Here is a 288,358-nt window from a genome sequence, read left to right as displayed (position 1 = left end):
CTAAACTATGACCATAACACAAATAATGCAATGTTTATTTGAGATACTATTTAAACACAGCTCATTTTTGTCTCAAATTAATTCAGCTACTCTGAGACTGACACTACAATGTATCTTTTTACTAGGCTTAAGTCTTTTCCTGCTTATGTTCTTATAGCTTGCCTCCTTACTTTAATGTATATAAACACACACACACACACACAGACTCATACACACAATGTGCAGGCAGAGACAAAAAAAGGAGATAAATTTTAATTTGCTCTTTTTTGTTTTAGTCACCAGTCCAATAAAATATTTGGGTAAGTTATAGGTGTCAATTACATATGATATTCTTGTCCTTAGAAGCATAGAAAATTGAGAATTGAATATAAAAAATTAATGAGAATCTTTAATTTTTAAAATAGATTAAGCACGTAATTTACTTAAAAAAATAACTATTTGAAAAATTGTGCATTAATTTCACTGAAAACTTTTTTTACAATCCTCTTTTGGAATTGACTTCCAATTAGTTTCTGAGCCTCCTTCATTTTTATTGCAAATGATATCACCCAGGTTGGTACAATTCTTATTCACTTATTTTGGTTTAACCTACTTTGGGAGGGTTCCAATGGTAAAGTTTCTCTCATCTCCAGGACTAGAGAATTACTACATCAGTCCATAATCCCAAGAATCTAAGTCCAAACCTGAAAAGCAAAGTAGGAGGAGGTTTGGGGTAAGAGAATGTCCTTGAAATAAGCATAATGCTTTTAAGGACACCTACTATGAAGGAGTCCAGGTTCATCTGCGTATGTTGGTTCTGGCTGGGGTCTCTGTGAGCAGGTGTGCCATGCACAACCCGTTCCACTGAGTGTGATGGCCCTACTTCTCAAATACGCATTTGAAAAAAAATCCATTTGAGTCCTCACTTGAAGCTCAAATACTCAGAATAACTTTTATTATTTTTTCAAAAACTAAGAAAGGTTGTGTAAAATCAAGATTAAACTGTAATTAGTAAGGCTGCACCGTATCAGATTTAACAAGGTTTTGTTACAATTAACTGCGTACACATAATTTTGAGCACTGCTTTTTCTGACGAGACGTGAACTAGTGAAGTCTGTAAAGATGTAATACCACGATTTAGAACATTATCACGCTGCAATCCTTGGCATATAGGATGGGGCTTATGTCAACATACACTTAGGAAAAAATTCCTAAGATGCTCACTTTCTAAGGTAGAATCAGCAAGGTGACTGATTATTCATTTAAAAAAACTCTTGGGCATCGCAGCAACAATGAACTAATGTCTTTGGTAGATCAATAATTTTTCACTCTAATCCCAAGAAGAAACCCAGTGCATCAAAAGAGTCATCAGGGGCTTCCCTGGTGGCGCAGTGGTTGGGGGTCCGCCTGCCGATGCAGGGGGCGCGGGTTCGTGCCCCGGTCCGGGAGGATCCCGCGTGCCGCGGAGCGGCTGGGCCCGTGAGCTATGGCCGCTGGGCCTGCGCGTCCGGAGCCTGTGCTCCACGGCGAGAGGGGCCGCGGCGGTGGGAGGCCCGCGTACCGCATTAAAAAAAAAAAAAAAGAGTCATCAGCAAAAACATAAAAAGTTATGTGCCAGCTGTTTCTGGCAGCCCAGCGAAGAGGGGACAACAAGAAATTTTTGCGATATGTTGGGAGAGGAGCAGTAATGGAAAATACTCATAAACAAATGACTAACACTTGTTTGTATGTTATTCAGGTGTGCAGATAAAACATATGCATCTCTTGCATGGTCTCTTCTGGATACAAATTACTCTAAGGCTCAGGCAGTCAGTTCCAGGGTCTTGTAATTCTTTATGCAGCCCGAGCCATCATGGGTATCAGCAGTTTTTTTGCGTAAGCACTTTAAGGTTAAATCCTAACATCGAAACTAGCATAAAATCTTCTGTGTAAAATAAGTCACATCGGAGGCTTTCCTTTTCAATTTCCAAATTGGTGTTGCTATTGTCTTGTACTTCGAATCAGCCTAGAAACATTTTCCCTTCTCTCTAATCCCATTTCCTTGGTGCTTGGCCTGACAGTCCCTTCAGGCAGGCTACTTCCGCTGTGTTTGCTGGGACAGACGTTTGATGCAGGAGGAAAGGAATATGGTGTCTGCCCCGCTAAGAGTCAAATCAAGCACATGGGAAAACAACCATTTCCTTTGCTTGTATTTAAGCAGGTATGATAGATTTATTTCTCCTGAAATTGAGCTTTCCCACAGCAAGAAGCAGGGGAGAAGCCACAGTGGGCAATACAACCCCTGCTAAGTAAGACTCGCACAGCCCTTCCTGGATGCTAGAAATCGATAAACCAGTTTGCACCTTTGACAGCCTGCTTGGGCTTCAAACACTTGAGGGAGACACCCCCGGGCCTTGTGGGAGGGCCAGGGAGGCCCGCCCTCAAGACCATGGGATCCCAGGTGTGACCTTGACCGCGTGTGCACGCAGCCATGGAAGCTCTTTAATTTGGACTACTTTGCTGAAGCAGGGACCGACCAGAGGTTGCCACATCTCTTGCTTTACAAAACCTTGAGAAGAGAAAACAGGTGTGTTTAGGCTAGAAGCAGAGGATTGACGAACTCAGTTCTCAAGGGAAGGGATAGTACCCTTTGGGGAAATATGGAAATCTGTGGGAGTATTTTTTTTTTTTTTTTTTTTTTGGCGGTACGTGGGCCTCTCACTGCTGTAGCCTCTCCCGTTGCGGAGCACAGGCTCCGGACGCGCAGGCTCAGTGGCCATGGCTCATGGGCCCAGCAGCTCTGCGGCATGTGGGATCTTCCCGGACCGGGGCACGAACCCGTGTCCCCTGCATCGGCAGGCGGACTCTCAACCACTGCGCCACCAGGGAAGACCCTGTGGGAGTATTTTTGACTGCTGATTGGGAGACACCACTAGCGTTCAGTGGGTGGAAGGTAAACACCTTGCTAAGTATGGGATTTGGTCCACATGACAAAGAATTTTCCCATATCCCTTCCTAACTTCATATGAATGTCCAATTATGTAAGTGAAAAACTTGATAAAATTATCTGAGCCTAAGGTCTAACTCCAGTTAACCTGGAAACACAATGTATTTTTTCACAGATTTAATATACATTGAATTTTTCTAGAATGCCACCACTGTGAGCAAACACCTGTTTTGTTTGTAATTTGACCAAGACTGATCACCCTTTGAGTAAATCTCTGATGACAATGTATCAGTCTGCCTGTATAACTTCTGTATAGATACAAATATACTTCCCTGGTCCTTCTTTCAAAATGCCAAATGCAAAGAAAAAGTGTTGACAATACTCAGTTGCGTGTTGTTTTCTCTTAAGCCCAATTCACAAGAAATAGTTGTGGCTACACAGTAGAATTCAATTCCAATAGAACTGAACTATTTCCTAAAATGTTTTTGTTTGTTTGTTTTTGTTTTTGCAGTACGCGGGCCTCTCACCGTTGTGGCCTCTCCCGTTGCGGAGCACAGGCTCTGGACGCGCAGGCAGGCTCAGCGGCCACAGTTCACGGGCCTAGCCGCTTCGCGGTATGTGGGATCTTCCCGGACCGGGGCACGAACACGTGTCTCCTGCATCGGCAGACAGACTCGCAACCACTGCGCCACCAGGGAAGCCCATAAAATCTTTTAGTTTTGCATACCAAAAATACGTATGCTGGGCTTCTCTGGTGGCACAGTGGTTAAGAATCCGCCTGCCAGGGCTTCCCTGGTGGCGCAGTGATTGAGAGTCTGCCTGCTAATGCAGGGGACATGGGTTCGTGCCCCGGTCCAGGAAGATCCCACATGCCGCGGAGCGGCTGGGCCCGTGAGCCATGGCTGCTGAGCCTGTGCGTCTGGAGAGACCACAGCAGTAAGAGGCCCGCGTACCGCAAAAAAAAAAAAAAAAAAGAATCCGCCTGCCAATGCAGGGGACATGGGTTCGAGCCCTGGTCCGGGATGATCCCACATGCTGCGGAGCAACTAAGCCCGTGTGCCACAACTACTGAAGCTCACATGCCTAGAGCCCACGCTCTGCAACAAGAGAAGCCACTGCAATGAGAAGCCTGTGCGCCACAACGAAGAGTAGCCCCCGCTCGCCACAACTAAAAAGAAAGCCTGTTTGTAGCAACGAAGACCCAACGCAGCCAAAAATAAATAAATTTATTTTAAAAAATATATATATATGTGTTTAATATGAGTTACTTTCCTATTATTTTCTCCTATCTATCGCAGGCTGTGCTGGATCCCGTGTGCCCTACCCCAATCCCCACTCCATGGCTTCCTCAGCTGCTGGAGTGTGGACCGCTGACAGCCCAGAGCTGAGTGCCACCACCCTCTCCCAGCAATAATTCCAGAGGGCTGTCTCTGCCAGGGTCCCGCCCTATCACTCCTCCCTAGGAGCTGCCTACATCCACTGACTGGTTGCTGGGGGTATAATAAAGCTCTAATTTGGCACAGTTCTGCGGGAACACCCCAGCTCCAGAGTTCCCTGTGGGATCTGCTGAGTCATTGGTGGGATTGCATCAAGGCAGAGCCCAACCTCTGCCTCTGCCCAAACCTGCTGCCTTCTCTCTCCCACACGTGCTGATCCTGAGAGCGTGCCCCATGTACTTCCTCCCACCTAATGCCACCTCAGGTTCTCTTTCCCAGGCAACCTGAACCGTGACACAAGTAGAGCATTATAATGGCATTTGGATGTTGGGTGGTATGTTATCTGGCAATTTTAATTGAGGATAGTAAAGGGGGAAATTACAAAACATTTGTAATTTTTAGAAAAGAAGCACTGGATCTGATGGGCCTGAGAACCTCTGGACTAGGTGATCTCTTCAGGGTCCCTCCACCTCAAGACCCTTTCCTTTAGGGCAGGAACACTGCTTGCCCCAGAAGGGCTGCAAGTAACCTGGACTCAAAATGACACCTTCTGTAACCCTTTCTCACGCACTTGAATAAAATAAGTGGTCCTGTACAGCATCACTTCACATAAGCACCTTTTCCTCCAGATTATCTACCTACCAGGCCCTGTATCCTTCGGCAAGCTCTTGCTATTATATGATGCAACCAGCAACCCCCGGGAGTGCGTGCCCTTCCTACATTCCTGAAGCCTTACCTGCAAGTGGCCGGCGCCTCTTCAGCTCTCTGAGAGACACGAGGTGCCTAAGGAAATAGCAAACTGTCTCAATAGCATCAGGCACTTTGCCCTGTGAGACTTTTTTAGTTGAAATACAGTTTTAATTTAATTCTTAATATCACAGAACTGTGTTCTCCTTAAACTGTCAACTGAAGAAGATTCACAAAGCCAGAGGAGAATTGGAGTGTGTGTGTGTGTGTGTGTGTGTGTGTGTGTGCATTAGCGTCTGTGCATGTGTGTGTCTGCGGATGCTCTATGTGTCTGTGTGGGAGAGAGTGCTTGCTGGCTTAAGGGGCGGCAGAGGAGGACAAGCAAGACCGGTGAGCGCTACATTTGTTCCTCTGGTCTAACCTTCTGACCAGGCTGCCTCAAACCAATGATTCAAAGTCCTGGGAAAGAACTAAATTTTTCCTCACGCCAGGCAAGTGTTCCTTTATAATCAGTAAAACCAGAATGAGGGTTATTTACCTGGCTCTGTGACCTCATTCAAATTGACTGTTGACATAATTCTTCAGCGTGCCACAGGGCCATCAACTATCTTAGCTGTCAGACATTCCACACAGAAACACAGATCAGTGTCTGAAAGTGTGATCCCAGTTCCTCAGGGCTGGCATGCTGCCTCTAGGTTGGCTGCGTATTAGAGGCTGTCTTGTCACTCAGTATTTCTTAACTCCTTCACCTGTAATACTAGAATGCAGGTCAGAGTTTCCACCTCTGGTTCCTCCTAGGGGTGAGGTGATGATTAAAGCAATAATTGTTTTCAAGTACAGAGACATTCCAGATTAAAGACGCTACATAATGGAACACATTCTGCTTCTAATGACATAGACTGATGTAACAGCAAGCTAGGAAAATAAGATTAAGCCAGGCGTTCCTATTACAGAAACAATGCCATTTGCCTTACTCTCATGACTTAGGGCCTGCCTCAATACAAGAAGCCCTAGTGCCCAAGAAAGAAGACACCAGGTTGAGAAAGAAGTGCTTTCATTCACTCAACTTCCATTTCACCAATCAACAAAGGTGTACAATTCTATTCCAGTCACTTAGTTCAAGGCTAAAAATCGAGTTGAGAAATAGATGGCCCACCTATTTGTTCATCGGGTCATTTGTACTTCAGAGAGAGCTTTTATTAAAATATTCATGTTGCTCATGGATGGACCTAGAGATTACCATACTGAGTGAAGTAAGTCAGAAAGAGAAAGACAAATACCATATGATATCGCTTATACGTGGTATCGAAAATATGACGCAAACAAACATTTATGAAACAGAAAGCGACTCCCAGACAGAGAAAACAAACTTATGGTTACCAAAGAGGAAAGGGGGTGGGAGGGGGATAAATCAGGAGTCTGGGATTAGCATTTACAAACTACTATATGTAAAATAGATAAACAACAAGGCCCTACTGTATAGCACAGGGAACTATATTTAATATCCTATACTTGAATTAAAAAAAAAAAACATGTTGCTGTTAAGGGCAGGAAGACCACATAAGGTCTGTAAGTTAACCCAGGCGAATGCATCGCACATTCATTTTCTTCTCTCACATATACAACTGGCATACTATGCTGTAGCACGGCTACTCTGCTGCCCCACACAGCAGCTCTTAGCCGAACATCTTACATCCCAGGACAGTGTTGATTGACATAGATCCTGGCAAATCACTGTTAGAGGTTCAGCAGTGCCAAGGCTGCAGACCACAATGGTGGTATCAAATGTCCTGCAATGATATCAAGAAAAGTGGTTTGGAGGACTGAGCTATTGGCCAACAGACTGTACTTCTATAAAATGATGCTTATCAGAGATTGTATTAAGAAGTTCTGTCCATAGCCAAGCCACTGAGAATATATTTTCTGATTCCATTCATTCAAATATGTTTGAAGTCCCAGGTCTGAACTGGCAAAGGAACCCAAAAAAGGCAGTTAGAAATACAAGCGTTTATTAGGCAGCTGGGATTAAGGGGGCCAGTAGAACGTGAAACAGAAAAGAACAAAGTCAGTTTCTGGTTGGGTATATCTGTTGTTGAATGATATATAAAACTTGGCCATAGGGCTTCCCTGGTGGCGCAGTGGTTGAGAGTCCGCCCGCCGATGCAGGGGACACGGGTTCGTGCCCCGGTCCGGGAAGATCCCACATGCCGCGGAGCGGCTGGGCCCGTGAGCCATGGCCGCTGAGCCTGTGCGTCCGGACCTGTGCTCCGCAACGGGAGAGGCCACAGCAGTGAGAGGCCCGCGTACCGAAAAAAAAAAAAAAAAACTTGGCCATAGTGCCTACTATATTCCTAAGGTCCTGATGCCCAGCCTGCTTCCAGAGGAAAAGAAAGCAAGATTAGAAAAATATTCACATGGAAAGAAGTCAATGACATATTATAAGAAAAATGCAAGTTGCAGATTCAGTAGTATGCTTGACCCTCCGTGCTCCAGCCCATGACCAAATTTATCAGAATCCAAGCAAGGACGGTATTATGGATCAGCTGCATTTAGGCCACAGCACTTTAGAGGCCATCGCAGAAAGTTCACCCGTCAAGGATGACACCTTCTCTGTGGAAAGGTATGTCCCAAATATCAAACAATTCTTGCTTATCAGCTTTTAAACATGAGTCATTCTTCAAGGCTTCCAAAAATTTGTTACACAATGGCTTAACTTGGCCCTACCTTGATTCTTATTTCTCAAAAGCTGGGTGGTTTATAAAAATTATTTCCCAGGAGCAAGCTAACATGTTCTCATCATCTTTCATTCAGGTCTTTGGTGCATTTCTGTGGACCCTCCCACCATAGGCGGCCCATGAAGACCCAAACCTCACCTCCAAAAATATTTTTTCAAATCCCCTGGAAAATATTCGCATCTGGAATTATGATTAACAGGTTAAATAACAAGTTGAGTATGTATTAATATCTAAATAAATCTAGTTTTAGGCATCACACTATACAGGGAACAGGCAGAGTTACTTAGATTTTTTAATTTTGGTAAAAAGAAGTTTGAGGGGCTTCCCTGGTGGCGCAGTGGTTGAGAGTCCGCCTGCCGATGCAGGGGACGCGGGTTCGTGCCCTGGTCTGGGAGGATCCCACATGCCACAGGGTGGCTGGGCCCGTGAGCCATGGCCGCTGAGCCTGCGCGTCCGGAGCCTGTGCTCCGCAACGGGAGAGGCTACAGCAGTGAGAGGCCCACGTACCGCCAAAAAAAAAAAAAAAAAAAGAAGTTTGAAATTATTTTTATCAAGCTGCCACATGAAAACCGTCCAGTCCACTTTTTTCTGGACTTAAAAAATGTATTCTTCATCATCTGTCATTTCTCCTTCAGTTAAAATTCTAAGGATGAGCTTGTGACAAGCAAGGCCTGTGGCTGTCAGTGATTCTACTTTAGCTCCTTGCACCATTTCCAGTGGGTGAAGGATGGCACGCTGACAAGGCTTAACTTCATCTCCTGCTGTTAACGTTTCAGCAGAAGGGGACCTTCTTAGCGGAATCATTCGATAACTCTTCAATCACAAATAACTTTACAGTGTAGAAAGGGAGGCCCCAAACTTTTTTTTCCTGTGACTAATATGGTTTCTTCTCCTCCTTTCTTAAAATTTCAAAGTGAATCACAGAGATGAACTGAAGGCTGAAAACAATGTGTCAGCTTTTTAATAAACTTTGTCACCACAGAAAATTATGCACAGGCTGAGAGTCAGGATCCAAGGTTGAATATAAACCCCAGAGCGATAATCAGCTCCGATCCCATGATATTGCGAAAGCTTTGTCTTTGGGGTAGAGAGAGAAAACCCGTGATGAGCACTGAAAGGGAACTTTCAGCTCTTCCGTGGGGCCCCAGTTGAGACCACTTTCAGTCACCCCTGCCCCGTGGAGTTTGTCCCGGGCGCCCTAAGGCAGGATGGGAGCGCAGCGCACAAGACACTGGCATCCGTTAGGGGCAGCTTCCAAGGTGCTGTCCTCCGGTCATCTTCCAATTCTATATCCCGACAACAGAAAACTGACCTTGAAGAAAAACACTTGCTAGGGGGTCAGGATATTTAATAAACTGAAGGTGACCAGTGTGGGCTTCCTGCTGCTTCTAGAGCTGTTAAGATCTTTGCAGGTGCATTCAATCACCATGCAGTTCCTGAGTAACATTATAGCTGGGGGGAAAAATAGGAGGAGAAGTAACTGTGGAACTCGGCCTGCTCGGCATCTATTTCATAGCCATGCTCAAAGGTCTCCACTGGAAAATCTTGAATAGATGCGATAGTCATGCTTTTAAAACCGATCAGAAAGGGATGAGCTGTGGTGAAACCACGTTCTTGTAAAATGCACATTAAATGCCTCCCAAATCCTTTTATTCAAAACCCCCAGATCAAAGGAGTAGTCTCTTCTCAAAGAAACCAAGGCTGTTTCTTCCTCAAAGAATAAGCTGGGAGAGCTGGTAAGACATTAGCAAATAGTCCATCTGAGCTAAAAGAAAAGTAATGGTTTGGTTTTGTTAACATGGAGAAGTGCCATTGCATTTAAGGCTTTGTTGTAGACTGCCCCTGGATGATTGCTGCTGCTATTAACCAGAATGTCTTAATTGGATATAAGCTCATTTATGGGGCAGAGGGAGGAAGAGTGTTTGCCCAGGTGACTTGTAACAAAATGAACTAAGCAGATGTTAGGCATCCTGAAATTACCGCCAAGTTTTCATGAGTTGTTAGACACTGAGATGCTCTGAAAATCCTGCCTAAAATTGCAGCTTGTTTGTGAGCAGAGCAATCATATCACTCTGCTCACAGATTGTTGCCAAATGCTAGGAAGTTTTCAAAATCATTTAGTCATCCCCCCAAATATAAAAAGGAAAGTGAAGAAACTATCCCTCTGAAAGTGACATACTGAAAGCTGGGCCACTGGGGTGATCTCATCCCTATTCCAAACCTTCTCTCACCTGCTCCTACACCTGCCTGGCCCACATGAAATCACAGGGCCACGGGGTGAGATAGCAGGTAGGGGGTGATTTCAATCTTAGCCTTCAGCTGTAACCCTCCTGAGTTAGTCGGGTCCTCCGAGAAGCAGACGTCAAGACAGGAGGAGCCCAGCAAGAGACGTTCAGGAGAAAGGCCTGTGAAGAATAAGGGGAGACAACCAGAGAAGGCGGGGATGGCACTCAGACTGCATCCCAGGTCGGACCCCTGGGAAGCAAGGCAGGAAGGAGGGAAAGCACTTTTCTAAACACTAACGTTTCCTGTTGGTAGTGGGTAGAGGGGCCGCCGTGTCAGGCACCAGCTGCTCTGTCTACTCATCCCACTTCTCTTTCGTGCAGATCCTATCCAGTGTTGTAGGTTACCGAGACCGATGCTATGCCCATCACAGACTCTGATACCTCTCCAGGTCCACCTGTGAACACGGGTGTTCATGCGTAAGCCAAACCCCGGAGAGGAGAAGTGGGCAGGTCTTCTCCACTCTCTGTCTCTGCTTTCCCCCTTTCTGCTCCCCACTGAGGGCTGCTGCCTGGCCCCTAGTCTCCAGGTGCAATTACAACTTCCCCTTCCCACCTCAAGGGTGGCTCCTTTCCTCTCTGCTTCTGAAAGAGCCACTACAAGCTTTCTCAGAGATGCAAAAGGAGGGTTCTTGCCCATCCCTTGCTCTCAGAAGGAGGAAGGGATCTCCACCCAGCCTGAGTAACTCACTGAATGTTGAATGTCAGAGCACAAGCAGTGCCAACCCAGAGGCCCCAGGACTCTGTGGTTCTCTGCCCTTGGACATGGTTCTTGGATGGCAAGAAAAGCTCTGAGTGCATTCAGAGGTTGTACAGGCAGTCACCCCCCAGACCCATTCTCCTCACAGCCTTCTCTCTGGTCTGCTGGAAGCAAATGGCACCCGGCAGTGTTACCTGCCTCCATGGTGCCTCTGTGCCCCATCCCGTTCTCCACCCCCAGCGATGCCCAGGCGGAAAGGTGCCTCTTCACAGAAAGCTCAAGGAGCCTGCCCTAGGCCAGGCCAGCAAGGCCCACCTATGTCATCCGAGAGAGAAACATTCTGCTTCCCGCTGCTAACTTTAATCAGCTCCACCAGAGCTTTCTGAAAGACCCATTGTTTTTCCCAAATGGTTTGGTTTATCTCTGAACATTTCTACATTTCCACCTGAGATTATTATCCCTTCCTTCTCTGATTGTTTTTAAATTTTTTTCCTAGCCAATGATCCAATGGATGACGAAATGAATTTCTAGTTATATGGGCGTTTGGACACCCACACTGCCACGTATGAAGTTAGCTTTCTGCTCCAGAGAAATACCTGAAAGTGGAAATAAGAATATATTACAGTAATTAAATTTCAAACACAAAGTCTTGTGGAGGAAAAAATTGTGCAGAAATAAAAATCTCTGAATCAGCATTTACACTGTGAGTGCAGATCTTCACTTCAAGGTATTTGCTAAAATACTGACTGTCATTAACCTGTGAGTCAGTCAATTCTAGCAGTGTGGATTCTAAGTTCGCCGTTTGGAATGTGGGACAAATCCTCCTAGCGGCGATGTTATAATTGGTGGCTGGTTCCCCAGTTACCCATCATGACTCCATGTCCTAAGCCTCCGCTAGGCGGGCTGATCCTGGGTCTCAGGACAATGAATGCAGGGATGGGAGGAGGGTTTTTCTCTCTTTCCAATACATGGAGTCCACCCATGGTAACAGTTTAAAAAATATATATATATACTGTATACTTTATTAGATTTAACAATTTATTTGACATCCTTAAAAGACTCCTTTTGTTTCTTTTTACTTTTTGGCATTTAATAGACTTTCTTTTTTAATTTATTTTATTTATTATTATCTTTTTTTGCGGTACACGGGCCTCTCACTGCTGTGGCCTCTCCCGCTGCGGAGCACAGGCTCCGGACGCGCAGGCTCAGCGGCCATGGCTCACGGGCCCAGCCGCTCCGCGGCATGTGGGTTCTTCCCGTACTGGGGCACGAACCCGTGTTCCCTGCATCGGCAGGCGGACTTTCAACCACTGCACCATCAGGGAAGCCCATAGACTTTCTTTTTTTAGAGCAGTTTTAGGTTCACAGCAAAATTGAGGGCAAAGTACAGAGTTCCCACATACCCCCTTACCCGCTCCCCTGGCCAGCACAGCACACAACCTTCCCCTCTATCAACCTCGCCACCAAAGTGGTCCATTTGTTACAGCCTGTATCAGTTAGGAACCTACAAGGACACATCGTCATCACCCACAGTCCATAGTTTGTTAGGGTTCACTCTTGGTGTACATTTTATGGGTTTGGGAAAATATAGAATGGCATGGATCAATGATTATAGTATCATACAGAATAGTTTCAGGGTCCTAAAAATCTTCCATGCTCTGCCTATTTATCCCTCCCTCCTCCTTAACTGTAACATTTTGAAGTAAAATATTGCCTTTCTCATCCTTCTCCCACCTGCTACTGACTCACCAACAGGCCTCCTGACTCCCAGTGTTCCCCTGGGTGTGTCTTCCTGTTCGAGCCCCCCTCAGGCAGGCGCTCCCCCCAGGGTTCCCAACCCCCGGCCACCCTCAGAGTGGCCTGATTCACAGGAGGGGAGGAATGACTAACAGCCCCCCAGTGGAGCTGAGGTATTTCCGTTTTGAGAAAGGGTGCTGACTGACCCCCTCCACCTCTTGAATAGCTACACTCTCAGGAGGTACCAGAAAGGGACGTGAGGTGGACCACCACCCACCAGACGCGTCTCCCCGGGGTTTCTTCTGTTTCTTCCTCTTTCTCCCTTCCTTCCCTTCAGAGCAGACATATGTGAGTACAATTCCTAGATCTGTTCTCTCAAAATGGTTCTCGTGGCAGCAACGCCTGGGCCAGAATGTGTGGAGATGACCGAGTGGGACACTGGTGTTTACAACTTACAGTTTGCGCCTAGATTAGTTAGATCCTCAGAGAGAGACATTTTAGTCCTTCACTTTGCAGGTGCCCAATTTGTGTCTACTGATTTCATCTTCTTTGTAGCTACAATATTAGCAAGTACCCTCAGCCCTTCTAGGATGTCCGATAAACGCTCCCAGCAGCATCTAAAAACTGGGTGTAAAATCACTTTTCGTAACAAGACAAATCATCTGATAACCGAAGACAAGGATTAGCGAGAGACTTGGCTGCACCTCCAACTGCCTTTCCTCGATGCGGTCCCCCATCTTTGCGCAGATAAAGATTATGGTTGCCAAGGAAACAGGACCAGAGAGAGAAAGACAGAAACTTTGTCTCATTTGGTTTTCCCGGGATTCACAAAGCAAGCTGGGTTGTAAGCAGAGCTGGATGAGATTATGGTAGATTTGTAATTTACTTAGTCAAATTGCTTTTAATTCCTAGTCATGCCTTAATGTACACTTTTTTTTCCCTCTGAAAGTTAGGTCTTGCCTTTAGCAGTCCAAGGTCGGACAAATAACAGAGCTTTAAAATTCATTGTCTATGATTAAACTCAAATACAGGACAGATGGCTTGTCTAAGTATGTGTCAGACAGGCAAAGCACTTAAGATTTGTGACAGGCAAGACCAGGAATTAACTGCTAAGTTTTTTCATTTATTCATACATTCATGTGCACCATGAATACAACTATAAAACTCACTTCAGTGTTCTCACTTTACTCAAAATATTCCCAAACAAAGCCACTGCTCTCCGTTTGGCAAACCAGATGCCCTAATCTCAACCCCATTAACTCAAAATCCATTTTTCTCATACTATATGTATTGTGTACATTTCATCTTACTCTGACATTCAGGATGAAAATAACATCCCTTTGAAAGCCCAGCTTGCCCAGAACCCAAAATGTTGGTTCCCACCTCATTTTTATGAACCTTTTTGTTGAAGTATTTAATTTTTTTATTGAACAAACATTTGCCTGTCAAAATAAACAAAAACCGACCAAATGAGAACAGGCAAAGGCTATTTATTTAGAGCTTGCTATAGCAGGGGAGTCAGCCACTGTCACTTGGTTTTGGCAGAGACTCAAAGGCAGGCTCAGAAGTGGGAAAGCTGTGTAAGTGGAAAAAAGGGAAGGTTTCAGATATGCCCTGATTGAAGGCTGGTGGCCTAGGGAAGCTGGAAGCAGGCTAACTAGGTACCCTATGTGATAGTTAGGGGGGCATATCTGATCTTTTTCTGGTTGGTCCCAAGTTGGAAGCAGTAACAAAAATTAAGGAAGCTGGAAGTTATTAATCAAGTCCTGGCTGTTTGGGGCCAATCGTTAACACGGTTATTGTTTGGCTTCTGGGACCAGTTGCTAGAGATAGTAATCTGACTTCCTGGCAAGTCTGATTTGCAGATTGCAGGCTGACATCCTGGGCTGGTTACCGCAGATAATGGGGTTGGTTTCCTGCGCTGGTTGCTGCAGACTGTGGGTCAGAGTTCTACTTTTATTATGCTCTGGCCATTGTCCATTTGTATATTCAATCTCTCAGGCAATAAACATTGTATGAACAAAAAAGTACACTGAGCCTAAGTGTACAGCTTAATGAATGATCAAGTATAACAACCACCCAGGGCCCCCATTTATTTTAAAAATTCTCCTCAATCAGAATCTTAGAAGCCTGTTGTCAAGAAACACTGTGAGTTGGAGGGCAGATTCTTTCCCTGTGCTTCTTTAGTCCTGGTGTCCAGGGGTGGGACTCACCAGCTGCAACCTTCTCGGCCCGTGTCACAAAGTCAAGTCTTCCCAGACACAACGGACATGGGCAGCCCTGGGTTTCCCACAATCAGGCTCAGCCCCATGAATCACCGTTCTCCACATTCCTGGACAGGTCAGAGAGTGTGCCTTGAAATCCAGGCTTCACCACTCCCTTGGGCAAGTTAATCTCTCCAAACCTGTTTCTTAATCTATCAAATGGGGTAATAATTGTGCCTGTTCTCAAGCCCTCCCTGGAAGTCCAGTGGTTAAGACTCCGTGCTCCCACTGCAGGGGGCATGGGTTCGACCCCTGGGCGGGGGGGGGGGGGAATTAATATCCCACACAGTGTGGCCAAGAAAAAAAAATAGTGCCTGTTCTCATTGGATTTTTGTAAGGATCAATTAAGGCGATGGACATACAAACTTTTAACACAATTCCTCACACAGAATAAGCACTCAGATTTTGATTTATTGGATGTTTAGCACGTCTAAAAATGACAGCTGAAAATTAGTGAGAAACTACTATGTGCCAGGCACTGGGCTTGGTGCTTAAATGTATATTATTAAATGTTTCTATTAGAGAATATTAATCATCCTTATTTTATAGAGGAAGGAGCTGAGGCTTACAGACGTTAAGAAACCTCTCGGTACTTACCTGCATTTTTTGTGAGAATTAAAAGAGATGAAGGACACGTCCTTAGTGCAGTCCCAGCACATCGTAATCACTCAATCACCGGGGCTATTGTTTAAGCTGACCCTTGGATTATCCACTGTGACAGACCCTAGGCAGCAATGTCTGTTCTCCCTTTCACCCTTGCCAACAAAAATCACCTTTTGTGTGAGGCAGCATGCCTCCATAAAAGTACTCCTCTTATCAGGCTCCCTTGCTTCTTCGGAAGTTCATGAGACCCAATTCTGGCCAATGAGAGATAAGTGTAAGTCTCCTAGGTGGGTCTTCTGGGAAAACTATTATTGTCCCAAGAAAAAGTAAGGTGCATCTGACACATACTTCTTCCCCCTTTGTCCCCATCTTTGCTGCCTAGAAAGCACATGGAATGCCATGAGGTACAGCTGCCATCCTGTAAGCGTGAGGACTAAAGGCCCATGCCCAGGATGCCAAGGCAAAAAGAAGAGCTGCAGACCCCTGATGACCTTGTAGGGATACTGTCCCAGCCGTAGACTGCCAGCCTCCAAAGGGTTTCACCACTGTGGTTAAACCACCATGGCCAGGTTTCTATTACATGCAGCTGAAGGCAATCCAAACGAATCCAGCCACTGCTTGGGGTGACATGAATCTCTGAATGAACCGGAATCTCCAAACAACTGAAAATTAGGAATTTGAAGTATCTTCTTTTAATCTGTCTACACATCCCAACTGAGATGATAAAGAAAAAAAACTCCCGAGAATGAAAAGTCGGTTCCCAATCATCTCTACGTGAATTATTCTCAACCCTTCTGAGGACTGGTGTCATATATGGTGTCATCAACAGGGTTTCCATGGGTCATCAGCACCGTGCACGAAGGTGTCTGAGGACTCTTGTCAGAGTCATTTATTCTCAAAGCTTGGCTCTAGACCAGCCTCACCCAGCACAGAACTGAATGATGCTTCTGTAAAACCTGAGGCATCTGCTCTGGCATCTTGGTCAAAGTCCAAGGGCGGTAATTGTATTCTGCCTACTTGTGAGATCTCCTAGATTTCTAATTAGGTAGTATTTATGTCCTCTCCAAAAAAGCTTATGCCCAATGTTGCTCTGCCCATTAAAACAACAAGGGGTCCACCCTAAGTGATAAAGGAGCATCTCATTGTGACACGAAGCCGTCATGAGACGGAAGCAGGAGGCTTCCTCTGGCTTTACAATGAGCCAGCTGGGATGGCGGCTTTCCACTTGGAAGAAGCTAAGTATACCAGAGGGGTTAAACGTGTGGTTTTCTGTGCCATTTCAGAGAAATAATATGCACATATTTCCACTCACTTGAAGTGATTCTAAGGTCATGTCAGATGAAAAGAGGATTGAACTACAGCCCCTTCTCTCACAGCTTTCCTATCAAAATATATCCCACATGATGAGTATAGAAACTAAATTCCTTCTATATACTAAGTATGCTGTCTCATCATTGCATAGTACATGACTTTATATTCTAAGCTATCAATAGCCCTAACTGAGGTAGTTTTGGTTTGCTTAAATATTCTAAAAGGTCAAAAATTTTAATTATTTAATGTGCAAAATTGCTTTCATAAATGGACGTAACTAAATGGTGAAATAGAAGACATCCAAAAAAAATTGAAATGATCCTCTTTTGGATTAAACTAGAAAAAGCACAAGTTTTCAATGCCTAAAATTATGTTGCATTCAAATAAAGACCCATATTCACGATGAAGAGAAAATCTCTAATAATTTATTTGACCTTCAGTTTCACATTGTGAAAAAAAAATAACAGTTTTACAAAACCTCAAAAATGTAGTAGCAAACAAGTACATATGAACACGAACACTTTACTTCTTCAACTTATACAGTTTTGTATGTGAACCACATATTCAATAGTCAAGAGAGGGATATTATTCAGCTCTAATCATTCTTATTCAGACAGGTGTCAAGCCCAGAGAAAAGGGGGCTACACAATTATACCAGAAGTGGAAGGCTGCCCTTTGTTATCCGTTTCCACAGCAACCAGTCCACAGAATAAGAAGAACCTTCTCTGTCTTATGCCAAGGTTTTTGTGTGCACTGTGCTGTGAATTGTATTTGCTTCAAAGTGTAGGACGTTTCACAGGGTGAGAATGGTCAAGTAGTGAGCCCAAATGCCTCCATCAATTCAAAGAGCGGGGAGTCCAGAAAGTTCCCTGCAGGCTGGGGGCCCACCCTGACCACAGCTCCCTCTGGCTCACACACAGCAATTAATAGAGAATTCAAGGACAGACCACAACTTTGAAACAACTGCAAAAAATTCACCCTGCTTTCAAAAGACACGCAGTGACACCCACATGTTGGCAGATTTGCATCATAAACTACGGAGCCGTAACTGCTACAATATACTGCCAGGGTACAATCAGACGTTTGCATTGTTTATAACAGGGGTCCCCAACCCCCGGGCCGTGGACTGGTATCGGTCCTAGGCCCATTAGGAACCGGGCCGCACAGCAGGAGGTGAGCGGAGGGCAAGCGAGGGAAGCTTCATCTGTGGCTCCCCGCTGCTCCCCACTGCTCGCATTACCTCCTGAACCGCTCCCCACGCCTCCCACCCCGGTCCGTGGAAAAACTGTCTTCCACGAAACCGGTCCCTGGTGCCAAAAAGGTTGGGGACCGCTGGATTAGAACACATCTAGAAGCGAGGGGCTGACTACCGCAAAGTATTGAGACCCTTTGATTCCAACCGTTCATTTATTTTGGTCCAACTATAACCCACTTATTCACGGCACGTACAGACATGTACAGTTAGTCTAATATATTCAGGTGGAGAGAAATGTGAAGGATTCATCTGTCATTAGACAATGCAAACACATGATGTCAAAGGTTATTGGTCTTAAACCCTATTTTCTAAAATACGGTAATGAGAGAAACAGCAATGAAAGCAGTGCGAATTGCAAATTCTGAGCTTCCCCGGACACCTGCGAGGAAGCACCTATGAGTCTACCACTAATAACTATCACGGCACGTGTTTAGGAAACAAGCACTTGAACTAGCAAAGAACGTATTCACAACTGATTCCCAACTCTCCCAGAAAGCCTCTCAGCAAGGGCCACTGCTTACAATTCTTTGGTGTTTGGGGGCCACATGTGTCACTTTCGTGCACCAAAGAGTTCTTTTAGAGACTTACCTAAGAGGGAGCACTAAAGTATACATTGTACCCATGTGAATATTGCCTTGGAGAACTTTTAGCACTTGCTAAACCCTACGGCAGGAAGAGAGAAGGACCCATCCAGGTCAAGTAAATCCGGTGAGTGAATTAATTTCCATCGGTGAGTGTTCCGTTTTCTCCTGTTAACTGTGGTTATGGCCAAGCATTCTCATAGGGTAATAAATAGATAAATAAATAAACTTTGGACAATGCCTTTACCTGTGCCCTATATACAGAACTAGTCCATAGCATTTTCCAGGACTTCAGGATATTACACAGAGGAGAAAAACAACAACAACAAAAAAAAACAACTGCCGAGCGATTTGGTCCTTTTTCCAAATTTCAGTAGCTGAGATTGAAGCAAGTGAATCGGACAGGAAGGAGAAGGGCAGAAAGAAGCCTCCTCTTGCCCCAGGAGCCATTGGCAGGACCACAGCCCACAAAACCCCAGTCCAAGTTGATGAGTCTGAGAAAAATGACCTTCATGCTTTCTCTACCTCTAGGATGTAACTTAAGTTTCTGTCTTGTAATCCTTCCCTGTCTTGACATTTACAAAATCCCACCCCCCACCCTTCCCAACCCACCCTCCAGTTATATTCCTAATTGTAACGCCAAAGTTTTCACTTCTGTGCAGCAGATTACATCATAACAGCCACAAAATTGTGCAAAACGTACAACCACTCACACGCGTCCATACACGTGAAGACAGCTGTAAGCATTGTTTCAGCATGCAGGCCTCAAACAATAAATAGCTAAATCTACAACAAATTTCTTACCAGCCAAGGAAAAGTTTAAAGTCACTTATAAATAGAAAAGAACATCTACCAAACAACTACAACAATGTCCCCATTGTTCAGAAACGTTCCTGGGGAGCACAGCCCCTCGGAGATTATCGTGGAGTCCACTGGTCCTCACTCTGCAGCCAGCCCAGCAAGCGTCCCTCCAGGCCCCCCAGTCGGGCTTTCAATCTCCAACAGCAGCTGGTGTGGAGGCTTCAAGCTTGCTCCTCAGAGAGAGGTGACAACCATTTCAAATTTTACACATAAATGGTGGAACCCATGGAAATCAAATGCCGAATATGGTACAGCAAGGGAAAAGGGCCGGCTTTTCTCTCCCTTTGAGGGGCTGATTAATGCTGACATTAATCCACAATTACAAGACAAGGACTAGATCACAGGTTCGTTCATTCATATTTAAACCATGTGCCTCTTGCACTGAAAACCCCACCCCCCCTCCCCCTCCCCCCTTCCTTCAAGTCCAGTTAGAAGCATTTACAAGGTGTGGTGGATTGGACTGTAGCCACTTCTTTTCCTTTTTCTTTTCTTTCTCTTCATTCAACTTGGCCTCTCCAAAGTAGAGATCCCATCTTGTCTCATTGAGGGATGGAGTCAGCTAAACTAGAGGAAAAGGAAAATTTTTTGTTAGTCTCAAAATCTGAAAAAAAAAATTAAACTTGGGACAGAGTAGGTCGATATGGCTTCCAAAGGTCTTAATTACACATTCGGTGTAGGTGCATTCATGCATGCAGATGGCCCAACAAAAACCAGGGTATCCGAAGAAAGATCTTTGCTTCTTTCCTAAACACATATACGTTTAAAATTCAAACCTATACATCTAGGTGCTGTTACGAGTTGCCTTCTTCTGCTTCCCACATTCATAATTCCTCTCCACAGTTAAACAGAGCCACTGTAAAGTGATCACCAGAGGGTCACAAGAGATTCCTTGGCCAATCCCCTCCCCGCACCCCCACGCCGCCCGCCTTGGGCCCATTTACCATAAAGGATTCCAAATTAAATTTATTCACCATATAGAAGGCAGACATATTAATCCTCTTATTTAAATGCATCTCTGCTATTCATTACGGCAGAAATCAGTCTCGCTTTCTTTCACATGACAGCATACCAGGCCTCACCAGCCCAGGGCTGGAGTTTATTCTCCAAGTTCATCAGTCCACACTTAGGAGACTCGGGCTGTGGTATGCAGTGTTATTAGCTACAGAATCAACCGCCATCAAACGTGAATATAAATTCAAGGTGCCATAACCACGAAGCCTGCACATTTCATGGGAGCTGCTGTTTCCCCACACCACCCGTCCTTCCCGTTGAGTTAAGTCTAATTTTACAGAAGGAGACTTTGCAGAGGGCTTTTGTCTTTCAAATGCTCACCCTATCTGTTCTTGGAGCCCATTTCCAGCCCTAGCATAAGAGTCTGCAGCCCCAGTGCTGAAACTCGAAGTACAGACAGAGGGAATTCGGGAGGAGTGCTCATCCCTTGCACTGACTTCTTGCTCCTGTGTGTCCGGAAGTCTGATCCACTTCATTAGTTGTTTCTTTTGGCAGTTTCGTAACGGTGATTCAAGCTTTCAAGACATTCCTTAGACTACGGGTGTCATCGCCCACCCTCACCTCCTTGAAACCTCTACAGCAACATTAGGCCTAAAGAATGTATCTCGTGATAATATGAAATGTCAAGAGGTTGCATACTCAAACAGAAAAACAAAAAAACCCCAAAACAAAACCACCACTAAAAAGGGGGGCCGGGAACAAAAGCAAACCAAAATCCAAACGCCGTCAAGTTGGGGGCCACACAGCACCATGAAAATGGAGCGAAATCAGAAGTAATTTCCTCTTTGTCCCTTCCCGGCAGCTGGGAGCAGCTGTAGAGAGTTAAAATTTCCTTGGTGGATAAGCTTTTAGACCTAGGGAAACTTTTCGTTAACACTGTATTAATTCAGGTAGCACCTATGTGTGGAGGGCGAAGCCAGGTCCCGGAAGCGTCTGCAGCCTCAGGACTGATACCTACACGGCACCTCTTTTAAGTCACTCCATCCGGCTCAAGTGTTTTAACACTATCTTGTGTGTAGTAAACTTTAGAAATTTAAACCAACATTCTCTCCGTCGGAAACTCCAACAGTGGCTTTGATCAGCCCCACGCCACCCTTTAAAAAGGCGAACTGGCCCTGTCGAATTTCCTTATTCTGTGCTTGACTCTCTGGCTAAGAGCACCAAGGGCAGAGGGGATGTTGTTTCGAATATAACCGAACACTTTATTTGTTCCATTTCCCAGGGACCGGACATGTGTGATTAAGTTCAAATACCCAGGAGACGGTGAATTCGAGTGTTTGCCAACATACTCACTCTGGGCTGAGAAAGGAGGTACCGAAAATGAAGTATAAAGATAACAAGCTGATAATAGTCAAAGAAACCTGATTTTCGCATGACACACAAAGCTAATCCCACTGCGAGCTAAGGTCTAAATTGAAGGGAGGAAAGAACGAATACGAGTATTGAACACTTAATATGCACCAGGCACTGGCTAGGTATTTTCACGCCTTTCTTTTCTTTTTCCTCATTTATCAGTTCACCCAAGTCTGAACTGGGACAGATCTTAAGGAAATCACAATTTGAATCACTCATTTGACAAAGGATCTCTGAAGTGCAGAGAGGTCCAGACTCCACAGCTAGAAACAGAATGTACATGTGGTCTCTCTCTCTTCTACCTATATGACATATAGGATGCCAGCCACTTCCAAGGATGCCAGCCAGTTACCATTTGGATGTACCGCCACCATCACTGGCAATTTTTAAGGCTCTCCTATGCAAATATAGTCAGTTTTGGACCAACACCCAATTTAGTGCACTGCTAATTGATGCTTTTGCCTAGAAGGTCCTTTAAACCTTCTTTAGAGTTGAGTAATGCATTCATATCGCAAATGAAATAACCCCTTTCAGAGCATTTGTTTATTCAGGATTATTGAGATGCCAGCAAGGCTGCAAAAACCAGTTTGTAGCCCCATTTGCTCCCCAGAGGACGGTTCTGACAGTTCCTGCTCCTTTGAAGGAGTCTCAGTCCAGGAAAACATTACATTACTAAGAATTGTACTAACTGTAGTGGGCTGGAGGAGATAACTGAAGCAATGAAAGAAACAGAACGATTACATGTGAAAGGGAGGCCAGTTTTACTGGTGTTTCTAAATGAGCTGTAAGAGATGAGGAAAAGAAAAGACAAATGAGTCCAAACCCCTCTTTGCTAGAAGGTCCCCTTCAAAGGTGTGAAACATACTAGGGAACACAGAACCAAACCTTTCCAAGGAAGGAGTTAATTTTCCCAGCAGTTCCTCCAAAGCAGATTTTTAAATTTTATTCTCTTATTATTAGTAATGAGCCCATTAGTCACCAAAACAAATCAATCCACTCCATGTGTTCTGTGCTACACTTAGATATGCTTAAGTGATTCCAGGGCCAATCCTGAGAATGCTTTATTTTAACAGCAGCAAAGCGGCCATTAGCTTCCCGAACCCTGAACTGTGTAGGCCTATTAATTATTTGAGCCAAGAGTATTATATACTCTTAAGTACACAAGACAACCATTATGTACCCAGATATATGACACAGAAACACAACTTTTGTTCGCCCTGACAATGGGGTCAGCTTGACTGATTAACTCTGAAAAGCTGCAGGAAGGGCAGTTTAGATGGCTCAGTGTGTCCATACATCAGACAAGCTTATACAATGCAGGTGCAACCTTTTATAAGGACAGACCTAGACTTCTCAAAAGTTAATAAATGCCCTAAAGGGGGCTATTTTTGGGGGGTGGGGAAGAAGGAAAAACCTTTAAAATAAGCTAATGAATAATTCTGGACAGAATACAATGGGAATAATTTTCAGCATTCAATTTTTTAAACCCCACTTCATTCTAAAGAGGGTTTGAGGAAGTTAAATTTAAAAATCGACAATTATTTCCTGGGGTGATAACAATGTGAGGTTTATCAAGTTTAGCCATTCGGAGTGACCTCAAGGGCTTATGCTCCAGAGCCAGACTGCCTGGGTTGATGTCTTGACCAAGCCTTCCGCCTGCTAAGCCCTATGAACCTGAGCAACTTACTTAACCCCTGTGTACATCAGGTGTTTTCATCTATGAAGTGCTCTCATAATAATATCCCACAGGGTTGTTGTAGGGACCAAATGAAATGATCCATGGGAAACACACAGCCCAGCTGCTGGCACACAGGGAGGGCTCGGGAGACAAGGTTCCCAACCTGGCCGTAATTAGAATCACTGAAGAACTTTCTAAAAATGTTAATGCCTGGGTCCCACCCAGACCTAATGAAACCCAGCCTCTGGAGTGGGCAGGTTTCAAAAAGCTCTTTGGGAGACTCTGAGGCCCAATAAAGGCTGAGAACCACTGCCTTATGTTTGGGGGGTTGCAGCTGTGGTCAACACAAGTGTTTAAGTTCCGGGGTACAAGTGCTCTTATTTGTAGTTCATGTGGAACCTCTGTAAGATGCGCTATATGGAGCCTGTTTCACTCATGTACGGGCTTACACAGCTAGCTCAACTATACGGATACTTACAGCTAAACTGACTCTTACCTTACGCTCACTCTCTTTAGGATGCATTGTGTCTAAGAGGGCAGATGTTTCCAGGTGCTGACAAACGCAGTAGGGATCAGCGAGTACGGGACCGTGGTTATGCTGTTCCACGCGTCCAACGTTGGATCGTAGCAGTCCAGGGTTTTGCATCGCTGAATGCCAAAGTACCCTCCAACCACGTAGAGTTTGTTTCCGGAGGCCACAGCGTGGCAGCTCATCCGCTTTGCTGTCACGTCTCCCACCTTGGTCCACTGGTAAGTCTCGCTATTGAATTTATAAGCAGAGCAGGCAGAGAACTCGGTATCTCCCCCCATAATAAAAATCTGGTTACCCAGCACAGCTGCCGCCGTGTAACGCCAGGGCTGGGGACAGGTGGCCGGGACCGTCCACCTGTTTTCACACTGATCGTAACACTGAACCTTGGGGAGCTTGTCATGACTGACGCTGGTACCTCCGAAAGCAAACAGCTTGAGCTTGGCACTCACCACTGCGGCATTGCTGACCCCTTCTCGGAGAGGGGCCACCATGGTCCATTTGTTGGTTGTGGGGTCATAATGTTCTACTTGCTTTAGAGAGACTGAGGGGGAGGCCGGGAGGCAGCCAGTGGCGGCAGTGTGCCCCCCGACCACGTACAGACAGTGCTTCAGTTCAGCAGAGCCATGGCCAAACCTGGCCACCAGCATGGGGGCCGCCTTGGACCACTCCTCATGCAGGGTATCATAAACCCAGACATCTTTCGAGACTCCATTCTCAGACCCTCGCCCCCCAGTAATGTATACTTTGCAGCCGATTGCACAGGCACTGAACTCTTTTCTTGGGCTGGGGATGTCGGCCTTGGGAATGATCTCTTTGGCCTTCTGGTCGACCAGATACAGCTTGTCACACATGAAAGTCTGTCCTCCCAAGAGGAAGAGGGCATGGCCGGTTTTCCGGGGCCGGGCACAGAGGCTGGTCACCACGCCGTCGTTCTGCAGGATTTTCAGCTTGCACCTGATGGCCTCTTCCACGATCTCCTTGCTCTTCCTCTGCTTAGTGATGAGCTCCTCCATGGCCACATTCTCCATGAGATAGATGGCCGGCAGCAGAGCCAGCCTCACCGTCTGCAACAGCTCCGGAAGATAGCAGTAGCGCTTCTTCAGGTCGTAGCTGATCCAGTTAATTGCAGACTCGTACACAAGTCTTTCGTCTTCCGTCTCCAGCTCTTCACTGGACAGGAGCTGCACTACCATGTCCTGAGGCAGCTGGAGGAAATCTTCGTTCTTCCTGATGGTCTGGAAATTGCTGAGACACATCCTCCAGGAGAGCTCGTACAGCTTGGTGCACTGGTGCGCGTCAGACAGCAGCAGCATGCCCAGGCAGTTGGTGGGGTGCAGGTTCTTTTCTAGGAACTCAGCGCAGGCATCCCGGATGTCTTGAAACTCCAGCATGTCGCCAGCTTCCAGGAGCGATTCCGCGTTTTCTTCGTTGATGATGACCCGGGAGGAGTAAGCGTAGTCGAGGAGCAGCTCCAAGACTTCCGGGTGGATGGAGTTGTCGAAGTTGACTTCGCTGTCCTGGCTCTCCTTCAGGCCGCCGCTGAACATGGCTTCAAAGTAGCGGCTGCACGCGGCCAGCACTGCCCGGTGACACGGGAAGGTCCTATTTCCGGCATGGAGAAGGACGTCGGTGAAGAGACGCTGCTGGCGTAACAGGTTCAGGTGAGTGAGGACACTGTCCGCGTAGGAGGACTTGTGGAACAGATAGATGTTAATGGAGCCACTGCTGGCCCTGGACTTGCGGTTCTCGTGCACGCTGACGGACATTTTGTTTCCACTCCTGAAAAACAAAACACAACTATTGAACCTGATGCTATCAGTGTTCAGAACGGCCGAACCAAACCAGCAATTGTTTTGGACAGAGGAAACAGAACACTTCGCTGTTGGCCCTGCCACCCTACTGTTCTGAATAATGGACAGTCAGGCCTATACAAAGTCAGAGATGGCTACCTACCTATAAGGAAAGACACTTATTATAATACTATTGAGCTATTTAAACTATACACTGTTTAAAAAAAAAAAAAAAACAATCACTGCTTAAGAGCAGGTTCATCTTGGAAAACCTGATTGCCAACTTGCAGGATATTGAAGTCCTTGAGAATGTAAGCCAGCAAAAGCCAAGAGGAGCAAGGTCTCATTCTCACAGCTCCCTGCCCTGGTCCAGCTGATTCACTGCTGGCCACTTGAAATGCCAGGCCTCCAGCTCTCGTAACGCTGGGATGTGCACAGGCTTTAATGCCCTATGCAAGCATCATAAAGCCATGTGTAAAACAAATACCTACTAATTAATTCCATCAAGAATTCCTTTGGTAAGACCCAGTGTCTTACCAAAGTGTAAGTGCAGTAAATGGGAAACGTAACATTAAAACCACAGGCTCAGGCCAACTTCTAAAATGACCAAACCTTTATTTATCATTACAAATAAGTTGTGACCAGACACCTCTACTACTACAGCATCCTGAAAGAGCCCCAATATAAACACAACCATACACTGATCAGCAAGCTATCGTGGAAACAGGAGAGATTCTGGCCACAGTCACCACTCCCCTTTCCTGCTCCGGACAGCTTCCAAAGTGGCGATTCGGGCACAGAAAAGGAAGAATATTTTGAGTAGCAAAGTCAGGAGTTCTGTTGTTCTGTTCTCCCTGCTTTAAATCAAATCTTAGAAAACCAGTTGCGAGAACAAAGGATGTATCCACCCATCTCTCTTGATTAAACAGGGCATCACCAGGACCATTCTTGTGTACCTGCAAACGGTGGCACCTGCATCTAGGGAGTCCAAAATGCAAATGTCGCTTTATCTAAATCAAAACACATATGTGTGTGTGTACGTGTGTTGCCTGCCATTGTTAATTTAGGGCCACTCTAGAATTTATTTGCTGACTAGAGTGTTCTCCTCAGTATCTAAACGGCAATGATAGCAGAACCGAAGGCTCTCTTTGGCTTTCCTCAGTAATCAAACTGTAGGCTAAAGATACAGGACATGCCTATCACCTATCTTCAAAAACTGAACCATCTTTTTCCTTTTTCACCCTACCCTTCTGTTACTTCAAAGAAATAATAGCTTCAAGAACCTGCCTGTCAAAGGATTCCTAGGGAAACTGTCTATCCCAGGAGGGTAAACTGCGTGGTCACAGTATCTGTTCCAAACACGGAACAGCCAGTCCTTATGGCAGAGCTGAAACCCAAGGCCTGCTTGTTTCCTTCAACCTGAGCAGCGGAGGCAAGGCAGGCGCAGAAAACAACAGAGGCAGGTACCTAGCTTGCCTTTGACACACAGGCCTCATACTATTAGGAGTTGCAACTTGTTTTCTTTCATTTTGGGCATGTAACTTTTCACTGTGAGTAAACATGACTTAGTGGAAGAAAATAAACGACAGAGTCCTAGGGCTCTGGTGTTAAGAAGCCTTTATGAAGCACCCATCAGTCTCCACAGTGACTTGGGCTTTGACAGATGGTGAGAAGGCAAGCATCACCGCAACCCTCAAGCTAAGCCTCTATGGTCTAGTCCATTTTACCCAATGCCCAATGCTCCTAAGAGCAAGTGACAGGACCCTATGTGAATACACTAGGTTCTCCAATGTGTTAAAACAGTATTAGCATCCCTGCTGTTCTACTGCTGTAGTCATCATTTGCATTAGTACATTCAAGCTGAAATTCTTTGAGAAAGATTTTAAGCCTAAACCTCAAAAGATGGTATAAATCTTCCTATGACTTATACAGAAAGGTGCAAGAATTCCAAACGAGTAGCTGTGCTTTTTTTTTTTAAGCTAATGCTTCCAAAGCAACCTCAAAAGCTGCCTCCTGTGGATGGACCTAGAGATTATCATACAAGGTAAGTCAGACAGGGAAAGACAAATATCATATGATATTGCTTATATGTGGAACCTAAAAAAAGATACAAATGAACTTATTTACAAAACAGAAATAGACTCACAGACAAAACAAACGTATGGTTACCAAAGGGGAAAGGGGGAGGAGGGATAAATTAGGAGTTTGGGATTGAAATATACACACTACTATATATAAAATAGATAATCAACAAGGATCTACTGTATAGCACAGGGAAATATACTCAATGTCTTGTAATAACCTATAATGGAAAATAATCTAAAAAAGTATATATATATTATATATATATAATATATATATAATGAATCACTTTGCTGTACACCTGAAACTAACAGCATTGTAAACCAACTATACTTCAATTAAAAAACAACAAAAAAAGGGCTTCCCTGGTGGTGCAGTGGTTAAGAATCCACCTGCCAATGCAGGGGACAGGGGTTCGAGCCCTGGTCCGGGAAGATCCCACATGCCACGGAGCAACTAAGCCTGTGCGCCACAACTACTGAGCCCGTGTGCCACAACTACTGAAGCCCACGCGCCTAGAGCCCATGCTCCGGAACAAGAGAAGCCACCGCAATGAGAAGTCCGCGCATCGCAACGAAGAGTAGCCCCCGCTCACAGCAACCAGAGAAAGCCTGCGCACAGCAATGAAGACCCAACGCAGCCAAAAATTAATTAATTAATTAATTAATTAATTAATTAAAAAAAAAAAGTTGCCTTCTTTCCGGCTAACAGTGAATGCAGCTCTGACAGAAGAATGAGGCTGCACAAGGTACATAAGCACCAAAGTGCCTGCAGACTGAGCTGGAATTACACCCAACCGGCCCGGAAGGCGTTTCCCTAAGCAGTGTAAAACAACACTCACAGCCAGGCTTACGCTTAACAAAACAGTTTAGAAGACCTTGGGATATAGGATCTGCATCTCTCTGCATCCTGTGTTTATGCTCCTGTATTTCCCAGGTAGGTTCATAAAGCCAGCAGAAAGAGCCTAGCCTGTCACCTTGGATGCCACCCAGATGGAGAAGTGTGTCAGTCAAAATCCAACAATCTTGCAGCAATATTTGATTAAAATAAAAGGTAAACTTGAAGACCCAAGGGAAACGACTTGCCTTCTAGTTTAAAATTATGCAGATGTGAGAACATCAGCAGAAACCACGTATACAGCCACTAAACACACCTTCAACATGAAATGAATCATCCTTCTGGCATTTTATTAAGCCCCCAGAGAAATAATATTTGCATGCCAAGTTAAGTGGCAAAAAAACGCACACATATACTTAACCTGCCTCTACAAAGAAGGGGAAAAGGGCTGCTATTACCAGCGAACATCAAAAGGGATTCTAGCTACAGTAACTTCAGTTCACTTAATGCTCTTTAACCAGGCTCTGGGCCTCCAATACTTAGCGGCGTGTCACATTTCTTTGGGTTTTAAACCTGATCTCAATGCAATCAAAGGAGAAACTAGGCAGATTTTCTCGGACATTCATATTATTGATAACAACGGAACATTATAAAGAGATTGTTAACAAGAAAGGCATTTTACTATACAGTCCTCTATAACACCTGTAATGCTCTTTAACACTCTGGCCATGCCTATGAGGGCGACACCACACACACGCCAAGTTCAACTGTTCATCTCCACCCTGCCCACCAATTCCTATCCTTCGAAACTAAGCATGGTAAGACTAAATACTTCCATGAGAAAAAAGTAATTTTTCAGAAACCAGTTTTCATTCATTCCCTACAGACGTCTGGCCGCAGTTAACGTGCCCTCACTAGGGGTGTCTGCGCGTGGCCCTATTGCTCACCGTGCCGGGTAGGGTGCAACGTGGACCAACGATCCCGCGCGCTCGACAATGCTCTTTCCGCTGGGGGGGAGGAGGGGGGAGGGGGAGGAGGTGCGGGGGGGATTGATCGTATTCCAGCTCAGCTCCTAGCTCTCCAGCAGCTCGCCCGGGCGGCGCGCCACCGAGAGGAGCCCCCTCCAGCAATGCCCGGCTCTTCTTGCTGTGGGAGGGCAGCGGTGGACACCAGGTCTCCGCCCCGAGAACAGCTCCCCACCGCCGCCTAAGTCGGAGCTCCAGGCTCCGGGGCGCACACACACCCCTCGCGATCACACCCCGCAGGCCAGGTAGCCCCTGAAGCCCGCAACAGGTCCGCGGCGGTAGGGGAGACTTACAACAGTGGCGACCAGCCACAGTGCACGACCGGCTGGGTTCTTGCCTCGGTCACCGGGTAGGGAGGGGACGGAGCCGACGTCTCAGCCCCAGGAAGCAACAGCGACTGACCGGGCGAAGGGAGCGCGCATGTAACTCTGGCTCGCGGGCTGGTTACCGCGGGCGGATCGCCGCGGCCTCACGATCCCCACGTCGCGGACTCTGCGCCCGCCACCCGCGGAGCAGCTCCCGGACTGAGCTCCGGAGGCGAGAGCGAGCCCGCGGCTGCAGGCGCCGCTGAAGGAGGCGGGCTGTACCCTCGCGGGAGGGAGCTGGAAAGCGCCTTGCGCGCCGGCGGCCGCCTGGCGTCTCGACTCGGCCTCTGCAGCGCCACCGCCGTACCGCCTCCTCTCCGGCTTCCCGAGCACTCTGCGCCCGGCAGCCCAGCGCCCGGCTATAAGCGGAGCGGCGGGGAGGGAGGGGAAGGGAGGGGAGGGGAGGGGAGAGGGCGCGTAGGCAAAAAGTGACACCAGGGGAGGGAGGGAGGAAGCGCGTGAATGCGGCCAGCGGAGAAGAAGGAGGAGGAGGAAGGGAAGGAGGACAAGAGTCGGAGGAGAGTGTGTCGAGGGAGTTAGTCGTGAGAGGAAGCGGGGGAGGGAGCTGTGGCGAGTGGAGAGAGACAAAGCGCACGCGGAATCTCAGCCAAGAGCAGCTGCAACCCTCGGGGATCGCGAATAAAACAAGTTTTCCTGCGTCTGTGTGTCTGCGTCTCTAGCCCAGCCGGGTGCTGAGGGATCCTCGGCCGGGGAGCGCAGCCCCTCGCTGTGCGCTCCGAGCTGCAGGAGCCCGCCTGATGCTCAGGACAGGGCGGCGAGGGGCGAGCCGGGTGTCCGCGGCACGCGCCGTGGGCACGCACAGCCCGCGCGCCGGGTGGGATATCTGGAGGGAGGACGGTGGCGAGGTTGGACACTCCGGGGACACCGAAGGTTGGGCAAAGCCGGGCCGTAGGGTTTCTCGGTGGCAGTGGACCAGAAAGACTCGAGCCCCTGGCGCTTCCCGCCCCCTCAGTCCTCCCTCCCCACCTCCGGCGGGTGCTGCACCCACGGCTGGACTCTGCCCCACGCCGCCCGGGTCAGCAGCAGCAACCCGGCGCTCTCCGGCGAGGCGTGCACCACGTGCTTTGCAGCCAATCGCCGCCGCCGCTTTATTCAAAGCGACCCGCTCCTAGGAGCTGCCCAGCCGCCGCCTCTTCGTAGCGATAAAGCGTCAATCGCCCTCTCAGTCTGGGCCCTTTCCTGTCTTTTATCGCCGGGTCGTGTTAGTTAGGAGTTCAGCAAAGAAATGGTTCAGCACACACACGTTTGAAGCGCCCTTGTGCCACGAGAAGGGAAGGCGATTAGAAAACTAATCTCGAACGGCGATCGCTATTTATGAAGCCCACCTTTGATCTTTGTACCAAGGGCTTGTCTTTCCACTGGGAGCTGAAATGCCTGTTTTTCTTTTTATTGGGTATTTGGAATAAAGTATATGAAGGAACTGTAGAGATTACCGATCCAGCTCCCTCGTTTTACAGGTTAGGAAACTGAGGCCCAGGGAGATGTGAATTGTCCAGCTAGAGGGCACACAGCTACTTGCAGTGGCCCAGCCCTTTAGCTGGAGTGGGGACCCACGACGAAGTTTTCTCTCCCCACTCCACCTCCCAGCTTTCTTTTAAATATTAGATGCAGAAATGGTTTAACAGGCAGAAGTGGCTCTGCCTGGTGCGCCCAGAGCCCAGAGACTGCCGAAACCAAGGCTCTGTCGGTCCTTTAATCCCACTTTCCTTTACACGCGGTCCCTTCTGGTATTCGCGCTGAGAAATTTCGCTCCTTGCAAACAAAGAAAGACAGTGCCCTCTGAAGTCCTTTGTTAGCATTAACTCGTCAGCCTCACCACGAGCCTTTACAAATCTGCTTCATATTTTAACGTATTATGCAGAGTCTCGGCTCGAGACTGCTTCACAAAGCCGGAGAGGCCAGATCAATTCCCGGTCAGACCCACGTGCAGGGGTCTGCCTGCTGCGAGGTAAAGACAGGGGGAGCGCTGCGAGCCGACCCGGTTCCTAAAGATGTGGATAAAATCAGCGAAGACCAGACGGATAGAAACACCGTAGACGTCAGAGATAGGTGCTGAAAAGCCGGGTGAGGGAAACGTGAAGCTATTGCACATATGTCTTTGAAAAAACATGCTTCTGTAGCCTTCGGCAAGGAGAGGGGGGAAGGTGATCAGTGCAGCCCCCAAAGGCACCTCCTCCAAGCGCTTTGTCTGTCTGGGTTGTGGGTCAAAAACAAGCAGGTTGGTTCTGAAGACCAAATGTTAATGTCTTCCGTGGGGAGTGGGACTGGGGTGGGGTGGGGTGCTCTGTTTAAATTAAGAGATTAACATTTTTTTCTCATTAAGGAGTATTTCCTTCTTACTTAAATTACCTAACAAATCTGCTGGGAACTGTACCTAGATGACCCTGCCTAGGAATAAAACATGTCCTCAGTTCAGCTGGTTGGCTGGGGATTTTGCCACAGAAAGCCACTGAGCTAGGAACAGGCAATCTATTTTGGTTGCATCTTTACCACCCGGAAACTGCAGTGTCCTTAACCGAGGGGCCGGGGGTGGGGGGGGGGTGGGGAGAACAAAGTTTACATGTCTTTGCAAATAGCTTTGCTAAGCAGGCAGGGCTGAGAAAAGAGTGAACTCGTCTGGCCATTGTGTCATCATCCAGCGATGCTAATTTCCTGTGTCTGTTCTACCTAACGTTGCCACCTTTCTACGCTTCAAGAAAAGAGAAGGAAAGAAAAGTGGTGGCCTGGAAAATCTTGAAAGTATTCAGCGACCACATACATTTGCTTCATCTGCCTTAGGGAGATAAGCAACATAGACGAAGGGAAAAGAAATTACTTATTATATGGATTATGAAAACTGGAAGACAAATGACCTGCAGCAAACCGTTCGCTGGTTTGCTTGAACCGATATATGAAAAGTTTTCAGGCCTATGGGCAGTGTCTAATGTTTATTCCACAGCTGAAAGTGATTTGCAAGTTAGCATATTACAATCACAGCAACTGAAACTGTTATTCCTCCGCCGTCTCTCAGCCAAACCTAATTCTTATCACTTCACTTACAGGAAGAAAAGGTGAGCAAGTCTTGTATCTGTACAGGAAGAACTCTAGACAGACTCGTGATCAAAATGGATGATGATAGATGTTGTAGATATGAGTCATAAACATCTCGGGAAATACTACACACATCCCTGTTGTACAATGGCCACCACCTCCCTCAAGATGTTAGGCCGGTCCCCTGGGCCCCTGGGAGCTGGTCTGCGCCTCTGCCTTGTGACACCAAACCAAGGTCTTGTTTTTAATGCTATTAAGAAGCTGTGCCCAAGGCTTTGGCCTTGTTATCTCCCTTAACGATGTTATTTTGTTAGGCTGAAAAATAAACAGCATGGGGTTAAATGTATTAGCTGCCTTCAAACGTAATTTATCTTCATTCCATCCTAATTTACACTCTGTCTGAATTAATGAGAATGATTTAATTAACACCGTGTGACCATAGTACCAGGGACAGGACAGCTCAGGGGATTAGACCAAACAGTGGCTAAGCAGCTGCCATCCTGCCTCCTGTGGTTCCCCGCACCCGAAGCCCCACCCGCATTTCAGACACATTCCCTGCCAGTCTTCCAAAAGTGTCCCTGTTTGTTCTTTGCTCGTCTTCCTGAATGTGTGACGAAGATGGCTCAGCTTTCCTTCCTCCTGTGATTTGCGAAATGGGCCTCAAGACTGTGGCCTGTAGTCAGTATGGCTGAGAGCCTAACAGCCTGACAAAGACTTGTGCTCTTCCTCTCCTAGTGCCAAGTTCGTGCTGCAAGTGGATACCCAGCCAGGGACGACACGCCTCACCTTCCACCCCGCCCCCCAGCCCGCCGTGGCGCATACGCGCGCATGCGTGCTTACATCTTGGGCGCAACACCTGTGGAAGGAAAGGGAGGGAAGCAGAATGGGCAGGGGAAGAAGTTGAGCTGGCGTGTGCCCTCAGTCAAGGCCTTGGTCGACCCCAGGTGGAGCTCAAGAGCGGAAATGACCCCGCGGAGTTGTCCTCAGGTAAGGCGAGAAGGCCAGACTCTAGAGGGCTGCTGCATTACCAGTTGCTGAATGCAGGCTGCCCAGGACGGGGGCCACGGCCACGGTCGTGTTCCTCAGAGGCAGTTCTTAGGAGGGCAGAGAGCTGTGTGCCTTCTGCTGCCAGCACCCCCAGGGGCCAGGCAAGAAGTCCTTCATTCTCCAAGGAGATTCTGAGGTGCTCAGTGCAATGCCCGCTTTGACCCTTCACCCTAACACAGAGATGCAAACCTAGGAAAATGAGGCCTCTGTTCCGCCAGCAATCCTCTTTCAAAAAGAGGGAGATTTTTTTTTTTTTACTCTGGCTGTTTATTAAAAAGACAAGGATAAGAAAAGAGTAAGGTAATCAATACAAGAAGTCATCAGCATTGTCTAAGTCAGTTATTTGTCTCTCTGGGCACAAACAAGAGGTCTAAACTGGTAGCTGTCTAAATTTTGGTTTACCACCTGCTGCATTTATGTCTTTTTAACTGTATTTGTGTTAAACACGTCATGATAAACTTTGAGAGTATTCTTAGAATTGGATCCAAATTGGCATGGTCATTTTTTTTTTTTTTTTTTTTTTTTTTTGCGGTACGCGGGCCTCTCACTGCTGTGGCCTCTCCCGTTGCGGAGCACAGGCTTCGGACGTGTAGGCCCAGCGGCCATGGCTCATGGGCCCAGCCGCTCCGTGGCACGTGGGATCTTCCCGGACCGGGGCACGAACCCGTGTCCCCTGCATCGGCAGGCGGACTCTCAACCACTGCGCCACCAGGGGAGCCCGGCATGGTCATATTTTTAAATTTTAGTTGCTTCCTAAATCCATTATATGTGCTACCACTTTATGTGTATTTTGTGAATTAAGTTGGATTATAGTGTGACTTTTTAATTTCCAATTCTAACTGCTCATTGCTGATATATAGGAATACAGGGGACTTTTGTATAACGATGTTTAATGGAAAGTTTTCTGTGACAGTGTATTTGTGTCCTTTCGGTGCTGAGCACTACCATCGGGCTGAGCTCCTTTATTCGGGGTTAGAGCTGGGGAATTCATTCTTCCTTTGAGACTCTGTCACTTTCCACACCCCCAAGTGACATTGCAAGTGGTAGATAGTTTACTGGCTGCTTACAGGACTGCAGAGGGACGCATTTGAGGCACTTTTCCTTGGTATTCCTCGCTAAGGTCCAGTCATTAGTAAATCAAACCATTTAGGATGCTTCTGCTATTTCTATTGCAGGGCCCTTCAAAACAATGATCTTCACAGCCTGTGGCTGGTTATATATTTTAGGGTCAGGCTTTTAAAACTGCATTTATTATTTTCTCTCTGATCACAAAAGCACTGCATGGTAGAAGGTTGGAAAAAAACAGAAAAGTAGAAGAAAAAGTTAACCATAAACCTACCACTTAGAGATAATGACACCTAGCATTTAAATTCTAGTCTTTCTGGGACTTCTCTGGTGGTGCAGTGGTTAAGAATCCGCCTGCCAACGCAGGGGACAAGGGTTTGATCCCTGGCCCGGGAAGATCCCACATGCCACAGAGCAACTAAGCCCGTGTACCACAACTACTGAGCCTGCACTCTAGAGCCCGTGAGCCACAACTACTGAGCCCACGTGCCACAACTACTGAAGCCCATGCACCTAGAGCCCATGCTTCACAACAAGAGAAGCCACCGCAATGAGAAGCCTGCGCACCACAACCCCGCTTGCCACAACTAGAGAAAGACCGCACGCAGCAACGAAGACCCAATGCAGCCAATAAATAAATAAATAAATGTTCCTTTAAAAAACAAATAAATCAATAAATTCTAGTCTTTCTGTATCTACATAGTATTTTATTTTTAGCAGTTAAGTGGTTAAGGACAGAGACTCTAGAACCAAGCTGGAATTCCTGCTTTGACATTCATTAGCAAGGTGTTTGGGGGGCAAATATTATAATATCTGGGTGCCTTAGCTTCCTAGGTCGCAGTATGAGCTAATAACAGTGCCTGGCTCAGAGGGTTGTTTGGCTCCTTAACAAGCATATGTAAAGCGCGTAGAACAGAGCCCAGCTAGTGGTAAGTGCTATATAATGGCTCCTTTTATGATTGCGGTAGACTGTTTAAGGAGAATGATATTTCTGCAACCCCATAGCTATTTCCTAGGAACTCTCCTAAATAAAAGTGACTTGAATCCTTATTAAAGTTGCTGTTTCACAATCTGCCCAATAGCACTGGATTAAAGGACACTTCTGGTCTTGAATGAATTTACGTACTCTTTTGGAGTGTTTATCTGAGGCGCTGCCTCTCTCAAACCGAGCTTGTGCAGTGAAAGCTCATATTCACAGGAATCACCTTTGCTTCCTTCCACTTCTTACAGACACTGTCTTCTTTTTGTCCTGGGACCATCGTTCTTCAGTTGATGCTGGAGAAACAATTCTTTTTTTTTTTTTTTTTTTTTTTTTTTTTTTTGCGGTACGCGGGCCTCTCATTGCTGTGGCCTCTCCCGTTGTGGGGCATAGGGCTCCGGACGCGCAGGCTCAGCGGCCATGGCTCACGGGCCCAGCTGCTCCACGGCATGTGGGATCTTCCCGGACCGGGGCACGAATCCATGTCCCCTGCATCGGCAGGCGGACTCCCAACCACTGCGCCACCAGGGAAGCCCTGGAGAAACAATTCTTAATTCTACATTACCTTAAAAACTAAGCTACTGAAAGGGAAAAGTATTTAGGAAAGCACATTTTTAAAAAGCAGCTAGCTGTATTTGGAAGGCAGCAGGCCAAAACAGCATACGTGAAATACAGGTCCCTGCTTTTTCCTGCCCTGAAGATCTGGTAGAGGGCACTGGGTAAAAGCTTACTCATATCTGTCAGAATCATACCAGGTCTCTGCGGGGTGTGGCCTTTCACAGCCCAGGGGCATCTGAACCATTTTCCTTCTCTTTTCCATAATTTTTGAGCGCACCAAGCCCCTGGATCTAAACTCTTAATTTGTTCTCAGTGATTACATTGAAGAATTGACCGTTGTTCCGAGCAGTGAAAATGAAGGTTTTGTTTGGCCTATAGGCTTTGCTTCCAGGGCAAGATGCCAAGTCTGAGCATGTCTGGGCATGAAGAAGGGCCCAGAAGAAGGGACCTTTGTGGCCCAAGAGCTCGTACCTTTGAATGAGTGAATATTCAGAGGATTTTATGGCACTCTGTGAGCACACATTTCACTCAGACAGGAGTCTGAAATCAGGAAGCTGCAAGTCAATGTTACGAGAATGAAGAAAGACTGAAAAAGGAGAGACATGCTGGTGAGGGTATTATCTTTATTTTTTTATTTTTATTTTTAATTTTTGCGGTATGCGGGCCTCTCACTGTTGTGGCCTCTCCCGTTGCGGAGCACAGGCTCCGGACGCGCAGGCTCAGCGGCCATGGCTCACGGGCCCAGCCGCTCCGCGGCACGTGGGATCTTCCCGGACCGGGGCACGAACCCGTGTGCCCTGCATCGGCAGGCGGACTCTCAACCACTGCGCCACCAGGGAAGCCCGAGGGTATTGTCTTTAAGTTCTCATAACTGTTCCTCCTTGTGATTTTGAAAATACAACCTGAGCAAGGATATGAAGTCACATGCATTTTACGGTCTCAAGTTTCCCTTAGCCACATAAGTCATTTTTGACAGCAGTTGCTATAAAATCCCAAATAAAGTTGGAAGACTTGCTATTTCTTTATCTGAGGATATTTGGAAATATTGAACTATCAGGAGGAAATGATAACTTTAAAAAATTATGTATATTCACATAGTACTAAATCCATTTTCATACCCACAATTATCTGAGAAGTTGTGGTTCCATTCATTCATTCATTTGTTATTCAATCTGTCATTCATCCAGCGAATATTTATTTACAGGCATCGTATTAATACTGAAGGCTGGGGTATTCCCCAGTTGCATTAGGGTTTTTCCAGCCTTCCACTGTGATTTTACATCGTGTAGGCTTGGCTTGCCATCAGTGTACTCATATTTGCATTTTGAATGTCTCCTCCCAACTCTGAAACCCCGGAAAGAAGTCATATAGGGAAACGTGAGAGGAATGAGGGGGAAAAGAAGAAAAGCACAGGCGGAAAAGGAGCTCAAGTTCTGTCACCCTCATTAGACCGTTAGTCTAGAAGAGAACCAGAAGAATGCAGAGTGCCTGGGTTGTGAAATGGTGGTCTCCAATTGCCATTTTTCACCCAAGGATTATAAATAAAGCCGTTATTGCCTCATTAAAACCTGGCCTGTTAAAAATGGTAACGTGGCTCAGAATGGCACCAGCCAGGAAAGGAAAAGGGAAACGTCATAGGCAGGAGGTGAGAGTCAACATTGCACCTCCTTGCTTTTCACAAAGGCTTTTGTTTTCAAGAGGCTCCGAGTTTTGCCACAGCGTGAGGAAACATCCCGGGGGTTCCCAAAACTGTGCATCAATTTCTTCTGTACCTTTTCTGGGTCACTTGTGATGCCCCCAATGAGCAAAAATGAGCAAGGTACACTCTGATTTTTCTGATGGTGGTGGGGCTCCAGGCAGATCCTTGATCAGTTTCATCTGCATGCCTTTTCTCTGTCTCACTTGTGTATTTTTAAAATGCCATATACAATGTTACCTAACTTAAACAAGTTAAAACTTTAAAAAGTGTCTCAATATTGTTTATATATATTTTCCTGCTACAGACAAAAGGTTGGGTTTTTTTCACCCCTTGCTGGTTACATAAGAAAGGAAACTATCATCCCGGACAAAGCCAGGAATGGGACACTAGTGCAGACAAAGATGCAGGGCCACAGTGCAGAATTTGAGTGAAGCAACAGTGCCCTCTTCTGGCTACAGTGAAGAATCGGCCAAAATTCAAGACGATTAAGGCTTAGCGATTCTACTGTACAGCATAGTGCCCATAGATAACAATACTGTATTTTGTTCTTGAAATTTTGCCAGGGCGTTAGGTCTTACGTTAAGTGTTCGTATCACAAAATTATAATAATAAATAAAGAGGGCGGAAAAAAAAAGAGGGCGGGAGGAAACTTGGAAGTGATGGATATGTCCATGACCTAGATTGCAGTGATGGTTTCATGGATATATACTTACTCCCAAACTCATCAAGTTGTATATATTCAAAATGCACAGCTTTTTGTACGTTAATAATACCTCAATAAAGTGCTTTTTTAAGAAAACAAACAAACAAACACCAAGATCTTGGAAAAGAGTGAACACAGTGTGGAGCCTTTTGAGCAGCCGCATAGCCCTGAAGGTTATGACCCGATTGAGCACGGCCAAGTGTAATCTGGAGGCCAGTCTGTCTGCAACAGTGTGATGCCACTCTTGTGCTCGACAGGCTGGCAAACAGAGGGCACAGCTGGGCCATGTGTCTCCCCAGCACAGACTGGGCAATTCCCACTGTCCAGTCCAGTGCCATTGCCCCTTCTGTACACAATGCTAATATAAGTTGTCCTCAAGGCTACTGGACAGGGACCCGTTTGTCCACGGGGATGGTCTTGGAGCTAATAAGAATGACGAGAATGCCTAGCATTTATTTTTGTCTTATCGTGTGCTAAACACTACACGTGCCTGTCTCATTTAATCCCTGCAGCAACACAAAAAGACTGAAAGTCTCAGTGGGTGAAGCCGGAACCCAAGGTGGGTTTTATCCCACTAGAGTTGCACTGCTAACCACTGGCCTACCCTGTCTCCTCTACTTACCTGATTAGCTAGGGCCCCTGCTTTTCCATCCCCTGGAAGGCCAGGTTTGGACCCCTGGCACATATGCAGAGAATTTACAAGAGGAGGAGAAAAAGTGACTTGTTTGGTTTTCTTTGCTTCACGTTGACAGGTCTGATAAGGGTGTGACAAATGGGAAGCTGGAATCAACTGACTAAAATTACATGTTTTTTAAAATTCATTTTTACCCTTTAACCACAGTTGATTAAACGTCTTACCAGATCATTCTTTCATTCATGCACGCTGTACCCAGTAGACACGGGTACATCAATTCACAAGCAAAATAATGTCCTAATCAAGTTGCTTTTAAAAATGTAGTTCAGACATAGTTTCTTAACTATGGAACGAAGCACTATTTCCCCAGCTATGATTAAACACTGAATATGGAGAGTCACGTCTCTGCCCACTTCAGTGTCTGCAGTCCAAATATCTGGGGAAGCTCTGTGTGTGTTCCTGGAAGGATTTGGAGAGAACATGCAATGGAAAATGAAGGAAGCACTGAACTTCTTGGCTATATCTAACAACTGTGAGATTATAGTTAAAAACCTAAGCTATGGGGCTTCCCTGGTGGCGCAGTGGTTAAGAATCCACCTACCAATGCAGGGGACACGTGTTCGAGCCCTGGTCTCCCTGGAAGAACACATGTTCGAACCCTGCAAGATCCCACATGCCGCAGAGCAACTAAACCCGTGTGCCACAACTACTGAGCCTGTGCTCTGGAGCCCACTAGCCGCAACTACTGAAGCCTGCGCGCCTAGAGCCTGAGCTCCACAACAAGAGAAGCCACCGCAACGAGAAGCCCATGCACTGCAACAAAGAATAGCTCCCTCTCGACGCAACTAGAGAAAGCCGTGCGCAGCAGCAAAGACCCAATGCAGCCAAAGGTAAATAATTAATTAATTAAAAAAAAAACCCTGAGATATACAGATTATGCTAATGTTTGAAATCCTTAGATTGGACAGTGGTTTACAGATGGGAAGGATGTTGTCAGTGAGGAGACATGGATCCTCCTTCAGAATGTCATGGTGCTTTTCACTCCCTGAAAGAGCCAAACACAATAAACCTCAATTGTCTAGAAGCCAGCTAGACATGAATAAAACTAGATGACTAATAAAACATCTAGAATGATTAATAAAACATTTTCCTATACTGAACTTTTAGAGGAAAGATGCTAAACACAAGAAAATATGTCCCTGTTGGAGCTTTTTTTATTATTTATTTTAAGGGGGGAGGAGCTTTTAAAATTTTCTTCTTCTTTTTTTTTTTGGCTGCACCGTGCAGCATGTGGGATCATGTGGGATCTTAGTTCCCCCCACCAGGGATCAAACCTGGGCCCTCTGCATTGGGAGCGTGGAGTCCTAACCACTGGACTACCAGGGAAGTCCCTGTTGGAGCTTTTTTTAAAACAAGTAACATCTACCCAAGAAACAAATCAGTAAGAAATATCTCAAATTGAGAAATAAAAATGAACAGTATGAAGGCAATATTGACGGATGTGGGAAACAGCTGAAGAACAGAAAACAGAAACCATCCCACGTGGCCACCTCTGCAGAGTGGGCTGGAGCGTGTGGGGTGGGGACCGGAGACGCTGACTTTCCTGGTGTCCTTCTGTGCTGATTATCCATCCACTAGTTTGGTTAATGTTAGGAATTTGTGTGTGTGTGTGTGCGGTATGCAGGCCTCTCACTGTTGTGGCCTCTCCCACCGCGGAGCACAGGCTCCGGACGCGCAGGCTCAGCGGCCATGGCTCATGGGCCCAGCCGCTCCGCGGCATGTGGGATCTTCCCGGACTGGGGCACGAACCCGTATCCCCTGCATCGGCAGGCGGACTCTCAACCACTGCGCCACCAGGGAGGCCCAATGTTAGGAATTTTTAAAAGTCAACAACAAAAATTAAAATGTTATTTAAAAAAATACCCATTTATTATCTCACGGCGGATCAGAAGTGCCAGCACAGAGTGGCTCAACTGTTTCCTCTGCTCAGAGCCTCCCATGGCTGAAGCTGTGGTTCAGCCAGCCTGAGCTCTTATCTAGAGGCTCTGAGGAAGATTCTCCTTCCAAACTCATTTCATTTTGTTGACAGAATTCAGTTCCTTGAGGTTGTAGGACTGTGGTCTCCGTTTCTTTGACTCACAAACCACCTCATCTTCAAGCCAATGATGGTGCATCGAATCCTCCTCCTGCATCTATCTGTTTTCCTTTTCTGTCTGCCCTTTCTGCTTTTAAGGACTCATGTAATTACATTGGGTCCACATGGATGATACAAGATAATCTACCTATCTCAAGGCCAGTTGATTAGTAACCTTGATTATATCCACAGTGTCCCTTTTGCTACATAATACAACATAACCACAGGCATGACAATGGAGGGCCAAGCTACTACAGAAGCTTAAATATCGAGATAAAATCAACAGTTCTTGGAGATGGATGAAGGATCAATAATTATATTCTTCTTCCTTGAAGACAGATACAAGTGGAGAGAAGTTATAGCCCAATATCAGGTAACAGGCTACTGTTCTTTGTCAGCTAGTATCATCAGATGCTTTGTAGGTCTGGCACGTAACTGTAAGTGATGGGAACTGGATCAGAGCAAGAGTGGCCTGAGCCGTAGTCTCAGCCCCGTGGGTTGTTAAATAAAACACAACAGGCCCAAAATGGAATCACTTATGCTAAGCCCCACATCACCAAACCGAGTCTTAATTACAGTTTTGGCTCTCCCAGAAATGGAATTTTAAACCAGTCAATCAGGAATGGCCCGATCAGCACTAGTTAGGTCACCTGCCTGATAGCCCTGTCATCCCCTAAAGGTTGCTCTAACCGACCTGCTTTTTGCCTACTATAACTTGCTTGTGCTTTCTGCCTTCTGCCTGTAAGGCTCTTCCATTCTGTACAGCTCCTTAGAGCTCCTTTCTATCTGCTAACTTGGATGATGCTCAATTCAAATAGATTTTCGCTCAAATAAACTCTTAAATGTTTAAATATGCCTCAGTTCATCTTTTAACAGCGTCCTTGGGCTTCCCTGGTGGCGCAGTGGTTGAGAGTCCGCCTGCCAATGCAGGGGACATGGGTTCATGTCCCGGTCCGGGAAGATCCCACATGCCGCGGAGCGGCTGGGCCCGTGAGCCATGGCCGCTGAGCCTGCGCATCCGGAGCCTGTGCTCCGCGGTGGGAGAGGCCACACAGTGAGAGCCCGCGTACCGCAAAAAAAATAAATAAATAAAAACAGCGTCCTTGAGCAAGTCAGTCCATCTCTTGAGGCCCTGGTTTCTTAATTTGTAAAAGGAAGGAATTGAACCAGATAGTTTCTTCCAAAGAAATTCTATTTTTTTTTAACATCTTTATTGGGGTATAATTGTTTTACAATGGTGTGTTAGTTTCTGCTTTATAACAAAGTGAATCCATTATACATATACATATGTTCCCATATCTCTTCCCTCTTGCGTCTCCCTCCCTGCCACCCTCCCTATCCCACCCCTCCAGGCGGTCACAAAGCACCGAGCTGATATCCCTGTGCTATGCGGCTGCTTCCCACTAGCTATCTATCTTTCGTTTGGTAGTGTATATATGTCCATGCCTCTCTCTCCCTTTGTCACAGCTCACCCTTCCCCCTCCCCATATCCTCAAGTCCGTTCTCGAGTAGGTCTGTGTCTTTATTCCTGTCTTACCCCTAGGTTCTTCATGACATTTTTTTTCTTAAATTCCATATATATGTGTTAGCATACGGTATTTGTCTTTCTCTTTCTGACTTACTTCACTCTGTATGACAGACTCTAGGTCTATCCACCTCATTACAAATAGCTCAATTTCGTTTCTTTTTATGGCTGAGTGATATTCCATTGTATATATGTGCCACATCTTCTTTATCCATTCATCCGATGATGGGTACTTAGGTTGTTTCCATCTCCGGGCTATTGTAAATAGAGCTGCAATGAACATTTTTGTACATGACTTTTTGAATTACGGTTTTCTCAGGGTATATGCCCAGCAGTGGGATTGCTGGGTCATATGGTAGTTCTATTTGTAGTTTTTTAAGGAACCTCCATACTGTTCTCCATAGTGGCTGAACCAATTCACATTCCCACCAGCAGTGCAAGAGTGTTCCCTTTTCTCCACACCCTCTCCAGCATTTATTGTTTCTAGATTTTTTGGTGATGGCCATTCTGACTGGTGTGAGATGATATCTCATTGTAGTTTTGATTTGCATTTCCCTAATGATTAATGACGTTGAGCATTCTTTCATGTGTTTGTTGGCAGTCTGTATATCTTCTTTGGAGAATTGTCTGTTTAGGTCTTCTGCCCATTTTTGGATAGGGCTGTTTGTTTTTTTGTTATTGAGCTGCATGAGCTGCTTGTAAATTTTGGAGATTAATCCTTTGTCAGTTGCTTCATTTGCAAATGTTTTCTCCCATTCTGAGGGTTGTCTTTTGGTCTTGTTTATGGTTTCCTTTGCTGTGCAAAAGCTTTGAAGTTTCATTAGGTCCCATTTGTTTATTTTTGTTTTTAAGAAATGCTATTTTTAATAAAATATAGAGTCAAAATAGAAATGGCTTTTCTTTTTAAATGTCCTAATGTTTGGACCATTTAGAATGATTTTCATAGAGCAATGCAAGATTCTCAGGCATCAAATAATATGACCATTCATAGAGAATTGCATTTTTTAGAGTGTTTTGTGCTTTATAATCCTCAAGTGTCCTTGGCAACTAGACATTATGGTTATTGGGGCCCATTTTCCTGATGAGAAAGTGAGTCCGAGAGAATATATACCTAGCCCAGGATCACATATTTGTGAAGTGGTGGTGTTACAGCCGGCACATGGGTTCTTTTGACCTCCGTTAGACTACCTTTGTCTTTTTTCCACCATGTGTCTAGCCCCTAGCCCAGCACACAGTAGTAAAGCAACAAACATTTGTGGAATGAACAAATGAATGGTTTAACAAATGAATGACTCTCCCAACTATCTCACAAAGAAATAACCGAAGTATGCTCATTGCTCTGTACTTGCTAAGACAAGAAATCTAACAAAGCATTTAACATAGATGTTCGACTTGGGCTAAGCCCAGATGATTTGTCTGACATGATCTGGAAAACCCCATTTCCAGAATATTTTGCCTAATCAGAGTTTCACTGGATGCCTCAAGAAATAGGACCACATTCAGAGCCATGAATTAGAGGAAAGTTCCCCCAAACCTCCAAAGAAGAACCGTCATCAGCATGTGATGAATGGACCTTTGCAAACAACTTGGGTTTCCTTGGAAGCATGGACCATTCCAACTGTAAACTAACCAACATCTCTGTGCTTTTCCTCTCGAGATAAGAAGTGTTAAGTCACCCAAAGAGCAAGCCACCCAAAGGGGAGGTAATTTATTTCTGCTCCTTGGTGATTAATTGGTCTGTACTCCTTGGTGCAAGAAATGATAAGACTTAGGTAATGGAAAACCAGAGCATATCTCCCGGTGGGAAAGCCTCACAGTAAGTCGTGGGTTGTTAATTCTGACATGCCAGCACAAATCCTCCTGGCCTGTGGTCTGCTAGGTAAGTCTATTCACCAGCTCTATGTAACAGTACCTTTATGTCAGACAAACTAGGAATTCCCTTAAAAGTCTAACCCTAAATTTTTTTGCTGGGTCTAATACTTAAGTCTGGAGTGAGGAGCCTACACAGAAATTAGTTTGAAGTCCACAGGTAATACAATACACATGGATCACCTGTCAATAATAATTCACGTCTACTTACAGTCACACCGTGGTTTACAGAATGTTTTGAATGCTTTGTCGTCCTGGGAGGTAGGTACTATCATTATCCCTGTTTTGTTAATGAGGAAACAGGGGTAACAATGTATTTTAATTTGCCCAAGGGCCGGCAATTAATAAATGGCAAACACCATACCCCAGACTTTTTTACTCAGAACCTGTGTTCTTCCTAATCTGTGTGTCTACTGGTCAGCGAACCCGCTTGTGCAACCAGTAGGCAGCTCATGAATACAGAGTGGTTTCTTACCTTCCTGTGTTTTCTCAATCGGTGGATACAAAAATCACAGCACCTCTCATACTTGGGGACATTCTGCAAAATTTTTTACATTGAAAGGGGTCCTTATACTTGGGTGGTAATTATGAATCTTAGGACACAAACTTAGAAGTATAAGAAATATATTTTTCTCTTTCTAGAATAGAACTTGATTTTTATTATAAGCCCCTAATCTGCTGGTTTGGTGAAAACTTAATCTGAGTCATTTCAGGGATTCCCTCCCTCACCACCCACCCTCCCACTTTTCCCCTAGGGCTGTGTCCAAGTTCCAAAGTGCTCTATAAGAGCCAGAAGGTCAAGGATAGAGGCCCATCTGGTGCCCTCCACCATCTGTCCATGGCACCACTGCCAGAACAACCATCCCCCCTTTTGATCTTCATTAGGTGGTCACTGAGTCACCCCAGCTTCCCTGACCCTGTGTCATTTTGCTGCCCTGTTCACACTGGAAACTCTGCGCTTTCAGCCCAAATACACCACACAGCTCGCTTCCTCTGAGGTCATGTCACAGCCCCAGGCCTATCCCATCAGGAGTAAGGGGGAAAATGCCTCCTTCTCAGGGAAGTACCCACACCTACACCAGTGACGGTCTCTTTTTATGTCAATTATTTTTAATGCCCCCTTTGCCTTCCTAAAACAGAATTTGTAGACAATATAATCTATCAAATATAACTTCACAAAAACTCAATAAAATTCCTTAACTGTAATGTAGAGGAGAAACAAATGGAAAATTATAGTAAAATCATATACACTTAAATATGTAAGTGCCCTAGCATGACTACACTAAAAGACATCAAAAGAAGTCAGATGGCCGAACACGTATGCAGAATCATTGTGAATATGGGTCTCCAGATGTAGCCTGACAATGGGCCTTGTATTGGCCATTCAAGTACTGTGACTCACATCAGCAACGTGATTTAACAAAATGATGATCAGCTCTTGCTAAAGTCCCAAACAGAACAAAGAGCTGTCTCTCAGTCTTCACAGTAGTCCCCCTCCTGAATAATCTGGTGGGTATTAAAACACTGCAAAAGTACTATGTGTTTATAAGTAAAGTAGGTAACATCCACTTCTGGCCAAAATGGAATCAGAGGGACCAGATTTACCTTCCCACTTGAAACAAGTAAAACCAGACAAAGCATACAAAACAAGGGCCTTCAAGACATCGGGTCATCAGGCAATGAAGGCCACAGGACCTCTAAGTACCTCCTCTGTCTTTGCTTGAATGAACAGACACACGTTTACAGTTTACTAAGTGAGGCTTCCACAGGAATTGTGGTGAGGTTGGTGGTGGCGTCGATGTAGATTGTTTTGGCTAAAAGTGATAGCTTTAAACCCTGATAAAGTCCCTGGAATTCTGTCATGATTGACTCATTTCTGTTAATGACTGATTTCTGTTAATCACAGTGGGATTGTGCACTGTGCTGGCCTGAGAGGCATGAGGAGACACAATGTTCATCACTTAAGCCAAAACCCACCCATCAGCATTTATGGAGCCCCCACTATGTGTCTGGTTCTGGGGGGGTCGGAGGATACACCTCCAGGGAGCTCAGAGACTAGCCTAAGCGTTCTAAATCAGCCATAAGGCCACCTCGTGCCAAATACCTCAGTGTCCTATGCGACAAAAGATAAAGATGTCGCATATCCCGTGGACGCCCGCCTGGGGCGAGCCCACCCAGCTCTCTCCTGGTGAAGCGGCCTTTGCTTCCTGTGCCCCACTCAGACGCGTGCCTCTGGAGCCAGGTGTGGCCAGCCATGCTAGTGCCCAGTGTGAAGAGCCAACCACATCTTTGGAATCTGGCCAACTTAAAACATCCACGCCCAGGAATTAGCAGGTCTTGTGCACCTTCTGTTTAATCCTCACACCAGCGCTTCTCAAACTTTAATGTGTGTACAAATCACTCGTGGATCTTGTTCAACGGCAGATTCTGATTCAGAAGGTCTGGGGTAGGCGCAGAGATTCTGCTTTTCTAACAAGCTCCCAGGTGAGGCCCATGATGCTGGGCTGCAGGCCACACCTGAGTAGCGAGGCCTCACAAGATACAGCATCACGGAAGCCATCTGTAACCGCAGAATCACGCAAAGACATTCCCGTGAGTTTTACAGACGGCTCTTCAATCCCCTGGGACTATGACTCCTTGGAGGTGAGGTTAGCCTTCATTCCTTAGTTAAGGGGATCCGACACATAAATAAACACATTACGTAGAATGTAAGGAGAATGACGGACTCTCTGGGGAGGTGAGGGAAGGCTTCTGGGAGGAGGTGATTTCTGAGCTGGGTGTGTAAAGATAGGAGTTCAGCAGGTGGAGAGGAGGGACACCCATGGAGGTGTGAGTGCCTGCAAGGCACGCACAGCCACACTGAAAGGTTAAACTGGAAAGACTCCATGGATCATGTATTTGAGAGAGAGCACACTGACTTCTGTGTAGGGAACCAGCTAGACAGGAAGCAGACCAGGGAGATAGCTCTGCCCAATGCAAGAGACAGCACAAGTCTGGACTAATTAGAGAGAGCAGGGAAGCAGGAAGCGGGATCTTCATAACCTGTGGATGGGTGCCTGGTGCCTTTTACTGGGACAGTTGTGGATGTGGAAGGTAGGGGCACAGCTGTGCAGGTGCTGAGGCTGGGTGGGGTAGAATGTCCAGGAGATGGACACCAGCTATCTGACCTTGATCCCATGAGCACAGGAGCAGTGGTGGAGTCGGGGCACTAGTCCTCCCAGGGAGGGTGCAGGTGTGGTGAGGCGCTGGGAAAGCCGCACGAAGTGGTTCTTTGGCTCAGGGTGACCTTTCCCATTTCAACAATACCGAGTATTTATTAACATGAGGATATAAAATGATATGTTTGCTTCTGCCGGGCACTAATAAGGGCTGTGATGAGAATAGCAATGTTATTTTAAGAATGTTCTAACCAATATCCAGGTAAGCATGGTGATACTAACCCTTAAAGTGTCGAACCTTTTTAAAAAAATTTTTGGATAGAATTTTAGGCTACTGACTGTTGATCTCTCAGCATCTATAAGAATCACCATTCATTATTGTGTGGCAAAGCCAGTTAGTTAGAACCAGTCGGCAATCAGACTCTATGCTAATTCACACAATTAGGTACTGCACTATTATTAAATGCAAATGACTTGCAGCAATGAAAAAAATCAGTTTATTTTTAAGGGAGTCAAATCCAATTTTCACAGCAAAGCCAGTCTTCTACCAATGACTATTCTTGCTACTTTATGTGTTATTTGTCAGAACTTCTATGTAATAGGTTCCCCCCCGCAATGGATATGCATATCTTACTGGTGTTTATTTTTTTAAGTTATACTTTCAATAATCTATTATGCAACTTGAGATATACGAGTTATAGTTTGGAAGAATTTATTTTGATTATTAGTAAAGAAAATTTATTCACAGGATTGCATACTCTGAAATATGAGAGAAGCAACGTTTTCTATGTCTTTCTTGACTTATGGAGGATAAAAAAGAGATTCCAGCAATTTGATAAAATTTACTGTACTCTGATACACACATTTTCTCTCTTCTGACCAAGTCAGTCTACTACTGACATTTATGCACAGCTAAGCTGACAATGTACAGAATCATTCATTTTAATTATTTCTTAAATTTATTTCACATATATTTAGTGAGCACACAGTAGTATCCAAATTGGTAATTAAAGGAAAAGTGATCAGTTAAAATGATGACTGTCATTTGCATTATTTTTTACATGCATAGTAGCATTTAATTCTCAAGATTCTGGGTAGAAATTTTTAAAAATTATCTTCATTTATGGATAAGACTACTGGCACTCAGAAAGATCAGTTGACTCATCTGAGATAACAGGGCCTCCCCCAATAAAGCCTTGCCTGAAACAAAAACAAAAACAAAACAAAACAAAAAACATGGCCTCAATAGCAAATCTGAGACTCCAACGGAAGTTACTTGTTGTGTGATGACAATTGCATAAATATTCTAAAGTGACACAGAGTGTTTTTTTCAATTGTTCAAGGAAAAAGACAATATTTACAGTTGACTAGAAAAGGCTGTTGAACAGCTAGGTCATTGATCTCGTCATGGACACTATAAATAGAAATGAAACCTGAATAAAGCTGGGCCACTTTGGGGCTGGTCTTGGCAGAGTGTCTGTCCAAAAGAAACACGAATCCAGCTGCAAAAAAGCCTTGCAACGTAATGTAAGGAGTCTCTTGGAGAAGCAGCATGACACTGGGGAACATCCCAAAATCTTTTTTCTAAAGTTTCCCTCATCTCGGTAGCTGCTCCCCCTAAAATGGCTCTTCCCCAAAAGACCAACCTCCATACCCCCTCTCTGCCACTGTGCTGCCCCTTTGCCGGCCACCCTTACCTCTCATGCCTTCCAGAGTTCATTTCTTTCCATGGTCATTCCACAGCCTTTCTAATATAAATCAGCGTAACACTTCAGCTCCCTCTAAGGCTCTTCTGCAGTTACCTCTGGTCAAGATGATGACCATGGGACCAGAAGACAACGCAGAACTCAGGCTGAGGATGGAGACGCAGAGATGGCCGTGTGTGTGTGTGTGTGTGTGTGTGTGTGTGTTACGCGAACCTTTGTTGTCCCTGTCACACAAACTTACCGTTGACATCCTTCAGTGGCTCCCATCTCCTTTCTACAACCACAAGGCCCAGTTTATCTGGCTTCATCTCCGCTCCAGCCACACCGCTGCTTCATGTTCACACTGCTACTTCATAGTTCATCACCAGCCACTCTCCAGCCTCAGGACCTTTGCACTTCACTGTCCTGCCGAGAACACTTTTCCACCGATACCCACATGACCAGGTACCTCCCTTTACTCAAATCTCTGCTCAGATCTCTCCTGATCGGTGGGGCTGTCCATAGGCTCCTGATCAAAGATAACAAGCTCTTGTCTCTCCATCGCTTCGCCCTGCTTTATTTTTCTTCAGCACACTTATCACCACTTCAGGGCGTATATTTATTTATTATTTGTATCTCCCACTAGAAAGCAAGCTCCGTGAGGGAAGGGACTTTGTTTTGTTCTCTGCCGAATGCTCAGCACCTAGAATGTTGCATGGAAATAGTAAATGCTCAATAAATATTTGTTAAATGAATAAATGGCAATTATTCATCAAGATCTTATGAGAAGGCTAATAAATCCCTCACTTAAGGAAGAATATATTTTCCTTCTGAAACTTGACACTAATTGTGTAGTCACAAGTTTCCTAATGAATCTCTGTGTTCTATTTGCCCCCTTTGGCTTCTTTAGTTCCTGACTCTGTGCCTCACCATGTTGTGTGGTGCCTTCCACCCCCAGCCTGCCCCTCCCACCTGTTGTATATAAGGTCCAAGTTTTCCTGTCCAGTTTCCAAGTCAAGCTGCTTGGTCTCGTTGAATCCCAGATCTCCAGTTCAGGTGTTCACAGACTCTGAACTAGTTAGAGCTGGTCATTTGCCTCCAGAAGTGTCAACTATCTGTGAGTCCCCAGGGCACTGGTGTCTTGAAACACAGAAGACTCCGGAGCCCTGGCTTCTCAGCATCTCTGATGTCTGTGAGCCACGGGGAGTGGTAGCTGGGGGCTCTGGTATGTGTGGCCTCCAGCGTCGTTAGGGCGTTTCTGGTGAGAAAGAAAATGGTTCAAAACAACTGTGTGTGATCGCCAGCACCACTAACAAACGGCTACCTCCAGGATGGCCCCACGCCTCTCTCACGTCACACTTTCCTGGAGACACAGCACCATGACATCAACGACCAGCAAGAAGCAAAGCATCCTGCTAGTAAAGAATTTGGCTTTGTCCAAAGAGAGGTCTGGCCCTTGCCCCCTGCTTCTGGAAGGCAGTCTGTGTCATTCCTGATAGAAGTGTCTTTGTTTAGGGCAGAGCCTAGACACAGCAGATCTTGTGGGGTGGGGGTGGGGCAGCCACACCCCATAGTTTTAGGGTGGGAGCTGGCCAGGCCGGAAAGACCAACCTTGTGACTTAGGATAGGAGCTTTAGGTCACACGGTATCAGTGGACCTGGAAGCTGGGATCAACTCATGGGCAGTTGGTCAGTCAACCATGCCTACAGAATAGGGCCTACATAAAACCTCCCAACATCGAGGCTCAGGGGAGCGTGTCTGGTTGGTAATATTCCTTGTGTTTTGTTGCACATCGATGTCAGGGTGGTAATGTGTCCTAAAGACAGAAACTTTGCTCTCGGCACCCTCTCAGACTCTGCTTTCTGTGTCTCTTCCTTCAGCTCATTTTAATCTGTATCCTTTTCCTGTGGTGGTCCATAACTGTGAGTATAATAGCTTTCAGTGGAGTCTGTAAGTCCTTCCTTCTAGTGAATTACCAAAACTAAGGGTGGTTTGGGGAACCTCCTCCCACAAACTGCAGTTGGTGTCAAAAGTGAGGGCAGGGCTTCCCTGGTGGCACAGTGGTTGAGAGTCCTCCTGCCGTTGCAGGGGACATGGGTTCGTGCCCCGGTCTGGGAAGATCCCACATGCCGCGGAGCGGCTGGGCCCGTGAGCCATGGCCGCTGAGCCTGTGCATCCGGAGCCTGTGCTCCGCAGCGGGAGAGGCCACAACAGTGAGAGGCCCGTATACTGCAAAAAAAAAAAAAAGTGAGGGCAGTCTTGAGGACCGTGCCTCCAAACCTTGCAATTAGGCTAACTCTGGGTCCGTCTCCGTGCCATAAGGAGACTGACGCTTCTGCTGCAAGGTGTCCCAATTCAATACAACATGCATCCTCTCTTTTTCCATTTAGCTGCAACTTTTACATTTCTTTATGTCATGTTTCAAAGCTTTCACAGAGGAAAGGGACTTCTAAAACAGGAGAGAAACATGTCTGGTCTTTATGTAGTATTCGCATCAGTAAGTCCCAAGATACTCTAAAAATATAAAATTTCAAAATGATTTCCCAGCACAGTATTACTTTTTCAGCATAATTCAATCACCTGCCTAAGGCCTCATAACACTCAGAGCAAAAGTGAGAAAGGAACATGAAATGCCTGATTTCCCTCTGCCCAGCAGACCATGGTCAAGACCAGGGACACACTAACCTTAGAACACACTGGAAAGGACACGAGCCCCAGTGCAGAGCAGGTGAAGGGGCCAAGCCAGCAAGAGAGGGACAAATACAGAAATGCTGAAGGGGGAGCCGCAGGCAGTTCTGAACTCAAAGAGATCACAAGGTGATACATGAAGTTCCCACCAGCAGGCGATAAGAAAGCAGAAGGAAAAAAGGAGGGGGTGAAGAAAGACCCAGAGGCACTTAGTAGATGTGAACACAGAGAGAAAGTGGGGAGGAGATCACAGAGCTGGGGAATAAGCCCAGCTCAACCCTGTTCTAGGAAAAAGCAAGGATCGTGCTCAGTGCTTTCTCCCTTTATCTTTTCAGTCAGCCAACATGTAACAGTAGGGGCTTTTAGCAGAACCTAGCATTGCCTTATTGTCAGCTGAACACGAGTGTTCTTCCTCAACCCAGGAAATTGCATTTTGATGAGGATAAATGGAATTCAAACCTTAAAATCCTGACAAATAGCTGGAATTTAGTACCCTACCTCAGAAGTCAAAGAAGGCTCTTGCCTTAGAAATCACGTGCTTTTCCACCCTGAGGGTGAAGGGCGAGAGGGGAATAACCCTCTCTAACCCCGTCTATAACTGATGGCGTGTAGAAGAAGGGGAAGAGCCCAAAGGCGGAGAGGCAGTCGCCACATTACCTGAGCAAGAAGCAAAGGGTCATTTGGGAAAGAAGCAAGGAGCAAAGGGTCATTTGGGAAAGAAGCAAGAGGATAGGGCATGTGTGGTACAGAGACCTCAGCCTGGCAGAGCCCACTATCAGGCCCGACTGCAACCCCAAACACGGATGTTATGCCACACAGTGTGCCCAGCCGTAAGTAATGAATGGTGATTGGTCTAAGCCAATCACAGCAACCCTCTTCCTCTTACCAAGTGCTGGTTGCCCAGCCTCCCTCTTCAGCTGGGGCAGCTGTGTGACTCAGTTGGTGCCAATAAAATATAAAAGGAAGCCTGCTACGAAGTTTCTGGGAAATGTTTTGCTTTTATGTTAAAACAAATCAATATGGCTGGTTGGATATGCAATATGGAAGCTGCAGCGGCCAACATGCAGCCGCAACGGACGGGACAGGAGAGTCACAGCGACACCAGCCCTGACGACGTTAAGCCACTGAATTGAGCTAGCAGCTGCCCATCTGTGGACGTCGTGGGAGGTAAGAAAAACCAGAACTTGTTTGCTTAAGCTACCCTCGGTTGTGTCTGCTCTTCCCAGCAGCCGCTGAGTGCAGCCTCAATACAAAAGTCTTATTCCAAGAAAACATCTTTCAGTCTTGATAGCCTTTATAACTGGTAAAACCACAGTTTAGGGCTTCCCTGGTGGCGCAGTGGTTGAGAGTCCGCCTGCCGATGCAGGGGACACGGGTTCGTGCCCCGGTCCGGGAAGATCCCACATGCCGCGGAGCGGCTGGGCCCGTGAGCCATGGCCGCTGAGCATGCGCGTCCGGAGCCTGTGCTCCGCAACGGGAGAGACCACAACAGTGAGAGGCCTGCGTACCGCAAAAAACCCCCACCACAGTTTAGATGATCACAGGCGAAATCCTGCAAAAGAAAAAAAAGGAAAAAAGAAATTTGTCTTGGAGCTCATGGAATCCACCAAAGAGGCCTCTGATTCTCAGGGATTCACACACTCCAGTTTGAGAACTGAACTAGGCCAGAGACGCCATTACAGCGAGGGTAAGAAAGACAGGGCATTGACTGGAAGAAAAGGGTCAGCTCAGGAAAGTGAGAACATGGGCACCGGAACATGGGCTGGCCCAGCATCCCTCCGGCAGAAGGAAAATGACAGTAAGAAATCCCTTTTGTCTCGGCCTCTACCCTTCAGGCCAAACAGCAATGGACTGAACCGTCAGGAGCCAGGGAGCCTTGTCTGTTGGTGTTGGCTGGAGGTCGAAGAGCAATCGGCCCACCTCTGGCTCCCAGCACAACAAGCCCAGAGCTGGAGCAGAGGCCAATTGCGCTTGTACTGAGCATTCATTAGATCCCCAGAGCATTCTGGAAGTTGAACATAAATTGAAGTTTACAGTCCTTGACCCCCAAGAGTTATCCTCTGAAGGAGCATGAGAATAAGGGAAAACCAACAGGGAGACAGAGGGGTGGGAAAGAAAAGCCAGAAAAGGAGCAGATGCTAGACAAACCAGCTGAGGGCTCATGTCTTCCTCTAGTTTAAGAAGGCTTTTCTTTTTTTTTTTTTTTTTTTTTGCGGTATGCGGGCCTCTCACTGCTGTGGCCTCTCCCCGCTGAGGAGCACAGGCTCCGGACGTGCAGGCTCAGTGGCCACGGCTCACGGGCCCAGCCGCTTCGCGGCACGTGGGATCCTCCCGGACCGGGGCACGAACCCGCGTCCCCTGCATCGGCAGGCGGGCTCTCAACTACTGCGCCACCAGGGAAGCCCAAGAAGGCTTTTCTTTTTTAGTTCCGACTATATTTTGAAACTGACATATTTAAAAACTGAGTTCTACTTAAAGGAAATTCAATACATAAAAAAATGTTGAAACAAGATCATTCACATTGTGGATGGAGAGTTCATTTTACATACTGCAGAGGTTGTTCATAAAATGCACTCTCATAATACCTTTACTGCAAGATCTGAATTCAGCAGAATTCTTCAGTGTCGTCTCCATGTACAATCGTAACATCTTACCTGTGTGTAAAGCCCTTCATACTTTACAAAACGTGTCCACAACTTGTCTGCCCTCATGACAATTCCATTTAAAACTTATGATAACCCTATGATTATGAAAGGAACATATTTTTCCTTTCATAATTATGTTTTAGTTCAAAGAAGACATATTCATTTTAAAAGTGGGTTTACTTTTAGCTGAGTATAAAATTTATATGTGTTCATTGCACGAAATTGGAAAATACAGAAAAGTAGAAGGGGAAAAATTTACCATACCCCAAAGAAAACCTCCATGATTTTAAACTTTTCTTTCTTTTTAAAGAATTTTTTAATTAAAATACTATTGACAGATAACATCATATTAGTTTCAGGTGTACTACATAATGATTCAGTACTTGTATGTATTGCAAAATGATCGCCACACTAAGTCTAGTTAAACTCCATCGCCATACATTGTTACAGTTTTTTTCCTTGTGATGCAAACTTTTAAGGTCTACTCTCTTAGCAACTTTCAAATATACAATACAGTATTGTAAACCACTGTCACCATGCTGCACATTATATCCCCATAAGTTTTTCTTTTAGTCTTTGTGCTGTGTGTGGTATTTTTCCATAGGCATAATAATATTGATTAGACAATTTTATTTTCTGCTTTTCTTTCACCTAACATTATAACATGAACATTTTCTCAGGATATTGTTACTCTTACTAAATATCATTTTTTAATGATTGCACACTATAATTTACTTACGTATTTCTGATAGTGAAATACTTTACTAAAATAAATACTTGCTTTGTTTTGAATTACCCTATCAGTGTCATTTGAGCAAAAATCTAAATGAATTATGTCATTATAAGATCTTCCAAGCTAATCGTTCTCCCTACTATTGAGATTTTCCTGGTTTCACTCGCTCTCCAACGAACATCATTATGTGCAAATCTTTTTTTTTTCTTTTTCTTTTTGCGGTACGCAGGTCTCTCACTGTTGTGGCCTCTCCCGTTGCGGAGCACAGGCTCCGGACGCGCAGGCTCAGCGGCCATGGCTCACGGGCCCAGCCGCTCCGCGGCATGTGGGATCCTCCCAGACCGGGGCACAAACCCGTGTCCCCTGCATCGGCAGGCGGACGCTCAACCACTGCGCCACCAGGGAAGCCCTGTGCAAATCTTTTTATATACTTAGATGAATTTCTTTTAGGCTAAATTACTAGAGATGGAACTACTGGTCCCAAAGGAAAAAAAGTCTTAAGGTGCTTGATTGTAAAAATTGCTTCCCAAAAGTACTATAGCCATCTATACGCTAAAGTTTCCATTTAACCACACCCTCACAGCGCTAAGCAGGTGTTTTAAAAAAAATTTCTTTATCAGTAAAAAATCATATCTCATTATTATATTAATTTACCTCATCTTTGATTACCACCGAAGTTGGTACATCTTTCCAGAAATTTATTAACTAGCTCTATTTTCTCTTTTGAGAAGGATTTGGACCTAGGTCAGAAACAGGGAAAAAAAGCTAGCAGAAGTTAAACCATTCCCCCAAGACTACACAGTTATTAAAATGATTAAGTGAGGGATCCAGTTCAAGCATTTAGAGGCCTACTTAAGTAATTGCCCCTCCCACCACCACCAGGTTTTTTTAATACCTCAAACCTACTTGCAAATATTAACAAGACAAGTACATTTTAAAGCACACACTTTGGGACTTCCCTGGTGGCACAGTGGTTAAGAATGCGCCTGGCAGTGCAGGGGACACGGGTTCAAGCCCTGGTCCGGGAAGATCCCACATGCCGCGGAGCAACTAAGCCCATGCGCCACAACTACTGAGCCTATGCTCTAGAGCCCATGAGCACAACTACTGAGTCCACATGCGGCAATTACTGAAGCCCGCGCACCTAGAGCCCGTGCTCCGCAACAAGAGAAGCCCCCGCTGGCCACAACTAGAGAAAAGCCCACACGCAGCAACAAAGACCTAACGCAGCCAAAAATAAATAAATATATTAAAAAAAAATTAGTTCCTTTAAAGCACACACTTCAAGCTCGTAGCATCTCTGCAGGTTTATCATTGAGTAAACCGAAGCCCACAGACTCACATGGGCATCTGTTGCAGACCTAGAGTCGGCTCTTCAACTGGAAAGAGGACCTGTTTCTAGTTGTGTGCTGTGTGGCTTCTCCTAGGCTTAAGGCTTTAGGTGCTTACACAACAGAGATGTATATATTATGGTGAAATGTAATGGGCAAGCTGGGAGCAAACCGAGAAGAATTCATTTCTAAACAAAACTCGTAGGAGTCAAGGGTTTCAGAGTCAGACAGAGAGTTGTGGTTTGCCATCAGTGAGAACAGGTGAATCCTATTTTCAGGCAGAGCGATTGCCTAAGGAAAAAATTAAATATTGGTGAATTATCTGTGAGAGTAAATACATTTAAGAAAGACCCAGATAGAGAAATAACACAACTTCTGCTTTTAATTTTTAAAAAATGGATTGTTTTTAAATGGAATATTGAATCAGTGGTGCTGATACAATCCGTTAACCACTTAGAAAAGAATAAATTATTCCCTACTTCATGTAATATGCCCATTAGTTCTGGATAGATTGGTGTTACATACGAAAATGAAGCCATTAAAGAACTAGAAAAGCACAAATTTAAGAAAAGCCTAAATCTAGGTTCTGATTTCAAGGTGGGAAAGCTTAAAAGCCAAGGAAGCCTCCAGAAAGGAAGAGACAGAGGAAAGAAGTTTCAAACTTCTAAACAAGGGAGAGGAAGGGAAGAAGACTTGGCAAAAGAAATAAAAATTTTCCAGCTCACCATCCAAGTTAAAAGGCAAATATCAAACTAGGGAAACGGTAGCAACTTAAACAGCAATCACAGGGTTAATATTTTTACTATGGAACTGTTACTAATGGGAGGACCCAGAGAGCATGGAAAGTAGAACACCCTTATTCTCATAGTGGACGTGTATGACGTACATCATTACACCCTTTCTGAAGGACAGTATGTCTCAAATAAAGTCTTCAAAATAAAAGCTCATACCCTTTGATCCAGCAATTCTACTTCTAGGAAAGAATCAGAGATCTGTGAAAAGATTTTTATATAAAGATATTTATCATAGACTTTTTTAAAAATTGAAGTCAAGTTGATTTACAATGCTGTGGCAATCTCTGCTGTACAGCAAAGTGACTCAGTTACACACAGAGACTTTCTTTTTTCATATTCTTTTCCATGATGGCTTATCACAGGATACTGAATATAGTTCCCTGTGCTGTACATTAGGACCTTGTTGTTTATCCATTTTACATGTAATAGTTTGCATCTACCAACCCCAGACTCCCAGTCCATCCCTCTCCCTCCCCCGCTCCTCCTTGGCTACCACAATATCATAGACTGTTTATAGTAGTGAACATTTCTAAAAATTCTAAATGTCCCCAAGTAAACTAGTTCAATAAGAATGGTCTGGGCTTCCCTGGTGGCACAGTGGTTGAGAGTCTGCCTGCCGATGCAGGGGACACAGGTTTGTGCCCCGGTCCGGGAGGATCCCACATGCCACGGAGCGGCTGGGCCCCTGAGCCATGGCCACTGGGCCTGTGCGTCCGGAGCCTGTGCTCCGCAACGGGAGAGGCCACAGCGGTGAGAGGCCCGCGTACCACAAAAAAAAAAAAAAAAAAAAAAAAAAGAATGGTCTTTCCATCAAGATTCATATTTTAAAAGAACATTTAATACAAGGAAAAATGTGTGTGGTATTTGAAGTGACAAAACTATATAGAGCATCATTGTAATTTTATAAAATGAAAAATACTACCTATACACACTGTGGTGATAACTGGATATGGTTACAGATGATTTTTCAGTTTTCTTCTTGTACTTTTAAAAAATTTTTATTTTTTTAAATTGAGGTGTAGTTGATTTACAATGTTGTGTTAGTTTCAGGTGTGCAGCAAAATGTCTTCTCGTACTTTTCTGTGTTTTCCAAACTGTCTAAAATAAGTCTGTGTGCGTGTTTCTGTCTGTGTGTGTCTTTGGTGGTGTGGTGTACAGTAGATCTTTGGAATAGTAGCCCAGTGGACAGTGCTCTAAATATCTTCGTTTCCCTCCCCCCATACACACACACATGTTAAAAACATCTTGTTGGAACCCCACGAAGGCCTATAAACTGGAGACTACACAGGTGGGTTACCAGATAAGCTTTCTTAATGAGAAACTGGAAAGAAGTGAACAGCAAGTTTGATGAAATCATTTTTTTCATAAAGCTGTAAATATTCCAGAATACAGATAAGAACATAAACGACGGCAAGATCAAAGACCCTCTGGAACAAATCCACTAGGAGAGAAGGTAAAATTTATAGACTGAATTCTTCTTCTTAAGCCAGTTCCCCGTGAGTGTCCAGTTTAATGACGGTTTAAATGATATCTGCAATTTTCTTAGCGATTGGCTTACTTTGCAAGTTTGTAAACCAACACATCAACAATTCCCAATCAATGGGATAGCATTTCTCCAGGGAGCTATGAAAATATACCTTGCATTTAAAGGTAATAAAAAGCATGACTAAACATGCCTCTGTTCTTCATAACACAAAAGTACCACATCTGGTCGTTAAAAAAAAAAAAACATGCATTATACAGAGTTGCAAGGATGCCAGATACTTATTACAGAGAACTGTTTTATCCATTTAGCCCAATTTTCCAGATGTTTTATTACTTGGACACAGGACAATTGTTGAAACTGGTTATTGAAGCCCATTTATTTCAAGGGGTTCATCTGCAAGCCATAGGAAGTGTTTGAGGGACAAGTAATTTATGACAGGCCACAAGGCAATGCTTGAGGAGGGCTGCTGTCTCGCTGGGTCACAAATAATCACAACAAAGGACAAACTACCCTATTTTGTTAACAACCAGCTTCATTTGCAAAATTTGCCTCTTAGGCCAGCACTTAGTTGTCATTTCACATGCAAATGTGGTGCACATAATTGGAGCAATTTCCATAATAGTAGGTCAAGTTGGCTGTGACAGTTTAGCTGTGATTGGAGGCCTGGTTCTCATTGTCTACCAGCAACAAAATACTCACTTGGACCAGTTGGAAGTCTTGTCCTCATAAAGACAACAGGATCAGGTTCCACCGGAGCAGGTGTGGCTTCCCCCAGCCCTTCAGCAGCCGGGTGTCCCTACTCCCACCTCCCCCATCCCTCCCCAACACCCCACACAATCAGAACCTGCAGAGTACTAGCCTTGGGACATCCGTGGAGCTGGTCCTGGCAGCCACAGTCATTGCAGCTAATTAGAAGGCGTCTCACTGTGGTCAATTCTCTCCACATGTCTTATCAGCGTAGGGATTTGAGCAGGGAGCAAAATCTTTTTTAGCTTTGCATCTCTGAAATCACAGCCAGACACAGTCACTCTGTGTCTTTGCTTCACATACAGATGTAGGAGATCTCAGGGCATCCTGTAGGTATGTTTCCAGGCTAAAAGGGCCGTGTTGCAAGTTACGCTAAGCCAAAGCATTCACAAGCAAGTAAGTATTGGGCAATTTATTTGTTGTTGTTTTTGGTATTCTTGTAAATGCTGGTCACCTCTGGCATTCGAGAGTGGAGACTGTACGTCTTCTCCTTGACAATTTTGCTGCCAGGTTGTTTATTGCAATGAAATGGAATCTGAGACCAAATTCTGCTAAGTATGTCAGTGTTTATTAACAAGCAGGTATAAAAATGATCATATAGTGCTCTCTTGTGAGTGGGGGAAATGTCCCCCCTCTCTTCAGGCATTCCAAGTAGCTCTTTGCTTGAGAAGATTCACTCCAAGGAAGAACAATATTTTTTAGAGCAGGATTAGCCAACTTACTGGTTGGGTCAGGGGATGTGGTCACAGGGATGAGGAAAAGCGCAGAGTCAAGCAAACGTCTGAGGGTCAAGTACTGCTCCAAAGGCCTGGGCTGGGCTGGCCAGATCCTCCTGTTATCCAGTCCAAGCTCACTCTGCTTGCCGCATGACAGGCCAATAAATCGGGAGACAAGGTGTTGAGGCAAAAAATACGACTTTATTTGGCTTTAAGCCAGCAGACTGAGAAGATGGCATACTACTGTCTCCAAAAGAACATCTTATGGGGTCTGGATGCCAGTTTCTTTGGTAGAACAGAGAGGGGGAGGAGGTGAGGAAGTAAAGTGAAAAGGCCATTTATCTTGCAAAACATCTCCTCACAGGGCCTGGATCAGGGAGGGGATGTGTTAATTTCTTCTTTTCTGCAGCCATTCACAGGTGGGCAGGGTTCCCTGAGGCAGGACATTAGGTATGATTATAATAACAAAAGCAACAAAAGCAAAAGTTAAAGTCAAAGAAACAGATACAACGTGGAGTCAAATTGGCTCTTCCCTGTTACACTCATACTTGCTCGGGTCAGGGCAGTAGGGCCCAGGACAGTCTTTCTAGCCAGCCACAGATTTCAACTCTGCATTTCAATGGGGAATCATTCCAGTCATTACTTCCACTAATTAACCAACCCTCTACTGTTGGATTTCAAAAGCAATATTCAAATCCCTAATTCTGGAGTGTATCTTCTTGATTAGGGTGCTTTAGATGCTCACTAATCATCCCCGAAGTGTGGATTCCTGATTAGGGGGCTTCAAATGCTAACTGGCCCCTCATGCATCACACTGTTTACAGTGGATAATATTAAACTAAATGATCTCCGGTTATATGACATCCACAATCCATAAGGGGTGGGTTGGGAAGGGACAAAGTCTCCCAGAGAATGGACAACTTGTTCTGTTGATCCACAAAGGGACGGAGCCTGGCTCTTCGATATTCAGCCATAAAATGCCTTGATTGCGATCTATTCGGAGGCTGGACCCAGCCCAGGCAGGGTTACCTGATGGAGATAGGGAACAGGTGCAGTGGCGGGGGAAGGGAAATCCCAAGAGCTGTAGCAGTGTGCCTCATCCAGCAGCTTTTCTTTTTGGTTTGTTTGTTTTTTGTTGTTGTTTTTGTTTTGTTTTTACTTTGTACGTGGTGTATCTTTTTTTTTAATTGGAGTATTGCTGTTTTACAATGTTGTGTTAGTTTCTACTGTACAGCTAAGTGGAGTTCCCTGTGCTATACAGCAGGTTCTCATTAGTTATCTATTTGATACATATTAGTGTATATATGTTAATCCCAATCTCCCAGTTCATCCCACTCCCCCTTCCTCCCTTGGTGTCCATACATTTGTTCTCTACATCTGTGTCTCTATTTCTGCATTGCAAACCGGTTCATCTCTACCATTTTTCTAGATTTCACAAATAGTTGTTAATATACAATATTTGGTTTTCTGTTTCTGCCTCATTTCACTTTATAACAGTCTCTAGGTCCATCCACGTCTCTACAAATGACCCAATTTCATTCCTTTTTATGGCTGAGTAATATTCCATTGTATATATATATCACATCTTCTTTATCCATTCATCTGCTGATGGACATTTAGGTTGCTTCCACACCCTGGCTATTGTAAATAGTGCTGCAATGAACACTGGGGTGCATGTGTCTTTTTGAATTATGGCTTTCTCTGGGTATATGCCCGGTAGTGGGATTGCTGGGTCATAGGGTAGTTCTATTTTTAGTTTTTTAAGGAACATTCATACTGTTCTCCATAGTGGCTGTATCAGTTTACATTCCCACCAACAGTGCAAGAGGATTCCCTTTTCTCCACACCTTCTCCAGCATTTATTGTTTGTAGATTTTCTGATGATGCCCATTCTAACCAGTGTGAGGGATACCTCATTGTAGTTTTGATTTGCATTTCTCTAATAATTAGTGATGTTGAGCATTTTTTTCATGTGCCTCTTGGCCATCTGTATGTCTTCTTTGGAGAAATGTCTATTTAGGTCTTATGGCCATTTTTGGATTGGGTTGTTTGTTTTCTTGATATTGAGCTGCATGGGCTGTTTGTATATTTTGGAGATTAATCCTTCGTCCATTGATTCGTTTGCAAATATTTTCTCCCATTCTGAGGGTTGTCTTTTTGTCTTGTTTATGGTTTCCTTTGCTGTGCAAAACCTTTTAAGTTTCATTAGGTACCATTTGTTATTTTGTTTTTATTTCCATTACTCTAGGAGGTGGGTCAAAAAAGATCTTGCTGCGATTTATGTCCAAGAGTGTTCTTCCTATGTTTTCCTCTAAGAGTTTTATAGTGTCCGGTCTTACATTTAGTTCTTTATCCATTTTTGTTTTTTTTAAACATCTGTGCCCATGAGCTTCTTTTTTTTTTTTTTAAATTAATTAATTTATGTTTATTTTTGGCTGCATTGAGTCTTCATTACTGCGTGCAGGCTTTTCTCTGGTTGTGTCGAGCGAGGGCTACTCTTCGTTGTGGCGCACGGGCTTCTCATTGCAGTGGCTTCTCTTGTTGCGGAGCACAGGCTCTAGGCGCGTGGGCTTCAGTAACTGTTGCTCGCGGGCTCTAGAGTACAGGCTCAGTAGTTGTGGCACATGGGCTTAGTTGCTCCGCAGCATGTGGGATCTTCCTGGACAAGGGCTTGAACCTGTGTCCCCTGCATTGAAAGGTGGATTCTTAACCATTGTGCCACCAGGGAAGCCCAAGAAGGGCTTTTAAAATGATAGCTTCTCTGAGCCCCCAGGAGCCTCCTGCTGTGAGAAATACTGAAATGAAGCAGGACCCTATGAGGCCTTCCCAGGACAGACCCTTCCCCCTCATATCCTCTGCTTTAGCTCCTCTCAGAATTACTTAGATAATAGTATCTGATGCACATTTCCTGAGTTGTTTTACAGATACAAAACCCCCCACCAAATGGAAGATGTTAACTATTTAATGACCGTGAGCACATAGCCCCTAGACCTACTGGAGCCTGAGGATTCATAATGTTAACCCCTGTGACATCGCCCTGTTACCTCACCATCATCCAATCAAAGAACTGTGCAAGAGTTGATAACATACCCTGTGACCCTCCCTCAGCTTGCCTTTAAAAATGCTTTGCTGAGGGCTTCCCTGGTGGCGCAGTGGTTGAGAGTCCGCCTGCTGATTCAGGGGACACGGGTTCGGGCCCCAGTCCGGGAAGATCCCCCATGCCGCGGAGCGGCTGGGCCCGTGAGCCATGGCCGCTGAGCCTGCGCATCCGGAGCCTGTGCTCTGCAACGGGAGAGGCCACAACAGTAAGAGGCCCGCGTTCCGCATAAAATAAATAAATAAATAAAATAATAAAATAAAAATGCTTTGCTGAAACCCTTTGGGGAGCTCAGGTTTTTTGAGCACTAGCTGTCCTGACCTGCTTGCTTGGTGTCCTGCGATAAATGCTGCACTTTCCTTCACCACAGTCCAGTGTCAGTAGATTGGCTTTACTGTGTGAGGGCGAGTGAACCCACATTTGGTTTGGTAACGATACTATAACATGTATGAACTTAAAAAAATTATGCTGAGTAAAAAAACAGGACCAAAGAAGAGAACATACTGCATGGTTCTATTTCCTTAAAATTTTAGAGAACGCAAACTAATTTTTGTTTACAAAAGCAGATCAGCAGTTGTGTGGACAGGAGGTGAGGTGGGAGTGGGGTGAGGGTAGAGAGGGCAGGGGCAGGGGGCAGGGACTGCGGAAGGCAGGAAGAAACTTTCAGGGGTGATGGATATGTCCATTATCTTGATTGTGGTGATGGCTCCACTGTGACATACCTAAAACTTACCAAACTGTACACTTTGAATATATGCAGTCTTTTGGATGTCAATTATACCCAAGAAAGTTGTAGAAGAAAAAAAAGAAAATGAATTACCCTCATCTTCTACCTGCTGATTCTTAATTTATAGATCTGGGCCTGAACTCCAGCATCAGTGTTTTTCCTAAGCTCCTAGCTCAGTGAGCCTGAGGCATAGTGAGGTTCAGGACCGCTGGATATCTGAGCCGCTTCCTGGTTCTCAGATTCTGTCTCTTTGGAATGGGAGAACTCCTTGGTGGATACTAGGAAAGTATTTTCTTGTCCGTGTGGAGTCTGGCACCTTGGTAAAACCAGGAAGGAACCCCTCCTTTGCTGTTGGTTACTCCTGCCTCTCTTCTCATGCTGGGACTTGGGGCTGATGAGGTCTGTGTGGTTTGTTCTCCTGGAGGTTCCTGTCTGAGTTCCTTCTGCTGTCCTAACGTATGTGATGCTTGTTCTCAGGCCGTATACTCTACCCCAACCCACTCTGGTCCCATGACACGATGAAGTGTCAAAAGGGGTCACCATGTGTCCCCTCATCCCCATGCCTGTGCAGGCCATTTCAGGTACATGCCCCCTTGCTCAGATGGGGCATTTCTCCAGGGCAGCCCATGGTTCCTTCTTCTAATCAGCACATTTTCAACAAAAGGAAGCAGTTCCTGTTTAGCGCTCTTCTGAAGGCTTCTAGCTGAATTTTCTGGTCTTCCACACACCACACCACACTTCCCAGAGCATTTCCATGAGCGCCAGCTGCCTGCAAGTCCTAGTGAGAAGTGAAGCCTCACTCAGTGTCAACTTCACATCTCGTGTGTGGTTCTCTTGCAATCTCTCAGCCTTCGAAGCTGCAGAACAGACTGGATGACTCTGGCAGGGAACAAACCAAATGCTAGTCCGTAACTCCCAAGAACTTGGCTCTTCCCTAGAAAACAAACTCCTCACCTCTCTCTAGACCTCTTCATGTGGAGAGCAGGGCAGGTTAACATTCAGGTCTGGCGGCAGTGCCCTCCTAGTAAACCCTGCCCTGGGTAGCTAGTGCCATCTCTTCTCACGTAAGAGATGTTCTCTGACAGGCCCTGGTTCATCTCCACCCATCAAATCAAGTCCTTCGGTCATTACATTTCTCATTTCCCCCCAGTTCAGATTCCTCCATCATAACATCTCACATTCCATGACAAATTGGGAATGGTGGGAGGAGGGTAAGAAGGAGGGGGTAGGTGGGCTTCCCTGGTGGCGCACTGGTTGAGAGTCCGCCTGCCGATGCTAGGGGACACGGGTTCGTGCCCCGGTCCGGGAAGATCCCACATGCCGCGGAGAGGCTGGGCCCGTGAGCCATGGCCACTGAGCCTGCGTGTCGGGAGCCTGTGCTCCGCAACGGGAGAGGCCACAACAGTGAGAGTCCCGTGTACCGAAAAAAAAAAAAAAAAAAGTAGGGGTAGGAGATTAATTTTATTCTAGGGACAATGGGAAACAAGCCATTGACATGTATTGAGTAAAGAAGTGACATGACTTAGTTTACCTTTTACAAGGAAGACTGGCCGCTAGCTGTGTTTCCACACTGGTTGAGGTAGGGGTGAGGTCAGTGGTATAAGCAGCAGGTAGAAGGATCTTTCCAGGCCAATATCTAAAGGTCTGCCTCATTCTTTTTTAATTTCTGGGGGCAAACTAGGGGTCAGGAAGGATTATACTAACACCAGCAACAAAGGAATGAAAGGTCTAGGAACATGCCTAACGAGAAATAAGAAAGCCCAGGTAAAGTAGACTATGGGACTTTGGCGACAAGCATAAAACAACTTTATAAATTCAGAGATTATGTCTAAGTGGAAAGATTCAATATTGCACATTCTCTCACGGAATATCTTCGGCCTTTTTTTTTTTTTTTAAAATATTTATTTATTTGGCTGCACTAGGTCTTAAGTTGCGGCGTGCGCGATCTTAGTTGCCGGGTGTGCGATCTAGTTCCCCTACCAGAGATATAACCGGGCCCCCTGCATTGGGAGCAGGGAGTCTTAACCACTGGACCACCAGGGAATTCCCTATCTTCTGCCTAACTTTTAACCTCCCATCTGTTCAAAACTCTGTCCTGAGGGGTTCTGATGGGAGGCTTTAATAATTAAAGCTTTATTGCAGTTATAGAAAAGTCCAGACTGAGGGACAAATAAGCACCCGGTTATCTGGTGTTAGGGGTGGGGGAAGTTAAGGGTTCGTGGAGTGCGTTGTGCAGTTTCTCTAAGTCCAGAGGCCGGGAGGAGACCGCGAGCGCTGCAGGCACGAAGCCAGCGTCCCGCTCCGCGCCCGGAAGAGTCCGGGGTTGGGCTGGGCGGGGAGGGCAGCTGGGGCGGGGCGGGGCGGTGGTCGCTCTGGAGGCGGAGCCGGGGCGGAACACACAGTCAGCTGACTCTGTGACTCACGCGCGTGTGCCGCGCTCCCTGCTCCCCCGCCGGGGAAGAGAAGTCCGGTATCGGGGCGGCAGCTCGGGCACACCCGGCCGACCGCGGAAGAGAGCAGCTGAGCAGCCATGGAACATCGCGGGCTGGGGTGGCCGAGGCTCCCCAGGCTGCTGGAGCTGCTGGCGGCGCTGGCGGTGCAGGCAGTGCGCGCCTCCGCCATCGCCGCCGCCTCGCCAGACCTGAGTCTTTGGCCCATGCCTCTCTCCGTGCAGACCACCCCGCGCGTGCTGCACCTCTCTCCCGACAACTTCTTCTTCGGCCACAGCTCCACTTCTAAGGCCGGCCCCTCCTGCTCACTGCTGCAGGAGGCATTTCGGCGGTGAGTGCTCCCGACGGGCGGCCGGGCGGGAAGGGGACCCGGAGACCCCGGGACGGGGCGGGACAGACCACCCTGGGACGCAGTGCAGGCGCGGGGGCGGGGGCGAGAGGAGGAACACCTGAGCGCTTCTTACCACCTGCACAGCCATCCAGCCGCGCCGGCGTTCTAATCTCCATTCGACAGGGGAGGAAACAGTCTCCGAGTCGGCCAGTGACCCCACCAAAGTCACAGGTCTAGAAGATGGTAGAGCCGGCTCGAAGCAACACGAACTGAAACCCAGGCTCTTCCCCTTCCCCTCCTGTCTCCTAAGGAGCTTCCTGGGTGCTCTGAAACCCTGCTTTGAGTGCGTGATACTGAGTGGACGGAGTACATTGCTCAGGGTCAGTGGCCGTGTTCGCCTCGGAGAGGAGAATGGGGTAGACGAAGAGGAGGGAGGGAAACGGCAGTTTATTTGAAGGGAGTTCTGAGAGGAAGATGAGTGCTTAAAGCTTGGGGACCAGGGGTTCCCCAAAGTTGCTTGTCATTTATAGGCCATCTCTCCCCCTCCCCAAATCTGGCTACAATTCAGATGGCAGAAAGTCCGTAGGTTGGAGCACCGCCCAAACCTCCCTTTCCCTTCCCAAATCTCTATTCCATGCAAAATGCTGGATATTTTCACCTAACTACTTTGATGTGGTCGCTGCGCTGCAGTATCTGCTTCTCCTTTTGTTTCCCAGCTTCTCCCAGCTTCTTGTTTAGGTCTTTATCATCTCACATTTCCACAGCCCTCATGTCTGTAAACCCGTTGGCCACAGGGTGAATTGTGTAGTGAGGAGGGAGCCCACGGTGCTAGCTTTTGGGTTTTTTTTGCCTTTTTAAATTGATGTAAAGTTGATTTACAGTGTAGTGTCACAACGCTAGCTTTGCTAACTACACCATGTACAAGACAGATTGCACTTGGGGAGATGTTTCATTAAGGCTCACTCTGCGACCTGTGTGGGCAGGACTGTCCTGAAGGTGTTCAGTGCCCCGAAGGATTGTAATTTGGTGCTGACAGTACTACCCCTTTTCTCCCTCAGATTTTGGCCGCCTCTGTTCCTAGAGGTCATTATAGTTTAATCGTGCCTGCAGGACACCAAGCAGCTGGTGGAAAGATGCAAAACTAGTTTAATAACACCTGCTGGCCCCAGGTAGGCCTGGAACTTAGGCTTAGGCGGAAGAGGCTCAAGAAGTTGATGGCAGAGATGTTTTCTTCTCCTTCTGTTGTGTACAATTAAAGGGAGATTGTTACCCTCAGTTTAGATGCATACTCCAATGAGCCTTTGATGTTGAACCTGCTAACAGGTCAGAATGGCTAGAGCCTGGATGAAGAAGTAAAATCAAGGTGGTTGGTTGCCTTGAGGTATTGAGAAGGAAAAAGTACCCGCAGGCCATCTAATGGAAGATCATGACTAGGAAATCTTTTAAGAACAAACACACCATATTTGCTTCGGGACTCAGTTCATAAAATTGGATTTTCCTTCTATGCCATCGTGCTAGTAAAGTAAGGACTCGGTAATAAGCTGAAGTGATATGAGTATGGCAAGAAAGCGTGGAAGACTTAAGTTAACCATGGTTAGATAACCAGAACTTGAATCAGCTGTGAGACGGTTTAAAGACAAATCTTGGCATCTCAAGGCAGTGCAGGTACTTATCTTGAGGATTGCCTAACTAATTCATGCCATGTGTGTGAAGCAGCCATTAATTATACCCTGCATTGTTAGGAAGCAGGTTATAAAACATTAGGCCTGTATGGGGATATATGTATATGTATAGCTGATTCACTTTGTTATAAAGCAGAAACTAACACACCATTGTAAAGCAATTATACCCCAATAAAGATGTTAAAAAAAAAAAAACATTAGCCCTAATGGCTAAGACTTGAAGGCATTCAGGTGAGCATTCTAGGAACTCAGGAGGGGCAGTATCTACTTCAGGGTAAAAGCATGATGGGGTTGTTCCAGAAGCTCTAGGCCGTGGGGAACACACAAGTTTGTTCAGATTCTCGTGGCTCCTGTCTCCTGAAGAGCCCAGTTTCTATCTCAAACCCTGCTTTGAAACACTATGCATTTTGCAGGCAGAGTTCTGTCTGTTTGGTACGTGGCTGCTTCCTCAGCTTCTAGAACAAGATCTATCACATGCTAGTTACTCACTTTTTTTAATGAACAAATAGCTTTGCTCCCTCAGTTTCTGAAAAGCTAAATTAACCCACAGACCTTGCACACCACTGCGCCAGAACCCTTTGAATTTTCTGTTAGAGTTCTAACATCAGAGCCAAGATTTTCCTTATTTGGGACAAGCCAGCACCTAACTCAAATCTCAAAGCCGCTGGCAGCTTTAGTTTCCCTTAAAAATTGTTTCTAAAGATTGTGGTAAAATATACATAAGATCACTGTCTTAACCATTTTTAAGTATACAGTTCAGTGATCTTAATTTCCTTTTCAATCTGTCAAGGTTTTCCTACGAAAAAGGTCCTCAGCAGCTTCATCTGTTCCACTGTCTTACTGGTTAACTTCCACACACTCACTTCCAAGTTCATCAGAACTCTCCCAGCTCTCCTTACATCCCTGGAAAAACACAAGATGGTCTTACATAGAAGTAGCATATACAACCTTCCGGCTTATCAAAATCTATTAAACATCATAGGCTTCGAAGCCTGCGTGTGATCTTGTATCTTCTAGCACCTTCAAATGTTTATTTAATATCCTCTTTCTCTGCCATTCGGGTACCAGCAGAAGGTAAATGTTCAAGGCCCTAGTGAGGATTCCGTGGTGTTTGTGTATTAGCTAGGATACTTTTGTTGGAAGGTAACAGGAACCCTGACTCAGTCTGGCTTGAGCAAAAAGAAAACCTATTATCTCGTGCATTATGGAAATAGAAAAGCAGGCAGGATTTCAGGGCTAGTTGGCTAAGTGGCTGGACAGTATGATTAGGAAATCCGTATTCTTTCCACCTCTGCTCTGCCATCTTTGGTGTGGCTGCAGCTGGTCTAGGTATCACGTACAGAGAAAGTTTTCTTTTTGGGGCTCACTTAGGAGAGGAAGCATCCTCCCCCCCCCGTCCTCCCACCCCTGCCCCATCACTGGTCAGAATTGACTTGCACACCCAGGATTCTTAGTTTGGTTATTGGTCCTTAATGGGGACTTCATAGGAGTCACTTGGGATTGTGGCAGGGGGACTTTTAAAATCTTTGTGCCTGGATCATGCTCTCGGAGATTCTGATTCTGATTCTGAAGGTCTGGACATCAGTACTTGTTTGCAAAAAGCCCTCCATGTGGTTCTAATGTGCAGCTTGGGGTGAGAGCCTCTAGTTGGACTGATATGGGGTAGCAGGGGTTTGCGGAGTCAACGACAGTGTCTGCTACCACATATGTATTTAAAACTTGGCTACAGTGCTTTAAACTTTTGTTTGAATTTCTCTCTCACACAGATATTATGACTATATTTTTGGTTTCTACAAGTGGCATCATGGCTCTGCTGATCTTCGTGTTGGAGTGGAGTTGCAGCAACTTCAAGTCTCAGTTGTCCTGGAGCCAGAGTGTGACACTTTCCCCAAGATCTCTTCGGATGAGTCCTGTGAGTACCTATGTCAGGTGAATGTATTGTAAACAAAGCTGCTTGTCTCAGACTCGAGTGCTAGAAGCTGGCTCCATGCCGTGAACTATTGTGAGCTCTTGACCAGTGAGTTTATAATTCCTATTTTTAAAATTACCATTAGGGAACTTCCCTGACAGTCCAGTGGTTAAGACTCTGTGCCTCCACTGCAGGGGGCACAGGTTCAATCCCTGGTCTGCGAACTAAGATCCCACATGCTGTGAGGTGTGGTGCAAAAAAAAAAAGAAAATTACCATTAAAGTCTGATGGCAAAATAAATACATAATTGTTGTAGGAAATCTTTAAGTACGGTAAGAGAAGAGGAGGAAATAAATTACTCATAACCCCAGCACTCAGAGTTAACCACTGTTATTTCAGATTTTTTTTTTTGTAGAGCGATACATTGAAATATTTTACATAGATATAAATAGAAGCATATGATAAACAATGGCATGAAAAAGGGTTAGTTCTGTACCTGTGGTTTTTCTATTTTGCATAACAATCCATTACAAACATGTATTTCACTAAATATTTTTGTATGACAGCATTTTTAGCCTCTGAATAATGTTCTACCAACTGTACGGATGTGTCAAAACTTACTTGGCTTATCCCTGATTTTTGGGCATCTAGGTAGTTTACTTTGAAGACAAGTCTGTGCTGGTAGGCATGCTCTCTTTTTTTCTTTTTGGCTGTGCTGCGTGGCATGCGGGATCTTAGTTCCTAGACCAGGAGCCGAACCTCTACCCCCTGTAGTGGAAGCGTGGAGTCTTAACCACTGGACCGCCAGGGAAGTCCTGGCATGATCTCTATTTATAATTTAACTTGACACAAAGATAATGCAGAACTGGGAGGGGTGAAGCGTTGCATTTTCTTTTATATTTATGTTGTATTATATATGTTTCATCTTCATTTATATTGATTGACAATGTAATCAACATTTAGCTACATGATTCTTTTTGTTTGCCTAAAACGTTATTCTCTGAGGCTTTTCCTAAATTGTTCTAGAAGGAATAAACGGGCAGCCCTTTCCCATAGAGTGTACTGACTGGGAATAATGTGGAATCAAAGAGCAATCAATGGGTGATATAAGATTAGTGCAGAAACAGCGGACTAGTGAGTCAGGTGTAAAAATAGAAAGGAAAATGCATATCTTAGAGAAAAGAGTGACTCCTTTGTTCTCAGACTGCCTCACAGACAAGTACATCTCTTCATCCTCTCAATAGAGATGAGATTTCTTAATACACCTCTGACAAATAACTTAATTTCTCTTCAATTCTGTAGCTGTTCTTAGAAGAGAAACAGGATGATTTCCCAACATCAGCCATGTGATTTTACTTGACAGTCAGCACTCAGACACTTTATTAATTAGGTTTTGCAATCTGAATTGAGAAATGGTCATTAAATTACCAAGGAATCTTTGCTGACAGGCAATACAATGACATATTGTAAATTCCAAAAAATGGAACATATCGAGGCTGGGGAGTTATAGCCTATCTTCCATTCAGCTTTTCAAACCCTCTTTTTTCTGAAAGGGAAGCTTCTGGAGACAAGCTGCCTGTGAAATTTTCTGGTTAAAGGATTAACTAGTTTCAAACTAGTTGATGATGATAAAAGTAACACACACAAATGGAAATAACAAGATATCAACCGTTGTCCAAGAGTATGAGGAAATCTTGGAGAAAGTGACAAGTGTTACAGCGTCATCAATTAAAATAAAAATATGCATACCCTCAGAACCAGAAATAGACTAATTTCTACCGTAGAGAAATAATTACATACATCAAGAATGTTCCATGCAGTTTGCCTGCAATGATGATCTGTAAGCAAAACTCAATGTTCATCACTAGAAGAATGGCTAAATATATCTTGTCAGTTGACACTAGAGAATACTATACAACAATTAAGAATAAAAAAGCGGAGTTATAAAGAACAGATGTGGAGAACTTGCGAAGATAAATTGCTGAGTTGGTCAAAGAAATTTATATAATGTGTACAGGAGGATACCATTTATATACCAACATACAAAAGAAGGCACACATAAAGCAGTACTGTATTTTCTTGTTAACACATATGTGTATGAAAATGCCTAAGAAAAGGCCTGATATTTCCTCTGAGGAAAATAGGGGGAGTTGAGTGGGCATCTCAAAGGGAATTTTAGCCTTATCTATAACATTTTATTATTATTTTTTTTTTGCGGTACACGGGCCTCTCACTGTCGTGGCCTCTCCCGTTGCGGAGCACAGGCTCCGGACGCGCAGGCCCAGTGGCCATGGCTCACGGGCCCAGCCGCTCTGTGGCATGTGGGATCTTCCCGGACCGGGGCACGAACCCGTGTCCCCTGCATCGGCAGGCGGACTCTCAACCACTGCGCCACCAGGGAAGCCCACATTTTATTATTTTAAAAAGAGGAACCCATTACTGTTATTTGTATGTACACCCTTCAAAACCACAGTGTGGTGCAAAAAGTACAGAAAGGGATAACTGAAAAAAAAAAAAGATGTCTCCTATCCCCTGTCAGGGAGGTAATCACTGTTAACACTAAGAATTTGGCTTTGAAATAAAAATTGAAATTCTATAGCTTATTTGTCCATATATTTAGAAACCAAAATCTCCTTCTAACTGCTCTATATCTGCGGTTTTTGCGTTGAGTTGAATCAGAATCCTTTTAAATATCAGCCCGTCCTCAGCTATTGGAAAATAATTGGCATCAGGTACATGCCACATGTTAATGTTTTTAGATAACTCTTTAGGCTGACTAATTCCAGGATATCTCAAAACTGTAATGTGGCAAAAACTGGCTTGTAAACAGTGACCAGTGGAACGGTAAGCTCTATCTAGGTAGCTAACTAAGAATTGGGTATAGAGGGGGAGAATCGTGGTTAGATTGTGGTCATAATACCTATAGCATTCTTAGCCTGGCCTTTAGCTAACTCATGACTCTGTTCTTCTGATGGCAAAGGCTACCTTGTCAGAAGACTGTTACCTGATTACTGGCTGTTGATAGAACGGTTTTCCCTACCTGTAGCCAATTATCGCGGGGCAGCCTGGGGTGGTCAGGGTGGTGGAGGAGGAGAATGCAGCCCAAATACACTATTAAATCATTAACCTGCAGCCCTTGAGTTTCTCTACCGTGGCAAAGTCTGCATCTGTCACACCCCTTTAGCTTTCGATCTCTCTGTGCTTTCTGGTGCTTTCCTTTATCTGTGGATGATTCCATCGTAAACCTCTCCAAAGACTAAGATGACTATTGGGGTAACCTCAGGCAGAGTTATGATTTCAAGGATTGAGAGATTAGTGCCCCCTTTGCCCAGAAGCAGCCAACTGGAGCCCCGTTTTAGATGGATGTGAACTTTTTATTGAGTGGGACAAAGCTGAATTAAGCTATAGTGAGTTAAGAAGTGAGTCTTGGGGCTTCCCTGGTGGCGCAGTGGTTAAGAATCCGCCTGCCAATGCAGGGGATGCGGGTTTGAGCCCTGGCGCAGGAAGATACCACATGCCACAGAGCAACTAAGCCTGTGCGTCACAACTACTGAGCCTGCGCTCTAGAGCCCGCGAGCCACAACTACTGCGCCCGCATGCCACAACTACTGAAGCCCACGCGCCTAGAGCCCGTGCTCCACAACAAGAGAAGCCACCACAATGAGAAGCCTGTGCACCACAGCCGAAGAGTAGCCCTGGCTCCCCGCAACTAGAGAAAGCCTGCACGCAGCAACGAAGACCCAAAGCAGCCAAAAATAAATAAATTTAAAAAAATAAATATTTGAAAAAAAAAAAAGAATTGAGTCTTAAGGAAGATTTAGGATAATGTTGGGGGAAGGTAGGTACAGGGCAAGTAGGGGACCACAGGGAGGGAAGGGACAGAGTAGAGAAGACTCTGGCCTTAGAGGGAATGGAAGATTGAGTGATACTGGAGGCTTCACCAAGGAATTATGGGCACTGAGGAGTTTGCACTCTTGACTTAAATTCTTAGCTTAAGTAGGACCCCACTCTGTAGTGGGGTAGTTGGAGAGAATAACTCTCCTGCAGGGGAAAATGAGGAATCATGGAGGTGACACCCAAGTTCCTGACTTGAGCAGATCAGCTGGTCGGAGTGTGGTACGCGATGAGCCCAGAGCCCGACAGGTGAAAGAGGGAAGAGTGCAGAGTGGGGCATGTGGAGTTAAAGGAACCTATAGGACTTCTAAGTGAGGATGTACAGGAGGCAGTTGGAGAAACAGGTCTGGAGCTCAGGAGAAAAGAATGATCCAGAAATACCAATTATATGTTTAGGGAAATGTGTGTTATTGAGGGATTAAAAACAAACATTTTTTTCTTCCAGTTTTATTGAGATATAATCGACAGCACTGTTTAAGGTGTACAGCGTCATGATTTGACTTACATCATGAAGTGATTATCACAGTAAATTTAGTGAGCATCCGTCACCTCATATAGATACAAAGTTAAAGAAAGAAAATTGTTTTCCTTGTGATGAGAACTCTTAAGGATTTACTTTCTTAACAGCTGTCAGGTACTGCATCCAGCCCTGTTTACTATATTCATCATGTCGTGCATTACAGCCCTAGTACTTATTTATCTTATATCGGAGTTTGTACCTTTTGACCGCCTTCATCCAATTCCCTCTCCCACTACCACCCGCCTCTGGTAACCACAAACCTGATCTCTTTTTCTATGAGTTTGTTTGCTTTTGAAGTATAATTGACTTACAACACCATGTTAGCTCCTGTTACACAACATGGTGATTCGATATTTCTACACATTTCGAAATGATCACCATGATAAGTCTAGTTACCATCTGTCACCCTACAAGAAACATTTTTTTTTTTTCCTCCAATACAGATACTTTACTTGTGAAAGGACCAGTGGCCTCGCTCACTGCCAACAGAGTTTGGGGAGTATTACGAGGTAAGTTCTATGTCTTTGTTATTTTCTAGTAAGGAAATGTTTTCAGTTGCCACTTTGGGAAATGAAGCACAGCAAAACTTTGCTTCCTTGGGCCCTTTATAGTATGATTTGTTGGGTATTTCCAAAACAATTGCCATTAAATATATACCACTTAAAGCATGGGAGAAAGATCATTTGACTTTTTAAAAATGCTTGAAGGTTATTACATTCATAATGCTGTACTTCATTGATGTTCTTGGGACTATATATATATATTTTTTTTTTTTTTTTGCGGTACACGGGCCTCTCACCGCTGTGGCCTCTCCCGTTGAGGAGCACAGGCTCCAGACGCGCAGGCTCAGCGGCCATGGCTCACGGGCCCAGCCGCTCCGCGGCATGTGGGATCCTCTCGGACCGGGGCACGAACCCATATCCCCTGCATCAGCAGGCGGACTCTCAACCACTGCGCCACCAGGGAAGCTCTATAATTTTTTTAAAAAATTTATTTATTTTATTCATTTATTTTTTGCTGTGTTGGGTCTTCGTTGCTGCGCGTGGGCTTTCTCTAGTTGCGGTGAGTGGGGACTATTCATTGCGGTACGTGGGCTTCTCATTGTGGTGGCTTCTCGTTGCGGAGCACAGGCTCTAGGTGTGTGGGCTTCAGGGGTTGTGGCACACAGGCTCAGTGGTTGTGGCTCGTGGGCTCTAGAGTGCAGGCTCTGTAGTTGTGGCGCACGGGCTTAGTTGCTCTGAGGCATGTGGAATCTTCCTGGACCAGGGCTGGTAGGCGGATTCTTAACCACTGCGCCACCAGGGAAGCCCCAGGACTATCATGTTTATAGAGTTATACATGGCTCTGACCTGATCTGATTAAGGAATTTTGTTTTATCATCACTTCTTGCAGCCTTTAGTAGCAAGCATTTCCCTTCTGCATTTGTTTATACATTCAAACAAAAATATACTCACGTATTTTTTTCTGAACCAACCTATTAGTGCAGAAGCATGAAAACAAAGAGAATAATCATTTTCCCAATAAAACATGTCTAACTGTCCATGTGGTGGTGATGTTTTCAGCTTGATATGGTAAGGTGCTAGTGATGTAGATGCAGCATAAATGCATGTGCCATCGCATGTGAGAGTCCTTATCAGCTCAACTCGGTTCTTCTCCACTGTCTCCTCATGGGAGTTGTATTTGATCTCATCACCAGCTTTCATCTGAATGCACTGGGGAATGGGACGATTCTGCTTCTGTTTCTTGGCCAGGAATCATTTGATCCTACGAGTGTTGTGAGAAGACAAGGTCAGGAACAGAGTCAACCATACACACCATGATGGCTGAGAAAAGAAGAGAACCCTTCCCCCATTTTAAATTCCTGTGGATTTAGAAATAGAACAAAGTTTGCAGGAATAGCATGAAAAGATAAAAATATACTCTAGAGTGATTGGAGGTAGTGGGCAGAGAGGAACCTTAAAAGCGTTTCCTGTGACTTTCAGTCTGAACTTCAAAGTTCGGGCATTGGGACGTTTATTTTTGCTGTTCAAAAGCTGCTATTACCTCTTCTTTCAAGTAGATAAGGTTTTGTTGTACTGGCTTCCAAATTAGTATAGTTTTGAGAAAGGAGAGTAATTTTCTTTAATGTGAGCAAGCCAACCAAAGTTCTTAAAAATAAAGAAGGCTTTGGATTTGACTCAGGTTGAGTGTTATCTAGAATAAAATGATCAATGTTACTGCTATATGTTTTGTAGTCATAATAATAATGGTATGATTATAATCTTTGTTACTGCTATATTATAGTCATAATAATCATATGATTATGATCTTATTTCAAAATACGACATGAATATAGCTGTAGATGTTTACTGCAAATGTAACTACAAACATTATCATGTAGATCATTTATATATAATGTTATGTGATTTTAAGCTTTTGTTGGTCTGATGTGCCTGTCTTGTCTGGGGCCTGTTAGGGAAAACAGAGCTTTATTGATGTTTGCCCTGATCCACATCAAAATAATAGAACTTTGGAGAGCATTTTGTGAATCTAGTCCAGGAAGGCCTTATTTTCTGCTTACTGTCAGACTTTGAAAGTAACAAATGTGCTCTAAATGATAATTGAGTGTATTGCCACTTAACAGAAAATTCCAAAGTTATTCCTCCTGGTATGGGCCTGTATTGGGGGTGGGAGGGAGGCGTAGCAAAAATGACTTTGAACTTTTTATTCTTTCCTATTTTTTTTTTGAGGTATAATTGACATAACATTATATTAACTTCAGGTATACAGCACAATGATTTGGTATTTGTATATAATGCAAAATTATCACCACAGTAAGTTCACATCGTCACCACACAGTTAGAAAAATATTGTTTTTCTTACGATGAGAACTTCTAAGATTTTACTCTTTTTAGCAACTTGCAATAGGCAACACAGTATTTATTAACTATAGTCACCATGCTGTACCTTACATCTCTAGGACTTATTTATAAACGAGAGATTGTACTTTTTGACCCCATCACCCATTTTGCCTACCCCCTACCCCCGTCTCTAGTAACCACAAATCTATTCTTTATATTTATGAGCTTGGCTTTTGTTTGTTTAAGATTCCACATCTAAGTGAGATCATTCAGTGTTTGTCTTTCTCTGACTTATTTCATTTAGCATAATGCCCTCAAGTTCCATCCATGTTGTCCCAAATAGCAGGATTTCCTTCTTTCTACGGCTGAATAATATTCCATTGTATATATATATATATACCACATCTTTATCCATACATCCATTGATGGACAGGTTGTTTCCATATCTCGGCTATGGTAATGCGGCAATGAACATAGAGGTGCATATATTTGGGGGGTTAGAGTTTTGTTTTCTTTGGATAAATACCCAGAAGTAGAATTGCTGGATCATATGGTAGTTCTAGTTTTAGTTTTTTGAGGAACCTCCATACTGTTTTCTGTAGTGGCTTCACCAATTCACATTCCCACGAACAGTGCATGAGGGATCCTTTTACTCCACGTCCTCACCAACCCTTGTTATTTCTTGTGTTTTTGAGAACAGTCATTCTAACAGGTGTGAGGTGATATGTTACTGTGGTTTTTTTTTTTTTTGCGGTACGCGGGCCTCTCACCGTTGTGGCCTGACCCGTTGTGGAGCACAGGCCCAGCGGCCACGGCTCACTGGGCCCAGCCGCTCCGCGGCATGTGGGATCTTCCTGGACCGGGGCATGAACCCGTGTCCCCTGCATCGGCAGGCAGACTCTGAACCACTGCGCCACAAGGGAAGCCCTACTGTGGCTTTGATTTGCATTTCCCTGATGGTTAGTGATGTGGAACACCTTTTCATATATCTGTTGACTATTTATAGGTCTTCCTTGAAAAAATATCTGTTCACATCTTCTACCCATTTTTTAATTGGATTGTTTGTTTTTTGCTATTGAGTTGTATGAGTTCTTTATATATGAACCCCTTAACAGATATATGATTTGCAAGTATCTTCTTCCTTTGGTAGATTGCCTTTTCATTTTTCTTGGAGGGGGGAGATAAAGGGCTGTCATTCATTCATTCATTCATTCATTCATTCATTCTGCACTGAGTCTTAGTTGCAGCACGTGGGATCCTCTTTTTGGCATGTGGGATCCGTAGTTGCAGCATGCAAACTCTTAGTTGCAGTATGCATGTGGGATCTAGTTCCCTGACCAGGGATCGAACCTGGGCCCCCTGCTGGGAGTGTGGAGTGTTCCCCACTGGACTACCAGGGAAGTCCCAGATTGCCTTTTCATTTTGTTGATGATTTCCTTTGCTGTGCAGAAGCTTTTTACTTTGGTGTAGTCCCACTTGTTTATTTTTGCTTTTGTTTCCTTTGCTTTTGGTGTCACATCCAAAAAATTATATCTTTTTTTTTGGTGGTCCGCGGGCCTCTCATTGTTGTGGCCTCTCCCGTTGCGGAGCACAGGCTCCGGACGCGCAGGCTCAGCGGCCATGGCTCACGGGCCCAGCCGCTCTGTGGCATGTGGGATCTTCCTGGACCGGGGCACGAACCCGTGTCCCCTGCATCAGCAGGCGGACTCTCAACCACTGCGCCACCAGGGAAGCCCAAATCTTTTTAAAATGTTTGGTAGAATTCACCAGTGAAGCCTTCTGGTCCTAGACTTTTGTTTGTTGGGAGATTTTTGATAACTGATACAACCTCCTAGTAATCAGTTTGCTCAGATTTTCTGTTTCTTCATAATTCAGTCTTGGTAAGTTTTCTCTCTCTCAGAATATATTCATTTCTTCTAAGTTGTCAGATTTGTTGGTATATAGTTTGTCATAGTAGTCTCCTGTGATCTTTTGTATTTCTGTGGTATGTTGTCACATCTTCTCTTTCATTTGACTTTGAACTACAGGCAAACCTTGGAGATATTGTGGGTTTGGTTCCAGACCACTGCAGTAAAGTGTCTATCTCAATAAAGGGAGTCACACAAATTTTTTGGTTTCCCAGTAGATATCAAGGTTATGTTTACACTATACTGTAGTCTTTTAAGTGTGCAATAGTACTATGTCTAAAAAAACAAGGTACATACCTTAATTTAAAAATACTTTATTGCTAAAAAATATTGATCATCATCTGACAATGCAGAGTTGCCACAAACCTTTGATTTGTAAAAAATGCAGTATCTGTGAAGTGCAATAAAATGAGGTATGCCTGTATTTTTTTTTAATTTATTTATATATTTTTAAATTTATGGCTGCATCAGGTCTTAGTTGTGGCACGCGGGATCTTCGTTGCGGCATGTGGGATCTTTCGTTGCGGTGCATGGGTTTCTCTCTAGTTGTGGCGTGCAGGTTTTCTCTCTCTAGTTGAGGCACGCAGGCTCAGTAGTTGTGGCACACGGGCTCAGTTGCCCTGCAGCATGTGGGATCTTAGTTCCCTGACCAGGCATTGAACCCGCATCCCCTGCATTGGTCCAGTGGATTCTTTACCACTGGACCACCGGGCAAGTCCCTATGCCTGTATTCTTAGGTTAAAATTTTCCTTGGCAATATAGTTGTTAGCTAGAATGATGAATTTTGGTAAGGTCAAGGCCAGATAGAGGAGTTGGCCTGTAATATAGAGAACAATCCCCTTGAATAAAAAATGGTCAGGAGATAGTCTTTGCAGGTATAAATAAAACACTGTAAGTTGGGCCTTTATCTATAGTTTCATGGTGTTTTCTGAGCCTCTTTGCCCTCTGTTAAGTTTAGGTACCTTCTAAAGTGCCTATAATATTTTATGATAAAAGTTCTTTCTTGCAGTGCTATAAATTTATTAAGGAACTGGCATTTTGTTTTATTAAATCACTATTTTGTGTTTATCGTTCAGACAAAACCAAGGGTATGGGTACAATGAAGTAAAGCATTTTTATTAGATGGCACAGGGATTTTTTTTAATTGAGCTTTGATTTTAGAAAATATGTTACAGGGTATATGTATAACATTTAATTTTATTTGCCTTTTCTGGTTATGGTTCTGTGTATGGATAATACATCTTTTATTGTCTCTCTTATAAACTAATGCAATAAATTATAAATTTTACTTTCCCTAGGTTTAGAGACCTTTAGCCAGTTAATTTATCAAGATTTTTATGGGACTGTAAGTATGATTATTATATGTTCCTAACATTATTGGGTAGATATAATGCTATAGGAAAAATATTAACTTTTTAGCTATTTATTACTTCTTGAATGTTTTTTCTCCCCAAGTGTGTATCTTATTTGGTAAATGTGTATTTCACACTTTTTGTTGGTTTTAAATTAATTTTTTATCTAATACTTGCATAGATAGGTATAATTTATTTATTACATAAATAAAATGAGTACACATTTTATCTAAGACAAAATAAATAAAAATTTTCTTTTGTCTTTTAGTTCACTGTCAATGAATCCAACATTGTAGATTCTCCAAGGTTTCCTCATAGAGGAATTTTAATTGATACATCCAGACACTTTCTGTCCATTAAGAGTATTTTTAAAACTCTGGTAGGTAATTATTTTATTTTAATCCACTGTCTATTCTGAAGATGTGTCCTTTAATGTTGTTACTTTACGTTGGTTACATATGCTGTTGTACAGTTTAGAACAGGGGATTCATTTTCCATATACTAAGTATAAGCACTGGGCTTCCTTCCCTCCCTCCCCTGGGAAGTATATTTCCTCTACTGAGAAGTGGAGGCTCCCTTAGGGAATCACTCTCTTGTTTTCATTGGGGTGGGAGAGGGGCTTAACCAGTATTCAGTCAGCATTGTTAAGAGAAAGACTCAGTTTTAATAGTGCCCACTGGCCCTCTGTGAATTATTTGTCCAATCATGGGTCTAGACTTCTGGCTAGGAATATATAGTCATTGTACCTCTAGTTGTTTTTAATTTTGTGATCTCCACTTACTTTTTTTAAAGTGGCCTAGAAAGGAATCTGAGAGCAGCTTCATACCTAAGGAAGTGTTCCAAAGGAATATGGAACTTCAGGTGGTGGGAGCTTGGGGGCAAGGTGGACATTAACTATTTCCTCTTTTCATTGGTTCATCCCCACCATCACTGCCAGTTTGTAGGGATTGGGAGGTTTTCTTGCCATGTTTCTCTGCACCTTCACCTGATCATTTATGAACACACTATGTTATAAAAAAAATTATTTTTACGTTTACATTAAAACCCTGAATTTTTTTCTCCAAAAGACATTATTGTAATTTTTATGAAAGAAATATATGCTTAGTGTAAAAAGTTTGAACATAGATATGCATAAAATAAGTAGTGATCCCATAATTTCATTTACCAAAGATTGACATAAATTTTTATGTCCCATTTGTCTCATTTTAAACTTAAAAAATGAATATCTTAACGTATAATATGACTAATGTTTTTTACTGAGATATAGTTGACATACAACATTATGTTAATTTCAGGTGTACTAAATCATGATTTGACATTAGCATACATTATGAAACGATCATCATGATAAGTCTAGTATCCATCTGTCCCCATACAGAGTTATTACAATATTATTACATCCCCATGACTTATTTATTGTATAGCTGGAGGTTTGTTCCTCTTAATATAACCCTTCACCTATTTTCCCCCACCCCCTTACCCTCCTCCCTCCTGCCAACCACTCTCTGTATTTATGAGTCTACTTTTGTTTCATTTTGTTTTGTTTTTTAGATTTCACATATAAGTGAGATCATTGATATTTGTCTTTCTCTGTCTGATGTATTTCACTTAACATGATATCCTCTAGATTTATCCATGTTGTCACAAAGGCAAGATTTCATTTTTTTATGGCTGAATCTTCTCTGTGTGTTTTGATTGGAGAATTTAGTCCAGTTACATTTTTTTTTAAGAGCCAATCATCTTTTAAATTTTTAAAAAATATTTATTTGTTTGGTTGCACCGGGTCTTAGTTGCAGCAGGTGGGCTCCTTTAGTTGCATCTCGCAGGCTCCTTAGTTGCGGCGCGGGACTTCTTAGTTGTGGCATGAGAACTCTTATTTGTGGCATGCATGTGGAATCTAGTTCCCTGACCAGGGATTGAACCCGGGCCCCCTGCATTGGGAGCTCAGAGTCTTAACCACTGTGCCACCAGGGAAGCCCCAGTCCAATTACATTTAAAGTAATTATTGATGGATATGTACTTACTGCCATTTTGTTAATTGTTTTGGGATTGTTTTCATAGTTCTTTTTTGTTCCTTTCATCATCTTTTGCTCTCTTCCCTTGCCATGTGAGGACTGTCTTTAGTGTTATGTTCGGATTCCTTTGTGTGTGTACCTATTAATAGGTTTTTGGTTTGTAGTTAACTGTGTGTGTGTGTGTGTGTAGAGAGATACACACACACATATAGATACATATATATATGTATAGTTTTATATACATGATTAGGTTATATATACATGATTATTGTAAGTTGACGATCGTTTAAGTTCAAACATTCTAACAACCCTACGTCTTTACTCCACCTCTCACATTTAATGTTTTTGACATCATATTTTACATCTTTTGGTTTTCTGTATCCTTATGCTACTTATTGTGGATATAGATGATATTTATTACTTTTGTTTTTTAACCTTCCTACTAGCTTTTTAGATGATTGACCTACTACCTTTACTGTATGTTTGCCTTCAGCAATGATATTTTTCCTTCTGTAATTTTCATATTTCTAGTTGTGGTCTTTTCTGCTTAGAAAAGTCTTTTTAACATTTCCTGTAAAGTTGGTTTCGTGGTGCTGAACTCGTTTCGTTTTCAGTTGTCTGTAGAACTCTATCTCTCCTTCAACTTTGAATGATAGTCTTGCTGGGTAGAATATTCTTGGTTGTAAGTTTTTTACCTTTCATCACTGAATATGTCATGCCACTCTTGGCCTGCACAGCTTCTGCTGAAAAGTCAGCTGACAGTCTTATGGGAGTTTTCTGGGAAGTAACTAGTTGCTTTTCTCTGGCTGCTTTTCAGATTCTCTGTCTTTAATTTTTGCCATTTTAATTGCAGTATACCTCAGTGTGGTTGTCTTTGGGTGACCCTGTTTGAGATTCTCTGTCTTCCTGGACTGTATGTCTGGTTTTTTTTTTCCAGATTAGGGAAGTTTTCAGCTATTATTTCTTAAAATACATTCTCTGCCCCTGTCTCTCTTCTCCTTCTGGGACCCCTATAGTGTGTATGTTATTATCCTTGATGTTGTCCCAGAGGTCTCTTATACTATCCTCATTTAAAAATTTTTTCTGTTCAACTTGGCCAATTTCCACTACTCTGTCTTCTAGTTTGCTGATCTGGTCCTCTCTATCTACAAATCTATTATTGATTCCTTCTAGTGTATTTTAAATTTCATTTACTATATTCTTCAGCTTTTTGGTTCATCTTTATGTTTTCCAACTGTCTATTTTCATTCATTCTTAGGTTCAGTGAGCATCTTTATGATCATTACCTTGAACTCTTTTTTTTGGGTAGATTGCTTATCTCTACTTCGTTTAGTTCCTTTTCTGGAGTTTTGTCTTGTTCCTTTGTTTAGAACATATTCCTCTGTGTACACATTTTGCCTAATTCTCTGTTTATTTCTTTGTATTAGGTAGGTCAGCTACATTTCTCAATATTGCAGAAGTGGCCTTATTTAGGAGATGTCCTGTGGGGCCCAGCAGTGCATTCCTCTGTGGTCACCAGAGCCACCTCTAGGGGTGTCCCCTATGTGGGCTGCGTGGGCCCTTCTGTTGTGGTATGGCTGACTACTGTGTAGAGTACACTGGTAGGCAGGGCTGGCCCCTGGACCAGTTGGCTGCCAGACCCCGCCTCCTATGGTGGCTGCTGCCCTGTGGGTAGGCAGAGCTGGGTCTTGGGGCAGCTGGCTATGGGGACCAGGGTTCCTGGGACTGGTGCTGGCCTGTTGGTGGGCAAGTAAGCCCCTGGTGCTGATAGTCTAGAGCGAGGACTCCAAAATAGCACTTGACAGCACCACTATCCTCGTGGTACAACAAGCTCCCTGAAGTGGTTCCCTCCAGTGTCTTTGTTCCCAGGGGGAGTCCTAGTTGTCTCCTGCCTCTCTGAGAGGCTAGATCAGCAAGTGGGTCTGACCCAGCCTCCTTACAAATTACTGCCTCTGACTTGGGACTCAGAGCCTGTAAGATTTTAAATGTGTTTTGTTTTGTTTTTTAATTGGAGGATAATTGTTTTACAATGTTGTGTTAGCTTCTGCTGTGCAACGAAGCAAATCAGCCACATGTATACCCATATCCCCTCCCTCTTGGATCTCCCTCCTGCCCTCCCCATCCCACCCATCTAGGACATCACAGAGCACCAAGCTGAGCCCCCTATGCTATACAGCAGGTTCCCACTAGCTATCTGTTTTACACATGATAGTGTATTTATGTCAAACCTAATCTCCCAATTTGTTGCACCCTCCCTTTCCCCTCCCTATGGCCACATGTCTGTTCTCTACGTCTATGACTCTATTCCTGCCCTACAAATAGGTTCATCTGTACCATTTTTTCTAGATTCCACATATATGTGTTAATATATGATATTTGGTTTTCTCTTTCTGGTTTACTTCACTCTGTATCACAGACTCTAGGTCCATTCACGTCTCTACAAATGACCCAATTTCGTTACTTTTCATGGCTGAGTAATATTCCATTGTATATATGTATCACATCTTCTTTATCTGTTCATCTGTTGTTGGACATTTAGGTTGTTTCCATGTCCTGGCTATTGTAAATAGTGCTGCAGTGAACATTGGGGTACATGTGTCCTTTTGAATTATGGTTTTCTCAGGGTATATGCCCAGTAGTGGGATTGCTGGGTCATATGGTAGTTCTATTTTTAGTTTTTTAAGGAACCTCCGTAATGTTCTCCATAGTGGCTGTATCAATTTACATTCCCACCGGTGTGCAAAAGGGTTCCCTTTTCTCCACACCCTCTCCAGCATTTGATGATGGCCATTCTGGCTGGTGTGGGGTGATACCTCATTGTAGTTTTGATTTGCATTTCTCTAATAATTAGTGATGTTGAGCATCTTTTCATGTGTCTCTTGGCCATCTGTATGTCTTCTTTGGAGAAACGTCTATTTAGGTCTTCCGCCCATTTTTAATTTTTATTTTTTGCAGTACGCGGGCCTCTCACTGTTGTGGCCTCTCCCATTGCGGAGCACAGGCTCTGGATGTTCAGGCTCAGTGGCCATGGCTCACGGGCCTAGCCACTCTGCAGCATGTGGGATCTTCCTGGACTGGGGCACGAACCCATGTCCCCTGCATCCGCAGGCAGACTCTCAACCACTGTGCCACCAGGGGAGCCCCACCCATTTTTTAATTGGGTTGTTTTTTTGCTGTTGAGCTCCATGAGATGTTTGCATATTTTGGAGATTAATCCTTTGTCAGTTGTTTCATTTGCAAATTTTTTCTCCCATTCTGAGGGTTGTCTTTTCATCTTGTTTGTGGTTTCCTTTGCTGTGCAAAAGCTTTTAAGTTTCATTAGGTACCATTTGTTTATTTTTGTTTCTACTTTCATTACTTTAGGAGGTGGGTCAAAAAAGATCTTGCTATGATTTATGTCAAAGAGTGTTTTTCCTATGTTTTCCTCTAAGAGTTTTATAGTGTCCGGTCTTATATTTAGGTCTTTAATCCATTTTGTGTTTATTTTTGTGTATCATGTTAGGTAGAGTTCTAATTTCATTCTTTTACATGTAGCTGTCCAGTTTTCCCAGCACCACTTATTCAAGAGGCTGTCTTTTCTCTGTCATATGTTCTTGCCTCCTTTGTCATAATTAAGGTGGCCATATGTCCATGGGTTTATCTCTGGGCTTTCTAGCCTGTTCCACTGATCTATATGTCTGATTTTGTGTCAGTACCACACTGTCTTGATTACTGTAGCTTTGTAGTGTACTTTGAAATCGGGGAGCCTGATTCCTCCAGCTCCATTTTTCTTTCTCAAGATTGCTCTGGCTATTTGGTGTCTTTTGTGTTTCCATACAAATTGTAAAATTTTGTTCTAATTCTGTGAAGAATGCCATTGGTAGTTTGACAGGGCTTGAATTGAATCTGCAGATTTCTTTGGGTAGTATAGTCATTTTCACAATACTGATTCTTCCAATCCAAGAACATGGTATGTTTCTCTCTCTGTTTATGTCATCTTTGATTTCTTTCATCAGTGTTTTATCATTTTCTGAGTATAAGTCTTTTGCCTCCTTAGGTAGGTTTATTCCTAGGTATTTTGTTCTTTTTGTCATGATGGTTAATGGGATTGTTTCCTTAATTTCTTTTTCTGATTTTTTTGTTGTTAGTGTATAGGAATGCAAGAGATTTCTGTGCATTAATTTTGTATCCTACAACCTTACCAAAATCATTGATTAGTCCTAGTAGTTTACTGGTGGCATCTTTAGGATTTTCTATGTATAGTATCATGTCATCTGCAAACAGTGAGAGTTTTACTTCTTCTTTTCCAATTTGTATCCCTTTTATTTCTTTTTCTTCTCTGATTGCCGTGGCTAGGACTTCCAAAACTACATAGAATAAGAGTGGCGAGAGTGGACATCCTTGTCTTATTCCTGATCGTAGTGGAAATGCTTTCAGTTTTTCACCATTAAGAAAGGTGTTTGCTGTGGGTTTGTCATACATGGCTTTTATTATGTTGAGGTAGGTTGCCTCTATGCCCATTTTCTGGAGAGTTTTTATCATAAATGGGTGTTAAATTTTGTCAAAAGCTTTTTCTGCATTTATTGAGATGATCATATGGCTTTTATTCTTTAATTTACTAATATGGTGTATCACATGGATTGGTTTGTGTATATTGAAGAATCCTTGCATTCCTGGGATAAATCCCACTTGATCATGGTGTATACTTTTAATGTGTTGTTGGATTTTGTTTGCTAGTATTTTGTTGAGGATTTTTGCATCCATATTCATCAGTGATATTGGTCTGTAATTTTCGTTTTTGGAGTATCTTTGTCTGGTTTTGGTATCAGGGTGATGGTGGCCTCATAGAATGAATTGGGGAGTGTTCCTCCCTCTGCAGTTTTTTGAAGAGTTTGAGAAGGATAGGTGTTAGCTCTTCTGTAAATGTTTGACAGAATTCACATGTGAATCCATCTGGTCCTGGACTTTGTTGGAAGATTTTTAATTACAGTTTCAATTTCATTACTTGTGATACGTTTGTTTATGTTTTCTAATTCTTCCTGGTTTAGTCTTTGGAAAATTGTACCTTTCCAAGAATTTGTCCATTTCTTTGTGGTTGTCCATTTTATTAGCATATAGTTGTTTGTAGTAATCTCTTATAATCCTTTGTATTTCTGTGGTGTTAGTTGTGATTTCTCCTTTTTCATTTCTAGTTTTATTGATTTGCATCCTCTCCTTTTTTTTCTTGATGAGCCTGGCTAAAGGTTTATCAATTTTGTTTTTCTTCTCAAAGAACCAACTTTTAGTTTTATTTTTCTGTGCTATTGTTTTCTGTGTTGCTGTTTCACTTATTTCTGCTCTGATCTTTATGATGTCTTTCCTTCTACTGACTTTGGGTTTTCTTTTTTCTTTCTCTACTTGCTTTAGGTGTAAGTTTAGATTGTTTATTTGGGATTTTTCTTGTTTCTTGAGGTGAGATTGAATTGCTATAAAATTCCCTCTTAAGACTGCTTTTGCTGGGGGCTTCCCTGGTGGCGCGGTGGTTGAGAGTCCGCCTGCCGACGCAGGGGACACAGGTTCATGCCCCTATCCGGGAAGATCCCACATGCTGTGGAGCGGCTAGGCCCATGAGCCATGGCCGCTGAGCCTGCGCTCCTCAACAGGAGAGGCCACACAAGTGAGAGGCTTGTGTACCGCAAAAAAAACCCCAAAAAAAACCTGCTTTTGCTGTGTCCCATAGGTTTTGGGTCGTTGTGTTTTCATTGTCATTTGTTTCTATGTAATTTTTGATTTCTTCAGTGATCTCTTGGTTATTTAGTAGTGCACTGTTTAGCCTCCATGTGTTTGTGTTTTTTACAGTTTTTTTCCTGTAATTGATTTCCAATTTCATAACATTGTGGTCAGAAAAGATGCTTGATACGATTTCAGTTTTCTTAAATTTCCTGAGGCTTGATTTGTGACCCAAGATGTGATCTATCCTGGAGAATGTTCCCTGTGCACTTGAGAAGAAAGTGTATTCTGACACTTTCAGGTGGAATGTCCTATAAATATCAATTAAATCTGTCTGGTCTATTGTGTCATTTAAAGCTTGTGCTTCCTTATATATTTTGTTTGGACGATCTGTCCATTGGTGTAAGTGGGGTGTTAAAGTTCCCTACTCTTATTGTGTTACTATTTCCCCTTTTATGCTTGTTAGCATTTGCCTTATGTATTGAGGTGCTCCTATGTTGGGTGCATAAATATTTAAAATTCTTATGTCTTCTTCTTGGATTGATCCCTTGATCATTATGTAGTATCCTTCCTTATCTCTTGTAACAGTCTTTAAAGTCTGTTTTATCTGACAAGATTATTACTACTCCAGCTGTCTTTTGATTTCCATTTGCGTGGAATATCTTTTTTCCATCCCTTCAGTTTCAGTCTGTATGTGTCCCTAGGTCTGAAGTGGGTCTCTTGTAGACAGCATATATATGGGTCTTGTTTTTGTATCCATTCAGCCAGTCTGTGTCTTTTGGTTGGAGCATTTAATCCATTTATATTCAAGGTTATTATTGATATGTATGTTCCTATTACCATTTTCTTAATTGTTTTGGGTTAGTTTTCTGGGTCTTTTTTTTCTCTTGTGTTTCTTGCCTAGAGAAGTTCCTTTAGCATTTGTTGTAAAGCTCGTTTGGTGGTGCTGAATTCTCTTAGTTTTTGCTTGTTTGTAAAGCTTTTGATTTCTCCGTCAAATTTGAATGAGATCCTTGCTGGGTAGAGTAATCTTGGCTGTAGGTTTTTGTCTTTCATCACTTTCAGTATATCCTGCCACTCCCTTCTGGCCTGCAGAGTTTCTCCTGAAAAATCAGCTGATAACTTTGTGGGGATTCCTTTGTACGTTATATTTTCCTTTTCCCTTGCTGCTTTTAATATTTCTTCTTTGAATTTAATTTTTGTTTGTTTGATTACGTGTGTCTTGGTGTGTTTTTCCTAGGGTTTATCCTGTATGGGACTCTCTGTGCTTCCTGGACTTGGGTGATTATTTCCTTTCCCATGTTGGGAAAGTTTTCCACTATAATCTCTTAGAATATTTTCTCAGACCCTTTCTTTTTCTCTTCTTCTTCTGGGACCCCTGTAATTCGAATGTTGGTGTGTTCAGTGTTGTCCCAGAGTTCTCTGAGATTGTCTTCAATTCTTTTCATTCCTTTTTCTTTATTCTGCTCCTTGGCAGTTATTTCCACCATTCTGTCTTCTAGTTCACTTATTCGTTCTTTTGCCTCAGTTATTTTGTTATTGATGCCTTCTAGTGTATTTTTCATTTCAGTTATTGTGTTGTTCATCTCTGTTTGTTTAGTTCTTCTAGATCTTTGTTAAACATTTCTTGTATTTTCTTGATCCATGCCTCCATTCTGTTTCCGAGATTCTGGATCATCTTTACTGTCATTACTCTGAATTCTTTTTCAGGTCGGTTGCCTATTTCCTCTTCATTTGTTTGGTCTTGTAGGTTTTTACCTTGCTCCTTCATCTGTGACATATTTTTTTGTCATCTCATTTTTTTTTTTTTCTGGGGTGGGATTGTGTTCCTGTGTTACTGGTTGTTTAGCCTGAGGCTTCCAGCACTGGAGTTTGTAGGCTATTGGGTAGAGCTGAGTCCTGGTGCCAAGGTGAGGACCTCTGAGAGACCTCACTCCAGTGAGTTATTCTCTGGGGTCTGAGGTCCTCTGTTAGTCCAGTGGTTCAGACATGGAGCTCCCACCACAGGAGCTCAGGCACGACCCCCAGCTTGTGAACCAAGATCCTGCAAGCCATGCAGGGCGGCAAAAAAAAAAAAAAAAAAAAGCTGAAGAATAGCAGAGAGTAAAAAAGAAAATAAGATTAGAAAACTAACAGATACGTTAGAAAAAATAAACATATAAAAATATGGATGAAACAACTGGAAGGTAAAAAAGCAAAAAAAGAGGAGGGAACAAAAAGCTGGAAAAGGCCTTGACTGTGGGAGGCAGGGTTTAGGTGGTGGGCAGGGCCTATGCTTAGGACCCACTGGGCTGAAAAGGCCCTTCGGGGGTAAAGCTTAGGTTCTGTGCAGCAGGAGGGGCCCAGGGGTGCCTCTGGCCTTGAGGGCGGAGGACCAGGTCTGGGACTCCAGCAGGCTCCTTGGGCCTGAGTGGGCAGGGGAAATGCCCGCCAGGCCTCCCCTGATCCTCCGGTCCTGGGGGTTCCCCCCGCCACCATCGGCCTCCTCTTCCCCCTCCTCCCTCCCTCCCACACCCCCAGGACCTGCGAGGCCCGAGGGGGCCCTGGAGAACAGAGGACCAGGCCCAGGAGCCCAGCAGGCTTCCCAGGGCCTGAGTGGGCGGGGGAAACGCCTTCCGCATCTCCCCTGATTCTCCGATTCCAGAGGGCCCCTTCTTGCCTCTGTCCTACACCCCTAGGAACCTCGCAGCCTGGAGGGGGCCCCAGAGAGTGGAGGCCCTGGCCTGGGAGCCCAGCAGGCTTACCCAGGCCTGATTGGGCAGGGAAACACTAGGCACGCTCCCCACTGATTCTCCAAGCCCCTGAGGGTCCCTCCAGGTGTGGGAACCCCTCCCCTCTCCCACCCACCCCTCAGGGGTGCCTGTCCTGTCCAGCCTCCACTTCTCCTCCCCCCTCACTCCCCCACATGTCCTACCCGGTTGCTCGGGGGTTCATCCCATCTCCTTGGGTATCGAGGTCCCCCACCAACATCTACCAGGTGCCCTAATTGTGGGGAGATGCGAACTCCTCATCCTCCCACACTGGAGGAGGAATCTACATATGCTTTTTAAGAGCACAATCTGTTTCCTACAGCCTGCCAGCTCATCCATATGCAAGCCCTGCTGTCCTTCAAAGCCAGATGTTTTGGGGGGCTCGTTTTCCTGGTGTTGGACCCCAGGCTACAGAACCTGATGTGGGCTCAGATTCCTCACCCCTTGGGGAGAACCTCTGCAACTGTGATATCCTCCCATTTGTGGGTCACGTAGTCTGGGGTGTGGGTCTCTCCTTGTGGTTTCTTCTTTATATTGTTAGTTGTGGAAAAATCTTTTCTGCTAGTTTTCAGGTGGTCATTCTCATCAATAATTGCTCTGTTAATAGTTGTAATTTTGGTGTGTCTGTGGCAGGAGATGAGCAGGAGGGTCTTCCTGCTCTGCCATCTTGGCCACATCATAAGGAGAAGGGAGGCTGTAAGTTTTGATTCTCTGATAGGGCAAATCTCTCCCCTTATCATTTTTCATCTTCTTCATATAGGCTTTTATATTTTATATGCATATTGTTTATTCCTCCAGAGTGTATATAAAATCAATGTCAATTTCCCCCCAAATTTGAGAATTTTAATTACAACTGTACTGTGTTTGTACTGAATTTCTTTCATCTGTAAGGAAGGGTTGGCACTCAAATCTCAGAATTGTGGGAATTACAAGTCCCATTTTTCCTCTGTCGCATTCCCAAACACAGTAGTAGTGGTAGCCAAGAACTATTTTCCATTCTTGGCTAACCCCTAAATACTTACTGGGAATTTATAAGCTTGCTCCCTTCCCATAGGGCAAAGTTATTATAGCTTACTGTTAGAATAAATAAGAATTCTGTATAGGCTTTTTGAAAAGCAACATGCCACGTAAAGAGTATAAGATAAGGAATTTCTACTTCTTCACATCATTCCCTTGTTGAAAAAGTGAATTTTAAAAGGAAACAGACACATTGGAAACAATCCTGGATGCAGATAAGTAAATTGGATTGTATAATATATCTGTGGTAATTTTTTTTCCCTTCTCTCCCCACTGGGTTTGTTCTCTTTATCTGTGAATCTGCTTCCATTTTTGTTATATTCACTAGTTGTATGTTTTAGATTCCACATATAAGTGATATCATACATATCTTTCTGTCTGACTTACTTTACTTAGCATAATGCCCTCCAAGCCCATCCATCTTGTTTCAGACAGCAAAATTTTTTTTTTATTGCCGAGTAGTATTCCATTGTATATATATACACCACATCTTTGTCCATTCATCTGTTGATGGATACGTAGCTTGCTTCCACGTCTTGGCAGTTGTAAATAATGCTGCTACGAATATTGGGGTGCATGTATCTTTTCAAATTAGTGTTTTTTTCAGGTACGTATACCCAAGAGTGAGTGGGGATTGCTGGGTCATATGGTAGCTTCATTTTTAGTTTTTTGAGAAACCTCCAAACTGTTTTCCACAGTGGCTACACCAGTTTATATTCCCACTAACAGTGTACAAGGGTTCCCTTTTCTCCACACCCTCACCAACATTTGTTGTGTTCTTTTTGATGATAGCCATTCTGACAGCGTGAGCTGATAATCTCATTGTGGTTTTAAGGTATATACATTTTTAACATGTTTGCTTGCAGGATGCCATGGCTTTTAATAAGTTTAATGTTCTCCACTGGCACATAGTAGATGACCCGTCTTTCCCTTATCAGAGCATCACTTTTCCTGGATTAAGCGAAAAAGTGAGTTATTCATGTTATTGTTGTTGGTATACAAAAAAAAACTGGAGGTATAGTTTCATTAGAAGTTTGCAGCTTAAATGTTTCTTCTTATGGATAGAATTGAAGTATAAAAGTTAGATATTTGGGGGACTTCCCTGGCGGTCCAGTGGTTAAGACTCCATGCTTCCACTGCAGGGGGTGTGGGTTAGATCCCTGGTCAGTGAGGCCAAAAAAAAAAAAAAAAAAAAAGATATTTGTGGTTTTATTTAAAAACCTTAATGAGTGTAGCAGACCTGAAGCATTCATGATTAACATAAGGTTAAGTAATTATATTTACCAAGTAGTCCAACTGTATATTTGTTTCAAACAGAATTATTTTGAATTCTATAAATGACAACTTCTTTTCTCTCTGAAAAACTATATGAAAGAGGGAATCTTACAGATAACGGCTCCTTCTTGGAAAATAATGGTGGTCTTAGGAGTGTTCAGATTCACTGTATTATAGACCAGGGAAGCTGGGAGTGAGCCTCGATACCATCTAGCTGAATCCCCCTCTAGTACAAGGCCAGTCACTGACAGCCAGGAGAAGCTGTATGTCTCATCCAAAGTTGTAGTTAGGAAGAGGCAGAGCCAAGACCCTAAATTTTGTCCTCTGGCCACAATTCCAGAACTTTCTCCAAGGTTTTGATGTAGTTTAGGTTGAAATCCTAGCAGCACTCCTGTTGTTTGCTTTTAATATGGAAAACTTCAAACATATACAGAAGTAGAATTTAATGAATTCCCATTTCCTTATCAGTCAGCCTCAGTAATCAAGTAATGGCCAGTCTTGTATCACCTATACCCCCTCCATTATTTTGAAGGTAATCCCAGACATCATATCTTATTGGTAAAAAGGCCTGTTTAAAAAGTTATAGTTCGTTATCACAGCTAAGAAAATAGCAATCCAGATAGCCAGTCATTGTTTCCCCAAGTGCCTTTTTCTTTTAAAAAAAATTTTTTTTTGCATTTGGATGCAAATAAGGTCCATACATTGTGGTCAGTTAATATGTCTGTTCTCTTTTTTTTTTTTTTTTTTTTGCGGTACACGGGCCTCTCACTGCCGTGACCTCTCCCATTGCGGAGCACAGGCTCCGGACGCGCAGGCTCAGCGTCCATGGCTCACGGGCTTAGCTGCTCTGCGGCATGTGGGATCCTCCTGGACCGGGGCACGAACCCGCGTCTCCTGCATCGGCAGGCGGACTCTCAACCATTGCGCCACCAGGGAAGCCCTGTCTGTTCTCTTTTATATATAGCTGCCCATCCCTGCCCATCTCTTTTTTTTCTTATAATTTATTATTTTCATTGAGGAAACTAAGCTCAGTTTGTCCTATAGTTTCCCACAGTCTGAGTTTTGCTGGTTGCATTCCCAGTGTCAATATGTTCTTCTGTCTCCTGTATTTACTGTAAACTGGTAGTTAGATCTAGTCTTGATTCAATACAAATTTGATGTTGAGGATGGGGGTAGGGCAAGACTACTTTTTAGAAGTTGAGCATTTATTTATATTTATATATTTATACCTTGAGAAATGTGCCATGGTAACACCTTTAATGGACCTTTATGTTTAGTTACCACCAATATTGAGTTCTAATTTTTCAAGGACCTATAGTAGGACCAAAACAGGTCACTTATCAGAGCATCTCGGGGAATTTTTAAAGCTGACAGTAATTAAAGTGACTTTGAAAGACAACAGCTATGCTTTGTAATAATGTGTGAATTTTGATTCTAAAACTGACAAGGGCAGTGTATTCAGAATTTTCACTTCAAACATTTCTGTTTTATCATACTGTTACATGAGGTTGAAACAGCCTGACGGTAGACATTGCTGAAACGAGGTGCTGGTAGAGAGAGACAGTCCTATCAGTAAATCTGGAATTAACCCAAAGTGTGCTGAGAGCTCATTGATAAGATGCAGTAAACAAATAATTTAAATGAGTCATCCAACATCACATAAGACTATTTTATACTTTGTAATTGAATAATCTGCCAGCAGATACTGAAGTACAAACAGAGCTGTAAACAGTTCATACATTTTAATTTTAAGAAATATGGCTTTTACAGGGAAGCTATTCTTCGTCTCATGTTTATACTCCAAACGATGTCCGTATGGTGATTGAATATGCCCGATTACGAGGGATTCGGATCGTGCCAGAATTTGATAGCCCTGGACATACGCAGTCTTGGGGAGAAGGTAAGGAGCGTGTTTTATGAGTTGCAGAAAATGAACATTTGAGGTCCTGCATCTCATGACTTGGTGTTTGCTCATTTTGTTCTTACTTGTGATTTGCACAAAGGTTGTGCAAACTATTGGTAGTTGTAATTCTGTAACTACTATGTGTCTGTTGTGAGCAAGTCACTAGGCATTGCCTAAAGTATAAACACAAGGGATAAAGGAAAACAAGAAATGATTATAACAAGTAGAATGCATGAGTGAATTAAACATTACATGAATGAAGTAACACTTAAAGCGCTTTTGAGAGATCAAAGAATATATTCACGTTTCTGGTAGAGGGAATAACAGGAGAGGCAATTTAGGTGGAGCACAGTGCACCAGAGAGTAGTTGTACTGTCGGGTGCTTAAGAACTGGCTCTGGAGCTAGATTGCCTGGATTTGAATCCTGCTTCTGGCGTTTATAAACTGAGTGACCTTGGGCAAGTCAGAACATCTCATCCTCAGTTTTCCCATCTCTAAAATGGGAGTATTAGCAGTAGCTATCATGTAATTTTTTTTTTTTTGAAGATTACAGAATGAATGTAAAGCACATAGCACCACACCTAGCATTTATAATTGTGTAATAAGTATTATTAGAATAGACATGGAGTACAGTGGGAAATGAGTCTGAAAAAGTAGCGTAGAGGGCTTGGGTGAGGAATGTGGGATTCATCAGGACACATGGAAGCCAGTGAAAGTTACAGAGTAGAAGAGTGACATGATGGGAGCCACACTAAAGGGAATCCTATGTGAAAGTGACAGATTGGAAGGGGGAGGAGATTGAAGGTCCTAGACCAGAATGGTGATAGCAGGGATGGAAAATAATATACAGAACTGAGAGATTCTGGAAATACCCACAGAACTTGGGTAACTGACTGACTCCAGGAGGAGAGGGACAAGAGACTTAGGAGGATGGTGTCTCGTTTACCAGAATGTGAAAATCAGGAGAAGCTACAGAAGGAGCTTGGGGAAGACCATTTGGTTTTTGTTAGATTATATTTGAAGTGAAGCTAGGATATCTAATTGTGTCCAGCAGGGACTCTGAAATATGTTTTGAAGCTCGAGACAAAAGGATTGGGGCAAGGTTTAGATTTGGGAGTCATTAATATTTGAGATAATATTTGAAATGGGTAGAATCTCAGAGGCTGATGGAAAGGGAAACAAAAGAGGTGTACAGGGATAGTATTCAGGAAACAATTCTTATTTGGAAGAAATTATCATAATAAATAACTCTTAGTAAACACATTTATCTTTTTCTGTATAAAATCTCTTTTGGCTTCAACAAAATAATATAATCACGTGCAAAGCCGTGTCTTTGTGACTGAAATACTTCTTTAGAAAAGGTTCTCTATGTTTCCTTCCAGGCCAGAAAGACCTCCTGACTCCATGTTATAATGGAAAAGATCCATCTGGGGCTTTTGGACCTATAAACCCTATTTGGAATACAACTTACAGCTTCCTGTCTAAATTTTTCAAAGAAATTAGTACCGTGTTTCCGGATGAATTCATTCATTTGGGAGGAGATGAAGTAGATTTTGATTGTTGGTATGAAAATTTGTTAAAACCCACCTATTTCTAAAAACTTGTATCTGAAGTAGGTGTAGAGGTCTCCACATGAAAAGGGAAGATTTGGGGTAACATCTCTGTACGGTTTTAACGTGGCAACACAACTCGTGAGATGGTGGATTTCTGTAGAATGTCCATATGGGTGGTATGACAAAGTAAAAGCTTTTAGGAAGGAGAATTAAGATGCAGAAGGAAATGGGAATTAAAAAAAAGACTGAAGAGTGAACAAGAATAGCTTTAGTGAAAGAGGGTAATGATTAAGTGGGAGAGATTTTTCAGGTAAAAGTCCTCTTTGCAAATAGCCTCAGATGGAGGAGAGAGGTGGGAGGTTAGGGAAAACCATTTTTATAGGAAATCGGCTTCTAGAAAATTATTTGCACTGGAAAGCTAAGATAACTTATAATTAAGTTTTTAGGTTTATTTTACTCTACAAAATTTAATAGTTTTACATGTGTATAAGATGTTAGGGATATACGCTACTTTAAAAAGATTGGGCAGGGACTTCCCTGGCAGTCCAGGGGTTAAGACTCTACGCTTCCAGCGAAAGGTACGTGGGTTCAATCCCTGGTCGGGGAACTAAGATTCCATGTGCCATGTGGCCAAAAAAAAAAAAAAGATTGGGCATATTGAACTTTTAATGAAATTTTGATCACTTTTTGTTTAAGGGCATCCAATCCAGAAATCCAGGATTTCATGAGGAACAAAGGCTTTGGCAGAAATTTTAAGAAACTAGAATCTTTCTATATGCAAGTGTAAGTTACTTTAAAGCCTACTTCTGTTTTTATTTCACCAATGCCTTTTGTAAAAGCTTAAGCTGTTATTTAGTACTACTTTTTCATTTTCTCTCCACTCCTTGCCAAAGTATAGATGTTATATTCTTTGTTACACAAAATATAGATGAAAAATCATAAAGGAGGGAGCAATAGCCACTATTTTCTTTAAATCAATAACATGGTGACTCTGATCCTTTTGCAGTAACTGTTGAAACGCAGGATAACAGTCATCTGTTCTAAGAACTCAGCTCAGAGCCCTGGCTGCCCTGCGAAGTCTTCGTCACCATCCATCCCCTGGAATTCAGCCCTTTTTGTCAACGCCGGAGCATTTCTTTTACTTTATATCTGTGCTGTCTCGTGTGGTAGCCACAGTCACATGTGGCTGTTTGTATTTAAATTGGAATTGAAGAAAATTAAAAATTCAGGTCCTCAGTCACATTAGCCGCATTTCAGGTGTTCAACAGCTAGATGAGGCTAGTGGCTACCATACTGGAAAGTGCATATATAGAACATTTCCATCACTGCATCAAGTTCTAGTAGACAGTGCTGCTCTATGCTAGGGAGCAGTAAACTTGTTCTCTGAAGGGCCAGACAATAAATATGAGAGATTTCGTCGGGCACATGTGGTTGCATACTTTTTTTTGTGTGCATACTCTTAGTTTTTAAACAAAGCTTTACAAGTGTAAAAACCATTCTCAGCTCAAGAGCCATACAAAAGTAGGCTGCAGGCTATAGCTTGCCAACTCCTGCACTGAGCAAGCCCAGATTCTAGCCTTTTCCTGTTCAGCTTTTTGTGTGATACAGTCTAATTTTTTTTTATCCTGCAGAGCACCTGCGATTGTCTGAACATCAGGAAATATTTGTGAATTGATTGTCAACACTGTTGGAAGTTATTTAGGTGATGTCACAGGCTAGTTTCTAGTTTCTTTTATTCTAAGATACCCATGAAATTACAAAGACTGCTGTTTATACACTTCCCTAGGAGTTGTCCCATCTTCCTTTCTTTGAGGTATGCTTAGCTCATTCATTCTGCAATTGACTGTTGAAGCCCTCTGCTGTCAGGTTCTGAGCCCCGTGCTAGAAAGAAGGAACCACATGGGTCGCCACCCAGCTTTAGCTAGTTCTGCTGTAAAGCTGTGTTATGCTGAGAGGCACCTCTCAGTGTTGGGAGTTCTTGGGATTAAAACGTGCATTCTTTACACATATTGGTAAGCTTGTGATCTGAAATAACTATAATTTTTTCAATGGTAGGGTTTTGGATATGATTTCAGCCATAAACAAGAGCTCCATAGTCTGGCAAGAAGTTTTTGATGATGCAAGCAAGGTGAGAAGTATTAAGACTGCATTTGGTTTTGATAATATGAGAGACTTAATACTTCCTTGGATGGAAGGAACCCTAATGAAGCTTCCCTGTAATGCTGGGGAAACAAGTTTACCTTTCCATTTGAGCTGTAGCACTGAGACCAATGATAATGGTATTGATCTGATTTCTTCCATTTACTTCATTCTTCAGTGCCGCCGCCTCCTCGTCTCCCCATCTCCCCTCCTCCCCCGCCATCTCATTTTTAATCACAAATTGAAGTACTCTGAAGACCGTTCCTTTTTTCAGAAGGGCAGAACAAACATAAGTCTTTACTGCTGTTAAGAGAGTTTTAAGTAAAATTGTCAATGTACACTTTTTATTTTAAATGGCATTTCTCTCTGACATACTCAGAATTCTTTATTTTCCTTTGGGGGCAACTGAGAATTTGCAAGTCCAGATACTAGTATTATTATCTTTCCAGAAGGGTTGGTGGCATCCTCAGAGTTCCAAAGTAAGTACAATAGTGTGGTAGAAATGGGACGAAAACCTTTAATTCATTACACCTATATGGTATCATACGTAGACAAAGGTTAAATATCCAACCTTAAGGTTGATGAAACTTCTAAGTCCCTACAACAAATAGCATTTGATATTAATTCTAAGGAGAAAGGGAAAAAAGGAAATGCTGCTTTTTTCAAGGATCTTAAAAGTTATTTTCTTCGCTACAGTGCCTTGGGCTTTTACTTTCATCTACTGTAGTTGCGAGACCTAGTAATATATATTGTGATTTGTGACTTTAATAGCTCATGCCAGGCACAGTAATTCAAGTGTGGAAAGTGGAGGACTATACTCGGGAACAAAGTAAAGTTACAGAAGCTGGCTTCCCTGTGATCCTTTCTGCTCCTTGGTACTTAGACTGGATCAGTTATGGACAAGACTGGAAAAAATACTATGCCGTGGACCCTCTTAGTTTTGAGGGTAAGTGAAGCAACCATCATTACTTGATAGGTTTTTTCCCCTACCCTCCCTCCAGGGAATCCTTACCCTAGGTAGCATCTACCAACTATCCTCCATTTATGTCTGACCCTTGATTTTGTTTGTGTGTACTTAAACAGACCAACTACAATATCATTTTAAACTGTGAAAGAAACCACATTCTTCCCTAAATGAAAGAACTTCAAAGTAGATTCCCTTAGATTTTTCTCTCCATTTTCACTGATAAGACTTGTTATCACTATGCATTTAAAGATGCCTGACTGCATTAACCTTGTATCTCCTACTCTGAGCTGCCTCTACCAATGCAAGACACCTAAGCAGGGATCCTGTCCTGTTCAGTGGCTTCCAGGTTCTGAGGAGGAGGCATCCTTGGGGGTGGGCATGTCTGAGTGGTGGGGCTCCAGACTCTCAAACCCCCTTCATTAAGAACAGTTCTACTTTGTCCATTTTTGTACACCAGACTTTAATATAAAATTTCCTTTGAGGAATAGTATTTTGCTGTTTAAAAGAGTTTCAAAACTGTAGGTCTATTAGGAATTGACATAACTTTCTCTAAAAATCTCTAAAAAGCATTTTCTGAGAATCAAAAAGTCATAATTACTATAGTCTCTTTAATAAAATGGTATCTTTACTACCAGACTGCCACATTAGTTAATATATGCTAACAAATACTATGTGAACCATGGGGTCAGCCGTGGCAATAAAGTTGGCCACCTTTTTTTGTGCCACAGCCATGAACATCTCCCAAGGTCCTGCTTAACAGGAGAGAAATGTTGCCCTAAGATAACAACAGAAATCAGCATTGCCCCTCTATATAGGCCTCAAGTTGCAACTACCTAACTTGCATCAATGATTTTAATCTAGGTTCTCAGGAACAGAAAAAACTTGTCATTGGTGGAGAAGCTTGTCTATGGGGAGAGTATGTGGATGCAACTAACCTTACTCCAAGATTATGGTATGGAATTTAAGTGATAACATTTGAATTAAGGTGCCTGAGTTTTCCTTCTGTACCCAAGTAGGACACCACTAGGAACTTCCCCAAGCATGTGGTTTGCTTATTTAAGAAAATAGAAAAGTACATTGGGGCACATGTGGTTTAAATTTTAGGCCTCGGGCAAGTGCTGTTGGTGAGAGACTCTGGAGTCACAAAGACGTCAGAGGCCTAGAGGATGCCTACAGGAGACTAACAATTCACCGCTGCAGAATGCTCAGGTAAGACAGATTTATTTTTCAAAAATGTATGTCACCTAAGAGGCTGTGATTTAATTAGGAGGAATTGGGAACTATTTCCAGTACCTATAAGGAGAAGATATGCTTGGACTTTAAACTGTTTTATAGCTATATTAAATTTTTGCTATAACTTAGAACTCCATTATGAATCTCTTTTTTCAGTAATTAGTGGTATGGTTTAGTGATTCTGATTTGAGCTATTAAGTTCCTTAAAAGTTCCTTAAGATGGAGATGAGTTATATCAATCTAAAACATCTTTTGTTTGTACTTTACCTGTCATACAGACGAGGAATAGCTGCAGAACCTGTCTTTACTGGATATTGTGACCACGAGGACAGAATGTAAAAATGAGCTGAAACGAAAAATAGGGGAAAATGCCCACAATCATCTGTACCACGATCAGCTTGATTTTAAAAATCATGTTTTTGAATAAAATCTTTTTATTGATTGAACCTCCATCTTATTATACGTTATACGTAGAAGACTGACATCTTTCCTGTGAGCGCAGCTTAAAATCAGCCCACCAAAAACCTCGTGATATCTATCACTCAGTATATCCCAAAAGACTGAATCTTGACTGCCGACAGTAGTAACTTCCTAGATACAAATAACAATTCAGGTGCATTAACCTTCAACATCAAAGCACGTTTCTCATTCTATAAAATAGAATGGGCAGCACCAAGTGCCACTGTCTGTTTCAAGTTCTACCTTTCCAGTTGTTCTTACGGAAAATGAAGTAGGTAGGTACTCCTGAGTTTCTCTCCAAGGACTTAGGACAAGCCACTTCTCTGGCTGAGCAGTGTGCTTTGGTCTTGAGGATTCATGGCTTGATAATCAGACAGCTCTAAGGCAAAGGTAGCTGAGCCTGATGTTAACGTTCGAAGCACAGTTGAATAACCCTAATTAAAATAATTTTAAGTCAGTTATCTCTGCAAAGTTAAGCCTCAAGTCTCTTCCTGCAGAACCTTTGACCATTATCAGGAAAAATTTGGTAAGTATTGTGGATGACAGAAAACCAGTAGTGTGGGTATGCTTCAGAAGTATTCCTTGGTCCCAAATGGTAAAAAAGACTCTGCTGGCACTCAGGTGCCTGTCCTAGCAGCAGAGGCTGGTGGGGAGGAGAATGAAACTTGCCTCAAAGCCGGCAACAGAAGTAAGATAAGTGCTTGGGATGGAAAAATGGTCATTTAGGCTGGTGACACATTTTGGTACAGCACACCTCAACCTCTGTAGAGGAATGGAAAGGGACACCCCCCCCCCCCCGCATGCTGCCATAATCCCCTGGATTTCTCCAGCAATTTACGTAAAGTATGTACATTTAGTCACAAAGTACCTACCATAATTTCTGCTAAGGGAACAAATCCAATAACAACTTTGTTGTCCTGGCGAGTCTGGATTTCCTGAATGTTCCCTCTTCTTTGTGCTAGATCTGCTAGGACAGGACTGAGGTAATCTCTAGTCACTGTAACCTCAAGATTCATCAGGGGCTCCAAAATTTGCTTATCAGCTTTCTTCAGAGCCTAAAGAAATTAAAGAATATTAACTCCTCTTCCTTAAACTGCAGATCAAATTTCTGTTATGAAGGGAAGACTCATAAAAATTTAAATACTGTTCATAATCTTAGCCTAGAGCCTCTAGCAAAAAGACATAAGCCTGCTTTAACACTCTATAAGAAGTCCAAAATTTCAATATTTGCTTGTACATGCATGACAGTAGCATGTCTGAGACCTCTTGTACAGTGTGTTGCAAGGGAATGCTTGGCAAAATCTCATTATGTAGAGTACCTGTGAACATGTGCCCAGAGACAGAGGGAAACCAAATGGTTTTCCCCCTTCAAAGACTTATTTCTTCATATTTAAACCTCTTCTTTTGTTTTTGATACCTATAGTTATGGTCCATGCTACAAGTCAGGGCAAGCAGGAGGGAAATAAAGGAGAGAGCTAAAAACACAGTAAGTTAGTAGAAACACATTCTCCTCTATTTGAAACAGACTGAAATCTAAAATTCTGAACAGATAACAAAGGCCAAGAAGAATAAGCACATGGAAAGGAAAGAGCACGGAAACTATAAAAAGCTAAAACAGCATAGGGCAAATAAGTGGACGAAAGCAGAGGTATAAAGACTTACTGGGGTCCTAGTCAGACGCTGTCTTTAGAGCATCATTCCATCAGGCCAATTGCTAAACGGATTTTGGAGGGCGTTTGCGAGCACTGTAACCACTGATGGGTTTGATTTTAAAAGCTAACTCACTTACTTCTCCAGCCTGCCAGAGTTAAAAAACAACAATTTCCTATAAATTCTAAGCCTCTGTTTGGTTGTCAGGTGGGATGAGCAGTATACTTTGGTCTTTGTTACAACTTACTCAGTTGTAATAGACTTAGACTTAGCAGCAGAAACCAGATAAAAGAGCTAGGGCTCTGGAATGTACCCCTCACCTTTATTTGGCTATGGCTGATCGTCTCTCTCTGCTCACCTGCCACCACTCACTTAGGACCAGGCAGTATCTTCGCCTATATTGTCAAGTAATGCTCTTCTGTCCCCGGTACCTCACCACCACCTCCCTCCCCCCCATCCCTGCCTCCTACTTTCACGATCATGAAAAATGGCCAGCAGTATATTCTCTTTATCACAGAAATTTCAAAAAACATAGCACACATATAGAGTAAAAACATAATCTCAGTTCTTCACAGCAGATTAAGCCTTTAAAATCACTATCAACCGAAACAACTCAACTATAGAAAAAGTAATAGTCCTTGAATGAAAACATTACTAAAAAATAATGACAGTCAACAGCAAACAACTAAATATATCCTCTGTATTTTTGCAATTCTTACCAAAAGCTTTGTGCCACTTCACGCAATGTCTTTTAGAACAACATAATGGAGTGGGAAAAGGTTAAAAATTAAAGAGAAAAAATGCTACAACTAAGGAAAGGACTGAGTTCTATGTAACTGAACAGGAAGTACTGTGCTTGTGGGTCTGTCCTTAGTCCTCTTTTCTTTTCACAGCCCTTTCCTTGGCAACATTGCCTAGTTACAGAGCATCAAGAACAGCTTCTACATAGCTTCCTCAAAAATTCTAAACTTTATCCAAGCCACGGTCTGAGTGCTCCAGCCTTGTACTCCACTGGTCTGCTCTGGGATAGTGTCTGAATATCTTACAGCAACCCAATATGCCCCAAAGGGAACTCATCACTTTCTTTTCCAAACACTCTTGTCTGCTTTTTCCTCTTTCTGTTGATGGCATCACTACTCTTCAGTTCACCAGGACATGCATCTTTGATTTCCCTTTTTCCACAAGTAAGCTATAAGATTTCCACTCCTGTTGCTGGTATCCTGGTTCAGACCTAGTCCATTCCCTGTCCTAGACTCTTTTCCCTACTCCAGTCCCTTCTGTATTCTAATGATTTTACTGCTCTCTTCAAAAACTTTATTCACCACTGTTCTCAAAACAAATCTCAAACTTCTAGATGTAGTTTTTAAAGGTTTCTCTAAAGCCTGGCCCTGCCTTCTTTAATCTCCCCTTGTCTGGAATGCTGCCCACTGTGCCCAATCTTCCAAAACATCACAGCTCAACAATTAATGAAACCATGTACAAGCCCCTGTTGTGTTTTGAAATAAAATGCTGACTCAGGAGTTAATGACTGGGAAATGTGAAGATGCAGAAACAAAGAACAGCTGTTGGGCTAGAGAACTGGTAACAATTTAGACTATAATGCTGCCACATGGCAGAATCACCGAACTCCCAGTTCCCTGAAAGATATAAAGGCCTGACACACATTCCTAAGTTGTTTGTACAGGAAGCAGACCCCTGCCAGAGGAAAACTGCTGACCACAAGCACATAGACCCTAGACTGGTTGAAACCAGAAGGCTGATTGATGATGCTTGAAACTTCACCTTGATGCCAACCAATCCCAGAATTGTCCACGAGCTGATCACACCCTGCTCCTTGAACACTATAAAACTCCTCATAACCCCTCCAGGGTGGATCACACAGTCTTGAGGGCATTAGCCCTCTGTGGCCCCCTTTGCCTGGCAAAGCAATAAAAGCTACTCTCTTCTACTTCACCCAAAACCCTGTCTCCGTGTTTCTGTTCGGCACCGGTGAAGAGGCTGAGTTTCGGCAACATAAACTTCTTTCCAAGAACCCTGCCCCAATTCCCCACGTCTCAGCTTTCATGGATCTCAGTCCATTCTATCTAATATTCTGGCTATTTGGCTATTTATTTCCCTTCTAAATCATAAGCTCCTTTAGGTCAAGAAAAATGTATGCATCCTATTTGTGCCCCTCTCAGTGCCTGGTGCACTATAAGCACACCACCAGTGGCTCAATAAATATATGAAGTGTCATTAACTTCTCATAGAGAGAAGGAGCTTCCCCACTAGATGAAGCTTAACAAGGGCCACAGTATTTCCATTAGTAGCATTTAAAGTAATGAATTAAAACAAAAGATTAAGTGTAAGCCCCATAAAGTTAATTCTTGTTCTTTACTATGATCTTAATATAAAGGCTAACCAAGACATATTAGATTTTGAAGGACTGGCCCATATACTGGGGCTTGGGGTTAATTTAGAAACGTATCATCTTTCAGGTTACCATCATTTCAAAACTAAAACCAACCAATGTCAGGAAAAACTTAAGAATTACTGGAAGGTAAATGTTCTCAACAATTTAATCATGACCACTTTATAGGTAATATTTCTAACTATATGCTTAGGCAAACAATATTTAAAACAATTTTATTTTTGAAAGTGTAGTGTTTTTTCTTTTAATCAAAAACTTTTGTTTTCAAAAACTTTTTAAGTATGAATTTGAACTTATGTGAAGGAGCCATTAAAGTTCAGCCTTCCTAAGTCAGGGGCTTAGGGTATTTAACTTTATAATTATGGATTCAAATAAGACTATAGAAAATCAGGTCTCAACTACAGTCCAAAACATTAGAAAATGATTATAAAAGGCAAGCGTTTTAATGCAAAATCAGTCACCAACAAAACTATAGTATTCCCATACTGAGAAGAATGCATGGAATCAGCATTCAGCACACTAAGGCCCTGGGGGTTAATCCAGCTCTGGTAGATTACTGGGGCAAGGCACTCAAGGACATACCCCCAGGTAAACACAGAAGACCAGACTGCTTTATGCTCTGAGAAGGAAAAACGCTTATTTGATCTGTTATTCAACAGGACTTATCTGATTTCAGTGATCCTTGATTAATCTTATTAGAACAAACATGAACTCGAACATTGGAACCAATATTAGACCTTCAATGTCCTTTAGATTATAATCCATTTCGGGCCAAGCTGACCCCAGATATGTCTTTTACTCAAATCTACCAAGCTTGCCTCTTATGGCTGCATCTGGGATGGGGAAAGCAGAGACACCACTTAAAAAACTTGCCTCTTTGCCAAAATCGGAGGATATTTAATAACTATCTGTGTCAAACAGTAATTTCTTAGATCCTCTTTTGAATAAAACCCTGATGATTAAGAAATCAAAGATTCTCCATGGTAAAAACTCTTGACTATAAGGCTCAGGATACAAAGACACAAGGTCAGGCACTGCGAGCACAGCTGTCTGTGGATTAGTGGTTCACTACTGTCCAGAGAGTCACCTTAAAGCAAAAAGGATTAGGACACTTCTATACCTTTTGTAGGCATCTTGAGACACAGGCAGAAATCATAGCTGTGGAGGTACCGGGATGAATTACCAATGAATGTAAAGTAATTGCTACATCTTGAATTGGGGATCCAAGCAATGGTCCTAGGTAAGGGGGAAAAGATTTTATTAGGACTCAGTATTACAGTGAGGGGTAAATGAAATGTGTAAAGAGATAGGCAGAGAACTTCTAGTTTCCAGTTATGCATGTAAAGGAGCAATGAAGTCATCACTTTGTTGTAAATAATAAGTAAAAAGCAACAATTCTTATTGAATTGGTAAGAGATGGGAGGACAAAGGGCAAACCGCTGTCCCCAAGACTGGAGAGAGAGGTGAGTGTGGGCAGTCACACCTGATCTGTAATTGATGAACTGCTTGAGGCTTATTGTAGCCAAGTCAGAGTTAAACTCCAGGGGGGCCCAGTCTTGGGGATGGAGAGGGGCATAATTTTGTGAGCTCAAGCAGGTTCTCACAGTAAATATCAGAGATTCAGGGGGAGGGGAAAAGAATCCATTCTGAAATACTCCAAGGCACTCTATTCTTAACAAGGCCTGCCCTCAGGGGAAACTAGTTAATTAGAGCAAAACCTGCAGGGATATTATCAGAGACTAACTGACTTGAGGGAAGTACCCAATTCCAGTCTACTCTAGCCATCCTGTCCCACCTAAGGGGGGTGAAAAAAACTGAGAAACACTTGTGCAGCTCCGAGTCCAAAGGCACAGGCTGACTAGAAGACTGAGACCTAATCCTGGGACTACAGATGCTTCCCCTCCCCTTTACCTCACCACCGCATTACTAAAGGCCGGTTTATAGCAGTCCCTTACCCAGTACATCACTTCTGGCTATCAAGAAAAAATTATGGGATGAACTGGGAGATTGGGATTGATATATATGCACTAATATGTATAAAATAGATAACTAATAAGAACCTGCTATATAAAAAATAAATAAATAAAAGAAAAAAAGAAAAACTTATAAGGCATATTGAAAGGCAAAAAGCACAATTTGAATTTGAATACAGAAAGCAAGCATCAGAACCAGATGTGGCAGGGACATTGAATGATCAGACTGAGAATATAAACAACTATGACTAATATGCTAAGGGCTTAAATAGGTAAAGTAAAGGGCATGCAAGAACAGATGGGCATGACAGCAGAGAGACAGAAGTCCTAAGAAAGAACCAAAAAGAAATGCTTCAGATGAAAAACACTGTAACAGAAAGGAAGAAGCCCACTGATGGTCTTAGATGGGACACAGCTGAGTTAGAAAATATATCAGTAGAAACCTCCAAAACTGAAAAGCAAAGTGAACAAAAGACTGAAAAAAAAAACAAAACAATATCCAAGGCTGTGGGGCAACTATAAAGGTATGACATATGCGTGATGGGAAGAGATAGGGAGAAAACACCATCAAAGTTAGAAGAGAAGAATGAAACAATTTCTAATATCAGGAGGGATTAAATCGTTGAGTGATATTAATGCGTACTCTGATTGGAGTACCTTACCTTGGAGGCACGCACTGTGAAGGCCATTTTCAATGGCCTCTCGCGAGGCCTGAGAAAGGTTTTCGGCAACACTTGCTGCATACTCGATGACTGGCAGAAGAGATGATGTTTCCAGTGATTTTGCTTCCAGTTCTACAGTCACAAGATGCCGTCTGTCTCCTAAAGTTCTATCTAAGGTATCTGTAAACAAATCGAATATAGTACCTCAGAGATTTGTTCCAGAAAGATGTCAAGGTACCACAACTGGCAAAATTACAGTCAGCAAGTTCAAGGTCTCATGGAAGGTAAAGCGGAAGAAAATATCAACAATGACACTAAATACAGTATAAAAATGTCAGAGTAAACAGTTCTACCAAGAAAGCATCTGCTGGGACTTTCCTGGTTGTCCAGTGGTTAAGAATCCACCTTCCAATGCAGGGGATGCGTGTTCGATCCTTGGTTGGGGAACTAAGATCCCACATGTGTTGGGGCAACTAAACCCAAGCCCATGTGCTGCAACTACAGAGCCCACACACTCTGGAGCCCGCATGCCACAACAAAATATCCCGGCGTGCCGCAACTAAGACCAGATGCAGCAAAAAATAATTATAAAAAAAAAAGCATCTGCTTCTGTGTTTACCAACATTAAAAACCTGCTCTGGGGCTTCCCTGGTGGCACAGTGGTTGAGAGTCTGCCTGCCGATGCAGGAGACATGGATTCGTGTCCCGGTCCGGGAGGATCCCACATGCCACGGAGCGGCTGGGCCCATGAGCCATGGTCGCTGGGCCTACGCGTCCGGAGCCTGTGCTCCACAACGGGAGAGGCCACAACAGTGAGAGGCCCGTGTACGGCCAAAAAAAAAAAACCTGCTCTGAATCACCTATTAATATTGCTTTAGGACTTCCCTGGTGGTGCAGTGGTTAAAAATCCGCCTGCCCACATATATACAATGGAATATTACTCAGCCATAAAAAGAAACGAAATTGAGTTATTTGTAGTGAGGTGGATGGACCTAGAGACTGTCATACAGAGTGAAATAAGTCAGAAAGAGAAAAACAAATACCATATGCTAACACATATATATGGAATCTAAAAAAAATAAAATGGTTCTGAAGAACCTAGGGGCAGGAGAGGAATAAAGACGCAGACATAGAGAATGGACTTGAGGACATGGGGAGGGGGAAGGGTAAGGTGGGACGAAGGGAGACAGTAGCACTGACATATATGCACCACCAAATGTAAAACAGATAGCTAGTGGGAAGCAGCCGCATAGCACAGCGAGATTAGCTCAGTGCTTTGTGACCACCTAGAGGGGTGGGATAGGGAGAGTGTGAGGGAGATGCAAGAGGGAGGAGATATGGGGATATATGTATATGTATAGCTGATTCACTTTGTTTTAAAGCAGAAACTAACATGCCATTGTAAAGCAATTATACTCAAATAAAGATGTTAAAAAAAAAAGAATCAACCTGCCAACACAGGGGACACGGTTCGATCCATAGTCTGGGAAGATCCCACATGCCGTGGAGCACTAAGCCTGTGTGCCACAACTACTGAGCCCATGCTCCACAACTACTGAAGACCTTGCATTCTAGGGCCCACGTCCTCAACTACTGAGCCCACGTGCTGCAACTACTGAAGCCTGCATGCCTAGAGCCCGTGTTCCACAACAAGAGAAGCCACTGCAATGAGAAGCCTGTGCACCACAACGAAGAGTAGCCCCTGCTCGCCACAACTAGAGAAAGCCCGCGTGCAGCAATGAAGACCTAGCACAGCCAAAAAATTTTTTAAAAAAACAAAAATTACTTCAGTGTTAGGGTGTGTTGAGGCAGGTGATCGCACAAATTTTGTTATGCAGATTACACTTTTAAACATTTCTTATGTGACTGATATTCTTCTAAATACAAAATTTTTATTTAAAAGTAAAACAGTACTAATGAAAATTAAAAGGCTTCACCCTGCCAACCAACAAACTTAAATTTCATACACTCTTCCAGCAATACTTTATGTATTGGGTTTGGCCAAAAAGTTCGTTTGGGTTTTTCCATAAGCTGGTACGGAAAAACCCAACGAACTTTTTTTTTTTTTTTTAGTATTTATTTGGTTGCACTGGGTCTCAGTTGTGGCAGGCAGTCTCCTTAGCTGCGGCTCACCGGCTCCTTAGTTGTGGCATGCAAACTCTTAGTTGTGGCATGCACGTGGGATCTAGCTCCCTGACCAAGGATCAAACCTGGTTCCCCTGCATTGGGAGTACAGTGTCTTATCCACTTGCACCACCAGGGAAGTTCCCCGAATGAACTTTTTGGCCAGCCCAACATTTAATGTTTATAATTCTTCCCCCCAAACTAGTTATCTATTTGTAAAAATGAAAATAGACTCCCTCATTAGCTAACAACCAATAGCTGTCAGTGAAACCGAGTGGGGTGCTGTGGGGCTCCGAGGCATGGAGGCCCTTTTGTCCCCCATTTCTTGAAGGCAAGACTCCAGCCTCCATGACTTTCCTTAGTTCCAAAGGGCAGATTCGAACAGTTGCTAATCAAGGGAGGAAGCAGCCAAGAAACCACCTGAGGCAAGATTAAAGGGACCAGAGAAGCTCCTCAAGATTAGGAGACCACCTGAGATGAGATGAAGGGAGTGAAAGCCCTGTGTACACCCTGATGTTGTCAGAGACCCCACCTCTGAACCACTGTTATAAAACCGTCATCAAATCCTCCCAGGTTGGGACACATAGTTTTTCGAGGCAGGAGCCTGCTGTGTCCCCCTTTGCCTGGCAAAGTAATAAGGCTATCCTTTTCTACTTCACCCAAAACTGTGTCTCTGAGATTTGATTTGGCACCAGTATACAGAGAAGTTGAGCTTTCAGCAACATCACCAATCTCCAAGATTTTACTGAGACAAAACTATGCTCTATTTATGTGAGTGACCACGGAACACAGTGACTCATGGCCCAAATTCAAAACTAAGAACTAATTATGCTCTATAATTCCTCTTCATAATTCCTTTTATATTATGAAATATAAAACTAACTTTTATATTATGAAATATTTTATACTTAAAAATACATGCATAACCTAAAACCAAAATGAACATTCATAACCTAAAAACAAAATGAACATTCATGAAACCTAATACTACTAAAGAAACAGAACATTACCAGTAAACTAGAAGCCTTCTGAAGAAACAACCACTATCATGATGTTGTATTTAAACATTCATATGATTTTCTTTAGAGTTGTATCACAGATGCAAGTATCCCTAAACAATATAGTTTACTTCTGCTTTGTTTTGAATATGTTATTATACTGCATGTATTCAGCAACTTGCTTTTTTCTGCTTCACATTTGTGGGTCATCTGGGCTGACAGCTGGTGATGTAGTACATTCTTTTTCACTGTTATATAGTATTCTGTTATATGAACAGAGTACAATTTATCCACTATGTCCACAAATATTTGGATTTTTTTCACCTAAAGTTTTGTTTTATTACAATGTTATTATGAAGGTTCTTGTATCTGTCTCTCAATGTACATGTGTAAGATTTTCTCTAGGGCATATACCTACTAGTGGAACTGCTGAGTAGTAAGGTCTGCACATAGTCAACTTCATAAGAAAGTTGCCAAACTGTTTTCATAGTGGTTATATAATTTACACTCCCACCAGAAGTTTCTGTAAAACTTTCCATTGCAACTTTCCATAAAACATCTCACCAACACTTGGCATTGTCAGATCTGCATTCTTGCCAATTTTGTTGGTATAAAATGCCATCTTGTCCTTTTAACTTGCATGATCCTAATCATTACTGAGATTGAGAATCTTTTATGTTCACGGGCCTTTGGGGTATCCTCTTTTGTGAAATGTCTGTTCAATCTTTTTTGCTCACTTTTCTACTTGGTTGGTTGTCATGTTTTTAATGATCTTTTGAAGTTCTTTATATATATTCTGGATACTAATCTGTCAGTTTTATATGAGGCAAATATCTTCTCTCAGCTTTTGGCTTGTCTTTTTGCTTTCTTTATAGTGTATTTGAATAAATTCTTAATTTCAATAATATCAACTTTAGTAATCTTTTAGTTCATAGTTTCAACCTTATCTGGTTAGTAAAACAATTCTATATTGTCTTCCAAAAATTCGAAGGTTTCCCTTTCATAAAGTTTTGGGGTTTTCTTTCTTTTTTTTCTTTTTTGCATATATTAGCATTTATTCTCTTTATTCTTTTGTGCTCAAAGGGAGATTTCCAACTCTTCTTTCATATTTAGGCTTTTAAATTTACCTGGAATTGACTTTTGTATACAGTATGAGGTAGGAATCTAAAGCTTTTTCCATATGAATAATTATCCCAGGCCCCTTTATTGAATATCAGTCCACCCTTTCTCACTGAGCTGCAATATCACTGATGTAAATCCAATTTCCACATAGATATGAGTCTGTTTCTAGGCTTTCTGGTTTGTTCCACTGGTATATTTGTCTATTCTTAGCTTGATTTGTGTCATAATGACTATGGCTTTATAATAAGTATTAATGTCTGATACAGTTCTTTGGGTAGAACTGGTATGTTCATGATATTTAGTCTTCTTATCTATGAATAGTATGGTTTTCCATTTAACTTAGGTCTTCTTTAATGTCTGTACATTTTGATAATTTTCTAGATGTACACAAATGTAATCTGCTCCTCATCAGTGATGTGATCATTAGTGATCTGACTGTCCAGTCAGGGTGTGGTCTGATTGCTGCAGCATCTGGTTACTAGTTTTCACCTTGTAACTAATAAGCAATCTAGAGCGAGACACTTGAAGACCATGCAAATATGCTGCTCAACAATGTACTCAATATTAAGCATTCACCATATTACAAGATGACAATTTCTTATTCCAGCCCTCCTCCTCAACATCTAACAGTCAGCATTTGGCACTTCAGTGTAATGAAGAAGAGTCTCTTCTTCTTGTTGATCTATCATCAGTATGGACTCATGAGTTCCAACTTTTTCTCAGTGGTCTATGATTATTCGTAATTATTGTGGAGTTCAAATTAACCCAGATTTAGCCAGTGGAGCCTCTTCGGGTTGGTTCCTGTGCCCTTATGACACATCCCCATTATTTTTTTGAGCATTTCCTTTCTTTCTCAGATAACATGATGTTCTGTTGCTTGCTTATTTTTGATAGTCTCCTATTTCTTACTAATACTTTCTATCCCCTTTCTTATTTCTTCAAAAATAATACTTTTATACTCAGCATATGATAATTCTAGTATCAGAAGCCTTTGCTGGTCTGCCTGTGATGTTTATTGTTTCTGCTGCCTTTTTTGCTCCTTGTGCCTTTGCTCAAGGTTTTATGATTATAAATAAATAAAATTTTTTTTGCGGGGGGGGGCTTCCCAGGTGGCAGTGTGGGTAAGAATCTGCTTGCCAATGCAGGGGACATGGGTTCAAGCCCTGGTCAGGGAATATCCCACATGCCGCGGAGCAACTAAGCCCATGTGCCACAACTACTGAGCCCTCGAGCCACAACTACTGAGCCCACGTGCCACAACTACTGAAGCTCATGCACCTAGAGCCCATGCTCCGCAACAAAGAGAAGCCACAGCAATGAGAAGCCCGTGCACCGCAACGAAGAGTAGCCCCCACTCGCTGCAACTAGAGAAAGCCCGCGCGCAGCAACAAAAACCCAACAGAGCTAAAAATAAATAGGTAAATTTATTAAAGAAAAAGTTTTTAAATTGTGAGTTCATATTCCTTTGTGGGATTTTCTTTGAGGCCTGGATTGAGGATACATTTATCTAAAGAGGCCCTACATTTGTTTTCTCCAGGTTCCTTGGTATATTACCAATCCATAAGCACTTTACACTAAATTCTTCTCTGTTTGGAGTTTTTCAGGTCAAACTGGTTCTATGAATTTAGGCTGAAAATGCTATCAGAAGCCTACAGTTACAAATTCTCAGAAATTTTGCCCCTTTGCCCCACAGTCAGTCAGACAAGTTTCCTTGTCCTCTTCTTTTATGGAGAAGATTTTCCTCATTATTTCCATGAGGATGTGGCCCTCAAGTTCTAGGTTAGACATTACCACAGATTTCTCCAAGATAGCTAGTGGCTTAGGTGCTGGCTTATTTTCCAAGATTCCTGCTCCAGTTTCCTTTTTGGCCTGTAGAAATTTCCATTACATTCTAACCATCTCAGACATTAATTTAAAAGATGTTATTTATATTTTCCCAGAATTTTTGGTTTTTCCAGATATAAAGTCCAGAAAGAGAAATCATCATGTCATTTGCCCCTATATCCTGCTTGTTTAATTTTTCAAGTTTCAATGAAAAATAACCACCTGGCCTTTTTACAAATCGCTGAGTTGCTTAAAAGTTCCTAGTTATCCTAAACATATCTTTTCTATATTTTTTCACAAACCTGCCCATGTTTTCTCCTTGGGGGGCGGATAGGAATGATTGTCATGTTCTTTTGTTTGAGGAACCAAATTGAAATTATCATATGTAGAAAAATCATGCATTCTTACATTTTGGGACAGAAATATAAAAAGTACACTTTCTTAAGAATACCATCAGCACAGGATTACCATACTTATTAAATAGTGGAAATTATTTTCCACTCTATTTTTGGTTTTTTTCTTTTTAAATTTTATATCTTATTTTATTGAGATATAATTGACATACAGCACTGCAGGAGTTTAAGGTATACAACATGATTTAAGTTACACAGATCATGAAACGATTACCACAGAAAGTTTAGTGAACATCCATCATCTCATCTAGACACAACATTAAACGGAAAAAAAATTTTTCTTTGTGATGAGAACTCTTAGGATTTACTCTCTTAACTTCCATTTATAACGTACAGCAGTATTAATCATCTTTATCATGTCATATATCATATCACTAGTACTTATTTATCTTACAACTGGAAGTTTGACTACCTTCATCTAATTCTACCTTCCCCACCCAACATTTCCACTCACTTTATGGAGTGAAACTGATACACCAACTTCAAATTGTTATACTCCTTCTGGTAGTGAGGACCGGGATGAGCTGTCTACTTCAATGGCTGATCCCACTGCACGCCTGCTTGATGAGTGGCTCAGCCAATATATGTAATAAATGAGTTGTAATGAAATAGAGCTATGTCTAAAACAAACAAATGCTAAAAAACAAGAAAACACACACATAAAACCTGTCCCCACTGATGAAAGACACTAGTGACTATGAACCCTGCCTTATGCAACTAAACTAAGAGATTCAGAAAACAGGTCCTGGAGAAAAAGAGAGCAACAGAACCAGCAAATTCTAAATGCTGTGAATTCGAAATGTTTTATTTTTTACCTGTAGCACGAACTGAATTTAGGATGGTCTCTCGGTATGCCACCTGGAGGGGCCCTAGATAGGTTTCCAGTCCATATTCCCTCTTGATTCGGTCATGAATTATCTCAATATGCAATTCCCCCATGCCACAAAGGATAGTCTGGTTAAAAGAGGAAGAAAACAAAGATCAAGGAAAAAATTAAGTTTATCACAAAATACTAATAAAGGTATATCAATATATTTTATTTTTCATTACTTACAAAATGAATTTCTTCCGTAATTTTTTTTGGCTCCTACATCAAAACACTGCTTTTAACTTTTCTGATTGAAATAATAAATCAATTAAAAGTGAATCACTAGGCCAATCTCTTATTCTTTGATAGCTGAATTATCAGCTGGGTAAGTGGTATCTAACTAGAACTACACTTCCCAACCACAAAGGTAGTTCTGGCCAGTGAAATATAAGCATAAATGATGTTGTAACTTCTGGGTTATGTCTTTAAGGGTAAATAAAGCCCTTCTCTTAATGAAGATATAGACAACCGTCTTGAAATGTGAATGAGGGCAACATCTTGTGAATGGGGGGAATAATCCCTCCCCCAAACACTGCCAACCACATGGCTATTTCCAACCATCCTGGGCACCTTACAGTTTTGTGGGCAGTTGAAATTTCCAAAGTAGCTTGGAACTTTACGTGACAGAGAAACTGACTTTTATATTCTTTGAACCAATGTTATTTTGGGTCCTTGTTAGAACAGTCAAATTTGCATCAAAACCAACCAAAACATGTTTTTGTTTTTAGAAAGCAACAATGGTTATTCCTGAAGAAGGTCTTTGTGTATGAGAGAATATAGTGCAAGGAATCCACATTTGCCCCATTTTATTTATATACCATCTGTGTAGTGAGGCATTAACTTTACCCTAAAGAGAGATCTGGCCCTTGCCTTCAGCTACTGGGAAGTTATCTCTAGGCCAAGATGCTGCCTGATAGAAATGTCTTTGCTTGTCTGGGGACTTTGTCCACCAGATAGTCTAACAATGTGATTTATGATGCGGCTTTGGAATAGCTGTACCCATTTACAACCTAGACAGTAAAGGTAGTAGCCCAAACCTACAGGAGGCACTAGAGATTAAATGTCAACCACATAGACAGTATGTGATTATGCCCTAATAAAAACTCTGGGCATGGAAGGCCTGGGTGAGCTTCCCTGACTGACAATACTCTATGCCAGGAGGATGAAGAAAAGCATTGCATTTAGAACCCTCTCAGACTTTGCCCTAGGTGTCTCTTCCTTTGGCTGGTTCTGATTTGTTTCCTCACACTATAATAAAACTATAATTGTAAGGAACAACAACAAAAAACTATTTGATGTATGAGGGCTATACTTTAATATAAAGTTAAAGAAGTAATTATTTGGAAAAAAGCCAGTTGTAGAATAATACAAATAGAATGACTTCTTATATATCTGTACATATATATTTGGAAACATAAATACTGTGTTTTATAACATTGCACAGCAGAAAAATGGATGTTTGGAAAAGTGTGAAAGGCTATTCACCAAGTTTTCACAGTGATTACCTATGTAGAAAAGGATAGAGAGACTGAAAGGGAGACTTTAATTTTTAATTTGTACACTTGAATGTTATTTGCTATTTAAAAAAAAATATGTACTGGCATTTTTAAAATAAAAAGTTTGTTTTAATTGCTGTTGTAGCCTTCAGAATCAATTAAACTAAATTGCTACCTCATTTAGCTGGCATTTGGGAAAATAAAGTACTCCATATTTTTCAGATTAACTAATCAGTTTATCCTTTTTAAAGGCAAATTTATAATTTTTTAAGGAAAATTTTCTAGAATTTTATATAAACTCTACCCTGCCCCCCTAAAAAGAAGATGCAGAATGAATATGTGTTCTTCTACTGTATTATATAATATACAGCACAGTCCTGTACCTACTTTAGGTCTCTATTTCCTCCCACATTGTTAGGCTGTAATCTATCACTTCTCACCCATTTTAGGTGTGTTATCATCATTAAAAGTATACCTAGGGCTTCCCTGGTGGCGCAGTGGTTGGGAGTCTGCCTGCCAGTGCGGGGGACGCGGGTTCGTGTCCCGGTCCGGGAGGATCCCGCGTGCCACGGAGCGGCTGGGCCCATGAGCCATGGTCGCTGGGCCTGCACGTCCGGAGCCTGTGCTCCGCAGCGGGAGAGGCCGCAGCGGTGAGAGGCCCGCGTACCACAAAAAAAAAAAAAAAAAAAAAAAAGTATACCTATGCATCCTTCCTTTAGAAAGCTGCTTCTATAAGTTTTAGCATAAGAGGCTCAAGGTTTTCTCTTGGGGTTGAACCTTATTTCAAAATTTCACAAAAGGCTGTCTTCTGGAAGGTAGAAATGTTGGAAAGTAGTTTATATAAGTAAGGTATAATCATACTGAGGAATTAGGAGAATTTAACTTGACAGTCAAAATATAATCAGAAATTTATGAGAGAATCAAAAAAGGCTTTTTCTTTCAGGGGCATAGACCAATCAATGTTTTGGATATATGCACTTAAACACTCTCTCTCACACACACAAATGTTTTTACTGAAAGACTCTGGGGATTAAATAATAATATGCATACTTGTCCAGAGTCAGGATCTAGCTTCACTTTCAAACTGGGATCTTCACGCTGAAGGCATTTCAATGCATGATCCAAATCTAGAGGATAAACAATAACTGTTATCTTTATGTTTCATTTTTTTTGATAAGGTACTATACATTCTAGTGGGAAAATAGATGAACAAGCAAATTTTGAAAAAGAAAATTTCAAACAGCAAGAAATGTTCTGGAGAGAATAAAACAAGGTGATGAGATAGTGATGGGAGGTTACTTGAGATTGACCTGGGTAGACCTGTCCAGGATGATTTAGATAAAGACACAAACCAAAAAGAATATCGCAAGTAAAATCCTGAAGAAAAAGAATTCCGGATAGAGGAAATGGCTGTGCAAGGAATGGCTTCTACTGGAGAAACAAGAAGGCTAGTCTAGCTGGATATTGGTGGACAAAAGGAAGAGTAGCATCAGATGAGGCGGGAGATGTGTGACAGGGAACACACCATGTAAGGTATTGAAGGCCATAGTGAAGAGTTTGGATGTGCACTGGGAAGCCACTGAAGGGTTTAAATGGGATAGTAACATCATCTGATTATGTTCTGCAAAGGTTAAGGAACTGACAAAAAAAGCAAAAAATACTTTAGAAACACATACAATAATAAGAAACTGGCAAAAGGAAGCTAAATTACATCATGAATAAAGAGATACTAATGTGATCACTCTATGATGAATTATCACACCAAGGAAGAAGTAAGAATACAGCTGACCCTTGCACAACATGGGTCTGATGCGGGTCTGCTTATACGCGGATGCAGAATTGGAGGACCTAAGTATAGGGAGGGCTGACTGTAAGTTATACTGGGATTTTCAACTGTGTGGAGGGCTGGGGCCCCAACCCCCCTGTTGTTCAAGGGTCAACTGTATGTTATTTGCATTAAATATGCCATCTAAAGTAAAGAGATACTTTGATACAATCAATTAACTGATATGCACATGCTCCCTCTTTAGACCTGCACTGTCCAAATGGTAGCCACAACCCATCTGTACAAGATATTACGAGTCTGAATTAATGTTAGCTGTAAGTGTAAAATGGAAAAGAAAAAAGAAAGTAAAGTATCTCAATAATTTTTATATTATGTTGAAATGATAATATTTTGATATACTGAGTTAAGTAAAATACATTACTAAATTAATTTTGCCATTTTAACTTTCTTTAAATGTAGCTATAAGGAAATTTTAAGAAGTGGGATGGAAAGACTGGAGCTTGGGTGCCTGATGACGTGTGGAGTCATCCTTGAACCCCTGGGATACCAATTCAAGGCATATTTTACAAGAGAAAGAAGTGAACTTTTGTCGTTAAAGCAACTGCTATTTGGGGGTTTTATGCTCTATGCAAGCAAATCTAACAAGAAATGTTATAGCTGGAATCATGAGCTTTACTATATACTATACTAAGGAGTTTGGGTTTCTGCTATAAGTAATGAGAAGCCACTGAAGTATTCTGAGCCAATATGCTAAAGAACAAACTATTTATCACTCAGAAAGGTCAAATGACATTAAACATACTATATAAATATCTTCACTGAGTTCTAAAAGTTAAGCCAGAAAACAAGGAAAAGTTGATTTTTATAAATGGTGATGGGAAACCGAATCGGTTATGAATTGGTTACCATCTAATCTAATACACTGGAAGGGCAATCCTGAGGTCAATTACTTAGAATCCCGTAGATAGCACCACAAGAACAGAATAAGGAAAAATATGGTAAGAGAAAAATGGCAAAGCTGAAAGAAAAAAAATGAAAAGAGTTTGTAAAAATCAAAACAAATTAAAAAACTAGACCAATCACAAGAAATACTTACCAATAAAAAAAAAAAGAAATACTTACCAATAAATGCTCATAAAATTGAACTCAGTGACATAAGAAACGTTTTGAGGTTAAAATGTAACTATTTTATCTAAATTATCAGAGCACTAATTAATTGATGCACCAAGATTATTTGTACCTGGCTGCTTAGCCACTGATGGAGGTTCTATGGTACAGAAGAAAACAGGTTCTGGAATCTCCACCCCAGCCAACAAAAGCCTCTCTGCTTCATTGTTTTGTCTATGCTTCTTTTCTCCCTCCCTTTCCGCTCGACGACATGCAGCTAAAGCACTGGACTTGGATGAGACAATGGTGTCACCAGTGGCAGTCTGCAAGCAAAGAAGATGCCTTGGGACAAAACAGGCTATTGGCAAGCACTCAGCTTCCACCAAGGACCACGAAAACCAAAGAAAAATTTTAAGGTAGCACTTCCTCTTCATCAGAACTTAAAAGAGAGACAAATTCATTAAGCTCATTATAACTCTGTATTGGTAAAGCTAATTTAAGTTGTAGAAGAATTCTGTCCAAAATATTGCTGTAATAAGTTCTAACAATAAAACATTCATACACGCAAAAAATACATTTAAAACTCATTTGGTAAAACAAATTCATCTTTGAACAAGAGACAAAAGAACGAAAGAGACAAAAATCCTTGCCCTTACAGAGACTTCATCGGCAAAATATCTTCGCTTTTTAACCTGATCAGTTATAAAGTTAGATTTAATTGTCTGCAATAATCAAGATAGGAAAAAAAAACAATGAAAATAACATTATTTTACATAAACTTAAAACATAAGTATATATCCATAGTGTGTGTATTTTACTTGGATTTGAACTTTATATGAATACAATCCATTCTGTAATTTACTTTTCTTTCTATTAAATGTTTGAGATTCAACCATGTTGATGAATATACTACAATATTCATTATTCCACTACTGATAGCTTTTGGATTGTCTATGGGCTTCTGCTATTACAAAATACCTACTTTTAATTAAACATTTAATCTGTTATTTCCTAGAGAAAAGATTTGGTCACTTACGTTTTTAAGCCCAACAGTCAAAGCAATGTTACCAGCAGTCAGTGAAGGGATTTCTACATGCTGGTCAGCAAATGGCAAAAGCAGACGACTTATTCTCTCCCTGTAAAACCATGATTTATATTAGTAAAAGTATATTTAAAGAAATGAGTGAAGTTTTAGAAAATAACCTAGGCTTCTACTTACGTGCAGTTTCCATTAATATTATGGATGGCCAATTGGCGTTTTATCATGCCTGAGTAAATGCGCAAAAATACCAGTGGGCCTCGCTGCTTGTCATGGAGAACTTTAAATGCCAGGGCACATAAGTCACCCTTATACCACTGCCTATAAAATTAAGGAGAAGTTCCAGAAAAGCCACTTTAAAATACACTTCCTATATATCTATACAATCAGATCAGAATCACTGCATAAACCTAACCTTGATGTCCTCAAAAGATTCCTCATATCTTCCAGTTTAGCTACCAAGGCCAATTAAATAATGTATTATGTACCTCTCTTCCTCCACCAGACTAAATTATTCATTGGAGATCTTACCATTAATTCCTCAAAAACAAAAACAACGGATTCTCTTCCAAATATTACCTCTATTAGCAAATAATTCTTGCCTAGATTTCCCTCCTCAAAAAATATACCTAGGAACATCACACCACTTCTTAAAACCCCATACAGGGTAAACAAATAGGTACTTTCCAATTATTGCTTTCACTCTCTCCTCCCACTTTTCTTCAGCTGCATAGCCATATAAATCTACACTATAAACTTGAACTTGTTTACACAGCGAACACTTACAGAATGATGTCCTTAAACTGGAGTTCATTACTAGGTTTCAGAAAGTTTGAATCCCTCTCAAATTGCCAAACTTTGCATATAGGTACATTTTTCTGAGGAAATATTTCTCCATATTTTCATTAGTTTCAAAGGAGTCCATGATTCAAAGTAGGTTAGACACTTCTATTATTGAATTTCTCTAATCTTTTTCCTGTTCCCTCCAAATTTTAATTTTATTTAACAAATCCTTATATAGAGAGTCGATCATATACTAGGCACTGTTTTATGTGCTTTATAAATATTAGCTCATTTGATTCTTGTAACAATCCTATGAGATAAGTGCTATTCTCTGCATCTTATAGATGAGAGGTTAAAGCAACTTGGAAGACATGAGATTTAAATCCAGGCAGTACACAGTCTATGCTCATCTCATATCACCATAATGCCTCTCCAGTTGAGGGATATGGAAAGTGACTCAGGTCCTAGTTAATAGGATCAAAGTTCACATCTGTTTGCCATTTGGCACAAAACTCACTCAGATTTTAGAGGATTTATTACGAAGGACAAAGCTGTTAGTGACAAGAGGAAAAAACAATGGACCTTTCCTTACAGTTACAAAATATTATGAAAAATCTTGAAATCCAGAATAAATATAAATGTATCTATAGAATATTTATCAAACATCCCCAGTATACTACTTTTTTTTTTAACTAAGATGGCAGAGTCAACACTTATACTTTTACACAGCAAAAAAGCCATAAATTCTTATTTAGCTCCATCTGTAAACACAGCAGGTTATAAGAGATGATGACAAATATCCCTTTCAAGTAAAAATTACTATGGCTCTATATTATATTATTTAGAATAATATTCTTCACCAATGTTATTCAAAAACTGTGATTCAACTACTCTCTGTGAAACATGACCTATCTGTCTACCTGTCTTTTCAAGGCTATACGATTTTAATCTATGCACTTGCATACTTACAGAAATTCATAGTTGCGTTCTTCAGGTGAAGGCAAGTACATAGTAATAGCATCTAACAAGGGCTGGACCCCTTTGTTTTTCAGGGCACTTCCACAAAGCACAGGCACTGCTGTCTGAGCCAGTGTTACTCTGTGTACTGCAGTTTGTAGCTGTAAAGCAGAGATATAAATGTTTTATGTGTAGTATTCTGGTCTCGACCAAAATTTCCCAGAATTAGATGCCTTCCCTAACCAATCACGTAAAATATCACTCCTCAGCACACTTCCATCATTCTTTATGGCTTCATTCTTCTTTATTTTTCATTGTAAATAACATTAATCACTACCTGGTATATTAGATATATATTTATTACTTTATTATCTGTGTCCCCAGTCACTAGAATGTAAAATCTATATAAGCATTATAGTAAGTCCCATAAAGATACTGTAAATCACAAGAAACTGGAAAAGTGCTTAAAATAAAGTAGATGCATAAAAATATTTCTTGAATAAGTGAATTAATATACTTGTGATTTAACCTCGATAGTCTCCTAGAGGAACTGGTTAGAAATTAGAAATATAAATGAGTTACAATTTCTCCAAATAAATTAAATCCACATTAAATAAAATCCAAAGGAAAATGAGGTATCAAAGTAGAAACGATTTTTAAAAGGCCTCAAAAACCAAGAAAAGTTTAGGTGTGCTTGCAAGCTATTGATAAGAGAAACGGTGGGTTAATTTTAGATTGTAAGCTCTTTGAAAACAGAAATCATGTTATGTGACTATAGGGCACAATAAACATCACATTTAAGCATTCGAATACTAAACAAGAAAAAATTCAAACTTACAACATTTCTTTTTTTTTTTTTTTTTTCTGCGGTACGCGGGCCTCTCACCGTTGTGGCCTCTCCCGTTGCGGGAGCACAGGCTCCGGACGCGCAGGCTCAGCGGCCATGGCTCACGGGCCCAGCCGCTCCGCAGTATGTGGGATCTTCCCGGACCGGGGGACGAACCCGTGTCCCCTGCATCGGCAGGCGGACTCTCAACCACTGCGCCACCAGGGAAGCCCCAAACTTACAACATTTCATTCAAAAGAAAAGAAATAATTTTTTCCACCTCTAACTTCAAATGGCTCAAAATTAATCTACAGATCTTGTGTTTTTCTTTACTTCTTTTCATGAAAAATAACCAAGTGAATTTGCTGGGCTCATCTTGGAGCCCACTTAAAACACTACCACTTAAAAAACTTTTCATGGGGGAAGTTTCCTGGCAGAAAAAATAAAAAACACCTTGAATAAATCTGTCATAATTCAAATACTACCAGTATTTTACTGGCCTATTCTCTGATTTAATATATTTCAAAAGAAAACCAAAAAAAGGGAAAACGTGGAATAAGTTTCCACTAACAACTAAAACAGATTCAGAAAAAATGTTCTGAGAAAAATGACCATTATAGTATCCGAAAGACCAGTAGATAAAAAAAAAAATTCTATCTGTGATTTCCCTAATACTACTTAGTGAAATGATCACAATGAAGGGAAAAGCCTGCAGTAAATGAACAATGTCTTTTAATTTTTAACAGTGTTCTAATTTTTAAGTCCGCATTTTCTAATGATATGCAAAGTTGAAAAAAAAACCCCACCTACAATAGAGTAATCAAACCACATCCAATTAGTAAAACTTGGTCAAAGTAAATGAATAATAAAATTTACCTTTTCAGCCGGTAGCAAATCAAAATTCTCACTAAATTCTCCTAAAACCAAGTCAGCAAATTCATCATCCAAATCTGCAACCTATAAAGAAAGGCTTTAGTTCTGTAACTTGCATTCATCATCACAACTATTAACTTAAGTCTATACACCATATTCATTACCCAAATATTTCAAGACAGCTACATGATCTAACTTATCCAGACCAAGGAACTCTTCACATCTTCTAAAGAGATAAGGAGTTTTTCTTTCAAAGGAAAGGAGATTGAAAATTGAAGATACGCTCTCATGAGTTTCCTAAACTCATGGGAAGCCAGAGCCAGACAGAGCACCTCAATGAAGTGTGCTACCTACTCAGTGCTCAAAAGAAATAAAAAGTCCACAGCTGATAGCCAATGATAATATATACAATGAATTGCTGTTTTTAAATAGATTTGGGGGGGGGGGGTCTTAGTTCATAAAAAAAAGTTTCATTTGGTAATCCTCTAATATTTTGAATGTTCACCAGATCTCCAAGACATTCAAAGTAAAATGACTGAACTTGTTTATAATCCTTCACTGAGGGAATAAATTTAAGTTGAGGGGGTAGTGGTATAATTTCAAGAATAAAAATGTAATTATCTAATTCATGTTCATTTCATAATCATCTGCTTATATGACAGGAGAATTCAACTGACAATAAAATTAACAAAAGAGTTTCAAAAGTTTATAATAGTAAAAGGGAGCAAAACATTCAACCTTGGTGAGAAAAACACATTTTTAACAGCTAACTATAGCAGAAATGTACCCAACCATCTTTCCAAAAAGCAGCAAATATGATGATTAAGCATAGCTTCTGGAATCAAACTGTCTGGAAATGGCTCCACTACTTAAAAACTTGTTCAAAAAAACTTTGGTCAAGTTACATCACCTCTCTTTGTCTTGGTTACTCATGGAGATAATACTAGTACTTATCCTATGGTGATACTGGGAAGTTTAAATAACCAATTCCAGTTATGCTTCCAGAATATATAGTAAGTATATAATAAGCATTGTTTTCATCGCTGTTCACCTTTGGAACACAGGAAGTTGATTCTAGTCCACACTAATCTTATTCTCTAATTCAAAAAAATTTTTTTAACTTTGATAAAATATAACAAACATAAAAGTACCACCTTAATCATTTCTAAGTGAATAGTTAGGAAGTAGTAAGTATATTCCACACCGTTGTAAAACTAATCTCTAGAACTTTTTCATGTCACAAAACTAAAACTCTATACCCATGAAACAACTCTTCCTCATTCTCCCCTCCCCACAGCTCCTGGTAACTACCATTCTACTTCCTGTCTCTATAAAGTTGAGGACTCTAAATACTTCATGTATCTGTAAACTATGAAGTAAAGCAAATGAAAGATAAACACTGCAATCAAGATAGTGGTGACAGTGGGGTAGATGATTAGTGGAAGGGAGAGAGAAGAGCAGGGAATAGCACAGGGAGATTCAAGAGTATTGCTAATATTCTATTTCTTAAGTTGGGTGGCGATTACACTGGTGTGCACTGTATTATACTTTACATATTCCATATGTAATTTCAGATGAAATTTCACAATAAATATTTTTTAAAGTTTCTAAATATTTACGCAATTTTAAGCTCAAAGTATTTATTTTACTTGTTCAATTAAGGCATTCCTTGCTTCCGTTATCTCCTTCAGCAATTCAGGATCACTCATTTCCAAGAGGGGTTTTCTCTCAAAGTCTTTTCCATCATCTGAATTGGGATTCCAAAGAAGTTTTTCTTTACTTACTACATCCACCACTCCTTTGAAAGTTTTGCCTTCACCAATTGGTAACTATAAGTCAGAGTGAGATTAACATTTTATTAAATGATCATTAGAACTCAATTAGAATTGCACTGGTGATAGAATTTATCTTTCCCCACTCCCCCCCAAATGTCTCTTATCATTATTGCCATAATCTATACCTATTTTTATTTATATCCTAACTTCTTCCAAAAGGATTTGCGAAAGCTTCAAAAATGTATATAATATGCCACAATAAAATACGTTGATGAGGAAACTGAGAAGGATCTGTTCATATTAATAAACCAAATATTAATCAACCAACCTGTAAAAGCAAAGGCTTTGCCTTCAACTTCTCTCTGATGCTTTCAACTGCATAGTTAAAACTGTAGAAAGTAAAATCATTTAAAATGTTAAGATACTTATAACAGGATTTAAGAATGTACTCTAAAATTATAACCCTAAATTGTTCCTAACGTTTACCATTTAACAGTTTTCCACAGGACAACATCTTGTCTAATCTTTGAACATTAATTTCAGATAATAGTGCCTGAGTACCTACCATAATTCTGCCACACAGGTATTTAGGGTATTATTATTGAGAGCTTCATTTAACTAAAGTTTGAGGTTAAGTGACTTGATCAAGATCACACATAATAAACTGGAGTTAAGATTCAAACGCAAGATTTGTGATTACAAGTCAAAGATTCTTTCTTCTAACAACTATATTTGTTATCACACAACTACCCGCTTTCTTCCAAGAGCCAGCCTGTCTAATTTTTCTACACTTTTATCTTAGGCATTGTTCGTATCATATGCTATGCTGTTCACTTCTGTGCTAACACTAGGGTTGGCTACCTATGGAACACATGACACATCTTTGGCACGTGGGCTAATTCATACACACATGCAGATCATTCTGGTCCCAATGTCTTTAAGAAGCAGCCTAGTATCCAGTCATCTCCCTCCCCATCATCACAGGTGCTGTCAGTCAGTATAGACAGTATTTCCCTCAACCTCAAGGAACTCCAAACAGAAAAGGGTCAGAACCTAAGCCTAGCACATTTTGAAGGTTGCTGTGCTTTTACTAATCAAGACAAAAGTCCTCTAAACCAGCAGCTTTAGAATTACTGTAGAGAGTTACAGAAATACAAAGCATACTGTGTGATATCAGGAGAGACACGGTTTATGTTTTCTTATTGCCGCTCTCATACCACAGATCAGGATCTCTCCCTTTCACATTTCCCCAGTATCCTTTGATTCTTAATTCTTGCCCTTTCACATTTTCTCCAAATCCTTCGTTATTCTTGATTGTCTGGATTCTGTTCTCAGAACAACGTATCCATTTTGGATTACCACTCTGTAAGTCTGCAGTATTACCACTACATCTCAGCATTAACTCTTTTGCCCTATACGCAGGTCTCAAAACATCTACATTCTCCTCTCCTAGTTTCCTTTCATTGAGAGCATTTTACCCATTAGCTAAAGAAAATCAGAGACAAGGAAGAACATCATTCTCTGAAGCAACTACAAGAAACAATTCTCTTCCCTCCCCCATTAGCAATGACAGGGAGCACCGTAACATTCAGCAATACACGGACTCGACCATACAGCTCTAAACAGAAGCAACGGATTCAGCAAGACATCACTCTGTCAGGAGCCTAGAAATCAGGATAAAGCCTCTCTACATTAGAATCAGAATGATTCATCACCTATCAGCTCTCTATTAATCCCACATTGTTACTTTACCTATGAATCAACTGCTCTGAAAATTTTTTAAATGGGATTGAACTGGGATTCCATGGTATATTTATACCTTTTAGGGAGCAGCTGTTTATAAATTTAAGTTATAGTGCATTAAAAGCTCAAATCATATTCTTACTTTGATAAGCCAAAGAAACACACGTTAAATACCTTGCTCCAATTTTGTCCATCTTGTTTAAAAAACAGATTCGAGGTATCTTGTGTTTATCAGCTTGCCTCCATACTGTAAGAGTTTGTGCCTAGAGCAAAGATAAGGAAAAAAACCCGTATTTGACAAAAATAACTATGTTACTACACATGGAATAAGCATACCTAAGACTCTATTATAACATAGAATTGGGCCCTATTCTAGCATAGAATTAGCGCCATTGCACACATACCTCTGGACCCACTCTTATCAGGTTAAAACAGTTAAGAAAATGATCAAGCATGACTGAAGATTATGCTTCAAACTGAGAATACTTTGGGTGAACTAGGTTGCAACACAAAGGGAATTAACAACTGGGAAGTACTGGGAGTCACAGAAAGAGGACTTAACCAAGAATTACAAGACCTACTTTTTGTTTGGCTTCACCTTACTTAGTAACGTCACACAATACTGAACTTATCAGTTTCTGATCTGTGAAATATGGACTTTTGCCTTAATTAATTCAGACAGTTGTGATGTAAAAAGAACAAATAGGAATGTACTATAAAATGCTACTATGATAAAAATCGTGTATTTTTACTGTGAATGTTTGAACGTTCATATAAACTGAAAAGGATTTAAGGGGGGAAAAGGAAGCCAATACCTGTATTTCTAAGTTACAATTCTCATATGCTTTTCTATTTGGCTTTCTGGTTGTTGTTAAACAAGTAATTTTTAATATTTGGCTTCTTTTAATTCCACTTTCTGTACATGTTAAATATAAACAGTTTGCCTAGTACAGTCTAACAGCCCTGAAGCAGAGCATTAAAAGCCTAATGTGCTGACACTGTTAAAACAGAAGCCAGTTTGTCATTTGTTTTATTAGGTAAAATTGATATACAATAAAATACAGTTGACCCTTGAACAATATAGGGATTAGGGGCGCCAACCTCTGTAAAGTCAAAAACCACTTATAACTTTACAGTTGGTCCTCCCTATGTGCTATTCCGCAACTGCGGATTCAACCAACCATGGATTATATAGTTCTGAAGCCCGTATTTAGAGGAAAAAATCCACATATAAGTGAACCCATGAAGTTTAAACCCATGTTGTTCGAGGGTCAATACAGATTTTCAGTTTATAGTTCAATGAATTTTAATAAATGCATATACTTGTATAACTATTACCCCAATAAAGAGAAAGAACATATAGAACGTTAGAGATTTTTATGTCCCTCCCCCCATAGCAACCTGTTCTGATTTCTGTCACCATAGATTCATTCTGCCTATTACTGAACCTCATATAAATAGCATAGCTTCTTTCACCCAACATAATGTTTCCGACATTCATTCATGTTGTTGGGCATACTGGTTCAGTTTTACTGCTAAATTCCTTTGTATAAATGTACCAGTTTTTCTATCCACATGTGGATGTGCACTTGTGTTGTTTCTAACTTGGGACTATTATGAATTTAGCTGCTATAAACATTCTGAACAAATCTTTGGTGAACAAATGTTTTCATTCCCTTGGATAAAGATGGAGGAGTAGAACTGCTGGGTTATAGGACAAGTGTATATTTACCTTTATAAGAAACTGCCAAATAGTCTTCCAAAATGGTTATAATATTTTACAGTCCCACCAACAATGTATAAGAGTTCCAGTTACTCCACATCCTCAACCACGATTTGCTATCATTCTTTTTTTTTTTTTTTTTTTTTTTTTTTGCGGTACGCGGGCCTCTCACTGTTGTGGCCTCTCCCGTTGCGGAGCACAGGCTCCGGACGCGCAGGCTCAGCGGCCATGGCTCACGGGCCCAGCCGCTCTGCGGCATGTGGGATCTTCCAGGACGGGGACACGAACCCGCGTCCCCTGCATCGGCAGGCGGACTCCCAACCACTGCGCCACCAGGGAAGCCCTATCATTCTTTTTAATTGTAGCCATTCTTGTGGGTATGAAATGGTCTCTTCGTAATTTTAATTTGCATTTCCCTAATGACCAATGAGACTGAGCATCTTTTCATGTGCTCACTGGTCATTCACATGTCTTCTTTGGTGAAGTACCCATTCAAGTCCTTTGTCTTTTTTTTTAATTGGGTTGTTAGTTTTTATTATTGATATGCAGTTCTTCATATATTCTGGATACAAGTCTTTGGTCATACACATGTACTGTGAAAATTTCAGCACATACTCCCTAAGACAATAATATTCTCTACATAATCAACTGTTATTGCACTCTGGAAGTTTAACATTCATATAATATTTTATCTAACATTATAAATTTTCTCACAGTCTAAGGTTTGCCTCTTTTTTTTAAGTTTCAAGCACCTAATTTTGAAGAGGTCCAATTAATCAACTTGTTTTTGTTTTATGCTTCTTGTGTCTTCTCCAAGAAATTGTTACCTACCACCCCCTCCACCCACGCCAAAGTTGTTAATACTTTATTTTCCCTCTAGAAGGTATACGGATTTAGCTTAACACTATGATCCACTCCAAACTAATTTTTATGTGGGGGTGGGGGGATATATACTATAAATTTCCCAAGAACTAAACATATTAAAAAATAAAACAATTCCCATCACCCCACCTGCCAGCTAAAAGTCCATCTACTGTTTTAGCAAACAGTAGCCTCCTGTATCACAAATTCAGAAACTTCCTATTACAGCATATTTCAATCTTGTAAATAATGCAATCTGAATGATTAAGTGTCAGATTTATGTAAAGAAGTTATAATGACAGGAAGGATGCAACCATTAGGAAATGAAATGACTCAAAGAAATAGAAATAATAGGTGTATAATCAACCTCAGACATCAGTGTCAGGCTTTATATCAAGCAAATATCACTGTCTGTCAGGGGTCCTCAGGTGGGGCTTTCAATAACTGTATTATTTCCCCTCAAACTAGTACAATAAGTATCCGCTTAGTCTTCACCTAAATTCACCAAATATTAACATGTTACACTTGCCTTTCTTCTCTCTCTATAAAACATTACGTGTCTGGTGGCTGGGAAAATGTGCCACTTGGAACTACTATAAAGAGCATGATTAACTGATGGTTCCAACTGTTACCCTTCTAGGTCTACCACCATGTATTCTCAAGGCGCACCTTCTTGGGGGCTGTTTCCAGCTAATGACTGAGCTCAGCAGGACTAATGGAGGCCCATTCCCACAAGACATGGGTTCCTCTAACAGGTAACATTAGCTTGAGGACTCCCCATGAGCGAAGCCAAACCCTTTTGGAACTGTACTATAGCCTGAGACTCTTCCTGCCTAATCCCCCATCCTTCCCCCTCTCCTTCACAGGTGTCAGCCTGTCCTGTGGTCTGAACGCCCTCTCCCACTTCCCTCCTTTCTCCCTTATTCTTCGCAGGTATTTCCCCCCCGCCCCCCGATGAATCTCCTATACATCTAATCCCATCTTGGCATCTACTGATCAAAGTACCCAAACTAACACCATGTGTGTATGTGTGGGTGGATGGGAGCTGAACCATGAGAGCAAGTTGTAGACGCCATGAGACTTTAATCCTAAATACTTCAGCATGCATTTCCTAAGAATAAGGACATTTTCCTACATAATCAATTACAAAGACCACATTCAGGAAAATTTAAGTTGACACAATACTTTAATATATAAATATTACATATTCAAATTTCTGATTTTCCCAGTGATGTCCTTTGTAACTTTTTCTTTTTGATCCAGGATTCAGCCAAAAAGGATATATTACATTTAGCTTTCCTGTCTCTTTAGAATGCTTTAATCTAGAACAATTCCACAGCTTCCCCCCAACCCCAATTGTTCGTTTTCCTTATGTTAAAATATTTCTTTTGAATTTCTGAAAAGTCTTGGCCAGTTGTTTTGCAGAATGTCTTTCAATTTAGATTTGTTTGTTTTCTCATGATTTGGGCCAAACATTTTTGCCAGGAATACAACATAGGTAATGTTGTATCCTTCTTAGTGCATCATATCACGAGGCCCATGGTGTCAATTTGTCCCATTTTGGGGGATATTGATTTTGATCCCTTAATTAAGGTATCGCTTTTAGTAATTTTAAGATTAGAAGAACGAATGTGGGTTCTATATTCAAGATAAAGTCAATCTTGAGATTATAAAACAAATGGAGTACCAGCTAAAGAGAGCATAACTGACCCCAGTAGCAACAATGTTATTATAAACCCACTTTCAGGATTTATTCACGGAGTTATATATTAAGTTTTGGGAGAAAATCCTTCATGGGTCGCTCACATTTCTGCATGTTTTGTCAGGAGAGGCACTGACTGCCTTTATTCTGGACTTTTCAAAAATGTTTGTATAGCGAACAGTTTAGAAAGATATTGTATCTCCCTTCAGAGCAAAAGGTAGGTTGGCTTACAACCCTGGAAGATAATGTATCCCTTCAGAGCAAAGAGCAGGCACTTTTACTGGCCATTATAAAATACTTGCATTCTCTAAGCACAGGGTTCCACTGCAGCTGTCACCTGACTTCCCTTTGTCACCCTATGGGAATTAGGGCTTGAGGAACCAACACACGGAAATGCTGATACTCTGGATATTGCTGTTTTGGTGATTAATAAAGTCCTTCTATCCCTGACTCAGAAATCTTGTGTCTTCTGCCAGAATCCATAAAACTATGGTAGACGAACTTGTTAGCTTTAAAGTAAGAATCTCAGCCTCTTCACAGTTCTCATAACTTTCATATTGCCTACAGAAAAGCAAACTTTACTTTCCCTTTTCCTATGAAGTATATTATATGAGATCATATATAGATCATACCTCAATATTCAATTCCAAATTCCTTTAACCATAATTGGATTTATATGAGCTTACCAAATAAAGGGTTATAGTTAAATCAATCTGATGCATTCTACTTCTTTAAAAAATCATGCTGTTCTATCTTCATTTTACTTTGACAATATTTTTTACCTCTACACCAGCAGAGGCATCAAACACAGCCACTGCACCATCTAACACTCTTAGGCAGCGCTCAACTTCCAAGGTAAAGTCCACATGACCTAAGAAAAGGATGAGAAATGTAACACCTAAAATCTTTAAACCATCACCACCACCACCACCACCACGTGATCCAGCAATCCCAGTTTGGGTACATACCCAGAATAATTGAAAGGATAATCTCAAAGCGATATTTACGCCCCCATGTTCAGAACAGCACTATTCACAATAGCCAAGAGGCAGAAGCAACCCAAATATCCATCGATGGATGAATGGTGTGTGTGTGTGTGTGTGTGTGTGTGTGTGTATAAAATTTTGTATATATACAAAATGTGTTACTCATGGGCAATGGAATACTACGCAACCTTAAAAAGAAAGGAAATCCTGTCACAGGCTACAACGTGGATGAACCCTGAAAAATTCTGCTAAGTGAAATAAGGCAGTCACAAAAGGACAAATAGAGTACGATTCTACTTATAAGAGGTATCTAAAGAAGTCAATCTCATAGATCTACAAAGTAGAATGGTGGTTACCAGGATTCAAGGGAGAGGACAAAGAAGAAAAGTCGTCTTATGGGTATAGAGTTTCAGTTCAACAAAATGAAAAAGTTCTGGAGATCTATTTCACAATAATGCGAACATACTTAACACTACTGAACTGTACACTTAAAAATGGTTAAGACAGTAAATTTTATGATATATATATTTTTTACCACAATTAAAAAAAACCCACACATACACAAACAGAAAAGCCTCAAAATAATGCAGCACCTCTGCATTGCTGAAACAGCACTATACCTGGTGTATCAATTAGATTGATTCTATACCCCTTCCAATCGAACGTAACAGCAGCTGACTGAATAGTTATGCCTCGTTCTCGCTCTTGAGCCATGAAATCTGTCACCGTGTCTCCGTCATCAACATCTAACAAGGAAAAAAAATGACATAGTTAGGTTTAAAAGTATATTTTATAGGTCTTTGATATCTACCTGACATAGTTTAAGAAAAACTGTTCATAAAATATTTAGTTTAATATTTAGAGCCCTTAATCATTCTCTAAATAAATCGTCATTCTAGAAAAAGATTTTTCAGATGAGTAATTTTTCCATAAAAATAATTTTTCGGTAATAACAAAGATTAAACTCTTTTAATATTTTAATTTTACTGAACCATATACTTCTTCCATTTTTTTTCTAGTTTAACTTTTATTATCCCGTCCTTATCTGACGTTCCTCACTCCTGATCCCTTGACAGGAGGCAGAGTAATGCCCTAAGAGCAGACAGACCAAATTTAAATCCCAACTTTATCACTTCTCTACAATCTTGAAAAAGTTACTTAACCTAGTTTTTAAAATATGGCTAATAAAGCCAACCTTACTGGATTGTTTTAAGAATGAAATGAGACTATATATATAAAGTACCTAGCTCAGTAAATGGTAGCTACATGGAATAAGGTAGAGACAAAATTCCTCCAAAGTTAAATCATCTTTTACAAACCTTTCTCATTACTAAATTTTCCTTTTAGGATTTATTTATACAAATGTAAAGTCTTCTATAGTACAAAGTCATGGATAAAATTTATCCTGACTACCAAAAAGGTCACTCAAATTACTCTGCAGGGCTTCCCTGGTGGCGCAGTGGTTGAGAGTCCGCCTGCCGATGCAGGGGACACGGGTTCGTGCCCCGGTCCGGGAAGATCCCACATGCCGCGGAGCGGCTGGGCCCGTGAGCCATGGCCGCTGAACCTGTGTTTCCGGAGCCTGTGCTCCGCAACAGGAGAGGCCACACAGTGAGAGGCCCGTGTACCGCAAAAAAAAAAAAATTACTCTGCAGTAAAATTCTTGAGTTATGCATTTTACTCTTACTCAGTAAAAGAAATGACAAAGAGCTGATCTTTACCAATCAAAATTCAAGTTATCATGGCCTTATACTACCACTGCTTATGTCAGCATTAAACCTCTAAAATGCTAGCTAGTTACTCCATATCATTTTTGTGTGTGTATATGTGTGTATAAATATACATACACACACAAATGCACCAACAGAGGGGAAAACAGCAAGAAAAATGTATCTGTTAGCAACTCCAAATATCACAGTTAAAGAATTGTAGCAGTATTGCCAGTTATTCACAATATAACTAACCGAGAAAACAAGCATCATTAAGAAGACAAAGACCAAATAACTAACCAGAGGTTCTAAATAAGGCAGTAAGTTTCTAAGACACTCAAAAAATAAAAATTTGCACAAAGATAAAGATCTTTATTTCCTATTATTATTATTTTTTTAAAATATAAATTATTTATTTATTTATTGGCTGTGTTGGGTCTTCGTAGCTGCGCGTGGGCTTTCTCTAGTTGCGGTGAGCGGGGGCTACTCTTCGTTGTGGTGCACAGACTTCTAATAGAAGTCCTCCTATTATTTCTTTATGATTACACATATGGCTAATAAAATCAACCTTGGATCAACAAATTCTGCCACAATTTGGATAGTTTCTAGGCCTCTGGCCTGAACCAGAAAAGAAACTCAAAACATATCTAGTTTATATGTGTGTGTGTGTGTGTGTGTGTGTGTGTGTGTGTGTGTACATGTGTGTATATATATGTATCTAATATATATATATTCCTAGAGTAGTCAGATTCATAGAAAAAGAAAGTATAAGGGTGGTTTCCAGGGGCTGGGCAGAGGGGGCAATGGGGAGTTGTTGTTCGATGGGCATATAGTTTGGGCTTTGCAAGATGAAAAAGTTCTGTAGAATAGTTGCAAACAATGTGAATATACTCAACACTATTGAACTTTACACTTAGAAATGGTTAAGATGGTAAATTTTATGTTATGTGTTTTTTTTACCACAATTAAAAAATAACTGTTTACTTGAAAATTGCCTGCGTCCACCTCATCTGGACCCTCGACTCAAGGATACACTCAGGGGGGCTTCCCTGGTGGCGCAGTGGCTAAGAGTCCGCCTGCCGATGCAGGGGACGCGGGTTCGTGCCCCGGTCCGGGAAGATCCCACATGCCGCGGAGGGGCTGGGCCCGTGAGCCATGGCCGCTGGGCCTGCGCGTCCGGAGCCTGTGCTCTGCAGCGGGAGAGGCCACAACAGTGAGAGGTCCGCGTACCTCAAAAAATAAAAATAAAAATAAATAAAAATAAAATAAAAAGGATACACTCAGGGAATATGAGGGAAGGATTCTAATCAGATTCGTGATACAAAAGAGGAAGCCTAACAATGTTCAGTGTTTTGCTGTCTGTTATTTCCCCATTTACACAGCAATAAATTCTATGAGAAATTCATGTGCTTATACATTTAGGAACCTATCATCATGAAGATTCTAATCGTGAGTGGTTTTCTCCTCTATAAACATTAAGTCTCAGCCAATTCCAAGGGTCTAGAGAAATAGGTCTCAATAGAGCACATTTCAAAATCACTGAGGAGCTTTTGAAAAGGACATTAATTTCTACTTCTGGTATTCTGGACCTGACGACCTCCATGTCACATTTCAAAACAAACTGTTTCACCAGAGATAAAGAAAGGCACTTCATAATGATAAAAGGGTTGATTCATCAGAGAAATTCATCAGAGAAATATAACAATCATAAGTGTGTGTGAGTCAAATACAAGTTTCAAAATACGTGATGCAAAAATACAGACATCCAGGCCATACCCAGACATGCTGAATCTTAGTTTTCAGAGTGGAGCTAGGGCACTGTTATTTAAAAACAAAACAAAACAAAACAAAATCTTTAAAAGATACATGGGCATTAAATGTGCATGCCTGGTCAAGAACCACAGTTTTGGGACTTCCCTGGTGGTGCAGTGGTTAAGACTCCATGCTCCCAATGCAGGGGGCCCGGGTTCAAACCCTGGTCAGGGAACTAGATCCCACATGCATGCTGCAACTAAGAGTTTGCATGCCACAACTAAAGGAGCCGGTGAGCCGCAACTAAGGAGCCCTCAAGCTTCAACTAAGGAGCTTGTCTACCGCAACTAAGACCCAGCACAACCAAATAAATAATAAATAAAATTTTAAAAAAAAGAACCACACTTTTTGACATACTGTAATAAAAAAGTAAATTCAAAACTTAGGTAAATTATACTACTACTGGGGGTTAAGGATTAACGAAATCCTTTCTTGTTCTGCATGGGAATTTGACCTCTGGTTAACTTTCTGGCTCTCTTCTCCTAGAGCCCAGAAAACAAGTATGCCAACTGCATTGCTAGGCAACACACTTATGGAAAAAATAATTTCCGATTGGTAAACTACATCTGACCTGGGAAGAATAAATAATGAATTATAAATACCTGCTGAAGATACATAGCTTTAGGCTTCCCTGAGTGGGGTATGGCATGCCCCTTGTGGGAAACCAGGAAGATGACCCACGGAGCTGTAACAAGAGATGCTCGTTCCTACGGGGCATGAGTCTTCTAAGCTAGGGTGGCTCCTGTGAATCTTGTTACCTTGCAACTAAGCTATCACTTTTGGGTGGCCAAAGAAGACAGTTCCCACACACCTATGTGGACTGCTCTAAGAACTTCTATAGAAAGAAACATCTATTGCTGGTAAGCTATGTTTCCTGTCTCACAGCCTTCTGAGTAGACCAGTGCCAACTATAGCCCAAGATAGTATTGTGAGTCTGATTGTTTAATTGAACCTAAAAAGACCCTTTGGAGTACTGTAACTACCTTAACCTTATGCTGTGGTTTAGACAGCAGTGCCTCCATGCCATACTCAAGGTCTCTAGGTTGACTTCTTAATCAAAATATTTTCCATTGATGTTTTTTTCTAATGGGGGGGGTCAGGGTGAGAGGAGGAATCCATTCTAACCTCCCAGTGATCTTGTGTATCCAGAATAATACAATATTCTTTCTGTGGTGGTAGTTTTTCCCGCATCAATATGAGCCATAATTCCAATATTACGGATTCTGTTTAAAAGGGGAAAAATTAAAAAAAGACGTGTATTATAAGGTGGACATTAATAAAATTGTAAAACCAAAATATCTATGCTGCACAAATTTCAAAGCTGGTTGGTATTTCAACAATTTATATAATGGTGTAAAAACTAGAAAAATGGAAAACATATCACTATCACATTACTCTGACAAAACAGCTAAGTAACAAAAGAGCTAACTACAATTTTGTGACTATCTTATATTTATTTCTATGAAAAGTGTGCTGTTGCTACATTAAAAATTTTTAGCATTGAATTGAGACAAGAAAATAGCTTTTAAGATACATACCAATATCTATTTATAGTTAATTAGCTAGGGCAGGAAGTTACACAAATTAGAGCATTCACTAAATGCTGAATTAAGCCTGTGTGAAAAACCTGTAACTTTTCATGGCAGCCTATGGAAAAGACAGTATCAATGACCGTACTTACTTAGCAATAGGAGGATTGATGATGGAATGAAGGGACTTGATATCATTTCCTATTAAACCTAATGGAAAGAGTGTTAAAATTGAACTGTTAAATTCAAAGAAAATTTCCTTTAATTTATAAATGAAAGAAATTGAAAGAATTTTAAGCAAATAGTAAAATTACTATTAAAGTAAATCCAATTAAAGTAAAATTCAAGCTAAATATAACACTCATTTACCTATAATTTATTTTCTTGCAATCTCTAAAAAAACCTATGATGACAATAAAACAAGATAAAGTTTTTAAACATCAATTTCTAGATTATATCCTTAGAAAAATATAGATTTACCCCAATCTCTGCCACCTGCTACAATTCTATAATAGAATTCTATAATAAATAGAATTTCAAAAGTAGAATGTTCATAACAATAATCTTCAGACACTAGTAGATCTTGAACCAAAAAAAAAAAAAAAAAGCACAGTCCTGTAAACCTACATTGTCAAGGCTTGAAGAGCAAAGAGTGACACTCATATCAGCTGATAATGAGTTTTTGTACAGCTTGAAACCTACCTTCCCTCAGCAATTCCAAGGACATGATACCTATAAAGACAGCCTGGGAGGTATCACTGAATAGAAGCTATAATAATCTAATACTTATAAAGGCCAACTTGTAAAAACTAACAGTATTTCTGGAAAAAAAAAGTCCATAATGACTCACTCCATGCTTACCATTTATTCTATTAATACTAAAGAAACAATGAAGTTACATTTATAAATTTAATTTATACCTTCCTGCTATTTAAACCAGTTCTCCCAAATTTCTATAATAAATTATGATGACTTCTATTACATTTTGAAAAACTGATGGCAGTCTGAAGACTGAAAGATAATCTGTACTGCTATAGATAAATTTGTACGGGCAAAATATAGAAACCCAGATATACACCAATAATGCAGAACATTAAATTCACATGCCTTTAACAAGTCACACAGCCAACTGGTATTTTTACTCCATTATTTTCACATGACAAAGATGGTAATGAGAACAGCTACAGAATGAAGCTACAGGTGACCCCTGAACAACACAGGTTTGAAGTGTGTGGGCCCACTTATTCAAGGATCTTTTTCAATACATCCATGCTACAGTACACGATTTGCAGCTGGTTGAATCTGCACATGGAACTGCAGATGCAGTGGGCTGACTACAGTTATATATGATTTTCAACTGTTTGAGGGGTCAGCACCTGTAACCCCCTCATTGTTCAATGGTCAACTGTAGTTTCACTAAGTCTCCCACATGCTTGCTTACTTCAAACACAAGAAGCACATTCAGAATTACAGTACAATTGACCTTTGAACAACCTGAAGGTTAGAAGTGCCAACCGCTCTGCAGTCAAAAATCCAACTATAACTTCACAGCCTGCCCTGTGCACACATCGTTCCTCTGTATCCTCAGTTCCGCATGGGCAGATTCAACCAACCGTGGATCATGTAGTACTGCAGTACCCATTTAGTGAAAAAATTCTGCATATAAGTGGACTCTTACATGGTTGAACTTATATCGAAGTTCAAATGTGTTCAAGGGGCAACTGCAGCCAGTTCCTCAGCCTTCAGGCTTTTAATAGCCATATTACCTAACCTAATCTATCCCAGATAAATATTAAAGCAAACTACTCTTCAGAACACTCAAAATAAATTATCCTGTTAAACCTCTATTAACAGAAAATACTTTTGTATAAAAACCAGAAATGAACTAGGAAAATCAACATTTTACAGCAAGAGCACTCTACAAGTAGACTCACTGCTAAACCTCTGAGCCGACCCTTCCCTTTGCTCAGCTCATGAGGATGGACAGCAGATGAGGAACATAAGTCTACTGGTACTACCTCCTAGCATCTATCAGAATACTCCAACTCCTAATAATCTCAAGGAAAGAGCCAAGAAGTAAAAGGGAGCCACTGTTTTCAAAATGGTTGGAGACCCCTAATAAGGGAGAAGATTGCAAATGAGAGAGAGAGAGAGACAGAGAGAAAAGGGAGAAAGCAAGCAAGCAGTTTAAGTAAAATGAGAAGAATCTAACATTTGTACCTGGTAGGGAACTGTAATTTCTTCCAAGAAGCACATGTAGCCTTAATCTTTTTAGACTTGCCCTTATTTTTGAGGAACACATATTCTAGTGAGGAGAAAAAGAAACGTTAATTTTATTTTAGCATAACTCACTACTGTAGTTTTAACATCATAATTGTGCTTTGAATCTCCATATAGTAGTCTCAATTTATTAACTCCAATTCTTTTAAAAAGTGACAATACAAAATTACACTACAACAAAAAATAAGGATAAAATTAATACTGCTTGCTCTTTTGAGTTGACCTGAGATGATGGCTCTCCTAGACATGCAGCATTAGCATCACAGGGATCTTATTTGAAAGACAAATTCTCAGGACCCACTCCAGAGAAGAGAATCAGAAACTCTAGGGATAGCGTCCAACAATGTGTTTTAACAAGCCCTCCAGGTGATTCTGATAGCTGCCGTTTGAGAACGACCCTAAAGTTTCCAGAGAGCCAGAAAGGTTAAATAAGGTTGCTAACCCTGGACACCCCTTGGTTCTCCTTTAAGCCTATTAAGAGCTGGTGGGAGTCATGAACTCTGAAACCATTAGGTGTTTTCACCTAGATTTATAACAGTGGCTACATATTAGAATCACCTGGAGAGCTTTTAAAAAGGAAGGGAAGTTGGAGGAACAATAGCATTTTTAAAAGCTCCCCAGGTATCTTCTCCTAATATTCCCACATAGAGGTTGAATGTTCTCCATCGATTTATCCCTGGACCACTAAATACACATTTAATGGCTGTCAATATATTTGGAATTGTAGTTAATGTATGTAGTGATTTTGGGCTGCCACAATCTGCCTTTCATGATGTCACAGAATGCATACCTGTGCCTTCCGTATTATTTCTACATTAGTTAACAAGTTTCTGGCAATAAAACACTATTATTCTAAGCAAGTATATTAAGAGTAGAGAAGAGACTCAAACTATTTAAATTTCTACTTCATAATGGCCAGGGTAAGACAGCATCACCTATCACAGGGTGTACAGTCTGAAAGCATCAGAAATGAAAACACTGAAGAAAAACTGTGCAACTCCTTGGGCTGCTAACGACCTCAAAAATGGAATACAGATAGTCTCAAAATGCTGCACAGGTGATTTTAAAGTAGCAAAATGAATTTATAGACTAACGATAAGGCATACTTCTTGTTGATTACAGGTTCCCCCATACCACCTGTTAAGAAACTGTTGATATACTAGTATATGAGATACACTAGACCTTTGGGGAAGTCAAGTAACTGAAGCTGTTGAAGTACATTTAATTTTACAAGAAGAACTTACGTTAATGTGCAAGCTGGATATTTTCTTATGATTCACTGCAAATATCCTCAGATTGGACATCTTGGACCTCTAAGCTGTTATTCTCTGGAAAAGAAATATACAAAATTACAAAACTAAATTTATGTATTACATGTAAGACATATGTAAGTAAGGCAAATGTAATATATTAGGTAAAAATGTATTACTTTTAAAAAGTAGGAATAATATTTGTAGCTATCAAAAAGAAAATGTGCAATTCAGAAAATGAAAGCTCAAACTAAACATGAGAATATGGTCCCTTATTTTTTCAATATCCTTTAACTCTTCAAGAAAGATATGAAGAGGGACCTCCCTGGCGGTCCAGTGGTTAAGACTTCGCCTTCCAATGCAGGGGGTGCAGGTTCGATCCCTGGTTGGGGAGCTAAGATCCCACATGCCTCGAGGCCAAAAAACCAAACATAAAACAGAAGCAACATCTTAACAAATTCAATAAAGACTTTAAAAATGGTCCACATCAGGGCTTCCCTGGTGGCGCAGTGGTTGAGAGTCCACCTGCCGATGCAGGGGACACGGGTTCGTGCCCTGGTCCGGGAAGATCCCACATGCCGCGGAGCGGCTAGGCCCGCGAGCCATGGCTACTGAGCCTGTGCTCCGCAACGGGAAAGGCCACAACAGTGAGAGGCCCACGTACCCGAAAAAAAAAAAAAAAAAGGTCCACATCAAAAAAACTTTAAAAAAAAAAAAAGAAAGAAAAAAGAAAGATATGAAGATACTGTAGAAAAAGATATACTGAAATTACAAAAATATATCATACCAACCAAAAAGCACTTTTTTGTAAAAATAAAAAACAGAATTAAGTATAGAAAGGTAAGCATCTACATGTTAACTTGGTAATTTCTCACTGATAGTATAAGTTTTTGGTTTATTTGTATAATGACTTTCCTAATATATTGATTTACCATATTTGTATATTGATTTACCATAAATATGTAAATATGTATTTCTACCATGTAAAAAATATACAGAAGTAAATCCTCTTCTTCTATGATCATGGAAACTAAGCATCTTTAGTTTAAAAACGTTTACTAAATATTCACGATGCATCAAGTACACTGTCAAAGCTATGAGAAATGCATGGAAGTATATGAGACTGAGGAAGGTGGGCAACAAGTAAACAGAAAAGGTTAAACCACTGTGCACCATGTTATGTAAGAAGGCATGTCAAAACTTATTATTATTCCTCCTAAATCTGCTCCTTTCTGTATCTTAAGACAGAAACATTCACTACCCTTATTTAGGAAGTCACCAAGTCCTTTTATTTCCTAAATATATCTTGAATCTATTCCCCCTTCTTCATTTCCAATGCCAAAGTTCAGAATGTTTGCAAAATCATGCATGTCAGATCCATTCTAAAACAGAACAATGGATTCTACCATAACAGAATACAAAAAGCTCACTAATATGGTTTGATCCCACATTGCAACTAACCTTTAAGAAACCATCACTTGTCAAAACCTGGTATAACATCTAAGATGGTCCACAATTTTCTGAAAAGACTATTAAAATACTCCTCCTTTTCCCAACTACATATATGTATGCTGCTAGATTTTCTTCAGACACTTCAACCAAACATTTTACAAATATATATACAGTAACATAATAAATACAGAAGCAGATGTAAACTGTTTTCTGTTAAGCCAGGCATTAAAAAGACTTGCAAAATTGTAAAGCAATATAAAACACTCTTCAAACAAAATGATTTTTGTTTTTGAAAATATAGATATTTTCATAAAAGTATATTAATTACATTAATATTTAATGGTTTATTATTTTTAATGAATTATTAAAACATTTTAAAGATTTGTTTTCATTTCTGGTATTTGAATATCAATTACAACCCATACAAACAAAACTGTTCATTCAGACACATTTTTAAGTGTGAAGGGCTCCTATAGACCAAAAATTTTTAAAACTTATTCCAGCACTGTGTTTCTTGAAGTGACTGCCCATGATTATTTTACATTATAAGTAAAAAAAACAAACAAAAAAACTGAACAAATGTTAGAAACAATAGCCAACAAAATCTGTGATCTTGTAGTGTTGCTTATGATGAAATTATTTACATAAAAGTGTGAATTTAAGGAAAAATATTAAGTAATTAATAGCACAGGTAATTCAGTTGCCAGTCTTAAAAAAGTAGTACTCAGATCACTTAAGTGGGAAACACTTCTTGAATCCATTCTTGACACATACCTTTCAAGTAAACAACCTCATCTTGTCAATTCCCTAATTAAAAACCTGTAAAGGTTCTTAATACAACAAATTCCGTCCCTAACTACCTTCACAGCCTTGTACTCTCCTACTCCCTACCCTATTCCAGGAGCTCTAGCCAAAATTCCTCCAAAATACTGCGCTCTAACACCTTTGCATGTAATGGTGCCACTGTCTGAAAGCAGTCCTCAAATTCCCAAAGCCACACACCTGGCAAATTTCTATTCAGTATTCAAGCCCCAACTTGGAAGCCTTTCTTAATCTCCTACAAAGTTTTAATACTACCTTGTCTGTGTTTTCATAACACTTGGAACTTATATTTACTCATGACAAATATGGTATTTCCACATTATCTCCACTACTGGGAGCTGCCCAAAAGGTGGGATTTTTCTACCAGCAGCCTAGCACAATTCCTCAAACATTTTTTTGACCTATAAAGTCATTTAGGGCCCGCCACTGATTTTCTTCTTCCCCATGGCTCAATGATTTTCAACAAAAATGGTTGCCTACTGGTACTATCAAGTGAGTTATTCTACAAGGCCCAGACCTCCTTAGGCCTTGGACAACACATAAGTGTAACAAAGCAGGGCCCTATGGGCCCTTCCCAGAACAGACTCCTCTCCCAAGTCCTCTGTCTGCCCCTTGTCTGTAGAAAAACTTTAGCCTCCTAGGGCTTCCCCAAGTTCCAAAGAATAAATTTAATAAGAGAAGTGAGAAAGTGCAGAAATAAAACAGTCAAACAAGACAAAATAATAATAGTTTAGCCATTAAACAAAGTCAAGGACCTTTAGTTCCTCCTAAAGGGCTACAGATAATATTCTGAGCCATGTCCTTTGAGTTATTTTGCAGATACTGAAACCCCCACCAGGTGGAAGAAGTTAACTATATGCTGCCCACAAGCATGTAGACCCCAGAACTGTTGGAACCAAAAGGTTGATGATGTTGACTCCCGATTATCTCACCACCAACCAGTCAGAAGAGTGTCCATGAGATGATCACACACCCCACAATCCCCCTCCCTCTCCCTATCTTTAAAACCTTTCCCTGAAAGCCTCTGGGGAGTTTGGGTCTTTTAAGCACTAGCTACCTAGACTCCTTGCTTAGTGCCCTACAATAAGTGCTGCAGTTTCCTTCACCACAACCCGGTGTCAGTAGACCGGCTTTATTGCGCTCAGGCAAGTGGACTCAAGCCTGGTTTGGTAACATAAGTACTCACTAAAAACTGTGACACCTGATGGTATAAAAACGGCAAGTAATGAGAAAAAATAGGTAAATACCCACTCTACATTATCAACAAGTTCACAACCAATAAACAAAAGAATCCATGGACTATTTTTTTAAAAAAAAAAATCAGTAGACTATCACGTCTGTAAGGCTTAATACACAAAAACAGGAATCACAGGACACTAAAGTACAATCACAACGTACATTAGCATAAAAGCACAAATGAAGATGATGTTGCTGATGATAAAGTAATGTAGGAAAAGAGATTCTAAAGCATCAAGTTCAAATAGTGTTTTCATACAGTATTTGTTACTGTACTTAGTAATTTTTCCTAAATTAGAAACTTCAATTTAGATTTGTGTCATATTCACTGTTTCTTAAAAAAGTATCAAATATGAATTAGGCCAATATGTTCATTATTGATTAACATCAATCCCTAATGTCATCTTTGCTTTTTCTCTTTATATTGAATAGATCATCTCAAGCTATCTATCTAAACATTATTTTCACTACAGAATTTATGTCACAAGTTCTAAAACAAGCTATTTATCTAAATTTTAAAAATTAGTTCTAGCCTTTAACTTCATTCAAGAAAAAAGCTTGGCAAATCAACTTTTACTCGCTAAAAAAAAAAGCTCAGTAGTTAAAGATACTCTTAAATTTAAGTCACCTGGACTGAAAAAGCCCCTTCCAATTCCCTATTCATCTAACATTCATTGGAGCAACACAAGGAGTTGATTATTGGAAACATGAAAATGAGTAACACATGATCCCTATCCTCAAGAAAAATATTAGGTTTAACAATCCTGCATATCACAATAACAAACATTTCATTCATAATACTTTCTGCATGGCTCTTACTACTGTACCTGTTCTTCCTCTTTAACACAAATAAGCTTCATTTTTTAACACCATGCAATTTATAAAGCAGCTCTCACATCTCCTGGCTTTTTCTTCTAAACTATACCAATAAATACTGTCAAAGTTTCATACAGATCGAAGGAATACATTTTTATGCTTCTGACTGCCAAAATGCAAAGACTGGGTATCTAGTATATACTTGTAGATGTACCAAAGTAGTGATGATACCCAACTTGGCTACTGCCAGTTACACAGGAAGAAATTTTTTAAGAGATCTTTTTGCTGACATTGATCAGTTTAGGCCATTTTTATCCCACCATCACAGCTGAAAGAACAAATGATGACCCACATAGCCATAACTTTGCCTTGTCTATTTCACACAAATCAAAATGTGACTATTGCTTAACCACTAAAACATTTATTTTCTATTTCTGATTCAGAAGAGAAAAGGGCATTATGGCTTTGAGAGTTGTAAATGAAAAATTTTAAACAAACCTATTAAAAATTTCTATAAACTGACAGGAAACAGGGTAAATCTCACAACGTTAAGCAAAAGAAACCAACACAAAAAAGTTCATACTATATGATTCCATTATGTCAAGTTTAAAACAGGCAAAACTAATCCATTCTGTTAGAAGTCAGGATAGTGTGTACCCTTGGGAATGACAGTTACTAGAAAAAGGCATGAGGAGGGCTTCTCAGGTGTAGGTAATTTCTTGATTTGGGTGCTGCCTATACAGGTATATTCAGGTTTTGAAGAATCCACTAAGAACGTTCATCTACAATATGCATTTGTCTGCCTGTCATAATTATTACACATCAATAAAGTCTTTTTAAAACTCTCCATAAACTTTTAATTATACCAGAAATGTCAAGTGGGCCCTTTACTTGTGGTGGAAAATGCCAGACTAGGCTTTACAGTCAGAGGACTTGCTGGAGCCCCAAGTTTTCTGTGATCTCTGACAAGTCACTTCAAATCTGAGCCTGTCTTTTCATCTATCACATCACAGGATCCACATGAGAAGTAAATTCAATTATCAACAAGAATTTATTTATTGTGTGTCTACCACTGCCTTCTAAGTAATGGGGTTAAAAGTAGTGAAGAAAAACAATCCAACAATCCCTTCCCTCATCCTGTCCCTAACCTAATCAGTGGATACAAACAATAAACAAAATAAATAAATAAAATACATAGCATCTCCTATGGTGACAGGTGCTACATCAAAGAATTAAGCAGGAAAGGGGAACTGGGGCAGTAGTAACTATAAAAAAGGAGCTCATGGAAGGTCTCAATAAAACAATGACTTGAATCAGGTGAGGAAGGCAATACCAGGGGGAAGTGTATCCCAGGAAGAGAGATTACATAATTTACTATACTTGAAAATATACAAACGCTAGTTAGAATTAGTTCGGGTTTTAAACGAAATAAGTCCCATTAGAAGATGAAGACTTAAAAAAAAAACTGCCTCAAATCCAAGCTCTAAGACTTAGGAAGACGAATAACAATGACGTTCCAGACCGTTAGGGTAATTAAGGGAACTTCAACGACCGTACATTAAAATGTAAAAACCGACAGCTTTCCTCGGTACCACTAGATGCAAATCCACTCGGCACCGTCCTGGGCACCAAAAGGCCTTAGGAATTTCAGAAATTAGTCCGGAAAAACAGGACGTTGTCTTTCTTTTCTGACGGCTGTTAAGGCCCAGTAATTTACTTTCCTCTACAGTAAGTTTTCATTCCCCTGCATCCTTCTCAATTGTGTACACATTACACACGGTGACAGGAATCAAGACCAGTCGCTCTCGCCAAAGGCGAGAGAGAAAGGCCCACACGGGCGGACACCGAGGTGATGGGGCGAAGGCCCTGCAGTCCTCGTGCTTGCCTGGCTGTAGCATCCTGTAAGGTCGCCAGTGGCCATCGTGGGCCTAGGCACGCAGGAGTCACACGGCGCGGCCCCGTACCCACCTGGCACTTGGTCGCATTCCGGAGGTCGGCTTTTTCCCGCCGGGCTGGTGAGAGCCGAGGTGCGGGCTGCACCCTACAGCGCAAAGGCCTCACTTCGCGACACCCTACCCGTGAGCGGAACTTACGTCTTCTTCCCTCTGCCTCCGGCGACGCCGCTTTTCACCACTTCCGGCGGTGCCCCACTCAAAAGCCGCCGGCCAGCAACTTCCGTCCTTCTAGCTGAACGTGGAGAACGGAGGCTCGGAACGGCTGTGTGGCGCTTTCTCTGGAGTCGGTCGAGTTACAAGCGTCCCTTTCCTGCTGCGGGTGGCTTGGAGTCGGCTCGTGGGTCTCTAAGACCAGAAAATTGAGAGCTTTTTCGCGCCCCGGCGGCTGCACCCGGTGGCTCGGCGGCCGTCACCATGGTGAGAAGGTCGCCTCGGGAGCTCGCCACTTAGGGCGTCAGAGGTGGCGGGGCCTGGGGGCCCAGGGGCGCTGGGGTTAGCGGTGAGGGGTGGTAGGCGGAAGTGAGGTGCAGTTGAGGGAATGAGAGTGGGGTGCGCTCCGAGGAGTGAAAACAACTTCAGTCTCGGGCCATAGAGTGGGGTATTTGCCCGAGCACAGGCTTTTAGAGCCAGACAGGTTTCACTCTTAAATTCCTGGCTTCGCCCAAAGTTGTGTGACCATCAGTGCCAGAGCCTAGTGATAACTCTATACCGTATAGGGTATAGAGGAAACCGAAGGTATGCCCTGCCACCGGCCAAGCAGCTAATGAATTGCAGAGCCGGGCTTATAGCCCAGATCTGACTGCCAGACCCTTTGTCTTTCTACTACATGTCTAATCTCTGTTTCTCTGCAAAGTGGCATTCCATATACCTTTTTCATGGTTGCTGCCAGGTGTATGTGATAGCAATTGAAAACACCACACAAGATACTTAGTACCTTGTTGAATGTTACATAGTATTATTCTCCGTGCTGGAGTTGGCTTTACACCGTTGTTTTATTTTTGTAGTCTTAAAGTACAAATAGACTGGGGCTGCGTGTTGAAATAAAACAATATTGGTATATAAGATAAAACAGGCACTTAAAAAGCGAAAGGGGATCCCATACATTGCTCATGAAACGCAAAATAGTACAGCTACCTTGAAAACAGTTGGGCGTATGTCCACACAAAGACTTATATGCAAATGTTTACTCACTAAGAACTGGAAACAACCCAAATATCCATCAACTGGTAAACGAATAAACAAACGGTGGTATATCCATAAAATGACTACTTGTCAAAAGAAATGAAGTATGGATACATGCAACAACATAGGAGAATCTCAAAAGCCTTATGCTAAGTGAAAGAAGCTAAATGCAAAAGGCTACATACTGTAGATTCCATTTACATTTCATTCTGGGAAAGGCAAAACTAGGACAATAGATATCAGATTGGAGATGGAAAAAGAGGATTGACTTCAAAGGGGAACTTTCTGGGGTGTTGGAAATATTCTCAATTTTGATTGTGGTGGTTACAGAGCTGTGTAGCTTGTCAAAACTTACAGCTGTATATCTACACCTAAGAAGGGCACACTTCATTGTATGTATGTAAATTATACTTCAATAAAACTGAGTAAAATGTTATTAAATTTTTAAAAAGTATGATGATGATATTGAAAGACCAGATTATCAATGTTAAGAAGAGAGAGATCCTAGAATTAGATCATCCCTTTTGTGGTCCAGTGGATTTTGGACAGTTGTCTTCAATGAACAGTAACTTTCACTGAATTTATTACAGATGTAAATCCTGATGCCTCATATCATTCAGGATCAAAATTTATTTAACTCACATCATGTGATTAGGCTTAATAGTGCAAGAGTTATTTAATCAAGTGATCAGTGGATGACCTAGGACCTTCTATACTTTATATGCTACTCAAAAGAAAGTATTTTAGGGCTTCCCTGGTGGCGCAGTGGTTGAGAGTCTGCCTGCCGATGCAGGGGACACGGGTTCGTGCCCCGGTCTGGGAAGATCCCACGTGCCACCGAGCGGCTGAGCCGGTGAGCCATGGCCGTTGGGCCTGCGCATCTGGAGCCTGTGCTCCACAACGGGAGAGGCCACAACAGTGAGAGGCCCGCGTACCGCAAAAAAAAAAAAAAAAAAAAAAGTATTTTAGAATAATTCTGTCAGTGATTTTTTTAAAATTAAAGTAACACTTCTTGCATCGTTATAGCCACAAAATGAATATATTGAGTTACACCGTAAGCGCTATGGATATCGTTTGGATTACCATGAGAAAAAGAGAAAGAAGGAAGGTCGAGAGGCTCATGAACGTTCAAAGAAGGCAAAAAAAATGATTGGTCTGAAAGCTAAGCTCTACCATAAACAGCGCCATGCTGAGAAAATACAAATGAAAAAGACGTAAGTGATCATTTATTTGTTGTACCAAGTTAGTCTTTCGAGTAATAATTATTAAAACCAATAATCCTGAATCTTTTTCATTCTTGGTAGTATTAAGATGCATGAAAAAAGAAACACCAAACAGAAGAATGATGAAAAGACTCCACAAGGAGCAGTACCTGCATATCTACTGGACAGAGAGGGACAGTCTCGAGCTAAAGTACTTTCCAATATGATCAAACAAAAACGGAAAGAGAAAGCGGTAAGCAATAAAAATTGAAGTCTTTATTTTTGTTGCCGTTGTTCATGAGAATTATTTAAATACATATTTGAGGTTCTTAGTTTTGTTTCTTCAGTTAAGTGGAAAAATGAAGTCCAACTATTCCCTTTATTTAGATGTTGAAGTCTTTGTAAGTTTCATTTTATATAAAATGTTTAATAAAAAAATGTGCTTTCTCATCATGAGAACATTCAACAGGATTTAAAATTTTTTTTAGAATGCCATGTGTCTTTAGTTTTAAAAAATTATTTAAAACAGCTTCTTATACTTGACAACTCCTAATGTTGTGCTGTTGTGGAGAAGGATACAACTGCTTCTTGTTTTTGCTGTCCTGCAGTGCCAAAACTGGTTAAAAAGTAGAATAGTGGAAAGCATCCTAAGTGATTTGACTTAGATAAAAATAGAGCAATTAAAAAAATAAATACTTCTGGGTTGCACTTGGTGTCAAATTAAGTTAAATTCTGCTAAAAGCAGAGAAAAAGACATAGATACTATTTTTAAGCACCTGTGGATAGATTGACAGAAATCTAGGTATCAGCAGAATATGCAGTATCTGCATTTAAAGAACTTAGTCTCCAGATTGGATTTTTAAAATCTTATTGCTTAGTTTTTGATATGTAAGTATCAAAATTAGAATGGTAGAACTTTAGCACCAAAAGAAACTTCAGAGATTATCTACTTAACCCCTCTTCATTTTACAGATGAAGAGACTGGAATCTAGGAGGTTGTAAATCACTCTTCACAGGCGCTTATCTGTGAAATGGTAGAGTTGCTTCTAGAACCTATGCCCTTAGTGATAGGTCCAGAATTCTTTCTACTGCCTTGCACTGCTTCCATTTTTTCATGGAATCTGCATTCTAGGGAGGTACAAAATATGGGGTGATGATTTCATCTTACTAGTAAATGTAATCTAAAAATCCATTCAAGGTAGAAATATAAAGATATGTTAAGAGGTGGAGACAGTTTACAATAATCAGGACATGGAAGCAACCTAAGTGTCCATCAACCGATGAATGGATAAAGAAGATGTGGCACATATATACAATGGAATATTGCTCAGCCATAAAAAGAAATGAAATTGAGTTATTTGTAGTGAGGTGGATGGGCATAGAGACTGTCATACAGAGTGAAGTAAGTCAGAAAAACAAGTACCGTATGCTAACACATATATATGCAATCTAAAAAAAAATTGGTTCTGAAGAACCTAGGGGCAGGACAGGAATAAAGATGCAGACGTGGAGAGTGGACTTGAGGACACAGGTTGGGGGAGTGGTGGGCTGGGACGAGGTGAGAGAGTGGCACGGACATATATACGCTACCAAATGTATAATGGCTGGCTGGTGGGAAGCAGCTACATAGCACAGGGAGATCAGCTTGGTGCTTTGTGACCACCTAGAGGGGTGGGGTAGGGAGGGAGACACAAGAGGGAGGGGATATGGGGATGTGTATATACGTATGGCTGATTCACTTTGTTATACAGTAGAAGCTAATGCACCATTGTAGAGCAATTATACTCCAATAAAGATGTTAAAAACAAAAGGTGGAGAAAGTCTTCCAGTTTTACCCTATTAACTATTTAGTAGTAAACTTAACTAGTTCCAATTAATTTCAGGAGACAGTGCAGATCTCTAGAAAAAAATTGAGCCAAAATGTTGTTGGTTACACAAAAAAGTGGATCTACTACTTTGTACAACTAAAAAATATTTGACTTTTTATTCTCATTGTCTTTTACTGACAATATAAATTTTAACTGTGGCCTGTTTTAGGGAAAATGGGAAGTCCCTCTGCCCAAAGTTCGTGCCCAGGGAGAAACAGAAGTATTAAAAGTTATTCGAACGGGAAAGAGAAAGAAGAAAGCCTGGAAGAGGATGGTTACTAAAGTTTGCTTTGTTGGAGATGGCTTTACTCGAAAACCACCTAAATATGAAAGATTCATTAGGCCAATGGTAAGACCCTGCTAGAGTGCAGTGGCTTAAATATCATTTCCTGTGTTAAACTGGATAAAGTACTTGACAGTTTCCTGAAATTCCTAAAACTGATAGAAGAGAACAGGTTGGAAGATGTTTTTAGGCTATTTTTGTTATTTTAAGCTATTGATGGAATTGGTTAGCACTCTTCCACTACTGTCAAGAACCTTGTCTTCAGCTTCATAGGCTATTTGAGATGAAAAAGAATTTTCATTACAGAGATTGTCAGTGAATCTTGACTTTTAAATGTGACATATTAGAATCTTCATTTTCCACAGTCATTTTACTCATTGAACAAGTGATCTACTATGTGCCTGACACTTGTCTTTGAGAACAGTTAGAGAATGAGTACAATTGTTTTTTCAAGAGTTAATTCCAGTTTAGTAAGGGAAGTATCTTAATGCTTTTGAAAATACTTAGTATGCAGTCATTGACAAAAGAGAATATTAAAATGGGACTTTAATTTCTGTTGACAGCAGTGATGGTCAAAACCAATCTCCTCTCTACCTCCCCAAATAAAATTGAAGATATATTTCTGCAGAATGTCTTTAAACAGAATGAATTAATCTGCCCACTGGATACCAGCCTGCTTACAAAAACAAAGAGGGGAAAGTTGGCAGTGTTACTCTAGCTCTCAACCTGAATAATTTTCAATGAATTAAAATGTTGTCAAACAGCCTGCTTCTATAAAAAAAAAAAGTTCTATTGGAACACAGCCGTGCCTGTTCATTTACATATTGTCTATGGCTATTTTTTTCTACAGTTTGAGCACAGTATTTGTAACAGAGACCATGTGGCCTGCAAAGCCTAAAATAAGAGCTTCACTATATGGTTATTTATAGAAAATGTTCACCCATCACTGGATTCCATCATGGACTCCCCTTATTTTGATTGTATATTCATAATCTTCTAAATACATTTTGGTAATCTTAACAAGTTCTACAGGGAGAGAATATACTAGTCAAGGTGTTCTAGGCTTTCTGTAGTTTGGTAGATACGTTTCTTATTGTGAATTAATCATATGGCATTCTGAATGTTATGTAAGCTTGACTAATGAGTCTGTTACTAAGAATCTGATTTACTGTCATTTGCCCCCTTCCCCCCATACAGGGAAAAATCAAATTTAAGAGATTGCAAAGTGTTGTGGCTTCTAAAGTGCCTTCACCCCAGAAGACTGTATCTAGGTGACTGGGTGAATCTGGTCTCTGTAACAGATCTCTCTGGGCTCTCTCCAGTTTTTGACTAGTATTAACCATCAACGTAAAGAAAGCTGACAATCTTTCATCATGGAAGGTGGCTGAAGTATACAGACTTGGAATCAAGATACTTACGTTTGATTCCACCCTCACACTATTTAGCCTGGGAACAAGTTATTTAACCTGCTGATCCTTGTTTTTATCGTTTAAAAAAAAATAGGGAGAGTTGTAAGGCTATCATGTTTAAATGGTGCTGTTTGTGAGCTCTAGCATAGTGCCTGGCATGTAGCAAGTCCTCAGGAAGTATAGGTAACTGGACAGGAGAAAATCTGAATATGATGCTAGGTAGCTGTTCCATGGTGAAAACTTTTCAGAAGTATGTGTTTGGGTTTTCCCCCCCCATACTTTTCCTGTTAACTGTGAGGTTTTTAGTCTGTAGAATTAATTCTAAGTATTTTCTTCGATGCCTTCAGATTAGACACTCAATCCTTTTGGGGCAGTGTGGGGAGATGATTGGAAAAGATAAGTAAAAAGGATCAATATTCATCATTAACATTTTCGACTCAAAACATTGTGTTTGACTTACTAGGGATTACGTTTTAAGAAGGCCCACGTAACACATCCTGAACTGAAAGCCACCTTCTGCCTGCCAATACTTGGTGTGAAGAAGAATCCCTCATCCCCACTATATACAGCTTTGGGTGTTATTACCAAAGGTACTGTTATTGAAGTGAACGTGAGCGAGTTGGGCTTAGTGACACAAGGAGGCAAGGTCATTTGGGGTAAGTACAATTTTGAATATGGGGCTGCTAATGTTATAATCCTAAGATAGAAGTTTTTAAGTTGACATAAAGTATAGAGCAAATTTTAATGCAGTTAAACTTGATGTGAATCAGATTTAAATCTTTAGGAAGAACACTGTAGAGTTATGAACGCAGTTCTTTTGTTTACTGGTTTCAGTTACGTAAGGTTTACTACATTGCTAGATATTTTTTTGATGCTTTTTATTTAAAAAGATATGAGAAAAGCAGATGGGAAATTGTAACTGAAAAATATTGGAAGAAAATAAATTGCCCACAAATGGGGGAAGGGAGGCAGACAGCGAACACTGTAGCCACACTATTTCAGTAATAATTAAAGCCTGAAATATGTCATGCAACAATTTTAATTTTCTTCATTTTCTTAGTTTTCTGCTTTCAGTACCCAGATATTTCTAAACTTTAATGTTCTTTGAAACATTGTTCTTTTAAACTGTATAGCTTCTTGTCTGAATCTTCAGTATGAGTCATTGGCACATACTTCATGTTAGTTGACCTCGGTTGTTTGTTTTAAATAAATTTATTTTGGGGCTGCATTGGGTCTTTGTTGCTGCGGGCGGGCTTTCTCTAGTTGTGGTTAGCCGGGGCTACTCACTGCGGTGGCTTCTCCTATTGCGGAGCACGGGCTCCAGGCGCGCGGGCTTCGGTAGTTGGGGCACGTGGGATCAGCAGTTGTGGCGCACAGGCTTAGCTGCTCTGCGGCACGTGGGATCTTCCTGGGCCAGGGCTCGAACCCGTGTCCCCTGCATTGGTAGGCGAATCTCAACCACTGCGCCACCAGGTAAGTCCCTTGACCTCGGTTTTAAAATAGGTTAAATTGATTTGAAACTTAGTTAATACTTGATGCTTTTTCCAGCAAGAATCGTGTGGAAAAGGAGCATTGCTCAGGTCAATCCATAAAGGCTTGTTAATATAACATAGTAACAGAATGAAGCTAGCCACCATTTATAAAAACAATATTTATATAAAAATTGTATGGAGAACTCAAGCTTGGTCTTGAGTGATTTCATTTTATAAAATCTCATTTATATACTATGGTCGTCCATTTTTTCTTTCTTAAAAGTGGTAACTGTAAATAATTTGGGCAAAGATTGTATGTATTCTTTAAAGGTAATTTTTATTAGCTAACATCCCTCCTTTTTGTTTTGTTTTCCTTAGGAAAATATGCCCAGGTTACTAACAATCCTGAAAATGACGGATGCATAAATGCAGTCTTACTGGTTTGACAGCAGATACATACAAATAACTCCTTATAATTATTGAAGACTACACACCAATCAGGAAACCATTACTCTGATATTTCTGAATACTGCCAATCAGCCTTACATGTCTGCAGTCATCAAGAAAACTATTTATTCTATTGTTTAAAAAAAAAAAGATTAAAATGGCCTAGTTTTACAAATTGGTCTTTTGCGTCTGTTTAGCGTTTAGATGTTCATCAAATTGCATGATTAAAAAATCAATTATAGAAATATCCTACTTCATCAGTATCTGTATTAATAAGTGGTACTAAGCAGTGTAGATCTGTCATTATTGGAAAAGCCAGTGCAGTCGAAAACACATTTTATCAAAGGTTTGTGCACACTTAACTGTGAGGAATAAGCCAAGAAACTTTGTCACATCTAAGACCTTACCTGAGGTCTCCTCCTCCTCACTGTAGATTATTAATCCTAAGAAATGTAGCATTAACACAGCATTTTAATGAAAATATAAAGTATATGAGAAGGCATACTACACTATAAAGTTCAAAAGAACTTAGATAAAACTTTTTACTTCTAATTATTCCTATAGTAAGTCAGGGAATTAGTATTTTAAACATTTCCCCCCTCTCATTCATCATATATAATGCCATATACTTGGAACTGTATTTTCTACTCAAGATAGATACATGAAAAAAATACCAACCAAAATGTTTATACTTTTAGCATTTCCTGTATTCTAAACTTAGGGTAGTATATTTATATTTTTAAAGTGGTAAAAATTTAAGTAATTCCAGGTAAAATAGTTTTAAAAAGAAAAAGGCTGCACTGATGCCCTTAAAGAGAAATTTATTGGCAGTTACTTAGATAATATTAAAAAGGTCATGTTTTAGTCAAAAGCACATTTATGATTTGAGTTATGTTTGTGACTTTGAGCTTTAGGGTGTATATATATTATAATTACATTAATTGTTTTCAATTCTGTTTATTTTTTTTAAGTCTGTCTTGAAAGTACAACCAATGTGATTGTGCCTTAAACGAAATCAGTGTCTAAACAAATTCAATATCTAAACACGTCTTCACCAGTGAACTTAGGGGAAAGGGAAGGAATTTCAAAACACAGACCAGGAAACAATCACAAAATATAGGTTTAATTACTACTGTTAAAAATAAAAAAAAAAAAAAATTAGGAAAAAAGAAACTACCAAGAAAACAAACGTAAGTACTTGAGTAAGTCTTGCTATTGTGAATAATGTAACATCTTTTCTAAATTGTATAAACACAGTAGAAGTTTTAGAACACACAGACACTAAGGAAAAGAAAGGCTAGTTCCTTGGGAATTACTATCCAGTATGATACAATTACTTCAGGATAACAGAAGCAGAACCTTCCTTACAATTAGATTTTAACAAATGATTTTGCCGCTAATAGAAATGGGGAATGTGTGAATGACAAATTTTGGAGGGTGAAAGAAAAAAAATCTACTGAAGGTAAGCACTGGATACAGAACTGAGGTGTGCTTATTTTTCACAACCAAAAATAAGCAAGTTAAACTATCTGTACAAATAAAGCTTGATACTAAGTATGCAAACAGAAGCATAAACATTTGTAACTAATCACACCCATGAAAGACTGGGTTAACACTTCAAACACGGTATTGCAACTAGTGGACATACAAGGCAGAAATTTCTAAAATACTGTTACACAGATGAGTAATGTTAGTATAAATTCTTTATTTACATTAAAATCTGTTTCAGTTTGCTGGTGTGACCAAACCTTAGAAGGTAATCCCTAAGGGTAAATCAGAATGTAAGAGCAGATATTTAGATACCAGGTAAAGGCTCAATTCGAGGCAATCATAAACCTTCAAGATATTTTTCTAAAGTCACTGAAACCATTTTAGGTGGTGTTCTGGTGGTCAGCTAAAAGTGAACCATTAATCACTAGTAGTTTTTATCCTTGCCATGATAATTTTCTGCACTGAATGGAAACACCATGAATAGAGACACATTTTAAGTAGTAGAAGATTGACATTCTGTCATGCTATTTGATTTTATAAAAAATCATAATAGACCCTCTCACTGTTAAAAGTTGTAGAGGAACTTTATAATAAATTCTTAAATATATTTCTGTGATGTCTAGCAATTGAATAAACTTGAAAGTAGAACTAAAATTTTTGCTAATTGCTTTATATTACACAAGGAAATATATATGTATTTACACAAACTGAACTGAACTCCCTTCTCCACAAATAAGACTTCTAAACAGAAAAAAGTTCACAAAGGACTATAGAATGTGACTGGACACTTAACAACTAGACTACCTGGTTGAAATCAGATTTCAGTCCTCTGTCATTCTCAGAGTTTTTCTAATGCCTTTTGCAAAAAGTACAAGTAATGTAAGTTTTATTTAGATTCCTTATTGAGGATAAATTGTTATAAATTCTACACTCACTCACTGAGCGTAGAACTCATTGTTACTGAACATGAAAGTTAGGTTTTTTTCATGTGACCTAACTTTCCTCTACCAACTATAAACTCCAAAATAACATTTTCTGTCAGAGATAATATGGACAAAAATTGTGTGCGGAACAGAAAGTTTTCAAACTGCTTAAAATGCACCTACTGTTTAAACCAAACAAGTTTAACAAGTTTAAATTTATACTGCGAGTCCTTAGTGGTCATATAAATAAACATCTCTTTTTTGTAAACCTCAGCAACTATATTCACACATCGAGTTGTCATCGAGTTAAACTACACCTTTTTAAAGAAAGTACTTTAAAGAGAACAATGAAGAATCCAAGTAAAAAAGTAGGTGTTAGGTTTTTAAATCTATTTTAAGAAATTAAAAATGGAAAGGTTAAGAATTTACTAAATCCTTATTTCCCTAATTGTGGTATTAACAAAAATTTCTCACAAAATGTATAAAACAGCATAAACATTCAACAGGTAACACTAATATTAGTCATACTTATTCTTTCACTTGATTAGCATTTGTTGGGAAAACAAATGGCCGAAGTGCTTAATTTTCATTTAGAATGGAATAATCTGGCCTAACTGACCCATAATTAAAGAAAATAGTAGAGGATACAAGTATTCAAAATTTTACACGAATAAGGAGGGTTTGCTATTTTGTCTGCTAAAGATTTTTACCTCAACTTTAAATCTTCCTAAAATGCCAACATCCCAAAATAAAATTTAGTATCATCTGACTGTAGACTGAATAAACCTTCAACCTCAATCCTTAGCACCTCAAATAATGACACAAAGTCATAACATTTTTTTTTCATATAAGGACCAAGCAGTTTTAAAAACAATCTAAATGGCCTCAAAGCATTCTCAAACTTACATGAAAATTTGAGTACACATAATACTTCCAAAGAGTAGGACTGTTTTAAGATTCTCTTTGGATTCTAAGGATAACCATTTTGTTCATTTTTAAATAAATTATTATACAAAAATAAACAATTGAGGATGTTCTTTGTTTTTAGTTTACCCAGGCAAAGGCAACCACAATGTACACACAGGCTAGATTGTAACCTGTCCGCACAGAACAAATCAAGAGCGAGCAAGCCAAAAGGGACAAACGAAGCCTCCAATCTGATTTAAGCTCTTGTGACTATGGCTCCTAGAGCAGCTTATTCCTGCCATCTAGGTCTAAGATTGTGGGGCGCAGTTCCAAACCTACCAAAAATGGAAGCCAAGGGCATAAGCTGGCAGGCAGGCAAAAAGATCTTTTGACAGGAATCACTCCATAAGTTAGGGAAGTGGATGAAAGTGAGGGGAATATAATGAAGATTCTAGAATAAAGGCAGTGGCAGGATTAAGGAGAAGCCTTAGGAAGGGTTCTCACACTTCTAAAGTATACATGTTAACTGGGTGAGGACAAAAGTACAGTCCCCAGATTCAAATGAAATTTTAAATAATTATACGAGTGCCTACAGGCCAGAGTTAAATCCCTAGCAGTACTGTTAATATCAGATGTTATCAAGAGTGAACTGGAAACAGATTTTGTTTGTGCCTTTCCACAGACATTGAAGTCAAAGGAAGAAACTGCACCTACAACTAAGAACTAAGAGGCCAAAATACCACCTTCATAAACCTTTGACCATAAATGTCCAAATTTGTGCTCTCATTTAGTTGAAGTTGCATTTATCCTAATTTACTGACATTTTTGTTTAAGCATGCCTACATTTTAAAAAATGGTGATTAGTTTTGAAATTTAAATCTTCTAGAACCTTCACCAAGATTACTATTAAAACCCTTAGTATAAAAGATTTCTGTGATCCTTACAATTGATGGAAACCCTACTACTTTCACATTTTTTAATTTATATTTTGTGAAATATTAATGGTCAGATATCCCCAATTGCTAAAGAAAATATAGTATGATCTGGTTTCCCAAAATCGAAACATGGTTAATAAAAATAAAAAAAATTGTATTTACACAAAATAGCCTGAAAAATTAAAAAGAACGGTGAATCCTAGGTCCTACAGGGGAGGGAAAAGCGGCATCATAAATAAGTTCAAATTGAAAATTTGGAGTTTTTATCCTGTGCCCCATGCTATTTATTAACTGCCATATTTTAAAAACAACAATTACGTTACAAAGAAGAGGATTTATCATCCACATTTCTTCCTCATTCAGGTCAGCTTGGCTTTCTTCTTCGCAGGTCCTTTGTGCCCTTTGGCCTTTCTTCTTAAATTCCGCCTGTCGACCACAGGCACTTCCACTTCTATCTCCTCTGAGCTGCTATCCACAGTCTTCTCTGTTGACTGTGTCAACTGATCCAGCTGCTCAGAAGATGCTTCAGACTGCTCCTCTGACTGGTTCTTCTGTCCTGCATTCTGTGAAAATGGCACATCTTCAAGTTCAACCTCTATTAAAGAGCTCTGAGGAAGAGCTGGAGATGTTTCCTGGGGCTCAGCTACCCCCTCCTCACCCTGGTCTTCCAATGAGGCAGTAGTGTTGGGTGATACATTTTCAGGAATCGATTCTTCAGAAAATTCAGTTATCACGGAGTTTGGAAAACCACTGTCGGACCGTTCTTCATTTGGGATAGTAGCTACATTGTCTGAACTCCCAAAATGTGCTTTCTTTCTTGAAACTAGAGGCAGCCTCTCTTCAGTGTGCCCCTTGTCATCAGATGGGCCTTCATCTAGCAACATTTCTGAGTCAGTTACATGTGAAGTCTAAAAACAAAAAACCCGGTGAACAACTTTTGCAATATAGTTCTTACATAAATTATTCTCAGACACTAATATGCAATGACCCTGAACCACATTTTAAAGAATTCAGTACTCACTACTTTTGTTAATCATGTGCACATGTTCTGAATACAGCTCAATTTCTTCGAAACTGTCTTACATGATAATTTGGATTCATTAAGTTCTTGCTTTAAAGATGCAATAAAAGTAATGATTTTACCCCAAAAAGTACTTAAGGCACAAACTTTATGTCAAGATTCTTCAAAACCATGAATCAACTCAGTTTTTAGTTTCCTGGTGTTACTGGAGCCAGAACCGAGAATCCTGGGACTTGACACTGTGCTACCCCACTGAGTTTGACTATTAGGTGAAAGGTGAGGGCAGCGAAAATTTTATTCATGTAATTATGTGAGACACTGATAAAACAATGCTATACAAGAGTTTTTTACCCTTAAATTGGAATATTCAAAAGTAGAAATTAAATTTCCTTTTCGATGTGGCACCTATATATACAATGGAATATTACTCAGCCATAAAAAAAGAATGAAATCTTGCCATTTGCAACAACATGGATGAACTTAGAGGGGATTATGCTTAGTGAAATAAGTGAGACAGAGAAAGACAAAAACCGTATGATCTCATTTATATGTGGAATCTAAAAAACAAAACAAAATGAAAACAGACTCAGATAAAAAGAACAAATAGGTGGTTGCCAGAACAGAGGGAGTGAGGGGACTGAAAGAGGTATGGGATTAAGAGGTACAAACTTCCAGTTACAAAATAAACCACGGGGATATAATATATAGCATGAGGAATATGGTCAACAAATATTGTAATAACTTTATATAGGGAACAGATGGTTACTGGACTTACAGTGGTGATCATTTCATAATGTATGCAAAATCAAATCACTATGTACTACACATGAAACTAATATTGTACATCAACTATATTTCAACAAAAACAAATAATTAAATTTCTTTCAAAATATTCCATCAAGTTTTCCCCACTAATCTAATCTGTCTCCCTAATTAAAACAAATTAAAATGACAGTACTGGTCACAGACTATGTAAGTAATAGGTATTCAAATATTTGGTAAATAATGCTTTACCCATTTTTCTGAGCATTTCCTAAATCTACAAAGTGAAACTCATTTTGTCACCATAAGTCAGACGAATGAAGTTACAAAGATTTGAATTTTAAAAAACATTACTGATTGCATCTTCTTAAAACACCCAATGTAGTAAAATATATTTTTCCTGAAGGACTGTACATGTTAAAGTAGAGGAAGATATATATCCCACACTGCCCTAGCCAAGTCACCAACACTGGACACTATAACTATAAAAAATTAGGATATTTCTCCATTACCTTATCCTGTGCAACAGCCTCAGGAGATTTTGAAGATTCTACCACGAGTGGAACAAGATTTGTAGAGTCTTCACCGGAATTAAAAGACTGCAATTTTAATTCTTCACCTAAAACTTCGCTAGTGGAGTCCTCCTCTTCTGTTATAAGTGAAGTCTTAAGAGTATCATCCATTATCTCACCATTCATAGGCTCTGATTCAGATTCCTACACCATCGAGGGCAAAAAAAGTCAGGACAAAATTACAGATTAACTTACTTGTCATACAAGGTGGGTCCATTCTCAGTCGCCCTGTCATGCACCAGGACTCAAGATACATTCTACCACGTTACAGGACACAGGTTAAGGAACAGCAGAGTCAGTAAGAGAAAAGAATCCATAAGTACCCCAATTTCCCTCTGTTCTCATGGAGAAAAGACAGGACCAGGATGCTCTATGGATCCAGTGTGGGTCTGAGATTCAGTGAAGAGACCCTGCCTCCTTCTTTCTCTTCCTCCATATAGGGCAGTGACAGGAAGAACCTTTTCAGTAAAAAGCCACCAGAGAATGTCTAGATTTGGTGCCAGCTCTTTACAGAACATCAGCTGCTCGGCACTCGGAATCCCTGGGGCCCCTGGGAAGTCACAGTTTAGCATGCAGGGGGAGGAAGCAGTAGCAGTCTTGTGGGAAGCTTCTTGCTGGGAGGAGAGAGCCCTCAGTCTTAGTGAGCTCATCCTCCTGTCAACAAAGGGTCATCTTTGAACAATACTGCTCCTTAAATCACATTAAAATATGGAAAAGCGATTTGATAACACTAAGTCTCCAATTTCTGAAACTCCTCCTCCAAGGTTTATCAATTTACAAGATTTTCATTAACATCTAATATTTCTAATTAATCCTAATGACATTCTAATAATTAGAGATCATTTTATTTAATTATCATTTAAAAAATTAGAACACTGGGCTTCCCTGGTGGCGCAGTGGTGAAGAATCCGCCTGCCAATGCAAAGGACACGGGTTCGAGCCCTGGTCCGGGAGGATCCCACATGCTGTTGAGCGGCTAGGCCCGTGTGCCACAACTCTGAGCCTGCGCTCTAGAGCCCACAAGCCACAACTACTGAGCCCGCATGCTTAGAGCCCATGCTCCGCAGCAAGAGAAGCCGCTGTAATGAGAAGCCCATGCACCGCAACGAAGAGTAGCCCCCGCTCACCACAACTAGAGAAAGTCCACTAACAGCAAAAAGACCCAATGCAGCCAAAAATAAAATAAATTTAAAATAAATTAAAAATAAAATAAAAATTAGAACACTGATGCACTCAAATTTTAAGAAATAGACTTGGCTGGATTATATAGAACCCCTGAAATCATATAATGAATGTTTTCCTAAGGGATACTGAAATCACAGAATTAGAAAAATTAATCTGGCCAGAGAGTACAAAGAATAAAGTGCACACAGAAGGTAATTATAATAAAACTCACAAAAGGACCAACTACGGTAAGAGAAATGTTAAAAGGAAGAAAATGAGAAAGATATAGCAAAAATTTTTATAAAAAAAACCAGAATTTTGGTGAGTAACTACAAGTGAGAAGCAACAGAAGAGAAAAACTCAGTCCTTCAAGTTCTAGGTTTGGGAACAGAATGAAAAATAAGAAATAGGAAAAAAGGCTCAATAGAGAAGTGATAGGAAAGAACAGAGATGTTAAAATTTAAGATGATAAAAGACATCTGTCTAAACAGAAATATTCAGAAGGCAAGTAATACTGAAGTCTGGATCAATATTGAAAGTCTGGAGTTATTGGTCATCCCCACAGAGATGACCATTCAGCCATTAGACTAGATGAATTTTCAAAAGAGAAGCATGAACAAAAGAGCAGAAAGTCAAGAACTGAGTCTTCTAGAATGTCCACAAATACAGGGGGAAAAAAAAGGAAGCAGAAGAGTCAAAAAGCAAATAAATAAAACCAAAACAAAACTTCAGAGAGAGGAAAACCAAGAAACCAGAACACAACAGTGTTAAAGCCAGGGTACTAGAGAATCCGGAGGAGGAGAGAGTAGTCAACCTAGGTAAGGAAACCCACCAGAATTGAGTGAAAGTGTCACTGGTGACCTACAAGAGTAGGTACTCACATGTATTGTTGGACAAAAGAAACAGGTTACATGAAGGATGTACAGTATAATCTTAAATTTAAAAAGAAAAACAACCACAAAAATATACATTCCCGTAGACATCTAGAAGCATATAAATCTCTTTTATAAAATATGTGTTTGTGGCTTCCCTGGTGGCGCAGTGGTTGAGAGTCCGCCTGCCGATGCAGGGGACGCGGGTTCGTGCCCCGGTCCAGGAAGATCCCACATGCCGCGGAGCGGCTGGGCCCGTGAGCCATGGCCGCTGAGCCTGCGCGTCCGGAGCCTGTGCTCCGCAACGGGAGAGGCCACAACAGTGAGAGGCCCGCATACCGCAAAAAAAAAAAAAAAAAAAAATGTGTTTGTTTCCCTAATTTTTACAAGAAGAGAAAAAATGTCATTTAAAAATACAATTTCGGGGCTTCCCTGGTGGCGCAGTGGTTGAGAGTCCGCCTGCCGATGCAGGGGACGCGGGTTCGTGCCCCGGTCTGGGAGGATCCCGCATGCTGCGGAGCGGCTGGGCCCGTGAGCCATGGCCGCTGGGCCTGCGCGTCCGGAGCCTGTGCCCCGCAATGGGAGAGGCCGCAGCGGCGAGAGGCCCGCGTACCGCAAAAAAAAAAAAAAAAAAAAAAAAAAAAAAAAAATACAATTTCATGAAGTAGAGGAAACAGGAGCTAAATTGGAGCAAGTTAATAAATAAAATCAGTAATGCAGTTTCACTTGCTTAGCTCCTGGCTGGACCTGACAAACAGGTAAAAGATTTTTAAAGAAACTTAAGTATGTTTCAAAGAAGAAATAAGGAATCTGTAAGAGAGGAAAAGATTGAAGATATTAAAGAAAAAGAAGGATAGGAAATAGAGAAAATGAAAAAAGAAATGAAGCCAGATAAAGAGTTTTTTACTCAGTCACAAAGGATTTTCCTCCTTGTTTTCTAGTCGTAAAAAAAAATGAATTGTTATTTTTCTAGGAATTTGTAAATCAACTGTAGTCAAATACATATGTTTTGTTCTGGACAACTAATTCTATCCTTCTAACCAAAATAGGGGTGCAATTTAGGGCTTGTTGGACATTAAGGCGTTCTAACTGGTTTTATAAGGTAGACCTCTTATAGTCACATTTGTCACTTCTTAAGTACGTTTAATTCTACAAATTAATTTGTATTTTAAATACACTGAGGGACATTACTAACTAAACATCCTCTATTTTATCTTTGCAATATGTCAAACTTTATAAACTCAGTTTGAAATATAAAATACTTGTAACTTTATCCTCTACTTCCTGACCTTGCTTTAGACATATATGTTTTTTTTTTTTTTTTTTAATTTATTTTGGCTGTGTTGGGCCTTCGTTGCTGCACGCGGGCTTTCTCTAGTTGCAGCAAGCAGGGGCTACTCTTCATTGCAATGTGCAGGCTTCTCACTGCGATGGCTTCTCTTGTTGCAGAGCACGGGCTCTAGGCTCACGGGCTTCAGTAGTTGCAGCACATGGGCTCAGTAGTTGTGGCTCGCGGGCTATAGAGCACAGGCTCAGTAGTGTGGCACACGGGCTTAGCTGCTCCGTGGCATGTGGGATATTCCTGGACCAGGGCTCGAACCCATGTCCCCCGCATTGGCAGGCGGATTCTTAACCACTGCGCCACCAGGGAAGTCCTGACACATATGCTTTTTAACATTAAATACAATTTCTACTAAGAGTCTAAAATACATCGTTATGCTTTTCTAACAATATATGACTAAGAAAGTTAAATTTTACTTCCATTCATTTTATTTAATAAGTGAATCTCCTACCTTTTCACCTTCTTGCTTTTCCAGGCCTTGCTGGGTTTCTGGTGCTGGTCGAACATTTTTATCACTACTTTCATCCTCAAATTCAATCACACTCGGTTCAGGTTCTTCTTCCAAGAATTCTTCTGAGCTCTCTGATGTTCGTGCAGTAGACTCCAATCTACAAAACCAAAGAAAATCATTCTTACTTGTTTTATTAAAGTTGAATATAAAATTTCAGGAATCTGTTAATCAAGTAACACTTTAGAGAATCAACTAAGTGTTGTTCAGACAACAACTTCAAATTTTACAGGTCCAAAACCAACCTCTTCATCTTCTTACAAGTTTGTTCTCTTTCCTACCTTGTTCTCCAGTTCGATCACCACCTTTTCAATTATGTAAACTAGACCTTTCTTTTGCTCTATCTATATTGATTGGATCTTACTCTCCTAGAATGAGCATACATCTCAGCTTACCTGGGACAGTCCAGTTTACAACTTTTGTCCCAGCACTGGCATAATTACGGGCATCCCTCATTTTATTGCACTCTGTTTTACTGCATTTTGAAGATACTATGTTTTTACTAATTGAAGGTTTGTGGCAATCCTGTGCTAAGCAAGTCCACTGAAGCCATTTTTCCAACAGTATTTGCTCACTTCATGTCTGTGTCACGTTTTGGTAATTCCCACAATACTCTGAACTTTTTTTGTTATTATTATATTTGTTACAGTGATCTGTGATTAGTGATGGTTGATGTTACAATTTTAATTGTTTCTAGGTGCCACAGGTTACACATATGACAAACTTTTTCTGTAATGAATTTTTTTATTGGAGTATAGTTTACTTACAATGTAGCGTTAGTTTCTGCTGTATAGAAAAGTGAATTGGTTATACATATACCTATGTCCAGTCTTAAGATAGCAAACTTAACTAATAAATGTTGTGCGTGTTCTGACTATTGAAACTGATTGGCCATTCCCCATCTCTCTCCCTCTCTTTGGGCCTCCCTATTCCCTGAGACACAACAATACTGAAATTAGGCCAATTAATAACCCTGCAATGGCTCTAAGTGTTCAAACGAAAGGAAGAGTCACACGTCTTCTCACTTTAAATCAAAAGCTAGAGATGATTAAACTTAGTGAGAAAGGCATGTTGAAAGCTGAGATAGGTAGAAAGCTATGTCTCTTGTGCCAAACAGTTAGCCAAGCTGTGAATACAAAGCAAAAGTTCTTGAAAAAAATTAACGGTGCTACTCTAAATGAACACACCAGTGATAAGAAAGCAAAACAGCCTTATTGCCGATATGAAGAAAAGGTTTTAGTGGTCTGGCTAGAAGATCAAACCAGCCACAACATTCCCTTAAGCCAAAGCCTAATCCAGAACGAGGCCCTAACTCTCTTCAATTCTATGAAGGCTGAAAGAGGTGAGGATGCTACAGAAAAGGAGTCTGAAACTAGCAGAGGTTGGTTCATGAGGTTTAAGGAAAGAAGCTCTCTCCGTAACAGTGCCAGGTGAAATAGCTAGTGCTGATGTAGAAGCTGTATCAAGTTATCCAGAAGATCTAGCTAAGATAATGAATGAAGGTGGCTACACTAAACAACAGATTTTCAATGCAGACAAAAACCCCTATTGGAACAAGATGTCATCTAGGACTTTCAGGGCTAGAGAAGAGAAGTCAATTCCTGGCTTAAACTTTCAAAGGACATCCAAAATATATAAACAGCTCATGAAGCTCAATATTAAAAAAAACAAACAACCCAATCAAAAAATGGGCAGAAGACCTAAATAGACATTTCTTCAAAGAAGACATACAGATGGCCAAGAGGCACATGAAAAGCTGCTCACGTGCTCACTAATTATTAGAGAAATGCAAATCAAAACTACAATGAGGTAACACCTCACACTGGTCAGAATGGGCATCATCAGAAAATCTACAAGCAACGAATGCTGGAGAGGGTGTGGAGAAAAGGGAACCCTCTTGCACTGTTGGTGGGAATGTAAATTGATAAAGCCACTATGGAGAACAGTACAGAGGTTCCTTAAAAAACTAAAAACTGAATTACCATATGAACCAGCAATCCCACTACTGGGCATATACCCAGAGAAAACCATAATTCAAAAAGACACATGCACCCCAATGTTCACTGCAGCACTATTTACAATAGCCAGGTCATGGAAGCAACCTAAATGCCCATCAACAGATGAATGGATAAAGAAGATGTGATACATATACACAATGGAATATTACTCAGCCATAAAAAGGAATGAAACTGGGTCATTTGTAGAGACGTGGATGGATCTAGAGACTGTCATACAGAGTGTAGTAAGTCAGAAAGAGAAAAACAAATATCATGTATTAACGCATGTTTGTGGAATCCAGAAAAACGGTAGGGGAACCAGTTTGCAAGGCAGAAATAGAGACACAGATGTAGAGTACAAACGTATGGACACCAAGGGGGGGTGGCGGGGGTGGGGGGGCAGGGGGGGATGAATTGGTGATTGGGATTGACATGTATACACTGATGTGTATAAAATGGATGACTAATAAGAACCTGCTGTATATAAATAAATAAATGTAGCACAGCCACAGATGTATCCACCCACTTTAAAAAAAAAAAAGTTTCAAAGGACAAGCTGACTCTCTTGCTAGGCACTAATGCAGCTGGTGACTTGAAGTTGAAGCCAGTGCTCATTTACCATTCTGAAAATCCTAGGGCCCTTAAGAATTATGCTAAATCTACTCCATTGTCCTCCATAAATGGAACAACAAAGCCTGGATGACAGCACACCTGTTGACAACGTAGTTTACTGAATATTTAAAGTCCACTGTTAAGACCTATTGCTCAGGAAAAAAAAATTTCTTTCAAAATGTGACTGCTCATTGACAATGTATCTGGTCACCCAAGAGCTCTGATGGAGATGTACAATGAAATTCATGTTGTTTTCATACCTGCTAACACACCATCCATTCTGCAGCCCATGGATCAAGGAAGCATTTCGACTTTGAAGTCTTATTATTTAAGAATTATAGTTCATAAGGCTATAGTTGCCACAGAGATTCCTCTGATGGATCTGGGCAAAGTCAATTGAAAACCTTCTGAAAAAGATTAACCATTCTAGATGCCAATATGAACATTCATAATTCACGGGAAGAGGTCAAATATCAACATCACCAGGAGTTTGGAAGAAGTTGATTCAAACCCTCATGGATGACTTTGAGGGGTTCGAGACTTCAGTGGAGGAGGTCACTGAAGATGTGGTAGAAATAGCAAGAGAATCAGAATTAGAAGTGGAGCCTGAAGATGTGACTGAATTGCTGCAATCTCAAGATAAAACTTTAATGGATGAAGAGTTGCTTATTGTGTATGAGCAAAGAGAGTGATTTCTTGAGATGGAATCCACTCCTGCTGAAAATGCTGTGAAGATTGTTGAAATGACAAAGGATTTAGACTATGACATAAACTTAGTAGACGAAGCCACATCAGGGTTTGAGAGGACTGACTCCAATTCTGAAAGAATTTCTACTGTGGGTAAAATGCTATCAAACGGCATCGCATGCTACAGAGAAATCGTTAGTGAAAGGAAGAAGTCAGCCAATCTATGTGGCAAAGTTCATGGCTGTCTTATTTAAGAAATGGCCACAGTCAGCCCAACCTTCAGCAATCACCTCCCTGATCAGTCATCAGCCACCAACATTGAGGCGAGACCCTCCACCAGCAAAAAGATTACGACTCATTGAAGGCTCAGATGACAGCATTTTTTTTAACCAATAAGTATTCTTAAATTAAGGTATGTACTTTTTTTTTAAACATGCTATCGCATACTTAACAGACTACAGGATAGTGTAAAAAACTTTTATGTGCACTAGCAAACCAAAATATTTGATTTATTGTGATGGTCACTTTATTGCGGTAGTCTGGAACTGAACCTACATCTCTGAGGTATGCGTGTATTAATAATGCCCCTTTCATTCTCAAAAATTTCAGTTTGGACAATAAACGACATAGTTTAGTTCTACCTGTGAAATGCCTTTCAAACAAATACGTAACTTTATTCCCATTCTCATCTTCCTACTTCAGGCCCAATTCTCTCTGGACACTGTAACTTCTTCCCAACTCATGTTCAGACTTGCAATATATACATTCTTTAGTAAGGTTTTCAGAACTATGTTTCTTTTTTTTTTTTTGCCTGCATCCATGGCAAAGATCATCCATGCAAGATCTTAGTTCCCCGAAGAGGGATCGAACCCAGGCCCCCTGAAGTCGAAGCACAGGGTCTTAACCACTGGACCGCCCGGTAAGTCACCAGAGTTTGTTTCTAATACACATATCTGTACCAGTGACAGTCCAGCTCAGAAAATTCTGATGGTTCTCTATGGCTTGGAGAATAAAGCATGCCTCCTTTCAAAGCCTAACATGACCAGACCCTTATATTTTTACCTCCTACTCGATGCTACCATTTACCTATACATCAGTTTTCCTTACCAACACTCCTCCCAGCTTTGTGCCTTTGCTCATGTTACTCCTGCAGTCTAGAACTGCACAGTGCAATACCGTAGCCACGAGACACTTGTCATTATTTACAGTAATTAAAACTGAGTGAAATTAAAAACTCAGCTCCTCAGTTGCACTAGCCATACTTCAAGTGCTCGGTGATGAGCAAACTGAGTAGTGGCTGCCATGCTGGACAGGGAAGGGCAGACAAAGAACATGTCCACCATGACAGAAGGTTCTTTGGACAGCCCTGGTGTAGACCAGGAGTCAGCAAACTTTTCCTTTAGGTTTTGTGAGCCATATGGTCTCTGAACAACTACTCAACTCCACCAGGGTAAAGCAAAAGCAACCATAATAAAAATGTGAACTAATAAGCACAGATGTGTTACAATAAAATTTTATTTACAACAATAGGTGGTGGGCCAGATGTGGCCCATAGACCATAGTTTGTAGACCCTCGAACTAGAAAAGAAAGTCTTCTTTCCCAACTCTGCTTGTTGAGTTTCTACTTATCTTTGAAGCCCTAGCACAAATGTCAAATTTCTCTATCCCCTCAATTAGAATCAATCACACCCTCCTTTGTAATCATAGCACTTTGCACTTCTATTATTATATCACAATCCACCTTGCAGTGCTCTTAACCTGTGTCACAGGTACAGATATGTGTATTAGAAACTTACAGACAGTCGATTCTTCAAGGGCAAAGATGAAGTTTTGTTCTTCATAGTGTCTGAGCACTTAAGCATTTAGTCTCACTGTTACTATTTTATGAAAAGCAAAAAAAATTCCACAATAATTCTGAGATGTTCAATTTAAAATTTACTGTTACATTCCCTTCTAAAAAGGGTATTACAACAAAATGTTGCTCAGTGAAAAAAACTATAATTATCTAAACTCATTACTCTTCACAAATTAAATATTTACTTAAATTTGACTTTAAAGTGATAAATTTTTAATTAAAATATAACATTTACATAATTATCCAAATTTAAAGTTACATACATAATGAAATTGGCAGAGTTACAGAATTCTCTACCTGAGTAGAATAATTTCACAACTAAAATGGCAACACTATGAATGGTTGACTCAGGAACAGTTAGCAGAGACTATCAGAGCAAAAGCCTAATTTAGCTATAATATTGAAAATCTTGCTTTCTTTAAGATTCAAAGGAAGATGGAGAATAAGGTTTTGATCCAAGTGTTCTGTTGATTCAGCTGGCTATTAAGTTTCTGGAGGAGTTGACAATACCATTTATGGCTATCACTAATTTGTTATATTCTATAACCCAGTAAAATGAATCAGTTATAAAGTAAAATTGAGGGTTTTTAAAATTGACTAAACCTCAGCACTGCTAAAAACCATAGCTACTGTCAAATTCAAAGTTGACAATAATGACTCATCTGGGATAATATAATCACTAGAATATTCTCCTGGATTTTCACACAAGAGACTAAATCATGAGTTTATTCCACTCTCTTACTAGCAACTTCTCCCTATACCACTGTCAAAGTGACACTTACCAAGTGTAATCAATAATCTTGTGGAAGAACTCAAATACAAAGTTCTACACCAAGGTCATTTACTACACAAACAATAAACTTCACCTTAAAAACGAAATACTAATAATATGAAAATAAGAATAAACAAAATAACGAGAGTAAAATAAACAATACTTCACTTGTTCACTGAAGCTGTAGGTGAAGTCTGGGGAGTCTTTTCATCTTCCCCTTGAGAACTACTAAATTCAGAATCCTGAAACCGTTTTCCAATCTTTGGCCGCTTTAGATGACTACTTCGAGTACGAGTGGAAACAGGTGTTTTACCGTGACCTGAGGAAAAAACGGCAAAACTATAATTGATTATGTATTCAAAGGATTACCTATTAAAATACACAGAAATGAAAAAAAAAAACACAGAAATGCAAGAACTACGCTAGTTTACCTAAATCCCCAACATTACACACTTCCTCTCTGTCACTTCAGGTTAAGAAACCATGTCAGTGTCTTTTTCTAAACCATGAAATAACCTTGTCAGTATTCATTCCTCACATTTCTGTGTCACCTTGAGTTTTTGCAAAGTGTTTCTGCATTTTCACTTAGACCCTCTTCCAATAATCTTGGGAAATGAACAAGGTACACATTACTGTCCCTATTTTACAGGTAAGGAAATGAAAACAAAAAAAGGCAAAATAGCTTACCTAAGTGTTCACACAGCAAAATCAGTGGTAAAAGAACCCAGATCTAGATTTTAGGGCTGGAGAAGTCTTCACTTTACTCTAAGGGACACACCCACACAGACACAGACACACACACTTAATTCTAACTGTCTCAAACACTTACTAATAGACCAGCTGAATTTCTTACCTTCAGAAGTACTTGCAAAGGCATCTTTTAGAGAATCAATCTAAAACAGAGATACAGATTAAAACCACAAGTTTTAGATCCTTTCTTCTCCCTATGGATCTACTTCATACAGTTACAAAGAAAATCTTTTTAAAAGTCTTTCAAATAGCACCTTTTGTACTCACTATTCATCAACTAAGAAATTCACTTAGGAAGTAAAAAAGCTGTATTATAGCTTCAGCTATATTATGAGCTTAAGAACTCAGGAAGCCATCTAATATGCTATAGTGATATACATGGGGTTTCTGAATGTTCTGTTCTTGGCTCCCTTCTCAGTCCTCATCCTCCTTCTATGTAACTGTATCTACTACCTTTACTTCAACAGCTATTTGCTGATGAGTCCAAATATACAATTTAATCTCCCCAACTTTTTTCCTGATTTCCAAATGATGAATCCAGATATACAATTTAATCTCCCCAACTCTCGCCCCGATTTTCAAAGCTCTATTTCCAGTGAAATCTCTCTCCAGCGGATACTCCACCAATTTCACATCCAACTTGTCCCAAACTGAAATCTTACATTTTCCCAATATTATTCTCTATCTTGGTTAATGGCAATAACAATTCAGTATGCCATTCCAACCAAAATCCTCTGAGGCAGTAATGCCTTCTTCTTCTTGTCCCTCATTCAATCAACCACAAAGCCTGTCAATTTTGACTCTGAAGAATCTCTCAAAACTGCCCCCTCTTTTGTACTACCAATGCTTTAATTCAAGCATTTATCATCTTTATCATGAAGGTGTACACCTTATATATGTACAATTTTTGTCAATTATACCTCAATAAAGCTAAAAAAAATTATGTAGTTAAAATAAACAAACAAAACCACTTCCCCATGTGGCTACTGATTTAAAAAAAAGATTAAAAAAAACAGTTTAATATGAGAAATATTTTCCTTGAATTAAAATATTAAAGGAATATAAGGAATATGAATTTCTAAAATGAAAAAAAGTCTAATTTATATTGCCAACCTTATAATATGGTGAAATCTTAATATGTTCTCATTAAAATGACACACTTTAAACTATATGGCTTAAGATAAAAGTAGATCATTGCTCTCACCACATTTATGAGAAGAGTAGATTTTTCTACTTTCCCTGGTCTTATGATATCTGACCAGGACTAAAATGAATTTGAATATATCTGAGGAATTTGGAATGCAGTATAATAGAACTGGGGCTTATTCTGAAGTCTGAAATTCCAAAGGTAGAAAAAAAAAAAACTGAACTCCTTATATATACTGTATCAATATTATTTATATTATCCTTAAAAATGTTTTTAAAAACTTTTACTCAAAATAGTCAACGCTCATGCTAACTAAGACAGGAGAAAAGAGGCATAAATAGGGCTTCCCTGGTGGCACAGTGGTTCAGAGTCTGCCTGCCGATGCAGGGGACACGGGTTCGTGCCCCGGTCTGGGAAGATCCCACATGCCGCGGAGCGGCTAGGCCCGTGAGCCATGGCCGCCGAGCCTGCGCATCCGGAGCCTCTGCTCTGCAATGGGAGAGGCCACAACAGTGAGAGGCCCACGTACCACAAAAAAAAAAAAAAAAAAAAAAAAAAAGGGCACAAATAATTCCCCAAAGCACTGTGTCTCTGAAATGTACATGTATTTACATAGACATATTCAACACTCACTAAAAATATATTCAGATACCCGTGTACAAAACAAATATGACTGTATTAAATGCCACCACAACAAAACACTGCATAAAAATAGACCTCTAGGACCCCATCAATGAACCTGTATTTTAAATAATATCAAGTAGTTTCTAGAAAAGTACCTGGTAAATCCTCTGGAATTCAGTAATGGGACCTGCCCTTCTACTTTCACGTTACCTAGTATTTGCAAAGTATATTATATTCCACAAAGACCTAACACATATAGCCACAGACTTCCCAAAATAACTTCATAACCTTTCACCTACTACTAATTCCACTTCTACAAATTTATCTGTGCAAGGAAATAATTACATTTGCTCAAAGATTCATGTATAAATGCATTCACGGCTGGGTCGCTTATAAATATAAAAAACTTAAATATAAATGTTAAGGAAACAAATGCTGGTATTTATATATAATAGAATAGTGTACTATTTAACAACGATTTAAAACAGTAATGACATAGAAAATGCTTACAATATTATGTTAATGGAGAAAAGCAGTTAGAAGCAGCATAAAAGAAAAACAAAAATGAAATATGCAGACACATGTTTCATAATATATATTAAGTACATATACAAAAATGTTAGTTGCTACATCTAAGGTAATGGAATTATAGCTTTTTATTTTCTTCTACATTATTTTGTGTATTCCAAATTATTTTTCAAAGAAAATTAAATCTTAGACACCAACTAACATAAAATGCCAAGTAACTAACACAACAGAAGTTACATAAGTCTGTTGAATGAACAATAACATTAAAAAAGTTAAATATTAGTATTAGCTGAACCTCTTTTTTAAAAACAGCAAAATTATTATTTCCTACAGTAAACAACAGTGTACCTACCGTTAGCTGCATCTCACTAGACAGACTGTCTTCAGCTCCTGCTTCATAGTCTGGAACAGATCCAAGACCGTATTCTCCAGACACAGGTCTTTTAGCTTCATTTTGAGAAACTGCTGTGTGTAAAAGAAGTTTTTAAATTGTAAACCAGTTAGTGCCTGCTTTTAATTGTAACACTCTTTGTACTGATTTTTACAAAGCCCTAAAGAAGAGTGTTGAAAATCCAAGTGTGGGATATCCCCTTCACCAATATCTTATAATGAAGCCTTGAAATTGTAAAGAGTCTTAAACAGGTATCTGTATGTAGTGACTTCAAGGGGAGATGCATGAAACTGGGTACTACCTTTGATCCACTGATGCCTATTCTATGCTGTTTGAGTAAACTGTGTTTATTTCTTATCCACCAATTCCTACTGGACTACTGGGCTACGTTCTACTGGACTACTCTAGGTCCTCTGACTATTAGTGACTCAAATGTTTACATATAACAAAAATTCAAAGTTTAGAAAAGGAGGTCTGTTACTAGAGAGAACACATTACAATACACCACTATTCTGGAGTATAAGACACAACCATAATTAGGCACTGCTTTTTTAAGCTGGACTTGTGTTCAAACTGAAAACATTCTTACCTGTAATTTTAAATGTTTCTCTTTGTAATGCTCTGGTGATTGGTATTCTCTGGTACCAGTGTCCAACACCTTCAACTTCCCAAAGCAATTCATGGTCTCCTGGATATTTTTCAAAGTACTGGTTGCAAGCTGAAAAACACATTGAAAGTTTTCTAGAAATCCCCAAAATCAAATGTTTGGGCAAACAGAAGATGGAAAGTAAGCTGTCCAAGTCACTTAATGGGGCTAGCATAACTTTGATACCAAAAACACCAAGGAAACTCGAGAAAATTATACAGCAGTCTCATTTATGAATAAACAAAGATAAAGATGATAAACCTCACCAGTTGTGAAGGAAATATAAGATGAAACAGCAGGATTCCATTTTCACACCCATCAGATAATAACAAGCATCAGAAAAATAAGGGAAATGGAAACTCCTACACTGCTGGTGTGAGAACAATTTTAAAGTGCTTAGGCAAGTTGAAGAAAAATATTTTATGATCCAATTCTACTTCTAGGTATACACTGTAATGACTTATACATATGCAGAAGAAGGCATCTATAATGATCATTACAGGACTGTTTTAGGCGGTACAACCTCGGTGCCCATCATTAGGGGATATATGAATAAATTATGTATACAATAAAATACTATACAGCAACTACAACCAATAAACTACAGCTACATATAATTAACGTTGATAAATCTAAAAAAAAAGTCAGTAAAAAAACAAGTCAATATTACCTACAAAAGGATGTCATTTTATAAGTTTAAAAACACATTAAACAAAATGATGCAGCATCTAAAAAAAAACAAAATAATGCCATTTGCAGTGACATGGATGGACCTAGAGATTGTTATACTGAGTGAAGTAAAACAGAAAGACATCATATGATACCGCTTATATGCGGAATCTCAAAAAAGGTACAAATGAACTTATTTACAGAACAGAAATAGAGTCACAGATGTAGATAACAAACTTATGTTACCAAGGGGGAAAGGGGTGGGGGGTCGGATAAACTGGGAGACTGGGTAGTGTACACTACTATATATAAAATAGATAATAAGAACATACTGTATAGCACAGGAAACTCTACTCAGTACTCTGTAATGACCTAAATGGGGAAAACAATCTAAAAAAGAGTGGGTATATGTATAACTGACTCACTTTGCTGTACAGCAGAAATGAACACAATATTGTAAATCAACTATACTCCAATAAAAATTAATTTAAAAAATAGTAAAATAATTTAAAAAATGATACAGCCTCTGTGGAAAATGGTTTGACAATTCTTCAAAAAGTTAAACATAGAATAATAACCCAGCAATTCCACTCTTAGGTTTATATCCAAAAGAACTGGAAGCAGGGACTCAGATATCTGCACACCCATGTCCACAGCACCATTATTCATAGAAACACAGAAAGGTAGAAACAACCCAAGCATCCATCAATAGATAAATGGATAAACGAAATGTCACATATTCACACAATAAAAATCTACTCAGCCATAAGAAGGAATGAAATTTTGATATATGCTACAAAAAGGATGGAACTTAGACATTATGCTGTGTGAAATAAGGCACAGAAGGGCAAATATTGTATGAATCCACTTATGTGAGGTACCTAGAATAAGCAAATTCATGACAGACAGCAGAAAAGAAGTTAGAGAATGAGGGGAGAGGAGAAGGGGGATTATTGTTTGAAGGGGACAGAGTTTAGATTGGGGATGATGAAAAAGTTTTGGGTACAGACAGTGATGATGGGGACACAGTATTGGGAATGTAGTTAATGCCACTGAATTGTACCCCTACAAACGGTTAAAATGATAAATATTATGTTATGTATATTTTATGACCAAAAACTGTTGAGGAGACACTGCTCTGGGAAAGATCCCCGGTGTTCTCCTTACTCACTGCAAGTGGTAAGTTCTCCCACTCTATGGCTTGGTGTGTCTTCTGGCTCAACAATCACCAAGAGGTGAACCCAGTTTCCGGGCAACACCTCTAATAGGGCAAATGAGGGGAACTTCAGTGCTATCTAAATTATATTTTGGGAAGTGTGAAAATCTAAAGTAACTGTTTAAATAAGAATATATACAAAATAAATCTAAAATTATTATTTTTAAAAACTTTAAATTTCTTAAAATAAAAAAGCACAAGAAATAATGCTTTATAGTGTTTATAGACATAGACTTATGTGTGAAAACATGGGCAGGAAGGATATACACCAACTTGAGGAACACAATTATCTCTGGGGAGGAAAGAAGAAAGGGGAATGGGGTTAGGGAGGAGTCCAAAGAGAACATCAACTGTATCTACGCTTTGTTCAGGTCTCCCAAAAAATAAATGAAAACAAATATGGCAAAATCTTAACATTTGTTAATCTGGACACTGGATATGTGGACACAAGGATACCATTTGCTCACTTTTTCCCCACATATTTGACAATATTTCTCATGTTTTCTGGTTGTAGTTCCTATACTTATTAGGAAGGGAAAAGCTGGAGAAAACCAACAGGCCACACCGAGTCCTCTGCCTGAAATAAAATAACTAAAATAGCAGAGGATACCTTACATAATACATAAGCACCTATAATTCACTTGGTATTCAATTTATTTAACATGAGAATCCTAAAAAAGGGTAACAGAGAGTCTGCCTGCAGTAGATGTGTTTGCATTCCTTCCCAAATTTAGTAAAGTAATAATTAGACTTTAAGAGGAAAATCCATTTTCATATTATCCAAGGGTATACAGGGTTCATTCCATTCTCATGTATGGCTCTAGACAGAAACTGTGATTCAAGATGGACATGCAACACTTGGCTCTTGTTTTATGGATTTTTGGTATTAAAAGGGGGAATAGAAACTTAGAACAAAAATATTTTTTCAGTGGAAATAAATATCTGATGTTAGGTTAAAATCAATGGTAAATTATATTTTATAAAAGTTTTCTAATAAATTACTTTCCAGGTTAAATATTACTTCATTAAGAAAAGAGTAGTGCTATATGGACTTTACACAAATGCAAACATAAATCCACTAATTGCTTTTAAAACACCACAACACAATATATCCACACAATGAAATACTAAACAGCACTAAAAAAGAATAAATAGAGCTACATGAATCCACGGGAATGAATCTCATAATGATAAAGGTGAATAGAAAAAGAAAACTACAGAAGAATTCATACAGTACATATTATTTATATAAAATTCTTTATTTTTTTTGCTGCACTGAGCAGCTTGTGTGATCTTAGTTCCCCAACCAGGGACTGAACCCCGGGCCCTCGGCAGTGAAAGCACAAAGTCCTAACTACTGCACAGACAGGGAATCCCCTGAACTTTTTAAATACGTAAAACAATATGACATTGTTGGAGGATGTATACGTATTTATTAAAAGTCTAAGAAATGCATGGGGAAAATAAATGCCAAATTGAGGATAGTGCTTATTTCAGGGAAGGGAGTAAGCTAATTGGATAGGACAGAAGTTCAACTTATATTGGCAATGATCCACTTCTCATGGATGGTACATGCTGGATGATACATGAGTATTTGTTACCTTATTCTTTATATTTTTTTGTATATCTGAAATTTCTTTTTTTTTTAATTTAAAAAGCCACCACAGACAAATAAGCCAAAGAAAGAATGGTTAAAGGATCTAAATAGACATTTTTCCAAAGGAGGTACATAAATGACCAATAAGCACATGAAAAGATGCTCAACATCAAATGCAAATCAAAACTACAATGAGATGCCACTCCACATCCACTGAGATGGCTCTAATAAAAAAGACAAATAGGGCTCCCCTGGTGGTGCAGTGGTTGAGAGTCTGCCTGCCGATGCAGGGGACACGGGTTCGTGCCCTGATCCAGGAAGATCCCACATGCCGTGAAGCAGCTGGGCCCATGAGCCATGGCCGCTGAACCTGCGCATCCGGAGCCTGTGCTCCGCAATGGGAGAGGCCACGACAGTGAGAGGCCCGCGTACCGCAAAAAAAAAAAAAAAAAAAAAAAAAAGACAAATAATAATGAGTGTTGGCGAAGATATGGAGAAATTGTAACTCTCATACAATGTTTATGAGAACGTAAAATGGTGTGGTTGCTTTGGGAAACAGTCTGGCAATTCCTCAAAAGGTTATGGCCAAGCAATTTCATCCACGCCTAGGTATATACACCAGAGTAATGCCCACACAAAAGCTACACAAATGTTCAAAGTAACACTATTCGTAATATCTAAAAAGGGGAAACAATCCTGAAGTCCATCAACTGATGGTGGATAAACAAAATGTGGCATATCCACACAAGGGAATACTCCTCAGTCATTAAAAGAAAAAAATGAAGCACTGATTCATGCTACAACATGGATGAACCTTGAAAACATCTATGCAAAATGAAAGAAGCTAGACACAAAGGGCTTACAATATAATTACATCATACAATTCCATTCATATGAAATGTCCAGAACAGGTAAATCCATAAACACAGAAAATAGATTAGTGGTTGATTGCTAGGGGATAAAGGAATGGGGGAATAGAAGAGTGACTGCTAATTGGTACAGGTTTTCTTTCTGGCGTGACGAGAATGTCCTGGAATTAGACAGTGGTTATGGTTGCATAGCTGTGAATATAATAAAGAAACACTGAATTGTACACTTTAAGAGGGTGAATTTTATGGTATGTGAGTTATATTTCAACTTTTTAAGAAAGTTACCACACCCCCAAAATGCCATTTATGTGGAGGTAAGGGCACATTTGCAAAATTAAGCCCTAGAGAGCCAAGGAATATAATTTACTTAATATTGATATATGCACATTTAAAATATCCTGCAGAAACAAGTCAGAAGTGACACTGAGACAAGTTTAACTTTCTAAAAACTTAATCCAATTACCTATGTACATGAGAGAGGTCAGTGGGTACCGCAAGCCCAGTGCATCTTCTGTAAAGGAATCAACAAAGTCCTCCAGCATATGAAGCCCAAAGTCTTTGCCTCTATATTTCTTTCTTACGAACATTGTATCAAGAACTGGCAGTTGGTAGCTTTGGGTAAGAAACGAGGCACATATGCTTCCTGCAGTCATAAAACAGAAATCCAACAATTTTTCACATTTAAAAGGCCACATATGTATATACATTTAGAGAACATGAGTTAAATCTAAAATTGGTTAGTTTTTCTTACATCAAGAAAAATGTCAAAGACACACTTAAGTTTTATAATATAAAATGCTTTCCAGCTATTACGTATCATAATGTATACGAGATGATGAGAAGAGCTATTTATTTTACGTTTGCCAACAGTATCTCATACAAGATAAAACAACTATTACCATTTGATGAACTATATACTAGAATACATATCACTGTCCATAGACTTGCACAGCTTTAAAACTCATCAACTATTAAAATTTCAAATTTAAAGAGTATTTGGTGATTGTATATAGTTTATATTATAATACATGAAGTATCTAATTCCAACCTTAGTAATGTGAAATATTCATCTTTTCCCTTTACTTTTTGCCTAGTGATTACAGTCTCATTTGTTATCTATTTAATGATGGCAAAGAAGTGAATTAGTTCTCCAAATTTTTAAGGACTATGGATTAGGACTAAATGGAAACATCTGTTTTAGAAATGGCTAAGTCAGCAATCTTTCTGCTGTGAATATGTTTTAAAATATCTTGTACGTTTAAGGTTTAACAGGAGAAATGTTTGTAGTAGTAATTAAATATGTCTCTCCTTGTTACATTACAGAGCTATTCTGATTTGTCTTTTAAGAACCCTGATTTGGGTTTTGACCCTCCAAATAGATGTGTAAGCACCTGTAATGTATCTTAAGATAGTTTATAAGTTGAGGGCATCATGGTGGGGCAGCCCACTTTCTATTAATTTTAGTATTAATTCATAGTTAGCTATCAGTCAACATTCTACTTTTTTGTGCCTCAAGTAAAACAATCTATTATTCTCAGTTACATTATTCACATGAGTTTGGATAATTATAATAACGTAGTTCAAGAAAGAAACAAAATTTCAGGTAACAAACACCTCACAAATTAACTTTTACCAATCATATCATTTGATGAGTTGGTCAATATAACAAGGATTTTTTTAGTTCAACCAAATAATGAATTACTTATGATTAAATTGGAGAACTTCAATAACTTTTTGCAATGGACTCTAAGACTATCAACTAACTTAAATTCAGAATAGTTAATGCACATTGCTACGTACTTAGATCTTAACTGCTGACATTCAGTTCGGATACTGCTAAGGGTCAAAATGTCTTATATAGTGATTTAGTTAACAATATTGTATTATATACTTTCAATTTACTAAAAAGGTAGATCTTAAGCATTAGCACCTCAAGAAAAAAAAAAGAAAGAAAATGGTAACCATATGAGGCAATAAATATATTAATTATCTTGATTTTGGTGAATATTTCACAACGTACATCAGATCATCAAGTTATACACATTAAACATATACAACTTCAAATTATCAATTATATTCAATAAAGCCAAAATAAATAAATAAATTTTTAAAGAATCTAACAGGTAGTCTCACCAACAAGGCTACTGTGACCATTATCAGTTTTTAATGCCTTAAAATCAGGGTTTTCTCATAGTAACTGCCAGAAGTGATAATGAAATCAAAGGAGACATTACTTTAGAAGTAGCAGTAATTCAAAGGACAAAGCAAAAATGAGAAGAGAAAGCACTATTTAGTTCTCAATACCATCTGAGGATCTGTTGCTATTTACTATTATGCGTGCCTCAGAATACCAACTATCTGAAGTAAATTTCCCACAAATTATTTTTTTTTTTCTGTTTTCACACAAACATTCCTTTAAGTAGAGAAAAGGTAAAGTCCAGCATCTAACAGTGTTCAAATGATCCATTTATGGAACTAATAGTGTTCACAAAGTGTAACGTTCTACCATTTACTCACCATGTACATATTCATTTCAAAAAATCATGCTAATTCTCTTTTGCCTACACCTTCAATACTTATTTTTGTATTTGTATCAGGTTCTACCCTGATACAAAAAGCAATCAAATAAAGGGCAGAAAACCTCTGCCCTGTTACCAGAGATTCTTCAGACACATCAACAGCTGCAGTTTAATTGCACACTTAGTAAAGTAAAAACCACAACCTCCTAACTTAGATGAAGTTTTCATTAAAATAAATCTACTAATTGAAATAAAATTAAATTTAGCATTGCATATGGCAGCTTGAATATTTATATTCCTCAGAGGACCACTTTTGGCCACCTTCTTTTTCTACATGCTCTCTCTGGGTAATCTCACCTACTCTAAAGCCGTCTACCATTTATCCAAATGCTCATGACCACTAAACTTTTATTTCTGTAATACATGAGACTTACTACAAGATGAATGGAAGAGCTCATATAAATGTAAATACAACAAAAAACACATGATCATCTCCAAAGACAAAGCAAAATTCAGTACATTCATGATAAAAATACTCAACATCCTCAACCTGACAAGGGATCTATGAACAACCCACAGCTAACAAACATCACACTTAATGGTGAAAGTCTGGATGTTTCTCCCTAAGATCAGGAACAAGATAAAAATGTTTATCCTCGCCACTTCTACTCAACATGGTAAGGAGGTTCTAGCCAGGGCAATTAGGCAAGAAAGGGAAATTAAAGGCACCCAGATTGGAAAGAAAGAAGTAAAACCACATTCACAGATGACATGATCTTGTATATAGACCTTAAGATTTTCATCTTAAGAAAACCACTAAAAAATTATTATTTTTTAAAAAATATTTATTTATTGGCTGCACTGGGTCTTAGTTGTGGCACGTGGGATCTTTGTTGCCAAGTGCGGGATCTTTTAGTTGAGGCATACAGGATATAGTTCCCTGACCAGGGATCAAACCTAGGCCCACTGCATTGGAAGCACGAAGTCTTAACTACTGGATCACCAGCGAAGTCCCAGAAATCCACTAAAAAATTATCAAAACTGATTTTTTTTACAAGTTCGGCAAGGTTACAGGATATAAGATCAATATACAAAAATCAGTTGGGGACCTCCCTGGCAGTCCAGTGGTTAAGACCCCAGGCTTCCACTGCAGGGGGCACAGGTTCAATCCCTGGTCAGGGAACTAGGAACCCACATGCCACGCAGGACAGCCAAAAAAGAAAAATCAATTGTATTTCTATACACCAGCAATGAGCAATCTGAAAATGAAACTAAGAAAACAATTCCACTTACAATAGCATCAACAAATAATAAAATTCTTAGGAATAAATTTAACAAAAGTACAAAACTTGTATACTGAAAACTACAAACATTTAAAAGAAATTAAGGAACACTTAAATAGGGCTTCCCTGGTGGCACAGTGGTTAAGAATCCACCTGCCAATTCAAGGGACACAGGTTCAAGCCCTGGTCCGGGAAGATCCCACATGCCGCAGAGCAACTAAGCCCGTGCGCCACAACTACTGAAGCCTGTGCTCTAGAGCCTGTGCACCACAACTACTGAAGCCCATGTGCCTAGAGCCCGTGCTCCGACAACAAGAGAAGCCACCACAATGAGAAGCCCACGCACCGCAACGAAGAGCAGCCCCCACTCACCGCAACTAGAGAAACCTCAGGCACAGCAACAAAGACTCAATGCAGCCAAAAACAAATAAAATTAAAAAAAAAAAAAAGAACACTTAAATAAATGGAAAGACATCCCATGTTCATGGTTCAGAAGACAACACTGTTAAAATGTCAATACTCCCCAAACGGACCTACAGGTTCAAAATCTCAGCTGGATTTTTTGCAGAAATTGACAAAGTAATCCTAAAAATCATATGGAAACGCAAAAAAAACACAAACAGCCAAAACAATCTTAACAAAGAAGAACAAAGTTGGAAGACTCACACTTCCCATTTTAAAACTTACAAAGCTACATACAGTAATCAAGCCAGTGTGATATTGGCACAAGAATAAACAGAGACCAACAGAACAGAAGTTCCAGAAGCAAAACCTCTTATTTATGGTCAACTGATTTTCAACAGGAGTCCCAAGGCATTTCTATGGGAACAGAATAGTCTTTTTAAATGAATGGTGCTGGGACAACTGGATATCCCTATATGCAAAAAAATGATGTTGGACCCCTCCCCCTTTCCTCAGACCATATACAAAAATTAACTGCAAATGGATCATAAACATAACTTTAAGTGCTAAAACTATAAAATCTTCGAAGAAAACACAGAAGTAAATCTTCATCACCTTGGGGTAGGAAAAGCCTTCTTACCTACAACACCAAAAGCCCTACACCACCAAAAGCAAAAGTGACACGTAAAAAGAAGATAATTGGATTTTATCAAAACTAGTGCTTCAAAGGATACCATCAAGAAAGTAAAAAGACAACCCAAAAAATGAGAGAAAATACTTTCAAATTATATATCTGGTAAGGGACTTGTATCTAGAATGTATGAAAAATGCTTACAACTCAATAGTAAAAACACAAAACCCAATTTAAAAATGGGTTGAAGGGCTTCCCTGGTGGCGCAGTGGTTGAGAGTCCGCCTGCCGATGCAGGGGACACAGGTTTGGGCCCCGGTCTGGGAAGATCCCACATGCTGCGGAGTGGCTGGGCCCGTGAGCCATGGCCGCTGAGCCTGCGCATCTGGAGCCTGTGCTCTGCAACAGGAGAGGCCACAATAGTGAGAGGCCCGCGTACCGCAAAAAAAAAAAAAAAAAAAAAAAATGGGTTAAGGATTTAACAGACATTTCTCCAAAGACATACAAATGGCCAACAGGTATATAAAAAATGTTCAATGTCACTAATCATCAGGGAAATGGCAAATCAAATGAGGTATCACCTCATACCTGTCAGGATTGCTATTATCAAAAAAACAAAAACAAAAACAATGAAGACAACAAATGCTGGCAAAGATATGGAAAACTGGAACCTTTGTACACTGTTAATGGGAATGCAAAATGGTGCAGCCACTATGAAAAACAGTATAGAGGTTCCTCAAAATATTAAAAATAGAACTACCACATGATCCAGAAATCCCACTTCTGGGTATATATCCAAAATAATTGAAATCAGGATCTCAAAGAGATATTAACAATCCAGCACTATTCACAATAGTCAAGATGTGGTAAAACCTAAATGTCCACTGATGGATGATGGATAAAAAAAATATGGTATATATATATACAACAGAATAATATTCAGCCTCAAAACAAAAAGTAAATCCTGCAATATACAACATGGATCAACCTTGAGGACATTATGCTAAGTGAAATAAGCCAGTCACAGGACAAATACTGCATGATTCCAATTATATGAGGCATTTAAAATAGTCAAACTCACAGAAGCAGAGAGCAGAACAACGGTTGCCAAGGGCAGGGTGAGGGGGAATTGGGGAGCTGTTAATCAATAGGTTTAAAGCTTCAGTAAGGCCAGTTCTAGAGACCTGCTGTATAACATTACACCTATAGTCAGCAGTGTTGTAATCTACAGTTAAAAATCTGTTGAGAGTAGATCTTATGTTAAGTGTTCTTACCACAATAAAGATTACAAAACATTTTTTAAGATAAATAATCTAGACAGAAAGGAGATTAGTGGTTTCCAGGAATTTCAGGGTAAAGGAAATGAGGAGTGATAGCTAATGGGTACAGAAATTCCTGAGGTGATGAAAATGTTCTCAAATTAGACAGTAGTGATGGCTGTACAACTCTGTGAATATACTCAGAATCACTTCAGGGTGAATTTGATGATATATGAATTATAGTAGGATGGATCTCAAAATAGCTATTCTGAAAGAACACAAACTAAAAAAAAAATGTATATACTGTATGATTCCATTTTATAAAATTCCAGAAAAAGCAGGCTAATATATAATAATAGACAGCAAATAACTGTTTGCTTGGGGTCAAACAGGGGGAAGGAAGGATGGTTACAAATATGCACAAAGAAACTTTTGGGGGTAACAGATATGTTCATTATCTTGATTGTGGTGATAGTATCACAGCTGTATAAATAAGTAAAAATACAACAAATTGTAAACTTTAAATATGGTCAAGTTTTTGTATGTCACTTATACCACAATAAAGCTGGGGGGGGGAAGATTTTTTTTTAAAAGACCAACTCGATTTAAAAATGGGCAAAGGATTTGAATAGACATCCCAAAGACATATAAACAGCAAATACGCACATGAAAAGATGCTCAACATCCTTAGCCATTTAGGAAATGCAAATCAAAATGACAATGCCATGCCACTTCACACCTACCAGGTTGGCTATAGTCAAAAACATAGATAGGGCTTCCCTGGTGGCGCAATGGTTGAGAGTCTGCCTGCCAATGCAGGGGACATGGGTTCGTGACCCGGTCCGGGAAGATCCCACATGCCGCGGAGCGGCTGGGTCCGTGAGCCATGGCTGCTGAGCCTGCGCCTCCAGAGCCTGTGCTCCGCAACGGGAGAGGCCACAACAGTGAGAGGCCCACGTACCGCAAAAAAAAAAAAAAAACAGATAAAAATAAGTGTTGGCTCACAATGCAATGCTTAAATGAAATGCTTATTTTTTCACAATTTTCTGTGCATCTATATACTTTTGCTGAACAAAAAGAATCATTGCTTTATATCATGTTTACTTTTTCTTAAATAGTCTATTTTCCCATGTCATTAAATATTCTCTGAAAGCATTTAAAAAAGTATCGGCAAGGATGTGCAGAAACTGCAGTCCTGGTACATCGCTGGTGGGAATGTAAAACGGTGCGGTTGCTTTAGAAAACAGTCTGACAGTTCCTCAAAAGGCTAAATTTAGAGTTACCATATGAACCTGGAATTCCACTCTTAGGTATATAACCACGGGAAATAAAAACATCTACACAAATCTTCATAGCAGCATTATTCATAATGGCAAAATCATAAAAACAACTCAAAAGTCCATCAAATGATAAAAGACAATATTAGAATATCCATACAAGGGAATACTATTTGGCCATAAAAAGGAATGAAGTGCTGATTCAAGAATGGATGAAACGTGAAAACAGTATGCTAAACAAAAGAAGTCAGATACAAAAAACTATTCTGATTGTATGATTTCATTTACATGAAATGTCCAGAACAGGCAAATCTACAGGGACAGAAATCTATAAGCAGATTAGTGGTCGCCTAGGGACAGGTACCGAGGGTGGGGAGGGAATGGAGAGTGACTGTTAACGAGTACAGGGCAGGGTTTTTTTTGTGGTGACGAAAGTGATCGAAAATTGGTTACAGTGAAAGTTGTACAATTCTGTGAATACACTAAAAAAAATTGAATTGTATACTTTACATGTGTGAATTGTATGCTATATAAATAAACCTTAATAAAGCTGTAAAAATATAAATAAGCAACAAAATTTATACATGTGACTCCAATAAACCATTTATAATTAGATTTTTCATATACTCCCCAAACCTGCTTCTCCCCTCCTGTTTACTGATTTTTCAGTAAATCTCATCACCATTCTACCAGTGGCTCAGAGCAAAACATGAGATCTCAGCCCTGACTCTTCCTTCATAGGCCATGTACAATCCATCAGAAACACCGCAGCAATAACTTCATAATTTATCTCAATTATGATGACTTCTACCCCCTTCTCCCTTGCCCAAGCCACCATCACCTCTCACCAGGGTTTTCTGCAATAATAATCTCTTAACTAACGTAGCTCCTAACCCTGCCACCTCTCTTTCTGGTTTTCTACACGACAGAGCTACCTTTTTTAAAACGCCAATCAGATTGTGTCATGCCCATGCTTAAAATCCTCCACTGGATTCCTATCACCCACAGAGTGAAATTTAGACTCTTTCCTTGGCCTACTGGACGTGTCAGGATATGTGCCGGTCTCTCTCCATCCCCATATCACTCACTCCCTCTACTCTGGCCAAACCGTCCTTCTTGTTCTTTCTGAAACACCCTGAACTTTCTTCCATGGTGACTAGTCTCTAAGAGTACCAAAGTGGAAACTACCAGGCTTCTTAAGGTTTAGGACAGTGTCACTTGTGCTGCAGTCTACTGGTTAAAGCAAGTCACAGGGCCAACAGATTCAAGCAGGTTACACAAGGACATAAATACTGGAAGCACGGTTCACTGGGGGCCCTCACAGTAACACAGGAACTCACGTTCCTTCTATCTTGTGGCTTCTCCATCCCCTAGCTCTTCAGAATCTTTTGCATTTAGCAGACAGATGAGGAAAAGGAATGCATCTTAACCACTCTGCTCTGATGTCATACATATCATTTCTCTCATTACTATGGGAAGAATTAGTCACACAGCCCCACCTACTTGTGAAAGCAACTGAAAAACATAATCCCGGATTGGACAGTTGCTGCCAATGACAAGAATACAGAAGAGGAAGCACAAATATTTGGTAGAGAGCTAGCAGCCTCAGCTAACTTTCTGCTTTCTCTTTTCTCCCAGTAGATTAACATTTCCTTTTCAACTTTCAGGAAATCAACTTTGCATCTCAGCAGATAGTACCTTTTGCTGGCAGACTCCTTTCACAGTTATGTTTGCTTATCTCAGGCTATTTTCAGTAACTTATAGCCTAACACCAATATTGACAAATACACATACTCATGTTATACAATAGTTTTGACTGACCTCATTCACATTTTAAGATTACACTAACTTCTGTGGCCCACACAAATATCCACATCTCCCCCATGTGGTCCACTTTACATCTCTAACTACGTATCTCTACTTATATGTCCCATAGGAACACTGAACTTAACATATCAAATCCGAACTCAAGTATTACCAAATCCACTGCTCGTATATTCCCAATTTTAGTTAACAGCTTCCCACCTAGGCACCCGAGTCAAAACCCTCAAGATTCATCACTGGTTCCTCCCTTCCCCTTCCCACACACACGCACTGAAGTCACCTCACTGTGTCCATCCAGAAATCTCCCTCAAATCTGTTTCCTTCTTTATCCCTATTGCCTCTTTCCTAGATTGGTCCTTCCTTCACCTGGATGACTGAAATAGCTCTTTTAATCGAAGTCCCTGACTTCAGAACACAATTTCTTTATCCATCACCAAGTGCTACAAAAATTATCTCCCTAAAATATTTAATCATGATGCCCTTAAATAAAATTCTTTGATCACTTTGTGCCAATAAGATGAAGTTCCAATGTTTAGTATGGCATTTAAGAACCTTCACAAGGGGACCTCCATCTTTACCTCTCCCCACCCTACAATCCTTTTAGTCCCACCAGCTTGCTCAAGGTGGTGTTATAAATACACTTTGAACTTCCATGATTCTGTTCCTTTTTTCACATTTATATTCCATTCATCTGTTCAGTAAGAATTTTCCTTTTCTTTCCCCTTCTCTGCCTACTGACATCCTACTTATCCTTCAAAGCCACTTTTAAATATCTCTTTCTCAGTGACACCTTCCTCCAGGCAAAATTAACTGCCCCATTCTTCCATGACTACTACTGTTGATACCTCAAATATAGTACTTATCAAACTGAATTTTGGTTAGGTAACTAGTTTTCTGTCTCATCCACTAGACTTTTGGTGCTTTGAAGGCTCACCCCATGACCAGTCATTTTTGTGTCTCTACTGAGAATGGAATCAGCCCTACCTCCCCAATAAACAGAAACCTTATTGGGAAGTATATGCTTTTTAAGATGGCTAAACCTTGACCTGAAAACAAAGTACCCACCTCATTTCCCAATGATACATTTCAGGCAGCCACAGAGTACAGTGGGACTCCCCCATGCCTTTGCTCACCACCTTAAGAAAAGGATTAAGCCTAGACAGTCTCAAGGCCCTAAAATAAAACCTCAACCCTTCTCAAACACAAACTTCCACTATGTTTTGCCTTTAGCTATATGTATGATCAATACTTATCATTTTATATCACAGTTTTGTTATTCCTTAAGTAAACTTAAAACAGAAGGGCCAGATATCTGAATTTCAGTGAACAGAAAGTGAGTGATCTGCCCAAAAGAGGAGGTAAGATCATAGCTATAGCTCTCAGTAAAAAGGTTGGAAAGTCATAAGGAAAGCTAACTAGCAAATGAAGAGAGGAAAGAATGCTTCCACTATAAATTATTTCAAATGGAAATTACAAAAACCAAAACTATGTCTCCTGGTATTGATCATAATTCCCTTTAGAAGTGAATCAACAAAACTGATTTTAAAGTAGTTGTTGATTAGATTCTGCTTCTCCCATATGGTTCTTGTGCTTTTCCAAAACATGAGTCTTCAAACTGGACCAAGGTGATTCACAGTTGAGGCCAAATAATATTTCCAGGGCTTCCCTGGTGGCGCAGTGGTCGAGAGTCTGCCTGCCGATGCAGGGGACATGGGTTCGTGTCCTGGTCCGGGAGGATCCCACATGCCATGGAGCGGCTGTGCCTATGAGCCATGGCCGCTGAGCCTGCGCGTCCGGAGCCTGTGCTCGGCAACGGGAGAGGCCACAACAGTGAGGGGCCCATGTACCGCAAAAAAAAAAAAAAAAAAAAATCCAAAATAACACCTAATGATAGTGTCCTCCATTTGGCTTTTTTCTCAGCTTGTCTACACTAAAATGTGATATCTGATTTATACACATTTATGTCTTTTGTATTTCTTGACATAGGACAGTTAATAGAACTTCCACTGAATTAACAAGTGGTTTTCTTATTTTTCATACCTGTACGAGATTTTTTTCCTTAGCAGTTTTCTAGTTAGCACAGCCCTTTTAACAGGGGGACGTGATCAACATAGGCCCTGTGAGGATTTATAAACTTCATCTAGTTTTGCGGTAGACACTGATTAGACTCTGGGAATAGTTCCTTCTCTGATCATGTTCACTTCTTACTTTTAATCAAAGTTTTACATGTACATTGTTAGCATACAACAGTCCTCTAAGATTTGTTGGGGAAAAAAACATCCTGTGACTGCCTCCCTGATCCACACATACAAACACACTTTCCATCCCCCAGAAACGCACACTTTGGTCTTTTTCGGTATTTACCCCCGTAACTCTAAGTAACTTACTACTTCTTGCTTTTTCCATTTTAGGCATAATCAACTGGCTTCCCAGTGTGGAAGATGAGAATTTAGCTTCTATATACATGTACATACCCTACTCCCAATACACCATCACCATACTTCCTATACATGCCCTGCCCTATTACCCCAATACAGTAATTTATAATTTTGGCTAGGTCAATTTTCAGCATTTACATTACACATACACACACACTTTTGATAAATGAGCCATGTAGTATATCATGATTGTTTTCCCTTTCCTGCACTGCGTTTCTTTCTTCCTGCACTGCTTTTTGATTTGCCTTAATAATGGTTTATCACTCATTATTTAGTATTTACCTCTAACTTACCCCCCAAAGTCTCCCACGACTGTTAACACTTATCTTGGTAAATGCAAACACATCAGGTATTCCATATCCTTGAATCAATGACCCAGAGCTTTCTGACTTACTACAATCTAGATTAGTCAATCTCTAGAAAAGTGCTGTCCAAAAGAACTTTCTGCATTGATGGAAATGTTCTATATCTCTCTGTTCAATGTGGTAGCCACTAGCCACATGTGGCTACTGAACACTTACACAGTGGCTAGTATGACTGAGAAACTGAATTTTAAATTTTATTTCATTTTAATTAATTTTCATTTAAATAGTCACATAAAGCTAGTGGCTACCAATCTGGACAGAGCAGCTTCAGAACTATCAAACAGCTGTGATGTGGGGATATTTCTCTCCTTAGTTTCCTGATCTGGTATCATTCTTTCCTGACTTACTTCCTTATTTTAGTAGAGCATAAATTCTGTTAGCTTCCTGAAAAATGATGCATGAGAGATAAAAAAAAAAATTTTTTTTTTAAATTAACCATGTAGAAATTTCCTTCTGTCACTCTCATACTTCATTCATTATTTGGGCATAGAATTATATTGGAAATCACTTTCTCCCAGTATCTTAGAGGCACTGTTCCACTTCTAATGTTCAGTGTGGTGCTGCTTTTGAGAAATCTAATCATTATGATTCTTGATCCATTGTATAAATTCCCCCTCTCACTCTGTAGAGGATTACAGAATCTTTTCTCTATCCCAGATGCTCCGAAATTTTGCAACAATCTACCTCAGCATGGGCCTATTTTAATTCATTCATTGCGATGGATGTTCAATGGGCCTTTTTAACTTGGAAATACATGTTCTATAATTCTGAGACTTTTCTTGAACGACTTCATTGGTGATTTCTTCCCCTCCAGTTTCTCTGTTCTCTCCTGAAACAACTATCATGCAGACTGCTCCTCTAATTTTATCTTTTCTTTCCTATTTTCCATCATTTAGGGTTTGTTGCTGTTATGATTGTTCTCCTTTCTAATCAACATTAACTTTATCTCCCTTATACTGAGTTTTTAATTTCTAAGAGCTCTATGGACATTCTTTTAATATATCTTGTTCCCATTATGAATGTACTAACTACTCTTACGTTCCACAAATATTGAGTTGTTTTGTTTGTTTTTGCATTGTCTGTCTCTTCCAAATTGCTTTTATTCTTTTCTGGTTTTGATCTCCATCTTTCATATCAGTGACTTTTCCTAACTAAGCTATTTGTTCATAGTTAAGAATGAAACATTAGAGACTTCCCTGATGGTCCAGTGGTTAAGAATCTGCCTTCCAATGCAGGCGATACGGGTTCGATCCCCAGTTGGGGAACTAAGATCCCACATACTACAGGGCAACTAAGTCCGCACACCACAACTACTGAGCCCACACACCACAACTAGAGAACCCATGTGCTGCAACTACTGAGCCTGTGCACCATATTAGACAGCCCAAGTGCCGCAACTACTGAGCCCGTGCACCACAACTACTGGGCCTACACACCACAACTAGAGAGCCCGCACACCACAACTGCTGAGCCCGTGCACCACAACTAGAGAGCCTGCAAGCCACAACTACTGAGCCCACACACAAGTAGAGAGCCTGTGTGCCGCAACTACTGAGCCCACACGCCACAACTAGAGAGAGCCTGCAGGCTGCAACTAGAGAAGCCCGTGCACCACAAAAAAAGATCCCACATGCTGCAACAAAGATCCCGTGTGCTGCAACAAAGATCCCATGTGCTGCAACTAAGACCTGACTCAGCCAAATAAATATTTTTTAAAAAAAAGAATGAGACATTAAAAAGTATCAGTGTGCGAGGTGGGGATTGCTGACAATGACTGGGCCCTTTCCCAGGGGAACCATTTATCCTGGTATTTTTAGAATATTTTTTCTCTTGGCCCAGTCAAATTCCTCAGAGTACTTTTTTGCTCATGTAACCATTAAATAATATTGAAATAGATGGCATGTATTCACACATTTTGGTAACATTTAAAATTTCCATCTTAAGTTTCAATAATTACAAAGAATGTAATTTCTAACATCTTATAACATTAACTTTTTAACAACTATTTATCATAAAAATAACTTTAGACTTACAGAAAAGTTGCAAAAATATACAAAGAGTTCCCACATACCCTTCACCCAGATTCCCCTAATGTTAACATCTTACATAGCCAGAGTACTGTTATCAAAACCAGAAAATCAACATTAATAAAATACTATTAGCTAAACTACAGGCCTTATTCAAACTCTGCCAGTTTTTCTACTAATTTTTCTCTTTCAGAATCCAATCAAAGATTCCATATGGTATTTAGTTTAATGTCCCAACTCTGATCTTTGATAATTCCTCCACCTTTCCCTGTCTTTCATGATCTTGATACTTTTGGAGGCTACTGATCAGTTATTTTGTAAAATAACCTTCAATTTGGCTTTGTCTAATGTTTTCTCATGATAAAATTGAGGTTATGCATTTTGGGCAAAAATACCTCAGAAATGACGTTATGTCCTTCTCACTACATCATAAATTGGGGTCTCTGATCATGATGTATCTCATTGCTGGTGATGTTAACCATGATCTATTAGTTAACATGGTATCTGCCAGGATTTGCTATGTAAATTTACTATGTTTCCCTTTTCAATTAAACAATATTGATTAAAGAAAAACACTATATCACTACTCTTTTAAATGCATCAAATGCACCCTAAAAACTATTATCAATTTGATTTGATAACTGTCATCATCCATTGAACAACCTGTTCCTTTACTATTGAACTAACCACTCTTAACACTCAAAAAGCTTACATTGTTCCTTCCCCACCCCTGACCTTCTATTTCTATTATATTTATACTACAGACTATTACCCTAATGTAATATATTTTTATACTTGGATTATATATTGATTATCTAATCATTCTTCTCTGCAAAACGTATCTGTATATAAAAATATACATTTAAGTTTCTTGTGACCATAAGATTCTAAGTATCAATTCAAAAGAAATTCTGAGTTATCATTATAATTAATATTAGTATATGATGGATCAAAACACAAGTAGATTATACATTTGGAAAACTATTATACATTGGGAAAACTAATTATTCAGCAAAAAATAAAGTTTTATTGAAAATACATCTCAACGAAATACATGGAGCTTACCTTTTTTTTTTTTTCAGTTTATGAGTCCATGAACAAATATTACTACCAGAATGTGACAAGGTTCAGCATTAATCCTGTTCCTATTTTTTATTTTTATAGATTAAAATGCTTAATAACCACAGAAGGGACCAGAAAATCTTATTATAGTGATGTTACTCAATTCTGCAAGTTCCCTTTAGAGTTATGTACCAGATATTACACAATGACCTACTGTTAAAAACTATTTTTAATGATCTGACATCTACCTAACCCAAGAAACAAACAAACTATACATCCCTCATAGTAATCTCTTTATTTCGGGCAAAAAAAAAATTTATATACTTTCTTGAATTTCATTATACTATAATAGGATTTGACCTCATAAACCAAGTCCCCTCTTATATATCAAGGCTATTTTTATGTTCCAACTAATATCCCTATATACTGATTTGCTATTTTATTTTTAAAAATCATAAATAGGGCTTCCCTGGTGGCACAGTGGTTGAGAGTCCGCCTGGCGATGCAGGGGACATGGGTTTGTGCCCTGGTCCAGGAAGATCCCACATGCTGCGGAGCGGCTGGGCCCACGAGCCATGGCCGCTGAGCCTGCGCGTCTGGAGCCTGTGCTCCACGACAGGAGAGGCCACAACAGTGAGAGGCCCGCGTACCGCAAAAAAAAAAAAATCATAAATAATAAGTGATATCATAAGGCTTTTATTCAACTACAAATGTATTTAATAAAGATTTTATCTTTTTGCTACTGGTACAGTTTTTTCCTGATATGTACATTAGGAATACTTATATCACAAAGTGTTTCAGTATTTGTTTTGGACAATTTTTTTCAAATTATTCTATGTTTGGGTTTACTTTGTAGAAAAAAACACTGCCAGACTGAATTAGATGGTTACTGATCCAAAGGCTAGCATAAGCACATCTAATGCCACTGTTCTTTGGCAGATGAGAGCCAGAGATTAAAGCAGGAAAACACTGAAATAAATAGTAAGGAAGTAAGGCAATTAGTAGAGAAGTATGGAAGGTGCTAAAAGGGGTAGACAAGTAGTACTTGGAAGCTCCAGCATATAAAACTGAGTTGACTAACAGAAAAAGTAAAAATAGAAGCCAGGTCCCAAAGGAGTGGAGGAGCCCCCAAAACACAGAAAGCAAAGAGGAGCCAATGCCTGGAATCAAATACTGATCAGAAATACTGAGGGGGGAATGCTATGTCCTTTCTTAACTGTATATCTTTCATCTACAGATGCTCTAAATGAGAAAGCATAAACTCTTATGTACTTCAAATGTCTATGAGCTACTTTCAAGTAGGAAACCCCGCTGCAGCCAGCGTGAGCAGCAAAAAGCCTCCAATTCCATAGGAATTACTTGTATAAAATAAAGCATAAAGTAATTAAACCATATTCCAGCCTCAAACTTATGAAAACATTTTAAAAACAATAAAGTGATGCCTTTTATGCAATGCAGCACTAAGCTTCCATTTAACAAACATTATTATTCTGCCTCTGTATGATGATATCTTTCTGAAGTTGTGTAAATGATTGGTTCTACTTCAAATTTATACAAGAATAAAACAGCGTATTAAGGGAGAGTTAAAGTATTTACTAAACAGCAAAAACATTTAAAACTGATCATAGTTTTTTATTGAGAAAAAGTGACCTTCCTTTTACTGACTATATGTACTCATCATACTCATCATGACTGATGTTCTCATCATAAATGTGTACTAATTATTCTATTAAGGTATTAGTCACAACTGTCCTTCAAATTAGCGGGAAATTTGGTATTATCTTTAGACTGCATCTGACCACAAGAGCTAAATTTGGCAAGTGTGAAATATTAAAAAGACAAAAATAATGTGAGTACTCTCTGTGAAAGGTCTTTTGGCCAAGGCACAGAACAAGGCTGCCTTTGTTGTGTAGTGGTTGTAAGGTGTGGGGTATATGTGTACATGGAGTAAGCAGGTTTGATTTTTCTGGCTCCAGTAGCTCTAGGGAACTGAATGAACAGGAAAACAGGTAAAGCAAGATGAAGCTGCACTAGTCTTTCAGGAAAAGGGTATAGTTGGGTCTTAGGATCAGAAATAAAAACTTTACAAGATTGACTATTTCAAAGCTGTTTGGATTCTCTAAATATATTAAAGTACTTTGCTTTAGCTGCTTTACTATATCAGGCTGAATCAGCTACACTAGAAGAAAAAGCCTACGCATTTGGTCCACAGGTAGACGGGATTTAAAACGAGCCAGTAGTAGTGATAGCAGCAGGAATCAAAGTAAAACAAAGACCTTTAAATAAAGGGAAGGAAACAAGAGGGAAAGAAGACAAGGCTCAACATACAACTCTCTGTCCACATACGTGGACAAATTTTCCACTCTGTTAAATGTTTACTTTTTTTTCAAAAGACTTTCCTAACCAATCCTCACTTACATAGAATCAAAGTACTCCCAAGAAATACTGAGTAAAATCATCTCAATTCGTACTCTAGATACTAATTTAAAAGGGACATTGATACAGTTGGGGTCCAAAAAGTGGGTTTACATAATATATATTTTAAATAACTTTTAAAGACTCACCTGTAGGCTTAACTGAATAAAACCCAATGGCCTCTCCTTTCTTCCACAGAATCTTAGCATAATCAGTACTGCTATGACACAGGAATGGGATCTCATTTCTCTCCATTTCCTGCTTTCTATAAATAATTCGATTCAGAACATACAGAACCACTCTCTCCCCAAGAGTTCTCACCTACAAAGAGATGAGACACCAGGCACAACAGTTAGCATCAACTCAGAGATGCAGTTTACCTTGCTCCCTGCTTCCATACCTTGTACTGACATTCAAGGCACTTTGAATACATTCAGAATGATTTGTAAACCATTTTATTATCACAAAGATGAGACCAGTCATTCATACCAATAACAATCCATTTCTATGGACACAAGTTATGCATGAAATAATGCCTCTCAGCAAAATTCTAAAACAGGCAAAACAGGTTTCCAATATAGCAATCCCCAGCATCTCCACGTTAGCAGTCAGTGCTCTCTTTCTGCTTCCAGCTGCCCAGATCCCAGGTCTCCCCCACTCTAACTGCTGCCCCCCACCATTTCTAGTGCTTCTTTTCCCCCCATTCCAGCCTACACATTAAAAAAAAAAAAAGAAAGAAGGAAAAGAAAGTGAAAAAAGCTTCGTGTTATGCCCTGAAGACTTTAAAAACAATGATTATCTCATTTGATGAGCAAAGCCATAATTATGCTCTTGGGAAAGGAATCTCTCTCATCTTTTCTAGGTAAAACGGTCATTTAACAGTCATGTCTTTGTTGTCTAACTATAAGGAATACCTGTTTCCCCCTACACACATAACCCTCTGCCAGACCAGATGGGCAATGACAGGGGCACCAGGGCAGTCTGATGAAAACAAAACTTGGGGCAATCACAGAATGGAAACAACCTCACTTCCTACAGGCAGGTCTGCACGGTCACAGGGACACCCTCACCAATTGCCTGACATTGAACAGTGGGGTTTTCCCCATAGACATCTGTCACTGCTGAAAACAAGAGTCTATCCATGAAATCTATCCCCCCCACCCCACCCCAAGTCTCCTTAAAGAAAAACAAGAATGTCCTCTAATTAGGCGAGAGGAGAGAAAAAGCATGAGGCATACACACACTACTCTCAAAAACCTCCCCGGTAAGGAATTTCCAATACCGAACACCACATGAAATGACAAAGCTCTCCAGCTTACAGGGGATCCCACGCCTTTCCTTGAACAGCTCTGACCAGAATGAAATTCTTTCTGATACTGAGCTGAAATCTCTTTCCCAAAGACTATACTTTGATATTCTGGATCACATAGTCTACAAATAGTTGAAGACAGCCATGATATTCTCTTAAATTTCCTACCAAAGCTAAACAGAGGAAAAGACTTATCTAATATGATTTGGGGTACTCTTGCCATTTCAGTCTTCTCCTTTCAAATTGCTTCAGATCCCTAACCTTTTTTTTTCTCTTCATGTTGGGCATGCAGATATTACAGGTATAAACATCGAAGATATTGATAAGATAATGGGGCTTTTCTGTATAAACTTAAGGCTTTTATTAGCTTTTTTGCTTTCTTTGATTTTACTTCTAATTAACTAAAGCCCAATCTTTTTCATATGTGCTGCTGTTTTAGTATGGTCTTCATGGTATACAGTAGAGTTAAATTTTTGAACCCACAGATACTACTTTACCTTTCTCACTAATTTATTTTCATCATGTTAGATCTTCCTCTTTGTTTCTTAATTCTGCCTTTATGGATTAGTTCTCCCATTCAGCACTGTGGCATGCAGAATTGATAAGTATGCCAACTATGTCTTCTTTTAAGTAACTGATAAAATGGTGACTAAGACAGAATAAAGGACCCAGTTTTACAGCATGCTGCTGAGGACCTCCTTTCCACTACACTGTTTGGAACACTGAATAGACCACCCAAAATGGCCCTACTGATAAGCAAGTTTACTGGTCAGTCTCTCCTAGAGACAGAGAACTTAAGCAACCACACAGAGATAATAAGCTTTTTCCCACCCAAAAAGAAAACTCAGAAGCTAAAGTTGATATGGGTAACTACAGCTTAACTAAACCACAGGTACTCATTTTTCCTCCCCCAATTCTCAGACACTTTCACATAAAATCAAGGAAGCCCAATCTAAGTGCCAGTTTCACCGTTAACAATGCAACTCTAAGGGTTTAATATAACCTGGTATACTAAAATGGAGAAAAGCTCAATAACTTCAAAAACTATCACTGTTTATGGGAAACATATTGTGAAATGGCCTCCTAAACACTTTTAAAACTACAGGATCTTGTTACCTGCTTAAGTCCCTCTCTAGAAGGGACAGATGTTTTCACAATATCATCAATAGCCCACCACTGATCAGCAAGGTAAAGTGCCACAGCTAAAAGAAAATAAATGATTGTTAACATTTAAGTCTTAAAGTACACGATATTACTATTTGGTAAGGTTTTCAAGGATACCCTTAAATATACCCATAGTTTACAATACAATGTGGCAGCCCCATTTATACCATTTTTATTGGATTTCACTCACTAAACATTTAATTATAAGCAACTGAGAATTTTATTTTCATGAATTTACAGTTTGAAATAAGTTTTCTTTTTAAAAATTCCTTCATGTCGGGCTTCCCTGGTGGCGCAGTGGTTGAGAGTCTGCCTGCCGATGCGGGGGACACGGGTTCGTGCCCCGGTCTGGGAGGATCCCACATGCCGTGGAGTGGCTGAGCCTGCGCATCCGGAGCCTGTGCTCCGCAACGGTGAGAGGCCCGCGTAACGCAAAAAAAAAAAAAAAAAAAAAAAATTCCTTCATGTAGCTATCTTTCAATAAATTTCTAATTGTTTGAAAAAAATTCCTCAATTTACAAATATTAAACAAAACAGAGACCTGTGAGTGAGTCCTCAGGTGCAAAAAGAGCAAGAACTTTCTGGGTCTGATCTCCACCATAGAGAGGTACATAGCCTACATTTGACAGGCTAATAGGAATCTGAAACGACAATTTATTAAAGATTAGTGAAGAGTTGGTAAGAAAACATCACACAAAAACACCATGCTTCTATCAAAATGTCAAACGTACGTTAACGCTAATTATATAATTTCATTTCATAGGAGATATTTCTAGTCTTAAAAAAAAGAGCAAATCAGATAGACTTCGCTTTTGCAGGAATCTTATTAACTTAGGCAAAAAAATGAAAGTCTATTTCAATAAATATTATTGCGCTCTAGCTACGCATATGAATAAAAACAAAAGCATGATATGATCCATAAAGTTGTTAAACTTTATCATCTGTTATTTAGACCACTTGAGGGAGAAAAAAATTCCATTTTCTAGTAAAAACCACTAGGGTAAATTCATTTTTCCAGTAAGATATATGCAGTACTTTAAATTTTTTCTGCTTTCATTAATCCAACGCTAATTCCCTACTTACTCACAATATTGCCATTCAGAGAATTACAAAGTATTGATGTTGGAAGAAACTTTAAAGAATTCTTTGAATAAACATCATCTTCCAGAAGAAAAACCTGAGGCCTAAAGAGGTTAGAGAATTTGCCTATCATCAAATTCACACTAGAATTCTAATAATTTCATGTCTAATGATCTATCAAAATATATCTCAGTTTACTAATTAGAAATTTTATTTTAATATTTTGGGAAAAGGAAGATTTGTGACACAAAAATGTGTAATGTAGTGTTTTGCTGACTTTTTTTATTAAAAAAATTTCTAAAATAACAATTTCCAAATCTAAAGTAGACTTAATTGGGTTAGCTCAAATATGGTAATCAGTCTTAGCAAAACTAGTAAACTACTTACATATAATTTTAAAGGCACAATACAAATAATAAGCAACTGCCTGTAAAGTTAGTCTTTTTAAAACTGGATCACGCTGCTGTACTAACTAATCAATATTTATCCATTTTACTGAAAAGTCTTCTGATAAAATTTTCAAAAGTGTTTAGTTAACACTTTAAAAGATAATAAAAGGATACTGATTTCATGGATAAACTCAACTGAAAAGATCGATAAATCACTGCAGGATGCCTTACCGTAATATTGAGAAGAGAAAAACATTCAGGATTTTCAGGGTCCCCACACCTGAGATCTGACATATAATCTTCAGCAGAATTTTCCATTTCCTCATGACTGCAATTATCCAGCATATCCACAGGGAATGCCATCCTCTTTAACAGAAAACATGGGACAAAATGTTTCAGAACGTGAAAGGCTATCTTCCTGTACTGAGAAAAAACTTTTTATTGTAATAGCGCAGCATTTTATTGTAAGGAGACTTCTTTTTCACTATGCCAAGACAGACTACAACTTAAGCCTGCTAATCTAAATGTATGTCAGAAAGAAAACTTAAACACTCACTTGTATTAAAAACAAGCAATGAAATAAGAATTAATGCACATGCACCTATGGTCAATTAGTCTATGACAAAGGAGATAAGAATATACAATGGACAAAAGACAGTCTCTTCAATAAGTAGTGCTGGGAAAACTGAACAACTACATGTAAAAGAATGAAATTAGAACATTTTTCTCACACCATTTACAAAAATAAACTCCAAATGGATTAAAGACCTAAATTTAAGACCGCAAACCATAAAAGTCCTAGAAGAAAACATAGACAGAATACTCTTTGACATAAACCGTAGAAATATTTTCTTGCATCTGTCTACTAGGGCAAAGGAAACAAAAGCAAAAATAAATAAATGGGACCTAATTAAACTGAAAAGTTTTTCACTGCAAAGGAAACCATCAACAAAATTCAAAGACAACCTACTGAATGGGAGAAAACATTTGCAAATGATATGACTGATAAGGGGTTAATATCCAAAATATATAAACAGCTCATACAACTCAACATCAAAAAAAAACAACCAATTAAAACACAGGCGGAGGACCTGAATAGTCATTTTCCCAAAGAAGATATACAGATGGCCAACAGGCACATGAAAACATGCTCCACATCGTTAATCATCAGGGAAATGCAAGTCAAAACCACAATGAGATATTACCTCACATGTCAGAATGGTTATCATCAAAAAAAACCACAAATAACAAATGTTGGAGAGGGTGTGGAAAAAAGGGAACCCTTGAACACTGTTGGTGGGAATGTAAATTGGTACAGCCAATGTGGAAAACAGTATGGAAGTTTCTCAAAAAAACAAAAAATAGGGAATTCCCTAGTGGTCCACTGGTTAGGACTTGGCATTTTCACTGCCGTGGGCCTGGTTCAATCCCTGGCCGGGGAACTAGGATCCCACACGCCTCATGGCACAGCCAAAAAATAATAATAATAATTAAAAATAATTTAAAAATAAAAATAGGAGTAACATATGATCCAGCAATTCCACTCCTGGGTATATATCCAAAGAAAACAAAAACAGTAATTCAAAAAGATTCATGCACCCCACTGTTCAGAGCAGCACCATTTACAATAGCTAAGATACAGAAGTAAACTAAGTGTCCATCAACAGATGAATGGATAAAGAACACGTGTTAATATATACACAATGAAATACTACTCAGCCATTAAAAAAAGAATGAAATTTTTTCTTTTAAAGAATAAAAGAAAAAGAACATGGATAGACCTAGAAAGTATTATGCTTAGTGAAAGAAGTCAAACACTGTATGTTATTACTTTTATGTGGAATCTAAAAAACAAAACAAATAAATGGAAAAAAAAAATAATAAATGAACATAACAAAACAAACTCACAGATATAGAGAACAAACTGTTCATTACCAGTGGGGAGAGAGAAACAGAGAGGGGCAAGACAAAGGTAGGGGATTAAGAAGTACAAACTACTATGTATAAAATAAGCTTACAAGGATATATTGTTCAGCACAGGGAAATATAACCATTATTTTATAACTTTAAATGGCGTATAATCTATAAAAACATTGAATCACTATGTTGTACGCCTTAAACTAATATTGTAAATCCACTATACTTCAATTTTTAAAAATGAATAACTCCTTAAATTATAAAAATAAATATAAGGTATAGGATATAAACACACATAGATACAAATATATCCTCATATACCTCCCAACACAAAAGTCATTGTAAAAGGACACAAGGGAACTTTTCAGAATGATAGAAATGTTTACAACTACATTGTAGTGATGGCTGCACAGCCCTATAAATTTACTAAAAAAAACCACGGAATTGTACAGCTGTAACCGGTAAATGTTACAGTATGTAAACTGTATCTCTCATGTATACAGCTGTTAAAAAAAAAAAAAAGCCAGCACCTTAATGGGGAAAACTCTAAAGACTTTTTCACTAAAGTCAAGAAAAATAAGAACTTAACTAATAAATAACATTAGATAGGTACTTGCTAATGCATTTAGACAAGAGAAAGCAATTAGAGGTATAACATTTGGGGATGTGCATGGCTTGGGGCGAGGGGAGACTATCTCAACCTCAATTCGCAAATAATAAGTTTAATTGAAAAACCCAAAAGAATCAATGGAAAAATTATTCCAAACAATAAGAAAATGTAGTAAAATGGTAGGACATAAAATTACATACAGAAATCAAGCCCTCATATATATAATAATAATCAGTAAGGAGAAATAATAAATGGAAAAAAATGAAGTAAAAATAGAAAAGACAACCCCACTAACAATGGCAAAGATAAAAATAGACTTAAATTTAACAATAAACAATATAAAACTTATATAAGGAAAACTATAAAACAGCATGCCTGAAGGAAGCAAAGTGAACAACAGGGAAGACAAACCACATTCTTGGAAAGGAAGATTCTGCATCATTAAGGTAGCAGTTTCCTCTAAGATAATCTGTTAATTTAATGCAATCCTAATGAAAACATCTCCAGGATTATTGTTTCCTGAAGCAAGACAAGTTGATTATAAAGTGAATTTGAAAGAATAAATAAGAATAGCTAGAAAAATCCTAAAAAGGCAGAGCAATGATTGGAGAAAAGTTCAAACCCTCTAAGATATTAAAGCATGCCATAAAACTTCTATGATACAAGCATATATAAAACTTCTATGCGATACAGGCATATAAATAGACAGACCGATGGAGCAAGATAAATATACCCTAATGCCTATAGAAATTGCGTATATGATTACAGAGCTATTTCAATCAATGGGAGAAAGAAGCACTTTTTAATAGGTAGCATTGTTTCACTGGCCTTACAATATGTTTAAATGAGAAATTAATTTTGCCCATTTTTAACTTCTTATATCTGAAATCATATAGTATGCTCTCTATTGCATCAACTCTTTTCACTCAACATTATTTCTGTGAGAAACATAAGCGGTGCTGCATCTATCATTTAATTTGTTCCCTTTTATTGCTATGTAGTATTCAACAATACACATATACAGTTTATTTACCAATCTACTGCTGATGGGCATTTGGGCTGCCATGAGCATTGCTGCAGGAATATTTCGGTAAATATATGCACTCACTTCTGTTTTTTTTCCAAGGTATAAAATATTTAATAATGCTTTGTTGATTTATGTTTTTTTAAAATGCACTCCTCTGTGATAGGCCTGCATACCCAGACTTATCAATCTTACTAAAAGTAAGACAAGCAGATATTGTATGTAGTTTGATGTAATGCAACAAGAAAATTGGATCCAAATCTACCTATTAGACAAACATGTGAAACGATGTTTAAAGTATGCGGCCGGCCAAACTTAGAATAACTCAGTTTCTTCAATACATATACAGAATAGAGTTTAAAGAAAAAAGTGGAAACTAATGTAAATTAAAAGAAACTTAAGAGACATACTGATCAAATGCATTGTGGAGAGCATCCTGATTTGTGTATTCTTGAAAATTTCCATGAGAAAAAGTTAAAAAAAAAAAAAAACTTATGAGCTATGTCAACTACTGATCTACTAGTTCTTAAAGGAGGTACAAATAAAGCTGGTAAAGATTACCTTGTCTTAAAAGTTACCTGCTTTGTATTTACCCACAATAAAAATTGCAGAGCCGAACAGCTGTATCTGTCAAAAACCTCAATTTTAATTTAAAAAAAAATGTATAAATGGAAAGGCAGGAGAAAATAAATTGAAAATATATAAGTTACTTTTCTCGAAGGTGACCTTCATCAAATCTATTTTAACACAACAAAAGTATTAGTAGACAAGAAACTGAAAATCTAATGGAAATATGAGATAAACACAAAAAAGACAGGACAAACATATATTGTAACAGTTATACATAGTTAAACATACTTTCATGAATTTCGAAGATATGATAATGAGAGGAAGTTACTCTTTTACCGTAATCTGAAATCTTGGTGCTAAGAACTTTAAAACTTGATATACATATGATTGGGGCCCTGATTTGTATATATAAATTTATATACATACAAATATGTATTTTTTAATTACATTGATTTTTTAATTTTAAAAAATCAAAACCTAGATATAGAACATATAAATTCAGCCCATCTGTTAGTAAATGTAAATGTCTAAATAAAAGGAGAAAGCAAGAAAAATTTGTGAACGATTTATGAAAGCAATACCACAGAACTTCCAGCCAACTTACAAAAAGGAGGAAAGAAAAGACTGAATTTCAAGACAGAACCATCAGGAGCTTATCTAAAAAAGATGTTATACTTAGAAAAGGATCATAAAATAAAACAGTAGCTCTGCATTGAAGGACGCTTATTTGTTAGTGTGGCAAATCTTTCTAACTCTATCAAAGTCAATATGCAAAAGCAAACTAAGGAAATACAACATTATGTTCTATAGTCAGATCTAACAATTGTAGTGAAGATTAAGATTTAGACAAAACTAAAAACATGAAACAAATGGTCAATAGTGGGTGAAAGAAGCGTAATGAGGATGCTAGTTAAAAGAATGTTAGTTAGTAACTGTTTTTGCTCTTCTGTAGACAAGCTCCCAGCTTTGTAACCAAGTAAAACATTCAAAAACATTTAATATACTATAGAAGCTCAAAAAGTATTAATATAAAAGCATTCCTGGGACTTCCCTGGCGGTCCAGTGGGCTACCACTGCAGGAGGCGCAGGTTCAATCCCTGGTGGGGGGCGGGGGCAGGGGATTAAGATCCCACATGCTGCGCCCCCCGCAAAAAGTATTCCTCTTAAACCAACTCAAAAGACTCTAGAATATTAGCTACCAAAACAAGGTATGAATGAAACATTTAAAATTTTCATTTGCTAAGAGTAATCATGATTTAAAGGATAAAATGTAAATTAATATTTGAAGATTGCTGCCAAAAACTTGGTCTACAAAAGCATAGTTGATTACAATCACATAAAAATAATACAGTATTCTAGACAAAATGGACCCGCAAGGAAGAGACTGACAGAATAGCAAGTTTATCGGGGATTGTTTTTTTTAATCTATTACTAAATTAACTTTCTTAGGGACTTCCCTGGTGGCAGAGTGGTTAAGAATCCGCCTGCCAATGCAGGGGACATGAGTTTGAGTCCTGGTCCAGGAAGATCCCACATGCCGCAGAGCAACTAAGCCCATGCGCCACAACTACTGAGCCTGTGCTCTAGAGCCTGCGAGCCACAACTGCTGAGCCCACGTGCCACAACTACTGAAGCCCGCGCACCTAGAGCCCATGCTCCGCAACAAGAGAATCCACAGCAGTGAGAAGCCCGCACATCACAAGGAAGAGTAGCCCCCACTCTCCACAAGAGAAAGCCCGCACGCAACAACAAAGACCCATTGCAGCCAAAAATAAAAATAAATAAATAATAAAGATTAAAAAAGAAGACACTACTACAGATCAAAGGCAAGTATAACATGACTAAACTCAAGTGTAAAAAGAGAAAGTCATTATCCTTCATTCTTAAACCTTTTTAGATTGAGGTTTTTAAAAAGAAAAATAATCTCTTCTGGGCTAAATTTTATTATTAAAGATTATATAGGGCTTCCCTGGTGGCGCAGTGGTTGGGAGTCTGCCTGACAATACGGGGGATGCGGGTTCGAGCCCTGGTCTGGGAGGATCCCACATGCTGCAGAGCAACTAAGCCCGTGAGCCACAACTGCTGAGCCTGTGCGTCTGGAGCCTGTGCTCCGCAACGGGAGAGGCTGCCACAGTGAGAGGCCCGCGCACCACGATGAGGAGTGGCCCCCGCTCACCACAACTGAAGAAAACCCTCGCACAGAAATGAAGACCCAACACATACAAAAATAAATAAATAAATTTTTAAAAAATTATGTATACAAACACAAAATGAAACAATCCTATTTTCCTGAAATCCAATCATTTAAATACTCTGAAATTTACATAAAGAGCGTTACTGGAGGGAAAAAACTTCACTTAATAAGAGGTTGTGATTTTTAACAACTAACTTTTATTAAGTGCCAGAATGTGTCAGAACTGTGCTAAAAGAATGCCATTCACTCTCATTCAAGCCTTGTAGCAAAGATATGTGGTGGACCCGACTAATATTCTTATTTTATAGAAAAGTAAACCACCTTGGAGAGGTTAATCATTTCCCCAAAGTCATGGAGAGCGGGTGGCAAACATGAGTTCCAGCCCATCCTACAGACAGAGTTAAATACTGGGTACTGCATCACATTAAAGGCCCTTTAAGAGCACGTTTTATAGTGAAAAACTTTAGACTTGGAGCACTAGAAATCTGGCAATTTCCAGATACATCTGACTTGATTTTAATATTGTTGATCTAAAGGACTTTTTTTTAATCTTTGTTTTGAGATTTGGAAGCATAACTAAACAAATCCTTAAATCCATCATTTTTGTGGCAGCAAAGCTAGTTTAAAATGAATGTATTTCTTCTTCACTATAGAAGGAATTATTTCACTCTTCTCTCTCATCTCACCTCCAGGGCATCTCCCAACAAACTTAAAAGTTGTGATTTCTGGGGTTTCCCTGGTGGCGCAGTGGTTAAGAATTCACCTGCCAATGCAAGGGACACGGGTTCAAGCCCCGGTCCAGGAAGATCCCACATGCCGCGGAGCAACTAAGCCTGTGCGCCACTACTACTGAGCCTGCGCTCTAGAGCCTGCGAGCCACAACTACTGAGCCCGCGCACCTAGAGCCCGTGCTCCGCAACAAGAGAAGCCACCACAATGAGAAGCCCGCACACCGCAATGAAGAGTAGCCCCTGCTCACCACAACTAGAGAGAGCCCATGTGCAGCAGCAAAGACCCAATGCAGCCAAAAATAAGTAAATAAAATAAATAAATTTATTATTTTTTAAAGTTGTGATTTCTGAATATAGTTTTAAAACAACTACAGGGCTTCCCTGGTGGCACAGTGGTTGAGAGTCCACCTGCCGATGCAGGAGACATGGGTTCGTGCCCCGATCCGGGAAGATCCCACATGCCGCGGAGCGGCTGGGCCCGTGAGCCATGGCCGCTGAGCCCGCGCGTCCGGAGCCTGTGCTCCGCAACGGAAGAGGCCACAACAGTGAGAGGCCCGCGTACCGCAAAAAAAAAAAAAAAAAAAAAAAAAAAAAAACCAAAAAACAACTATAGCATCAGTTTTTAATATGAAAAAAATTAGAAAATGTTTCCCCAATTCCAAAAGCCCAGACACACACCTCTTCTAAAATATTTTTGTGTTTTCAAATCTGTCCTTAAATCTGTTACGTTTATTACTGGTCATTCTCAGTGCTAAATTTTATTGGCTGAACAATCACCAATTAATATTTAAAGAAAATGAAAGAACTAGCAATTATTATAAATCGGTAATAGCAGGTAACATTTACTGAGAAATGACCACACACCAGACTTTAAAGGGACTGTGGCATGTAATACGTAATGAGGCACTTCTATCAGCCCCATTCCATAAAGAAATGGAGCTTTAGAGATTAAGATTTGATCAACGTCATACCACTAACGGAGCTAGAAGAATACAAATCCAGACAATCAAATATACATTCCAATATAATTATTTGTACTCAATATGCAAAATCAAATATCATAGTCTTTGTCATGGTTATAAGAAATTTCCTTTTGCAAAATATCACAATAATTACCTTGTTATTAAATATTCTATTCACATATTACACCAGAAAAAGTATTCACATTGGAATCCTGTGACCTTGATTCCCGGGTCAGCTGTGCTAACCAGCTCTGTGATCCTAGGCGAGTTACTTACCGTCTTTAGGCTTCTGTATTCTCATTGGTAATGTGATGCAACTGGACAGGATAATCCTAAGGACCTTTCACCTCTAAATGTTTATAACTGTTTATTTAAAAAAATAGCGGTTACTTAAGACTGTGTAAACTACTAGCCTTAAGCTGGTTCCGCTAGTTCAGGGAGGCAAGAGAAGGGTAATAAGGTTCTGGAGAGAAATATAGGTTGCTGTGAAAAAAATCAAGTCACTTCTCTTTTTTGTTGTTTTTAAGCTTCTGTTCTATGTTACATAACTGTAAAGCTGTCAGATCAAATTCTGTCAAGTACTTTATGCTCTGCCCATGAGATGAACCAAAAAGCCTAACTAGATTCTACATGAATGAGAAAGATTAATGTCGCCTTAAGCGAACTAACTCATCAAAAAATTTACGCAGAATGGACAATGAAGTGTAAAAAGTGTCCAAATTAATTTATAAATTAAGCAAATGGCATGCTCATTAATCCTGGATAACCTGTAAAAAAAATTAATGCTCACACCTCTTACGTAAGAACTCTAAGATGCCCACCAGCTATTTTACACCCATCTTTTAATAATTTCATCCTTTTTTTCCTGAAAAATTATCTATTTGCAAGAATGAATGCTCTTAACAAGAAAGAAAATATAAGAGTTAAAAACCGTACTCCTATTATTGTGATTTTTTTCCCTATTTAAGGTTAATTACTGGATATCAACTATACTCTTATAACAGGGAAATATAACTTTAGTTCCTAAATAATTTCAAGATTCTTATAGATTACTGCTATTATCTGGGGGCTTTAGGAGGAGGAGAAGATCCAAAAAATTACGGAAATTTTAGAGCTGAAAGAGTTCTTCGAGAAAAAACAATTATCGCAACCAATCCAAGGCATGATCCTACCTCTCCTCATTGTTCCCCCAACACCGAAAAGAGCTTAGGTGTCCCAGCAACATAATCCGCAAAGCTCTCAACCTTTTACACAAAAGGCCTGTTTCTGGACCTTATTATGATTCTCCTCTTGATTCTTCCCTTGCCTCTTTCTAACATAACCTTCCCTAACGAACCTAACCCATGTACTACATCGGCTCAACTGAACTCTCTCCTCCTCACTTTTTATCCTTCTATCCCTCCTACCCACACAAGGCCCTAGTTCCTAGGTTAATCCTTCTTTGCTCTTAGAGCTGAGTTTTTAAGTATGACAAAAATGAAACCACTGAACAGACTGCTACAACTATCAACTCTCAGGTAGGCTCAACACTGCTCAGAAATCCTTTTCTATCTTCTGAGAGAGGAAAAAGATTTGATTACATATAGGTAAAGACTACCTATAAGTTTATGGGTAATGGGGCAGGAAGTTAAATGCGGTTCATACCTGTTACCTCTTTTTATTTCAAGTAGAAAACAAAATCATCTTTTGAAATAATCATCACTGAGCCAACAGTGGACTACACACCTGGTTCTATTTGAAACATTTCAGATGTATCCCTGATAGAGTTTTTATCCCAAACCCATGAAGCGGATAACTTATCTCATTTGTCAGATGAGGAAACTAAAACACCTAGCAGCAGAGTAACTTGTTCAAGGCACACTATAGTAAGTGGCAAAGCTAGAATTTGAACCCAGGCAGTCTAGCTGTGAGGCCTATCCTTTTAGTTACCACGCTATGTCTGAAAGCACAGCGCCTTAGGACCCTAAGATGGTATAAGATTGCTTATACATATCAAGAGAAATCTTAACAGTTTTCTTTCTAAAGGTTTAATTCCTCTCCATATCCAGAAAAATGGTCCTAGATCTAAGAAAACATTTAAAGATGAAGGTACTGGGTACCTGGTGTATTTTAGGGCTTACAAAAGCAAAATCCAGTCATATGTCATACAATTTTGTACACGTGAAAGGTGGAATATGTAGAATACTAGTTAAGCGAGTGTGTTCTTGAGCCAAACTGCCAGGATTACTAGCTGTGTGACCACAGGCAAATTACTTGAACAGATAGAGAAAAAGAAACTCTGAGGAAGGAATATATTGCAAGGGTAAAACTAATAACTTTGAATACATATTAAAATTTTTACATCTAAAAACAAAAAATTCAGAGGCAAACGTTATATAACCGATATGACCCACAAGAGTTAGGTTGCTTACTACAAATACAATGGTTTTTAAACTAAGATGCAAATAAACAAGCAAGTGGCATGGCCAATTCATAAAACAGGACAAACACCAAAAATGCTCAACTCTTAATTTCTTTTTAAAAAGCCTATTGCATGTACTTTTAAAACTAATTTATGAAAAATATTGGTATATACTTACATGTTTATACAGAAGATGATGTGGAAGGGCATACATTATATTGTTATTGTTAACAGCAGTTATATTCTTGATGAAGGAGGAAGGAGAGACCCAAGGGAAGAGACATGCGGGGAAGAAAGGAGATTCCATATAGAGCCTCTTCCTCAACCGTTTTTGTAGCGCAGTCTCTCTTGGATGCATCCGATTGACAAAATTTAGGTTACATGCCTGCATCCAACCTCCAAGGGAGACAGAATTTGATATGGGGGTTCTACCTTGGGGAGGCAAAACAGGGCTCATAGGGCTGAAATGAGACTCCTAAGCAAAATGAGTCAGAACACAAATACTAAATGACCACACCCAGGAATGGATGCTAAATCCTTTTCTAACTACATATACACTTGCAGCAAGATATACAGAGCTACTTACACTCCTCAGATACATATGCAAAAGCCTAACAATAAATTAATAGGTGATATTTCCACTACTGGGCATATACCCTGAGAAAACCATAATTCAAAAAGGGTCATGTACCACAATGTTCACTGCGGTTCTACAATAACCAGGACATAGAAGCAACCTAAGTGTCCATCGACATATGAATGGATAAAAAGATGGGGCAATATATACAATGGAATATTACTCAGCCATAAAAAGAAACAAAATTGAGTCATTTGTAGTGAGGTGGATGGACCTAGAGACTGTCATACAGAATTAAGTCAGAAAGAGAAAAATAAATACCATATGCTAACACATAATATGGAATCTAAAAAAAAAAAAAAAAGGTTCTGAAGAACCTAGGGGCAGGACAGGAATAAAGACGCAGACGTAGAGAATGGACTTGAGGACACAGGGAGGGGGAAGGGTAAGCTGGGACAAAGTGAGAGAGTGGCATGGACTTATATACACTACCAAATGTAAAATATCGATAGCTAGTGGGAAGCAGCCGCATAGCATAGGGAGATCAGCTCGGTGCTTTGTGACTACCCAGAGGGGTGGGATAGGGAGAGTGGAAGGGAGATGCAAGAGGGAGGAGATATGGGGATATATGTATAGCTGATTCACTTTGTCATAACGCAGAAACTAACACACCATTGTAAAGCAATTATACTCCAATAAAGATGTTAAAAAAATTTTTTTTAAGTTATACAAAATTTTTTAAAAATGTGCTTATAACTGAAGCTTCCACTTGACTGACTACATATAGTACTACAGAATACACGTGCCTCTAGAACATGTCAGCTACTGTAGCCCTTCATGACCCAGCTTACCGAACACTGCTCATCTCACAGGAGCAGTGGTCTACAAACATCAGGAAGGGCAAAATAAGAACTACTTCAATGAATACACCATAAAGTTTTGTCCTTCATTTCAACATTAGACAATCTATTTTTTTTTAACCTGGTTTCTTTACCATGTAACAGGTCTGATTTTATAGTGCTTAAAGTTAACAGGGGTTTGGTAGAAAACCTCAAGGACACAGGCAATTTTTAAAAACAGGAGTCCAAACAACATGCATGTTGTTGTAGATATCTTTAGCATAAAATATCACAGGTTTGTCTCATTTAGAACCACGAAGATGGATATTTTCATTTTAAAGGAAATACTCAGAACAAAAAGCAAAAACAAAACAAAACTTGGTGCTTAATGTTGGCATATGATTTATGAAATATTCTGCTGAGTCACAACCACCACCACCAAAACCACCCCACCCCATCCCCTAGTATTTTCACTGCACAACAAATAAATGTAACCAAGGGCTGCTGCTAGCTGCAGAGTATCACCCCAACTTGGAAAACCAGCAGCCTCCAACCCACAGGCTAACCACTCCGCTCTCCCTTCCAGGCGTCTCCAACTCTGCACGTAAGACTCATGGCCCCATACACCTGCTCTTGCAATCCTCGTGCAAACTCAGGTGTGTATGCTTACCCAGGTCAACTGAAATTGTTTTCTTACCTTTCACTGGCAGCAGTCCCAGGGAAAAAAAGAGATAGTAGTAGCCTTCCTCTCTGGCTTCAATACATATTTACTACATAAATGAATGACTGAACAAAGGTTTGTATAAATAAACCACACACTGGTGCTAGAAGCAAGAGCTGCCACAGATGAAACACGTGAAGTTCTGCTGCCAAAGGAAGAGCAATAGTCTCTCAACAGGCAGAGATAGAAGTGAAGAGACCCTCTGGTAAAGCAACTATACTCCAATAAAAATTAATTAAAAAAAAAAGAAAAGAAGAAAGGAAGACCCTCTAAGAAGATGGGAATGCTAAATGGAAGCCAGAAAGCATGCTGAGAATGGCAAGTAGCTGGATTCACCAACAGAGTTAAGGTATATAAAAAGAAGTAGTGGTAGGTACACTAGGAAAATAAATTGATAGAACATAACAGGCCAAGAATACGAGACTAAACAGTTTGGACTTTATCTGGCACACAGAAGGAGGCAATTTAAAGATCCTGAGCAGAAAAGAGACATCCAAGGCTATGCTTGAAGACAGTTTATCTAGCAGCTGTGTGTAGGATGCATTAATAGGTAGAAATGAAGGCAGACAAGTTGAGAAACTCATGAGTTTCTCGTAAGTTCCTTGTGCACACTTCTTTTAACATACTTATCACATGAGAGTGTGATTTACTTTTCTTCGTCTATTCTGCCAGGCTCAGAACTCCAGAGAAGCATAATCCATTTTTCCAAACATATAAAAAGTAGGGATGAATCAAATGATCTCTGATGTCCTTTCTAACTAGTAACTTAGGTGTCTATGTTCAATTACTTAGAGAACGAAGATAGGAAATAATTTACAAAGGGGTGGTATCATCAAATTCATTTATAACCACTTTTTATAATTCAAAATGTTTTCTGATGATGGAAGATCATTCATTGCTTGCTTACCTTGCACGAGGCATTATGTTCAATACTCTACACATATTATATCACTTATTCCTCAAAATGACCCTATGAGGCAGGTATTCATACATTCTTCCAACAAGCCTCAGGTGTGAAAAGGTTAGTAAGTTGCCCAAGTTCACACAGCTAGTAAGCGGCAGAGTCAGTCTCTAAACCTAGGCAATCTCTCTCCAGAACCTGGATTTAACCAGGTTCCCAGGTCAAGACAAAAGGTCAATATAACCCATAATGTATCTAATCATACAATTATCATAGAATATATCAAGCATATTGTTTAGTCACTCTTTAAGTGTTAGATTTTTAAAAAATCTTGCAGTATCCTCTCTTCAGACTTTAGATACTTGAAAAATTTGAAGAGTCAATACGCAGATGAAAACTTAAGACTTTTTCAACATATCTCTAAAGAGTAAAAGAAATGGGCCTTCCCAACAATAAATTCTACCCACAAATGTATCACGCCGCATGAAAACACAGACCAACCAATTAGCTGATCAGAGTCCTGTTAGTGACAGCTGATACATTCCAACTCTGGTTGGAGTAACATCTCTCTGCGCTGTCCTAAATAAAGAACATCCGTGCGCCAGTTCTAGAAAGGAGAGCCAGGAACTTCTAGACTTCAGTTGAGTGGTTATTTGTGTATGAAATTGTAAAATCATATGAATCATTTTATAAAATAGAACTATGCTTTTTGTTGTTGTTGTCGCCATTCTGAGAAGCTACTCAGATACAAAAAGTTAGTATTCTCCAAACAAAATTTACTCAGAATCACTTCCATTTCTTTTTCACGGTTTAGAAAAATTTATCAAGAAATCTCCTCAGCCTTGAAATTAATTTCAAGGACTTTTTAGATATGCATTAACTTACAAAGCTAAATATCAAGACTTCTAACATGTGGTTGTTGTTTGCTAAATATAGCTCTATTTTCCACTCATATGATTAATTAATAGAAAACAGATTCTTAGTCTGGGATCCACAAAAGCTATAAAGGGGACTACATGAATTACTTTCAATTTTTCAAAAAACACGTATTTCCCCTACATAATACACAAAATAGTGAAAACCAAAGATTTTCTTGGTTTTAACTAGAATTCTACCAACTCAACTCATTTTGGTTATACTTTATCTCAGGTAAAGCAAAAGCTCTGACAAGTGGTAGAGAAATCACAATTTTAAAAAAGAAAAAGTAAATCAGTGCTTTGAAATGTACCTCAAAAAAGTGCTGTACGTGGCGCGATGTGGGGAGAAGATAATAAAAGAGAGAAAAAGATTAGAAACACTGAACTAGATACCAAAAAAACAAAAACAAAAAACGATCCTAATCTCATAGATGATAACATTAGTTGTAGCTCACCTTTAGGAACATTATCACATTTACCTCTGCCAACATTTTGAGATAAGCTGTTATAACTACTCTTTTATAAAGCCAGGGTTCAAACTTATGTCTATTTGGTTTAAATTGTGGAATTATACTGCCTCTTAATAATAACTACTGTTAACTTAAGAATCAGAATAACTTCATCTGATATATCAGGGGCTGGCTGATCTAAACCTGAAAGCACTGTTAATATGTATAAGACTTTAGAGGGACTTCCCTGGTGGTCCAGCAGTTACGACTCTGTGCTTCCACTGCAGGGGGCTCAGGATTGATCCCTGGTGGGGGAACTAAGATTCCACATGCCTTGCCATGTGGCCAGAAAGTAAAAAAAAAAAAAAAAGACTTCAGACTAAAATGTTCCTTATCAGTACAGGTTATTACTTTATCAATCATTGTACAACAAACAGTCAAGCTCATTGACTTTTTCTCCACGGCTATTCATTCTTAAATTGGCTTCTCCCCTTATCGCTATACTTATATTACTTTTCTTAAGGCCTCCAATAACCTCTCAATTCCCAAATTCAAGGGATTATTTTCATTCTCACCCCTCTTGTCCTTATGACAGACCAAACCCAACTGACTATTTTGTGCCACTTAAAAGTTTCCCTCCTTCCCTGGACAACATTCTCTCTCAATTCTATTTTTTAGCTTCTTTCCCTCAGTTTCTTTCAGCAACTGAACCCTCTCCTCTACACAATCCATAAATGCAGGGGTCCCCCAACATGCAGTCTGGCACTTTTTTTTTTTTTTTTCTTTTTGAGGTATGCAGGCCTCTCACTGCTGTGGCCTCTCCCGTTGCGGAGCACAGGCTCCGGACGTGCAGGCTCAGCGGCCATGGCTCACGGGCCCAGCTGCTCCGCGGCATGTGGGATCTTCCCGGACCGTGGCACGAACCCGTGTCCCCTGCATCGGCAGGCGGACTCTCAACCACTGCGCCATCAGGGAAGCCCTGGCACTTTCTTAAAGAATACAATTTACTAAGTTGATTTGTTCCCTATACATATTTGCAAAAATCTTTTCTGCATTTAGATTTTAAGGAATTTTTAACATTTTAATCCACAATACTTCACTAAACTATAAACACCATGAGGGTGGGGTCTATTTGGTTTTGTGGTCCATAACATAAGACACTCAGTGTTTGCTGAATACACGAAAGCTCCCTTCGGTGTAACCTAGAACTAACATCTCATTGGAGCAGTTGGTAACTAAAATCATGCTTTGTTTTTTTTAAATATGTGCTAAGTCACAAACTTTCTGGCCCCAAAAATAGGTTGGACTAGATGAGTAGATCCCTCCTACAGAGTAGATAAACCTTAAGGTTTCATATACCAGCTCTAAAATTCAATGAGTCTAACAGTTATCAGCTGTTCCCAGATTATCTTTAAATCATCACACCGCTTCCTTAATAAATACAACCTTGAGTAATTTTGTCGTTGTTGTACCAAAGAATTGTGAAATACCCCTACTACCGATGAAGCATGCCAAATTTAGGACTTTAATTTCGGGGTTAAACATACAAAGGATCAGAAGCCTAAAGGTGTGTGAAAAGAAAATCACTGTAAACACAATAATCGTGCAATTCTTTTTTTCAATTTAGAATCATAAAATCTTAGAAATGGGAATAAACACGAAAGTTTTGTTTAACTTCCTACTCAACCAACGATCCTTTCTACAGAATCCATGATATTTTTTGAAAACCTGCCCGAATACTCAATCCTTTTGTATTCTAATTAACTCTAAAAAGTAAATCTTAGGCATATGACTGAACCTAACACACACAGAAAGCTTAAAAAAGGTTAGTTAGGTAGGAGATACGTAGAAAAATGTTAGGTTATTCTTTCTCTTTTCAATTTCTCAACCATTGGTATAATAATGCTCAAAATCTCAAGCCACATTAAAGATAAAAAAAGCACACCAAGATCACTTCCAAACTCAGGTTAATCAAATTCAATAGTACCAATTCAGTACTGACACGGGTATTAAGAGAATCAGCGTAAAGATATAGGGATTGTGTTTGACTATGTGCTGAACTTGCCGGCAGGAACAATCTCAATCCCTTGGGACCTAGCACAGGTCCAGTCAGGGCACAGGCAATCCTTAGCAGGCAATCTTTACTTAAGTTCTCTGAAACAAGACATCTCTCAGCTCATCTCTTGATGTCCAAGGTCCCTTTCACCTCCATAATTCTTCCCACAGAACATGTCATTAAGGAGTGTCATGACACTTCTGCTAGGGATGGTACATGATATGGAATCATGTGTTTGCAGAGATACTAAGTGAAAGAGTCTTCAACTAATCAGAAAAAAAGTTCAGAGTAATTTAATAAAGAGGATGACTCTCAAAAGCATCTGACTATAAAATATTTTGTTTTCTCCAAATCAAAGTTAAGCCTTTCGTTTGACGTATATTGTATCTTTATGAGAGAAATGATACCACTTGTAATGATTCGAATACTATTTCAAAGGTCAGTCTCATTTGGAACTTGTTAGAACCTAAAATCCACAGGTAAAGCATCTTAGGTTATAATCACTCAAGCAGGAGACCGATGTTGCTACTCATATAAGCTAAGTTCCCTAAGCCAATCCTCATCATAAATTCAAAGAGAGGAGTTCACTGTGACAGCTACAAGCTTTCCATGAAAGGCTCTGATAGTTTACCTTTATTTGTACTGGAAGTCTTATCACAAATGGACTTTACGCAGGTTCCTCTCACCACCACATTCCCTGGGCTCCCCCCACCAGAAAAAACAAACAACAACAAACAAGCAAAGGTTTTTAAAAACCAAAAACTTAGTCTCATCCACATACCAAAAACTTAATCTTGTCCATGTTAGTCACTAAAAATCGTTCCTCTTGAAGGAGAAAAGCAAAATACAGTTTGCAAAAATAACCTACACATCTTTTGTACATACACACATAAATGCAACCAGACGATACAAGGCACATCAAACCCCGATCCATTTTAGTGAATTCCCTCCAGGGCCCAAATGTGTGTATTATGCAACTGCCACCATTCCAGACTTTAATCCCTGTCTGTGATGCAGTGATAAAATACAGATGACCGGAGTATCATCTACTAGGTACGTACGTATATTTGCGAGGAGACAAGTTGAAACAAGAATTACCAAATTCTCTGGAACCGTGAAAATGACGGAAGGTGTAACAGTTCTAAATCACAACTTTTCCTTTGGGTAGTCTTTTAGCAACCTGTCCCTACCCCCCTCAAAATCCTCACACGAGAGCGTTTTCATTGAGGTTTTGAAACGATATCCCAAAAGAGGAAGGGGTAGTGGTTATTTTAGAATCTACTCCAGGCAAGACACTCATACCACTTTCCAGAAGCTGAAAAGCCAGTGAGATACTTCACCCCCTCTCCCAAAGGGCGATAATGGGAGTAAATGTAATCCAGATCCCTGAGCCATAAACAAACCAAAGCTTCACCCACTGATTTCCTAGGGCACAGGCCTCGAAAAATTGCATAATGGACAGCTAAGAATTAGAACAAAATTGTAATGACCTACATTCTAGAACGGAATCTATACAATACCTATTCCAAAAGTGGTTAAAGGTAAGAGCAGCGGTCAGAGCATCCGTGGCTGAACCCAAGTCCAAACGCTTCCGCCCCACCAGCCACCAGGTCCGCTTCCCCCACGCCAAGGCGACCGACCGGGCGGACAGGCTCCAGGTGGGAGAGGTGGGAGGGGAGGGGAGGGGAGTAGAGGGGGCACAGCAAGCAGCAGCTGGGGAACGGGCCGCGGCGGGCGGAGGAAGGAGAAGGAGGCATTCCCTCACACAAAATGGTGGCGCTGGCGCGGAGGCCGGCGCACCTGGGGCGTGCCACACGCCCCTCGGGGGAGCAGGCCAGTTGCCCGCAGCTGGACGCGCGCCCCGGGCCCGGGTGGCCGGCGTGGGCCTGCGTCGCGCCCGAGTCCTCGGGGCAGCCCGCACCTCTTGGTCCGCGTCACCGCCCGCGCACGGGGGTGCGGGGCCGGGGCCGGCGGGGCGCGAGGCCGGACCGGGCAGCCTCGGCCTGGGCCCGCGGCCCCCGCCCGGGACGGGCCGCGCACTCACCTCCGACGCGCCGCCGGAGCCCGGGAAAGGAGGCGGAGCCGCGGGAATGAATGAAGCCGGCGGCGGCTCGCTGGCGACCCCCAGCCGGGCCCGGGCCGCGCCGCTCGCGGCTGCGGGGGCCGGTACAGCCGCCTGCCCCTCGCCCGGGACACCCGGCTCCTGGTCGGCGGGTCGGCCGCAGCCCACCGTGCCCTCCGCCAGCGTGACGCACTCGCGCCGCAGCGCCTCCAGCCTTTGCAGCCGCGCGGCGCCCGCGCCCACCGCGAATCCCCCCGCCCGCCCGCGCCGCGCGGCCCCTCCTCAACGCCCGGGACGCCGCCCTGCCTCCCGCCGGGCTCGCTGGTTAGGCGGGCGCCGGGCAGGTGCGGGCTTGGCCGGCCGGAGGGCGCCACGCGGCCGCCGCCCCGCCACCCGCGCCCCCTCTCCCCGCTCCCGCCGCCGTCGCTAGTCAGAGCGCGACGCCCCAGCTCAGGCAATGGCCGGGTATTAAAGAGTGACCTTGGCTTAGGTATAAAAATAGGTGCGGGTAAGCTGCGGGGACCACGACGCTGAATTTGCGTATTCCTTTAATGTCAACATTCGCAGGATCCCGTTTGCACGCCCCAAGGAGTTCTCCTCTAGCGAGGGGCGGGACCTCCGGGAATTTATCCAGGGTGGGCGAGGCCTGCCGGCCTCGGACAGGGATGCGGAGGGTGCGGAAGAGGTCCACAGGCCCCCTCCGGCCACCTCCCTCCGAAGCCCACTGCCACACTGGAGGATGGAAGGCGAAAGGAAGTCGAGAGGCCCCTTCACAATTTGGACAAGCCCAAGTGCCCAGACTTCCATCTTGAGATTACAAGGAACCACCAGATTCCTGCGTTGAGCCTTTCTTTTTCAGAAACTAGCACACGCAAAACTATCCCTAACCCAGAAGGACCGCGCTCCACCCTCCTTCGCTTCCTCTTCCAATTCATTTCCCTTGCCTTAGCGCCCAGGGCCCTTTTGCTAATTACACTCCCAGGAGAGAAAGATAAACTCTCAAGTATTTAAAGCATGGTAGATTTCTTTAAAGTAATAATGCCATGGTTTAAAAATGTTTAATAAGTGTACTGAGGAATAGTATTGTATTTGAGTAATTTTAAGACTTCCTATTATCCATAAACTCTGGAAAATAAACTCATCATTCAAGAGGCGTGGCACTGTTTTTAATCTCATCCAGTACCTTTGAAATTGCTTCTTTAATTCCTCAGAAATATTTAGCAATCATAGTACCGACCTTTCATGACGTTACTAACGATCAATGAGATCAATAAATACTTCAAAGAATACTTGTTGATGCAGAGATATTTGGCTCAGAATTTTTTCTTCAGACTTTTCTACCTTCAGTTGCTCGTAAGAATCAACCTCACATCTGTAATGTTTTTTTATTTGTAATATTTAATTAGCAGAAATCTTAAATGTTATACATAAAGTAGTTAGCATTTTTGTGGACCTTAACAATGAACTAGATTTAATTGAGCAGGAATTTTGAATAGCTGGGGTTTTTTTTAATTTTTGAATTTTATTTTATTTAGTTTTTTATACAGCAGGTTCTTATTAGTCATCCATTTTATAGACATCAGTGTATACATGTCAATCCCAATCTCCCAATTCATCACACCACCATCCCCACCCGCTGTGGCTTTCCCTGCTTGGTGTCCATACGTTTGTCCTCTATATCTGTGTCTCAATTTCTGCCCTGCAACTTTTCATCTGTACCATTTTTCTAGGTTCCACATATATGCGTTGATATGCGATATTTGTTTTTCTCTTTCTGACTTACTTCACTCTGTATGACAGTCTCTAGATTCATCCACGTCTCTACAAATGACCCAATTTCGTTCCTTTTTATGGCTGAATAATATTCCTTTGTATATATGTACCACATCTTCTTTATCCATTCATCTGTTGATGGACATTTAGGTTGCTTCCACGTCCTTGCTATTGTAAATAGTGCTGCAATGAACATTGGGGTGCATGTGTTTTATCCACAGCAAATCTTGAATGAATGAAGTTATATAACTCTGGAATTTATATTTCTAGGGCTGTATGTAAGTCGGAGTCCCCAGGGCAATTCCAAACAATTGCCACTTGGGAAGATGTTCTTTTGGCTATCACACTACAGGTGTTGAAGCCTTGGGCCATAGAGTAAAGCTAGCCAATGCAACTTTTTACATTTGAAATGCATGAATGTGATTGGCTTTTAGCTATTATTGTAGTCAGTGGCTACTTGTGCCTGGGAAGCCTGTCTTTCAAATGTCTGGCCACTCTGTTAGGAATCAAAGCCACACTCACCTAGCCCTATAAAAGAGAGGGTCCAGTGGCCCCTCATTCAAGCAGCTAAACCCAGCTCTCTTCCTGCAGCAAGGGTCTTTCCTGCAGAGACCTACTAAAGAAGTGCTGTCTCCTACCTATGAGGAGTGTCCTGTGAGGAAGCTCTGGCTTCGTTGTCTTTACCTGCAACATGGCTTTGAGTGTTTTAAGAAAAAAAAATCACCATTTACGTTCCTCTTTGGCTGAGATACATGAAATCTTGCTTCTGTGTCTACCCATATTCTGAAGATCCATGTGCTCTTAGTGCGCAAAGAATTAAAAAAACAAGTCTTTATCAGATTAATAAATAATTTGAAATATGCTTTGACGCTTTTGTCTAAAAAGTTTTGCAGCAAAAGGATTATTGCTTTGATCTTTGCTGTTGCATATGCGTGCTTTAATTATTATTTTGTTAAGTTATAAGCAGAAAGAAACATGCTGAGTTCTTACTGTATTGTTAGTATATGTCAAAAGTAGAATGAAACCATGTTAAGAGAGACTTGTTAAAACACTGGACTTTGGAGATTGCTGATACAAATGACGCAGAAAAGAGCCCTTAAACTGTACTGGAAAAGAGAAATTCCTAATGGCTAAAATAATGGCTAATGTTTTTGATTGTTAACAAATTGCAAGGCACTCTACTAACTTCTTTGTGGAAATTAACTTATTTAATTCTAATAACCATCCTTCGAGGTATATACCAATGTTATCCCTGGTTTACCTACAAGGAAATTGAGGCACACAGAGAAGATAAGTAATTTGCTCAGGGTCAGACAGCTAATAATCCTGGCAATTTGGCTCAAGAGCACACTCCCTTAACCAGTGTTCTATACCGCCTTTCATGGACACAAAATCTTATGCCATATGATTGAATTTCACTTTTGAAGCCCTAAAACATACCAATGCCTTCATGTTTAAATGATTTCTTAGATCCAGTAGTATTTTCCTGGACATGAAGAGGGAATTAAACCCTTGGTTAGAAAGAAAACTTGTAAGACTTCTTCACATATATATTAAGCAAAATTATATAATCTGTTAGTTTTTGAAAAGCAAAAAAAACCAAAACAACAACAACAAAAAAAAACCTTTTAAGGTTAATTGCTCTCCAAGTGTTTCAGGTTCCAGAGATCAGTTATAAGTTTTATTTATACATTTATATAGAGAATGGAAGAAACACATTTCCTGAGAAAAGATTCATCACCATCTTTGACCCTCCATTAGACTTAGATGGGTAGAATTAGGGTCCAATGTATACAATACACATGTTTTAAATTCATAAAATTACAATGAAAAGGTTTTCATGACTGAGGTAGCCCAGGGACTTCTAGATCTAAAATATTAGCCAGTTAGTTAACTAGTTAGCTAATAGTGTCAGCCATGGAAAATGGGAAGTGGGAAGGTAATCTTTCCTACTCACCCTAGAAGAATGCTTTATTTTTTCCTCAGGTATATAAAGTATGTCACAGGAATGCTTTAATTATTTTTTTAACATCTTTATTGGGGTATAATTGCTTTACAATGGTGTGCTTTAATTATTAAAAGCAGTATTTTGTTGGGGTTTTCTTTGTCAAACACTACTACTATCTGAGGATTTCAAATTCCTGAATGGTACTATGCACTGAGAAAAAGAAGAAAAAAGAACCTGAAGAACAAGAGAAATAACAGGTTTGAGAAGACCAGTTACATTTCTTCTTCTGGTTTGGTTTGATCTAATATGAGATACAAATTTAAGCACGGAGTATTTGGTAAGTTTAGGCTCAGTTTAAGAGAAAGAAGATGTGGTATTTTTCATATTACTAAAGAAAAATTACATATTTATATCCATATATAGCAAGATGCCTAGTTAATATCCATTTTCCCCTTCTCTCTGCCAGACCCAATTTTGTTCAGGGTGGCAATGTGTCCATCCAAAACTATTTTCCTTCCCAGACTCCTCTTGCAGCTTATGATCATTTTGGTCAATGAAATGTAAGCAGAAGATTATTTGGTATGGCTTTCCAAGAAAGCTTTTTTTTTTTTTCCCTGATAAAAGACACGCTGAGCTATCCCTTTGCCTTTTGCCATTTGTGCTTTTTTCTCCTTCCTGCCTGGAAGAAGGCCTTACCTCTAGGATCAGAGCAGCCGTCTTGTAACCATGAGCTGACCATGAGAATGAAACCCATGTATTAACTATGCCAGAGTCAAGATATAGTAACATGGGACAATCATGCCGTGTTGGAGCTACCACACCGATTCCAGACTGCCGACCCCCAGTCTTCTTGGTCACTTGCCAGCAAATGCAATCCTCACTAAAATTCAAAGTTAAACACTGTCTCCTTGCTATGGCTAGAAAAAAAAGAACACACTTCTATAATATGTATACTATACTTTATAGATGCTCTTCTATGATTTTGCTGCTGTCTTAAGGAACTGCATTTTGCAGAAATCAGTGCTCTCTGTGACTTACCTACCTAGTATTTGATGAAGAAAACACATTACTCCCTGACCATGAAAAGAATATCTTATACTTGATCATTTAGTGCATTTGATTTTAAACATTTCACACGTGACCTCAGTAAGTCTGGAATATCACTGTGAGGAAGGATAAGAAGTGGCTGTAGTAGTCTAGAAACAAGTTACTGGCCAAAGTAATCGCCATGCCTAGTGTATAAGGAATGTACAGAAAAGTATAATTATGTTTTTCTTTTTTAATTAAAAATAAGTGGAAGAATCAAGGCATCAAGAGGGATCCTAAAATGAAAATAAGTAGTCTATACTTCATAGAAAGCCACCTGGCAATACGTATCAGAAGTGATGAAAGTGTGAATGTTCCCCTTAATACTTAAGGAAACTTTTAAGAAGAAGAAAAAATTAACTACAATCTAATGTTTTTTATTGAGTCTATTTCCTAAAGTGGCTATTGAGTAAACGACAAGAAAATAAGTAAAAATTTCAAAACAGTGAAAAAGAAGTTATGTGCATGATGGCACTAAAGCATTTTTTTTAAAAGCCAAAATGTATAAATAATACCATGAATGTCTAAAGAGGTATATTAATATTAACCAAAGAAATACAAAAAAGTTTGCCTATCTTATTGCAGGCAATAAGAGGTATTATTTTTAATCACTAATAGCAACCACAAAGCTTATTGAAACAGCTACTCACTCTATAATAGGTTGACATGCAAATGGACTGCCCATCTGGAGGCAAAGTATCATGGTCACCGTTGCCATTGTTGCCGGGTTACGTTTATTAAACACTTATGTACCAAACATTGTACTAAATGTTTTACTTAAGTTGTCTTGTTTAATCCTCACACTATCTATTTCAGGTAGATACTATATCCTTATTTCAAAGATGAGGAAACTGAGGTTTAGGGAGATGAAGAAATTGACCCAAGGTGGTAGAGCAGGAATTTGACCATTGTCCTGCATTATACTAGACTTTAAATGCTAGACTTTAGACTTAACTATACTGCTTCTCAATTAGTATATATCCAAGCTTCTAGAAAATATTTATATTAACACCCTCTCACCCAATATTATATATTTATTAACTGAACATGTGTCTTTTGAAAAGTCTGTTATGCCAGGCGCTGTGCTGTATAGACCCTGTGATGTGACAAACTGACAAACGGGACAGGCAGAGCCAACAAGAAATGTAGATGTGCCTGTAGAACAATGGTTTGCTGGCAGAACTGAGAAGACAACTAATGCTTTTAGCAGAGTGCAGGGTGTCAAGAAATGAGACCAGAGAAACAGGCAGGACCAGTTATTCCTCTAAAAAGCCCTGGTCAGCCATGGTCAGTATGGACTCCCTCCCAAAGGCAAGGGAGAGCTGTTTAAAAAGTTTAAGTTTCAGAGTGACACATGTTAGCAAATTTTCTCAGGCTGCAATGGGGAAAATGAATTGAAGAAAATATGACTGAGGCAGGGAACCAGTTATGGAGCTGATTAATTAATCTGGGTGAGAGAGGGCAGTCTGGTCTAGAGGTCACAGTGAGGATGAAGAGAAGTAAATGAATTCTAAAGCTCAAAGGTGGGAAGTGGAATCAACAGGACTTGGCAAAAGGTGCAAAGTAATAGAGAAGAGAAGCAAGACAACCAGGCTTCTGGCTTCAACCAGGGTAGATATCGGTGCTGCTTACTAAAATAGGCATCTCTAGAGAAGGAGAATTTAGGAGGTAAAATCATGAATTCCATTTTGGCTATGTTGAGTTTTCTGTGCTGTGAGACATTCAGGTGGGAACATCTGAAACAGATCTTTAGGAACTGGAGCTCAGGGTTGTCAGGGACAGGGGGGCAATTTCCCTCTCTATCCCTCTTGAGTTCTTGTGGTGTAATGAAGCAGGATCCTATGGGGTCTTCCCAGAACAGACTGCGCCCTCCCATTCCCTCTGCTTTAGTTCCTCCCTGAAGTACCTAGATAATAGTATCTGATGCACATTTCCTCAGTTGTTTTACTGAGATGCTAAAACCCCCACCAAATGGAAGAAGTTGACTATTTGATGACCCGAATCTACTGGAGCCTGAGGATTGATAATGTTAACTCCTGTAACATCAGCCGGTTAACTCATCATCCACCAATCAGAGAATTGTGCATGAGCTGATCACATACCCTGCAACTCCCCTCCGTATCTTGCCTTTAAAAATGCCTCCCTGGACTTCCCTGGTGGTACAGTGGTTAAGAATCCACCTGCCAGGGGACACATGTTCAAGCCCTGGTCCGGGAAGATTCCACGTGTCGCGGAGCAACTAAGTACATGTGCCACAACTAACTGAGCCTGCGCTCTAGAGCCTGCGAGCCACAACTACTGAAGCCCACGTGCCTAAAGCCCATGCTTCACAAGAGGAGCCACTGCAATGAGAAGACCGCTCACCCGCTCACCGCAAAAAAGAGTAGACCCTGCTCTCCGCAACTAGAGAAAAGCCCCCGCACAGTGACGAAGACCCAATGCAGCCAAAAATAAATAAATAATTTTAAAACATGAAGAATAAAAATGCCTCCCTGAAACCCATCAGGCAGGTTGGGTATTTTGAGCACTAGCTGCCCTGGACTTTTTGCTTGGCACCCTGAAATAAACGCTGCACTTTCCTTCACCACAACCCAGTGTTGTTACTGGACACAAGTTCATGTGCCCCATGCACAGTGAGGCCAAACACACCAAAATGTGGGAGTTTGGAGCAGAGAAAGGTTTATTGCAGGGCCAAGAGAGGAGAATGAGTGGCTTGTGCTCAAAAACCCGAGCTCCTCGATAATTTTTGGGAAAAGTTTCTACAGGCAAAATTTGGGGTGAGGAGGGTGTGTGGCTTTCTTCTAATTGGTTCGTGGTTGAGGTAAAGGGGCGGTGCCCCAGGAATCTTGTGCTCAGCCTGAAGTTACCATCCTCCACCTGGGTGGAGGCCTTAGTTCCTGCAGAAAACTCAAAGATATTGTATATTCCTTGAGGAGGCACCAGGATCCTGCACTATAGTTTCTTGATTGTTACTCCTTTGTTTCTGCATTTCCTTACTTCCCTGATTAGCAACTGTTTGAATCTGCTCTTTGGAGCTCAGGGAGGTCTAGGAGGCTGAAGCCTTTATCCTGCAAATAAGAAGCAGGACGTGGTACACGGAAAATCTTTTGTACCTGGGAGGGCCCCACAGGGTTTCAGTGTCAGTTGACTGGCTTTACTGGGCACAGGCAAGCGGACCTGCGTTTGGATCAGTAACAGTGGCTGGACTAATATACAAGACAGATGAACAAGAGAAAAACCAATTAAATTTCATGCACATAGGAGATCATAAAATGATGCCCAGAGAGTGACCAAAGGCAGGTAGCTTTTATATTTTTTCACACAAAGAAACAATAAATTTGTGAGGATTTTACAGGACAAAGAACCTTAGGTTTGGACGCTTAATTACTAAGGAATTTAAGCAAAGTTTGGGCTTGGATAGTAAATTAGTAAAGGAGGAATAAGGTTTATTTATACAGGCTTCTCAGCCCCGAATTCCCTACCTCTGGTGATAAGGATATCTTTCTACCTCCTGGCACAGGGAAGGCACCTTTCACATGGGAGATTTATTTCCCGCTTTCAGGGAGACAGAGAGGAGGGAGGGTCAAAGTGTCTCTACTGCATTGGCTGTTTTTTAAGTTTCTTTTTTTTTTTGGCTGTGCCTCGCAGCTTCCTCCCCAGCCAGGGAGGGATTGAACCCGGGCCCCTCCCCGGCTGTGAAAGCGTGGAGTCCCAACCAGTAGACTGCCAGGGAATTCCCTTAGGTAACTTTCATTCAACATAATTAATATGCCACTGAGGCTTGTTGATTATTGAGGTGGCCTGCCCTGGGCCCCAACAGGGGAGACATCTAGACTGAAGGTATAGATGGGGAGTCATTGCATAGGGATGGAAGTTGGAGGAGCCACGGGATGAGTGAGCTTACTGTGGGAGACTGGGAGGAAAAAGCACAGGCACAGGAAAAACCTAACAGAGACCAGGAGAAGGTCCTACATAGGAAGCAGAGACGTAGCCAGAGAGGAGAGGGCAAATGTGGGGTATTGAGGCCCAAAGAAAGGAGTTGAGTCATCAGTGGAGTTAAATGCTCCCTTCAGAATTTATCCAAAGGAACTAGTTAAGGGTGAGCACAAAGAGTTGCAAACAAGATGATTTCGATATTGTTTGTGACAGGAAAATACTGGTGGTGGGGAAGCCCACCAAAGAGTTGTTACTGAAAGTGTTGGTACCTCCATACAGTGGAATGTGCTGTAGTCTTTACATCGCCTTTCTGAACAATATTTATGGACATAGGAAAATGTTGAGTAGCAAAGACATCGGTCTAAAGAGTATGATACCACTTTTGCTTTTAAAATTATGCTCAATTATACAGATATATTCAGAGAATGTATAAACCATAAGGATAGATATTGAAATGTTAACACCAAAAGTTGGAAAATGAATTCAAAAGGGGCAAAACTGTGTAGTGGCATTACTGAATAGGTAATTTATATTTTTTATATTATTTTTTCATGATAAACATATAGTCCTTTTATAATAAGAACAAATTTAGTGGGGTTTTGGTTAAGAAATGTGTGGTACATAACCCATAACATGCTGTGATTAAATATTATACTTATAGAAACTAGATATCAACATGGAAAAATATGTGTGCTAGAACATTAAGGGATGGCAAGTTAAATTACTTTTATAGAAAGGAGCAGGATAAGAGTTGGTAGAACCATCAAAGACAAACAAATCCACACACTAGTTAAAGGGGATAAAGACAGATTTTATTCAGTAACTACCGCCGCAGGGGAAAGAGCCGAACTCAATTCTGATTTGCGAAGAAGTGAATGGGCATTTTAAAAGGAGAATTAGGGATTAGGGAGGGGGGAGCAAAGCAGGGAGGGAGAGGCTAGGGAGGGGGCAGCAAAGCAGGGAGGGAGAGGCGAGCAAAATTAGAAAAGGGAAAAGTTACAAAAAGTGGGTAAGGAGGTTGGTTAACGTGAATGTGAATGTGATTAGGCCTTCTGTGTCTGCTAAGTGGAATTCATCCAAGTTAGGCATCTGGTGTCCCCCAGAGACTGGGAGGCAGAGGCCCTATCATCCTGATGATTAAGCTTCAAAGAAATGGCTTTCAGGTCTTTGAAAAAGACATTCTTGGGTTGTAGGAGGCTCACATATATCTCAAAGGGACAGAAGAAGAATTTACAACTGTAAGTTTTTTCAATAAATGCTCTGAGAATGGGAGGTCAAGGGCCTATGGTCCGGTGTTGGCTGGAACAAACAGTAATTCCTTTGTCAGCTGAAAGCTTTTCCAGACAGGAACTTAAGGGGGGTGGACGGTGGGTCATGCCAGGGCCTTAGGCTGCAAGAAGCTGGCTAGAGTTTGGTCAAGTCTCTTAGGATGAGGGTTTGGATGGAGTTATTCGTACCCAGAGTTTTTGCAGTTTTCAGGACCAACGTGTCCAAGATCAAAAAGAGGGACAAAAAAAAAAAGAGGTGACAGATCAAGGAGAGGCTGTGTAGTTCCTCTTCCGACACAACTGGGTAAAGGCCTCTGCCCCATCAGTCTCGTAATAAATGAGTCCCATACTTTAATCCTTGCCCACTCCCCAGCAGAGTCGATTCCTAGCTGAAGAGGGACCCTGAGAATACACACTATAATGTCCTTGCTCCATGGTCTTTATACATGCTGGGCCTGGCACAAGGCCACACACCAGAGGGCACGAGAAAAGGCTAAAATCCTACCTGGGCTCTGTGTGCCATACCAAGTGCCCTACTCCATCAGCCAGAGGATGGGGCGCCTTTTTCTTTTCTCTCTTTTTTTTTTAAATTAATTTTTATTGGAGTAGAGTTGCTTTACAATATTGTATTAGCTTCTACTTCACAGCAAAGTGAATCAGCCATACATGTATATATATCCCCCCCCCCCCGCCCCCATTTAGGACACTACAGTGCATTAAGCAGAGTTCCCTGTGCTATACCGTGTGTTCCCATTGAGGCAGGAGATAGATGGGCTCCAGGCTAGACATTTACAACTGGCCTCCTGTTCACACCTCCTGGGGTGAGAAGAAGATGAGCTCCAGGCTCATTACCAGCCCTCTGTTTACATTTCCTGAAGCAGGAGACAAATGGGCTCCAGGACTACATATTTATGGCTGGACTCCTGTCTATATTTCAAGATCTGTACCTTGATATAAAAACCAGCGACAGGAATAGGGTAAATAACCGGACATTGGGCATTTTTATGGCGGGGATAGAGTGGGACTAAACCCTGTTAAAAGATCAAGCGTTCACACATTTCCCATCCTTGGAGCAAGGGAGGCACTACACATGCGCAAAAGCCTTCACGGGGTCAAAAAGGCAGGAGATGCCAGACCACAGTAAGTCCTACTATCTCCTCCCAGACGCCTTTGCAGTGGGATCCATCTTAACCGAGGAGTGTGTGCGCACCCAGGGGAGGGTCCAGAGGCAAATTAGCCATGGGGTCAAAACAATACGATTGGTCAAAAAGAAGACAAAGACCCAGAAGACTGCCCCCTTATAAAGGATTTAAACTCCCCAGAAGGGCAACTCTGGGGACTCTCTCTCCCTGAGTTCGCCCATGAGTCTTTCCACAGGTACTTTGCTTTCCCAGTTTTCTCTTTACTTTCTGCCTCCTTGCCTGAATTCATTTTTGACAAGGTGGGCAAGAACTAGGGATCCAGGCCCTAGCTGCTGGCCCCTGTGGTCCAGTGGTTACAACTCCCGGCCCGGGAGCTAAGATCTTGCTGCAGCTACTGCTCCCTGCTGCTGGCTGCAAGCTGACACTTACTGCTACCTGCAGCCGAAATCACTGTCAGTTGTCTGTTTTATACATAGTGTTAGTAGTGTATATGTGTCAATCCCAATCTCCCAATTCCTCCCACCCCACCCCTTTCCCCCTTGGTACATTTGTTCTCTACTTCTGTATCTCTATTTCTGCTTGGCAATTAAGGTCATCTAAACCATTTTTCTAGATTTCACATATATGCGTTAATATACTATATTTGTTTTTCTCTTTCTGACTTACTTCACTCTGTATGACCGTCTCTAGGTCCAGCCACGTCTCTACAAACGGCCCAATTTCATTCCTTTTTATGGCTGAGTAATATTCCATTGTATATATGTACCACTTCTTCTTTATCCATTCCTCTGGTGGTGGACATTTAGGTTGCTTCCATGTCCTGGCTATTGTAAATAGTGCTGCTATGAACATTGGGGTGTACATATCTTTTCAAATCAAGAGTTTTCTCTGGGTATGTGCCCAGTAGTGGGATTGCTGGGTCGTATGGTAGTTCTATTTTTAGTTTTTTAAGGAACCTCCATACTGTTCTCCATAGTGGCTATATCAATTTACATTCCCACGAACAGTGCAAGAGGCTTCCCTTTTCTCCACACCCTCTCCAGCATTATTGTTTGTAGATTTTTTGATGATGGCCATTCTGACTGGTGTGAGGTGATATCTCATTGTAGTTTTGATTTGCATTCCTCTAATAATTAGTGATGTTGAGCATCTTTTCATGTGTTTGTTGGCCACCTGTATGTCTTCTTTGGAGAAATGTCTATTTAGGTTTTCTGGGGTGTCTTTTCCTAATTTGTCTATTCTGGAAATAATTAACCTTTTTTTAACCAAACAAAGTGTTCCTCTACACTAAGGTGGTCCTAACAGTATTAGGTGAAGGATCTTTGATACTGGAAAGCAGATCTAAGATAATTTGGGATTGGGAATTCCCTGGCAGTCCAGTGGTTAGGACTACATGCTCTCACTGTCGGGGGCCTGGGTTCAATCCCTGAATCCCTGGTCTGGGAACTAAGATCCCACAAACTGTACAGTGCAGCCAAAAAAAAAAAGATAATTTGGGATCACCCTTTATGGGACCTTATAAAAAGACATTAGCTCATTTTATTTTTTGTTTGTTTTTGTTTGTGGAAATGAACTAGGATTTATTTATTGAATAAGTTAATACCTATGTTGTATTATACTTTCTGGATGCTGTAACTGAAAGCCCACTTCATACAAAGATATAAGAAGCACATATAAAAATGAAAATTTTATATAGTTTTGACCTTTAAATTAGATATTTTTACTAAAACTATAATGTGTAAAAATATACAAAAGAAGCGACTTGATAATTGTGTTGAAGATGTCCATGAAATTTTCCATAATCTGTATACCTATATATGCTCCATGGATTAAATGATGGACATAAAATTAGTGAATAATCACTAAGTACCTTTCATTAAACATATATTTCTTTTTTTTTAAACATTTTTATTGGAGTATAATTGCTTTACAATGGTGTGTTAGTTTCTGCTCTATAACAAAGTGAATCAGCTATACATATACATATATCCCCATATCTCCTCCCTCTTGCATCCTCCTCCCACCCTCCCTATCCCATCCCTCTAGGTGGTCGCAAAGCACCGAGCTGATCTCCCTGTGCTATGTGGCTGTTTCCCACTAGCTATCTATTTTACATTTGGTAGTGTATATAAGTCCATGCTACTCTCTCACTTCGTCCCAGCTTACCCTTCCTACTCCCCATGTCCTCAAGTCCATTCTCTACGTTTGCGTCTTTATTCCTGTCCTGCCCTTAGGTTCTTCAGAACCATTTTATTTTATTTTTTTAGATTCCATATATATGTGTTAGGATATGGTATTTGTTTTTCTCTTTCTGACTTACTTCACTCTCTATGACAGACTCTAGGTCCATCCACCTCACTACAAATAACTCAATTTCATTTCTTTGTATGGCTGAGTAATATTCCATTGTATATACGTGCCACATCTTCTTTACCCATTCTTCTGTTGCTGGACACTTAGGTTGCTCCCATGTCCTGGCTATTGTAAATAGAGCTGCAATTAACATTGTGGTATATGACTCTTTTTTTTTTTTTGCAGTACGCGGGCCTCTCACTGTTGTGGCCTCTCCCGTTGCAGAGCACAGGCTCCGGATGCGCAGGCTCAGCGGCCATGGCTCACAGGCCCAGCCACTCTGCGGCATGTGGGATCTTCCCAGACCGGGGCACGAACCCGCGTCCCCTGCATCGGCAGGCAGGCTCTCAAGCACTGTGCCACCAGGGAAGCCCCATGACTCTTTTTTGAATTATGGTTTTCTCAGGGTATCTGTCCGGTAGCTGGATCTTATGGTAGTTCTATTTTTAGTTTTTTAAGGAACCTCCATACTGCTCTCCATAGTGGCTGTATCAATTTACATTCCCAGCAACAGTATAGGAGGGTTCCCTTTTCTCCACACCCTCGCCAGCATTTATTGTTTGTAGATTTTTTGATGATGGCCATTCTGACCAGTGTGAGGTGATACCTCACTGTAGTTTTGATTTGCATTTCTCTAAAGATTAGTGATGTTGAGCATCCTTTCATGTGTTTGTTGGCAATCTGTATATCTTCTTTGGAGAAATGTCTATTTAGGTCTTCTGCCCATTTTTGGATTGAGTTGTTTTTTTTTTGATATTGAGCTGCATGAACTGCTTATAAATTTTGGAGATCAATCCTTTGTCAGTTGCTTCATTTGCAAATATTTTCTCCCATTCTGAGGGTTGTCTTTTCATCTTGTTTATGGTTTGCTTTGCTGTGCAAAAGCTTTTAAGTTTCTTTAGGTCCCATTTGTTTACTGTTTTTATTTCCATTTCTCTAGGAGGTGGGTCAAAAAGGATCTTGCTGTGATTTATGTCATAGAGTGTTCTGCCTATGTTTTCCTTTAAGAGTTTTACAGTGTCTGGCCTTACATTTAGGTCTTTAATCCGTTTTAAGAAAGATATAACTCATTTTAAATGAAAATGAATTACAGCACATTATTTTGGGTTTTGGTGACACATTCCACACTCTGAGTACACTGTTGTGCAAACACTCCACTAACCAAAATGTATAAAGTACCTACACTTGTGTTTACTAAAGATGGAGAGGCATTACAATCCCACCCTGCCATTCACCCTCCTCCCCACCCCTCCATACCCCCAGGGGCTTCCCAGGACACACCTGACCCATGTCCTCTGCTTTAGCTCTTCTCTGAAGTACCTAGATAATAGTATCTTATGCACATTTCCCAAGATGTTTTACAGGTACTAAAACCCCCACCAGTTGGAAGAAATTAACACATCCCCTCTGGAACCAGGAAGTACGTGCAACAACTTATCGCCTTTTACTTTACCTCACCATCAACCATCGGAGGATTGCGCAGAAAGCTGACCACACACCCTGGGACCGACCTCCCTCCCCTTGCCTTTAAACACGCTTTGCTGAAACCCACTGAGGAGTTCAGGCTTCTTGAGTATTAGCTGTCCGAACTCCTTATATGGTGCCTTACAATAAACGCTGCACAGTCCCTCACCACAACCCAGTGTCAGTGGATTGGCTTTACTACACATGGGCAAGCAGACCCAAGTTTTTTTTCGCTAACACCACTGCCAGCTTCATTTACTGATTTTTTAAAATATTGCAGAGCAGAAGGCGGCAATACTACCAATTGGCTTTTTTCATGTCAGCTTAGTTACCAGAACGAGGAATTTGCTCAACAGCTAAATTCTGTCCTACTGTTCCTAACGCTGGAACTAAAAATGCTTTCAAAGTAAAAATTTGCATGTGGAAGCAATAGATGTTGTAATCAAGAAAACATAAAGCAAAGACTCCTTTACCCCAGCTTCAAAACCAAAAATCAATCAATAAAACAAACAAACAAAACCCCATGAAACTCTGAACTAGGATGACTAGGAAAAAAAAAAAAGATCAGGCAAAACTCTTGATTTCTTTTATATATTGGAAAGGAGCAAAAAGAAATGAACTTTCAATCCAAACAAAGGCACATCCGGCTATGAAAGGCATGTCCTGCCAAGGATTAGAAGAGGGACAGTCTTCTGCTCCCCCCACATCAATGCTAAACAATGCACAGTGTCTCTCAATGTTTCAGCTTGGCCTTAGCTTGAAAATGCTACAGTGGAACTGATCAGCACCAGGGTGTGGGCTGGGCTGGAACTAGGCCTTCAGTGTGCAGGCTCCCTGTGCTCCCCAGCTTCAGTGCTAACATGCAGAATCCTGAGTCTCTTCTCTCTAAACATTCCAATCCAGGACGTCTAGACCAAAGAATCTGCATTTTGAATAAGTATCATGGGTATCACCTTTATTAAAACTCTGCAGAGGGTGAGATTATTCACACAACGGAGAAACTGAGATGAGACAAAGTAAAGGGATTTAAACTTCTGATATTTAAATTTGAACTAAGGCATCACATTCATAGGAAAGGGCATACGTTCTCTAATGTTAATCGTACAGTTCAATGAATTATTTTATTTTTTTTTTGGTACACGGGCCTCTCACTGTTGTGACCTCTTCCGTTGCGAAGCACAGGCTCTGGACACGCCGGTTCAGCGGCCATGGCTCACGGGCCCAGCCGCTCCGTGGCATGTGGGATCCTCCCGGACCGGGGCACGAACCCGTGTCCCCCCGCATCGGCAGGCGGACTCTCAACCACTGCGCCACCAGGGAAGCCCTCAATGAATTTTTAATATGTGGGCACCTAGATAACTACCACCCAAATCAAGACAGGGAACATTTCCAACATGTCAGCAGGCTCCCCCATTCCCCTTCCCAGTCAATACCTCTCCCCAGAGGTAACCATCATTCTGACACCTGATGTCATAGATGCCTGTTTCTGAAATTCATGTAAATGGAATAATGTAGTATGAACTTTTTCTGTCTGACTTTTTGCTCAGCATTACGTGTGTGAGACTCATCCATGTTGTTGAGTGCAGAAGTAGCTTCTTCTTTTTGATTTCTGTGTACTATTCTATTGGATAAAAATGCCATGATGTATTTGCCCCTTCTCTTGTTGATGAACATCAGTCATTTCAAGTTTGGCATTTCCATCTTATTGTGTAGTGGTTTGATATGATTTCAAATCCACTTGTTTATGACAAAAATGAAAGTGTTGTTAAGAGTGAAGTTGTGGGGCTTCCCTGGTGGCACAGTGGTTGAGAGTCCGCCTGCCGATGCGGGGGACACAGGTTCGTGCCCTGGTCCGGGAAGATCCCACATGCCGCGGAGCGGCTGGGCCCGTGAGCCATGGCCACTGAGCCTGCGCGTCCGGAGCCTGTGCTCCGCAACGGGAGAGGCCACCACAGTGAGAGGCCCGTGTACCACACACACACACAAAAAGAGTGAAGTTGTTATTTTGATATCAAAGTGAAATCATATGTCAGGATGTCATCATCTACATCTGGGGCTGCTGATAAGCACTCAGTAACTCAGTTGCTGAGGGGACCCACTGGAGGCTGATTAATAAGAACATATGAAGAAGCAACTATTATGAGGGGACATTTAGGCCAAAAGTACCTACAGTTTGTGAGGGCTATCCAAGAGTGTTAGGTATGGGTAAGGCCACCCTTTGCTGATCTAAATAGCCTTTGAAGATCTTAGGGCATTAGCTCCTGCCATGATAAAGGTAACTTTTATCCACAGTGGCAAAAGCCATGCAGTGGCCCAAAGAAGATCATCTTGCCTGCCAACACCAGCGCCATGGTTCCCTAGCAATGTGTTCTAGCAACAGGGGACTTTTCACTTTTGTTTTGCTGGCAGCTGGATGTCAGCTCACTGTTGGCTAAGCTGCCTCTCCCGAGAACCAACTTGTATAAAGGTATAACTTGAACTAAATTTGGACTTTATTTCTTTTATCTCCCTTGCCTGGAACAATAGTATCTTTGATCTATCATTTGTTTAGAGTATGTTATTTCTTATCTTTCTTACTTTTCTTTTTTTTTTGATGTGGACCCTTTTTAAAGTCTTTATTGAATTTATTACGACATTGCTTCTGTTTTATGTTTTGGTTTTTTGGCCACAAGGCATGTAGGATCTTAGCTCCCCAACCAGGGATTGAACCCGCACTCCCTGCATTGGAAGGTGATGTCTTACCCCCTGGACCTCCAGGGGAGTCCCTGGAGTATGTTATTACTTTACTGACTTATTAAGAGACGTTATCCTGTATGCTATTGGCTTGCAAAATTATTATAATTCCTACAGTAAACGTGTGTCAAATAGATACAAAAATATCGGCAAAGACAATCTCAGTCTCTGAGCATAGTTTGCCATCACCCCCAAACAAAACACATATGAATTTTAGAATCATTTTGTCCATTTCTGGAAAAGAGGCAATTGAATTCTTGATACAGATTGCATTGAATCTGTAGGTCAATTTGAGGAGTACTGTCATCTTAATATTATGTGTTTCAGTATGTGTACACTGTGTATCTTTTTATTTCTTTAGATCTTAACTTTTTTTTTAAACATTGTTATAGTTTTCAGTGTACAAGTCCTATACGTCCTTAGAGAAATTTATTTTATTCTTTCAGATGCTACTGTACATGAAATTGTTTTCTTAATTCAGTTTTCAGATTGTTCACTGCTAGTATATAGAAATAAAACTGATTTTTGTGTACTGATCTTATATACTGAACTTTTTTTTTTTTTTTTATTGCTACGTGGCTTGCAGAATCTTAGTTCCCAGGGATTGAACCCGGGCCGTGGCCTTGAAAGTGCCAAGTCCTAACCACTGGACCACCAGGGAATTCCCTCCTGCAACTTTAATTTGTTTATCAGCTCTATTATTTTTCTGGATTTTTTTTAGGGTTTTCTATGTAGAAGATCATGTCATCTCAAATAAAAATAATTTTACTTCCTCCCTTCCAACCTTGATTCCCTTTTTTTTCTTTTTCTTACCTAGTTGCCCTAGCTAGCACCTCCAGGATAACACTGAAGAGAAGTGATGACACCAGATATCTCTGTCTTGTTCCTGATCTTAGGGGGAAAGTTTCCAGTCTTTTATCATTGAGTATGATGTTAGCTGTGGGTTTTTCATGGGTGCCCTTTATCAGGCTGAGGAAGTTCCCTTCTATTTTGCTGAGTGTTTTTTATGATGAAAGGGTGTTGGATTTTGTCAAATGTTTTTTCTTTGTCTGTTGAGATAATCCTGTGGTTTTCCTTTATTTTATTAATATCATGTATTATGTTGATTGACTTTCATATGTTGAATCAACCTTGCATTCTTGGGATAAATCCCATTTTTGCACCTATGATCATAGGTGATATTGGTCTGCAGTTTTCTTGTGATATCTTTGTCTGGCTTTGTTATCAGAGTAATACTGAACTAATAGAATGAGTTATGAAGTATTCTCCCCTATTTTTTGGCAGTGTATGAAAAGAATTATTGTTAATTCTTAAGTTTCATAGAAGTCAGCTGTGAAGTTGGTGCTTCGGCTTTTTGTGTGCGTGTGTGAGTAGTTTTTGATTACTAATTCAATCTCTTTACTTGTTATTGGTTGATTCAAAGTCTCTATTTTTTTCTTGAGTTGGTTTTGATAGTATGCTTTTAGGAATTTGTTGATTTTATCTAGGTTACCTAATTTGTTGGCATACACTTGTTCAAAGTATTCCTTTATAATCCTTTTTATTTCTGAAAGGTCAGTAGTAATGATCCCCTTTCATTCATGATTTTAGTAATTTGAGTCTTCTCTTTTTATGGTCAGTCTATCTAAACCTTTGAAAGGATTTCAGTCTAAAATGGACCAGAGGGGACTTTCCTGGAGGTCCAGTGGACAAGACTTCATGCTTCCAAGGCAGGGTGCACAGGTTTGATCCCTGGTCAGGGAACTAAGATCCCACATGCTGTGCGGTGTGGCCAAAAACAAACAAACAAACAACAAAATGGACTGGAGGTATGAAATGGAGACTCTCACTCATACACCCTCAGAAGAATGAAACATAAGAACTGAGTGACTACAAAATATTGACTATATTCCCCACTGTTGTACAATATATCCTTAGAGCTTATTTTATAAATAATAGTTTGTATCCTTTTTTTTTTTTAGTTTGTGTCTTTTAATCCCCTACTCCTACACTGCCCCTCCTACTTTCCCTCTCCCCACTGATACCGCTAGTTTGTTCTCTATTTTTGTAAATCTGCCTCTTTTTTTGTTATATTCACTATTTTGCTGTATTTTTTAGAGTCCACATATAAATGATATCATACAGTATTTGTCTTTCTCTGTCAGACTTATTTCACTTAGCATAACACCAATCAAGTCCATTCATGTTTTTGCAAATGGCACCATTTCATTCTTTTTTACTGCTGGGTAGTCTTCCACTGTGTGTGTGTGTGTGTGTGTGTGTGTGTGTGTGTGTGTATCACATCTTCTTTATCCATTCATCTGTTGATGGACATTTAGGTTACTTCCACATCTTGGTAATTGCAAATAATGCTGCTATGAACATTGGGGTGCATGTGTCTCTTATAATTAATATTTTTGGTTTTCTCAGATATATACCCAGGAGTAGAATTGTTGGGTCACATGGTGGTTCTATTTTTAGTTTTTTGAGAAACTTCCATACTGTTTTCCACAGGGGCCGCACCAATTTACATTCCTACCAACAGTGTAGGAGGGTTCCCTTTTCTCCACATCCTGGCCAACATTTGTTATTTGTGTTCTTTTTGATGATAGATCTTTCTTCTTTTTTAATGTACATATTTGTTTTATAGGCTAAAATATAGTTTATCCTGGAGAATATTTTATGTGCACCTAAGAAGAATGTGTATTCTGCTGTTGTTGGATGAACTATTGGGTGACCCATTCTGTATATGTCTGTTAAGTCTAGTGGATAAGTAGTGTAGTTGAAGTCTTCCATTTCCTTGATGATTTTCTTTTTAGTTACTCTACCCATTATTGAAAGTTGGGTGTTCAAGTCTAACTATTATCACTAATTGTCTAATTCTCCACTTAATTCTGTCAAGTTTTGCTTCATGTATTTTGGGGCTCAGTTTTAGGTAAGTATTATGTGTATAACTGTTATATCTTCCTCATACTTTTATCACGATAAAATGTGACTTTTTAACTCTAGTAACTCTTTTTGGTATAAAGGTCTACTTTGATATTTATATAGCCACTCCAGTTCTCTTTTGCTGTTTGCATGGTATATTTTTTCCATTCTTTTACTTTCAACCTATTCATATCTTTGATGAACAATATCTTTTTATATGCTTGTTGGCCACTTGACTATCCTCTTTTGTGCTTCTTCAAGGCTTTGCCTAATTTTTTCGTCTACCTTTTTTTCTATTCCTTATTGATTTGTACTTCTTTTTTTGTCCTGGATATAAGTGGTTTGTAGGATGTATTATTGCAAAAGTCTTTTCCTAGTTTGTAGATTCTCTTTTCACCCTTTTAATAGTGTTAATAAATAGTTAATGAAGTTCAATTTATCGGTTTTCTTTAATTTCTTTTCATTTTTCTTTTGTATCCTTTTAAAGAAATCTTTGCTTATTTGGAGTGGTTTTTTTACAGAGCATTATTATGGCCATGCCTGACTAATACACAAAATACTGCCAACTTGCTCTCCAAAGCAGTTGTACTAACTTATACTCAAATCAGCAGTATTTTAGTACTGCATTGCTCCACATCTTCCTCTTGTCAGACTTTTCAATTCTTGACAGGATGATAGATGTAAACTGTATTCTTACTGTAGTTTGAATGTGCGTTTTCCTAATTAAAATGAGATTGAGAATATTTCCATATGTTTATTGGCCATTTGGATTTATGCTTCTATTTATTGACTACTTCTTATATATATTCTTCTGTATGTTTGAAAGATCTAAGAATAAGCTAAAAAAAAAGGAAGGTGCAGAACAATAGATATAGGTATACACACACGTGTGTGTGTGTGTGTGTGTGCTTACATATATGCAATACACATATATCTGTATTTTTTTTGTTTGGCCATGCCACGTGGCATGTGGGACCTTAGTTCTCCGACCAAGGATTGAAGCTGTGCCCCCTGCAGTGGAAACGCAGAGTCCTAACTACTGGACCGCCAGGGAATTCCCAGTATGTTTTTATATAAATAGTATATTTTTGAAAAATAGGAAGCAATAAAGTTGGAAGAGTTATTTAAAAGACATTTGTAGTGAACTGTAAAAGCAAAATGACAAAATGCATGATAATCTGTCAAACTTATGGCAAAGTTTTGTAACAAGTGAAATGAGAATAAAGCTCCTGACCTGTGTGTATGGTAAGCAGGTAAAGGGATGGGGGTGGTGGGGCTTAAACATTGTTAGAATCTTGGTGGAAATGAGGAAGACCCAGAGAGTCCGCCAGATGGCCAAGTGAAATTGATCTCAAGTGAATCCATGTGAAGTCTTTCATCTCTCTCTGGTAAAGGAGTTCAAAGGAAATCCTTTGGGTATGGACTAGCTCAGTAAAACTTCAACCCTGGCTGCGTGCTAAGATCACGGGAGGAGATTTAAAATAAGGGCCTTAGCCTCCACTTCAGAACAATTGAATCAAAATCTCTGAAAGTAGCTCTGGAAACTTCTCTTTTTTCTTAATTGAGGTATAATTGACATATAACATTATATTAGTTTCAGCTGTACAACACAATGATTCGTTGTTTGTATATACTGAGAAATGATCACCACAATAAGTCTAGTTAACATCCATCACCACACATAGTTACACATTTTTTTTCTTGTGATGAAAACTTTTAAGATCCACTTTTAAGATCCAAGCAACTTTCAAATATACAGTACATGGGAACTGTATTTTAAAAAAATTTCCCCTGGTGATTCTTATGGGCAGGCAAGGTTGAAATTCCATAAAGTAGACACCGATATGCAGAACATCAAATTACACTGTTTAGAGGCACACGAAAAGATGCTCAACGTTGCTAATTATTAGAGAAATGCAAATCAAAACTACAGTGTGGGGGCTTCCCTGGTGGTGCAGTGGTTAAGAATCCGCCTGCCAATGCAGGGGACACGGGTTCAAACCCTGGTCCGGGAAGATCCCACATGCCACGGAGCAACTAAGCCCCCACGCCACAACTACTGAGCCTGCGCCCTAGAGCCCGCAAGCCACAACTACTGAGCCCGTGTGCCACAACTACTGAAGCCCGCATGCCTAGAGCCCGTGCTCCAAAACAAGAGAGGACACTGCAGTGAGAAGCCCATGTGCTGCAACAAAGAGTAGTCCCCACTCGCCACAACTAGAGAAAGCCCGTGCACAGCAACTAAGACCCAATGCAGCCAAAAATAAATAAATAAAATAAATAAATTTATTTTTAAAAAACCCTACAGTGCAGTACCACCTCACACCAGTTAAAATGGCCATCGTTAAAGTCTACAAATAACAAACGCTGGAAAGGGTATGGAGAAAAGGGAACCCTCCTACGCTGTTGGTGGGACTGTAAGTTGGTGCAACCACTGTGGAACAGTATGGAGGTTCGTCAAAAAACTAAAAATAGAGTTGCCATATGATCCAGCAGTCCCACTCTGGGGCATAAATGCAGACCAAACTCTAATTCAAAAAGATACATGCACCCCTATGTTCATAGCAGCACTATTCACAATAGCCAAGACCTAGAAACAGCCTAAATGTCCATCAACAGATGAATAAAGAAGATGTAGTACATAAATGCAATGAGATACTACTCAGCCATAAAAAAGAACGAAATAATTCCATTTGCAGCAACATGGATGGACTTAGAGATTATCATTACCAAGTGAAGTCAGACAGTGAAAGACATATCATATGATATCACTTATATGTGGAATCTAAAATATGACACAAATGAACTTATCTATGAAACAGAAACTTGTGGTTGCTAAGGCAGGGGGGTGTGGGAAGGGATGGATTGGGAGTTTGGGATTAGCAGATGCAAACTATTATATATTGAATGGATAAACAACAAGGTCCTACTGTATAGCACAGGGAACTATATTCAATTATCTATATTATCAGTTATCCATATTATCTATATTATTATATTCAATTAACTATATTATCCTGTGATAAACCATAATTGCAAAGAATATGAAAAAGAATGTATATATAACTAATCACTTTGCTGTACAGTAGAAATTAATACAACACTGTAAATCAACCAGACTTCAATCAAATTTTTTCAAAAGCTGAAAAAAAATTAAACTGTTTAAGAAAATAAGCTTTTAATTTTTGCTATGTGGTCATTACAGTCAGGTTTTTTTTTAAATTGAAGAGTAATGAAATTAGGAAAAAAATGTAGGTTTATCGTAAGCTACATCAACAGAAGAAAAGAAGGAAAATATCACTTTAAAATGGTTTCTATCTCAAGACCTGGTTCTTTTGAATGATTTTCATTCAAGGAGCATTTATTGAGAATCTATGACATGCAAAGCCCTGTGCTAAAATTGTGAGATTTTTTTTTTTTTTTTAATGGCTAGAGAAATGGCTCTGACCTTTCAAGTTGTTACAGTCTGGTTCAGAGATATAAATAACTAGTGATAGAACAAAGCAGAAAGAAATGCCATCCTTGAAGAAATAAAGTGCCATGGAAACATTGAGGAGGTGACTCTGGAAAGGAGACTGGGATTGGAGAGGCTTTATGGAGAAGCCAGGATTTGAGCTCGTCCTTGGAGAATGAGCAGAATCTCAGTAGGTGGAGAAGCTGTGACGGGAGACAGATTCCTGATTTGGGGAGGAGCAGAGCAAAGGCTCAGCAGTGAAAGAGTGTATATAATCCACACATCACCCTCTCCTGGATCTGCTGCAAAGGCCTCCTGACTGATCTCCAGCCTGTACCCGCTCCACCCTCTGCAGCCCCCCATCCCTACCTCACACCACTGCCACAGCCCTTATTTCCATAGAACACTGGGCATTTATTCTAAAATGTTCATTATTAGCCTGTATCTACATAATCCTTAAATTTTTATGCTTTTGAGATTTTTATATTACAAAATCAATGTATGCTCTTGTATCAAATTCAAATAGTCCTAAAAGGTATAAACAGGATGTGAAAGTCCCCCCTCCAATCTGCCTTCAGAGGTAACCATTGTTAGTAGTGTAGGTAGGTATCCATCCAGTTTCTCCATCTCTCTACCTCTCTCTCTCCAACTGTTTGTTTCACCCTCTATACAGAATATAGATACGTATACACACATTGCATACATACATATAAATATATTCTTTATATATACACACCAGACGGTATATGTATAACACACCATATGTGTGTGAATATAGTAAACTAAGCAATTATGTATACATTTATATACATATTTGATACATTTATAGAGAATCTATCTAATGCCTCTAAATAGTGTGTCTATTTATCTATACATGCACATATGTGTATGTGTGTGTAGGAGTGTGCGTTTGCTCTCAGATGTGTAGGGCTTTTTGGACTAATCCTTTGCCTAAAACCTTTTGCTGGGCACATCACAGACCAGGTTAAGTCCCAGCGATTAGCAGGTTTTCCCGAGTCCCACGTGGTCAGGTCACTGTCTACCTCACTCTGCAGCCACTTTTCAGAGGGATGTACAGTAGGGAGCAAAAGGAAGAGGGCTCCACCTGAGCACCTTCTTCAAAACGGGGGTCCTTTCAGCAATTATTTTTCAAGATTAATATGTTAACATGACTTGTTACGGCAATAACGAAAAAAGCTTAGGGGAAGCAGTGTGAAAGCAGCGGGGTAAACGTGCAGAGAGGAAGTGACATGCCTGTTTAATGTGCTCCCTCGCTCCTCCCAAGACACAAAGCCCTCCCCCTCCAATCTGACACCTCCGTGTTCGGGTTTGCCCTTGACACTACTGCAGTCACACTGAGAGCTCTAGAAACTGCTCATAGGTACTTCAACAACCCAGCTGTTACCCATCTCTGTGTTTTCACACATTTTCATTCCTCCACCTGGAATGCCCTTACCTGCCACAGTCTGCCAGGCAAACTCTAATCATCTTTCAAAACTCAGCACACGCAAGGGTGTTTTTTCTATCTCGAGGCCACAGTGAGATGTCCCTTACCCAGTGATTTAGAAATAAAGCTGCCACAGAATAAAACAAGCAAACGTGTACACCGTGGATGTGATTTGCCCTCTAGAGGTAAAGCAAGCAATTGTTTATAAGTATGTGACTGAAGGATTTAGAGACTCTCCAATTAAAAAAAGAGGAAAAAAAGTGTTGGGTAATCTGAGGGAGAAAATAGGGGGGAAAAGAAAACCCTGTAGTTTAATAAACAGAAAGACAACTAATTGTATTTGCCCTGTTCACAGTACGACCGTGTGAAGAGAAGGGTCTGGTAAACCCAGGAAGCAATGAGGAGAGGGCTGGGGGAGGTTCACAGAGACACAGTCTGGCAGGTGCCCATCATTAATGTTCACTGCTGTGAGGTAGTCTAGCAGGTGAATCAATTACAGTTTATCTCCTATCAGTAGAAATTAAGACAGTTTCCAATAAGTAGCCATTATAAATACGGCTCAACGGGCATTCTTGCCCATGTCGCCTTATGCTCATGGGCTTGTATTTTCAAGAATATATATTTAGGAGTGAGATTACTGAATCTTAACAGTTGAGCCTGTTCAAGCTTACTGGATAAGGTCGTACTGTTCTTCACAGTGCTTGTGCGAATTTCTGCTGCTGCCACCAGCGTAATGATGTTCCAGTTCTTCTACATTCTTACCAGCACTTACTGTCAGTCTTGTTTGCAGGTTGGATGCCCTGGGAATGCTGTCTCGTCACTGTTCTACTATGCATTTCTCTGATTACCATTGAGGTTGTGCATCTTTTATGTTTTATTGACCGCTGGGTCTCCTGTTCATCCCCTTTGCCCATTTTTCCATTGGGTCACTTTTCTTCTGTTTATTGTTTTGCAGATATGTGTGTGTGTGTGTGATATATTCTCCTCGTCCATGGCTTGTTTTTCACTTAAAAAAAATCCTTTTTGCCTCAATTTCCTCATTTGTTAAATGAAGGTAATATTATTAAGCAAGAATGTATTATTGTTATTAAGTAATAATATAATATTAAGTATTATCAAGCAAATATGTAACGTATTCAGAACAGTGCCTCACATCTAGGAAGCACTCTATTAATGTTTATTATTATTATTATCAGTGTCTTTTGATGAAAAGTTTAAATTATTTTTATAGTATCTTTTGATGAATAGACATTTTTAGTTTTAATGTCTAAATTTACTAATCTTTTCTTCTACAGTTTGTGCTTTTTGTGCCTACCACTGGCTTTTTATAGTTGTTCTCTGTTTTGCCCATTCTATGAGTATTTTTTTTTTTTTTTGCGGTACGCGGGCCTCTCACTGTTGTGGCCTCTCCCGTTGCGGAGCGCAGGCTCAGCGGCCATGGCTCACGGGCCCAGCTACTCCGCGGCATGTGGGATCTTCCCGGACGAGGGCACGAACCCGTGTCCCCTGCATCGGCAGGCGGCCTCTCAACCGCTGCGCCACCAGGGAAGCCCTATGAGTATTTTTACAATTGAAGTTTTCCCTAAAACATTCTGGTACCCATTATAATTGGGAGAATAAGGAGAACACTTAAATCATTGTCTTTTTGTTTTAAGGGTTGGTAGGTTTTCCTTCTAGACACTATCATGAATACCAAAAACATGCTTTAGTTCACTTAGTTCACTCTATAAAAGAAGACTTCTATCATGGCATCTTATTGAGCATATATTAGTGGTTCTTACATGGTATTTACATTTAAAATTTTTATTTTTTGTGATTTTTTTTTCCATTTTCTTTCCTATGGTTGCTATTTTTCCTCAAATGTTAATATTTTACATATATGCCAGAATTATTCTTTCACTCTCATAAAACTTACTAGATTCCAACAAATACATGAATGCTTTACCAATGACCATGTCTGTTCAGTGAACTGAGTTGACTTGCTGTTCTGTGAAAGAAAACCCTACATATCACATTAGCTAGGTATTGTAGTCATCTTGCAGAGTCATTCTCCATGATTAAAATCACTTCCAGGCCCCTTTGTGGTCGATTATTCCCTTCTGCTCTATTGAAGACATTATAATAGTTTTTGGGAAAGTTTCATGGCCACAAAAGTAGTAGCAGTCACTATTCAGTGGAGATGCTGGCAAATACAGAGCAGCACTGTCCAAACTCGTGATCAAGATGGGCTATAAGCCACAAAACGCAACTTCACAGGACAACTTAGATAGCGAAAATAAATGCTGGGAAAGTTCCAAAGCTGCTTCCTGGAGAAAAGTCTGCTTTGCCTAGATACCCCTGGGATTCTCTTCCATTTGGAGTTCCTCAAAGACCATATATTGAATTTTCTGTCATTCAGTTTGTATCAGAAATCTAGCCCAAAGAAATGATACTCAGGGAAGATCACCTCTAGTTTTCCAAATTTTGGGGGGGTCATGAAATTCTTTCTCTAAGACCATATTATTCAGAAGCTACTCTGGTTGAAGTGGGAGGAGAACATTCAGAACTTTAGTTTCTTGAAAGAAAGGAACTTATATACTTATTTCTTTCCAATAGTGAGAGTCATATATTAGAACATGTGTCCTTTGTTTCCCTGGCCAGGAAGCTTAATGCCCAATTTAAATTTCAATCATATGTTAAAATGGCCACACTACCCAAAGCAACCTACAGATATTTTTTTTGGCTGCGCCACGTGGCTTATGGGATCTTAGTTCCCTGACCAGGGATTGAACCTGGGCCCATGGCAAAGAAAGCACAGAGTCCTAACCACTGGACTTCCAGGGAATTCCCAATCTACAGATTTAATGCAATCCCTAACAAATTACCCGTGACATTTTTCAAAGAACTGAACAAATAATCCTAAAATTTATATTGAACCATAAAAGACCTAGACCCACAATTGCCAAAGCAATCCTGAGGAAAAAGAACAAAGCTGGAGGCATAACCCTCCCAGACTTCAGACAATACTACAAAGCTACAATAATCAAAACAGCATGGTATTGGCAAAAAACAGACAAATGGATCAATGGAACAGAATAGAGAGCCCAGAAATAAACACATACACCTATGGTCAATTAATCTTCAACAAAGGAGGCGAGAATATACAATGTAGGAAAGACAATCTCTTCAGCAAGTGGTGTTGGGAAAACTGGACAGCCACATGTAAATCAGTGAAGTTAGAACACACCCTCACATCATACACAAAAATAAACCCAAAATGGCTTAAAGGTTTAAATATAAGACATGACACCATAAAACTCCTAGAAGAGAACATAGGCAAAACATTCTCTGACATAAACTGTAGCAGTGTTTTCTTAGGTCAGTCTCCCAAGGTAATAGAAATAAAAACAAAAATAAACAAATGAGACCTAATCAAACGTACAAGCTTTTGCACAGCAAAGGAAGCCATAAACAAAATGAAAAGACAAACTGGGAGAAAATATTTGCAAACAATGATACTGACAAGGGCTTAATGTAGTGGAATAACTGAGGACATGGAAAGGAGACGTGACCCATGAGCCCCCCCCACCCAGCAAACTGGGGGCTGGCGAATAAGCCAGAACTGCAAGCAGTCCTGATTGCTTTGAGCCCCCCCCCCCCCGCCAGCAAACTGTGGGCCGTGCTTTGGGCACGTGCTTTGGGCACTGATCCATGAGATGTCCTCAGTATAATCAGAATGGTGGGAACGAAAGGAAATGTCCTCGTGCTACTTCAGTATAATCAAAATAATGGTGGGAACTTTGTGCTGCTTTTGCGCTCAAGGATGAAGCACGGCATGTTTTCAAGAAAGCCAATTATTGCTTGTATAATTAACAAAAACATAGGTTGCTGCTTTGGCATTTCTGAAATGTTAAGAAAACAAGTCTTAAAATGTAAACGTAGATAATGCTTTAATAAAAGCTACCACAGCAGGACAGACGGCGCTGTTTTGCCTGAGCGAGCGGCAGCCCTCTACTGCTGTGCTTCGGCACAATTCATCTCGTGTGATGAGCTTACTTTCGGCCCTGTCATAAGATAAACTAAAACAGCTTAATTTCCAAAACATAAAATCAGCTCATATGACTCAATAACAACAACCTCCCCAACACAAAACCCACTCAAAAAATGGGCAGAAGATCTAAACAGACACTTCTCCAAAGAAGACATACAGATGGTCAATAGGCACATGAAAATACACTCATCATCACTAATTATAAGAGAATTGCAAATCTAAACTACAATGAGGTACTACCTCACACCGATCAGAATGGCCATCAGTAAAAAGTCTACAAATAAATGCTGGAGAGGATGTGTAGAAAAGGGAGACTTCCTACACTGTTGGCGGGAATTAAATTGGTGCAGGCACTATGGAGATTCCTTAAAAAGTTGCCATATGATCCAGCCATCCCACTCCTGGACACATATCTGGACAAAATGATAATTTGAAAGGATACATGCAACCCAATGTTCACAGCATCTCTATTTACAATAGCCAAGACATGGAACATGGAAACAAACTAAATGTCCATTGACAGATGAATGGATAAAGAATATGTAGTGTGTGTGTGTATATAGTGTGTATATATATATATATATATATATACACACACACACACACACACACACAATGGAATATTATCCAGCCATAAAAAAGAATGAAATCTTGCCATTTGCAGCAACATGGATGGACTTAGTATCATACTAAGTGAATTAAGTCAGAAAGAGAAAGACAAACAGCATATATCACTTATATGTGGAATCTAAAAAATGATACAAATGCAGTTATTTATGAAACAGAAACAGACTCACAGACATAGAAAATAAACTTATGGTTAGCAAAGGGGAAAGGGGTAAATTAGGAGTTTGTGATTAACAGATACAAATTACTATATATAAAATAGATAAACACAGAGGGCAGACAGCAGAAGAAAGAAGAACTACAATCCTGCAGCCTGTGGAACAAAAACCACATTCACAGAAAGAGAGACAAGATGAAAAGGCAGAGGGCTATGTACCAGATGAAGGAACAATATAAACCCCAAGAAAAACAACTAAATGGAGATAGGCAACCTTCCAGAAAAAGAATTCAGAATAATGATAGTGAAGATGATCCAGGACCTCAGAAAAGGAATGGAGGCAAAGATTGAGAAGGTGCAAGAAATGTTTAACAAAGACATAGAATAATTAAAGAACAAACAAAGAGAGATGAACAATACAGTAACTGAAATGAAAACTATACTAGAGGAATCAATAGCAGAATAACTGAGGCAGAAGAATGGATAAGTGACCTGCAAGACAGAATGGTGGAATTCACTGCTGCGGAACAGAATAAAGAAAAAAGAATGAAAAGAAATGATGACAGCCTAAGAGACCTCTGGGACAACAGTAAACTCAACAACATTCTCATTAAAGGGGTCTCAGAAGGAGAAGAGAGACAGAAAGGACCTGAGAAAATATTTGAAGAGATTATAATTGAAAATTTCCCTAACATGGGAAAGGAAATAGTCACCCAAGTCCAGGAAGCGCAGAGACTCCCATACAGGATAAACCCAAGGAGAAACATGCAAAGACACATAGTAATCATATTGGCAAAAATTAAAGACAAAACAAAATTATTAAAAGCAGCAAGGGAAAAATGACAAATAATATACAAGGGGACTCCCATAAGGTTAACAGCTGATTTCTCAGCAGAAACTCTACAAGCCAGAAGGGAGTGGCATGATACACTTAAAGTGATGAAAGGGAAGAACCTACAACCAAGATTACTCTACCTGGAAAGGAGCTCATTCAGATTCTATGGAGAAATCAAAAGCTTTACAGACAAGCAAAAGCTAAGAGAATTCAGCACCACTAAACCAGCTCTACAACAAATGCTAAAGGAACTTCTCTAAGTGGGAAACACAAGAGAAGAAAAGGACCTACAAAAACAAACCCAAAACAATTAAGAAAATGGTCAGAGGAACATACATATCGATAATTACCTTAAACGTGAATGGATTAAGTTCTCCAACCAAAAGACACAGGCTTGCTGAATGGATACAAAAACAAGACCAATCTATATGCTGTCTACAAGAGACCCACTTCAGACCTAGGGACACATACAGACTGAAAGTGAGGGGATGGAAAAAGGTATTCCATGCAAATGGAAATCAAAAGAAAGCTGGAGTAGCAATACTCATATCAGATAAAATAGACTTTAAAATAAAGAATGTTACAAGAGACAAGGAAGGACACTACATAATGATCAAGGGATCAATCCAAGAAGAAGATATAACAATTATAAATACATATGCACCCAACATAGGGGCAACTCAATACGTAAGGCAAATGCTAACAGCTATAAAAGAGGAAATCGACAGTAACACAATAATAGTGGGGGACTTTAACACCTCACTTACACCAATGGACAGATCATCCAAAATGAAAATAAATAAGGAAACAGAATCTTTATTTTTTTTATTTTTTTATTTTTTTATTTATTTGTTTATTTTTGGCTGCGTCGGGTCTTCGTTGCTATGCGCGGGCTTTCTCTAGTTGCGGTGAGCAGGGGCTTATCTTTGTTGCGGTGCGCGGGCTTCTCATTGTGGTGGCTTCTCTTGTTGCAGAGCCCGGGCTCTGGGTGCAAGGGCTCAGTGGTCGTCGCTCGTGGGCTCTAGAGCGCAGGCTCAGTAGTTGTGGCGCACGGGCTTAGTTGCTCCGCGGCATGTGGGATCTTCCCAGACCAGGGCTCGAACCCGTGTACCCTGCATTGGCAGGCGGATTCTTAACCACTGCGCCACCAGGGAAACCCCAGAATCTTTAAATGACACAATAGACCAGATAGATTTAATTGATATTTATAGGACATTCCATCCAGCAGGACATTCTCTTCTTTCCAGGAGAAGAAGCAGATTACACTTTCTTCTCAAGTGGGCATGGAACATTCCCAGGATAGATCACATCTTGGGTCACAAAGCAAGCCTCAGTAAATTTAAGAAAATTGAAATCATATCAAGCATCTTTTCTGACCACAATGCTATGAGATTAGAAATGAATTACAGGGAAAACAATGTAAAAACCACAAACACATGGAGGCTAAACAATACATTACTAAATAACCAAGAGATCACTGAAGAAATCAAAGAGGAAATCAAAAAATACCTAGAGACAAGTGACAATGAAAACACGATGATCCAAAACCTATGGGATGCAGCAAAAGCAGTTCTAAGAGGGAAGTTTATAGCTATACAAGCCTACCTCAAGAAACAAGAAAAATCTCAAATAAACAATCTAACCTTACACCTAAAGGACCTAGAGAAAGAAGAGCAAACAAAACCCAAAGTTAGCAGAAGGAAAGAAATCATTAAGATCAGAGCAGAAATAAATGAAATAGAAACAAAGAAAACAATAGCAAAGATCAATAAAACTAAAAGTTGGTTCTTTGAAAAGATAAAAGAAAACAAAATTGATAAACCATTAGCCAGACTCATCAAGAAAAAGAGGGAGAGGACTCAAATCAATAAAATTAGAAATGAAAAAGGAGAAGTTACAACAGACAGCGCAGAAATACAAGCATCCTAAGAGACTACTACAAGCAACTCTATGCCAATAAAATGGACAACCTGGAAGAAATGGACAAATTCTTAAAAAGGTATAACCTTCCAAGACTGAACCAGGAAGATATAGAAAATATGAACAGACCAATCACAAGTAATGACATTGAAACTGTGATTAAAAATCTTCCAACAAACAAAAGTCCAGGACCAGATGGCTTCACAGGTGAATTCTATCAAACATTTAGAGAAGAGCTAACACCCATCCTTCTCAAACTCTTCCAACAACACACTAAACGGATCATACACCATGATCAAGTGGGAATTATCCCAGGATGCAAGGATTCTTCAATATATGCAAATCTATCAATATGATACACCATATTAACAAATTGAAGAATAAAAACCATATGATCATCTCAATAGATGCAGAAAAAGCTTTTGACAAAATTCAACACCCATTTATGATAAAAACTCTCCAGAAAGTGGGCATACAGGGAACCTACATCAACATAATAAAAGCCATATATAACAAACCCACAGCAAACATCATTCTTAATGGTGAAAAACTGAAAGCACTTCCTCTAAGATCAGGAACAAGACAAGGATGTCCACTCACCACTGTTATTCAACATAGTTTTGGAAGTCCCAGCCACAGCAATCAGAGAAGAAAAAGAAATAAAAGGAATACAAATTGGAAAAGAAGTTAAACTGTCACTGTTTGCTGATGACATGATACTATACATAGAGAATCCTATAGATGCCACCAGAAAACTACTAGAGCTAATCAATGAATTTGGTAAAGTTGCAGGATACAAAATTAATTCACAGAAATCTCTTGCATTCCTATGCAAGAATGCATTCCTAATGATGAAAAATCTGAAAGAGAAATTAAGGAAACACTCCCATTTACCATTGTAACAAAAAGAATTAAATATCTAGGAATTAACCTACCTAAGGAGACAAAAGACCTGTATGCAGAAAACTATAAGACACTGATGAAAGAAATTAAAGATGATACCAACAGATGGAGAGATATACCATGTTCTTGGACTGGAAGAATCAATATTGTGAAAATGACTATACTACCTAAAGCGATCTACAGATTCAATGCAATCCCTATCAAATTACCAATGGCATTTTTTACGGAACTAGAACAAAAAGTCTTAAAATTTGTCTGGAGACACAAAAGACCCCAAATAGGCAGTGCAGTCTTGAGGGAAAAAAACGGAGCTGGAGGAATCAGACTCCCTGACTTCAGACTATACTATAAAGCTACAGTAATCAAGACAATATGGTACAGGCACAAAAACCGAAACATAGATCAATGGAACAAGATAGAAAGCCCAGAGATAAACCCACGCACCTATGGTCAACTAATCTATGACGAAGGAGGCAAGGATATACAATGGAGAAAAGACAGTCTCTTCAATAAGTGGTGCTGGGAAAACTGGACAGCTACATGTTAAACAATGAAATTAGAACACTCCCTAACACCATACACAAAAATAAACTCAAAATGGATTAGAGATCTAAATGTAAGACCAGACACTATAAAACTCTTAGGAAGAACACTCTTTGACATAAATCACAGAAAGATCTTTTTTGATCCATCTCCTAGAGTAATGCAAATAAAAACAAAAATAAACAGATGGGACCTAAAGAAACTTCAAAGCTTTTGCACAGCAAAGGAAACCATAAACAAGACGAAAAGACAACCCTCAGCATGGTAGAAAATATTTGCAAACGAATCAACAGACAAAGGATTAATCTCCAAACTATATAAACAGCACATGCAGCTCAACATTAAAAAAACAAACAACCCAATCCAAAAATGGGCAGAAGACCTAAATAGACATCTCTCCAAAGAAGACATACAGATGGCCAAGAAGCACATGAAAGGCTGCTCAACGTCACTAATTATTAGAGAAATGCAAATCAAAGCTACAATGAGGTATCACCTCACACCAGTTAGAATAGGTATCATCAGAAAATCTACAAACAACAAATGCTGGAGAGGGTGTGGAGAAAAGGGAACCCTCTTGCACTGTTGGTGGGAATGTAAATTGATACAGCCACTATGGAGAACAGTATGGAGGTTCCTTACAAAACTAAAAATAGAATTACCATATGATCTAGCAATCCCACTACTGGGCATATACCCAGAGAAAACCATAATTCAAAAAGACACATGCACCCCAATATTCATTGCAGCACTATTTACAATAGCCAGGTCATGGAACAAGCTAAATGCCCATCGACAGACAAATGGATAAAGAAGAAGTGGTACATATATACAATGGAATATTACTCAGCCGTAAAAAGGAACGAAACTGGGTCATTTGTTTAGACGTGGATGGATCTAGAGACTGTCATATAGAGTGAAGTAAGTCAGAAAGAGAAAAACAAATCTCGTATATTAACGCATATATGTGGAACCTGGAAAAATGGTACAGATGAACCGGTTTGCAGAGCAGAATTTGAGATACAGATGTAGAGAACAAACGTATGGACACCAAGGGGGAAATCCGCGGGGGGGTGGTGTGGGGAGTGGTGTGATAAATTGGGTGATTGGGATTGACATGTATACACTGACGTGTAAAATGGATGACAATTAAGAACCTGCTGTATAGGGCTTCCCTGGTGGCGCAGTGGTTGAGAGTCCGCCTGCCGATGCAGGGGACGCGGGTTCGTGCCCCGGTCCGGGAGGATCCCATATGCCGCGGAGCGGCTGGGCCCGTGAGCCATGGCCGCTGAGCCTGCGCGTCCGGAGCCTGTGCTCCACAACGGGAGAGGCCACAGCAGTGAGAGGCCCGCGTAACGCTAAAAAAGAAAAAAAAAAAAAAAAAAAAAAAAAAGAACCTGCTGTATAAAAAAATAAAATTAAATTTAAAAAATTTTTTAAAAGATAATAAGTTCCTACTATATAGCATAGGGAACTATATTCAATATCCTATGATAAACCATAATGAAAAAGAATATGAAAAGGAATACATATATATTCTGAATCAGTTTACTGTATACCAGAAACTAACACAATATTGTAAATCAACTATACTTCAATTAAAAAAAATTTTTAATGTCAATCATAGCATCTGTGTTAATGTTTATCATTAGCACCTATGCAATTCTATTTTTCCCTTGGTCCTGATTTTATATTTCTATTTTCCTAAATTATTACTTATGTCCCAAATATGTGTCTCCAGCTCAGATCACTTTCCAGAGATTCAGAACCAATCTTCTCAATATCTCAGTTTAGATCGCCACAAGAATCTCAAACTCAAAAATGTCTAAAACTGCACTTAATTCCCCGCCTAAAAAACCAAAACAACAAAAAAATATCCAGTTCTTCCGCCTTGCTTTTCTCAAGCTCAAAGAATGTTAACCCCATCCGTCTAATAGCCTGAGTCAGAAATCTTAGTCATCCTTGGTTCTTCTCTTTTTCTCACTCTCTATATATGTCAAGATGTGCTAGGTTGTATTGCTGTATAGCAAATAACCCCCAACTCTCAGTGGCTTAACACAATGCAAGTTTATTTCTCCCTCTGACTACTGAGTCGGAGCTGGGGCTCTGCTCCACTTTGTCACACTGCCTCTAGGTCCCAGGCTGAGAGATAAGCCACTATCTCAGCATTCTTGGTCACCACAATGAAGGGAAAAGAGCTCTGAAGAGTTTCATCTTGGCGATTTCATGCTCAGCCCAGAAGCAACACGCATCACCTCTGCTAGAGCTGATAACTTGGCCCCAACACCCAACCACAGAAGGCCAGGAAGTATAGCCCTACCACGTGCCCAGAGGCAGAGGGCAGAACAATTAATAAGCAACATTAATGACTACCACACTGTCTTAGGATGGACTCCCCAGAAGCAGACTCTGAGATGAAGATTCATGTGAAGGCGACTAATCAGGAAGTGCCACTAGGAAGAAAGAGTAAGGGAGTGAGGAAGAGAGACATGGAACAGAAGGTAGTTAAGCAAGTGTTTGATATCAAACAAAGTCCCGACTATGGTGGCTGGGGAGCTCGAGGTGCCCATAGCTGCGGTGCTGAGGTTGGAGTGTCTGCATGTGTGCTGGCTGCTTTTGTAGCAGCTGCTGCTGGAGCTGGAACATTTCCCGAACAAAAGACTAAACTTACAGAAGAATGCAATCAAGTGATGGCTTTTTCTTCAGAATCTGAATAGGGAGGCCACAGGAACAGACGAAGTTGACAAGCTAGAAACTAAATTTATATCTGCTTGGAACAACGTGAAATATAGTTGGGAGTTGAAAACAAAGACATATTTTAGTAGAAATTCCCCTCTTTTATTGCTTGGAAAGTGTTACCATTTTAAATATGAAGTTGTTTAGACTACAGGCATACCTCAGACATATTGTGGGTTTGGTTCCAGACTACTGCAATAAAGCAAATATTTCAATAAAATGAAAATGAACTGTTACCTGCAAGATCAGGACGTACAATAGAAGATCATGGAATTGAGGGAAACGCAGAAGAATTTTGTAAAGGTTTCATTTCAAGAATATGGCTTACCCACAAGGAAGAATTTCCTCAAATAGAAGGCTCAGCTTTGACAACAGACTGTGCTTGGAGCTGTACATTAAGAACTGGCCAGATGCTATTGGCTCAAGGACTCATACTACACTTGCTTGGTAGAGCTTAGACCTGGCTGGCCTGATGCTTTGAACACTGAAAATTCAGACTCTGAATCATGGACTTCCAACACTGTAAAAAAAATTTACTGCATCTTTCGAAGCATCGCTTTCAGGGGAAAGAGAACTCAAAACCCCAACAATTTCTCTGAAGGAGACAATCGGGAGATATTCTGATGATCATGAAATGCAAAATGAAATTTATCACAGGAAAATCATCCCTTGGTTTGGAGATTCCCCCTTGGCTCTCTTTGGTTTACACCAACTAGTAGAATATGGAAAGAAGTCTGGGGGGAAAGCTGGAGATTGGTATGGACCAGCTGTGGTTGCTCACATTTTAAGAAAAGCAGTTGAAGGAGCAAGACACGCAGATTTACAAGGAATAACTATTTATGTTGTGCAACATTGTACAGTTTACAGCTCTGATGTAACTGATAAACAGTGCGCTTCCATGGCCTCTGATACTACAGATGACAAAGCTGTTATTATTCTAGTTCCTGTTAGACTTGGTGGAGAAAGAAACAATGCCGACTATTTAGATTTTGTAAAGGGTATTTTAAGCCTTGAATACTGTGTGGGTATTATTGGCGGCAAACCTAAACAGTCACATTGCTTTGCTGGATTTCAAGATGACACTTTGATTTACATGAATCCTCATTACTGCCAATCTTTTGTAGATGTCAGCATAAAGGATTTCCCTCTTGAGACATTCCACTGCCCTTCTCCTAAAAAGATGTCATTTCGAAAAATGGATCTTAGCTGTACAATAGGATTTTACTGTCAAAATGTTCAAGACTTCAAACGAGCTTCTGAAGAAATCACTAAGATGCTGAAATTTTCTTCTAAGGAGAAATATCCCTTATTTAGTTTTGTAAATGGTCATTCCAGAGACTATGATTTTACATCTACTACAACCAATGAAGAAGACCTTTTCTCAGATCTGGATGAGAAAGGATGAAAAGAAAAGATTAAAAAGATTTAGCACAGAAGAGTTTGTCTTGCTGTAAGGATTAGCACATTTGTGCTCGATGAGAAGAAATCCTTTGAAGGAGGAAAAAGGAAGAGAAACTATACTTGAAACTGGTTTATTTTCACAAATATCTTAATTTTATGTTTTTTTTAAAAAGAACATTTGAAAATGTACAAGTTTTAAAGCTATTTTTCTGAAAGAGAAATGATTTAGTAAACCTTAATTTCTAATAAATATCAAGTGATTCTGGCTGCATTCCTATTTCCCTAAGATCTGCTAGGGATAACTCTACCTTAACTGCAAGTCTTCCAGTCTTCAAATTCTTCCACCTGGGTCCACTATTCTCCTGAAGGTTTTGTGATATTGGGCCCCAAAATGGGATCACCAAATAGTTTCAAAAGCTTCAGTTTATACTAATGACCAAAAGACCAGAGAATGAATCTTCAGTGCTGCCTAAGCCTCCTGATATTAATGCAACCAAAGGATGCTTTTGGATGTATCTTGATATTTTAAATAGTAATTTTTAGCTGTGATATGATACAATTACATGAGCAGAATTTTGAGTTAAGGTAATACTTAGCAATATGATTTACAATGGCACCTCATTTTGCTTGCTGTTGAGCCTTCTCTGGGGAGTGAAGGTAAAGTATTGGTTTTCCCCACAGATTTAAAGTTTATGTTATTAATAATAACTATATCCAATCTAACAGATAAAGGCAAAATTGTTTCCTATCTCAAAAATGAAATTTTATGGAAACTCTACTTATTATGCAGCTTTAAAAGCTAAAGATAAGTACCGGAAAAGATATCAGTAGATGCTCCTCCATGTGATTTTTGCTATTTGTATAAATCAGTGCAGTGGTGGTTAGGAGCTGAGGCCACGTATAAGGTAAATCTGCCTTAAGTGTATTATGTCTTATTTAAAGGCAAATTTGTGATGTAAAAGTATAAGAGTTATTATTGAGCCAGGTTTATAAAGTACTTTAATAAAGATATAAGAACATTAAAACAAACAAACAAAGGAAAAAGCAACAAAGTCCCTAGGAGGGCAATTTAGGCTTAACTCCGTGGAAGAGCCTGGAGACAGTGGTACCTGAGAGCTGTCTGGACCAGGGGCAAGGAAGCTGGAGGAGGTATACTTCCATGCCAGGAGTCATTTGCTCAGGCTCTCCCCTGGGGGATGTAATCCCAGAGAGTTCTGGCTCTCCTTGCAAGTGTTGGCTGCTTGAAGTGAAAGCACAGCATGAAAATGGTAGAGGGATCCAAAAGCACACAGGTGGAGCACAGACATCATCTGCCACAATCCCGCCTCCCAAACCGGTAAATCACAACATCCTAATAGTTCTACCTCCCGAGTATTTCCTAAATTGTCCCATTTCTCTCTCCCCTTGGTTGCCCCCTCCCTCGAGTACACCTTGAGCCCGTACACCTTGAGCCCGTTATCCTTGATCTTCTGCACTATTGCAATCAGAATATGACCTTCAGTCCTGACATCTCCAATCTAGATGTCATACTACAGTCAATAAGAATCAAGTTTTTTTTTTGTTTTTTTTTTTTTTTGGGTGCGTTGGGTCTTTGTTGCTACGCTGTGGGCTTTCCCTAGTTGTGGCGAGTTGGGGCTACTTTTTTTTTTTTTTTTTTTTTTTTTTTTTTGCGATACGCAGGCCTCTCACTGCTGTGGCCTCTCCTGTTGCGGAGCACAGGCTCCGGACGCGCAGGCCCAGCGGCCATGGCTCATGGGCCCAGCCGCTCCGCGGCATGTGGGATCCTCCCGGACCCGGACACGAACCCATGCCCCCTGCATCGGCAGGCAGACTCTCAACCACTGCACCACCAGGGAAGCCCAGGGGCTACTTTTCGTTGCAGTGCGCAGGCTTCTCATTGCGGTGGCTTCTCTTGTTGCAGAGCACAGGCTCTAGGTGCACGGGCTTCAGGAGTGTGGCTCGCGGGCTCAGTAGTTGTGGCTCGTGGGCTCTAGAGCGCAGGCTCAGTAGTTGTGGCACATGGGCTTAGTTGCTCCGCGGCATGTGGGATCTTCCCAGATTAGGGATCGAACCCGTGTGCCCTGCATTGGCAAACAGAAAGAATCACGTTCTGATTGCCTGGTGACATCTCAAATTTGTCATGCCTGCTTTCTAATCAAGATACAATCCCTATTTTGCAGATGAGAACGTTGAGCCTCAGAGCAGTGACTTGCCAATTCAGTTAGTAACTGGCAGAGCCAGAATATGAATCTAGTATATATTAATTCCAAAATCTTTCCCATTATATTTCACTGTTTCAGGATCATGATTAACTGTCCACCTTACCCTGATTAATACCCAATTCTATAAGCTTCAAACTCAATGTTTTGAACCAAATTTATCATATTCCTTACCTCTCTCACCAAATGTCCTGCTCTTGAGTTCCCAATGTCGATAATGACCCCTCCATCTTTTGGTGTCATCCTTTACTCTTCTCTTTCCTCTTTGTTTTTCCACAGTTACTGTACTTCTGACTTCTCAATGCCCATTGCTACAGGTAGGGCTGGCGTTATGTGCCTGGCAAGTACCCACCATGTGGGAGGTCCTGGATCTCGGCCCAACGAGGGCTCATTAGTAGTGGATATCATTCCAACGATATTCTGTGCCAAGAAATGAGATCAGAATCCAGGGAATGAAGCCAAAGTTGGCCAGTTTGCCAAGCTGGAAGTTCTTGGACACAATTATAAGCAAAGGGAAAGAAACCAGTGGAGAGGGAGAGACTGACTGATGATGGAAATGAAAAAAACAGTGATGGATGGAGCAGGGTCCTGGGGGAGGCAACGAAAGGGGTCACCATATGGCTCTTTGGTAGTGGACTGACTTTGAAGATTGGGATCTTGAGGAGAAGGAGGTATACATATGCCTTGCCTATACTAGGTGCTCAAAATGATATTGAAAGGTCTTAATGAAAATATGTGTTCCCTATTCCCCAGAGGCACATATTTTGAACTAATTTAGCTTTTTTTCTAAACCTAGCATTTATCTTCATATTTCTAAGTAATATATTTACACTGCGAGTTCTTGATTTATCAGTTTGAAGCTATTAACTTCCTATTAAGTAGATGATAATATAGTCTGTTGTATTACCACCTCCTACTTCCTCTCTCCTTCTCCAGGATAAAATATTCTAGCTAAATCAGTAATCAATATATTATTTTGGCTACGCAAATATAGTTTAGTGATGATCCAGTTAGTTTTATATTGTATCTCATACAAATTTTTATCTTTCCTGGAATTAATAATTTTTAAAATTCTGTTTGTTCTGTACTGATCTTTAATATTTTCCCAAGTGGTCCATCTGTTCTGTCAAATACTCTCAGCAGGTTTTTTCTTTCCCCACAATGCTCGAGCATATTTCTCAATAATCTATTTCCATTTTTTTCTCTGAGGCCTCCCTCCCATAGCACTCTACCTTCCTACCGCAGCCTGGATGGGTTGCTCTTAAGCCCTTCTGCGCAGCTGTAATCCTGAGAATTCCCTTCTCCATCAAACTGTTTCTCTTGTGTTGGGCTTCCTTTTCCTGGATCCAATGATATTCTTTCCCTTGGTTTGTTTGCTCTCCGCATTTGCTGAAGGACAGCTTTCAGCAGGCTCTAAGGAAGGAGAGTGTCTTAATCAACCCCTACACTTGATTCATGGTTTGGCTGGGTAATTTTAAAGGCATAACTACATTATCATCTACTATCCAGTGGTGTTGAGAAGTCTTATGGAACTCTGATTGTCATTATTTTATATGTAACCTGTTTTGTCTCTCTGAAACTTTTCATGTTGCCTCTTTAAGTCAGATGTTCTGAAATGTCAGGGATGTGCCTCCTCGTGGACGTTTTGCTATTCATGTTGCTAGCACTTAGAGGGTCCTTTCAGTTTGGAGGCTCTGTGTTCTTCATGTGTGGGAAATTTTCTTGTACTTTTCCTTGGGAAAATTTCTGTCTTCCATTTTTTTTTTCTTTCTATGATTTCTGATCTCTCTGATTGATGCTTTATGTCCATGTCACCAGCTCCTTTCTGTTCTATTTTCCTTTTCTCTTTTTGTTCCTCTTGCTGGACAATAACCTTGACTTGACTTTCCAACTCTTCCATCACAATGTTTTATTTCAGCTTTCGTATTTTTCAAGTTTCCAAATGTTCATTGTTAGTTTTTCATAGTACCCCATCCTTATCTGATGGGTGCAAAATCTTCTATTATTTTCCCAAGGATATTATTTATTGGTTGGTTTTCTTTTCTTCTGTTCCTGTTTGCTTCCATCAGGTTCCTTTTTTTTTCTGTTTGTTTTTCCACATCTTTTCATGTTGGAGTTTTTATCAAATGTTTATTGCTTCTGGTATGTAATATGCAGAATCTAAATATCTACATGAACTGTGACCCGAAAAACAGGAAAAAAATGCAATGATCACGTTCAAAGAGGACTAATAAGAATAAGATATATGTAGAAAGAATCATATGCAGTGTCATTAAAACAACCTTTAAGTCACGCAGAAAGACATTATAATAGCTTTTAAAAGCCAAATAAACACAAATCTAAACAAGGAACAAATAATGGACTATAATTTATGGAGAGGGCAGGGTAGGGTAGAAGATTCAAATCAGGCAGGAAAATAGGTAATGTGTGATTTGAATCTAGGAGATGTGTTAGCCCAAGACCATCCCTTTTAAGGTATAGAACTGTATTAAAGGGCTCATGATGTCCCATTAGCAAAGTATAAAAAATCAAATCCCAAGTCCCAGTTAAAGAAAAATCCCTCTGGCTGATATACAACCACAATTGGCTGAATTAAAATAAGAATCCCAATTTGCATAGATGATATAATTGTTTTATAGATATCTTTTGACTAAAGGAAGATTAGAATTAGTAGAAAAAAAGAAAGTAAATCACATCCGTAACATTTGTACTTTTGTGCTAAGATTAATAATATATTAGTTTTCTATTGTTGTGTAAGAAATTACTACAGACATAGTGGCTTAAATCAACACACGTTTTGTTTTGTTTGTATTTTTGCGATACACGGGCCTTTCGCTGTTGTGGCCTCTCCCGTTGCGGAGCACAGGCTCCGGACGCGCAGGCTCAGCGGCCATGGCTCACGGGCCCAGCCGCTCCGCGGCATGTAGGATCTTCCCGGACCGGGTCACGAACCCATATCCTCTGCATCGGCAGGCGGACTCTCAACCACTGCGCCACCAGGGAAGCCCAACACACGTTTATTATCTCACAGTTTCTGAGGATCAGGAGTCCTGGCTGGTCTTCAGCTCAGGCTCTCACCAGGCTTCCATCAAGGCGCTAGCTGACTGCATTTCCATCTGGAGGCTTGTCTGAGGAAAAAATCCACTTCCAAGTGCATTCAGGCTGTTGGCAGAAGGTATTTCCTTTCTGCTATGTGACTGAGGACCCTGACTTTTTGCTGGCTGTTGGCTGGAGGGCTCCCTCAGATTCTAGAGGTGTCCACGTTCCTAAATGTGTCCACAGTGCTACGTGGGCTTTTTCTTAGTCCATTTGGGCTGCTATAACAAGGTATTATAGACTGAGTGGCTTATAAACAACGGCAATTTATTTCTCCCAGTTCTGGAGACTGGATGTCAGATAGCAGCATAGCCAAGTTCCAGTGAGAGCCCTCTTCTGGGTTGCAGACTGTCAGCTTGTAGTTGTGTTCTCATGTGGCAGAAAAATGGCACCAGTGCTCTCTGGGGCCTCCTCTATAAGGATGTTAGTTCCATTCATGAAGTTAATGAGGTCATTCTCATGACCTAATTACTTCCAAAGACCCCACCTCCTATCCATCACTTTGGGGGTTAGGATTTCCACGTATGAATTTTGGAGGAATACAACATTCAGCCCACAGCAGGCTTTCCCAACATGGCTGCTTAGTTCAGCAAGTAAGATGAAGTAAGAGATGCTTACATCTCCCACAAGGAGAATCACTCCAGTCTGCTAAAACAGAGTCTTTTACGACATAACATAATCATAGGCGTAATGTCTGGTCATCTTTTCCATATAACACAATCTAACCAAGGAACTGATTTCACATCACCTTTGCCATATTCTATTGGCTAGAAGCAAGTCACAGGTCCTGCCTGCACTCAAGGGGAGGGAATTACACAAAAGTATGGACACCGTGACAAGGGAAATCATTGGGGATCACCTTAGGGTCTGTCTGCCACGAGGAACAATCTTTATTTGCTTGGTATTTAAAGTATTTGTAATGTTAAGAAAATCTGGCAAATTATAGCATCTAATAGGTTAGCTTTGTGATTCCAATTTAAAATGAGTAAATAAATGATTTAGATTTGGAATTTGAGCTAAGAGGTATAAGAGAATTTTTAATGTTTGAAAATTATATTGAACCATTTAAAATATCTTAACATCCACCATACTTATTTAATGTATTATAGATATTAGAATTATTAAAGTACTTGAAAGGGTGACAGCCCATCTCTAAAGATAGCCAAATCCAATTCATGCCCTCCCTGTATGTGCATTTTGCTCTTCACAACAAGAAGAGGAGCTCATTTACCCTCCCCTTCAATCTGGGCTGGCCATGTCACTAACTCTAATCAAGAGAATGTGGCAGGGCTTCCCTGGTGGCGCAGTGGTTGGGAGTCCGCCTGCCGATGCAGGGGACGTGGGTTCGTGCTCCGGTCTGGGAGGATCCCATGGGCCGTGGCCGCTAGGCCTGCGCGTCCGGAGCCTGTGCTCCGCAACGGGAGAGGCCGCAGCAGTGAGAGGCCCGCGCACCGCACAAAAGAGAATGTGGCAGAAGTGACATTCTGGACTTAAGCCCAGGCTGTACAAGGACTGGCAGCTTCTACTTTTTGCCTCTTAAAAGGCTCTTTCTTAGAACCCAGCTGCTGTGCTGTGAGGAAGCAAATCATATGTCCGATTGCAGAATATATAAAGAACTCTTAAAACTCAATAATAAGATGACAAAATCCAATTTAAAAATGGGCAAGTTTTTGAACAGATATGTCACCAAAGAAGATACAGGAAAAGCCAATAAGCCATGGAAATAGGCTCAACATCATCAGTTATTAGAGAAATGCAAATTAAACTCCAAGGTAACACGTCCCACCTGCTAAAATGTAAAATGGCTATAATAAAAAAGACAGGTCATTACTAGTGCTGGTGAAATTATAGAGAAAGTGGAAGCTTCGTACATTGCTGAGATGAATGTAAAATGGCATAGATGCTTCGGAAAACAGTCTGGCCGTTTCTCAGAAAGTGAAACATATGTGTATTAAACATGTCTTTTCATTCTAATGTTAGACATCTGGAGCCTTACAGATACTAGGTGGGGAGTCTGTCCTCCCAGGTCCAGCTAGAGAGTAAACAACTCTCCAGGAGGGCGCCTTTCATATGCAAACCAACCAACCCAAAACCCAACCCCACTCCCTTCTTTATGGAGCTCTGCACACAGAGCCACTATCCTCCTGCTGGAATCACCTAAGGGCCGGGTACCAGACAACTAGGGGCAGCCTCTATGCACCATAACTTACTGAAATTATTTAAACCAGCCAATCGTAAATCCACTTACCCTGCCTTGCCGGTACCTTTCTGCAGAAACCAAGATAAAGTCCTTTGCTCACATTTTCCCTTTCTGTCTCCTGACCAACCCAGTGCTTCCCGATACAGCCTTGCCTGCCTGGCATGCCTCCTCCTCCTGGGAACTGTGAGTAACAGACTATCTTTTCAAAGAAAATCATCTCTTGATCTGTTGGCCTCACTATACATGAATAAAAATAAGACCAACATTTTAAAACAATATGTTTGCCATATGATCCAGCAATTCCATTCCTAGGTATTTACTCAAGTGAAATGAAACTATTTTCACACAGAGATTTGTACATGAATGTTCATAGCAGCATTATTCATGATAGTCAAAAAGTGGAAACAACCCAAATGTCCATCAGCTGATGAATGGACAAACAAAAGGTGTTATATCCATACAATGGAATACTCATTCAGAAATAAAAATGTTTGAACTACTGATAGATGCTAAAACATGGACAAACTTAAAAATAATTATCTAAGTGAAAGAAGCCAGGCATGAAACACCACATACTATATGATTCCCTTTATAGAAATGTTCAGAGGTTTTCCCTAGCTGCCTAGTGGTTAGGATTCTGGGCTTCACTGCCATGGCCCAGGTTCAATCCCTGGTCGGGGGACCAAGATCCCATAAGAGGGATGGTGCTGCCAAAAAAAAAAAAAAAAATTGAGAAAAGACAAATTTATAGAGAAAAAAAGTAAGTTTGTGACAGTCCAGGACTGGGATGGGAACAGGGATTGACTTCAAATGGGCATGAAGGTTCTCTTTGGGTTGATGATAATATTTTAAAACTGTAATGATTGAAGGTGGTAGATACAGAACTCTAAATTTACTAACCATCACTGACTTGTGTTCTTAAGTAAATTTTATGATTGATAAATTATTCCTTAATAAAGTTGTTTAAAAAAAATAAGAAAGTCTGAATAAGGAAGTCAGTGCCTTGCTTCTACCCAGGGGATGAATATAATGTTTCAGAAGAAATGTCAGGATGTGGTTCAATCTTCCTACAGCTACCAGATCATGTGAGGTGGAGGTTCTGTGGTTCACTCTAGAAGCAATCCTCACCGGACTGAACAAAGTCTGTGCAGACACAGTGGATTCTCAGCATGGAGCCATACAGTCTTAATGGTTTATTGTATGCATGTGTAGGGAAAATGTGTGCTTCAAAGGCAAACGATAGCACACCCTTCCACAGTCCAGATGCTAATTCTATGGGAACTAGTTTACAGCTCTGTACCCCATAGATAACAGAAATGCAAATTGATCTTTCTAGGCCTGCAAATGTCTACAGGCACGCAAATTCTATTCTGTCCAACAGATGTTCAGTTGACTTCCCTCCCCCACTGAGGAAGAAGTTCATTTGCCTCCATTGGCACATTCATCACTATATTCCCACTATATGAACGTGTCTGTTCTTTGACTTTTCCTTTGAACCAGTTTTAACATCTGCCTGATTCCCTAATTCTGAGTAAAACGTAATCTTCAACACGCTCATTTTGCTTCTGAATGAGAACCATGATTTTTGGGTAAGTTATCTTTAACGTATTGTTTGTAATAGACTTTATTCTTGAGAGCAGTTTTAGGTTCACAGTAATATTGAGCAGAAGGTAGAGAAAGTCCCCATACACCCACCCTGGTCTCCCGCCACTGCAGCCTCCTCCACTATTGACATCAAGCTCAGAGTGATACATTTTTACAATCAATAATTTTTTTTAAATTGGGGTATAGTTGCTTTACAACGTTATGTTAGTTTCTGCTGTACAACAAAGTGAATCAGCTATATGTATACATATATCCCCTCCCTCTTGGACCCCCCTCCCACCCCACCCCCCATCCCATTCATCTAGGTCACCACAGAGCTCCAAGGTGAGCTCCCTGCACTATACAGCAGGTTCCCACAAGCTATCTGTTTTACACATGGCAGTGCACATATGTCAATCGCAACCTCCCAATTCATTCCCCCCTCCCCCCTGTGTCCACACATCCATTATCTCTGTCTGTGTCTCTATTCCTGTCCTGCAAAAAGGTTCCTCTGTACCATTTTTCTAGATTCCACATGTGTTAATATACAATACTCGTTTTTCTCTTTCTGACTTACTTCACTCTGTATGACAGACTCTAGGTCCATCCACGTCTCTGAAAATGACCCAATTCCGTTCTTTATTATGGCTGAGTAATATTCCATTGTATATATGTACACATCTTCTTTATCCATTCCTCTGTTGATGGACATTTAGGTTGCTTCCATGTCCTGGCTATTGTAAATAGTGTTGCAGTGAACAGTGGGGTACATGTGTCTTTTTGAATTATGGTTTTCTCAGGGTATATGCCCAGTAGTGGGATTGCTGGGTCATATTGTAGTTCTATTTTTAGTTTTTTAAGGAACATCCATACTGTTCTCCATAGTGGCTGTACCAATTTACATTCCCACCAACAGTGTAGGAGGGTTCGCTTTTCTCCTCCCCCTCTCCAGCAATTACTGTTTGTAGATTTTTTGATGATGGCCATTCTGACCACTGTGAGGTGATACCTCATTGTAGTTTTGATTTGCATTTCTCTGATAATTAGTGGTATTGAACCCACACTGAAACATCACTATCTTCCAAAGTCCATATAACACATGCTTTGTAATTATCAATATGTTTTTTAATTAATTATTTTATTTTATTTATTTTTGGCTGCATTGGGTCTTTGTTGCTGCACGCGGGCTTTTCTCTAGTTGCAGCGAGCGGGGGCTACTCGTTGTTATGGTACGCGGGCTTATTGCTGTGGCTTCCCTTGTTGCGGAGCATGGGCTCTAGGCGTGCAGACTTCAGTAGTTGCAGCATGAGGGCTCAGTACTTGTGGCTCACAGGCTCTAGAGCGCAGGCTCGGTAGTTGTGATGCAAAGGCTTAGTTCCTCTGTGGTATGTGGGATCTTCCTGGGCCAGGGCTCAAACCGGTGTCCCCTGCACTGGCAGGCGGCTTCTTAACCACTGCGCCACCAGGGAAGCCCCCATCAATAAGTTTTTTGTCATCCTCATGAAATCTCAAGATGACCTTTTGAGGAATCAGCCTAGATAGACCCTCTGAAGGAGCAAAGTCAGCCTGCCCTTTCAGAATTCTGCCTTAACGCTGTTCGTTTCCTCTTTGGTGTGCTACGTGTTGTAATAAGATGGTGTTGACTGAAAAAAATGTACAACCTAAAAGTTGAGAGTTATGTTTCACTTGGCAGACAAAACTGAGGATTTTAGCCCGGGACACAGCATCTCAGATTACTCTGAGAAACCGCTCCAAAGATGCAAGGGGGGAGCCAGGATACAGAGGAGTTTTTGCAACAAAGACCAGGTAGTTGGAATATCGAAAGATTACTGTTAATGAAAGAAAACCAGCCATCTCAAGTTAAGGAATGTAGCACTTTTCTGTGTATGGGAAGATGCAAGAGTCTGGGCTCCCTGAAATCATTCCTTTGATATGCACATCAGCTCTCTGGGGCCGGTATCCTGTGATTTGTCACCTTGAGTGTCCTCAGGGTGCACTGTCCGGGGGGGTGGCTACAGTGTCTGATGATTTGATGGCAGGCATCCTGCCTCCATCCTGAGTTCCCTCAGGGCTCACTCTTGGGGCGGCTGTACTGTGATGGCTTAATGTCTGCAACATCCTTTGTTTACTGACACGACAGGCAATATTTTTCATTCACAATGGCAAGTTCCATCCACAGAGAAGCCTGTGAGACTCCTCAGAGAGGCAGAGGAGAATGTACCTCTTCCAGCTCTCTTTATCATAAATGCACATCTTTGTGCTTTATTTCATGAAAGAATTAAATGGAATTGAGCTGAGTTGAATTTCAAAATCCACCTAGTTGCTTTTGCCAGAAGCCTGATATTCATTCTAGAGTCCCTCTTTCTTCCTTTATGTTTTTGTATTCAACAAATAGCCATCAAACACCCACTCTGGGGCTTCCCTGGTGGCGCAGTGGTTGGGAGTCCGCCTGCTGATGCAGGGGACACGGGTTCGTGCCCCGGTCCAGGAAGATACCACATGCCGCGGAGCAGCTAGGCCCGTGAGCCATGGCCGCTGAGCCTGCGCGTCCGGAGCCTGTGCTCCGCAATGGGAGAGGCCACAACAGTGAGAGGCCCACGTACCGCAAAAACAAAAACAAATAAACACCCACTCTGGGCAGGCACACTGCCAGATCCTGGAGAGACCATTGTGGGGTCGCTACTCCATGGAACTTATGACACATAGGTAATCACCAAGTATATACTGAAAATGTGCTATGAAAGACACCCATGCCTTAAAATCAGGGCCCCTGATTTAGTTGGGCAGTGGGGTGGGATCAGGTTAGACTTCTCTGAGAAAATGACATTTGGGCTGAAACCTGAAGTTGAAAATAAGTTAGCTAGGATGTGTGTGTCTGTATGTATCTCTGTGTGTGCGTGTGTGTGTTTGCAGGTGGGTGTGGCAGTTAAGTAGACCTGACCGGGCAGGTGAAGAGGCTAGGATAACGTCTTTGAGGAGAGAAAGAACATTCTAGTTGCTGCAAGGTCACCATGGTGGGAGTTTGGGCAGTGAGTAAGGTGTGGAGCGATGAGGTCGGTGATCTAGACAGAGGCCAGTATTTGGAGGATATGTTTTTTTTATTTTAAGGGCAAAGGGAAGCCATTGCAATATCTGTACGCTTCTTAAAATATTCCAAATTTGAAAAGATCATTTTATGGACTATGGTCAGGTGACACACTGGATGTTGCAGCAGTTTAGGGTTAAAATAATGTTTTATGAACTAGGATTGTGACAATGAAGTTGGAAAGAAATGAAGAGGTGCAGGAGATACTTTGGTAAAACAGAAAGGTCTAGGTGATGGGCTAAATATGAGAGGCAATGCAGGAGAGGTTCTAGTGAAGGATGAGTCCCAGGTTAGTGGCTTGCACTACTAAATGGGACCCTTCTCTGAGGCAGGGAACATCAGAGGAGACTGCACCCCGACATGCCCTGTTTTAGTCTCAGGAAATCTCTCCAGCTGCTCTCACTGGGTTTGGTTCCTTGCATGGAAGGCCATAAGTGGTCAGTCTCCTTTCGCCGGAAAGTGATCAGTGTAACCCCAAATGAGCGCAGATTTTACAAAACAAAAGCCAGGAAAGGGGGCTGTCTTAACACAACATCTCTTTTTGGTCTTTACTACACAAATGCCTCTGAACAAGGACTTATAAAAACTTTTCTAAATGGGGAAGGGAAAATGCTGGGAGAAAAAAAGACACTGGCTGGTAAAAAATAAGTAGGAGGACTGTGGGATACATGGTCCTTGAACTCAGAGGAAAAGTCATCTCTCTGATGATAATTCCCAGTAGGTCACATCAAATTAACCACAAGTCCTATTGATCCTGCTTCCTTAATAGCTTATAAGTTAATCCTGTCACCCATAGCTTCATTTCACTGTCTTAGTTCAGAGGGGTGGTGTGGTTCTCATTATGTCATAACCTGAATTGCTGTAGTAACAATCGTATCAGGATTGCGTTTGGCTGCATGTAAAAAAAACCCAAACACAGAGTCATAACCAAAGAGAAATTATCAGTGCAGAGCTGGTGCAACAGCCCAAGGAAGTTACCAAAGACAGACCAACAGCCTCCCAACTGCATTGCAAGTGGGAGGAGTAGTGAGAATGCAGGGCAGCATCTTATCAGGAAAGTAAAACATTTCTAGAAATTCCCAGCAGAATTCTACTTTTGCCAGAACTGTTGTCACAGCAGTTTCAAGGGAAGAGAGAAATAATAGATACTTAGCAGTTTTCTTTTCATTTTTTAAAATAAGGATTGGATAGGGCTTCCCTGGTGGAGCAGTGGTTGAGAGTCCGCCTGCCGATGCAGGGGACATGGGTTCGTGCCCCAGTCCGGGAAGATCCCACATGCCGTGGAGCAGCTGGGCCCATGAGCCATGGCCGCTGAGCCTGCACGTCCGGAGCCTGTGCTCCGCAACGGGAGAGGCCACAACAGTGAGAGGCCCGTGTACCGCAAAAAAAAAAAAATAATAATAATAAGGATTAGATAAAGATGGATAAAGAATAGGTCACTGATAGCACTTGCCACAGAGGCCTAACTGGTTTCACTGTTGCTAATCCTGCCCCTTTGGGCAAACCTTCTCCCTGTGACTGCTAGAGGCATCATTCTCAAGTCAGATTGAATCATTCTCTTGTTTAAAATACTTCAGTGGTAATCCATGGCTTTCAGGATAAAATTCCAACTCCTGGCTTAGCATACAAGGCCCTCAGGATCTGGCCCCCGCCTCTCTCTCACTGCATCTCCCCTTTCTCTTCTGCAGGCCTCACTGCTCCAGCTACTCCTGCACATCCCGGAACTGACGATGCTGTTAAAAATCCACACATTTGTACGCTCATCACTGTCTCTCCAGCGTCTAGTAGTGTGCCTGCCCAGAGTGCGCACTTGACAGCTATTTGTTGAATACAAAAAATAATAAAAATAAAATAAAGGAAGGAAAGAGGTAGCTTAGAATGAATAACAGGCTTCTGGCACAAGCAACTAGGTGAATTGCAAAATTCAATTCAGCTTAATTCAGTTTAATTCTTTTATGAAATAAAGCACAGGGATATGTGTATGCATGCTAAACAGATTTGGAAGAGGTACATTCTCCTTTCCTCGGTTTTCTGAGGATTCCCACAGGCTTCTCTGGGGATGCAATTTGCCATCGTACTATAACATATGTTTTTTAATTAACAATAAGGTTTTTGCCATCTTGATAAAAATCTCAAGGTAACCTTTTGAGGGATCATTCTACCTAGAGACATTCTAGATTGGTCCCCTAGATGAGCACATTCAGCCTGCACTTTCAGAATTCAGCCTTGACATACAATTCATCTACCCAAGTGGGCTACTATTATAGCCTTACCTGGATTACCTTTCCCCTTTCCTTCCAAGCTCAGTCCTAGTTTTCTTCAGACTTCAGTGGGGGTGTAATTTCTTCCCAGAACTATTTCTGGGTCTCCTTTACCTCTCCTAGTGTTTCCCGAGTTTACCTTTGTCTTAGACAGCACTTCTCACACTACCTTCTCGTCACTGGCTTGCTGGGTAGTGAGCTCCTCAAGGGTAGAGGCCGTATTTCACTGATATCTGTTCTCAGTGGTATGTGTTGTCAGCCATCGTGTTCTGAAGGAGTGAATCCAGCCCCACTTGGAATCATTGCTCCTCTGTAGTGTAGATGGATGTAGAGAGCTGTCCATGTTGCATATATTTAACAACCTCCTTTCCTAAAGGAGAAGCCAGAAAGTGAGAGACGATGCTTCAGTGGGGATCGTTGGAGTAGTTAAGAGCTTCAAACCTCCTTTTCCAGAGAGTGTTTTCCAAACCAAGTGGGAAATAAAACTTTCTTGAATCTCACTTTCTCTCCTTACATCGTATATCCAGCCTTGATGGAAATTCCAAAAGATAATAAAATAAATAAAGCACAAAGAGACAGAAAGAGAGTTTGTGCCATGAATTCCTACATTAGTGAGAAGTGGGCAAACATTGTCCCTCATTCATTTCTAAAGACTTCACAGCCTGTTTTGGGCTGAATGCTTGTGTTTCCTCTCCTCAATTCATAAGTTGAAGCCCTAACCCCCAGCGTGACTATATTTGGAGTGAGGAAGTAATTAAGGTTAAATGAGGTCATAAGTGTGGGCCCTGATCGAATAGAATTAGTGTCTTCATAAGAAGAGACACTACAGAGTTCCCCCTGCCCATTTGCACAGGGCCAAGCCCACATGAACACAAAGAGAGAGGGTAGCCATTTGCAAGCCAGAAAGAGGAGTCTCACCAGACACAAGATTGACTGGACTTGTAGCCTACAGAACTGTGAGAAACTAAATTTCTGTTGTTTAAGCCACCTAGTCTATGATATTTTGTCATGACAGCCCAAGCAGACTAAGACACAGCCCTTGGAATATACTTTCTCTACAGTGAGTATTCAATAAGTATTTGTCAAATCTGCACATATATAATGATATACCTATAAAAAAGTTTAAAAATAGCTATCTGTGGGAATTCCCTGGTCGGGGAACTGAGATCTTGCAAGCTGTGTGGTGCGGCAAAAAAAAAAAAGGTACCTGTGAAGATTGTGACTATGGGTGATTTTCATTTTTGTTATTTATATTTGTATAATTTGAACTCTTTATGGGGTAGGTATATTACACTGTAAAATTTTTTAAAAGCAATTTAAAAGTCATAACTAGCTGGTTTGATATGCAGAACAGACCGGGATGTAATCATGGGTCTTGGAGACAATGTTCTGGACCTTGGAGCAGCAGACACTTCCTGTGTGGGCTGCACACGATGTCTCCCATCAAGGCAAAAGCATCTGTGGGGGTGAATTTCCCGAGAGTCTGCTTAGAGGTACTAGGAAGGAGAGCGCAGGTGTGAGCTCTGCAAGGCTGGGGTCAGTGTATATTCCCAGCACCTAGGATAGTGGCATGTGGTAGCGAATATTTATTTGCTGAGTTAAAAAAATGTCCATCGTTCTACTGGTTAAATATGAGAAGAGTAATAAATATTTGCAGGACAATCAAATGAATGACTCAAAGGCACCTTAGGTTTAAAGTGATTATATTTCTTTTGAAATTTGAGAGTGACAATATCTAACAAAAGAGTCAAGCTATGGGGGATCTTGATAGGGAAACGAAGGAGAGTGGGGTGTGGAGTGCACAGTTCAACCTAGCTTTCTGAATTACTGAGCTACTGTCTCTTGTTTTCTTCAATAAGTTTTGTCCATGTCCAACAGCCTGTTCTTATGAGGCCAGGACAATTGTTTGGAGGCTCTAAGATTGAAATTAATGAAACTGTCCACTCCAGAAGATGCTGCTGACTTTTTGAAACTTGAGCCAAATAGACTTCAGATTTTGATATAATATGTGTGCTAGGAACCTCTTGTGGTAACTCTGTGTACTTCATCTTTTAGCACCTAGAAAACACACACACACACACACACACACACACACACACGCACTGAGAAGTGAAATAAATGATTATTGTTATTTGGGGAACAAGCACAAATTTTTTTTTAACATCTTTATTGGAGTCTAATTGTTTTACAATGGTGTGTTAGTTTCTGCTTTATAACAAAGTGAATCAGCTATACATATACATATATCCCCATATCTCCTCCCTCTTGTGTCTCCCTCCCGTCCTCCCTATCCCACCCCTCTAGGTGGTCACAAAGCACCGAGCTGATCTCCCTGTAAGCGCAAATGTTACATGTTAAAAATGTAGAAGTACAGATGGTCAGTAAACATCTAAATTTTTTTATATCTTTATTAAATAAAGAAATGTAAAGGGTGTGTACATGGGCATGTGCATGTGTGTGTGTGTGTGTGTGTGTGTGTGTGTGTGTGTGTGTTTAGTACTGAGTTTTAAAGAGAGTCATACCCAGTACTGGGATGAGGAAAATAGGCATTAGGCATTCCTTTAGGCTTGGTGGGAGTGTACACTGACATAACAATTAGTAAATTAGGTCTTAAAATTGCTTTAAAATGTTCACATTCCTAACCCAGTAGGTCTACTTCTAGAAAATTTTCCAGTGAAAATGATTGAGGGAGTTCCCTGGCAGTCCAGTGCTTAGGGCTCCGAGCTTTCACCATGGCCCTGGATTCAATCCCTAGTCAGGGAACTAAGATCTGGCAAGCCAAGCAGTGCAGCCAAAAAAAAAAAAAAAATGTTGAAGACACAAGTAAGTTTTTCATATTTGCACATTGTATGGCAGAAAGGGGGAAATGTGCAAAAATAGGAATATGGTTAAATAAATATTTCCACATAAAGGAATATTACTTAACATTTAAAATTGTGTTTCTAAGTAATATTTATTGACATGGAAGCATATAATATAATGCTTATAATTAATGCTAAGAGAAAATCCTAATTCGAAAAGATACATGCACCCCAATGTTCAAAGCAGCACAGTTCACACTAGCCAAGACATGAAAGCAGTCTAAATGTCCATCGACAGATGAATGGATAAAGAAGATGTAATATATGTATATATATATATGTATATATACACAATAGAATATTAGTCATGAAAAGAATGAAATTATGCCACTTGCAGCGTGGATGTACCTAGAGATTACCATACTAAGTGAAGTAAGTCAGACAGAGAAAGACAAATATTATACGATATCACTTATATGTGGAACCTGAAAAATGATACAAATGAACTTATTTACAAACAGAAACAGATACACAGACATAGAAAACAAACTTATGGTTACCAAAGGGGAAAGGGGTGGGGGAAGGGATCAATTAGGAGTTTGGGATTAGCAGATACAAACTACTATATGTAAAAGAGATAAATAACAAGGTCCTACTGTATAGCACAGGGAGCTATATACTCAATATCTTGTATTAAATTATAATTGAAGAGAATATAAAAAAGAATATACATATATATAACTGAATCACCTTGCTGTACAGAAACTAACACAATACTATAAATTTTTTTTTTTTTTTGGTACGCGGGCCTCTCACTGTTGTACCCTCTCCCGTTGTGGAGCACAGGCTCCGGATGCGCAGGCTCAGCGGCCATGGCTCACGCTCCGCGGCATGTGGGATCTTCCCGGACCAGGGCACGAACCCGCGTCCCCTGCATCAGCAGGCGGACTCTCAACCACTGTGCCACCAGGGAAGCCCAATACTATAAATTTTTTTACTTCAATAAAAAATACAGTGCTATGAGAGTAAAGCAGAATTACAACTGTAATACATATATCTCTATACATACACACATATGATGCAGACAGATGAAAGAGAGAAAGAGAGACAGAGAAGCTGGAAGGAAATCCACCAATATGTTAATAGGAATTATTTCTGTTGAGAAGTGTTATGATTCATCTTCAATTTCCCTTCCTAAACCTTTCTGTATTTACCAAAATCTAGACAATTAACATTATATTAAAGAATTATGCAAACCATATACATATATTCTTATTACAAAACATTAGTTTGACTTTAATTGTTTTTTAACTTATAAAGGTACTATATATATTGTTCTAAAACCAGTTTTTTCATTGTATGCTTTGGAGCTATTTCTATGCTAGTACTAATAGTTCAAACTCACTTTAATGAATATAAATTTTTATTTACAGAAAAAGATATAATTTAAAACTGCAACTGTATTCATTGCTATCAATTCAGTTTCAGATACATCCTTTGGGGTGGAATATCCAGTTCCACCAAAGAGGATGTGAGAGGTTTGATGAGGTCATCCATTTCCTCTCTAATGAGAATCTAAGATTCTATCTTAGAAAGAGCTGCACTGCCTAGTGAGCAGATAAAGTACTTAAAAGCAGGCATCTCTGCTGCGACTTGGATAAGCGCTCAGCACGTTGTTTAGGCTCCTTTGTGAAGCTGGAAGGTTAGAGTTTGCAGTTACATGAGTTCCTTAAAGGAGAAGGTTGTATGAACCTAAAGCAGTTTGGTTGCAACTTGCAACAAAAGGTATATTATTTAATGTAGCGGAAACTAGAAGTAAGAGCCCCTCTCAAAAAACATAGGTAGATTTTTAAAATTAAACACACACACAATAAAATATTCAAGCAATACAAAAACATCCTCCAACCTCAGATCCCCAGTCCACTCTCCAGAAGGAACTGTTAGCAGTTATTGATGCATTATTCTAGAAGTATTTTATTTTATATCAAAGTAGTGAATACAAACATATATCTCCCCCTCTTTACTAAAACACAAGTGGACGCATACTATATAAATACTCTTTGGCATCATGCAATTTTAAAAAAATCTAACAATATATCTGGTAAATATTTTATATGTGTGCGTGTGTGTGTGTGTGTGTGTGTGTGTGTTTTAAAAACATAATGGGATTTCAGTAGGGTTTTAAAAGATAAGTTGGGGAAATTTACATTTCTGGCAATACAATTGATAACCTGGAAAATGCTTCTGCTATAGAATACCTATGAATGCTAAATAAAATGCAATATATATATATATATATGGATCCAGAGAGATGAGTGAGTGCTGAAAGGTGCTGTCCTAAGGCATCTGCTTACCCTGTATGCCACCTAGTCCATGATGTATAGATGCAGTACTTAAGACTGCTTGCTGTTTCTAATATAGCGGAATAGTTGATGCTGTCAGAAAGTTTGAAACTCAGGCAAAATAGAGATTGATCTGTTCCTACTGAATTAGAGTTTCACATCTTTTACCATTGTTTGAAAAAAATTACTAGAAGGGTACATAGTTTGTCAGATTAATTTTAGTGCATGGTAGTATTTGATGTAGTTGTGTTTTCCTTAAGCATTTTGATTTCCTTTGTCATCAAGTGGATTTATGATTCATTCCATATTTCTCTTGTTAAAGTGCCTTTTTTTCTGTATTATACTCTACTATAGAAGGTAGTTTTAAGAAACATAAATGCCACTCTTGTTATAAAATCATTTTGTTTGGTTTGGTTTTTAATTGTGGTAAAACATACATAATATGAAGTTTACCAATTTACCATTTTACCTTTTTTTTTGCTGCACCACGCGGCTTGTGGGATCTTAGTTCCCCTACCAGGGATCAAACCCAGGCCCTCAGCAGTGAAAGCACAGAGTCCTAACCACTGGACCGCCAGGGAATTCCCTCATTTCACCAGTTTTAAGTGTACAATTCAGTGGCATTAAGTACATTCACAATGTTGTGTAACTATCAACACTATCACCCAAACTTTATCACCTAAAACATAAACTTTAACACGTAAACATAAACTCTAATCATAAGCAATAGATCCTCATTCCTCTTTCCCCCCAGCCCCTGGTAACCACCATTCTACTTTCTGTCCCTATGGATTTGCCCATTCTAGATACCTCATTTAAGTGGACTCATGTAACCTTTGTCCTTTTGTGTCTGGCTTTTTAACTTAGCATGGATGTTTACCCTTATCGTAGCATATATAATCCACGTATTCATCCATGATGAAGCAAGCAAGTTTCATCCGTGTTGTAGCACGTATCAGAACTTCAATCCTTTTTATGGCTAAGTAAAATTCCATTGTTTGTATATACCATTTTGTTTATCCATTCATCTGTTGACGGACACTTCAGTTCTTTCCATAGTTTGGCTATTGTGAATGATGCCGCTATAAACACTGACATACAAGTATCCGTTTGAATCCCCATTTTCAGATCTTTCGGGTATGTACCTGGGAGTGGAATTGCTGAGTCATATGTAAATTCTGTTTAACTTTTTGAGGAACCACTAAACTTGGTGAGTGATGGCACCATTTTACATTCCAACCAACAATGCACAAGGGTTTTAATTCCTCCACATCTGTCAATATTTGCTGTGTTCTGTTTTTTTATTTTTCTTTTTGTTAAGTAATAGCCATCCTAGTGGGTGTGAAGTGATATCTCATAGTGGTTTTGATTTGCATTTCCCCAATGATTAATAATGCTAAGTATCTTATTGGCCATTTGTATTATATTTTCTTCAGAGAAATTCAAATCCTTTGACCATCTTTTGGTTTTTGTTTGCTTGTTGCTTGGCTGTACCACATGGCTTGCAGGATTTTAGTTCCCTGACCAGGGATTGAGCCCGGGACCCCTGCAGTGGAAACATGGATTTCTAACCACTGGACCACCAGGGAATTTGTTCCTTTGATGATTTTTTAATTACGTTGTTGTTTTTTGTTGTTGTTGAGCTTTAGGAGTTCTTTATATGTTCTAGATATTAACCTCTTACCAGATATATGATTTGCAAATATCTTTCTCCCATTCTATGGGTTGTTTTTTCACTCTCTTGATCATGTCCTTTGATGAACAAAAGTTTAAAATTTTGATATAGTCTAAATTATCTATTTTTTTCTTTTGTTGCCTGTGCTTTTTGTGTCATATCCAAGAAAACATTGCCAAATCCAATGTCACAAAGGTTTTCCCCTGTGTTTTCTTCTAAGAGTTTTATAGTTTTATGTCTTATGTCTTTGATTTATTTTCAATTAATTTTTGTATGTAGTATAAGGGTCCAACTTCATTCTTTTTTTTTTTTAATTAAAAAATTTTTTGGCTGCATTGGGTCTTCATTGCTGCATGCAGGCTTTCTCTAGCTGAGGCAAGCAGGGTCTACTCTTCGCTGTGGTGTGTGGGCTTCTCACTGTGGTGACTTCTCTTGTTGTGGAGCATGGGCTCTAGGCACACGGGCTTCAGTAGTTGCAGCATGCAGGCTCAGCAGTTGTAGCACATGTGCCCTAGAGCACGTGGGCTTCAGTAGTTGTGGCACTCGGGCTTGGTTGCTCTGCAGGATGTGGGATCTTCCCAGACCAGGGATCGAACCTGTGTTCCTTGCACTGGCAGGTGGATTCTTAACCACTGTGCCACCAGGCAAGTCCCAACTTCATTCTTTTGCATGTCATTATCCAGTTTTCCCAGCACCATTTGTTAAAAAGATTGTCCAGGGCTTCCCTGGTGGCGCAGTTGTTGAGAGTCCCCCTGCCGATGCAGGGGACACAGGTTTGTGCCCCAGTTCGGGAAGATCCCACATGCCGCAGAGCGGCTAGGCCTGTGAGCCATGGCTGCTGAGCCTGTGCATCCAGAGCCTGTGCTCCGCAACAGGAGAGGCCACAACAGTGAGAGGCCCGCATACCGAAAAAAAAAAAAAAAGGCTGTCCATTCCTCATTGAATACTTTTGGCATCCTTGTTGAAAATCAATTGCCCATACATGTGAGTGTTTATTTCTGGGCTCTCTATTCTAGTCCATTGGTCTATGCATCTGTCTATATGCTTGTACCATACTGTTTTGATCACTGTAGCTTTTGTTTTGTAGCGGCATGTGGGATCTTCCCAGACCGGGGCACGAACCCATGTCCCCTGCATGGGCAGGCGAACTCTCAACCACTGCGCCACCAGGGAAGCCCGATCACTGTAGCTTTGTAGTAAGTTTTGCAATCAGGAAATGTGAGCCCTCCAGCTTTGTTCTTGAGCTCCTGTTTTAATCACTGTGTAGGTGACAGGACACAAAGTCTAGTATCCTCAGGGCATATACAATGCAGGGAACAGGAGGCAGCATTCTTAGTGAAAGGGCAAACTAGGACAACACCTGCCCTCCCCCCCCCCCAACACACACAACAGTAAGAAAACTCATATTCGTGGAGGAGGAAAGTCCCCCATGAAACTGTTCATAACCATTTTTAAAGAATCGTTGCCATAAATAATGTTTCTGTCAACTTAAATGCAAAAGCCTCCACCCTATCTTCATCATATTCAGTCTTTCCCAAACAATCATCACAACTAGACCTGAGTACATGCCCTTCAGATGGTCTGTCTTTTGGGTCAATGTAAAGCTGTTTTGAATGTTCCTTAGATGCTTTAAGAAAACTCATTGACATAAAGCAGAATCTCTTTGGCTCAAAACACTTGAAGATCTCTCCTTCCAGGTAGTGCTAGATGCCACCAGGCTTGATGTAAATGAAAAGTGTGCTTATTGTCGGCCATGATCCAAGAAAGCTGAGATGAGGAACAGAACTACTGCTGTGGGTGTGGGTGTTGGTGAACCTAACATCATGATTCTGGATTAATATACACCTAGTAATATGACTTAAAATATACATAAAGCTAAAATTAACATCAGTACACGGATCAGTTGAAAAACTCACAGTGGAAGATTTTTCTTTTTCAAAGAAAAATATTGAACTTTATTTTGCACTTGAGGTTCCATTGTGTCTTTAATGTATTTCTAAAGTTATAATACCTAAATAGAATTCCATGAGGCACTGGGATATTTAATATAAAACTAAATTTACTTTCTTCTTTCTTACAGTGGAGGATTTTAATATACCGCTCAATAAATCTTTTTTTTAAAAATAAATCTATTTATTTATTTATTTTTGGCTGTGTTGGGTCTTTGTTGCTGTGCACAGGCTTTCTCTAGTTGCAGTGAGTGGGGGCTACTCTTCATTGTGGTGCGTGGGCTTCTCATTGCAGTGGCTTCTCCTGTTGTGGAGCATGAGCTCTAGGCACATGGGCTTCAGTAGTTGTGGCACGTGGGCTCCATAGTTGTGGCTCACGGGCTCTAGAGCACAGGTGCTGTAGTTGTGGCACACAGGCTTAGTTGCTCCATGGCATGTGGGAACTTCCTGGACCAGGGCTCAAACCCCTGTCCCCTGCATTGGCAGGCAGATTCTTAACCACTGTGCCACCAGGGAAGTCCCTCTCAATAATTCTTAGATCAAGTATACAAAAAAAAAATCAATGAATGTATAGAAGAAGATCTGAAGAACACAAATAAGTAAGTCAATATAAATATAAACTAAATGCCCATGATTTGGAGAATATGCATTTTTTAAAAAAAAATTTTATTGGAGTATAATTGCTTTACAATGGTGTGTTAGTTTCTGCTTTATAACAAAGTGAATCAGTTATACATATACATATGTCCCCATATTTCTTCCCTCTTGTGTCTCCCTCCCTCCCACCCTCCCTATCCCACCCCTCTAGGTGGTCACAAAGCACCGAGCTGATCTCCCTGTGCTATGCGGCTGCTTCCCACTAGCTATCTATTTTACGTTTGGTAGTGTATATACGTCCATGCCACTCTCTCACTTTGTCCCAGCTTACCCTTCCCCCTCCCCATATCCTCAAGTCCAGAGAATATGCATTTTTAACACAAATGGAGCAGTTATGTTCTAGATCAGGGTTTGGTAAACCTTTTCTCTAAAGAGACAGATAATAAATATTTTGGCTTGGAATACCATATGGTCCCTCTCTCAACTACTCAATTCTTGCTTTTGTGGACATATACAATATGTAAACAAATGAGTGTGGCTGTATACCAATAAAACTTTATTTATGAAAACAAGCAGCAGGACTTCCCTGGTGGAGCAGTGGTTAAGAATCCGCCTGCCAATGCAGGGGACACGGGTTCAATCCGTGGTCTGGGAAGATCCCACACGCCGTGGAGCAACTAAACCCGCATGCCACAACTACTGAAGCCCGTGTGCTGCAACTACTGAGACCTGTGCTGCAACTACTGAGGCCCGTGCCCCTAGAGCCGGTGCTCCGCAACAAGAGAAGCCACCGCAGTGAGAAGCCCGCGCACTGCAACAAAGAGTAGCCCCGCTTGCTGCAACTAGAGAAAGCCCACACACAGCAACGAAGACCCAATGCGGCAAAAAAAAAAAAAAAAAAAAGAAGCAGAAACAAAAAAACAAGCAGCAAGGGAATTCCCCGGCAGTCCAGTGGTTAGGACTCCAGGCTTCCACTGCAGGGGGCACAGGTTCAATTCCTGGTCAGGAGACTAAGATCCCGCAAGACATGCAGTGCAGCCAAAACAAACAAAAAACAAGCAGCAAGCCACATTTGGCCCATAAGTTACAGTTTGACAACTCCCATTCTAGACCATAAAGCAAGTGTCAATCTATTTCAAAGACTCAGTCTCATGAAAACTATGCTATTTGACTATAATAAAATCAAAAATTAAATCAATAACAGGGACTTCCCTAGTGGTCCAGTGGTTAAGAATCTGCCTTCCAGTGCAGGGGACACAGGTTCGATCCTTGGTCAGGGAACTAAGATCCCACATGCTGCAGAGCAACTACACCTGTGTGCCACAACTACTGAGCCTGCGTTCTAGAGCCCACGAGCCACAACTACTGAGCCCACGTGCCACAACTACTGAAGCCTGCGTGCCTAGAGCCCGTGCTCTGCAACAAGAGAAGCCATAATGAGAAGCCCGCTTACCGCAACGAAGAGTAGCCCCCGCTCGCCACAACTAGAGAAAGCCCACGTGCAGCAACGAAGACCCAATGCAGCCAAAATAAATAAATAAAATAAATAAAATTTAAAAAAAGTAATTCTTGACTATATCTTAAGAAGAATAGGTGAAAACAACAATAGTGGGCTTTTAATGAATCCTCTTTGAAACTCTTAGGATAGTTCAGTGAAATGTAATCATTTTCAAGAGTTCAAATATTTTCCTAGACTTTCCTGGGGTTGTCACTGGAGCTGACTTTAAAAAAAAGGCAAATACCACCCCTAGAGAAGAGGGGTAAATTGGTTATGGTTAAAGCGGGGGAGGTGGGAGGGAGGGTATCAAAAGAGTTAAGTGTTGGCAAGAATTGGGTCATAAATAGAATAAGAGAACTCTTATGACATCTACTTTTGGATCAACAATATTAAAAAAAACTTTGTTTTTCAGTTGTACAACATAAGGAAATCAGCAATAAAATTATGTTAGACGTTTTCAAAATTCTCTTTCTGTAGCCAAAAAAAAAAAACCTCACAAAGGGATTATAGCGAGTCCATACAAATGGGTGATCTATTTCATTGTATCAATACAAATGATTATATTGTTTGCGCAGAAATATATATTTTTAATAGTAGGATTCAAGTACAAAATAACTTGGAGAATGCACATATGGGTTATTATAAAAATCGTACAAAGAAGTCTTTACCTACAATAAAGGTACTTGTTCAGATTAGACAAAGATGTTCAAACACATATAAACAAGGATGTCCAAAACTTACACGCTTCAGTTCTTTCAGAATGAGCCAAAAGGAGGCTTTCAGGTTTAAAAGAAAAAAAACTAACAAGTCTATTTTGACTGAATGTCACATATGAAAGTAAGTGACTAATAATAACAGAAGCATGAAAATCTAAGCACCATGAAGCCCACTGTTAGAAAAATCCTTCTATTCAGAAGTTCCTTTTGATATGTACTAGCCATTGTTGTTGCCAGTGAGCACCAATCTCCCCCCACCTCTCCCTAACAGACATAAGACAGACCTCAAATGACGAAGGCAGGGTATACTGCCTTTCTACTCTGGTAAGGTTTGTGTGCAATCACATTTTTCATCTCTAGATGGTGCAAGCTGAAAGTAATTTCTCTTTTTCAGGGTTTAGCTACATGAGATGATTTGTAATATCTTCAGGTTTACTTTTTGTGCATAACCATAGAAAAGGCATTTCTGACCTTATTTATTACAGTTTGCTTAGTCTATTTCTTATATATATATGTTTTCATATTCTTTTTTCATTATGGTTTATTACAGGATATTGAATAGAGTTCCCTCTGCTAAACAATAGGACCTTGTTGTTTATCTGCTTAGTCTATTTCTTTTTTTTTTTTTTTTTTTTTTTTTTTTTTTTTTATGCGTTACGCGGGCCTCTCACTGTTGTGGCCTCTCCCGTTGCGGAGGACAGGCTCCGGACGCGCAGGCTCAGCGGCCATGGCTCACGGGCCCAGCCGCTCCGCGGCATGTGGGATCCTCCCAGACCGGGGCACGAACCCGTGTCCCCTGCATCGGCAGGCGGACTCTCAACCACTGCGCCACCAGGGAAGCCCCTGCTTAGTCTATTTCTTAACACACTTATCTATGATCTACAGAGGTCAATAAATACAGAAAAGAAACTTTACTAAATGTGTCCTAACAGCCATTTCCTATCAGATTCTATTGAGTTAAATTTCTAATGTACAATAATTACAATAATTATTTTAAATGGTCTAAAATATTCTGGGGAAAAAAATTTTTTTT

The 288,358-nt window shown here is 40.4% G+C and overlaps 5 protein-coding genes and 1 pseudogene across 20 annotated transcripts; 3 read left to right on the top strand and 3 right to left on the bottom strand.

Moving 5' to 3' along the window:
- Positions 1 to 17,063: 17,063 nt before the first annotated feature.
- ENC1 (ectodermal-neural cortex 1) lies at positions 17,064 to 31,072 on the bottom strand. 9 transcript variants are annotated; one of them, XM_032627531.1, is made up of 3 exons: positions 29,959 to 31,072; positions 23,896 to 25,710; positions 17,064 to 19,921 (listed from the first exon to the last, which is right to left on the bottom strand). In XM_032627531.1, the coding sequence occupies exon 2, from the start codon at positions 25,695 to 25,697 to the stop codon at positions 23,928 to 23,930; it is 1,770 nt and encodes a 589-aa protein (XP_032483422.1). In that variant the 5' UTR covers positions 25,698 to 25,710; positions 29,959 to 31,072; the 3' UTR covers positions 17,064 to 19,921; positions 23,896 to 23,927. The 9 variants fall into 9 exon arrangements, 8 of the variants coding, with proteins under 8 accessions (XP_032483422.1, XP_032483425.1, XP_032483426.1 ...); XM_032627534.1 differs by having other exon boundaries at positions 17,064 to 19,916; positions 29,959 to 30,389; XM_032627535.1 differs by having other exon boundaries at positions 23,896 to 25,510; positions 30,058 to 30,388.
- A 36,427-nt stretch (positions 31,073 to 67,499) lies between these two features.
- On the top strand, positions 67,500 to 102,972 carry HEXB (hexosaminidase subunit beta). 2 transcript variants are annotated; one of them, XM_032625888.1, is made up of 14 exons: positions 67,500 to 67,882; positions 71,331 to 71,476; positions 76,331 to 76,396; positions 81,933 to 81,979; positions 82,255 to 82,365; positions 94,323 to 94,424; positions 96,502 to 96,631; positions 98,017 to 98,197; positions 98,884 to 98,970; positions 100,243 to 100,315; positions 101,098 to 101,272; positions 102,155 to 102,245; positions 102,398 to 102,502; positions 102,805 to 102,972. In XM_032625888.1, exons 1-14 carry the CDS (start codon positions 67,632 to 67,634, stop codon positions 102,863 to 102,865), a joined length of 1,626 nt encoding a protein of 541 aa, XP_032481779.1. In that variant the 5' UTR covers positions 67,500 to 67,631; the 3' UTR covers positions 102,866 to 102,972. The 2 variants fall into 2 exon arrangements, with proteins under 2 accessions (XP_032481779.1, XP_032481780.1); XM_032625889.1 differs by lacking the exons at positions 67,500 to 67,882; positions 71,331 to 71,476; positions 81,933 to 81,979; positions 82,255 to 82,365 and having other exon boundaries at positions 76,348 to 76,396.
- On the bottom strand, positions 102,941 to 149,694 carry GFM2 (GTP dependent ribosome recycling factor mitochondrial 2). 5 transcript variants are annotated; one of them, XM_032625886.1, is made up of 22 exons: positions 149,561 to 149,664; positions 143,261 to 143,344; positions 141,957 to 142,041; positions 139,889 to 139,946; positions 139,333 to 139,430; positions 137,380 to 137,625; positions 135,307 to 135,432; positions 134,483 to 134,571; positions 129,589 to 129,677; positions 128,000 to 128,060; positions 127,546 to 127,725; positions 125,900 to 125,980; positions 124,210 to 124,358; positions 122,638 to 122,778; positions 122,455 to 122,554; positions 121,552 to 121,741; positions 119,576 to 119,652; positions 116,977 to 117,115; positions 109,681 to 109,860; positions 108,166 to 108,281; positions 103,858 to 104,040; positions 102,941 to 103,419 (listed from the first exon to the last, which is right to left on the bottom strand). In XM_032625886.1, the coding sequence occupies exons 7-22, from the start codon at positions 135,398 to 135,400 to the stop codon at positions 103,291 to 103,293; spliced, it is 1,998 nt and encodes a 665-aa protein (XP_032481777.1). In that variant the 5' UTR covers positions 135,401 to 135,432; positions 137,380 to 137,625; positions 139,333 to 139,430; positions 139,889 to 139,946; positions 141,957 to 142,041; positions 143,261 to 143,344; positions 149,561 to 149,664; the 3' UTR covers positions 102,941 to 103,290. The 5 variants fall into 5 exon arrangements, with proteins under 5 accessions (XP_032481777.1, XP_032481773.1, XP_032481774.1 ...); XM_032625882.1 differs by lacking the exon at positions 137,380 to 137,625 and having other exon boundaries at positions 149,561 to 149,694; XM_032625883.1 differs by lacking the exons at positions 122,638 to 122,778; positions 137,380 to 137,625 and having other exon boundaries at positions 149,561 to 149,694.
- Positions 149,695 to 149,769: 75 nt separating this feature from the next.
- NSA2 (NSA2 ribosome biogenesis factor) lies at positions 149,770 to 157,589 on the top strand. The gene is made up of 6 exons (XM_032629031.1): positions 149,770 to 149,964; positions 151,756 to 151,943; positions 152,034 to 152,184; positions 153,969 to 154,148; positions 155,955 to 156,147; positions 157,342 to 157,589. The coding sequence occupies exons 1-6, from the start codon at positions 149,962 to 149,964 to the stop codon at positions 157,407 to 157,409; spliced, it is 783 nt and encodes a 260-aa protein (XP_032484922.1). The 5' UTR covers positions 149,770 to 149,961; the 3' UTR covers positions 157,410 to 157,589.
- A 923-nt stretch (positions 157,590 to 158,512) lies between these two features.
- FAM169A (family with sequence similarity 169 member A) lies at positions 158,513 to 222,742 on the bottom strand. 3 transcript variants are annotated; one of them, XM_032629132.1, is made up of 13 exons: positions 222,623 to 222,742; positions 203,941 to 204,075; positions 202,782 to 202,881; positions 202,193 to 202,278; positions 199,917 to 200,088; positions 182,730 to 182,909; positions 177,859 to 177,987; positions 177,231 to 177,343; positions 174,683 to 174,722; positions 173,998 to 174,148; positions 167,850 to 168,006; positions 163,961 to 164,164; positions 158,513 to 162,573 (listed from the first exon to the last, which is right to left on the bottom strand). In XM_032629132.1, the coding sequence occupies exons 2-13, from the start codon at positions 204,070 to 204,072 to the stop codon at positions 162,025 to 162,027; spliced, it is 2,013 nt and encodes a 670-aa protein (XP_032485023.1). In that variant the 5' UTR covers positions 204,073 to 204,075; positions 222,623 to 222,742; the 3' UTR covers positions 158,513 to 162,024. The 3 variants fall into 3 exon arrangements, with proteins under 3 accessions (XP_032485023.1, XP_032485025.1, XP_032485024.1); XM_032629134.1 differs by having other exon boundaries at positions 177,231 to 177,340; XM_032629133.1 differs by lacking the exon at positions 222,623 to 222,742 and adding an exon at positions 222,344 to 222,378.
- A 36,810-nt stretch (positions 222,743 to 259,552) lies between these two features.
- On the top strand, positions 259,553 to 261,355 carry LOC116751082 (annotated as a pseudogene).
- The last annotated feature ends 27,003 nt before the right edge of the window (positions 261,356 to 288,358 follow it).

This window comes from Phocoena sinus, chromosome 3 (genome assembly GCF_008692025.1).
Source record: "Phocoena sinus isolate mPhoSin1 chromosome 3, mPhoSin1.pri, whole genome shotgun sequence".
Lineage (NCBI taxonomy): Eukaryota > Metazoa > Chordata > Mammalia > Artiodactyla > Phocoenidae > Phocoena > Phocoena sinus.
Note: the sequence above shows the minus strand (reverse complement) of the source record. Positions and strands in the feature narration are given on the sequence as shown.

Excerpts from the sequence above, each read along its gene's own strand:
- GFM2 (XM_032625882.1), bottom strand. The coding sequence starts at position 143,320 with ATGTCCAATCTGAGGATATTTGCAGTGAATCATAAGAAAATATCCAGC. Across the intron at positions 129,678-134,482 it reads ATGCCTCTGCTGGTGTAGAG|GCACAAACTCTTACAGTATG; the intron begins GTAAAAAATATT and ends TCTTTGCTCTAG. Across the intron at positions 119,653-121,551 it reads ATCAGTGGCTAAGCAGCCAG|ATTTGGATCATGCATTGAAA; the intron begins GTACAAATAATC and ends TTTATCCTCTAG.
- FAM169A (XM_032629132.1), bottom strand. The coding sequence starts at position 204,072 with ATGGCATTCCCTGTGGATATGCTGGATAATTGCAGTCATGAGGAAATG. Across the intron at positions 200,089-202,192 it reads CTAGAGAGGGACTTAAGCAG|GTGAGAACTCTTGGGGAGAG; the intron begins GTAACAAGATCC and ends ATCTCTTTGTAG. Across the intron at positions 182,910-199,916 it reads TTATTCAGTTAAGCCTACAG|GAAGCATATGTGCCTCGTTT; the intron begins GTGAGTCTTTAA and ends TTATGACTGCAG.
- ENC1 (XM_032627528.1), bottom strand. The coding sequence starts at position 30,087 with ATGCGCGCTCCCTTCGCCCG. Across the intron at positions 25,711-30,067 it reads ATGCGCGCTCCCTTCGCCCG|GAGTGGAAACAAAATGTCCG; the intron begins GTCAGTCGCTGT and ends TTTGTTTTTCAG.
- NSA2 (XM_032629031.1), top strand. Across the intron at positions 152,185-153,968 it reads AAAAACGGAAAGAGAAAGCG|GGAAAATGGGAAGTCCCTCT; the intron begins GTAAGCAATAAA and ends GGCCTGTTTTAG. Across the intron at positions 154,149-155,954 it reads AAAGATTCATTAGGCCAATG|GGATTACGTTTTAAGAAGGC; the intron begins GTAAGACCCTGC and ends TTGACTTACTAG.
- HEXB (XM_032625888.1), top strand. The coding sequence starts at position 67,632 with ATGGAACATCGCGGGCTGGGGTGGCCGAGGCTCCCCAGGCTGCTGGAG. Across the intron at positions 76,397-81,932 it reads AGTTTGGGGAGTATTACGAG|GTTTAGAGACCTTTAGCCAG; the intron begins GTAAGTTCTATG and ends TACTTTCCCTAG. Across the intron at positions 102,246-102,397 it reads AACCTTACTCCAAGATTATG|GCCTCGGGCAAGTGCTGTTG; the intron begins GTATGGAATTTA and ends TTTAAATTTTAG.